We start from the raw sequence: 266,997 nt of genomic DNA, 5'->3' as shown, positions 1-266,997 counted from the left end.
ATATGGAAAGTCATCATGGAGCCTGGAATGGGGGTGAGGGAGGAGGTGTGGGGGCAAGTATAGCACTTCCTGCGGTCGCAGGGGAAGGTGCCGGGTGTGGTGGGGTTGGAGGGGAGTGTGGAGCGGACAAGGGAGTTGCGGAGAGAGTGGTCTCTGTGGAAGGCAGACAAGGGTGGGGATGGAAAAATGTCTTTCGTGGTGGGGTCAGATTGTAGATGGTGGAAGTGTCGGAGGATGATGCGTTGTATCTGGAGGTTGGGGTGGTATGTGAGGACAACGGGAATTCTCAATGGGTGGTTATTACGGGGGTGGGATGTGAGGGATGTGTTGCAGGAAATGCGGGAGACACGGTCAAAGGCATTCTCGACCACTGCCAGGAGGATGTTGCGGTCCTTGAAGAACGTGGACATCTGGGATGTGCGGGAGTGGAATGCCTCATCCCGGGAGCAGATGCGGTGGAGGCGAAGGAATTGGGAATGGGCAATCTCCACCTATCTTCTCTATCCATCTTCGGTCTGCCTCCCCCTCTCTCCCTATTAATTTCAGAACCCTCTCCCCATTCCCCTCTCTGATGAAGGGTCTAGGCCCGAAACATCAGCTTTTGTGCTCCTAAGATGCTGCTTGGCCTGCTGTGTTTATCCAGCTCTACTTTGTTGTCTCAGATTCTCCAGCATCTGCAGTTCCCATTATCTCTGATCAATATCCATCAACTTATTTTGTCTTGTCAAGAACCCAGATCAAATTTTGAGTTATTTAAACATTAAATTTCATCTTTTCCAACATTATTCCCACTAGATTAGTGACTGCTAACTTTTATCAATGGTTTTCTCATCCTCAGGTACTGCTGGCCTTCCCGTCAAAGGTGCTGTCATTACTCCATCTTCAAAGAACACATACTTTGACTCTTTTGTCCTTACAAACTGTTGGCACTTCTCCAATGCCTTCCTTCACCTTTCCTCTTCAAAACCTTGAGCATGATGTTGCCTCCAGCAGGTGCCCAAATTCCACCTTATGTTTGGACTTCTCCAACCACGGTTTTGAACCTGTCATAATATTTGCAACAGCTCAAAGGTGCAAGATTCATGACAGTGACTATGGTTCACTTTTCCTTCTCAGCCTATATGCAGCTATTGACATACTTACTACACAACTCCTCCTCCATTGTCCTGCTGAGGAGCGTTACTCTTGGCTAGCTTTATTTTTGGTTATAATGTCATAGGCAGATTCTTCTCTGGTTTTGTTTGTACTATTGTAATGTTACCTCAACTCTGAGAATGGTCAACCTTGGCACTCTCCTATTTCTTATTTCTGCACTGACCTTTGGCAAAATCATGCAAAAGTATCATGCCAAATGCCACATTCATGCTGATAATACTCAACTTTATTTCACCAGCTCTCTTGACACTTCCACCACATCTGTTTCATCAGTCTGCTTGCCTGACATCCAAACCTGAAGCAGTAATTTGCTCCAATTAAACTTTAGTAAGAAAAGCCCTTGGCTTTAACCTCTGTTTTTATATTAATTGGGCAGTCAACTTTGCTATCGGCTCAGTAATTTTAGTTCAGTAATGGGAAAAGATGCTTGGTAATCATTGTAGCTAAAGTAGATGACTATGTAAACAGAAAATGACAATTGGGTACCCAACAAGGGTAAAGGTTGGTCTCTGAAATGGCATGGAGCCATTTGAACAAATCACCAAGATAGTGAATGAGGCAAATTCAATAGACGTGGTTCACCTAGACTATGAAAAGCCTTTTGCCACATTACTGAGTAAGACTTCTCAAATAGTTAAAGCCTCAGTTATTGTCTCAATAAACTATGTCTACTTTTTGTTTCATACTTATTCATGGGATGTGGGTGTCACTGACAGGTCCACTATTTATTGTCCATCCTTAGTTGCCTTTGAGAAGGAGATAGTGAGCAGCTTTCCTGAACATAGCGTTCCAGGATTTTGACCCAGTGATACTGAAGGAATGGTGATATATTTCCAAGTTGGGTGTTAATTGACTGGGAGGGAAACTTGCAGGTTCCCCGCATATCTGTTTCTCTTGTCCTTCTCAATGGTAGTGGTCAATAGTTTCAAATTTGCTTTCTAAGGAGTGTTGCTGAATTTCTGAGGGTTAGTTGCGGAAGACGTGGTCATATGTGAAAGTGATGCTGATCAAGTGGGCCACTTTGCTCTGGACGATGTCAAACTTGGTGTTGATGGGAGTTGCACTCATCCAGGCAGGTGGGGAGTACTCCATTACACTCCTTACCAACATCTTGCAGATGGTGGACAGGCTTTGTGGAGTCAGGAGGTGATTTACTTGCTAGGGAATTCCTAGCTCTGACATGCTGTTTTATGTGTACCATGATCTGACTTGTCCGGCTCAGTTTCTGATTAATGGTAACACCTGGATATTAATAGTGGGGTATTCAGTAATGGCATTCAATGACTGCGCCGTGGCCATTACCAACTTCCACAATCCCCGGTCCTGTCACAAAATGGGCTGCTTTCAGCACAGCCAATTCTTTTTCAACTTCTCTGAGCCCCTATTATCACCTATCCGGTTTTTCTTCTTCCTAGCTGGCTTCATGTCAACAATCCCTTTATCTGGCTATATATTTTTTTTCTCTCTGAGCTCACTCTCCACTCCATTTCCTCCTCACACACTCTCATTAGCACAAATACCACCTTTTCCTAACGGCTAACTGTTCCTACGAAGTGCTGGACTGGAAACATTAACTCTGTTTCTATATATCTCTATCTGTCCCTGTGTAATTCTGTCTCTATCAGTGGAGGGGTATGTCCGTATATGTTTTTGTGCCGGTGTCTCTACGTATATCCGTGTTGGTCTCTGTGTCTCGCTGCGTATCTGACTTTGTGTCTGTGTGTATCGATTTCAATATATTGTCCAACAGCTGCGATTGACAGCATATCCAGCCAGTCAGCGACAAGAATATTATGACGCCATCCTGCGTGAAGAGCGAATGAGCAGAGGGCAGCGGCGGGACCTGCTGTCTCCCCTCTGGCAATGTTGGGGTTGTGGGGAGGGGCAGGAGTCCGGGGTTGGGGAAGGGTGTGTGACTTTATTGCAAGGGGAGGGGAGGAGCGTGACGAGGGAAGGGGTGGGGGGTGTGGGAGAGGGGAGTGAGGGCGGAAGGGGGTGAGGGGGGGGCGGGAAGGGGGTGAGGGGGGGGCGGGAAGGGGGTGAGGGGGGGGCGGGAAGGGGGTGAGGGGGGGGCGGGAAGGGGGTGAGGGGGGGGCGGGAAGGGGGTGAGGGGGGGCGGGAAGGGGGTGAGGGGGGGGCGGGAAGGGGTGAGGGCGGGGGGGGTAGAAGGGGTGAGGGCGGGGTGGGGAAGGGGTGAGGGCGGGGTGGGGAAGGGGTGAGGGCGGGGTGGGGAAGGGGTGAGGGCGGGGGGGGAAGGGGTGAGGGCGGGCGGGGGGGGGAAGGGGTGAGGGCGGGCGGGGGGGGGAAGGGGTGAGGGCGGGGGGGGAAGGGGTGAGGGCGGAGGGGGGGTGAGGGCGGAGGGGGGGTGAGGGCGAAGGGGGGGTGGGGGGGGAGGGGTGAGGGCGAAGGGGGGGTGGGGGGGGAGGGGTGAAGGCGAAGGGGGGGTGAGGGGTGAAGGCGAAGGGGGGGTGAGGGGTGAGGGCGAAGGGGGGGTGAGGGGTGAGGGCGAGTGAGGGGTGAGGGCGAAGGGGGGGTGAGGGCGAAGGGGGGGTGAGGGCGAAGGGGGGGTGAGGGGTGAGGGCGAAGGGGGGGTGAGGGGTGAGGGCGAGTGAGGGGTGAGGGCGAAGGGGGGGTGAGGGGTGAGGGCGAGTGAGGGGTGAGGGCGAGTGAGGGGTGAGGGCGAGTGAGGGGTGAGGGCGAAGGGGGGGTGAGGGCGAAGGGGGGGTGAGGGCGAAGGGGGGGTGAGGGCGAAGGGGGGGTGAGGGGTGGGGGGGGGTGAGGGCGAGGGGGGGGTGAGGGGTGAGGGCGAGTGAGGGGTGAGGGCGAAGGGGGGGTGAGGGGTGAGGGCGAGTGAGGGGTGAGGGCGAGTGAGGGGTGAGGGCGAGTGAGGGGTGAGGGCGAAGGGGGGGTGAGGGCGAAGGGGGGGTGAGGGCGAAGGGGGGGTGAGGGGTGGGGGGGGGTGAGGGCGAGGGGGGGGTGAGGGGTGGGGGGGGTGAGGGCGAGGGGGGGGTGAGGGGTGGGGGGGGTGAGGGGTGGGGGGGGTGAGGGGTGGTGAGGGGTGGGGAGGGGTGGGGAGGGTGGGGGGGGTGGGGAGGGGTGGGGGGGTGGGGGGGGTGGGGAGGGGTGAGGGGGGTGGGGAGGGGTGAGGGGGGTGGGGGGGGTGAGGGGGGTGGGGGGGGTGAGGGGGGTGGGGGGGTGAGGGGGGAGGGGGGGTGAGGGGGGGTGGGGGGGGAGGGGGGGAGGAAGGGTGAGGGGGGGAGGAGGGGGCGGAAGGGTGAGGGGGGGTGGAGGGGGGCTGAGGGGGGTGGAGGGGGGTGAGGAGGGGGGGTAAGGGGGGTGAGGAGGGGGGGTAAGGGGGGAGGGGTGAGGAGGGGGAGGAGGGTGGGGTGAGGGGGAGGAGGGGGGGTGAGGGGGGAGGAGGGGGGGTGAGGGGGAGGAGGGGGGGAGGGGGGGGTGAGGGGGGGGGAGGGGGGGGTGAGGGGGGAGGAGGGGGGGAGGGGGGAGGAGGGGGGGTGGGGGGGGAGGGGGCGGAGGGGGAGTGAGGGCCGAGGAGGCGTGGGGAGGGGGTGGGGATGGAGGGGGGGGTGAGGGCGGAGGGGGCGTGGGGAGGGGGTGGGGGCGTGGGGAGGGGGTGGGGGCGGAGGAGAGGGGGTGAGGAGGGCGGAGGGGAGCGGAGGGGAAGGGGTGAGGGGAGGGAAGGGGTGAGGGGAGGGAAGGGGTGAGGGGAGGGAAGGGGTGAGGGGAGGGGTTGAGGGGAAGGGGAGGTGTTGGGAGGGAGGTGAAGGGGAGGGGAGGAAAGGGGTTGAGGGGAGGGGTTGAGGGGAGATGGGTGGGGGTGAGGGGAGGGGAGGGGTTGAGGGGAGGGGGTGGGGGTGAGGGGAGGGGTTGAGGGGAGGGGGTGAGGGGAGGGGGAGGGGGTGTGGGGACGGGGAGGGGGGAGGAGGGGAGGGGATGAGGGCGGGGGGGGGAAGGGGTGAGGGTGGAGGGGGGGTGAGGGCGAAGGGGGGGTGAGGGAGGAGGGGTGGGGGGGGGAGGGAGGAGGGGTGGGGGGGGGAGGGAGGAGGGGTGGGGGGGGGAGGGAGGAGGGGTGGGGGGGGAGGGGTGGGGGGGGAGGGGGGAGGGGGGGAGGGGGGTGAGGGCGGAGGGGGCGTGGGGAGGGGGCGGAGGAGAGGGGTGAGGAGGGCAGAGGGGGTGAGGAGGGCGGAGGGGAGGGGGCGGGGGGTGGGGGCGGAGGGGAGCGGAGGGGAAGGGGTGAGGGGAGGGGTTGAGGGGAAGGGGAGGTGTTGGGGGGGAGGGGAAGGGGAGGGGGGGGAGGGGAAGGGGAGGGAGGGGAGGGGAGGAAAGGGGCTGAGGGGAGGGGGTGAGGGGAGGGGGAGGGGGTGAGGGGAGGGGGAGGGGGTGAGGGGAGGGGGTGAGGTGAGGGGTTGGGGGTGAGGGGAGGAGGGGGAGGGGGTGAGGGTGGGGGTGAGGGGAGGGTAGGGGGTGAGGGGAGGGGGTGAGGGGAGGGGGTGAGGGGAGGGAGGGGTTGAGGGGAGGGGGTGAGGGGGGGGTGAGGGGGGGAGGGGAGGAAAGGGGGTGAGGTGAGGGGGAGGGGGTGAGGACGGTAGGGGAGGTGGGAGGGGAGGAAAGGGGGTGAGGAGGGAGGAAAGGGGGTGAGGAGGGAGGAAAGGGGGTGAGGAGGGAGGAAAGGGGGTGAGGAGGGCGGAGGGGAGGGGGTGAGGAGGGCGGAGGGGAGGGGGTGAGGAGGGCGGAGGGGAGGGGGTGAGGAGGGCGGAGGGGAGGGGGTGAGGAGGGGGTAGGGGGTGAGGAGGGCGGAGGGGAGGGGGTGGGAGCGGAGGGGAGCGGAGGGGAAGGGGTGAGGGGAGGGAAGGGGTGAGGGGAGGGAAGGGGTGAGGGGAGGGGTTGAGGGGAAGGGGAGGTGTAGGGGGGGAGGGGAGGAAAGGGGTTGAGGGGAGGGGGTGAGGGGAGGGGGTGGGAGCAGAGGGGAAGGGGTGAGGGGAGGGAAGGGGTGAGGGGAGGGGTTGAGGGGAAGGGGAGGTGTTGGGGGGGAGGGGAAGGGGAGGGGAGGAAAGGGGTTGAGGGGAGGGGTTGAGGGGAGGGGAGGGGGTGAGGGGAGGGGAGGGGGTGAGGGGAGGGGGTGAGGGGAGGGGATGAGGGGAGGGGGTGAGGGGAGGGGAGGGGAGGAGGTGAGGGGAGGGAGGGGTGAGGGGAGGGGGTGGGGGGGTGAGGAGGGGAGGGGAGGAAAGGGGGTGAGGTGAGGGGGAGGGGTGAGGAGGGTAGGAGAGGTGGGAGGGGAGGAAAGGGGGGGAGGGGAGGAAAGGGGGTGAGGAGGGCGGAGGGGAGGGGGTGAGGAGGGCAGAGGGGAGGGGGTGAGGACGGGGGAGGGGGTGAGGAGGGCGGAGGGGAGGGGGCGGGGGGTGGGAGCGGAGGGGAAGGGGTGAGGGGAGGGAAGGGGTGAGGGGAGGGGTTGAGGGGAAGGGGAGGTGTTGGGGGGGAGGGGAGGGGGAGGGGTGGAAAGGGGTTGAGGGGAGGGGACGGGGGAGGGGGTGGGGGGACGGGGTAGGGGGTGAGGGGAGGGGGTGAGGAGGGGAGGGGGAGGAGGGGGGAGTGGAGGGGGAGAGGGTGAGGAGGGGAGGGGGAGGGGAGGAAAGGGGGTGAGGTGGGGGTGAGGAGGGCGGAGGGGTGGGGGAGGGGGCAGAGGGGAGGGGGTGGGAGGGGAAGGGGTGAGGGGAGGGAAGGTGTGAGGGGAGGGGTTGAGGGGAGGGGTTGAGGGGAAGGGGAGGTGTTGGGGGGGAGGGGAAGGGGAGGAAAGGGGTTGAGGGGAGGGGGTGAGGGGAGGGGGTGAGGGGTGGGGGTGAGGGGAGGGGGTGAGGGGAGGGGGTGAGGGTGTGGGGGGAGGGGGTGAGGAGGGGAGGGGGTGAGGGGAGGGGGTTGAGGGGAGGGGGTGAGGGGAGGGGGTTGAGGGGAGGGGGTGAGGGTGTGGGGGGAGGGGGTGAGGGGATGGGGTGAGGGGAGGGGGTGAGGGGAGGGGGAGGGGAGGAAAGGGGGTGAGGGGAGGAGAGGGGGTGAGGGGAGGGGAGGAAAGGGGGTGAGGGGAGGGGAGGAAAGGGTGAGGGGGTGGAGGGGAGGGAAGGAAGGGAGGGGGTGAGGGAAGGAAGGGAGGGGGTGAGGGAAGGAGGGGAGGGGGTGAGGGAAGGAGGGGAGGGGGTGAGGGAAGGAGGGGAGGGGGTGAGGGGAGGGGGAGGGGGTGAGGGGGAGGGGAGGAAAGGGGGTGAGGGGAGGGGAGGGGGTGAGGGGGAGGGGAGGGGAGGGGGTGAGGGGGAGGGGAGGAAAGGGGGTGAGGGGAGGGGAGGGGGTGAGGGGGAGGAAAGGGGGAGGGGGTGAGGGGAGGGGAGGAAAGGGTGAGGGGAGGGGTGGAAAGGGTGGGGGGGGTGGAGGGGAGGGAAGGGAGGGGGTGAGGGAAGGAAGGGAGGGGGTGAGGGAAGGAAGGGAGGGGGTGAGGGAAGGAAGGGAGGGGGTGAGGAAAGGAAGGGAGGGGGTGAGGAAAGGAGGGGAGGAGGTGAGGGGGGAGGGGAGGGGGTGAGGGAAGGAGGGGGAGGGGGTGAGGGAAGGAGGGGGAGGGGGTGAGGGAAGGAGGGGGAGGGGGTGAGGGGAGGAGAGGGAAGGGGGTGAGGGGAGGGGGTGAGGGGAGGAGAGGGAAGGGGGTGAGGGGAGAGGGGAGGGAAGGGGGTGAAGAGGGTGAGGGGAGGAGGAGTTGGGGGAAAGGGGAGAACGGGGGCAAGGGAAAAGGGCATGGTAGGAGGGTGGGGGAGGAGGAGATGTGTATGGGGGTGTGTAATGGGGAGGAGGGGAGTGATGGGGCAGGAGGGGAGTGAGGACGGAGGGAAGAAGGCAAAGGGAGAGGTGGGTTGGGGGGAAGGGGAGGAGAGAGGGGAAGAGGTGGGGAGGGGGAGGAAGAGGAGGTGGAAGATTGGGCGATGGTGACGTGGGGAAAGGGGGTGGTGAGGTTGGTAGTAGGGGTGGTGAGGAGGAGGAGGCGTGAGGGTGGGGGGAGGAGGAGGGATGAGAGGATGGGTAGGGGGTAGGAGGAGGGGGGAAGGAGGAGGGGAGGGGGAAGGAGGAGGGGAGGGGGAAGGAGGAGCGGAGGGTTGGAAGGAGGAGGGGAGGGGGGAAAGGAGAGGGGGAAGGGGGAAGGAGGAGGGGAGGGGGAAGGAGGAGGGGAGGGGGAAGGAGGAGCGGAGGGTTGGAAGGAGGAGGGGAGGGGGAAAGGAGAGGGGGAGGGGGGAAAGGAGAGGGGGAGGGGGTTAAGGAGGGGGGAGGTGAGGGGGAGGGGGAGGGGGTGTGGGGGGGCAAGGGAAGGGGGTAAGATGAGGGGGGAGGGTGGTAAGGGGGGGAGGGAAGGGGGAGGGGGTGTGGGGAGGGAAGGGGGAGGGGGTGTGGGGAGGGAAGGGGGAGGGGGTGTGGGGGGGCAAGGGAAGGGGGTAAGATGAGGGGGGAGGGTGGTAAGGGGGAGGGGGCGAGGAGGGGAGGGGAGTGAAGGGGGAGGGGAGGGAATGGGAGAGGAGGGGTGGGAATGGGAGAGGAGGGGGAAGGGGGGAGAGGAGGGGGAAGGGGGGAGAGGAGGGGGAGGGGGCGAGAGGAGGGGGAGGGGGGGAGAGGAGGGGGAGGGGGGGAGAGGAGGGGAGGGGGGAGTGGGTAGGAGAAAGGAGAGGGCAGGAGGGGAGGTGGGAGAAGGAGGGGAGGTGAGGGTAGGTGTGGAGAAGTGGGGAGGGGAGGAAGGACTGTATGGGGGGGAAGACTGGAAGTCCTTAATGGGGTGAGGGGAGAGCAAGTGCATGTGAGAGGGGAAGGGATGTGAATGGGGGATGGTATGAGGTCGTGCATGCGGCAGCAGGTGGGGAGTGGATGTTGGGAGTGCATAGGGAGGAAAGTGCATGAGGGAGAGAGTGGGGGGAAGAGGGAGAGTGGGGGGAGGAGGGAGAGTGGGAGGGTGTGGGTAGGTGGAGGAGTGGGTGGAGGGGTTGTGTGTGGGCAGTGGGGAGGGAGAATGCATGAGGTAGGAAGGAGGGGAAGTGCATGGGGGTTGGACGCAGAGAGTACATGTGGGAGAGGAGGTAGAGTCGATGGGGAGAGTGCATGAGGTTGAGAGTGAGAGTCCGTGCAGGGGAAGTGGGGGATGCGTGAGGGGGATTGTGAGTGTGTGGTTGGGAGGAGGAATGTGGAGGGAGCGGGAGTGTTTGGGGTGGAAAAGTGGAGTGTGTATGTGGTATATAGGAGAGGGGTGTGTGTGGGCAGGGAGGGGTAGTGCGGTGGGCAGGTGTAGGGGAAGTGCTGGCAGGGCAAGTGCAGGGGAGGGTGAGTGTGAAGGGGTGAAGAATGCATGTGTTTGTGTGTGTGGGTAGGGATATGAGGGGTTAAGCAGAGTGTGTGGAGGTGAAGGGAGGGTGTGTGAGGGTTGAGTTTGTGGGAGGATTGCTCTTGGGAAGGTATGTGCAGGGGGAGGGTGAGTGTATGAGGTGGCAGTTTATGGGGGAATGTGTGGGGGGGGGAGTGTATCAGGGAGGTGTGCGCAGCAGGGAAGGGGAGTGTATTTGTAATGTGTGTTGGGGGGAGGAGTGTATGGGGTTAGGGTGTGTGTATAGAGGAGGTGTGTGTAGGGGGAGGGGAGTGAAAGGGGAGGTGTATGTGCAGGAGGAGGAAGTGTGTGTGTGTGGGGGAGGGGAGGAGAGATTGAGGAACAGAAGCCCATTTTTCTGTGGTTTCTTTCTGCAATCGTTCTACGCACAGGAGAATGAGAGTGTGGAATTGTTTAAAATATGCATGGCGGGCTGTTGGGATAGAATCTTCTTGCTGGTATTTGGTAAGGGATCATGTCTAATCAATGATAGAGTTCTTGTTCTTGTATTTGGTTACTGTAATTTTATCTTTTTTCCATGTTATTTACTGTCTTTGCTGTGAGGCTCTTATGTGCTGTTTTGCAAGTTAACAGATTGAAAATCAGTTGACCCTAGTATAAATTCATAGTTTTACCCTGCTATATGCTGGTTATTTACCGTGAAGTCTGAAAGATCACTTTCTAGCTTTGATTCAGGTTTCTCTCCATGGAGCCATGTATTCTATGGCTGCAGTTGCCAGTTTGCGCTGGCGATTACAAAGGCAGTCACAATCCAGTGATTGTTTTGATACCACACCCAACGCTGCGATCGTTCTAAGTGGTATAATTAAAGCTAATTTGAAGTTATTTTCTATAACTGTGTTCTGCATAAAATGCTAGAAACAACTTATTCACAATCACATTGTTTTACATGTTGACGTTTTATTTACAGTCTGCACTTATTATTATTTGGAGTACATTTTCGAATGTGATGAAATTCTCAAGTGAGCAAGCAGATCAGTTAGCTACAGTGCTATAGCAATACCTGAATGCCTAGACCATCTTAAACGTAGATTTCTTTAAAGCTGTATGTCATTGTCGTAAAATTATGGTGCAGAAGTAAGCTATTTGACTGATTTGTGTCTGTGCTGGCAAGAAAGAACTATCCATCTTCTGGTTTCTAACTGTTGGTTGTGCTTGTTGCACTTTAAGACAATAAGATGTATGAGTAGAAGTAGGCCATTCAGCCCTTTGAGTCTGCTCTACCATTCAATGACATCATTTGTTAATCCTCAAGCCCATTTTCCCATCTTGTCCCTATAACCCTTGATTCCCTTACTGATTAAAAATCGTCCTAATTACACAACCTTGACAGGCCTGTGCAGTTTTCCATAGATTCACTACCCACAGAAGAAATTCTTCCTCATCACTGTCTTAAATGTGCAACTTTTACTCTGTGGTTATGCCCTCTGGTAACAGTCATTCCCAGAGGTGGAAGCAGCCTTTTCCACATCTACCCTACTATTTCCTTGCTACGTTTGCCATCCCAAATGCACTGTCTCATTGTTGTCAAGATATAAATCCATTTGACAATTTTATGTGAACACGACCAGTTCATTGCTTTCTTCCTGCAATTCACAGCTTGCTTTTGCACTATCAAAAACACAGCCAATTTTTCATATCTATTGCAAACATTTTAAAACGTGTGCTCAAAGTCTCAGTCAGAGAAAGAAAGCGACTATGTACTGAGACCTGCAGACCATCACTGGAAACAGCCTTCGAGGTGAAGATCTTGTCTACTCACTGGCCAATTCACTTGCTGTAATCTATTGCTCAGAGCCGCAGAGATATACAGCATGGAAACAGACCCTTCGGTCCAACATGTCTTTTAAATGTTGTAATCTTACCAGCCTCCCCCACTTCCTCTGGCTACTGAATAGCCCCAGTCTATTCAGTCTCCCTGTATTGTTCAAACCCTCCAATCCTGGCAACATACTCGGAAATCTTTTCTGAACCCTTTCCAGTTTCACTACATCCATTTGGGTGAACAGAATTGCAAGCAGTACTCCAAAAGTGGCTGAACCAATGTCCTGTACAGCCACAACATGACCTCACAACTCCTATACTTGGTGCACTGACCAATAAAGGCAAGCATACTAAATGCTTTCAATTACCATTATGTGTATAAGTCCTGCCCTGATTTGCCTTTCCTTGCAGCACTTCAAATTAATCTAAATTAAAGTCCATCTGCCACTCCTCAGCCCATTGGCCCATTTGATCATGATCCCTTTGAACTCTGAGGTAATCTTCTTCGTTGTCTACTACACCTCCAATTTTGGTGTCATCTGCAAACTTAATAACCATACCACCTATGTTCACATCAAATAATTTATGTAGTTGACAAATAGGAGAGGATCCAGCACTGATGCTTGTGGCACACTGCTGGTTACAGGCCTCCAGTCTGAAAAACAATCCTTCACCACCAAACTCTGTCTTCTACCTTTGTATCCAAATGGCTAGTTAGGTAGATAATTTAGAATCCCTACAGTGTGGAAACAGGCCCTTTGGCCCAACAAGTCCACGCCGAACCTCAGTGCATCCCACCCAGACCCATCCACCTATAATTCACCTCAGCTGCACATCCCTGAACACTATAGGCAATTTAGCATGGCCAGTCCACCTAACCTGCACACCTTCGGACTGTGGGAGGAAACCCACACAGACACGGGGAGAATGTGCAGACTCCACACAGACAGATACCCGAGGCTAGAATCAAACCTGCGTCCCTGGTGCTGTGAGGCAGCAGTGCTAACCACTGTGCTGCCCCTCTCCCTGTATTCCATGAGATCTAACCTTGCTAACCAGTCTGCTATGAGGAACTTGTTGAATGTCTTATCGAAGTCCATACAGATCACATCCACCGCTCTGTCCTCATCAGTCCTCTTCGTTACTTCAAAAAACAACCAAGTTAGTGAGACATGATTCCCCATGCACAAAACCATGATGACTACCCCAAATCAGTCCTTGCCTTTCCATATACATGTAAATCCTGTCCCTCAGGATTCCCTCCAACAACTTGCCCACCACCGATGTCAGGCTCACTGGTCTATAGTTCCCTAGCTTTTCCTTACCACCTTTCTTAAATAATGGCACCATGTTAGCCAACCTCCAGTCATCTGGCACCTTACCTGTGGCTTAGAGGAGAATGGAGATGGGCACTGAAGGTGATATGGAATCAACCATCAGTGAGTCAGTGGATTCACTAGAGTCCTTCCAAGTTATCACTCACCCCAAATAATGGAGCTCTGGGACTTGGTAGTAGGTCATTTGTATTGTTGCAGTAAGATCCAGTTGGTCCTTGACCATTGGAACTGCTCATCCTATCAGTCGTTGTGGATATTAGGACCTTATGCATGTGTGAGCATTTTGATCACCTTGGTCTGGGCTAAATACATTGAATCCTCAGAATGCTGAAATTAGCATAGCTAATGTCTTTCTCGTGATTAATTATAATAGTAGTTTTATTAAAGTCTTCCCATAAATATATCTGCAAAACATTATAGAAATGCTGGGTTAAACAGGCCGAATGAGGAGTTCAGGATATCCTGGCAAATGACTATGCAGAAAACTTGAGGAAAATCTAGCAACTACAGAGATGCTCTTTCCTTAGAGCAGGGCTACTGTTGTTCCTTTGCCAAAAAGAAGAATGTCTGCCCCCTCCTCCCCGAATAATTGGGATAACAAAGATTGCCTCTCAAATGTTATTGTAGGTTTGGTGGCCTGGATTTTTCTACCAGCAACAAGACAACTTCCCTCACTCTTGGACGCGAAGCAAGCTTCTCCAAACAGTCCCATAATCAGAATTCTGATTTCTGACCTTTCTAATAAAAGATCATCCTGACCTGAAATGGAAACTCTGTTTATCTCTACTGCTTCTGCCTGATGTGCTCAATATATCCAGCATGTTTTTTTTTTCTGTATTTTTTAGTTATTAATCCATTTGTACTTGGAGATCTCTACCACTTAGACTCTCACCTTCTAGGTTACAAGTAACCTGCTTATCATTCTTATGAAAACGCACTGTCTCGTATTTTTATGTTAAATTTCATTTGTTCATTCTACGTGTTTACTAATATGTCCTTCTTGTATTTCTCCTCTGTATTGACCATCAAACCATCTCCCAACCCACCACTCTATTTGTCATTTACAAATTTAGAAACTATCTTTTATTTTAGTGTCCAAGCCAATAATATACATTTGTGGAAAACACAGCACCACCACTGTGGAACTCCACTTGTATCTGCCACTCTGAATAACTGCCCGTTACTGCCACTGTGCACTTTCTGTATTGAAGCCAGTTAGCCACTTGTCTCCAACTCCATTTTCTATTACTTCTTAGTCTATAATGGCACCTTTAGAACATAGAACAGTACAGCACAGAACAGGCCCTTCAGCCCACGATGTTGTGCCGACCATTGATCCCCATGTATGCACCCTCAAATTTCTGTGACCATATGCATGTCCAGCAGTCGCTTAAATGACCCCAATGACCTTGCTTCCACAACTGCTGCTGGCAACGCATTCCATGCTCTCACAACTCTCTGTGTAAAGAACCCGCCTCTGACAACCCCTCTATACTTTCCTCCAACCAGCTTAAAACTATGACCCCTCGTGTTAGCCATTTCTGCCCTGGGAAATAGTCTCTGGCTATCAACTCTATCTATGCCTCTCATTATCTTGTATACCTCAATTAGGTCCCCTCTCCTCCTCCTTTTCTCCAATGAAGAAAGTCCGAGCTCAGTCAACCTCTCTTCATAAGATAAGCCCTCCAGTCCAGGCAGCATCCTGGTAAACCTCCTCTGAACCCTCTCCAAAGCATCCACATCTTTCCTATAATAGGGCGACCAGAACTGGATGCAGTATTCCAAGTGCAGTCTAACCAAAGTTTTATAGAGCTGCAACAAGATCTCACGACTCTTAAACTCAATTCCCTTGCTAATGAAAGCCAAAACACCATATGCTTTCTTAACAACCCTGTCCACTTGGGTGGCCATTTTAAGGGATCTATGTATCTGCACACCAAGATCCCTCTGTTCCTCCACACTGCCAAGAATCCTATCCTTAATCCTGTACTCAGCTTTCAAATTCGACCTTCCAAAATGCATCACCTCGCATTTATCCAGGTTGAACTCCATCTGCCACCTCTCAGCCCAGCTCTGCATCCTGTCAATGTCCCACTGCAGCCTGCAACAGCCCTCTATACTGTCAACAACACCTCCAACCTTTATTCAAGTTCTTTTGAAACTCCAGATAAATTACATCTACTGCCATTGCCTGCTTTGTTATCTTAAAAATATGAGTGAGATTGATCAAGTAAGATTTTACATTCAACAGTAACTATGAAGTTGGTACAATATTTTTAAAAAAAACCCAGATCATCAACAAGGTGTAACTTTTACTGCAAGACAGAGTATGAGTGGAAGCTCCCACCAAATCATGGTTGTAAGGACATTAGCACTTTGTGAGAAGTTCTACAACACTCTTGGGGAGAGCAGACTCACTATACTGGATTATTAGAACATAGAACATAGAACAGAACAGCACAGAACAGGCCCTTCAGCCCACAATGTTGTGCCGACCATTGATCCTCATGTATGCACCCTCAAATTTCTGTGACCATATACATGTCCAGCAGTCTCTTAAATGACCCCAATGACCTTGCTTCCACAACTGCTGCTGGCAACGCATTCCATGCTCTCACAACTCTCTGCGTAAAGAACCTGCCTCTGACATCCCCTTTATACTTTCCACCAACCAGCTTAAAACTATGACCCCTCGTGCTAGCCATTTCTGCCCTGGGAAATAGTCTCTGGCTATCAACTCTATCTATGCCTCTCATTATCTTGTATACCTCAATTAGGTCCCCTCTCCTCCTCCTTTTCTCCAATGAAAAGAGACCGAGCTCAGTCAACCTCTCTTCATAAGATAAGCCCTCCAGTCCAGGCAGCATCCTGGTAAACCTCCTCTGAACCCTCTCCAAAGCATCCACATCTTTCCTATAATAGGGCGCCCAGAACTGGACGCAGTATTCCAAGTGCGGTCTAACCAAAGTTTTATAGAGCTGCAACAAGATCTCACCACTCTTAAACTCAATCCCCCTGTTAATGAAAGCCAAAACGCCATATGCTTCCTTAACAACCCTGTCCACTTGGGTGGCCATTTTAAGGGATCTATGTATCTGCACACCAAGATCCCTCTGTTCCTCCACGCTGCCAAGTATCCTATCCTTAATCCTGTACTCAGCTTTCAAATTCGACCTTCCAAAATGCATCACCTCGCATTTATCCAGGTTATTAAGTTACGGTGTTGCCGCCTAACCTCCCAGTTGCTGTAAGTTTCAATATTACCACACCATTTGGATTATTGTGTGTAAAACTCCTGTTGTTACCTTTTCCAGCATTGTCTTTGCCTTACACAGAAGAAAGTAAGCAACAGTCTGTTGATGTGCATTAAACAATGTCAAAGAAAGATGGAGACCTCTAGTGCAATCATACAATTTTAGAAAGTTAAGATTGATTACAGTTACATCCGAAATATCTGAATAAGATTCCGTAACAAATGTAACAAGTAATTCAGATACATTCACCTTTGAATGAGCAATTGACCATTTTTCTTTCAGTAATCCACCCGTTGTCTGGCTTCGAAATTTATGCTAAATCAGAAATGATCGCGGAAAATGGGACAGATGTCAGACTGTCATGTACATTTAAATCAAATAAAGTTGACCAAAGGACTTTGTCGGTTTATTGGAGTTTCAAACCAGGAACTGGTGGGAAAGATCAGCTTGTGAGTATTAGAGCTGATATTTCAATGGCTTGGAAATGTATTGTAATGTCATCAGCTGCTTTAAACTTAGCAAATTCTTTAATGTGTGTGTTTTTTTAAAATCTCTATGGCAGTACCAGTATCCAGATACTTGAAAGGAACATGTAAGGGTTGGAGAGAAATCTTCTTAAGAGCATAAGTATGGACCATATAGTCCATTAAGCCTGATCTTCCATTTGATACAATCATGGCTGATCTTTACATTTTCTTCATGTTCTCATTTGCTGAAGAAACATTTGTCTGTCACAGCCTTAATTGGATTCAGTGATGGTGCAACTATAGACAACACCTGGAATGTTGTGCGTATTTTTGGTCCATATTTTGTAGAATTTAGTTTCAACGGAGGCAGTACAGTAAAGACTGGCTTGACTGGTATCTGGGATGAAAGGGATGTTCTAGGCTGAGTACATTAGGACTATACTCCCTGGAGTATAGAATTCTAAAGGTTGACAGCCTTTTGGATGGACAAATTTCTTAGCTCAGTCCTACATGATTGATCCCTTATCCTGAGACTGTGTTCTAGATTTCTTAGCAAGGGGAAACAACCTGTTTTTACCCAATCAAGTTCCTCTGTATTTTGTATGTTTCAATGAGACCTCCAGTCATTCTGCTAAACTCCAAGGAATATAGTCCCAATTTACTCAGTGCAGATCATCCTTTCATCCCAGATATCAATCAAGTGAGCCTTTACTGAATTACCTTGATGACACCAAATGTTACAGTTTGTAGACTAAAGTACACACAATATTCTAGGTGTTGTCTCAACAAAGCCCTGCATGACTACAGCAGGACTTCAAAATTGCTTGCTGTATCAATGTCCTAATTTTGTGTTCTTTTTTAAGATAGGGCGGCGCGGTGGCTCAGCGGTTAGCACTGCAGCCTCACAGCGCCAGGGACCCAGGTTTGATTTCACCCACAGGCGACTGTCTGTGTGGAGTTTGCACATTCTCCCCGTGTCTGCATGGGTTTCCTCCCACAGTCCAAAGAAGTGCAGGCTAGGTGGATTGGCCATGCTAAATTGCCCGTAATGTTCAGGAATTTGTAGATTAGCTGATTTAGAGGGGGATGGGTCTGGGTGGAATGCTCCAAGGGTCAGTGTGGTCTTATTGGGCCAAAGGGCCTGTTTCCATACTATAGGGATTCTATGATTTACAACAGAGCCTTGCTGAACACCATATTTAGTTTGTGTTCAGTTCAGAAGATTAAAGTTTTCCGTTTAGGAGAACAGTCATTCTAGCAGAAAGATTTAAGTTTGTGTGCCCCAAAGCTGAGAGGGTTTTGAAAGAGGTTTCAAAATCTTGGAACTGAAGAGAGTTTTTCAAACATTCCCTCCACCATAAGTCACTGTTTGTGACATCTCAGATGCTGAAGCTGTCCATGTCCAAAAGCAGCAAGACGTGGGCAATGCCCAGGTTTGGACTGGCAAACAGCAAATAACATTCAAGTCACACAAGTGCATAAGAACATAATAATTAGGAGAGGACTAAATTAATCAGCCCCCCCAAGCCTGTTCCGCCATGCAATATAGTCATGACTGATCTCATCTCAGCCTCAGCTCAACTTTACTGCCCACTTTCTGCAACCCTTCAAACTGTTACTAATTAAATATCTGTCCATCTCCTCAAATTTACACAATGTCCCAGCATCTAACACATTCTGGGAGAGTGAATTCCACAGATTTGCAACCCTCTGAGAGAGGTAATTTCTCTTTATGTCTGTTTTAAATCTGCTACCCCTTATCCTAAAATTATAACCTTTTGTTATAGATTGCCCCACAAGAGGAAACATCCCCTCTTTGTCCACTTTGCCAATCCACTTTAGCATTTTGTATGCCTACATTAGATTATCTCTCATTCTTCTAAACTCTTGAGAGCATAGGACTGAACTACTCAATCTCCCTTTCATAAGACTAACCCCTAGCTCAGGAATCAATGTTGTGAACCTCCTCTGAATTGCCTTTGATGCAACACCTCAAGCAAATAAGACTCTAACCGTCACCTCATGACATTCAGTGGCATTGCCATGAGTGACTTCCTCCACTGTTAACATCCTGGTGGTTACCATTCATCAAAAACTGATATGGACTAGCCATCTAAATATGGTGGCTACTAGAGATAGACCAGGAAATTACAGGCCAGCCAGTCTAAGCTCAGTGGTAAGGAAGCCATTGGAAAGAATTATAAGAAAGAGAGTATATCTGCACTTGAAGTGATGTGGAGTAATCAGGGATGGTAGCATGGGTTTGTTTAGGGACGGTCACGATTATTAAATTTGATTTATTCTTTTTCAGGAAATAATCAGGAGTGTTGATGAGGGTAATGCATTCAATGTAGTTTACGTGGACTAAGCAAGGCATTTGTTAAAATCCCTCATGACATACTGATCAGAGTCTATAAAATCCAGGAGAGAGTGGCACATTGGAGCCAAAATTAGCTGAGTAGCAGAAAACAAAAGATGATGGCGAAGGAGTGTTTTTGTGATTGAAAGTCTGTTTCCAGTGGCAATCTGGAGGCTCAGGTATGGGGCCTCTGCTGTTTGTGACTTAAATGTTGGGAGTATGATCAAGAAGTTAATGAATGATGCAAAACTTGGTATAGTGGTAAATAGTGAGGATGCTAACCATAAATTGCAGGAGGATATTGGTAGACAGGGAAGAGTAGTGGCAAAAGGAATTCAATCCATTAAATTCTGAAGTGATACACTTGGGAAAGGTGAACAAGGCATGGGATTACATGACAAATGGTAACACCTTGGAAAGTACTGTCAGTTAAAGGGATTTCGGTGTATGTATCCACAATTCCCTGAAGATAGCACGGCAGCTGGATGAGATAGTTAAGAAGGTATAAGGATAGCTGCCTTTATTAACTAAAGCGCAGAATACAAAATCAAAAAAGTTATACTGGAACTGTAGAAAACACTGATTAAGCCACAACTGGTGTAATGCATGCAGTTCTGGCCACCATATTATGGAAGGATGTAATTACACTAGAGCGGGTACAGAGATTGTTGTGTGCTGCCTGGGCTGGAGAGTCTCCACTTTGAGGAATGATTGAATAGGCTTGGATTGTTTTCCTCGGAACAGTGAAGGTCGAGATGGAATCTGACAGGGTATATATGATTGAGAGATATAGATATGATGGACAGGAAGGCATTTTTCATTGGTAGAGGGGTAAATAATCTGGGTGGATAGATTTAAGGTAACGGGCAGAAGGCTAAGAGCAGAATTTTTTTTTCTCTGAGGGTTCAGGGAATCTGAAATTCCCTGCCTACAAGGGTGGTTAAGTCAGAAACTCTTGTAATATTTAAGCAGTATTTAGATATTCACTTACATTACCATAAAGTCCATAAGTATGGTAATTAATAAGAAAATAGGATTAATGTAGTAAGATCTTTGTTGACCAGTGTGGATCAGTATCGTACATGAATCATGAGTGGCTTTAATTTTAATATAGGCTGTGAAAGTCAAATTGGCAAAGTTAGCCGCAAAGAAGAATTTACAGCGTGTATTCAGGACAATTTCCGTTATCTACATGCTGCAGATCAAACTGGGGTTCAGTTTTTTTTTGGATTTGGTAACGCGTAATGTGGAAGGTTTAATAAATGACCTCAATGTAAAAGGTCCCCTAGCGAACAGTGACCATATCCAAGTAGAACTTAGCATTCAGTGTGAGAGTAAAAAACTGGAGTCGAAAACAAGTATGCTAAACTTAAATAAAGATACTCGCAGAGGCATGAGGGCAGCGTTGACTGGAGTGGATGGGAAAGGAGTCAGAAAAGATGGATGAGGAATAATGACAAATGTTTAAGTAAATAGTCCATGATTCTCAGCAAAAATTCATCCCAGTAAAGTTGAAGGACATGAATGGAATGTATTATTGCCGTTGTCTCAGAGGGCCACAGAACTGCTCTCATTAGAGAGAGATGACTTCTGGTGATTTTAGCATGAGGGTCACCACACCTCAGGCAAGATACAAGGCTGAGAAGGTGGTAGTCACTCTGCATCACAAACCAGCTTCCAGCCAACTGAACTAAGCACCTGGATGGATAAACTGACCATTGTTAACTAAGAAGGCTAAAACCATTGGCTAACAAAATGATCCAAAAAACAGAGAAAATAAACTGAGAGAAAATTAGCAAGCAATATGTAAATGGACAGTCAGAGCTTCTTGAAACATAAAACTAAAGGGAAAGAGGCCAACGTGAATGTAGGCCTTTTAGACAATAAGGCTGGGTAAATAATAGGGAACCAAGAAATGGCAGAGGAGTCGAATAAATACTTTGCAGCATTGTTCACGGTAGAGCACATTAATAGCATTCCAAAAATACTTCCAAAAATAATCAAAAAGCAGAGCAAGGAGAGGAAACAAATGCAGTAACTATCACCAGAGAGAGGTGCTGGAGAAATTAATGGAGCTAAAGGTCAATATGTTACTTGGACCTGACAGGTTATTGGGATATTGAAGGAAGTAGCCACAGAGATAGTGGATGCACTTGGAATCTTCCAACATTCCTGAGATTCTGGAAAAGACCCCGAGGACTGAATAACTACCATTGTAACACTGACAGCTCAAAAAGGGAGGCAGTAGTATTCAGGACAAAGTCAAATGTAGTGATCAGTCATAAGCTACTTGAATGATGGAACATCCAAGAGGCTGAATGACTGATTTGTTCAACCAGACTCTTGCCTCCGTATTTGATGCTCCAATCCCAAGTAAAATCATTATTCGCTTTCACCCTGGCTGTTTTATGTCAGGTATTATTCTCATTCCTGGTCCTTTTTAACTGCAAGGGACAAAGATTTAAAAGGAAAGGATATGTCCAACAGCTGATTTTGCCATGCATCACCAGAAGTGCTTAGATCATAAAAAGCACTATCTGATCCTCCTCTTGTTTGCTAGTTGCTGTTACTATCATTAATACTATGTCACAGGGCTAAATTTCCTCTAAGGCGGCAGATTTCCTAACCCTGAATGCCCATATTGGTGTTGTTTTTCTCCTATCTTCCTTCAGCCCCTCTCCAAGTTCATTGTCTCCATAAAAGTCACCTCATACTCCCTCAATCAGATTAGCCTAAACCAATTATCACCCTGCCCTAGCCACACTGAAAAGCTAACATATGTTTCTCAGTCCTTATAAATTAATGCCCCATTTCCAACCACTTTTCTCTTCAAAGTATTTGATCATAAATCTGAGATATTTTTACCAGAATTCCATGTTTGAATCATTTTCAGTTAGATTTCTGAAATGGGCCTTGGCAAATTCGCGAACGATATATGCCACCTTTGATGTATTTGAACTCACTTGTCCTCCAGTGTGCTCCCATAGTTTTGATTTTTTGCGATCAGTGGAAACAACCTGTCAAACACATTCAAAATCTTGTACATTTGAATGAAATCATCCGTTATTCTTCTGAACTGCAGAGAATGTAGAACTAATTTACTCAGCCTCTCATCCTAGAACAGTCCTCCTATGCTGGGGATCTAGTGAATCTTTGGTGTAGCACCTCAAATGCAACTATAATCTATAATCCAAACAAGTTCCATTCACTGTAACTTTGTGGGTGCTGATCTAAACTGTCTTCTAGTCAAGCGGTTTCTAGATTTTAAAATTTTCTGCGTGGCTGTGTCTGTTCCTACCTCTGCAATTTTCACCAGCCCTACAACCCTCCAAAATATCTGTACGGATATCATTTTAGACTCTTCTGAATTCTCAATTTTAATCACTTCATTGTCGGTGGCAGTGCCTTGAATCACTTCAGCCCTGAACTCAGGAGTTCTCTCCTTACACCTCTCCATCTCACTTTTATTTTCAAGATGCTCTTAAACATGCACCCGATTTAACCAAACATTTAATCATTTGACCTAATATCTCATGATGTAGCTCTGTGGTATTCATTTTATAATGCCTGTGCGAATGCTTTGTGTTTTTATGATATTAGAAGCACTACAAAGTAGGTTATCATTTTATAGGTCACGTTATTCTGATTCTACTTGTAAATGCAGCTGCTTACATAATTATTAGTTGAATGTCACTTGATTTCTCATCACGTGATGAGAGTTATTGAGCCAAGGTCAGAGGCCACACCACCCAGCACACAGATCCTACACAAGTGCCTGTTGATATCCATGTGACTGGAACTCCAAGGAACAAGTTCTTAGATTTGTAAACAAGGGTAGAACTGCTGTTGCGTAAGTTCATGCAACCAAAGGGAATTTCTACCTCCTTGTAACGATTGCAGAATTATTTTTCTGTTGTCCTTGAAGAATACTAAACTGCTTGTTAAGTATGCTTTAGAAAGTTGGGACCCTTGTCATTTTATTGTACTTCAGGTCTATCCGATTACCTTCACTGTGTAACCTTCAAAAATTGAATATAAAAGTCAACAATTGCTTATTGAAGTTTTACACATAAGACAATTGATTAATGAATGATATTTTTGTAATGTGACTTCATTCATTGTTTATTTGGACAGATTTTATATTATTTAGCGGGACAATCTAAGTCTCAAGTTCCTGACCACATTGTTTGGGATGGTAATGTCAACAGGAGTGATGTTTCCATTATTATAAAGAATATCGATTTTAAAGATAATGGAACCTATACCTGTCAAGTGATCAATCCATCTGACTTCAGTAAGACTGCTGCAGAAATTCTCTTGAATGTTGTTGAACAAGGTGAGCAGAAAATATTGGTCATTTCGATATTTCCTTCCTGAATGTTAATGTTTATGTGAACTCATCACAAATTGTGACATGTTGGAGTGTTGAGTTGTTAAATCATTACCTGCCTGCTCAACTGAACATATTTAAGAAAAGAAGAGGAGCTATAAATTCCTCCAAGTAGGGTACTGCGGATATTGGAAAATTGAATTTAAAATGTAACCTCAGTCATTATTTGAGAGAACAAAAATGTTACTGTCTTGGGAATGGTCTGGATCTGAAATGTCACTGTCTATTTTCTTCACTGATGCTGATTTGGCTTGCTGTACAAATGTTGCATATAGGAACAAAAGAAGTATGACTGGGAGCAGTAGTTTATTCAGCTCCATACCCTATCCTGCCAACCGATAAGACATGGCTGATTTGCCCCAGGCCTCAACTCCTCTTTCATATCAGCTCCTCAGAGCCATTCTGTCCTTGATTTTTTTTTCATATATCTATATGCTTCCTCTTTAAATAATTTCAGTGATCTAGCTTCCACAACACTCTGGGATAGAGAATTCCAGACATTTAATATCCTTTAGGAGAATAATTTACTTTGCATCTCAGGTTTAATAAAGTGTCCCCTTATTTGTAGAACCCTTACAATGTGGAAGTAGGCCGTTCAGCCCATCAAGTCCACACTGACTTTCTGAAGAGCATTCCACCCAGACCAACCACCACCATCTCTGTAACCCTGTATTTCTCAGGTTAACCCACAGAGCCTGCATGTTCCTGGACACTGGGCAATTTAGCACTGCAAGTCCACTTAACCTACACGTCTTTGAACTGTGGGAGGAAACCAGAGCACCAGATAAAACCTGCATAGATACGGGGAAAATGTGCAAAATCCACACTGTCACCCAAACGTGGAATCAAACCCATGTTCGTGGCACTGTGAGGCAGCAGCACTAACCACTGTGCCACCCATGTACCCATATCCCCTAATTTGAGATTCCCCCACTATTTTTCGTGAAGCCATAGACATGTACAGTGTGGAAACTGACGCTTCAGTCCAAATCTTCCATGCCAACCAGATATTCCATTTTTTTCTACAAATCAAGCCTGTCAAGCCCCTCAGAATCATATATGTTTCAATAAGATCAATCCTCATTTTTCTAAACGCTAATGAATATAGGCTCAATCTATTTATCTGTCCTCAACAACTCAATCCCTTCATTGCAGAAATCAGCCCAAAGAATCTCTTTTGAACTCTATCCAATCCTTTATTAAATACTGTACACAATACTCCAGGTGCAACCTCACCAAAACCCTGCACAGTTGTAACAAGATTCCTCTATTTTTAAAATCTAAGACTCATTAATCCTGATTCTCTGTCTTCTGTGTGTTAATCAAACCTCAATCTATTCTAATGCATTACTCTCAATACCATGATTCCTATCTTATGACACCTTATCAAACATCTTCTGGAAATCCAAACACACTACTTCTTCCAGTTCCCCTAGATCAGCTCTGCTTGTTACATCCTCAAAGAGCTTGAAAAAATTTGTCAAACATGATTTTCCTTTCATGAAACCCCATCACATCTGCCTGATTTCATTAAGCTTTTCTAAGTATGCTGCTGTTTCTTCCTTAATAATGGACACTAGCATTTTCTCAACGACAGACATTCAGCTAATTGGCCTATAGTTACCTGCTTTCTATCAACCAATTGTCTTCTTGAACAAGGGCGTCACATTGGCAATTTTCGAATCCGCTGGAACCGTCCCAGAACTCAATGAGTTCTGGAATTTTTCAACAAATGTCATATTCTGTCTTTGTTGAAATTTGTGGTACTCTGTTTTGCTTTGTGAAAAATTGCGACGTTAAAATAGATGCTGTATTTGCTTGTGAGTGCACTTCAGCAGCAGTTCAGTTGTCGAAAACCCTAAGAGTGTGAAAAAGGAATAATTTTGTTTCTTTTTCCTTTTTCCAGGTTCTTTACCCAAACATCCCATCATTGCAGGTGCAGTCATTGGAGCAGTTGTAGGATTACTGCTAATTATTGGCATTGTGTACTTTATCAAGAAAAAGAAAGATGACCAACGGAATGCTTATATTAGGTAACCCTTTATAAGTAAACATGAATAACAGCAGATGATATTATGTGAGTTTAACGGTGCAATTTGTTTGTCTCTTTGATGAAATGTGGATGTTGCTTGCTAGGTCATTTTAGAAGGTAATTAAGAGTCAACCGTATTGGTGTGGGTGTGGAGTCACATATAGGCCAGGGCAGGCAAACAGTAGTTTCCTCCCTTAAAGGACAGTAATAAACAAGTTGGGGTTTTTATAATAAACAGTTTCTTGGACAGCATCACTAAGATCAACTTTCAATTCTAGGTTCTATTAATTGAATATAAATTCCACCAGCTGTGGCAATAGGATCTGAAATAAGTGGCACCGGACTATGAATCTGAGCTACTGGATCACTAGTGCAGGACATTTCCTTGTATGCTACCAGTTCCCCTTAAATAAGCGATTGAACTCCCATTTAAAACTGTGGATTAGTCCAATCAATTGTGCGCAAAGTCAAACTTATTTTCCCTTGAAGTTAGAATACATGTAACCAATGTTTACTTATCCGATTTCTCAGCATTAGTCAACTTTTATATTTTCATTTTTACTTTGCAAGCCATCTTCATTTTTTTTGGAATCTGTGGCATTGAGTGTATACATCTGCTCTATTTTAACCCCATTTTTGAGCAGTAGGCTAATGAAGAAATTACAACAGCACTCTGCAGCATCTGGCTTGGATCATGATTAGCAATGCAAAATGCAGTTGTTTCTCCTCCTTTTCATGGGTAAAGATGTTAAATTCTAATTCTAATAGTCCTCACTCATGTCTGAAATCTGTACAGAAAAAGAAATCAATCTGGAATTTCTATCTGTTTGGATCAGCATTTCCTGTATGTTTTTCATAATAAGGAAGCTTGTGCATAATACACGTTTATCATTCACTTAAAGTTATAAGTTTACTTTGGCTTTGATCTGTCAAGATTCTTTTAGGTTGTATTAAATGCACACACAATACTTATCGGGATACCTGTGGGGATTCTCCTGACCAACATTCTCGCTAAGTTGTTTGGCTATGCACACAAAGTCAGGCTGTCAACACCATTCGCACCATTGACTTTCGGTCTGGATGTCTTTGCAATGCACAGATCTCTGACAAGGTAGCAGGAATGCTTCCCCAGACCACTTGTTGAATTTAGCTAGTCAGGATCTGAGTCGTATCCTACAGCCACTTCCAGGAATTGGATTAAATGACCTCACCCAGGTTATGATAGAACCGACCACAGTTTGTTTGGAAGAGTTGTGGAGTAGGTGAATTGCTAGAGTTCCTGCATTGGGAATGTGAGTGTATATTCATTGCCTGCTCAGTCCTGAAACTCGCACATGAGCCAAGGCTAAATGATTCTCTAATGAATAAAGGACTAAATTTGCACTCCTTTTAATTGGATTATCTGTTATTCTCAATGAAAATTCACGTGACCACCGTGAATTTCACGGTAAGTGAAACATACGAAGGAGGCATCTGATGCCATACACTGCTCTCTAGTGAGTATATTTCAACTCCAACATGGAGGGTAACATTGCTTGACTCGGGTGTGGGACAACAGATAATGTGGAAATAGGAGAACAGTTGGATGATAATAACTAAAAGATAGTTCTAATCTAAGAATAGGACAGAACGATAGTTAATGATAGGGATTGTTACACCTGATTTCAGAGGGGTAACTAAGTCTGTTCTTGTGCTAGTCTTCAACAGTTTAAACTGTGCAACTGTATATATAGTCTATACTACTGGTCTATACTACTGATGCACTCCATGGAGTGTTACCTTAAAAGTACTTGGGCAAAGTAATAGGTAAGTTTCTAAAACAAATGTGATTTGCAGATTGTCCCAAACGCTTGATAGCCAAAGTTACTTTTCACACAGAGTGTTGACACCAATGTGTCTTCCTGGATCAGTTATAGCTAGCTGATTATTTTTACCTGGAGATAGTGGTAACTGATTTCAGATATTCCTTTAAGAATGCTTGGTTTGCAGTGATGGAAATTTCTAATCTTTAAGAACCCGCCACTTAGCGTGAAGCAGTCTTCCAGTAAGTTTTCAAGTCAAACTTTGAGTGTTTTTGGAGAAAGGAGGGCAGAGGTGTTACTCCACCAAGTTAACCTCTCTGACTCTACATTCAAATCCAGTTGCTTCATCACACCCACAGACAGGGTCATGGGGTCTCTCTCTCTCTCTCTCTCTGTGAAAGTGTTGTAGACTCATCTGACTCCAGTCAAACAGCTTGCATTAATTGCAAATGCAACATTTTCCCTACTTTAGCCAATCCCTTTCCTTTGCAAAATGTTCTTTGCAAAAAACACAAGATATAGGTACGTCCAATCAATGATATTCTAAATGAAATCCAGAACTGAATAACCTCTTTATAATTTAAACAATATGGACTTTAAGGTCTTGAGGCAAGATTGAAAATAATATTCAGTATACAAATTGAAAAAATATTGGATATCATGAGCAATACAGTATGATACCCTACTGCAACAGTGCGTCAGCTTAGAGGATTTATGGCTTTCCTCCTATAATTTTCTACCATGCAAACACCTCTTGATGTTCACCATTTCATCAGGTAATCACAAACAGAGCCCAGCTGTTTACATATTGAGAAGGAACAATATAGATATGAAACATTTTCAGACATTCCAGACAAATTTCATGTGTTGGTTTAAAGCTTGAGTTACCATGTATAAATTGGCCGCCATGTCACACCCAAATCTCCTACCCCCATTCCTGCTTTTCCGGACAATTTCTGATATAGCGGTATCCCATTTCTTCCTCACCTTGCTGTTAGAGTGAATAACTTGTATTACAAATTTTGAAGTCTGTAAATTGTCCAGGTAATCCAATATCAGACAGTCCTACAATTTGCTTTCTTAATTTTTGTTTACTCTTGTTGTTCTTAACTGCTGTGCGATGGCATGAATCAAGATTGTGATAGTGATACACCTCTTGTGCCCTGAACCAACTGTCCATGGCCTTTTAGATGTGTTTCCTTACAATCTCTCAAACACCCTTTCAAGCAGGATATTTGAGAGCAGACTTGATATGAATTAGTCAGTTTTAAATTCACCGTTAATTGAACACAGTGGCTATAGGACTCAGTAAATTTTAAATCATACAACATCTCTTTACAATGCAAAATAAGGAATTAAACTGGACTTGTATCAGCAGAAAAATATCATAGTTAAGCAAAATTAATTTTCTGCTGTACTGCAGCCTTCTTGCTGTTGAGCATTTCAGTTTAGCACTATCTAGTTCATATGTCAAAGTGGATGTTTTGCCTTTAGTCATACACATATATATGTATGTATTGGACAAAAGCCAATTTACACTTGAGGTACACAGACATCACCTTCAGAGAGCAAAGGCACCTCTGATTTCAAGAATCTGTAACAGAATTTAACCTGGTTGATTTAAAACTATTACTATTTTGCCAAACACCAAGCAATAACGGGCCTGCAATAGGTATAGATATAGTAATCCTTGTAGAATTACAAAATTGTTACACAATTTGAAGCATGTTACAAATGAAGGAAGTGTGCATTACTAATCATGGATGGCATCTAAAGTTACTATGTATGATACCAGTATGGTTCTACGAGATCGTAGCAAAATTTCGTATCTAAGCTGCAATAGTGATTAGCTTTCATTACTAGGTTTCTTTTTAGTAATGAGTTTAATTCAGAAAATAGATACTGCTGTTATAGCTGAATGCAGTAAAATAAATATTAGAATATCAAATAATAGAAAACTGTCAATAGTTAGAACCAACCCCAGTGAGGTCATATTTTCATTAGAAATTTCTATCGTATTCCTTAGCTAGCAATTAATAAATTAAACCCAAGTGTCACTTTGTTGCACTCCAGTGTTCCATCGAGGTAGCACTTCCTAATTTAGGCTTCAGGATCACAAGTTGAGTTACAAATTGGAATGTTTGGAGTTGCCACAGTGGCCACAGTAAAGCTTTGACCAAAGTATAGCACCCATAGCCCCTCTGCCACCTGCCATCAAAGGCCAACGACCCCCTCTTGTATTTCCGAACTCACCTCACTTCCACAGGTCTCATTGAAGGGTTGTGACAAATTTCAAGCCTCAACACTGGGTTGTTTGGTGTAAGCCATTCAATTGAAAAGCAAGTGGAATGTTCCTACAGTCCCTTTATCTACCTTACTGCACAGCAGTTTAAAACAAAAAGGGGCTGTGCATTTCCATACATCCAAAAAACATCAGGACACATTTCCCTATAATCCCAAATGTATTTTGTAATTCTTATTTATAGAGTCATGGTGGTCTACAACACAGAAAAAGGCCCATCCATGCATTCTGTTCAAATTATATCATCTAACTATTACAGTCCCTTTTTCCAGCACTTGTTGCCTTGCCTGTATGCTTTGGTTTTACAAGTGCATATCTAGATGCTGTTTAAATGTTATTAGATTTTCTGTCTCTTCCCACCCTTTCAGGCAGTGAGTTCCAGATTCCCACCACCCCCTGGGTGAACAATTTTTCCTCTCATCCCCTCTAAATCTCCTGATCCTTCCCTTAAATCTATGCATCCTGGTCATTGAATCCCTCTATCAAGAGGTGTAGTCTATTTCTGTCTACCTTGTCTATACCCCTATAACTTTTCACATCTCAATCATATCCCTCCTCAGTCTCCTCTAATAATGGTATAATTCAAATACTATATTAATACAGATGTTTAGCCTCTACAGGATGGTCATGTAGTTATTTAATTTGTTACTAGATTTTGAACAAGTTAACTTTCTCTTGCTGTTCCTCTGATTTCTCTCTCTCACTTCCTCTTTTTCTCTTGTTCATTTTCACTTTAAACCATTTTGATTATATGCCAGAGGTAGTTGGAACTGCAGATGCTGGAGAGTCTGAGATAACAAGGTGTAGAGCTGGATGAACACAGCAGGCCAAGCAGCATCAGAGGAACATGAAGAAGGGTCTAGGCCCGAAATGTCAGGTTTCCTGCTCCTCTGATGCTGCTTGGCCTGCTGTGTTCATCCAGCTTTACACCTTGTTATCCTAATTATATGCCATCCTGGTTATTAGATGAAGTGCTGTAGGAAAGTGAAGCCTTCTATCTATCAGAAAAGTGCAGTAATGATGGAAAAATAGTTTTGACTAAAGAAGTTTTAAAATTTTGATTATTAGGTCCAGAGTATTTTGGGAACATTTTAGCAGCATAGTCATTAATGGTCAGCTGTGCTGACGACTTAAAATCTAGTTTAAATTGTCTGTTGAGCTGTTATTTTTAGCAAATGGGTTTTTCATTTCCTAACTATGAACCTGTGACTTGCACAGTTTAGTGGGACCATGAGTAGTAATCTCTATGTTTCAAAAGAGATTTCATTCCAACGCTGTACTGAATAATAAAGATGCCACTCGAGTTATTGACCAATGTTCCTTTTATGTCTGACCAGGCACATTGCAACTCAAAAGTTAGCATACAAAAAGTAGGCCCCCTTCAGAGTAGCCATGAGTATCTGTGTGGTCAAGTAAAACATTGAAATGGTTGTGCCTCTATTCCCTAAAACTGCAGAAACTGATAATCAGAAACAAAAATAGAAATAGCTGGAAAAACTCGGTTGGATGGCAGCATCTATGGTGAGAAAGCAGAGTTAACGTGCAGGTTTAGTGACTCTTCTTCAGAACTGTTATGAAGAAAGGTCAGCGGACTTAAAATGTCAACTCTGCTCACTCTTCACAGATGCTGCTAGACCTGCTGAGTTTTTCCAGCAATTTCTGTTTCTGTGCGTCTAGTCCCACTTCTTCTTCTCTTCTCCCCATTCATTGTTTATTCCCACCAAACTGTACTATTGAGTTAATTAAATCTGATCTCACCATTACAAATCTATGTTGATTATCATAGTCAGTCCATGCCTTTCAATTTTTTTGTTGTTTAATTTGGTATTACTATCTCTAGTCCTTTTTCTATTATTGATATAAAGCTAACCATTCAATAGTTGTCTAGCTTGACCTTTCCCACTATTTAAGCAGAGCTGTAATTGTGGCGCCCGTCAGTACATTGGCACTCCTCCAGCCGTTATTAAATTGTGAAAAATCATTGTCTAACCATTTCTATTTTCTTATGAGCTTGAAGTCTGACACAATCTGTTTCCTGTTGATGTATAAATCTGTGATTTATACCCTTCTCACCTTATTGTCTGCAGGCTTTTGACTTTGTTTTCCTGTGTTGATTGAGGCAAGATATTGCATTAAAGCAATCCCTTTCTGTCCTTACTATCGCAATTCACTGCTTACCATCTTTTTGTCTATGGCTAATTATGTACTGACTCAAGAAATATTCAATACTTTCTGAAAAAATTGAAAATTTATAATTCTCTGCATTCACCCAATGTATTTTTAGTTTAGGTTCCCCATTACTATTTTCATACAACTTTGTCAATGGTAAGCAAGTTTTCTCTTCAGTTGGTAAAGTAATAGAATCTAAAATACGGACACTCTTGTAATGTGAGCATACTTTATTCCTTAATTCAACATAGATAAACTTTAAGTTCATCTACATATTATTAAAAATATTAATTTTAGTGCACAGTTCCTGACAGCCACTCTTTGTGTCATAATTTTTTTTTCATGCTATTATGAGGTGTTATATCTCTTCACCAAGCTATGTTTCCAAATCCATTACAGTCAGTGGCACATAGGTGATACATCTGAAAATTACAGCCAAGGGAAACTTTTCTTTATTTGGTTTTGAAAAGAACTAACTGCATTTAAATGTATGCACAGCATTAGTAAAATTTTGAAACGTAGTGTATTTAGATGAGAAAATGCCCTGTGTGCCCAATAGGTAGATTAGTGGCTTGCAATTTTGCTTTCAGCTAAATATTTAATATTGTAACATGATACAGGAAAATTAATGTATGTGTGACTAGAGAACTAATGCATGCAAAGTTCTAAACTTTGTTGTAACATCGAGGAGATTTGGGTATAAATTTGAAATGTGCTGTTAATTGTTACATAAGAATCATAATTCAGAATACTGTTGTGATTGATTTTTCCGTGAATTATTTCTATTCTCATGCAATTCAGTGGAACCGGAAAGAACTGATCCTGAATACGAGTAAGTTGTGGCTAAAATTCAGCCAAATTCAAAAGATCAATATTTAATACTGTCCAGACATAAACTGTGTGATTTTGCATGATTATAAATTATTTTCTGTGTTGAGGAATTAGCTATAAAATGAGATATTAGTATTGTGCAATGAGAAAACTTAATAATCTTGATCTAAAAAGCTTGTTAAGGAAGGTTTTCTCACTGCATTGTCTGCATTAGAACTAACATTGAAACATATGACAGTGGACAGGAAATGACCAACATTTGGATAGTTAAAACACAATAAATTTGCATTTTTTTTGAGGCACAAAAACCCAGCATGAAAGGTCAGCCAATCATGGCTAACAAAAGAAGTGAACATTGTATTAGATCCTGGGAAAATGCTTCTAAGTGGCTGAAGTAGAAACCTTGAAGATTGGGAGAAACTTCGAATTTGGCAAAGGAGGACCAAGACTCTGAAAAAGAGAAAATAATTTGTAAGTGAATCAGCAGAAACACAAATACTTACTGTAAAAACACCTATAGGTACGTTTCATAAAGAGGAAAAGATTAGGAAAGAAAAATATGGCACATTAAAGGCAGACAGAAAAAAATTATAATGGAGAATAAAGACTTGCTGCAAAGTAAATTATTCATGCAAGAAAGTGCAAAAATCCTCCCAGGAATAGTAAAAAATCGAAGAACCTATGATGATGAGGAGCAGGAGAAATTATTAGTAATTTTAAAAAGTAGTAATATTGGAGAAATTAATGGGACTGGAAGCAAATAAATCCACTGATCAACATGATCTATAGCCCATAATGTTGAAAGAGTGGTGACTGTAGAGATAGTAAATGCATTGGCGCCCATCTTCCAAAAACTCTAGGTTTTGGAATGGTTCCTGTAGATTAGAAGGTCCCCAGTGTAACCCTACAATTTACGAAAGGAGGGAGAGAGAAATCTGGGAACTTGGCACCAGTAATCAGGAAAATGTTAGAAAATATTATAAAGGATGTGTTAGATACTGCATGTTAGGACTGGGCAGAATCAACATGAATCTATGAAAGGAAATAATACTTGGAATACCTACTCAAGTATTTTTGAGGATTAGCAAATTAGATGAGGGGATGTAGTTTATTTGGATATGTTATAGCAATATTGGAGCACATGGGAGTAGCACACCGGTAAGGATTGCAAATTGATTAATATATAGAAAACAGCAGGAGTAAATAGATCATTTTGAGGTTAGCAGGCTGCAACTAGGAGGCTACTGCAAGGATCAGTGCCTGTAGCCCAGCAGGTTGCAATCTGTTTCAGTGATTTGCATGTGGGGATCCAATGTGATATTTCCAGAATTACTGATGATGCAAAGACTATGTGTAGATTATTAGGATGGTATAAAGAAGCTTCAAGGGCATTTGGACAAGGTGAGTGAGTAGATAAGATCATGGTGGATGGAATGTAGAGTTGGAAAAATATGAAGTTTAGTAGGAAAAAGACAAATAAGGACTTTGCTTAAATGATGAGAGACTGGAAAGTGTTGATGTGCAAAAGGAGCTGGGTGTCTTCGATCATATGTTGCTGAATGCTAACATGCATGTGCAGCAGGCAGTTAAAAAAGAATGGTATGTTGCCTTTTTGCCGTAGGATTGTTAACAGGAGTAAAGAAATCTTGCTGCAATTGGATAAACTCTACGTGAGATCATACCTGCAGCATTGTATATACTTCTGATCTCTTTACCTAAGGAAAAATATACTTGTCAGTGAAGGATTGCAACAAATGTTTACGAGACTGATCCCTGGGATGGCAGGACTGACCTATAATTAGAGATTGAGGAGATTGGCCTATACTCTCTCATGTTTAGAAAATGAAAGGGAATCTAATTCAAGCCCTACATAATTCTTACAGACTTTGATATCATAGATATAGGAAGTTGTTTCCCCTGCTGGGGTATTTAAAATCAGTATGTAGTCTCATTTGGCACTGAAGAAGAATTTTTTTATTCGGACAGTTAATTTTTGGAACACTGTACCCAAGGGAGCTGCGGAGGCTGAAAGCAAAGATCGATAGATGTCTAAATATTTGGATATCAAGTTGTATGGGAATAGTGGTGGAAGATGCAATGATCTTATTGAACAAAAGAGCAGGCTCAAGCTAAGTGACCTGTATCTGCTATATTTCCTCTGATTCTACACATTAACAATGTGTGGTTGGAAATGTGATGCTCGTACTAAAACTAGAGGCCTGTGTTTAGATTGCATTTTGTGTGAATTGCTCTTCAGTAAAAAAATTCAGATTTGAATGAAGAGAAGTTGCCAGATCTGAGTTCTGCTTGACTGACATCTGGTTAGCATTGAGTGCTTCTGTGGAAGTAACACCTGTATGGTGGCAACTTGGTTTGCAAAAGAAAATTGGCATCACAGTTATGATGCAGAAGACCATTTGGTCCATTGTGTCTGCACCGTCTCCCTGAACATTTTAACCTATTGCAAAAATCAGGCCTTTCTTCCATAATTCTGCATGTTGTTTCTAACTAAATAACCACGAAACTTGGACTATTCACTTCGTGGACAAGTTTTATCTCCCCTTATTTAGCTTCTTTTACAAAGCACCTTATAACCGTGCCCTCTGGTTCTCACTCCTTTTGTGAATGGGAACAGTTTCTCCTATTTACTTTGTGAAGACCCCTCATTATTTTGAAAACTTCTATCAGGTGTCCTCATAGTTTTCTCCTCTCCAAGGAACCCCAAGACAACACTCCCTATTTCTGTAATCTATCCTCATGAACTGAGATTTCTCATCCCTGGAACTATTCTTGCAAAACTCTTCCACACTTTCTCCGTTGCATTCACATCTATCTTAACGTATTATGACCAGAACTGCACTCAATACTGCAGCTGAGGCATGATCCTGACTTATATAGGTTGAGCTTACCTTCTCTGCTCTTGCATTCTATGTCCCTATTAACGAAACTTAGACTACTATGTACTTTATTAACTGTTCTCTCTATCCTGCCACCTTTAATGACTTATGCGCATATACATGCAAGTCTCTCTGCCTCTGCAATCCCTTTTGAATAGTAACCTTTGTTTTATACTGTCTCTAGTTGTTTTTTGTACCAAAGTATATAAATCATACCTCTGCATTGAACTTCATTGCCGCTTATTTGCTCAATCCACCAACTTGTCAGTGAGTATTGGAAGTTCCACACGCTCCTGTGGCACTTCAAAATTCTTATTGTCCACAAACTTTGAAATTGCTCCTGTACTCCAAGATCTAAATCTTTAATATAAATGGAGAAAAGCAAAGGCCCCAATACCAACCCCTGGGGAAATCCGCTACAAGCTTTCTTTCATCCTCTTTAACCAATATTCTCTATTTCCTCTCACTTGGACAAATTTATATCCATATTGTTACTGTTCCGTTCATCCCATGACCTATCACTTTCCTGACAGGTTTGATGTGTTGGTTTGAATTAAATGTCTTTTGGAAGTTCATGTACGTCACAGCAACAGCCTTGCCCTTATCAGCCCTCTCTGTTACCTCTTCAGAAAACTCCGGCAAGTTAGTTAGGCGAGACTTTCCCTTAACAATTCCACATTGACTCTTCCGAATTAACGCTCATTTTTCTATATAACTGCTAATTCTATTCTGAACGATTGATTGATTGCTTATAGAAGTTTCCCCACCACAAAGTCAGAGACCTATTTTTACAACCATTTTTTGAACAAGGGCTGAGTGTTTGCAATTCTCCATTCCTCTGGCACCACCCCTGAATTATTAATGTCACTAAAACAAAGTAAAATTGAACAGAACAGGATTTCAGCAGGAATTCCAGTTTGTAATTCATGTCAACTTAATTTAGTGAAACAGAATTTTGCATTGAAACAAATAATTTTGCAAGCAGAACATGTAGTTTCACAGTAGAAAATTGATGTTCAACATTCTTGGAATAGCATTTATTATTTTCTTGTCAATTGGTTAGAAATAAAAATTACAAATTAATTTGTTATATAGCTGGAGAAATCTTTACATGATGAAAAATATAATTAGAAAATCTGAAGACCTGAAAGAAGTGAGGAAATACTTTTGCATTTGATTTTGAAATACTGTTTTACAATTTTTTACCTTAATACTTTTGTTTTGTGCTCCTTCATTTTGATTTGAAGTGTAAGTTTTCCTTGAGGAAAAATGTAAGGAGAACTCTATTTTCCTAATGTGACATTTTATGAATGGTGTTCATCATCTGCTAACATGTCAAATTATTTTACAGTCCTGAAGGTCAGCATTTGTTGCCGAACTTTAATTGATCTTCAGAAGGTGGTGACAGTGAACTGCCTTCTGGAACTAGTGCAACTTATACAGCATTGGTACACCTGCAGTAATAGTTTGACAGAACTATGCAGTTTGTTAGGATATTTCAGGAAGCAGTGAAGACCAAACACATTGTTTTGGGTCTGGAGTCGAATAAAGACCAGTTCAAATAAGGATGGCTTATTTCTTTCCCTATAGTACATTCGTTGCACCAGATGGATATTTATAACAATCTGATAGTTTCGTAGCCATTAATGAGATGAGCTTTCTTTTATTCCAGATTTACTAGTCGATTGACTTTAAATTCCACAAGCTGCTATGGTGGGAATGGAACTCATGTATAGCGTATTATTCCAGATCTCTTGGATTATTAGTTGAGGAACATCTTTTCAAGGATGCTTCCTGTCATATCTCGGGCCAAAAGAACTCAGTTGAAGTCACAAACCTATTAAAAGCTTTAATGGAGATCACTCCTGATCGCTGTTGCATGTACTATCTGAGTGTCCCCAGTGTACTTTTTATTCTTGTTCCAGTATCATAATAACTAATACTTAACCCATCACCCTGACAATTCCAAACTCTGACTTCTAACGCCAAGAAGAACAAAGGCTGCGTGCACGTGGGAATATCACCTATAGGCACAAGTCCTGACATAGAAATATTTCACTGTTCATTCACCAATGCTGGTTCATAATCGTAGAACATCTTTCTGACAGCTCTGTAATGTGTAACTATGACTCAAGAAAGCAACACCAATTCCTTCACAAGGGCACTGGGGAATCTCATGACCAAATTTGATAAAATACTGGCTGGTATAAACTGAGAGACTGACAAATGCCAATTTTCTAACCTCAGACGTTTGACTGCCAGCTTCTGTCATTAGAAGTGTATGCCCTGTAATGAAAGTTTACTGGGTATTTTTAACAATTTGCACAGGGCATTCTTTTTTCTGACCACCTCTCCTGCTTTCCCAAGGCATTCTCAATCTTCAGCTGAAATGCTTTGGTTGATGTTAACTGCTGGCTTTTTGGTAGGTACCTTCTAATGCCACCTTTATTATCAGGCAGGAGATGTTTGCTCAGGTTTTTACTTTTTTTCACTCTGCCTTAAAATCATAACTTTTCCATAGCAAGCAACAACAGGACTGTCATGGAACATAGAATTTAAGAGTAGGCCATTCAGCCCCTCGAGCCTGCTGTGCTGTTGAATAAGATTGTGATCTTAGCTCCCTATCTGGTCCTACCCCTCTACCAAATATCTACTTAGCTCAACCTTGAGTAAATTCAATGACTCTACCTCCACTGCTGTCAGCAGAAGAGAATTGCACAGACCACAATCCAAGAAAAAAAACTCCTCATTTCGTTGTTAAATGGGCGACCATGTTTTTAAATTGTGGCCCCTATCTTCTTCTCTTTTTCATAAGGGCAAGCATGCTTTCATTCTGTGAAGTCTCCTCAGGATCTTGTGTGTTTCAATAAGATCAGCTGTCATTCTTCTAAATTCCAGTGGGTAGTAACTGACTTATTCAACCTTCTTTCATAAGTTGAGTCTTTCACCCCGGAATGAGTCAAGTGTACTTTCTCTGAACTACAATTGAAAACAATGCTGTATTTTTTTCATATTGAGCCAAAACTGTACATAGTACTCCAAGTCTGCAAACTAAGCCAGAAATCACATATTTCAAGTTAATTATTGACTTCCACTTGAGGCATGCATCACAAAACACCTGTCTGTACTTTTAATCATTTAATTTTTCAGAGCTACAGCTTAGCTCACAATTAACCTCCTTTATTCATTGGTTGTTACTCAGTGAGAAGAAGTTGTTGTATTGGCTGAGTGTTAGAATACTGAAATGACTTTGAACAATCTGGTCTGTAACAAAAAGAATGCAGGTAGCGTCTTACCTCATTCACAGTTTTGTTTTACCATTCTGCTCTTTCCCAGAACTAATACAGTTTGACATTGACAGTTTATAAAATGTGATCTTAAGCCATTACCAGCTTTGTTTTTATCTTGCGATTGACCCTGAAGTCAGATTCTATGTTTATTACCTGTTTTTTTTTGTTAAATCTGTGTTTTGGAAGTTGTTTCTCATCATTTAACCCGTTTGTGAAAGTTGGAAACCATGGATAATGGCCACCTAGTTAGAGTTGTACCTTTTATCTACTTCAGTTGATGTTTTCCCTTGATGGCTTGGTTCATATACAGAACTTTCTTTTTGCCTGACTTTGAAGTGTAAAGAATTTACTTTTGAACGTATGTTTATTTGCCAACTTGTCTGGTATGGAATTCTTGGTACCTTGATTTAATGTGTTATTTGTGGTTGTCTGTGCTGAGAAAGTGGTAATGTATTGAAACAAACCTTTTGCACCCTTGTGTTAATGTGTATTTATAAATCTGCTGCACACATGTTTGTTTTTAAGTTTTGTGCTCAAAGTATTGGAAACCCATTTCTGAATGAGAATTTAGACAATATACTCATCCAACTCTCAGTGTGCACTGCACATAAACAAAATCAGTCTATTTGACTTTTTAAAGCAGTGCTGCATCACATTAAGTGGCTGAGATGGGGTTTCAATGCTTAATTTTAAGTTTTGTATTTTGTGCATCTGTCAATGTATGTGCCATTTAGCTTGTACTTTATTAGCATTTGTAATTGCTTCCTCCCAAACCCCAACATGCATGTTGGTGCTTCCTTTATGCTTCAATGTGCATTGAAAAAAATGGCAGTTCTATAGAAAATGTCTTCCCAACTGAGCAACCTCTGAGAAGTTCAGCAGTATCAGGTGTAAAGGACTCAATGAATCATAGTTCTGTTGGCCCATTCCAGGTATGATTTGCTCTTCTTTTATTTTCTTTCTCAGGTAAAATTTTATACATTGTTCTGTTTATTGTCAAATCCTTCATTTCAGCCTCTTCATTAAATAGATTTTTTTTAAAAGGAAGCACTTAAATACCTAGTTTATTTACCTTTAAGTTTCCAATTGATACACTGTCCTTTATGTTTGGTACAAAATGTATTGAAAAGTATAAACCTTTTGTAGACTCTAAAAATGAAATGAAAATGTCTTGAGCTGATCTGACTTCATTTAGTGCTGTGTAATTTATTTTGTATTCTCCAGACTAGATAGATATTTTGTTTCCCATGTTGAGATATTTTGCTTAAGTCCTGTAAACACTGAGGAGGTCAGGCATGGGATACAATGCAGATTGGTGATTTTTGTCTAAGTGGTCCGTGGTTCTGGTGAAAGTTCATTCACGTGAAATTTTAATTTTTTCCACCGTTGCTGCCAGACCTACTGAAATGAGTACTTTTCATATTTTTGTTTCTTCAGTCATGTTTTGATTTTTCTTTTTGTAAGTGTACATTTCCATAACAAAATCAGATTGACAGGTTGTTAAACAGTCTTAATGAGAATATGTCAGTCTCAAATCTCAGAAAAATAGCAAATTTTAAAAAAAATGAGAAAAATAGATTTGGATTAAGAAGGAATAACAATGTTTTCAAAAAAAATGGAAGGAATGACACTTTACAAAATTGTAAAGGTTAATTTTCACTGCTAGAAGATGTTTGACAGTAGTTAAGTCTTATCAAATGGGAGTGATGTTTGAACTGAGATGGACAATACACAACAGTGGAAAATTTAGTCTACTTCTACAACAATAGGTATTGGAACTTTGTGCTTCAACATATTTGAATGGGGGAGCCAGACTGCAGATGTAGGCTTCATACAATGTAGGATAGTGTAGTACATCTTGGCCAGCAGATGCTGGATTTAAACATTTGTGCACACATATTGATCCACAAGAAGCTGGTGCGCAATTTGTACATAACCAACGTTGAATGTTATTACCTTCATTGTTAGTTGAGGCTAATAAACTCCTCTGCTCATGCATTTTTAGATACCCAGTAGAGGGCACTACAATGATTCCAACTCTCATTTGCAGCACCTTTGTGTAAAAGCTAATAGCAATTTAATAGGCAAGGGCAAGTCCGATCTTCATTTAATGGCTCTAGGAAGTTCTGGCTGACTTCTGTTTTTTTTTAATTTTATGTTATAAATTACACAGTAAAATTAATTGGACAAGAAACTAGGACTTTTACCCCCAATTTGTGCGTTACTGCATCTGTACCTCCATTGGTCACCCAAAAGGTGAGGCCGTTTAGCAAACTGGTTACTTGGGTATTGCCATTTGTCAGTTCCTGATCTGCACTTTAGCCATTCATCCACATCATTTAATTTTTTCTGTTCCTTTCCATGTGAATTTGACCACCATTTCTAAACACAAGCCCCAACCCCCATTCTTCCGTTCTTTCACGTGTACGCCAGCAGGATCCATGACTGTCCCCTTAAGACTCCCTTGTAACATGGATCGAATATCAGTACATTTGCACATTCAGTTCTTTGGGCTCGTTGAAGGTGGACTTGACTTGAGTGATTTAAGCAAGTTTATTCTACACTCAAATGTACAAATTTAATAGCCCAGTGAGATTTATTTCTTTCCATCAAAACAACTTATTGTAATAGGACTTCCCTTTCCTCCACTAAGTTCCCTATAGATTGATGCTTTACACTGTTGTAAGTTGTAGCAGCTCTGTTCAAACTAATATAGTCAAGGTGCAACAGATACCACTTTAGTCGTAATGATTTTGAAGACTGTGATGGTTTGAAATTGGGAGTGTGTATCAATATGAGGAATAATGCATTCAATGTTTTACTTTTGTTATTTAAATCTTCATGATGTGGGTATCAGAAGAACTAAAGAGAAAACGCGTTATTGTTTTACTGAAGTGCTCATATTATAAGGGCTCAGATTGATTGCACCATTACACTCTTCTTGTGCTACGGGGTAAGCCTATTTGAATCGGAAAAATAAATTGGTTAACTTGACTTTTATTTTGTAGTATTTCTGACAGGGGTCATAAGACAGCACATATGTAATTGTTCCTAGTCCTGATGTGCTTCCCCTTGATTCATAATTATCTTAATGTGGATCCATCATAAACACCTCATGATAGAAAACAACATTATTCTCATAGCAGTTTTCCTGAAGCGTACTGAACTTTCAGTTTGAGTTTTGACTTAGTTCGTTAAAATAACCATTACATTTTATTTGGTTAATTACAGTGTACTTGTAATTTTTAAAATCTGAATAATTTTTTTGTTGTTTTTCCACAGGGGCCAGTAATTTATGCTCAACTAGATCATTCCGGACAAAGACATTCCAACAAAATCTACAAGTCTGATTCAGTAGTTTATTCTGATATCCAGAGATCTTGATTTATAAAGTCACAGTGTATTTAACTAAATAATCTGAACAGAGGAACAGGTATGAGTAGCTGAAGTGCCAGCTACTGTTTGATTTGTTTTTTTTCCTGTAACATCTAGTAGTTGATTTTCTGCAGAGGGAAAAACTATTTTAAGTTTTAAAAATGTGATAATAAGGGACCATGGTTAGGATGGTAATCATCCATTTGTGAAAATATATCAGGCTTTATTTGGAAAGCTATAGTGAATTGGGAATGGATCTGCTTTTCTTAGTAGCTTAAATCTGGGGATTTGCCACATCCAAGTGACTTATTAACTGATGAATTATGTTATGAACCGAGAGGAAAAGTCACAGCTTTCCTCTTTTTAACCAACATTTTTAACAAGAAATTCTTCTTTATCATGTAACTATTGCACTTTAAACATAGTTAGCCAGTTCAAAAATGAAGGAGAGCAAGATCCAAAGTTTTCTCAGGCAAAAGAGGATGGAGTATTAATGTCTATTACCCCAAAACAAGTAATAATAAAATTCAACAACAACATAAATACCAATGCTGGAAATCAAAGAAAAGAAGGTGGGGGTGTGTACTAAAAGACAGAAAAGACAAGGTATGATCTTAAGAGTCCTTTGGTTTGAAAAAAATGAAAAGACCTGAGTCCAACTATTTGGCTACTTTTTGTTTTGTTTCCTTTACAGTGGTGAAGCTCAGATAATCTAGAGTTCTGAGGAAATCATTGTTGTTCCAAGTTGCTTTTCATCAGCTGGTTTCTCAGTTGGATAGAGATTATGAAAAGCAGGCAGTGGGAATAGTTCCCCGTATTCATGCTGTTAGAAGTCTATGTTGTTTTCTGCCTTTTGCTTTTTGCTCAAAAGCTTACTGTTAATGTGCTGTCCCTTTGCTTATTCTGGTGTCTGTGTAATTGTTTCCTTTCAAGCTTGATAGTTATAAGCAACTTTTAATGGAAGAAAAATATATGAAAATTTTGTCACGCCTCACTAAATTTCACAGCCTCTTGATTGGAATGGTAATTTCAAAGTAGCTAGTTTTATATATTTTGTGTGGGTTTCCTGTGCTTGGATGATGATCACAGCAGCTATTGTAGGTGAGCAGCATTCTTTTAGTCCGTAAATTAAAGTCAAGTGATGCAAGTTGAATATTGGGAGCCCATTTTCATTGCAATCGTAACAGTCATAAAACATTTCTAATATGTGGGCTTCAGCAAACTTGCGCTTCCCTTTAACTCATGTGACTGCAACCTTACTCATGTCATTTCTGGCTGTGATAACTGTTCCAGCAAAGATTTGAGAGGTTTACACGCTGAAAAACAGAAACAAATTGATAATGCAGCCTTGCTGTTCTACATAGAATATGTATTTTGAGGAGCAAAATATGCCTACTCCAGAAATTTTCAGTATCTTCCACTCCAGATCACTCATGCAATTATCTGGACTACCGACTATAATTGGAGAATGTGGAGAATAATAATGAGTCTGCATATTTGAGTTATAATTCAAAACATACACTACCACTGACATTTTGCAAAATATTGCCTGCTGCAAGATTGGTTAAATTAGTGTTTTTATTCACTTAGGTGTTATCGTTATGGATGATGATACAGTGAAGTACACTTTCTATAACAGCATAAAGCTGATTTCAGAAAGCTTTGGAGCTTCATGGTGACAATGAAGGCAAGGTCTTATATTGAGGCTGAGCTTTAATTTAAAACCATGCCATTTGATAAATAGAATTAATTCACTGGCTTTTACCATCACTTATTGACTTGGAAAACAAGAACACAGTGGAACATTCTTCACTATTCAGCATTTTGAAATGCATTTTAGTGAAATGAAATTTGAGTAGCAGAGATTTTGGATTTTTAGACTTGTCGTATTAATGGATCACTTTTTACATCAATAAAAGCTTGACAAATCATACATTTACACAGATTGCTTGTTGCATACCTGCTGAATAGTTTAGATAATCAACAGCTTTAGATTCTGTAAATTTTGGGTAATTAAAATTGACATTATTGTACAGTATTTAGGATTCAAAACTAAAATAGCAAAGCATTCTAATAAAAGCAAGACCTTTCAGGCATTTATTAGATGAGCAAGATAAAGTCTCAGGAGATGATGCTAAATTGATGCCTTGCTTCAGTCTTCACCAAAGAGGCTGAGAAGAGCTAAAATGGCCAATCTGGAGTGAGGTCCCAACTGTTAAGATAGAAAGAAGATGCTAAACAGTGATTTAACTGTAGTAGAACAGCTTGGGTAAGGGCCCAGTAATGTTTGGAGCACAGTCTTCAATACTATTGCTAATCTGAAGAGAGGTCGCAACTGTTAAAATAGAAAGAAGAGTCAAATAAATGTAGCCGCAACTTGAGAACAAGCTGCCGCTTGTATATTAGCACAGATTTTGTATTGTCTGTTCATAATAGATACATTGTTTTACGTATATAAAATTTCAAATTTTAAAATATGTCTTTGATTTGTACTTTTTAAAATTCTTGCTCTTTTTATGAGTTTAGGGCTGGGGGAAATTCAGCAGAGAGAGATAGAGGAGTTGGGGATGTAATGTTGGTAATGTGGGGGAAGAAGCAATGACAGCAAGTAGGTTTGACCTGGAATGACAATGCTCACACTGCATCACCAACACAGATGGCAATTTGATTGACTCCAATTGTTATCAAGTTGAAGGCACTGGATGCTGCAAAATATATGAGCCCATAATCGCCACATTCAGCAGTAGTATTGACGATTGTGCTCCAAAAATTATTAGACTGTTACACAAACTGTTCCAGTACAGTTAAACCTCTGGCATTTGTCCGCCAACATGGAAAGTTGCTCAGTCAGGCCAATTACCATCCCATAAGTCTACTCTTGATCATCAGCAAAGTGATCAAAAATAGTGCTGACAGTGGCATCAAGTGGCATTTAGTCAACCCTAATCTGATCCCAGTGCCTAGCTTGAGTTATGCTGGGGTCATTTGGCTCAAGATCTCTCTACAGCCTAAGTCCAAACATGGACAAAAGAGCTGAACTGAAAAGAACATAATTAGTCGCCCTTTACATGAAGACAGTATTTGACTCAGTGTTATATCAAGGAGACTTGGTAAAATCTAGGTCACTTTGAAATGGAAGGGTGGAGAAACTCCTCAATAGCTGGAGTCATACTAAGTATAAAAGAAGGTGATTGTGTTTGTTGGAAGCCAATTATCTGAGTCTCCTGATATTCTTAAGGAGATCTTTGGTTTATGTCCTATAACCCAACCACAGCTGCTTTATCAATGGAACCTTCTACCCATCACTAGGTAAGAAGGGCAGATGTTTGCAGTTAATTGCATTATCATTTGTAACGCCAAAGATACTGAAACTATCTGTGCCCATAACAGCAAGAGCTGAACAGTGTTCAGGCCTGGGCTGAAAAGTTCAAGTAACTTTTATCTCACACAGTAGCAATGATCATCCCCAACAAGAAAACCTAACCATCTCCCCATGATGTTTAAGGGCATTGGAGTGATTGTAACAAGGTCATCCAGGTGGATTTTGTGGAATATGAGTTCCCTGATTGGGGCTGTCATTCTAGTTAAATCAGGGAGCCCTGGCTGACAAATAAAAAGGGAAGAGGCAGCAATACTGACACTCTGATAGCTGACTCTGAAGAGGCAGTTCACAAATCAAGGACTGTTTGTGTGTAAATGAAGAGTGACATGGTGATGGGATACTGGCATCTGGTGTTATTTCACTGAATTCTCTACTGTCAACATTGTGGGGTTATGATTGACCAAAAACTGATTTAGACCAGAACATAAATACTATAGATACAAGAACAGGTCAGAAAGCAGGAATTCTGAGGCAAGTAATCTCTTGACTCAAAGCTACAAAGCCTCCCTTTCTTCAAGACACAAGTTAAGCATGATATTCACTTATTTGATGGCTGCAGCCCCAGCAACATCCATGACAATGCAGTCCACTTGATTGGGCCCCATCCATCAGTTTATACATTCACTGATAACTCAGTGTCAGGTCTGCACCATTTGCAAAATGCATGCAGCAACTCATTGATGCTCCTTCGCAGCACCTCCCACACCACGTCTACCAAGCTGAATGGACAAGGCCAGCAAACACGTGGGATTGCTGTCATTTCACATTTCCCTCCAAACCACAAGCTGTCCAATTTGGAACTAAATTGTTGTTCCTTCACTTGCTGGATAAAAGTCCTGCAAATCCCGTTCCCCCCATCACTGTGGGTATTTCTGCACCAATTCGACTGTCTTGGTTCTAAAAGGTAGCTCACTACGCATGACCTCAAGTGTGATTAGAGATGAACTGCACAGATTGGCCGTACCAGTAATACCCACATAATCTTAAAAATTATTTTACAAGTTTTGTATGTGAATTCTATTATAAAAGCAGATAGTTAACCCCTTGACGGCATATAAATGAAAAATTTGAAGAGACAGCCTTTGTATTTACGTACTGTGGTCACAGCCATTAACTAATGCATGGATGAAGGCCTCTGCAGTGAATGCCTGTGCCAAAATGATATATTTTGTGACTTTTTTTTTCTTTCTAGCTTTATGCTAAACTGATTTTTTTTAGTTGCTATTTTGTCCCTTACTGACTGAAGTAGAATGTTGCTTGTAATTTTTTTTTGCAAGACAACCAGTGCCAACTATTGTGTTGCTATTTGCAGTCTCATTTGAAGTTCAGCTCTAGTATCTCGTGTTTAATTACTAGCTAATTAATTCACTATGCCTTTTTCCCCCAAATTGCTTAAATTACACTTCTCTGGAAACTAGTCTGTAACTAGCTTGGAATTCCCGAATAGCATTGTGGGTCTACATACGGTGCACGGACCATAGTGTTTTAAGAAGGCAAATCACCACCTCCTCCTCCAGGGTAACTAGAGATGGGCATTAACTGCTGACTCAGCCAGTTACAGCCACATCTCATAAATGAACTAAAGAAAGCGTATTATTGGACACAACAGTTATACCAAGTCCAGAGGTCTTTGGTTAGTGTAGGGAAAAAGAATGTGACCACATGATATATCTGCAATGGTGGGTGAGCAGCTGACCAGATACTTAAAGAGCCATATTAATTGTGTTTCGCAAAACTTCTTGCTAAGAGGAGTAAACTAACTCATGTGAGAATATAATAGGAGGTACCTTGGTGAATGGTGAATCATTCTTTGGTTCAGTAGTCTGATAAGGAGTCAAAACATTTAGTCTGGTTAGATGGCCTTAAGAATGAATGTCTGATACCCGACAGACAAGGTTTCCGACTAAGTGAAATGTCTGAGTGTCTAACTCTTCATGGGGAGCTGGAGGATGCTTCCCGTGATGAAGTGCTTGGTGAAGGACAAAAATCACACATTAGGTTTGCAAGAACCCCAGAGTAATAGAAAGATAACTTGAGGTTGGGCTTCTCTCCATGTCTGAATAAAATAACTCTATGTTCAATAGGGCATTTTTTTATTTAAAGGATAAACTTTACCAGACTGTATTTTAATTGTGATGCAGAGGACTTCTATGAGTAGAGCCATGCAGACTTCAGTCAGACACCCTTAGTTCAAAGAATTAGAACATAGGTTTCACTCTATATATTTGAAATTCCCTCACTAGATGGCATTCCAAATAAAGCTGATAGAAATATACTGCAGTCAAAGCTTCATTGACTATTCTAACAATTACATTTTACTACCAAGTCTGAATTCTGCATTTGATGTTTTCACTTTATATATACATAATATAGACCAATGGAACCTGTTTTCAACTTTGCTAATTATTTTATTGTCGCTCATTTTATATTTAGGTCAAGATTATCGAACTATAGCTTCTGTTTACTTTATATGCAACCTTTGAAAATATCAAAATTATGTAATAACCTGTGTGTACTTCCAAGTATGTAAATATGCAAGCTCAATTATCTGCAATGCCTGTCATTTGCCTTAAATAAGGAAAAATGGATTGTAATTGCATATCGGTACAAATCAGAAAAATCATCGTATTTGAATATTTAATTTCACTTGATGTAATCCGAATTTTGAAGACAAACATTCCAGGTAGTCTATTTCTAAAATCCATTTGGTAGATGCCACTTAGGAATCTATGAAAAGATTAACAAATTCAAGCATGACTTCACCCAAGTCACATGCCTTACAACTACTGTAACAGTATTTAGTAAATAAGTAAGAAAAAGGTGACAATGATCATTTCTCAGGATAACAAAAGCAAATTTGTGCAGTGAAGTTAGTGCACATGGGAAATCCAAGAGGGAAATCTAAATGGATTCTACAGAAAAGTGATCAATTCACTGATGCAGTAGCTGTGATGGTTTGCTTCTACATTATTCTTGAGCAGCATGTACCTTAAATTGACATTCTTCTTTATGAAATGTCTAAAATTATGTAATGTCTAAAATTATATTCTACCAATCTTGTATTCAAAGTCTTGTTCAGGTATTCTAGAATTGCTGAAGTGCATATAATCAGTTTGTTTGCTAAATTGTTTTGTCTGTAAACTGTTCTCTACTTGTCTTAGCTGTGCAAGAATTTATTTCATTGTTAAATATGAAGGATATTTGAAATTTTAAATGTATAAAGAAAACGTTTTACCCCAAGGCTCATGACTGTTTGTTTGACAGAATTTCACAAAATTGAACAAAATAAATTACTTCAAAAACTGAAAGAACTGTGGATGCTGGAAATCAGAAATGAAACCAGAAATTTCTGGGAAAACTTAGCAGATCTGGCAGGATCTGTGGAGAGAAGTCAGATTTAACGTTTCAGGTCCAGTGACCCTTCTTCAGAACACAAATATTTATGAGGATTATCATGTAAATGCTTTCCATGCTTTTATTTTACAGGATGAGGCCTATTAATTTCCACTGGTGGCATATTTGCCACCACTAAAATTTGTAAGATTTGCTGCTGCTGCATGGATTATTTCAATAAAGGATTGTCCTAGGAATTTTATATGAAGATATAATAGCCTTCACCACTAAGAATGTTCTCGCTAACTTTCTGGATTACTTTTTGACATTAAAGCAAGTAGATTTATCATGAAGACATGGTGGAACAGTTTGGCTTGTTAATTGCATCTACGAAAAATTGTCACCGACATTGCCTGGAGGCAGGATCTTACTTACTCAGATTGTGTAAAGCTCGTCAACTTGGTATTTATAATTTATAACATATCTTATTTGTACATACTTTTAAAAAAATTCTTTTGCGGGATGTGAGCATCGCTATTTGGGCCAACATTTATTGGTCATACCTAATTGCTCACAGGATGGTTAAGAATCAACCATACTGCTGTGAATCAGACCAGATAAGCATAGAGGTGCAGAGAGTGACCTTCCACATCCCCCAGGACCAGAAGTGGAAGTTGGAACACTAGACCATGCCAGTCTGGCCAGAAGTTGCCGCCCAGCTGGTTGTGATTTCAGCTATCCAAAACAACATCCAGTAGTACCACAAGAAGGTCTGTTTTCCCTGCTTGACTAGAGAATGTGATACCATTTTCTCCCCATTACCTCTTACTATCTCTGCTACTGCACACACTTCCTAACAATGTTAATGTTGTGCCACTCAGTAACATGCAATATCTTCTCTCTCTCACTCCTACCCGCTCCAGTTCCTCATACCATTAACCCTGCATGACCTCAGTGCTGCACACATTTCCTTAGGAAATCACATTCCTTCTCCATTTGCACCAGCACTAACAGCTCTGTGATTCACTTTCCTGTCACTTAATCCCTCCTCTTCCCCTCACTCCAGGAAAAGATTATTCATAGAAGGGCAGAAAAAGCAAATACTGGTAGTGGGTGCCTGACAAGTAGCACCTCCCCTCCTAATAAGAGGGTCCTGACCCTGACCATCCTCAGTGGCTGACTGACTCTGCTCAAGTCCCTGGACTAATAGTGGAGTGTGCCTTTAACACCCTGTTTGAAGGGAATGTGCCTGAGCACTATTCCCTCTGACTTTGAGGCATGGTCATTTGGTTGAAGCACATGTGGGTTTGCTACTCCAGCTGCTGGCATATGTTGCACATGTGATACTTAGCATGGTGATGCAGCAAAATATCCACCCACTGACTGGTGACAGCTGACACTATGAGAAACTGCCTGGCTTTGTGTGTGTGCTAAAAGATCCTTGATGACATCTCAATTTCTTACAACATGATTGCTCCTATGTGGTCAAAACATCAGATTTAAATTTAATTGTTTTTTGGTCTCTAAGTGCCTGATTCAAATTGATTGTCTAAAATCAAAACCTGTTGTCTTGATAACAAAACAAAACTGCTGCTTAGCCTGCTACCTGTACAGCTTTTTGATATAAATGTTTCAATTTAGGTGCACAATGAACCTGCAAACCCACAAGCTGCTGCCCATTGACATATTTTCTGAATTTCCAAGCATAGAAAAAGCACATCATTTTGTAAAGGGACCACACACTGCTTTCCACCCTAGCATTTTACAAACACCAAATTCTAATTTTCTGCCTTCCAATCCATAAATACTTCAAATGAAGGATAAATCAATCACAAATCCAATGCAGGAGACAGTAAATTAAACCTTACCTGCCATAGGAGCAGAAAACAATTTACTATCCATCTGTTTTTCCAGTAAACAGTATGACATTACTGTTGCCAAACAGCCTGGTTGCACACACATCATAGAGCATTCTGAGGGATTATTTATCTGAAACGGAATCACATGCTGAAAATGTATGTGTGATCCCATTCAAATGGGAGTGTACTTTGTGCATTTAGTTAAGTCAACATAAAATGGGGCACCACCAACTGCAGGGCCATCTTATGGCTCTGTGTAAGATACTTGTCCACCTGTATTTAATGAAGCACTCACTGGGTCTTGACAGCCAGCTATATACTTACTGTATACACTGGAAGATCACTGAAACAGCATTAGGTAAGGTAGCGAATGATACTTTCATAACAGTGAACTGAAATAAAGCCCAATAAGCACACTTGATGTTGGGATTTTTAAATTTCACTTATGTAGCTGTGGGTTTTCTTGGAATTGGATTGACTAAGTTGCAGCAAAGGAATACGTTGGTATCAATAAAAATTGATAAGTGGAAGAGATGGGCCATGTTACAGGGACCGTATTGCCAAATCATAATTTATTTGGAACAGGCAATTAAGTGAAAGGCTCATCAGCTACAGCCTTAACAATCTTACTGTTAGGCAGTTTTGTTTTCAAACCGGCTGCCCTAAAGGTAGAGGCACTGTCACTGCACCAGTAATTTTTTTAAAAATTGCAACCTGTTTGAATTATTTAATGAACTAATAGATTTCATGAATGTTGTGTCCTTCATAAAATATCACAAACACATTTTAAAAAATGATGTACGCTGAATTAAAGAGGCAGTTGTAATACGGATACTGTATTGAATAGAGGACAGAAAGCAGTAAGTAATGGTGAAGAACCAAAAGAACTGCGGATGCTGTGAATCAGGAACAAAAACAAAGTTCCTGGAAAAGCTTAGCAGGTCTGGCAGCATCTGTGGAGGAGAAAAAAAAGAGTTAACGTTTCGGGTCCGGTGACCCTTCCTCAGAACGGGTAATTCTCAGTAATGGTGAAAAGCTATTTTTGAAGGCAAAGATAGCATTAGTGGTGTCAACTTTCCTGGCATCATATTAAAAATTATAAATGAAACAAAACTGGGAAATATAGAGAAAAAATGGGAGGTCAGTAACAGATGACAGGAGGCGGGCAGGCTAGTGAAATAGGCAAACCATCACTGGTGCTATTTAACAGAGAAATGTGAAGGCATCCATTTTAGTGGAAAGTTTATGTAATCAAACTAACATGATTTAAAGCTGGCACAAGAACAGAGAGATCTGAGAGTATATACACAAAGGTGACAGGATAACAGAAGGCTGTTGCAGAAGCTTATAGGGACCGCTGACTTTATTAATAGAGGCATGAGTGCAAAAATGATGGAGTTATAAAAATATTATAAGGGACTGGCGTGGAATTCTCACAGAATTTAGTAAGGATATCATTGTGTGAGAGATGGTGCAGAGGCGATGAGCTAAAATCGTAAACAGATGCAAGAGTTAAGCTGTATGTAGAGAATGGAGAAGGGAAACTTTTGCAATTTTTCTATTTTTTTTCATATGTAAGCATATCTGGCAAGTTGCCGTCTATCTCTAATTGTCCTTGAGAAAGTGATAATGAGCCACCTTCTTGAACTGTTGTATGTGGTTCCACGGTATAGCTCCACATTGCTGTTTGAGATGGAGTTTCAGGACTTTGACCACTGAAGATGAAGGAAACTGGGTTTGTACCTGCGGCCAAATGGTTAAGATAATGAATTTGAAATCCTTCAGGGTTTCTTGTTCTGTGTTTGAATCCTGCTGACTCAGTTTCTTATTATTTCTCGATATGAGCCAAGTGCCAACTACATTAATTAGTGATCAAGCAAAGTAAAGCGCAAATGGATTCCAAATCAAGATGGTGTGTAGTTCAGAGAGAAAATTGCAGATATTTGTATTGCTATGCATCTCCTGGTCTTGTGCTTCTGTGCTGTCAAAGAAATTTTGACAAGTAGCTACGGTGTTTTAGACTGTTCACACTGCTGTTACTGTAGCTGGTGGAAGAGGCAGTGATTGTTTGAGGTAGTACATCAGATGCAAGTCAAAGCGGAAGCTTTATTCTCATTGTTTTCAACTTGGGAGCAAACGTCATCACTCCAAGTGTGATCTGCCAATTAATTAGATCTGATCCTATTACGCCACATAATCTCCAATTACCTTCCCTGCCCCACACTTACCAAGAATCTACCTCTGCTTTAAAAATATTCAAAGACCCTGCTTCCACTACTTTTTGGAGAAAAAATGCAAAGACTCATGATCTTTTGTAAGAAGAGAATTCTCGTCATTTTTGCTTTAAATGGGTGACTTTTTTTTAAGCTAGTCGTTGGTCTCACATGCAAGGCAAGTAGAGAATATGCCATCTCTGTTTCACTAAAGATACTCAAAATTATGAAGGGCTTTTGATAAGAGTAAATAAATAGAAAATGCTTCTAGTGGCAGGAGGCTGAGTAATCAAAATAAAAGATTAAGGGTAATCAGAAAAAGAACCGGAGATGACATGAGAATTTTCTTTTACACAGGGATTCCTGGTGATTTGGAATGCATTGTTTGGAATGATAATGGACAAAATTGATAAAATTCTTGAATGAAAACATTTTTCAGAACTATGTAAAAAGAGTCAGGGGAGTGAAACTGGCTAATACTAATCTTGTCAAACAGCCAAAGTTAGGATGAATGGTCCTTTTCTCAGCTGCATCATCATATAATTTTAAGCAGGCACATCCTTGCATAGGTTCAGTATCTGCCTTGAATAGTAAAGTTACACAATAGTCAGATGGCAATAATTTTTGAGGCAACACTCTTTTCCCATCTGCTTGAGCATCAGACCCTTTCTTTGAAGTAGTGATTGGCCTGCTTGATGAGAATACTGCCAAAAACATGATTGATGCTCGATATTTCTTCGTAAGGTGGCCCCAAAGATTGTTGTTAAACAGGAAGTTGCGATGGCTCCCAGGTTAAAAGTAATTTACCGCGTTGCAATTTTGTATTCAAGACCGTGGATCAGATGCATATACATGAACACTAATTCTGTGGAATCGGGATTCGAAGCTTTCTTCTGTGCTTTGAGAAAACCCTTCAGATGGCAAAAAAAAAGTGCAGTCTGGTCAAACAGCTTTCCATGAGAATGTAGAATTATTAATTAATTAAATAATAATTGAAGACATCTTTTCTGGTAAAATAAACATGTATTTTCCTTTCTATATTGCTATTCTATTGTTGCTTGAAATGATGGTGTAATATAGAAGTAAAATGTATTGGTGGCCCCCAACAACTATTTGCAAAGTCACCCTCTAATGCACAAAATTTGAAGACCTAGACTGAGGGTTGGTATATTTCTGTGATTCCTTCCTTTATCGAGCCTAAGGAATAAGGACAAAGATCTTTAATTACATTTTAAATAATATGGGGGCTAAATTCAACAGCCCAAGAAAACAGGCACAGGGACTGCAATGAATAATTACTCATGTCTTTTTAACTGCAATGCAGGCGACATTACCAATTTCATTCTGCTTGCTGTTTTAAATCATTTCAGTGTCCAGTCAGCAATATTATTTAGCTGGATGTCTTCACTGGAAGTCAATATTGTAAGTAATCAGCATTAGTTAAAACCAGTTTGGATTGCCCAATGCGGAGGTGAATTTTGGCTGGAACAGGAGCTGGCAAACCATTGCAAAGGTTCAAGATGGTAAGTTCCAAGTTTTTTAGATGGTGCATTGGGAGTCTTGATGGAGGAAGTGGAATGAATGATATCCTAAAATATTCTCCTGCATTTGCTAGATCCTCTACATATGCATTACATGCAAATAGCTGCAATGATCAATGCTAGTGGTCTATACCTGAGGATCTCAGTGCAGCAAAAACATTAGTGCACTTACAGTAGTGATCTAGGTCAGTGACTGTATCTTTAATGCAATATCTTACCAGCTATGCCACCAACCAACAGCCTCCATCAAAAAGGTGCGATATATAATGTTCATAAAGCTTCTTCTTATGCTCATACAGAACTGCTTTAAGCTTCACACCCACAACTTTCAACTAGTCAGATAATCAACCATGACAGCCACATCACACAGATGACATAACACTTACGGACACAACCCTGTCTTGCTTATAGAACACAGAACAGTACAGTGGAGGAACAAGCCTTTGCCAAATTAAATTAATCTCTTCTGCCTGCCCTTGATCCATATTCCTCCATTCCTTGCATATTTATTTGCTTATCTAAAAGTCCCTTAAATACCCCTATCTGCCTCCACCACCATCCATGGCAGCACGTTCCAGACTCCTACCACCCTCTGTATAAAAAAACTTGCCCCTCACATTTCCTTTAAATATTTCTCCTACCATCTGAAATGCATGCCCCCTAGTATTAGACATTTTGACTCTGGGAAAAAGATTTTGACGGTCAACCATATCTATGCATCTCCTAATTTTTTAGACTTCTATCAATTCTTCCCTCAGCCTCCAATGATCCAGTGAAAATAACCCAAGTTATTCTAGCCTCCCCTTACAGCTCATACCCTCTAAGCCAGGCAGCATCCTATTAAACGCAGGAACAGAAACAAAGTTACTGGAAAAGCTCAGCAGATATGGCAGCATCTGTGAAGGGAAAAGCTCACTGATGAAGGGTCTAGGCCCGAAACGTCAGCTTTTGTCCTCCTGAGATGCTGCTTGGCCTGCTGTGTTCATCCAGCTTCACACTTTGTTATCTTGGATTCTCCAGCATCTGCAGTTCCCATTATCATTAATGTTTCAGCTCCGCAGAATGGAGGAAGGGTCACCGGGCCCGAAACGTTAACTCTGTTTTTCCCTTCACAGAAGCTGCTAGACCTGCTGAGCATTTCCAGCAACTTTGTTTCTGTTCATGATTTACAGCATCTGCAGTTCTGTCAGTTTTTATTTAGCATCCTGTTAAACCTCTTCTGCACCCTTCCAAAACTTCCACATCTTTCTAGTAATGAAGCGATCAGAACCGAATGCAATAGTCTAGGTATGGCCTAACTACATTAGACCATGTTGTCATAAAACTGGAGACAGAAGCTAATAGGCCTTTCTGTATGTTCCAACACCATGGTGATATTAACCGTTGATAAATGGCCATTGCAGAGGTTTGGGCCTGTAGAGGGGTTGATTGGAATGATGATGGTATCTTGACATAACATACATCTCATACCCAAAACTCACTTAGAATCATAACCGTACCTCTGTACCTTACCAGATGACCAGGATATATAGCTTGCCCAAACAGCATGACGGCAGGACTTATACACTTAATAGTGAGGTCCTGGGGAGTGTTGCTGAACAAAGAACCTTGGAGTGCAGGTTCATGGTTCCTTGAAAGTGGAGTGACAGATGGATAGCATAATAAAGAAGGCCTTTGGTATGCTTGCCTTCATTGGTCAGTGCATTCAGCATGTGAGTTGGGAGGTCATACTGTGGCTGTACTGAACATTGGTTCGGCCACTATTGGAATAATGTGTGGAATTCTGATCTTCCTGATAGGAAGGGTGTTGTGAAACTTGAAAGGGTTCAGAAATGATTTACAAGGATGTTGCCAGGTTTGGATGGTTTGAGGTATGGGGAGAGGCTGAATAGGCTGGGGCTATTTTCCCTGGAGCATCAGGGGCTGAAGGCTGATCATATTGAGGCTTGTAAAATCATCAGGGGCATGCATAGGGTAAATAGACAAGGTTTTTTTTTCCCCCAGGGGTAGCCGAGTCCAAAACTGGAAAGCATAGGTTTAAGGAGAGAGGGGAAAGATTTAAAAGGGATCTAAAGGGCAACTTTTTCCACACAGAGGGTGTGTATGGAATGAGCTGCCAGAGGAAGTGGTGGAGGCTGGTACAATTACAGCATTTCACAGATCATAGAATCCCCTCTGTGTGGAAATGGGTCCTTCTGCCCAACAAGTCCACACCGACCCTCAGAAAATCCCACCCAGATCCATCCTCCTATAACCCACCTAATCTACACTACAGGCAATTTAGCATGGCCAATCCACCCAGACCACACATTTTTGACTGTGGGAGGAAACTGGAGCACCCGAAAGAAACACACACAGACACGGGGAGAATGTGCAAACACCCAATGGTGGAATTGAACCTGGGTCCCTGGCACCATGAGGCAGTAGTGCTAACCACTGAGCCACCATGCGGCATCTGGATGTTTGTCTGAATAGGAAGGGTTTAGAGACATATGGGCCAAACGCTAGCAAATGGGACTACATTTATTTAGGATATCTAGTTGGCATGGGCAAGTTGGGCTGAAGGGTCTGCTTCTGTGCTGTACATCTCTGTGACTCTAAGGTAGTAGTCCTAGAGACACATAATCACTTAATTCACCCTTGGAGTGCTCAGCTAAGATACAGAAACGGTTTACTGCTTGGTGCATTGAATAGATCTGAATGTAATGAGATGCCTGGCATGAGTGACCTGTAGTAAGGGCAGACAGTAGTATTGCAAAATGCCAGTTAACTAAAGGGTGAGGTCTCATAAAGGTTCTGCCGCAGAAGAAACAGAACTTCTATTGGTGAGAACACAGCTAAAGATTATGTCATAACAAAATACTTGCTGCATCTGGAAATCTGCCAATGCAGCACAAACAATTTTCATCGGAAGTCCCAATATGCTGCATTGAAAACCAATACTGATATTACAAAAGCTCAGATTGCTGTTATAACAGTGTAAAAAGTGGCATGCAGAGCATCACAGCTATCTAGCAATCTGTCCTCAAATCTGTTACTAGGATTTCTGAACGGCCACAGCGAAGAAATAGCCCTGGCTCCATGGAACACAAACTTGCTGACCTCCCTCAGGATGCCAGGTTTCTTCCTCCCAACATTGTTCATTTTGCCAGTATACTTGTTGAGCCTGTTGGCCTGCCAAATCACATTGTCACTGTCTATGTGAAGGTGGCACAGTCTAAAACACAGGCATTCGAGTGCCAGTTCTGTTTGAGGTCATTCTCTAAAATTATCTCCAGTCTCTTCCTCTGAAATTTGGCAGCAGCCTTCCACCTGCTATGCTGCAACCATTGAGGCTGCACTGTGTAGATGCACAAGGACAGGGAAAAGCTCAAAAACAAATACACGCCTCCCCCTCTCTCCCTATTTATTCCAGAACCCTCTCCCCATCCCCCTCTCTGATGAAGGCTCTAGGCCCGAAATGTCAGTTTTTGTGCTCCTAAGATTCTGCTTGGCCTGCTGTGTTCATCCAGCTCCACATTTTGTTATCTTGGATTCTCCAGCATCTGCAGTTCCCATTATCTCTGAACACAGAATGGTTAATTGTGTTTTCTAAGACTTGGTTTGAAAAGTCAGGTTTGTGATGTCTTTTATTTTCCAATATGGCCAAGCAGACGTGGAAATAGTCTGTGAAACTTGAGAGGCAGCTGTGGAATTGGGTGTAGTGGTTATGTGTGTGTACTCACAGTCGGTACTGAATCAAGATTATTGCTTTGTTTGTCCACTGGAAGTGGACATTACAGGCTGGGACACCATATTATGCCTCTCCCAAATCACTCTTGAGAGGGTTAGTGGTGAGGCATCTTTGCGAACTACTACAGTATCATTAGGAAGGGATTTTTGGGACGTTGACACAGCAACAGCGAAAGAACAGCAATATAATTCCAAATAAGGATGGTGTTTGGCTTGGAAGGCAACTTGCAGGTTGTGTTCCCATGTATTTGCTGCCCTGTCCTTATTTTTTGGTTGTGGAAATCGAGGGTTTGGGCAATGCCAACTAAGCAGTCTCGGTGAGTCATTTGCAGGGTATCCTGTGGATAGTAAACAGTGTTGCCACTGTACGACAGTGGTGTAGGGAGGAAATGTTGAAATGTGATGGACCGGGTGCATCAATCAAGCAGGTTGCTTGGGCCTAAGTTATGTCTAGTTTCTTGATTGTTGTTGGAGCTGCACACATCCATGCAAATGGGGAGTAACTGATCACACTCCTGATTTGTGGCTTGTGCCACTTTTAGATGAGAGGCAGGTTTGAATCAGGAGTTGAGTTACTTGCTCCAATGAAACAATTTTCTCTTGTGGTCACAGTACTTTTATAGCCAGTGCAATTCAGTTTCGGGTTAATGATGACCCCAAAGATGTTGATAATACTGTGTTCAGTGATTGTAATGCCTTTGAAAGTCAAGGAGAGATGGTTAGATTCTCACACTGGAGATGGGCATTGCTTGGCTCTTGTATGAGGCAAATGGTGTTTTGATCCCAGATGATGCTCTTACAGGACAAGTAAGATCCCAGTCTGAAACCTGGCTTGGGCCATTCAGCAAATCAAGTCTGCACTGCTGTTTGATCAAGGCTGATAGATTTCTCAACCCATTGTCCTGCTTTATCCCTGTAACCTTTGAACCCCTAACAACCAAGAATCTAGATATCTTTGGCTTAAATACACTCAATTACTTGGTCTCCACAGCCCTCTGTGGTGATGAATTACACGGATTCATCCCCCTCTGGCTGAAAAAATTCCTCCTTATCTCAATTCTTAAGGGTCGTCACTTCACTCTGAGGCTGTGCCCTAGGGTCCCAGTCTCTCTTATGAGTGGAAAAAATCTTTTTCACTTTATTCAGGCCTTTCAATATTCTGCATATTTCGATGAGATCCCCCTTTATCCTTCTGAATTATATCAAACATAGCCACACAGCCCTCAACCACTGCTCATATAACAAGCCCTTCACCCCCAGGATCGTCCACTCCTGTGGACTCACTCCAATGTCATTGTGTCCTTCTGTAGATACAGGGCCTGAAACTGCTCACAATGTTCCAAATGTGGTCTGACTTGACACATACGGTCTCAGTAGTACATCTCTGCTCTCATATTCTAGCCATTTTGAAATGAATGCTAGCATTGCATTTGCCTTCCTAATTACCAAACGAACCTGCATGTTAACCTTAAGAGAATCCTGAACTTGAACATAAAGTCCATTTGTGCTTCAGATTTGCAAAACACTTAGAAAATAGTCTATGTCTCTCTTCTTCCTGCCAAAGTACATCACCTCACACTTGCCCACATTCAGCAGCTGATGCCAGATCAGTTGTTAAATTTAAAATCAGAAAAAGTTAAATTTATGTTAAGCAAAGGTATGAAGGATATGGGCCATAGGAATGTATATAGACTTAGGCCACAGATCATCCATGATCTCTTTGAGTAGCAGAACAGGCTTGAGGGGCTGAATGGCCTACTCCTGTTCGTATGTTTCTAAACTATACATATAATATTTTAGTTTATATCATACTTGCCACTTATCAGTCTAAGCTTGAATTTTGGCATGGTGTTATTACATAGGGACACAGATTGCTTTAGGATCTAAGGAGTCATGAATAGTGCTGAATATTGCGTAGCACCATAGAATCTGTACAGGAGGGAAACAGGCCATTCAGTCCATCAAGTCCATAATGACCCTCCAAATAGCATCCCACCCGGTAACCCCCATTTCCCATAGCTAATCCACCTAGCCTGCACATCTTTGGACTCTAGGAGGAAACCAGAACACCCTTAGGAAACCCAGGCAGACACTGTACACATTCTATGAACGTGAGCAGGTTATTGCTGAGTCAGTGCCATTACACAGCATCATGTTGTTAATGATTGAAAGTCGGCTGCTGGAGCTGGTCTTCAGCACTTTTATCAGAATTTCGTCAAAAGTTACAGCCTCTGTAGTATCTAGCGGCTTCAGAGGTTTCTTGATATCAGGGTGAGGTGGATCAGATTAATCAAAAGCTCGCGTGCTTCTATTTTATAATCTCAAGATTTTTCATGGAAGTGTTTTTCTTTAGAAAATGCATAAATTGAACTAATCAACTAAGGATCTCTGTATTGACATTTTGGATTAATAAATAATTGACATTTATGTCAAATTGAGAACAATTAATTATCTCAAGCGCAATATTTGAATTATTAATGGAGTTCACTGTTAATTTGCTGGATTATATTTTTAAAATGAAACCTTGAAAGCACAATACTCTGAACGAAACATCTATCTTAAACACCAAAGGTGGTGCTCCACGTTGCTTCCCAAACCCAATTCAGATTTGTTTATTCAGGTTACCTTGACTGATTGCTGGTGACGGGACAACGTGCAGGCTTGTGATGAAGGTCACGGCTTTAATTTTGTCCACTCGCCATCGGGCTGGGGCGGGGGAGAAACGCAACCGGAACAGGAGCCGCATTATCACAATCAGCTGCATCCCGCATCAGAACTGTGTGTGTCTGATCAATCAGTGAGCCCCTTGGGTGTGTCTATTCCACACCATAACTGGCTCTTCTGAGGTCTCCTAGGCTGAGCTCCTTTTAACAGCTCTCTTTCTGTCTCACGCAGCTGGTTCCTGAGGTCTGTGCCTCTCCCTAGTCTTCATATTTGTTAGTCCTGTGGATTTGTGCACGTCTCTGTTTCAGGTTAGTAGGAGCGGAGGAAAAATTAAAATTATCCTGGAAAGGGAAAATGAGATGGGGCGCAATGTTGCTTTTAAAATGCAGTTGTGTGAGAGAAGCCAGTCATTATGAAGATAGAGTAATACTCTGTAACTAATTCATGAACGTGTCTTGTAGCGATACTAGGACGTTTGCACTCCGCTGTTTTCAACGCAAATCGAATAATTGCACGAACTCTTGCAGAAGTCTTAAATACATGGAGATGGTCTCATTTGTCGATTAGCTATTTTTCGCTTTCTGGGATAATCCCGCGCTGGCTGATGTCCCGTTCGTCGGTGCTGACCATGCGCTCCCTTAACTTGCGTGTGTGTAAATATTTCAAATGGAAACTTTTTTTTTAAAAAAGCTTTAGTGTTGAAATGACGTCGTAGATGCTAGTCACTTTGATCGTGTATGTACACAGCTTTTTGAAGCCCCGGTGACAGTTAAGGGGGAAAATTATAGCACAACGTCTGATCTCTCCCTTTCCCCACAAACGTTGGCATTTCGATCAATGCGTGGAGGAAAAAAAAATCAGTATGTGGTCTGACAGAGTAATATCTGATTTTTGGGGGAGGGTGTAGTGGAATTTGGTGATCTCGAAATGAGGGGGTGGGGGGTAGTGAGGGCTAAAATGGCCTGTTATTGGTTAGTTATTTCAGTAATGTTACAGTATGATAGACCAAATATTGCTGATAATAGGCCTCTTATGCACTGAATATTGCCTAACGTCAGTGGCACTTACTGACTTGGTCTCTTAAATTTGTGTAAAATGTCTGTCCTGCACCAAAGCTGCATGACTTAATTGGCACTAATAGTGTACAGCTGGAGCTTACTTTCTCTCAAAGCTATACCTGCACGCGAATTAGAATTTCAGACTTTGATTCCCAATCCTCAACTCACTTGCTTGAGTTTGAATGACCACTTTTTTTGGATTAAATCAGATGACTGACAGTATTTGAAATTTTTAGCACTGGATTTTTAAGGTTACTTTTCAAACCTGTGCAAAGCCAGAAATGATATTTTGTATTAACAATTATAACTAATTTTTAGGGCACTGGTACTTTCACTTTAGAAAAGTCAACTGTTCCAATGCATGGGTTTCACTTGAACAGTCAGGATCAATGTCCTAGTGAATCTTTCACTTAAGAATGTGAACTGTTTTTGTTTTGGGGTTTGTAGAAGGGTTGAAAGTAGACTTAGAATGCAAAAGGATTTGGTAGTTTTACAGAGCAACTCATGGTATAATCCTCTGAGGGAGGAGGAAGGAATGGTGTGTACAAATATAGGAAACTAGCAGTAAATGGTGGGGCAAGGGGAAAAGTACAAAATAAAAATTGGTTATTTACTTGAATGCACAGTGTTTGGAAGAAAACAAATTATGGGCTTTCAGTCATGCCATTAATTCAGTTACTTTGTAATCTCGCAAGTACAGCTTTACAAAATCAAAGCTGGGAACTGAAATATTTGGCGTATGTATTTTCCCCTTTTTTCGAAAGGCCAAGTGGGAGGGAAATGGTAGAGTAACTTCACTGAGATGGAATGATCAGGATGGCAAGAGGTGACCTTGGATTGGAAGGTAGGTGAAATCGGTGGAGGTAAGGAAGAAGGCACTTTTAGGTGGTTTAGAGGGTCTCTAACAGTAGCTATATGGTAGAATAAAGAATAAATCAGGAGGTAGATGGCATGTAAATGGCAGTATGCTTATCATGCATGATTTAACCTTTTTCAATGTAGATTGGCAAAAGTAGCCATGAGAGAACTTGTATTGCTCTCTGGAAAGCTTTTTTTTATGGATCCGAATGGGGCTATTTTGGATCAGGGATGTGCAATGAAGTAGGTTTAACTAAACAATTTTAAGGGGGGGGAAAATTCTGTCTAGGAAAGTGATTGTAAAAATTTGGGGAAATGAGTGAGAAACAACTCTGCTAAACTTAAAAGGTGAATAATGTAAATGATGGTGGAGTTACTTGGAGTGGATTAGAAAGCAGTTTAGTGGTAAAGACAATTTGAGGGGAAAAATAATGCAGCCTGCAGTGCCAATCTCCTCACCATGTGAAAGGAGGATTCTGGGAGTGGGATAAGCCAACCATGGTTAGCCAGGAAAAGGAAGGATATTATCAAAAGTACAAAAAGGTAAAGATTAATGGCAGCCCAGAGGATTGGGAGTTTTTTAAAAAAACCAACAAGAGGCCTGTGGTGTGGAGGAAGTGAGAAACTAAATTACTATCAAAGTTGATAGTAAGAGCTTCAAGTGTATATAAAAAGGAGACCAGTGTGAATGTTCTCATTAGAGAATGAGGCTGGGGAAATAATGGGGATCCAGGAAATACAGAAGCTGAATAAATTGCTTTCTTTGTGGTAGAAGACACTAATAACACTTCAAAAATACCAAATCAAGTTTGGTTTTTATTTTTGGGTGGTGTGGGGAGAAGGCAGAAGAAATAAATATAATAGCTATCACTGGACCAAAAAGTACTAGGAATCCAATGGAACTCGAGGCTTCTTGGGCTTGATGGGGTGCATCTAAGGATATTAAAAGTAACTACAAAGATACTGGATATATAATAATTTTCCAAGAATCCTTAATTCTGGAGAAGTACCTGAGGATTGGAAAATTGCCCATATTGTACCTTCCTTAAAAGGAAGGAGGCAAAAAACACCAGCAAGCTTAACATCTGTTATTCGGTAAATGTAAGTCTATTATAAAAGGAAATAATAGCAAAGCACTGAGTCTGTTTTACTTTGTGTGGCTTTCTGAAGGGAAAATTGTGCCTGTCTAACACCACTTTTTTGAGGTAATAAGTTGCATAGATAAATAAGAAGCACTGTTTTAATATTTGGATTTCCAGAAGGCCTTTGATAAGGTGCTGTTATTACTGGTGGGGGATGCTAGCATATTAGTATTGATGGATGATTGGCTAACTAATAGGGTCAGGATAAAGGGCATTCTTGGGATAGTGACCTGTAAGTAGTGGTGTGCCCCAGGGATTGGTGCTGGGGCCACAACTGAGAAATTTGCATGAGGAGGGTGAATATGCTACAGCTAAGCTTATGGCTCACTAGAATAGGTGAGAAGGCAAGTGAAGGTGAGTCTGCAGTGGGATTATAGACAAGTTCAGCAAGTGAGCAAAACCTTAGAAGGTGCAACATTATCTGGGAAAAATCTGAGATAATGCACTCTGGTACAAAATATCACTTAAATGCAGATAACTACAATGCAAAACAATTTGGGAGTCCTTGTGCATAAATCATGTGAAAAGCTAGTATTTGGGTTTGGTTGATAGGCAAGGCAAACAGAATGTTGGCCACTTCATTCAAGGAAATGTAGTATTTAAACTGAAAGCTCTGCTAAAACTGTACAAGGCACCAGTCAGACCACAGATGGAATATTGTGAACAGTTTTGATCCCCTTGTCTAGGGAGGCAAAAGTACTCTCTCTGGAGGGAGTCCAAATAAGGGTTCACTAGTTGATCCTGGGTATTGGAGTTTAGGAAAATGAGGTAATCTTTACTGATTTAAGAGAATGGAGACAGGCTGCTGTCTTTCCCTTGTGATAGTCTAGCACAGGAGGGCATAACCCTGAGTGAGGGGTCCCACATCTAAGTTACAGATGAGGCATTTCTTGAGGGTAATCAATGGAATTCTTTAACAGTGAGGCTGGATCATATGTCAGCAAAACCTGAGAATAAAGGAATTAAGGGTTATAGTAAAAGGGTAGGAATGTGGTGTTATAGATTCTGATTAGCCATGATCACATTGAATGGCAGAGCAGACTTGCTGGGCTGAATGGCCTACCTCCACAAGCCATGGTTTTATACTGAATTTTACACTTATATTTCAAGATTTAATGGTTTCCTTGCTAGGGTAAGTGTTCATTTGGAGATTGTTTATTTGTTTGTTTTGTCTTTTTGCAATCGCCAAATCACATTAAATGCATTGAGTTCCCATTGCTGATCCAGAAATGAACAAATGCATGCTGTTATGTTTAGCAGCCTGTTCTGAATGTCCCATTCAGCCAACAAATATTGATCCAACCATTCAAATGCTTTGGGTTTTTTGGGTTTGGCTTTTGAATAATTTTGATAGTGTCAGGGTGCAGAACAGACCCTTCAGAATCTAGTATTACATGGGGGTGTGTTGGATTAAAATGCAGCAACTTAGCCCCAAGCTAAGTTTCTATTGTAGCTGCATATTGTTTCTGGAAAACCACTTGTGTTTAAGTTAAACTGGCTGTATTTTGAGAATTGCATTTGACAGTGACAGTTTTAAAGGTGATAACTTCACAAATTTAAAAACAGAAATAGCCCAGTGTTTCTGTTTCAGCCTTTGAACCTTTTTCTACTGTTCTGTTAATTCATGGCTGTTCCCTTCTGCAACTTTCATTTTACTTGGAATTCGGTCCAAACTCCTCTACCTACGTCTAATAAATCTATTGAGCTCAGCCTGAAACTTCAACTGACCCAGCATCCTTTTTTCAAAAGGAGATTGTTGCAAATTTTCAATATGGCTTCATGGGGGTGCCAAGGAAAGTGATTTGACTCTAAATAATTTAGCACCAATAGTAATATAGCCAAATGGGGCGATTGGAAGAAAATGCTTTAGTCTAATAACAGTAACAAGTGATTTTTGGGGTTGAGACTTTGGGTTGCCAATGTCAGGTTTTCTGTAACCTGCTTGCTAGTCTTCTTGCCTTCAGGCTGTGTTGAGATTTAACCTTTCTCCACTTAAACAGTTATAAAAGCAGCATAATTTCACAGCCCCTGCTGTTCACTTTTTTTCCTTTTTGAAGAGTTAATTAACCACTTGCCACAAGCTTTCTTTTGTGCCTCTGCACTTTCATGTGTCTATACCTAGTCCATTCTTTGCATTTTCAGCACTTTCTGCTTTTAAAATTTTCCAAAAAAGGTAAAATGCTGGAAAGACTCAGTAAGTCTGGTAGCATTTGTGGAGGAAGAGAGAGATAGTGTGGACCTGGATGAACACAGCAGGCCAAGCAGCATCTTAGCACAAAAGCTGATGTTTTGGGCCTAGGCCTTTCAGAACAGTTTATATTTTAGTATGTTTCAGTTGATATTTATCACAGTGCAGCTTTTTCACTGACTGCCAAGCAGTCCTGACTTGTTTCCTGCCTTATTTCAACCTTGTCCTCAGACTTGTTTCTCATTCTGTAAAAATTTTGCCAGTTCATTACTTGCAACTTATTGAAATGGCTTTTTGGTGAATCAGCTGAAAATTAAGGCTACAAACATTTTTCCTGTACCTATACTTGCTTTACTATTCAATTGGGAAGTATTATAAGTTATTTGTTATTCTCCTCTTAAACTGCAAAATCCAGACTAAATGCAATCATCTTTGGGGGCTGATACAAACTTTCTTGTATTCGCTATTCAATTCCGAAGCCAACACCTGAAATTATGCTGGCCTATAAAAATTCCCTACAGATGAAATTATTTTGTGGGGAAAATGAATGTTTTAAATTGGCTGTGCTTCTTTCAAAAATCCCTGTAAAGGGAATTGTAACATTTGTATAATTTTTGAGGATGACCTTGAAGGAAATTTATGGAAAATATTGCAGCCTTAGGTGCTTTGTCCATAATAGATTTGGCTGCAAGCATGACTATTAAATATAATTTAGCTTTAATGCTACTACCAAAAATTATCTAAATTGGATGCTGGTCTTTGGGGTTACTGCTTTTTTCTTATCCTAAAGCTTGGTGGCTTTTTTAAACCATGATCTGACTCCCTCAATGTGGGGAAGCCAACACTTTCATCATACCATGGCCCTGTATTTTGTGCTGTGCATGCATATGGTGTAAATATGTAATGTATTGGTGTGTTTGTGTACAGAGATGCTGTAAATATTAAATCACTTGTATTTCTAGACTTCAGAAATGGCCAATAGAGGACCAAGCTATGGCCTGAGCAGAGAAGTTGAGCAAAAGATTGAACAAAAATATGATTCTGAATTAGAAGAACGATTAGTAGCTTGGATCATTGCACAATGTGGTGGGAATGTAAATCGTCCAGATCCTGGAAAAGTACACTTTCAAAAGTGGCTGATGAATGGTGTTGTAAGTAATTTAACTCATCATTCTCAATGAACTATATTTTGTAAATGCTGTCAAGCACAATGCAAAGACAAGATGTAGTTTAGTTCAAATGAATAACTCCATTGTTACTATCACTTAATTGATATCGGGGCTTAAGTGTTTGCCACTTTGACTTAAGTAACAGTCTCTCCACATGGAGTGATCTTTGTAAAAACATCTCTGTAGATGAGAGGTTGGCAGATGCTGATGTGCTTTAACTGTTGTGGAATAAGCCTAGAGAGCTTATACAAACCTTTCTAATTACTTGGTTCGTGTAAGTAAATTGTGGAAGTTTTAAAGACATAAGTAAAACCTAATTGTAACTGATACAGGATTGCAGAGGCCACAAATCAATGATTTGTCTGACATTTGGCTTGTATTGGAAATGACAAATTCTGTAGTACCCATTGGAAGAAGCTTTTTGGGAGGTTGTCCAGGTAAGTACACCTAAAGGAAATGCTGGGGGGGAAAAAATGACTTCAAATAAAAGCATCTTTGTGGTAAGATTTCAGTTGTAACACTGACTTCTGAGTAGCTGGTCAAAGTCTAGACTGGCATTTCAAGTTTGGTGTTTTAAATTTGTAGGACTTGAACAAGTCCAGTTTATTCAGTGATAACACTTCATAAGTTAACTCCCTGACCTCATGATACACTAAACAGCATGCTTGACTTGAAACTTATGTAGATGCAAACTTAAGAACAGAAATGACCAATTCTAACCTGTACAAGAAATACAGAAGTAAATGCATTTTGTCCTCACTTACCTGGGTTAGGTAAGAGGAAAAACAATGTCTCCCTAGTCTGGATTGCTGATGCTGGAGAATCTGAAGTGTGAAGCTAGATGAACACAGCAGGACATCTTGACATTGCTCAACGTGAAACATCAAGCTTTCCTGCTCCTCTGCTTTCCCTGGGTCTGGATGCTAGTTGAGGAGTGAATTGGGCTTGGAGGTGATGCTGTTGTAACCCTTAGACTTATCAAGATACAAATGATTAGTCAAAATATTGCTATTCCCTATTTGTGCAATTTAGCTTGGACAAAAGTACTAAACGCTTCTGGGGTCAAACAGCACCTATAGAATAGTTTTAGATCCCTCTCTCTACTAGAGTAGGAAGGAATGCTACATCAAGATGGAGTTACTTCAAATTTCCTGACTAAAACAATACACTCTTTTGGGTGTGCAAATTGGTTGCAATGGCAAGGAGAATTTGTCCCTTTTTTAAGACACTTTAAAACAGTTTGAATTATATGAGTTGTCCTCAGATATTTGGCTCATCAGGTTGATGTGTAAAGAAAAGTATCTAATTATTGGTGTGAGTGAATGTTTAGGAGTAAAACATGCATTTTCGGGCTACCTCTTTCAGCATTGCTTCTGATGGCAGTAAAACACTGAGGCAATGTTATCTAGTCACTGGTGGGAGACTTCATATGCATACAACAAAACTGCAAAAATAGCACTAGGATGATCAAATTGATCTGAGGGATAAATATTGGTAGTGCAACAAACAAAACTTGTTCTGATCAGCCATGAGATGCCAGGGTTCAGTTTGAGGTTCCTGAGATCAGATGAGGACTCATGCTTAAGTTTCATCAGAACTTTGGCAAATCCAGCAGTGTGATCCACTCCCAATACAAACGCATTGGAGTTTTCTTATTCTTTCTTTCAACTGAGCATTGCTGATTAGGTCAGCATTTGTTGCCATCCCTAATTTCCCTTGGGCAGGTGGTGATAGTGGTGAGCTGCCTTCTTAAACCATCCATGCGTTTGCTGTATTTCTACCAACAAATCTGTTAGGGAGGGAATTCCTAGTACAGTGAAGCAATGATTATAGTTCCAAGTCAAGATGATGGCTAGCTTGGAGAATTTGGAGTTAATATTCCCATGTATTCATTGTCCGTTGCTTTTTAGTTTAGATGGCTAGGTTTCTACTGTGAATAAAGCCTACTACACTTAAAGCAGTATTAATTGACCAAAGGGGCAACATCACAGTAGTGCTTGTATGGAATGAGTTATCAGAGGAGGTGGTGGAGGCATCTGGATGGGTACAAATAAAGGTTTAGCAGGATATGGAACTAGATTAGCTCATCATATCTATCTAGTTAGCATGGACAAGCTGGACCAAAGGGTCTGTTTTTTGTTGTACAAATATGGCTGTAATATGCTCTTCATGGGAAATGTTTGTGGCCATGGATAGTGGAGTGAGGCAGTAAAAGAACAGGTGATGTATCTATTCTGCATGAAATAGTCAGATGGTGCTCAATTGAATAACAGTGGGATGAGGTGTTGCAGAGGGAATAGTCTCTGAATTGTGGGGGAGGGAGATGCTTGGCAAAAAATTGTGGTAATCTGCTAAACTGGTTGGAGAGTAGCTAGAAGTGGGGAAATCCTCTTGTTCTGAGATTAAGGTGTACATATAAGTGTAAGAACTAGAATGCCTGTCTGTTTTTAAAGGGTCATCAGCCACAGTGAAAGATCAGGATGTGATCTTCATTGTGGGAGAGAAACAAATCATCTTAAGACTAAGCATGAGTGCATGCAACAGAAACTGGCTTGAGATAAAAATCCACTCAACATGGTGTGAGGAATGGTAGCTGTAGAAAGCAGTAACCTTTGCAGTGAATATTTGTTAACAACATCTGCAGAAACAGAGCCTACAAAAAGAGTTGAGTGGAACATGTAAAGATGAGAGAAGGTTGACAATTGGAGGCAAAGTAAATGTGGATAAGTGCAGCAAATGGAAAATATTGCCACTTAATCTATTGAAAAAATGGAGTGGAGGACCTGAAAAGAACTGGAACAATCTGCTGGAGAAGGTGAGCAGAAAGGATCCATGTGGGCACCCATAACTTTTTTTTTAAAAAAGTTATTTGAAAGATGCAATTGTCACCAAATGTACTGCTCCTAACACCTTCCTTCTCTTCGCTTGCCCCCCCCCCCCCCCGCCATCCAAGGCCCCAAGAAGACCACCCTAGATCAGATGTCCACCTGCACACTGCTATTGTGGTATACTGTATCCACGTCCCAAAGTGGCCTCCTCTACATCAGGGAAACCAAGCGGAGGCTTGGAGACTGCTTTTGTGGAACACCTACATCCAGTTCTTGACCAACAAACACACCTCCAGTCTCAAACCACTTCAACTCCCCCTCCCACTCCTTGGACAACATGTCCATCCTGGGCTGCCTCCAATGCTGCAACAATGTCACCTGAAGGTTACAGGAGCAGCACCTCATGTTTAGCTTGGGAACCCTGCAGCCCCCTAGTCTCAACATGGATTTCACAAGCATCAAAATCTCCCTTTTTCCCCCTACTGCATCCCAAAACCAGCCCAGCTCATTCCTGCCTCCCTACCCTATCTGTCCTTCCTCTCTCTTCAACCCCCACTCCATCTCCTACCTATCAGCCTCCTTGATGTGTGTGTGTCCCCTCCACCTATCTGCTCCTTTTTTAATCCATCTTCCGTCTGCCTCCACACCCTTCACCCTCCCCCATCTCTGAAGAAGGGTCTAGGTCCGAAACAACATCAGCCTTCCTGCTGCTTGGCCTGCTGTGTTCATCCAGCTCTACACCTCGTTATCTCAGATTCTGCAGCATTGGCAATTCCTACTATCTCTATACCAAATGTACTTTGCCTGACTTTAAAATGAGCTTTCTAGCTGTAAGGAGATACTTCATTTGCCTTGTGAATTTGAAGAAAAGCATCAATTTTACATGTAGTTCACTGATATCTAATCTCCCTTTTGGGCAAGCTCATGTTGTAGATATGCATAAGTGACAAATGCTATTTTCCCTACCTTAAATTTCTATTTTATTCAGTTTGGGAGCAAAGCTTAGCTCCTCTTCGAGGCCTGTTTCCATCAATAACACTCAATTGCTGTTTTAATAACCAAATGAAAAGTTTAATATTCTTCTGAATTCAGATCATGTTTGATATGTTACTAATGTTTTCTCTCTTAGTTATTATGTAAAGTTATAAACAGCCTTTATCCAAAAGATGAAGAGCCAATTAAAAAAATCCAGGAATCTGAAATGGCGTTTAAACAGATGGAACAGATTTCTCAATTTCTGAAGGCTGCTGAAGTTTATGGTGTTGCAACAATGGATATCTTCCAGACTGTGGACTTGTGGGAAGGTAGTCAGTACAAATAATTCACTGACTTTTTAAAATTTGATTATAAAATGACTATGGACTTAGTGTCTTCTGGGGAGGAAACCAGAAATGACTTGGGTAGGTTCACTTGAATGTTCCTAGGGAAAGCCTAATTCAATGGGATGATTAGCTGTGTCTTTAATGGGTTTTAATAACTTGATCAAAATGGTCACTTTTTTAAACTAAATAACCAATGGATGATTGTCAAACTTAAATGCAAGTTCTTTGAATCAAACCAATGCTGCACAATCTGCCATTTTGTACAATGTGTATTGTGGCTTTCTTTTTGTTATCACATGGGGGGGAAACCCATCATGACAATTGACTTTTTGTATCTTAATTCCTAATGGTATTTGCTCTTAGCTGATTTGGTTGTGGTGGGGGAAGGGGAATTCAATTATTACTATTAATTGGGTCTAAATTATTTTACTCAATGACATGCAAACAACTATTTAACACTCCTCCACCCCCCCATTAGTGAATGCCTGAAGTTGCATGCTACAATGGCATCAGCAAGTTGCTGATACCAAGTTTTTCCAATGTTCCTAGTAATGTGATTGTGCATCCTAAAGAGGGGAACTTTGAGGAATAAGGTGACAATTGGAATGCTAAAGATCTTGATTGTTCCAGTCTCTCTGTGCAGCACTTTATAAATCGTAGTCTCACGTGTGCTGCATGATTCTTTCTTTTTTTGGCTCATCAAGTCTGTGCTGTCAAAATATATACAACAGTTCATAATAGTTCTGTAGTCATAAATGTTATGACACTTCAAATGCTTGCCCAAGTGCATTTGTGTGGCTTCTTGCCTCAAAATACTATTCCTTACTCCCACCATTCTCTGGGTGGAAAAGGGTTTTCCCTCTAATCCCTCCTAAACCTCTCATTCACCTTTTTTTAAAATTTGCTTCTCTGTTACATTCCCTTCACCTAATGTGGAAACACTGCTTTCTACTGCCCTAGAAGGTTTTTGCCAACCCCCTGACTATTTGGTCCAAACATTTGTGCCATATTTGTAAGCCTGTAAGTAATTGTAACTTGATTTCATCTATCACTTTTTTCAATCTAAACTGATAACCCACCATGGTTAATTATTTTCTTTGGGTAGACTGAACATAATGAACAAACTGCTTGCTTGAAAACATTTTGGAAGTGATTTTTAAACTTGAAATGGAAAGAATGCTTAGTGTAGCTTAAAAGAAATAATTTTTAAATTGGGCTTGTTAATTGCCTTTTCATTTTTAAATGCATTCTGACTTAACACTAACATTTTCCTCAAATACATACCCTAATGCCCTGGCATTTGTCTGGAATTTCAGTTCTTCAGTTAAGCTCATACCTTTTTAAAAAAAAATGACCTTCTTTCTTTCTTTAGGAAAAGATTTGGCTGCAGTTCAAAGAACTCTAATGGCTTTGGGTAGTGTAGCAGTTACTAAAGATGATGGGTATTATTGTGGTGATCCCAACTGGTTCCATAGGTAAGTGTTCTAAATTGGTTCAAATCCAAACCATTCTATTGACTCTAATGTAACGGACCCTGTGTAATGAGACAGGAATATTAATGATCTTGTGGTTAGGGGTCCTGCCAGAAAGGGCGATCAGTGTGATTGAATTTAAAATACAGATGATGCATGAAGGTTAAATCCAGTACCTGTCCTGTGCTTAAAGTAGACTATGAGGGAGTTAGCTAAAGTAGAATGGGGGCAAAAACTATGGTGGGTCAATTGAGGAACAGTGGGTTACTTTCAAAACTATTTTTCAGTGCTCAGAAGTATATTCGTGATAAGGAAGAACTGTAGGAAACAAACCAGCCATTGCCTACAGAAATAAAGGAAAGTATCAGATGGCCGGGTGGGGGGTGTGGTGATAAAGTAGTGGGGAAACTAGTAGACTGGGAAATCTTAAGGCCAACAGCCACAAAGTTACACAATCTTTTCTTTACAAAACAGCTCAGAATACACACACAACAAAAGTTTCTATAAATATGTAAATCATGAGTGGCAAAAGTAAACATTGGTCCTTTAGAGGATGAGAAGGCCAAGTTAACAACTGGGAATGAGGAAATAGCTGAGACATTAAACAGTTATTTTGTGTCTGTCTTCGCAGTGGAAGACACAAATAACATGCTGAAAACTAATGGCCAAGAGGCTTATAGCAGGTGAGGACCTAGAAACTATTATCACTAAGGAAGCAGTGCTGGGCAAGCTAATGGGGCTAAAGGCAGACAAGTCTCCCATCCCTAATGAAATGCATCCCAGGGCACCAAGTTTGGTTTTTGGTGAGGAGAATGGCAAATGCACTGGGAATTAGTTACCAAAATTCACTGGTTCCTGCTGATTAGAAAGTGGCCAATGTGATGCCACTCCTTTTTAAAAAAGGAAGCAAACAAAAAGCAGCTAACTTTTTTAGGCCAGTTAGCTTGGCTTTGGTAGTGGGGAAAATGCTTGAATCACTAAGGAAGCCACAGCAAGACATCAGGATATAAATTGTCCCATTGGGAATACCCAGCATGGGTTCATGAAGGGTAGATCATGTTTAACTAATTTTGAATTCTTTGTCCATCATGTAAGTAATGTCCTCAGTGGGGAGCCTGTGGATGTGGTGTATCTGGATTTCCAGAAGGCATTTTCCAAGGTGCCACACCAAAGGCTGCTACATAAGATAAAGTTGCATGGTATTACAGGTAATGTATTGGCGTTGACTAGTGGTAAATGGGTGTTTTTTCTAGTTGGCAGTCAGTGTGCCTCAGGGATCAGTGTTAGGACTTCAATTGTTTGCAATTTACATAGATGATTTGGAATTGGGGACTGTGTGGTGTGTCAAAATTTGCAGATGACACGAAGATGAGTGGAAGAGCAAAATGTGCAGAAGACAGTCTGCAAGGGATATATGTAGTGAGTGGGCAAAGGTCTGGCAGATGAGTACAATGTTAAGTGTGAGGTCATCCATTTTGGTAGAATAACAGCAAAATGGACTGTTTTAAATGGCTAAAAATTGCAGCATGCCGCTGTGTGTGGGGACGTGGGTGTCCTTGTGCATGAAATCACTAAAAGTAGGATTGCAGGTGCAGCAGGTAATTAAAAGGACAAATAGAACTTTGTCTGCCATTGCTCAAGGGATGGAGTTTTTAAAACTGGGACACTAAGCTGCAGCTGTATAGGGTCCTAGTGAGGCCACACCTTAGTACTAGGCAGTTTTGGTCTCCTTAACTGAGAAGTAATATACTGGCACTAGAGGTGATTCAGAGTTGAGGGTTGGATTGAGGAGACTGAGTAGGCTGGGATTATAGCCATTGGAATTTGGAAGAATGAAGGGAGATCTTACCTATTCCCTTCATAGTCTTATGTTTCTATAAAGTGGAGGCAGGAGATTGTTTCCACTAGCAGGTGAAACAAGGACCAGAGAAGCAGATGTAGGACTGAGGTCAGGAGGAACTTCTTCACACAAAGGGTTGTGAATCTGTGGAATTCCCTGCTCGGAAGCAGTTGAAGCTGCCTTGCCTTAAAAAATTCAGCAAGGTTAGATAAATTTTTGAACAGTGAAGGAATTAAGGGTTATGGTGAGTGGGTAGGTAAGTGGAGCGGAGTCTCAAAGATCAGCCATGACCTTATTAAATAGTAGGGCAGGCTCAAGGGGCCAGATGGCCTAATTCTAGTTCTTGTTAACTTGCTAACACGTTTTTTCTCCTTGCAATAAGAGGATCTTTCACACTGGCCTCTGTTTTAATAATTGATCTAGTGTTACCTTTGTTATGTCCTCCCTCACGATAGAATTCTGTTTCTAATCTGACACTAACCTATGCCCCCCTCAACTGCTTTTCTGTATCCCTCCTGGCTACTATATCATACTGCTGCTAATTTAGCTTGTTCCTTGAACTCTTTGTATAAAGAACTCTAACTTTTGCTGTATGCTCTATCTCGTTATTATTTCTCCTTGTCTTTTTAAGGTCTCATCTTGTTCATTCATTCAGCTAGCCCTGCTTGCTCAACCTATCAACCTCTACCTTCTGCTCAGGTTCCCACCCTTGCCATGCAAGAGTTTAAACATGCCTGAGTGGCAGAAACAAAAGCGCTCAGGTCATTTCCTTGCTCAGCAGTTTAGGTACAACCTTCCTTCTTTCACTCTCCTGATCCAGATATTTGAATCCCTCTTCTACACCAGCTCCTTTAGCCATGTATCCAGTTGTTCTGTCTTCATCTGGTCTCACTAGCATGTGGCAAGGGGAGTAATCCTGAGATTACAATCCTAGGGATCCTGCTTTCCAATTTTCAGCCTAACTGTTGGAATTTCATGTCAAGTCAACTGGTTAGAGCTTCAAGAGGGAACCGGGCAATGATTTTATATTTAGACTGTCAAAGCATTTGACAAAGTTCTGCATAAGAGGAGGTTGAAGTGCATAGGATTGGTTGGGGTGGGGAGAAGTGTGCTGAGATGGATGGCAAACTGACAGGAATCAGTAGGAATTAATTGGTCCTCTTCAAATTAGCAGGGATGTGTTGTTACCTAGAATCTTGCTGAACACTTGGTGTGACCACATTCCTGAACACCCATCCAAAAACACCTGTATGTTGCTGTATTCCAAGAGCAGCAACTAGAAGTGTCACCTGTAAATGTAGTTGTTGGGGAGGTTCAAACTTCCCTGATCTCCCACTTTCTTTTGGGAGAAACATGTCACCTGGCACTAAAGCCCCCTAGTGATTTAATGGATTTGAAGGAAAAACAAATGCTTGAACAGATCTTACCTCTAACTTAAAGAAAATAGTTATTACTGGCCCACAGAGGTTTCCTAATTACTGTTCTCCAGACCAAGTAATATTGTTGCACCACAATCAAATTCCCTCTATGCTTAAAAAAAATAAGGCTATGAAAGGATTGTTGTTAAAAAATCGAACAATGGTGGGAGAAGTCCCGTGAGCCCTCCTGTGAAGCACATCACTTTTGAATTCATGATGTCAATAGCACTCCTCCAAAGATACTTGCATGGTCTTCAGTCATACTTGTTGGTGCTGCCCCCCTCTGAATGCTTTTGGTTATATTCAAGATACATGTCAATTTCATTTAAATATGAAACAATGCCTTTTTTAACATTTTCTGTTACCTGGTATGTAGTAATTACTACTTGTTTCTAACAGGAAAGCTCAGGGTAACAAGCGAGCATTTTCAGATGAGCAGCTACGAAAGGGACAAAGTGTTATAGGTTTGCAGATGGGCAGTAACAAAGGAGCCTCCCAGTCTGGTATGACTGGTTATGGTATGCCTCGTCAGATCATGTGAAATACCATCCTGTGGTGGGAAGCATCAAAGCAAATGGACTGATACTTAAAGGAACTTTTTTAGCAGAACTTAACTACTGCCTTCTGAAGCATCACCAAGCAAGATGCTTGCTTCCGCCTCAATTTTTGTGGGCTTTTCTTTTTAAATGATTCTGGCTGTGTAAAAATCGTAATGATTGAAATTTGCAGTATTAATCAAGTTGTTTCCACCAGTCTAAGCTGACCATGACCTGTTCTACAATTTTACCTGTTGACTGACAACGGATGGTGGGGGAAATTTTTTTGGTGAAGACCAAAATTGAACTTAAACATCACTTGATCCACAATTGGTAGCTTAGAGGAGTTTATGATGCTACAATTTGATCAAGTGATATGCTACTTAATACCTAGTAAACTACCAAACTGGATATCCTATCACTCCGAGGACCTCATGTACCTGAATAAATGAGGACCAGTTATTGACTGACCTTGAGGATTCAGATCACAAGGAAACTGACTAGCCAGTCTCTAATGGTTGAGCAGTTAAATGCAAGAATAGTATTTTCTGGAGTAGTTCTGCTTTTGGGTTCATGAGGAAAATGGGAATAGGCACATTTTTTTGAAAAGTGATATCTGAAATGTAACTGAGTCACTATTTTGTCAGTGTAGGCTATGTAAAAGATCATCAAACATAATTTAGCCATTCTAATTATATAAATATTCCTCTGGCATTAACTCAGCTTTATCTCTTGTACACAAGGGTGCTAATGAATTGCTTCAGTTCATTTCTACACTTAACTGTGCACTAACCTGTAGGGTTACATTTTGTCTTTAGTTTGCATTTGTATACTTTATCATGTTAGATTTTCCCAAAAGTTGGAATCTGCTTTTTTAACATTTAGATAAGCATTGACTCAAGTTAAACAGCTGGTTTTAATGTCCCAATTCCAAGGTCTTATGGAAATCAAAGTTACAAACATTTATTCTCTTCAGAGCTAATTCACAACTTGTTCTAAACTTTTTTGCTTTGAAATTTACAAGTTAGCACCTTGATTGTATGTGACCAGTTAACCAACTGTTGAAAATTAATTGTTTGAACTTTCCAATGGAATACAGAGCATTTTTTGTATTAGTTCAAAAACTAATAAATTTGATGTCCAGTACACTTTGTTGCTTCAGTTAAGTCCAATGCTGGCCAACAAGATAGAACGTAATAAGCCAGCATTGTTGTCTATTAAACAGTGTTTCAACAACTTAAGATTCTAGTCTTCCTTGACCGCCAGCAGAATTGCCAATATCATTACTGTCTAATTAGAAAAATATCAACCTGTCTGCCTCCTTTGAATTTTCCCTAAGGTTAGATTTTTCCAAGAAGGGTTTTAAACATGTCAGTGTGACAAATTGTACATGTGACATGATATGCCTGGGGACTTTTTCCAAGTTTACTGTCACAACCAAAGTTGCTGTTGTCTTGTATTTCTTGCCAAGCACTCAACACTGCGCCTGCTTTATAAGTGAAATCTGTGTCTGTAGTTCTGTAAACTAGTGAATGTTCAACTTCTAATTTCCACAAATTAAGCCTTCCATGTCTAGAAAAAAATTATGGTAGTCAGCAAATGTGACACTAAGAATGCTAATGAAATAAAACCATTTTTATGTTACGTCTGTGGTGTTTGAACTTTGAAGGTGGGTTAGAATGATGTAACAGCAAGGATTAAGTGCCTTGATTTAATGAAGTAAAATTTCTGCATTGCTGACTGATTCTAACAGGCACAAATGTTTCTCCACAACTGGATATGTGATCGCACTGAAGATGACCAAAGGTGAAACCCCATCAAGCAGATAATTCTATTACTTGACTAATTTGCAGTCTATCTTTCTACCAGCCTAGAAAGCACTTAGCAGCCCACTTTAAGACCATTTTAAATGGGGTTAACTGGATTGAATGCACACCAGCTCTCTCTAGCACAATGAGCTTTCAGTCCATCCCTTTGCTGTGATGATTCTTTGATTCCATCTTTGTTTCCAAGCTTTGCTCAGTTTGAAGTGAAAACCAGGTCAAAATGGCCACATTAGCTTTTTTTTTTGGGGGGGGGGGAGAGGGGGTGGTGGTGGAGGAGAGATTGAGATGTGCCACCAATCTCTTTAGAATAAATGTAGAACAATATTGTATCTGGCTAACATCTATGTATTATCACAAACTTTTTTCTTCTGTCTGCTGAAAGCACCCAAGCCCTTTGCTTATAAGTGATTTTATAGATATTTCCTGTACAAATGTCTTTGTACAGTGGGTCCTAGAACCAATTGCATTACCCTCAAACTTTAAAACGTACCCAAGTTTGAAGATCCTGATCATTTAACATAAATTCAGGGAAAGGGTTGCAGTGCCAACTGTAGGGGACTCTAATTTGAACTTTCCTCCACCCTGGGGAAAATAAACTCTTCATAACCATTTACTGACTTTTTTGTTTTTTTAAATCTGATGCTGTTCCATTTATTCCACAGCCTGAACTTTATTCTAGTCTGTATTATTGCATTGTTTGCTCTTCAGAAGTGCATGTGCACAACAGCATTAACCCTTTTGTAACCAACTTGGAAGTCAAAGTGTTAAACATGAATTTTTCATGGGACCTGTGTTGGTTCTCCCTAGCTCCTAATTGTCCATGTGGTTGTTCATTCTATCCTAATTGGTTCCCCAATTAAGCTAAACTGTGGCCAAAAACCACTGGGCTTCTCCTTGCAACCTTTTTCTAAAGGGACAAACCCCAGTCCAATGGTATTGTCCTGATTGGTCATAATCTTGTCTTCCCAGCAATGTATCTGTGATTATCCATTCCCAGATCCTTTCTTTTTGGGATGTATTCTTTTTGTTTGGGTGCCCTTTCAACTGAAAATAGCAACATCTTATCTGATGCTTTGAATCTGGAACCCTTCTAGTGCCAGTTTCCTCCACTTGCCATGTCAAAAGTAACTTTTCCTCTTAGTAAGACTAGAGTAATTTTAATGCCTCCAGCCAAGTCCAGTACTTCCATCTGTATACTTGATTTTGGTTCCTTTTTTATTGCTTTGCTCTGACCTTTTTTAACCACTGTTTTTACTATTAATTTGCCATTAGACTTCAGCATTTACTTTTCTGGGGTCTCTTAAAACTGGGATACAAAGGAATTTCTCCTAAAAGGGTAGTAAATGGTTTTGAATTCTCTGCTAAATTTTATCTTGTCCTAAATCCAGGGAGCTCTAAGTTTGTTTGCCTTATCTTTGCTTTTGTGGTAATATTCATTCAAATCCTCTTGTGTAGCCTAAATGTTGAGCTTTGTATTGGTGCTATACAAAGCTGGAGGTGCTAAACCTCGTGCTGGGTTTGAGGCCTGATGTTTTGACCATGATTCCAACATGAAATATTGTTCAACTCCATTTCAGTTGATAGCCAAGCTTGTTGCAACCAAATCTGGAGTGACCAGTCAGAAGTTTGACTTTTCACAGGCATCCTTCTGTGTGTGGTTTTTTTGGTCTGCCACTGGGAATGGCTGACAACTTCACTCCTAGGGTTCTGGGTAATCCAATTTTGGCCTATTGCAGTTCTCCTGTACACTTTTATCCTTTGCTGTAACACCAGAAAAATTGGTTCTCTTGGATAATTTCCTCACCCTGTGAGAGGCTGAGAAAGTTGGGACTAAAATCTTCAGATTCAGAAGAATGAAAAGTAATCCAACAGAAACTTTCCAGATTCTTAAAGAGCTTGACCATGTTGGTACTTGATTTGAGGTTGTTCATACTGGCAACAGTGCAGAAGCTTCTGCACCCAGAATTATGAATCTCTGACACAAACAAAATTGCTGGAGAAACTCCAGTTGGGCAGCAGCTGAAGGAGAACTGTTAATGTTTCAGGTCTGGTGACCAGACGCCCAAATGCTAACTGTTTTCTCCTTCACAGCTGCTGCCAGACCTCCTGAGCTCTTCCAGCAATTTTGTTTTTGTTCCTGATATTTTTTTTTTAGCATCTGCAGTTCTTTTTGGTTTTTATCATGAATCTCTGAAATCCTTTTATCTGTGTTCTGCATGCTTCATTGGGTTTATCCAGGGCTGGAGGTTTGGATATTTTAATTGCAGCAATTGAGCAATTATACAGAGGTAGATGGTGGCAGTGGATTGAAACAATAAGTTATGAACCTACTCCACCATCCGAATAAGATTATGTTGAATGCTGTAATTTTAAAATATATTTTCTGCAGATTACACCCAGGTTGGAATAGTCTTGGAAAGAAGTTGTCTTTTGTTCTTTCCCAAAAGTTGCATTAAGGTCTCGCTGCTACTTGTACAAAATCAATTCCGGTTGTATAGCCGAAAGTCAGCTTGCTTGTACCTAGTGCTGCTTTCTGAAGTCCAGCAGCTCAATCTTTTGTCCAAATAAGTTAATTAAATATCAGTCAACAGAAAACAAAATTAAGTGCAATGACTGTTATCAGATGTTCTCACTATTCTGTCTAACTTCCAATAAGTGGCAACCTCTCTTTGTTCCTCTTTAGCATCTGCTAATCTGCCCTCCTTGCCACCATCCTCCATACTGTTACCCCTCACTTTCAAATTTGCATCAGGGCACCAAGCTAGGCTACCACCGCTGTCACGTCCACCTGAATCCCCAGGCATTGTCTGTCTGTCCTGTCCCTCAAGACTCTTGTGCCAAATGTGACATCAATGGATGTCTCAAAGTTAAACCACTGATACTTCTCAGCTGCTTGGTATAAGACCCAATGTAATGGGGCTATGGTTTGGGATGTTACAGCTCATTCTCTCACTTCCAGAACATCTGTGTAAGAATTCCTCAGCATCGTAACATAGATCTGAATATCATCGGTTTAAAAAAAACCAAAAGAACTGCAGATGCTGTAAATCGGGAACAAAAAAGCAAAACTGTATGGAAAAGCTCAGCAAGTCCAGCAGCACCTGTGAAGGAAAAAGCAGAGTCAATGTTTTTGGATCTGCTAACTCTTCCTCAGAGCTCCTGAGGAAGGGTTAACAGATCCAAAATGTTGACTGTGGTTTTCCTTTGCAGGTGCTGCTGGACTTTTCCATACAACTTTAAGCACAAAAACAAATATCATGGGCTGTTTCAATGACCTTCTAATATCATAAGCTCCATTCTCAGGATATTCACTGATGGTGGCACAATATTTTGCACCATTTATGTCTCCGTAGGTGTCTGCATTTACACTGCTGAGTGGCTACTAGCAGTTGTTAGACAGGTGCCACCTGACTCTTCATTAAGCAATAGTTAAACCACACACTGAATTCCCCTATACCAACGTCATTGGTGTTACTTTTGACCAGAAACTGAATTGAGCTAGCCATATAAACACTTAGCTTCTGACCTGCTCTTGTAGCTAGGAGTACTGCAATAAGTAACTCACTTTTTGACTACACAAAACCTGTCCATCATTAACAAGGCACATGTCAGCAGTGTGATGGAATACTCTCCTTTGCTTGGATGCATACAGCTCCACAACACTCAAGAAGCGTGATATAGTTCAGGACAAAGCAGCCTACCTGATTGGCCACATCTACAAATATTCATTACCTCCACCACTTCATCAAGGCAGCAGTCTGTGTCATAAACAAGATGCACTACAGAAATTCACCAGGGCTCTTTAAGTGGCACCTCCCAAGCTCATGGCCTTTCTAAAAGGCCAAGGTAACAGATGCATGAGAACACTATCACTTAAGTTCTCCATCAAGCCACTCACACTCTTAACTTAAGGATATATCACTGTTCCTTCAGTGTTTACTTAACAGCATTGTGGGTGGACCTACACCAAAAGGCTGCATTAATTGAAAAAGGCAGGTAACTTTTTTTAAAGGAACTATGGATAGACAATAAATGATGGCTCATTTAGTGATGTGAGCATGTGATTTACAAATAAACACTCAAACTCAAAGCTTGATTTTCTGCTGCACGTGAATGTCTGTTTTTAGTATCCTCAGGGTCCTTGATGTTCTTGATGTGCTGAAGAATTGCAGAATTTCCAGTATATTTGATTGTAAAGTTTAAGAAACATTTTGGACGATTTAGTAAATACTTTCCTTTCCATAAACACTATCTTGGAGATTCTACAGTTAAAAAAGGTTTGCCATCAATATGTTAAATATGGTGCAAGCAGTTATCTTTAGTACAGCATTATTGATTACTACTTTTTCCGCCGCTCCATTTCCCACACATGACTGAACTTAAATGTATGAGCATTGGTTTATACTAATTGTTCTTACTAAAACTATAATCAGAAGAGGTTGGTCATTGCTCTAGGGACCACATCTGTTCCTGGGAGAGAATCATTATGCTCTCAGCAAATATGTACTCCATTTCCAGTGTGTCAGATGGCCTTTTAATCTGTAAAAGGACTGATTTTTAAAAGGATCCAAACTGCAGGAAGAAATTTAATGGAATTAAATTTAAAACTGTTGGTTTGACAGCATATTTGAAAAGGAATTTATGTTTCTTCTGATTCCGTAAGGTTTTAGAAGGACTTTCAGTGTGCAAATCAATCTGTTCAATAGCTCTAATTAACTGATTTTTAACCCAGTCATTTGCTGTCTTGTACATTTCCCCTTAATCCCAAATATACATTGCTTGTTACTAGCATTCCACACAGCAAGCTTTCAGTTTTTTGAAAACTGTTGACTGAATTTTTAAAACAAAACTCGTTCTTTATGCTGCAAATGCATGAAACTGACTTTACATTTTAAGCTATTGAATTTGGAAAATTGTCAAAACGTATGCATTAATATACTTACTAACACATTTTATGGCTTTGCAATTCTCTTCTACAATGTGACTTTTCTATTGTTTCTGTTGTCCCTAATATACCATCATGAAAAATAACTTGAAAATGCTAAATAAGTTGTATTTGCTCTGACTCTTTCATAATGTGTTTACAATGCAGTATTTTTGCAGAATGCATGATTGGAAAATCTAGTGAATTCAAACAAAATCTTTAAAATACGCACCTCACTTTATTTACCCAGCATGCATTTTTATAGAACAGTGAAATCTGTTGTAAAATACACTATGCTGTGCAATCAATGTTTGCATGTGTTTGTACTTAGCCAAACCAGGCAACATGGAAGTGCCTTAATTTTAAATTGTAAATTGGGACATTTGCTGGGGAAAATGTACTTTATACCATCTCCATGTATTTTATCTTTGACTATGGACGGTTGAAATGGAAATTAAATGTCCGAAAGGAAGTAGTCTAATTGAGGTCTTGCTCTGAGCCGACTGCATAAAGCTGACTTTTAATTGAAGGCCAGATGCCAGTTAACCGAAACCCTATTCTGATGATTCATTAGCTTCCCTCGATCACCAACAGATGTGTTCCTACCCTTTTACCAGTCCACTAGAGACCAGCTTCATGGAACTTGATCCTCAAGCAGCAGCACACAAGTGTATTGCTGCAGTTGCATCATTCATCACTGAATAATGGATTTCACGCCCCAAAGCTACCCCTTCAAAAGGAAAATCTGTTGTCAGTTGAAGGTCCATTGACTAGGAATGATTGTCTCACCAAGGCCTCGTTTTGCAATCTCATCTGCAATTTGATTAAGGTACTGCGTAAATCATCGTGATTACAATCTTGGAACAATTTGGGTGCCTGTTCTTTGTGGATTTTATGCCACGATGGATGTTGGCATAATGCTCATTTGAAGATGTATTTAATACGTCAATGATGCTAACTATATCAATTTTATGATTCTCAGAAGGAGATCATTCAATCTATTTTGTCCGTGCCATGTTTCTACAAGAAAAATATCAATAATGCAAAATCCCACCATGCTGACTTTTCCTCAAACCTCTGCTCTCAGTCTTGAGAGTCAAATAAATAAAATCGATCTCAGATTTCCATATTTTAACCAGATCAATTTTGAATCCGATTTTTTTTCAGCTCACTTTCATTTCTAAAATAACTTTACTAGCTAATGCATAAGATGTCAGTCAATAATCAGTCATATTCCAGTAGGCTGCTGTGGGACTCTAGAATAGTCAAGTACTTCACAAAACACTCTACTTGAGTATAACTTGTTAGCATAATCAAGTGGATTCTTCTAGCTTGGTAGGTTTGGATGTTAGCGATAAATTAACTTTGATTTATTCAATACAAAAAATAAGAGCAGATGCCGAGTCTATGATCCCTTGAGTTTAGCGTAATGATGCTGTTTCTCAGCCTCACTCCACTTATGCATCTGCTCCCCATATCACTTGATTCATTGAGCGATCAAGCAAGTCTCTATTAGTGCTGTCATGAAAGTGGGTACTTCAGCACTGAACATCGAGTAACCACATAAACTAGTCCACAATGATATATGTATAGATGGGAAATGCCAGATGACTTACTCTGACTTTATCAATTCTGCTATTACCGTGCATCGTGTACGATATGCTACTCCACCAGTCGGTGGCAGTGTTTCACCACAACATCCTCATCTGTGGAAGATCGATACATTTGCACTATTATGAAATATTCACTTTTTCCAGGATTTTGGCAACTGGAACTTATTCACTGACTGAGTTTGCAGTGCTACCTATTGCAGATAGTTTTAAAGATTCACCTTCATCCGAATGAAGAAATTCCTCATTCCGAATTGGTTTGCCCCGCCCCCTCATTGTTTGCTGAGCTGCTAAAAATCCTTCCAGTCTAACCTAAATAATGTGAATCACATGAAATAAATTCATAAGTATTAACTTCAGTATTGAGCTGTTTCTCCTAATTTCTCACCCTTTGTCTAATCAGGCCCAAAATATATATGTGGTTTCTCTTGTTTAATGTAACGCTGTGTTAGCTGTCTCATTGTTCACCTAACAGTAATCCGAGTTTATGTAACCCTGGCACTATCCACACAGCAATCGTAGTCTACAACTGATTTTTCAGATGAGAGAGAATTGCACAGCTAACTACTAACAGTCGACTTTCAAGTTAATTTTATTATTTTTAATGGAGGAATATTTATAGCTATTTGTGTATTTTAAATGTCCTTACAGTAACTTCTGTACAGAGATAATGGGAACTGCAGATGCTGGAGAATTCCAAGATAATAAAATGTGAGGCTGGATGAACACAGCAGGCCAAGCAGCATCTCAGGAGCACAAAAGCTGACGTTTCGGGCCTAGACCCTTCATCAGAGAGCTGATGAAGGGTCTAGGCCCGAAACGTCAGCTTTTGTGCTCCTGAGATGCTGCTTGGCCTGCTGTGTTCATCGAGCCTCACATTTTAGTAACTTCTGTACAGACTGTTTTACATAATCCTAGCATGCTGTACTCTGGACATCCGGAAATAGGCAAAGAGGGAATGTAACGGACACAGAAAAGCTGGGAGAACAACAGCAGTCTACCAAATAGGGAGGGAGGGGGGACCATGAACCGGAAGAACATCACTTTGAGCGTGATAGAGTGCAGCAGTATTAAGTAAGACAAGTCAGACTAGACTGACTGACAACCAGTTCCACTAAATATGGGCTGGGTGCAGGGATCGTTAATTATAAATTTACTGGTGCTTGAAAGGCAAGCAGTCTGCTTCTATTCCAAGAGGCAAATGCAGCCTGTGTTTGTTTATTTGCTTCTGCTTTTGCTGAATAAAAGGGGACAGTTTGAAGCAACTGAAGGTTTTCTGGTGTGTGACGATTCTACATTGAACAATAATAAGATGCTAGGCTACACTAGGCATTGGCGAAAGAATGGCACTAACTTAAACAAGGTTGTGAGATGGGATGGAGCTAAAATAGGTAACTGTATGTTTTGGATTGTCAACAATGATAGCTATATGCAGTGATGTACCAACTGTGCCACTTTATCACCCCCGAGAAACACTGAATATCATAGTGTGGAAGCAGGCCATTTAGCCTACTGAGACCCAAACAATCCCCTAGAAAGCATTGCACCCAGAAACGCATCATCCCACTAACCCTGTATTTCCCATGGCCAATCCATCTAACTTACACGCCTTTGGACTGTGGGAGGATTCCCATGCAGACACTAGGAGAATGTCTGCGTGGTGTTTGCACAATCACCCAAGGACAGAATCAAAACCAGTTCCTTGGTGCTGTGAGGCAGCACTGCTAACCACTGTGCCACCCTTTGATATGGTTTTTTACTCTTCCATTACACACAGGATGAAGGGAGTGTCTGGACTGACAGTGTTTAACCAGGCGCATGGCTGGGCGTTAGATGCGGGGTTTGCATTAGCACCAGGAATCATGTGATACCCTGGCAATAGCAAGTACTTCTGCCTATGGAGAAAGTGACAATGCAGTGTGAGGAACAATAAGAGCATAATGCATGAAGGCAGTTTGGGAAGTTAACGTGAAAAACTCACTAAGCCTCATGGAGAGAAACCCTTTGTGAAATTCACTAAGAATGACACTTAGCCAATTTCTGGTAAGAATCAGCCCAAAGCCTAGATGCAGTTTTCTAATAGAACAGAAATGTCATTGATGCTTCCAGTACTAAGTACGTAAACTATTCCACAAAATATTTCAGTGATATGATAAATGCTTTCAAATGAATTAGTTGAGGTCCAGTTTAATAGATTGATCTGCCTTCACTAAGGGCCAGATTTAAGCCATTGTCAATCATTTAGGGAGAAAATTGCTTTAAGTTTGAGTGGTGTTTTTATCAGTTATGACCAACATCTCCTTCAAATTCAAACAGTAAAGTGAGATAGAATCGTTAAATGTAGCATACTTATGAGTTACTAGAAAACTTGAAAAAGATCTGTGTAGAACAAAGAAAACCTGCCCAATTGTAACTTGCAACATTGATATGTTCTTATTACTCTTTGCATCCAAGCTACAAGCAAAATCAGGAAATGCATCTTATTTCAGCCGTCAATGACAGTTATATTAGTTTGCACATTACCTGGGAGCTTGTCTTCTACACTCAAGTTAGCTCGTAAACTAGTCTGTGGTTTCTCAGACTGCTGCCTACAATGCAGCCAAATGCAACAGCTCAAAGACATGTGTACAGTCTGGTGACCACGTGACCACACGCCCACACTTGGAGAGAGGAATCCAGTAAAGTGTGCTTTTCTCAATTTCTCAATGATTCTTGTGAGCTTGTATTCCTAACTTCGACAGTGTGTGATAGTTGTGTGCACGTGGTTTAATACCTCACTCCATTGATTCCTTCCTTGTTATCTGATGCCTTACTAAGCCATTCGGATGGACCCAATCATTATGTCAAACTTTACAAGATATATGCTGCTGAAACCTGACCCTTCTCAGAATTGCTGCCATGATATATTTTGGACTGTGCTAAGTGAACTGCTTCCTTGGGCTAAGGGAATCAATCCCTAACCCAAGACATTGGAATGGTGGAAGGCGGCAAAGTCAGTAATAGAAATACAATGTGCTGCTGATGACAGGATCCTGCCAAAGTAGCTTTCAGGAAATGACTGATTTCTGTTTATGACATTTCCAGAAGTGGAATCAATAATAAAACATCTATTGAATTTGCAGTTGAAATAATTACTTCTGTCATTGCTCTAAAGAATCAGGAAAGAATATTACGCCTTTGACGGGCATGAGTGCAGAGGTATCTGACTGTGAAACTTTTATGCTGCCATCTGGTTTGCTGCTCCATTCTGCCCTGTGCCATTTTCCTTGCGATGGGATGACAGGTAGCAAAACTAAGTGACATGAAGCGAATTAACAGCCGCTGCCCAGTACCCCAACTCCAAAGGTACAGACTAGTCAGGATGCCTAGAAAGTTACAATGCAGTGTGAGAACGCTTCAAGAGCATAATGCATGAAGTGAGTTTGGGAAGTTAGCACGAAAAACTCACTAAGCCTCATGGAGAGAAACCCTTTGTGAAATTCACTAAGAATGACACTTAGCCAATTTCTGGTAAGAGTCAGCCCAAAGCCTAGAAACAGTTTTCTAATAAAACAGAAATGTCATTGATACTTCCAGTACTAACCTGGAGTTAGCCTCCTGGCAGGAGGGGGCAGTAGTGGGCTATGCTTTAGACAGGCTTCATGGTCCTCCTCACTTACCTGTGGCCTTGGTAATCCTGTGAAGATGCTCAGCCTCCATTGTGGTGACCCAGCTGCTGAAGATATTTTTAAATTTGAAAACTTAAGACTTGTAGACAGCTTCAAAGTACAGGTGTGCCCTCTCTCTTATGTGAGCTAGAAAGTGCTGCTCCTCGATTGCTTGGGAGGGAGGCAACGACAGATGGTTAGAGGACCATCCTATTGGATTGAGGCCAGGCCTATTGCTGCTTACCGTTTGGCCATTAATTGGCCAATTCAGGGAAAATCATAGCCGTGCGCTTGTTTGCAACATGCTACTGTATTGTGATCCATGTTTGATGATGAGCCAAGGGTAATATTATGGCAGCTTGATCCATTATTGTCCAATCACTCATATAAGTTGTACATATTGTGTTGGAAGTTGCACTCTTCAAGACATTCTCCTGTTGTTCTACAGTCCTGAACAACATGGAAATTTGCTACGTGGCACTTTATTAGAATCTTAAAAGCAACAGCGGTCATTTTCAGTTGCAAACCTACTCATTTTGCATACTGTTCTCAAGTGTCTGGAATGGGATTCACCAAAATAAGAATGAACCATGAACGACAGCTAACACCTACACTGCCACCTGGTGGATCCATGCACATGCTGAGACAGGCAGTTGTGCAGTGATTCATCTGGTGAGGAGCTGTGATTGTTCCATGGAATTTTCGACGTTGAGATCTGAAGCTCAGTACTTGCTGGGGCAAGAGGGTGTTCAGAGGCAATTGAAAGAATGCTGTGCTTAAGATTCAGGTTATTCAGAGACTCGCCCGAGTTTGTTGTAGAGAATGAAATGAAAACAGAAATTGCTGGCAAAACTCAACTGGTCTGGCAGCATTTGTGGGCTGAAAGCAGAGTTAATGTCTGAATCTGGTGACTCTTTGAATTTCTGTTTCGGTTTTAGATCTCCAGCATCCACGGTGCTTTACTTTATTATATTATTGTAGAAAATTGCTGGAGCCAATTTTACAAGTTTCTGATCTTTACTTATATGCTTATTGTCTACTGCTGTAATTTATTACGGGGTTTGTGGTAAGGTAGAACCAAGAACAATAACAACAGTTGTGTCATAGAATTTTATTTGCTGACTGAGGAGAAATTGAATTTGAATATTTTTAGGTGTTAAAAAATGGGAAATAGCCAATTCAGAACATTCAAGGCTTTTAGTAATAATTCTTAACTTTATTGTTACTTTACAGTCATGATGTAGGTAATGGCCATGGGAGAAGTGGATTTTGAAGTTGAACTTTTATTGTAAAACTGTTTAAAATGTTGCCAGCTTCCTAACAGGAAGCCCCTCCTTGGTAAGTAAAGTGATCTCTTTAATCTAGTCATTATAACAGAAGAAGCATGAGTAACAAAACATTGACTCTGAAAATGTTCCTTTGAAATTAATACCTGTATTACAAGTGTTGTTTATGCTTGATCTGTTGGTTTCAGAGTAAGATGGCCTGGATGCCTGAAGATATCATCTTCTTTTTAAATGTGAAACTCTTTGCTAGGTCACTTTATGTAGGCCATAAGGATCTAAGTGCATGTTAAATGTTAGCAATTGATACCATGATTTGGTAATATATCAAAGAGGTCATTAAAATGCCAGTTTCTGAATGATAATAAATCCTTGCAATGACAAGCAATTTGCTCTGAATTAGTCACTTAGTGAAAAAAACACCTGAGAAATTTGCTTTGCATACCCTGCAATATGAATTTAATTTCTCCATTAGCTCATAGCCCAGTCTGTGTCTAATCAAACCTTTGACCTTTAGTTTTTTTTATTATTAGACTGCTATTAAGAATGTCCCCTGTCCCATTTACTTGATGATTTCACTGTTGTACCAAATTCCAATTTGGTTAAGAACAATTTCATGTGATCCGCAGTCATGCATGCATGAGATTTCATATTAAGTGAACCTTGAAATTAGTCTCTTATTGGATAAAGGTGTCTCCATACATCAGGAATATAACATTCATGTCCTTGACAACAATGCAAGCTGAAGTTTTGTTGTTCATTTTAAGCCATAGAATATGTGATAATTCACAAATAAAAAGCCACAATTATTGAAGATGAGACACTTAGACTGACATTGTTTTTCTTTGTACATCTGTTCTCCTCCCACAGCTGCTGTCACATTATCAGATTCTCCACAATTCCTTCAGTTTCCATTATCATCCATGGCCGGGTGTCCTTTTCACTGATAAGTGGCTTAGAGCCTATTACTCTATCATTATCATGCAAGCACCAACTACTCTCCTGTCATTAATCATTAAAAGCACAACTGAAAGAACTTTAACCATTTTCTGCACATTCCACTGTTCGTGAAAAATGTAATCAATATAGTTCCATTCTTCTGCAATTTTATTTCAGTAAATTACTTTGTTAACTACCTTTTGCTGTTTTAGTTTTGCAAGAAAATATTCATGAGTTAAGGGAAAATTTTTTTGTATCAGCCCATTTCTTTACCTCCGGCTGTCTTATCATGTTCCCCTCTGCCAGCTCCTTTTACGATTTCAGATCGAACATCTGCCATTGCCTTAGTTTTTTTTGTCTCTAATGCCTTTAAATCTTCCAATGCATCTTCCAAAGACATTATGTCAATATTATTTTAGACATTTAGTCATTTTGAATTTCCTTTTAAACACTTTATAGACCATCTTTCATGTTTCTTTTAATATCAATCATTCCTTCTTTCTCTTTCTAAAATTTTAATCCTTGCCAATTTTGATGACTTAACCATGGTGGAAAGTTGATTTACATGGTATGTTTCATCTGAGTGTTTCCAGATTTTTTTGTTTTTATTTCAGATTTCCTACATTTGTGGGTTAATGGTTTTTTGTCTATTTTTGAAAGAAATGGAATGGTGATAGAAAACAGAAGCCCATGATCATCTGCCCGAGTTTATTGTTCAACTTGGTTAATCTTGAAAAAAGTGAAGGGAAAAGTATTTGTGTCGATTCAGGCTCTTTTTGGGTTTCTAATGAAGAGCTCAAATCATGTGGAATTCAATCAATTTGTAAAGTGAATATCATCCTTTTAAGCCACGTCCACTATTGGTGGACTAAACAAATACAAAATACAATTCTTCAGCCATAATCTCCCTGCAACGTAATTCCTGCACTTCCAAAGGGATAACAGCCCCACTCCCATTGTGATGCTCTGGGTGAGAGGTAGCTTCAGTTTGCAGGAATATGACATCACCCTTCAGCCAGCTTTATATTCAGGTCACAATGTCAAGGCATTCATCCATTTTAAAAATTAATTAATAGAATGTGAGCTGGGCAAGCATTTATTGCCCGTCCTAGATGCCCTCGAGGAGGTGATGGGAGCTGTTTTCTTGAACCACTGCAGTCCATTTAGTTTAGGTTTCAAGTTTGTGAGCTAGTGACACCGAAGGGATGGTGAATATACTTCCATGTCAGGATAATAGGTGACTTCAAGAATAGCCTGAAGCTGGTGGTGTTCCCAAGTGTCTGTTGAACTAGGATTCTATTCTGAGGAACTCTTGCAGAATTTTCCTGGAGCTGAAATGTCTGATGTCAACAACCAGAACCATCTTCCTTTGTGCCAGGTATGACTCTAGCCAATAGAGCGTTTTCCCACTGATTGCCCTTGCTTGCCTGTAGTTTTGCTAGGACTCCTTGATTCCACATTGCATGAAAGATGGGCTTGAATTCAAGGGCAGTTGGTCTTGCCTTCCCTCTGGAGTTGCCCTCTTTTATCTATGTTTGAACCAAAGCTGTAATGAGGTCAGGAACTGAGTCGCCCTGGCGGAACCCAAACTGGGTGTCACTGAGCAGGTTGTTTCTGAGCAGTTGCCGCTCAATAGCGCTGTTAATGACACCTTCCATCACTTTACTGATGATTGAGAGGAAACAGATGGGCTTATTTTCCTGCCTTCTGTGCACCACCATCTCCTTTAATCCAACTCTTTGCCCATACTTTTTGTCATCCTTCTCATTATCCCCTTATGCATTCTTGATGCCCAAATAAATTTCTCTTCTATAGAGTTTTGGGACAAGTTCCTAGATTAAAGACAATATACAAATGCATGTCCAAGTTTACTTAGGTAGTATTGTATTTTGTTATTCTAATTATGGTGGAATCTGTCCCAACATACAGTATAAATATTTGCAGAATGGATCCTAAGTACAATTATAAAAATACATAGTGAAGCAAATTCTAAATGTAAAAGCATCATCCATTATATCTGGGATAATTACAAATCAGCCTACCTCTTTCTGCAACTCTCACTTATACCCCCGACCTGCACATAGTTTCATAAATGCTTAATTTAGCAATTTTACTTTTGTGGTGATGAATGAATGCAGTATATTAAAAAGTATTAGCATACAGTTATACAAAAGTAGAAGAAAGGAAAATGTGCAAAAGAAATAAATTAAAGCTTGAGCACAGGCTATTTAAACATTATTCATTTGTAAAATAGGAATCATTGGACTTAAATTTATATGTAAATGAAATTCAAATGGGACACAAATTTGTGTTATTATATTTATCTTCTATTTAATTACTAGTGCACCCAGACTCTGGACAAGCCTCCAAAATGTTTTGTAGTTTTGGATGATATATCCTTGACTGTTAAGCTCCCAGGTGAGTAGCAATGAACCGGCTTCCCTTCTTAATTACTCACCTCCTCAGTTGGTTGCAACAAGGTTAATTTAGAAATGAATTTCTTCACTGTGGATGCCTTTCTCCCAGACATTATGAGGTAATGTTTTAAAAGGAGCCAATTTATCCGGGTTTCTGAATTAGTAAAAAGAGTCAGTTTATTTATTCCTACCCGAGAGATTAAATATAAATGCAACACACATGCATGCAGATTAAAAATAAAAGATGAGCTCTAAAGATAAAAGCTAAAAAACAACTATATGGATCAGTCTCTGAATTGTTCATGAAGAGTAGATAGCTTAATGTTTTAGCTGTTGCAGTGGACATTCCTGGTGACATTGGCATTGCCAGCTGAATAACTTTAGTTTTGCAAATGGCTTGAGGTTCTGTTGAAGAATGGTAGTTGGGTACAAAGTTGGAGTAATATAGCATGTAGAATGTTTTGGGGCATGGTGGACAGGAGACAGCAAGCAGTTTGCTGTTAACAGTTAGCTGAGATGTATCCATGTAAGGAATTAGTTAGTGTAGATCCAGCGGTTTAACTGCATCTATGAGGAAATAGTCAACAGTTGCATAAGTTTCAGAGGCCATAGGAATCAATCGGGATAGTCACACAAGAATTGGTAATAAGGAAAGGCTTGGGTGCTAGGAGCAGATGGTAGGAACAGATAAGCCCTGAAGATAACACAGAAGTGGAAGTCCTGTTGAAATTAGAGGACACAGCACCTTACAAGAAAATGAACTGCATTCTGTTTTCACAGAAATTGTTTTCACAGAATAGAATATTTTGTACTAATGTAACTACTGTGACACAAACATATATAAATATGTTGTTTTGAGCTGTAAATGGCATACTCTGTGGTCCCTCCCACACTGCATTGGTATAATCTTGAATAAAGACCATTTTGTTGTGACCCATTCAACTGAAGATTAATTCTCTCCAACATTTCAACCAGTTTTGAATTCCAACATTCAAGATGAGAGAAGATCATTTTGTTTTCTGTTCCTCTTTTGCCTGACTGCTAGCTACCTGACTTCTAGCACTCAGAGTGAGAGAATCTTTACCTGCAACTAAAGAGTGACTAGGGAATAATTCTTCAGTTGTGATCATCATGCCATGCTAATGCTTGAATGCAGGATGATGCACACAGAGTGTTCAGTCCCACTAACACATGCCAGCAGAATTGAAGAGATAGCAAGAAATGCAGACGCTGGAGTCAGAGACAACATTGACTAAGGGGGTGGCCATGGACACCCATATGGGTCCAAGCTATGCCTGCCTCTTCGTAGGATACGTGGAAAAGTACCTCTTCTGCTGTTACACTGGCACTATCCCTTTACTAACACTTTTCACCCCAAACTCAAGTTCACCTGGACCATCTCCAATACCTCTCTCTCCTTCCTGGACCTCTCCATCTCCATCTCTGGTGACCACATTGAAACTGACATCTATTTCAAGCCCACTGACTCTCACAGCTACCTAGACTATACCTCCTCTCACCCACCTTCCTGCAAGAATGCAATCCCATATTCCCAATTCCTCAGCTTCTGCTCCCAAGATGGGGTGTTTCACTGTGGCACATCCCAGATGCCCTTCTATTTCAAGGACCATAACATTCCCACTCTGGTAATTGAAAATGCCCTCAACTGCACCTCTTGCATTTCCGGCACTTCTGCCCTCACACCCTTTCCCCCAACAAAACCAAAGACAGAATCTCCCTTGTAGTCACCTATCACCCCACCAACCTCCATATCAAACGTATCATTCTCCACCACTTCCACCACCTACAATCTGACCTCACGGCCAAAGAGATATTTCCCTCCTCACACCCATCTGCCTTTCATAGAAACTGCACTCTCCGTGACTCTCTCATCTGCTTCACACTTCCCAGTAGCCCCACCGTACCAGCACCTTTCCCTGCAACCACAGGAAGTGCTCCACCTGCCCCTGCACCTCACCCCACACCTCCATTCAAGGCCTAAAACAAACCTCTCACCAGACAGGGGTTCACCTGTACATCCGTCAACTTGGTCTACTGTATCTGCTACTCCCGATGTGTCCTTCTCTATATCAGTGAGACCAAATTTGAACTTGGAGACCATTTTGTAGAGCTCCGTACACAACAAACAACAATATCTTCCGGTTGCAAGCCATTTAACCTCCTCCCACTCCCTGGGTGACATGTCCATCCTGGGCGTCCTCCAGTGTCACAATGACACTACTCACAAACTGGAGGAACAGCAACTCATATTCCACCTCAGGAGCCTATAGTTCAATGGCCTAAACATGGAATTCACCAGTTTTAAAATCTACCCAGTCCCAGACTCATCCCATATCCAACCCTCCCTCTCATCCCTGCCTCCTTGACTTGACACAACCTGTCCATCTTCTCTTCCACCTATCCACGCCTCCCACCTCACTGACTAATCCCTATCACTCTCTATCTGCACTCACTTATCACCTTCTCCAGCCCCACTCCTCCTCTCGCTATTTATTTCCCAGCTCCCTTCCCCGCCCCCCCCATTTCTGAAGAAAGGTCCCGACCTGAAACATCAACTTTCCTGCTCCTCTGATGCTGCCTGGCCTGCCGTGTTCCTCCAGCTCCAACCAGTGTTATACCAGTAGAATTAAAACTGGCTTTTAACTCCTATCCTTGTATATTCTTCAAAAGGGAAAATCCAAAATGTGCCCTCAGTTTGGGACATAACTGACAGGGGATTGCTTGATGTTGAGCAATAGGTTGTCGGCCCTTTTTTACCTTCTTAATCACCAGAGATAACAGTCCAGTCTATTTGAAATTTCTTTGCATATTCTATTCAGTTGGAATATTTGCCAGTTACTAATTTACATCTGCAGTTATCTTGTCTCTGTAGTAGCCCTCTTTTGAAAAAACACATTTTGGAATTAAGGGCTAAAAACAGCCATAGTATTTTAAGGCTCAACCCATTGTCGTAACATTATGAACAATTTCAGAACCTGCATTATTTTGAAAGGATAATTGTATGATTTTGGTAAAGTTAAAACTCAGACATTTTCAGAGTATGAACATTTCATAGCATTTTTTATATTACATTTGTAGCCATTTAGAAATAAACTTCCACACGTTTATTATACTGTGAGTCTCGTTACGATCACAATTTAATATAGATAAAGGGCCATTCAACCTTCTTCTTCCAACTACACTCTGTTAATGCAACATCCTATAAACAGTTTAAACTTTAGCTGCTAGTATTGTGTTTAGAATGGCATTTCAGATATTGATCTTTCTGACATCAGTCTTGAAGATTTAACACTTTGTACCCATCGCCTCCTTTACATAAGTGTGAAGTTTCCATTCTAGTTTGTAACTTGTGTACATATGTTTGCCTCTCATTTTTAACATTTTCTTATAATCTTGCAGCCTTCCTCTGCACTGTAGAGAATTAAATGCTGCTTTTGTGCTTCAGTGAGAAAACATTCGCAAAATGTGTAAGAATTACCATGACTGGAGCAGAATACAATTTTAGCTTGACTTTTACATGCCACTATTTGTTACAGAGTGCTGCTATTTTGTAGGCCCCTTTCCTGGCCTTCATGGCTTCCTGCTGGGAGCAAGGGATTGACGTATTTATTCCAGATCTCTTTCAACCCCATCTACTCCAAACTCATTTATTAAGTAAGTATGCCGGTATCTCATTTTTCTTTCACTGTATAATACCTTGCATTTACCTCTATTGGATGCCATCTGCCATAATTCTGTCCACTTGCAATTCCTAAATAGATCTTCCTTTGTTCCTTGGCTGTTCACAAAATTTATTTGGATTACATTCCTGGTATATTACAGTGTCTGTTGGCCATCAACCAACAGATACCACAGACTGCATCTACAGAGATGAAATACCGTCCATACAACAGATTCTGTCGACTAGAACAGCTAATAGCTGGATTAAAATCCAATAACTGGGTCATTGTGGTTGTTGTTAAACACCCTACACACCACAGTCTGGCTGCACTGTAAATTCTCTGACATATCACGTGGCCTATCTTATAAGTGCATTATAAATGGAAAAAAGGGAGTTAATTATGGAGAACAGGAAAATGATGGAAAAACTAAACAGTTGCTTTTTGTCTGTCTTCACAGAAAAAAGTCTCAGAAATACTAGACAATGAGGTAACTTGAGTAACTGAAGACCTAAATTATATTAGCGTGAGTAAAGAGGTGCAGCTTGAAAAATTAGCTGGATTGAGTGTTCATAGATCTCCTGAATGTGATGAGCTTCATCCCAGAGCATTGAAGTTGGTAGCAACAGAGATGGTAGATCCATTGGTGACTTTCATTGGTGACAGTTCTATAGATTCTGGACTCTTGCTGACTTGAAAGTGACAAATATAACTCCACTATTTAAGGAGGGATGAAGTGGGAGAATGGAGAGCTATAGACCTGTTAGTTTGATATCAGTAGGAGGGAAAATGTTAGCGTCTACTATAAAGGATATGGTAACTGAACATTTAGAAAAGAATGAAAGAAAATGGAGTGGGCAGAGTTGACGTGAATTTATGAAAATAAACTTATGTTTGGCAAACTTTTTTATATAGAATCCCCACAGTGTGCAAATAGGCCATTTGGTCCAACAAATCCACACCAACCCCCTGAAAAGCATCCCACCCAGACCAATTCCCCCTACCCTATCTCTGTAATCTCACATTTCCCATGCTTATCCAACTAGCTTGCACATCCCTGAATGCTGTGGGTGATTTAGTATGGACAATCCACCTAAGTTACACACCTTTGGACTGAGGGAGGAAATTGGAGCACCTGCCAGAAACCCATGCAGACACAGGGAGAATGAACAAACTCTACTCAGACAGTTGCCTGAGGCTACAATCGATCCTGGGTCCCTAGCGCTCGAAGGTAGCAGTGCTACCCACTGAGCCACTTTGCTGCTCCAAATTCTATATAAAAAAACTTGTTGACTATTTTTGAGTAGTTACTTTTAGCACAGGCATAAGACAATCAATGGATATGGTGTATTTTGATTTCCAGAAGGTATTCAATAAGGTCCCACACAAGAAGTTAGTCAATAAAATTAAAGTCTGTGTGAATGGGAGAATGCACTAATAAGGGTTGAATAGATAGGAAGCAGCAACTCAGAACAAATGGACAATTCTCCAGAAGGCAGATTGTTGTAATGGTTTACTGCAAGGGTCAGTGCAAGGTGCACAATTATTCATAATTCATGTAAATGATTTGTAAATGTTGGAAGCAATTTGAATACAGTAATTTTTTTTTATTAACTGGCACCTATGTGACCAGGAGTGTGCTGGTTGATCAAATGTGCCAGATAATCAAGAGGCATACATAACCGCGATCAACCCAGACATCAACATTCCTGAAAAAAATCCTAAAATCAATGTAAAAATACAGAGTAACTAATCAAAACAGAATGCAGGGGTCTACACATCATGTTAAACTTTATTTACAGCATAAATACCCAGATATTGCAGCATATCACAGTATTTGAGGTATACTATTTTTGCTGGTTTATCAAAAGTTGTTAAGATGCCAGTTAAAACAAAGTTTGCTGTATTTCCAAAACTGATGAAAGACCAAACTGGATGCAAACAAGAGTTCTGGGAGAATTTGGACAGGACAGCTGAGTGGGCTCGGACCTGATAGTGTTAATACAATGTCAATAAATGCAATGTTATTCACTTCAGTAGAAAAAAAAATGGAAAGGCAGAATATTTCTTAAATGATGAGACATAGGGATGTATTGGTGTCTAAAGAGAGTTGTGTGTTTTTGCCCATGCTTTGATTTGATTTATTATTATTGACTCACGTCCCAAGATACTGTGTAAAGTATTGTATTGTGTGCTATCCAGATGCCTCGTATGTTTCATAAGCACAGGGTAATAGACAAGAATGCAGAATATGCTGTTACAGCAACAGAGAAGCTGCAGAGAAATATCAACTCTAATAAAGAAGTCCATTCATATGTCTGATAACAACAGGGAAGAAACTGTTCTTAAATCTGTTGGTATGTGTTTTCAATCTTTTGTATCTTCTACCCAACACAAGAGAGTGGAAGAAAGTATTGCCAAGGTGACATGGGCCTTTGATTATGTTGGTTGCTTTCCTAAAACAGCATAAACAGAGTCAATGGAAGAAAGTCTGGTTTTCCTGATGGTCTGGGCTGCATTCACAACTGGATCAACTGGATTCACAACTATGATCTGGTTGAAGGGATTGGGGGCATTCTGGTGAAGTTCGCCGATGATACGAAGTTAGGTGGACAGGCAGGTAGTACTGAGGAGGTGGGGAGGCTGCAGAAAGATTTAGGCAGTTCAGGAGAGTGGTCCAGGAAATGGCTGATGAAATTCAACGTGAGCAAATTCGAGGTCTTGCACTTTGGAAAAAAGAATACAGGCATGGACTATTTTCTAAACGGTGAGAAAATTCATAAAGCAGAAGTACAAAGGGATCTGGGAGTACTAGTCCAGGATTCTGTAAAAGTTAACTTGCAGGTTGAGTCCGTGATTAAGAAAGCGAATGTAATGTTGTCATTTCTGTCAAGAGGGTTGGAGTATAAAAGCAGCGATGTGCTTCTGAGACTTTATAGAGCTCTAGTTAGGCCCCATTTAGAATACTGTGTCCAGTTTTGGGCCCTACACCTCAGGAAGGACATACTGGCGCTGGAGCGTGTTCAGCGGAAATTCACACGGATGATTCCTGGAATGGTAGGCCTAACATACGATGAATGGCTGAGGATCCTGGGATTGTATTCATTAGAGTTTAGAAGGTTGAGGGGAGATCTAATAGAAACTGACAAGATAATGCATGGCTTAGAAAGGGTGGATGCTGGGAAGTTGTTTCCGTTAGGCTGGCAGATTAGGACCTGTGGACACAGCTTTAGGATTAGAGGGGGTCAATTTAGAAAGGAAATGAGGAGACATTTCTTCAGTCAGAGAGTGGTGGCCCTGTGGAATTCATTGCCACGGAGCGCAGTGGAGGCTGGGACATTAAATGTCTTCAAGGCAGAGATTGATAAATTCTTGATCTCGCAAGGAATTATGGGCTACGGGGAGAGTGCGGGTAAGTGGAGTTTAAATGCTCATCGGCCATGATCAAATGGCGGAGTGGACTTGATGGGCTGAATGGCCTTACTTCCACTCCTATGTCTTATGGTCCTACTGTCTGTAATTTCTTGTGGTTTTGGACAGAGCAGTTGCAATACTAAGATATGAAGCATCCATTTGACATCTTTCATCAATTTTGAATTTAAGCAAACTGTTTTTTTAACCAGCACCTTATCACCAGCACGCTTGATAAACTGTAAAAACTTATATACTGCAAATATCATGATCCACCACGATGTTTGAGTATTTATGGTGTAAATAAAACATAACAGAGATGAATCACTAAATTTATAGATGCAGCTCGCAGTTAGGAAGGAAAGCATTGTGTTGACATTTATTCTAAGGTGATTTGATTATAGAAGTAAAGATGTCTTGCTCCAGTTGGATAGAGCTTTGTGAGGCCTCACCTAGAATTTGTGTATGATTTTGGTCTCTTTATCTAAGGAAATCCAGACTTGCCATAGTGGGTGTTCAATTGAGGTTCACCACATCGACATCTGGGATGGTGGGATTGTTTTATCAGGAGAGCTTGAGGAAACTGGCTGATAGCGCTTAAAGTTTTAAAAGATGAGGGATGATCTAATTGAATCCTATAACATTCTAACAGGATATGACACTTGGAAATAGGTAGGATGTCATCTCTTGGCTGATGGTTCTAGAACTAGGGGTCCATAATCACAGGATAAGTGACAGGCTGTTTAAGACTGAGGTGAAGAGGAACTTCTTCATTCTGAGAGCATTAATCTTTAGGATCCTCTATCCCAGAAGGCTGTGGAAGCTCAATCATTGAGTAGGTTCAATACATAAATCAGTTAAGTGTCTGCAAATAAAGACATTAAAAAGTATGGTGATAATGCGGGAATGTGGCACTGAGGAGATGATTTGCTATCATGTTGAATGGCAGGGCAGGCTCAGTGGGCTAAACGGCCTGTTCCTGTTTTTAAAAGAGACCACTATATGGTGATGTCAACAGTTTCACTAAGGCATTCAACCATGTGAGCAGATGTGGTCTATTTACACAGCTGGAAAAGATTGGCTGCCTGCCAAAGCTGTCCAATGTGATCTACTCTTTCCATGACAATGTGATCGGTAAAGTCAGATATAACAGTATAACCTCAAATGTTTTTGTGATCCGCAGTGGGGTCAGACATGGACGTGTTCTGGCACTGACACTCTTTGGCATGTACTTCTCTATGCTGCTGACATATGCCTTCACATCTTCGACAAACGCTGTTGACTTACTTTCTAGAACTGATAGAAGACAAGGTTTTGCTAAATCCCCATCAGAGAGTAACTGTACAACAATGGTGCTGCATTAGCATGTCATCCCGGGGAATACCTTCAGTGGCAAATGGACAGACTGTTTCACGGCTGCATAGAGTTTGGTTTGATCAACATCAGGAAGATGCAATGTCACCGTCTGCCTGTTTGACAATTTGATGTTGGAGGTTGTTGATAGCTTAACATTTCCAAGCTATGCAAGCAGCAGCAATTCGTTGCTTGAAGTTGAAATCAGCACATGCATCACAAATCCTGTAGCTGAGCACTTTTCTCCCCGGACTAGAGGAGGTTAATGAGTGTCCTTATAGAGGTTTATTAAATCATGAGGAGCATGATAAGGTAGATAGCAAAGATCTTTTCCTTCAGTAGGAGAGTTCAAAACTAGAGAGCATAGATGAGAGAGGAAAGGTTAACAGTGACCTGATGGGCAGATTTTTCACACGGAGGATGGTACGTATGTGGAATTAACTGCCAGAGGAAGCGGTAGATGCAGATACAGTTACAACATTCAAAAGACATTTGGATAAGTACATGAATAGGAAAGGTTTAGAGGAACATTGGCCAAATGCAGGCAAATGGGACTAGTTTAATTTGGGAGATCTGGTTGGTATTGAAGAATTGGACCGAAGGGTCTGTTTCCATGCAATGTGACAATATCAGCTGAGGAAAAGCATATTAAACAACTTGACTGAGAACACCAGTAGGTGGGGATAAGTAGGTTTGCAGGTGACAGAAAGATTGGCCGTGTGGTTGACAATGAGAAAGACGATCTTAGGTACAAGAAGAGGTAGAAGTTTTGGTTAAACGGGCACATCGGTTGCAGATGGAATTTAACCCTGAAAAGAGTAAGATGATGCGCTTTGGAAGAAGTAACAAGACAAGGGAGTACTCAATAACAGGGAAAACACTAGGAAGTTCAGAGGAACTGAGGGATCTTTGGCTGCTTGTCTACTCATCCTGGAAAGCAGGAGGATAGCTTAATAGAGTAGTTAAGAAGGTTTATAGGACACTTAGCTTTATCATTTGTGGCATAAATTGGTTGAGCAGGATGCTATTTTGGAGCTGTAAAAATTTTGGTTAGGCCACAGCTTGCAGTACTGTGTGCAGTTCTGGTCACATATTGTAAGAAGGATGTGATTGCACTGGAGTGGGTGCAGAGGACGTTCACCAAGATGTTGCCTGGGTTGGAGCATTTTAGCTATGAAGAGAGACTGTTAGGTTCAGATTATTATCTTTAGAGCAGAGAAGACTGAGGGGATAACTGACTGATGTATATCAGATTATGAGAGACATGGAAGGATTGATAGGCACCAGCTGTTCCCCTTAGTTAAAGGGTCAACACAAGGAACCATAATTTTAAAGTGAAGGATAGGAGGTTTAGAGGAGATTTGAGGAAAGAAAATTCATCCAGCAGATGATGGGAATCTGGAATACACTGCGTGGGAGGGTAGTAGAAGCAGAAAGCCACATATCCTTTAAAACATACATACACGAGCACTTGAAATGCCATAACAGTCAAGACTATGGACTAAATGCTGGAATGTGGGATAGGTCAACACAGAATCAATGGGCCAAAGGGCCTCTTCTATGCTGCATGACTCCATCACCAAGCTGGGAATATATCTATCCTGCATCATCTAGAGTGGTGAGACCTGGGCAACAATGCTAGGCAGGAGAAAAGGCTGAACATTTCTACTGTTGCTTTAGCAGGACAAGGTCAACAACACAGAAGCCTTGGAGCATATTGAAGCCATTTTTGTTTATTCACACATGCGATGTGGTTGTCACAGGTTTTCTCACAGCACAGCACAGTACAGGCCCTGGTCCGGCCACATCTGGAGTATTGTGTCCAGTTCTGGTCACCTCATTACAGGAAAAGTGTGGAAGCATTGGAAAAGGTGCAGAGGAGATTTACCAGGATGTTGCCTGGAATGGAGGGAAGGCCTTACGAGGAAAGGTTGAGTGAGCTGGGCTTTTCTCTTTAGAAAGATAAAGGTGGCTTGATAGAGGTGTACAAAATGATCAGAGGTATGGGTAGAGTCGACAGCCAAAAACTTTTTCTTAGGGTGGAGGTAGCTATTACAAGGGGGCACAGTTTTAAAGTGAGTGGAGGTAGATTTAGGGGAGACGTCAGAGGTAGCTTCTTTACACAGAGAGTGGTCGGGGAGTGGAACGTATTGCCGGAGAGGATGGTGGAGTTGGTTTCACTAGGGGCATTTAAGCAGCTATTGGGTAGGCATATGGATGATAGTATATGTAGGGGTGGAGGTTAGATAGACCTTAGGATTAGGATAACAGTTCAGCACAACATCATGGGATGAAGGGCCTGTACTGTGCTGCACTGTTCTATGTTCTCTATGCTCTTTGTTGGGTCAGCATTTAATGCCCTTGAGAAGGTGGTGGTGAGCTGCCTTCTTGGACCACTATAGCCCATGTGCTGTAGGCAGACCCAAAATACCATTCGGGAAGGAATTCCAGGATTTTGACTTATTAATGGAACTAGAGTGATATAACTGCACCCAACAATTTAACTTTTCAATTAAAACTTTCTAGTTGATTAAAGATTTAAGTTTAGTATACCCTTATCAGTGGTGTGACCCTTCAATCTTTTATTTATGATTTGGATGAAGGAGTGGAAGGTGGATTAGCAAGCTTGCGGACAATACAAAGGTGGGTCACATTGTGGGCAGTGCGGAGGGCTGTTCTAGGTTACAAAAGGACATCGATAGGATGCAGAGCTGGGCTGAGAAGTGGCAGATGGAGTTTAACCCTGAAAAGTGTGAGGTGATTCATTTTGGAAGGACAAACTTGAAAGCAGAATACAGGGTTAACAGAAAGATTCTTGGCATTGTGGAGGAGCAGTGGGATCTTGGGGTTCATGTTCACAGTTCTCTGAAAGTAGCCACCCAGGTGGACAGAGTTGTTAAGCAGGCCTATGGTGTGTTAGCTTTCATTAATAGAGGGATTGAGCTCAAGAGCCATGAAGTTATGCTCCAGCTATACAAAAGCCTGGTTCAGCCACATCTGGAATATTGCGACCAGTTCTGGTCACCTCATTACAGGAAAGATGTGGAAGTGTTGGAAAAGGTGCAGAGGAGATTTGCCAGGATGTTGCCTGGGATGGAGGGAAGGTCTTATGAGGAAAGGTTGAGTGAGCTGGGCTTTTCTCTTTAGAAAGATGAAGGTGGCTTGATAGAGTGGTACAAAATGATCAGAGGTATAGGTAAAGTCGACAGCCAGAGACTTTTTCTTAGGGTGGAGGTAGCTATTGCGCAGGGGAATAGATTTAAAGTGAGTGGAGGTAGATATGGGGAGACGTCAGAGGTAGGCTCTTTACGCAGACAGTGGTCGGGGCATGGAATGCATTGCTGGAGAGGGTAGTGGAGTCGCCCTCATTAGGGACATTTAAGCGGCTATTCGATAGGCATATGAATGATTGTATAAGATAGGGGTGGAGGTTAGATAGACTTTAGGATTAGGGTAAAAGTTCGGCACAACATTGTGGCCTCTACTGCGCTGTACTTGTTCTATGTTCTGTGAGGCTGGTTCCCATCACCAAGTCACCCTTTACTTACTAGAGCACAGTACACTGGCTGTGGCCAGCCAGATCGGAGGCAGTCCTGAATTGAGGATATTCCAATCTCCTGGTTATATTAGTTGGCTAAGGCTTTCCCAATTGGCTCAGATTAACAGCTCCAATCAAGAACCACGAGGTCCCTAAGTCGAGGGACGTAGGCCTTGTCTTTCGCTTATAGCTTGTCTTGCGACATTTCCACCCTAGGTCTGGACCTCAGACTCAGACATGGGGTGGCACATATGACACCGTGGCCCGTCTCAAGGAGAATTTCCTCCTCTCCTTCCGGTGCTAACTATATCAGGGGTGCATCCATTTTAGACTTTGACGTTCTCTCGACACTAGATGGAGGGGGAGCACCTGTGGTTTTGGAGAGGCCTTCTGACTGTTCTGATGGGTCAAATATGTTCTGCTCTTGCCCTGTTTGTAAAGTTACAGCTTTCAGGTGATCCACGTGTTTGTTCAGTACTGTATCACCTATCCAGCCTTTGTAAGTTATGGGACCTAACCTCTCATAGATCTCGCCTTGTATCTTAAAAGGGCTGCTTCCCCCGAATTAAACAACAGGATAGAATATGACCAATTGTGGCATCAAACAAGAACCCTCAGCAAAATTGAGATCAGTGGAACCAAAACAAAAAGCTTCCTGTGATAACAATATGAAAAATTTTCTGAAGAAAGGTCTAGGCCCAAAACGTCAGCTTTCCTCACTCCCTCACTTAGCGGAGGCACGTGGCTGACATTGGCATTCCTGCTGCCGTTTCACCCTACCCCAGTGTCTGGAAACATCGGGTTTAGCCTGGCATGGAGTCTTCACTCAATCAGCAACCATGCTAGAGTTATCGCTGACGTTGCACACAGGATAGTCCTATAATCTAACAGGAATTGGAGCAGTTTGGTAGCCATTGTCACTGTAAGCTGCTTCTTAAAGTCTGCCTTCAACCTTTGGACTGCTCTTTCCACTAGACAATTGGAGGAGGGATGGTATGGAACTGTTCTATGTGCTGAATGCCATTGGACTTTAGGAAATATTCAAATTCCCTGCTGGTAAATGATATTCCATTGTCAGTGAACAATACTTCCAGGAGTCCGTGTATCATGAACAATACTCACAGCTTCTCAATGGTCATCCCTGAGTTGGTTGAATGAACTTTATTCATGTCTAACCACGTTGAATGGGCAGCCACAATGATTAGGAACACTGAGCCCATGAAAGGACCAGCATAGCCGACACACAACTGTGACCAGGGTTTGAGAGATAATGGGAACTGCAGATGCTGGAGATTCCAAGATAATAAAATGTGAGGCTGGATGAACACAGCAGGCCAAGCAGCATCTCAGGAGCACAAAAGCTGATGTTTCGGGCCTAGACCCTTCATCAGACCCTCTGATGAAGGGTCTAGGCCCGAAACGTCAGCTTTTGTGCTCCTGAGATGCTGCTTGGCCTGCTGTGTTCATCCAGCCTCACATTTTATTATCCTGTGACCAGGGTTTACCAGGATGTCACTAGTGGCAATTTTTGTTCTTGTTGGCACTCTGGGCACTGTCCCACCAATGCAGCTATGTCAACATCCTACCCTGGCCAGCAGACATAGCTTCTTGTGAGCATCCCACCCTCGTCATCGCGAGAGGCTGGTATCCAGTCACCAAGTCACGGAACAGTATACTGGCTGTGGTCAGCCAGCTCAGAGTCAGTCCTCAACTGCGAAGCATCTCATCTCCTGGTAATATTTGTCAGTTAAGACTTACCTGATTGGCCTGGGTTGACAGATCCCAAAAGAGAACCTCATAGTCCACAAGATCCACCTGGTTCCAATCACTACACAAAGTCTGTATTGAAGAGCTGGAGAAAGTTGGATTTAGAACAGATGCTGTAAGTCCTGAGTCTCTGATTATTGACTTCTAACTACCAGAACCATTTTGCTTTGTATAAGATATAACTTCAGTCGCAGGAAGCTTTTTGAGATGATAGGAACTGCAGACCCTGGAGAACCTGAGATAACAAGATGTAGAGCTGGACGTACACAGCAGGCCAAGCAGCGTCAGAGGAGCAGGAAAGCTGATGTTTTGGGCCTAGACCCTTCTTCAGAAACGTTTTCATCTTGTTATCACAGGAAGATTTTTGTTTTGATTCCATTGATCTCAATTTTGCTGAGGGTTCTTGCATGATGCCACAATTGGTCATATTCTATCCTGTTGTTTAATAAGTTACTTCAATCTTTTCACTGGAACAGCCTCTGTCTAACAGAGGAAAACAGGCATAAAACAATGAAAAAGATCACATTACTAAGATAAAATTATAGATAAAACAGAAGTATTTGATCTATTAGGAAATTAAAGCCAAACATTCATAATTTGAGATTTCAAAATGTCTAACCTATTTCTCACTTATAAAAATGTGGTTCTCTTTTGTATTTTTTGTCTGAAGTAGAAATGCTAAAATTGATGTGCATTTGATAATGATCAGTGTCACTCTAACATTGGTTTCCACGCTACTGTTGTCATGTGTTGTATGGTTAGTAACACAGAAATACAATACCTCTTATAACAGAGAGTCGAGCATTATTCATAGACCTCCATTCAGAAACTGTTCAACAAAAGATTGAGCAGAAATTAATTATGTGTTGTAGAATCACTTAGACTCAGCGAACTGTCAGGTGCCTCGAAAAAGCTGTAGCTCCATTGTCATACATCTCTGTTTGTACAAGAAAGGAAGACAAGTTTGAAATTCTTGTGATGGCAGAAAATACAAGCTGTGAGCAATCTACCAAACCAGAGGATGATCTAGATGCAAGTGTAAGTACACCAAATTCCTATTAAATAAATACCTTAATATAACAATTACCCAATCTATTTTCTACTTTCAACCGTGACACGCTAATATATTGGATAAGTGTTTAATAGTAGTTCGAAAGAATTTTACCTGTTTAAGAGTGGGGATTGAAGAACTGATATTACTATTTGATATATAATTTGGTGCATGATATTTATGACAAGGCATGATATTTATTTAAATGAGCTGTTTCATAACAAAGATTATAATAGACATATAATTACTGTAGATTACAGCCTATAAATTGATCAGATGTATAAGATGATCCCATTTTCCTGGTCCCAAAAATCATGTTTTTCAGTATAACTGAAACATAACTGAAGACTCCCCCATCTCATAAATGTTTTCAATCACAAAATGTACTTAAATTAAGGCTGACTACTAATTTTTGGCTCCTCGCATGCATGTTTTACTTGCTTTATAACCAGGTGCAAGGAATTGTGCTGATGATACATATAGTGTTATGAAGAAGGAGTTTCAGAGCACACAAACAGAGCAGACACTGTGTGGCAAATGAGAAAGAAAAACAAGTCTGTCAACAAAACATATGAAGTATGAAGCTGGTTCAAACAAAAAGTTATAAAACTTGCCGACCAAACAAAGAACTCTTCTTTGGTGAGGGAATTCAGTGTTAGAAAAAACTGGCTTGAGAGTGGAAAAAGAAGGAATTCAATGTGGAGAAGATGCACACAGCCAATCTACCACGAAAACAGGCAGAGATGATCTTGAGAAGCACATATCAGAATGGGTCCTTGAAAATCATTAGAATGGTTTCATTGTCACTGAAAATGCAGTGTGTATAAATACACACAAGTGAGTCAAATCAAATTCTGAGTCCAACATAGATATCAGAGCATCAGCTATTTGTATAGCTGCTTTAGGGGACGAAGATGTTGGTGTTGTTGCAGAAGACCAAAATCACTCTGAGATAGCCAAAAGACCTTGATGTCTAAATGACCAGTTTCCACAATTTATCATCAAACAGGCACAAATACAAGGAAGGGTTCTGAGGAAGGGTTACTGGACCCGAAACATTGACTCAGTTCTTTCCTTCACAGATGCTGCCAGACCTGCTGAGCTTTTCCAGCAACTTTGTTTATGTTCCTGATTTACAGCACCCGCAGTTCTTTCAGTTTTTAATCATTGTATCACTTCGGCAACACAGATTAAGTGCTCATAATTTTCAAAACTGAACTGTGGAGAAGAAAAATTGAAAAACAGTTCTTGTAAAAACTACAACATGTAAGAAGACAAGATTTAAGGTGAAATGAGCTTGCATGATTAAAGAAATGTAATGAACGGTTATTTTAATTTTCAAGTGCAAAACCTTGCCAACAATCAAGTTCCTTGGGGAGGTTTTGGTGGATGTCCATGATAATTGTTGGCTGGATGAAAATAATATGAGATTATGTATTCATAATCTGTGGACTGGGGCATCTCAGTGATATACTCAAAGAACATAACCTATTGTTGTTCATATCCCATACAAGGATTGGCTGGATAGGCTGGGACTTTCTTCCCTGGAGCGCGAGTGTTAGATTGAGCAGTAACCTTACAATGTCCTATCAAGTCATGAGAGCCATATTTTAAGTAGATGGGAAGCAGCTTTTCCCCATGGTAGGGAATTCTAAAACCAAAGGCACAGGTTTAAGGTGAGAGGGGATAAATACAAAAGGGTGCAGAGAGGCAATTTTTTCACACAGATGGTGGTAAATGTCAGTAGTGGGCTGCCAGATGTGGTGGTGGAGGCGAGTACAATTTTCTCATTTAAGAAACATTTAGTCTAGTATGTGGAAGGAACAGGGGTGGGAGGATATGGACCAAACATCTGCAAATGAGGCTAAATTAATTGTGAAAACTGGGCAGCATGGACAAATTGGGCCAAAGGGCCTGTTTCCCTGCTGTAAACCTCTATGACTCTATGACTAAGCAGTAAGACCAAGAAATTGCATCAACATTGTTGTTATACTGGGATGGTGTCATATATCCATAGGTCAACATTTAGGCATGTGCCTCAATAAGCAATGTAGAATGGTATAGATGGATAGTTGTTGGAGAATGAAACCTCCACAAAGACTAAAACTATGTTTGTTGTCCCTTTGCTGTTTTATGTGGTTGCTGACAAATTATAGGACGTTATTTGTATGCAAGCTTCTATCAGATATTTCAGAAAATGTGGAATACCAAATTCAGTGGAATGAAAATAAAGTGATTTGTTGTGGAATGATGATTCTGATGACCAATTTAAAAAAAAATCTTGTTTTTCATTAACATCTATCTCCTGGACAGAGATAAGTTGTTGTGATTTATTTTTGTTATTTTGTCCTATTGTAGGGATTGTCTTGCTGTTCTGAAACAAAACTTTCTGTTGCAGACCAAGTCTCCTCAGAGAAGAGACTTGCTGTTTGAGGATTTCACTTTGCTAAGGTAATTGAACAGCCTTGGACAAGGTGAGGCTTTCTCTGGAGTATAAAAATTCAAATAGAGCCTCTTCCAGGACACAATAATAACATGAGTAACTCATCTCATAGGAGCCAAGAGGCCTCTAAACAATAAAGGTCATTTATGAAAGAATCCATTCTCTCTCCTGGTTCCAGACTGCAATTATAACAGAGTTCCTTCTTAGAATGAAGTGGGTATTGAATGTCTTAATTAAATCTTAATATTTTGCTGTTTTTTTCTCTATCCCAAATCAGGTAAGAATTGTATCAACTGTTTTACCAATGACATATAAAAAAACCCCACAGCCACAGGTACTGCATCTGCCACGTGTTTGCTCATGATCCTGCCCGGTTTTATGTCATCAACAAACTTGGAAATGTTGTATTTGGTTCTCCAATCCAGATTGTATATTTACATTGTGAATATCAATATCCAAGCTGTGATCCTTGCATCATCGCACTAGTCACTGTCTGCCACCCAGAGATAAACACATTTATTCCCATTTTCTATTTCTGTCTGTGAGCCAATCATCATTCCATGCCAATGTATTATCCCCCATCTCATGTGTTTTGTGTTAATTTTGCCCACTAGTTTCCTATGTCAGACCTTATCAAAACCTTCTGAAAATTGAAATGCACTGCATCCACTGCTTCTCCCTTGTCAAATCTACTAATGATATCTTCAGCTCCAGTTGATTTGTCAAACATGACTTGCCTTTCATAAACCCATGCTGGCTTTGTGCAATCCTGTTAACTCTTCATAGTGTTCTGTTATCAAAGCTTTTACTGTAACCTCTAATCCTTTTCCCACTACCGATGTTAAATCAACTGATCTATAAATTTCTGTTTTTTTTTCTCAGACTCATGAACAGGAATCTTTTATTAACTGTATAAACTATGCATACAGCTACATAGGAGAGTGCATTCCTATAACATTGCTGGCTTGATCCTAGTTCCAAGTTTTGGAGAAGCCAGCAGGCATCAGTGATGACTTATCCAATTCTTAGAATAGTAGGACTTAGCCTTTACCGAGACTTCTAAGCTTGACTTATATGCTAACATCCATTGTAGTGCATATTGACTGTTTAAAACCTTCTATTTCTCACTGTATTTTTATCCTTCATTGCTTATTTAGATGTTCTGATTTCAAGGAAAATGGACAACTCTGGTAGAACCTGTGTTTATTGCCTCTCCCTATTTGCCCGATGAGCTATCTTTTCAAATCATTGTAGTTGATGGGATATAGGGGCACTCATTGTGCTGTTACAGAGAGAGTTCCCAGATGTTGACTTGATGATATTGAAGGAATGGTGATAAATTATGAAATCAAGAATGTGTTGGATTTGGAGAAGAAATTATAGGTTTCCATTGCTCCTTATGCTATTGGTGGCAGTGGTCATGGGTTTCGAAGGTGCTGTTGAAGGACTTTTGATGAGTTGCTACAGTTCATCATGTGAATCCTGCCTGTGTGAACTGCTGGTAAGGGGGAGTGAATGTTGCAGATAGTGTATGAGTTTCCATCACATGGGCTGTTTTGCTCTGAGTGGTGTCAAGCTCCTTGAGTGTTTTTGGTGTTGCACTCATCTAAGGATTGCAGAGAATTTCATCACATTCCTGGCTTGTGCCTCACAGATGCTTTGTGGAGCCAAGATGTGAGTTATTTACTTCAGAACTCCTATCTCTTGCCTGCTCTTGTAGGCACAGTATATATATGGTTGGACAGTTTGGTTTCTGATCTATTGTGACACGCAGGATATCAATGGTATAGTGATAAATGTCATTTAATATTGGGGGAAACCAGTTAGATCCTCTCTTCTCAAAGATAGTCATTGTCTGAGACTTGTATGTCACAAATATTAATTGCCATCTACTGGCCCAACTCCTGAATATTGTTATTGATGGGACAGCTGAAGATATTTGAAATAAAAATAGAAAATGTTTGAAGTATTAGCAGTGTCTGGGGAAAGATAAATAATTTGATGGATGTAGGTTTCAGACTTAGTCTCCGCTGTAATGGCAGGTCCATTTATTGGTTCTGAACCCCAGTAGAAAGGAAACACATTTTGCTAAGGCTCTTTCACTGACCTGCAGCATGAGTCTCCTTTCTCCAGGATTTCAAGCCAATTGGGTAGAGTGGGCAATATGATGCATCCGTTCTGTGAAATGAAGGATGTTTAATGAAAGGGACTATGATGTGTATTACAATGGCTCATCAGTACATAGATATCTGAATCTGCTTAAAGTGTGGCAATAGTGGGGAGATCTGGGAAGGTTGCTCCCTGGGTCTCTCAATCTTATCTAGTTGCAGTGAAGTAAATTCCCTCAAGTATGGGAGGAACAGAAGAACATTTCAAACTGAGCAGGCATTGATGGATGTGGGAGGAATTCAGCAGAACTGTGGCCTTTCCAACTTGGAGCTAATGGGCTAAGAAGATCCAGGACCCCAGGAGGGCATAAGAGGTGAGTGGCCTAACACTTCTAGGTGTCAGGCCAGCCTCTGACTTTCACTGCATTCACCTGCACTGCACCCCTGGGATAGCTCACCCTACAGCTCCACTTATTCCTTTCTCTATTTCTATCTGAGCACCCAATACTCATTGTCAATCTCCTTTCTATTATCTCTGTCACCCAGATATTTCACAGTCGCCCACTACAAACGCTGGCCTACCATTCACTCCGCACAAACCGTTTCTGAAACTCAGACCTTTCTCCTTTCCCTCATAGAGTCTCACTGCAGGTGAGAAGATCAAATAAACTGAGGGAGAAGTGGAGACCACAGAAGGTGCCCCTCCTTTGACAGCACCTCATCAGCCACCTGAAATGTGTGTGCAGCTGCTCCCCAGGAAGGAGATTTTGTCCGTGGGTGGCTACAGATGCCTGAACTAATCTAGCGTAAGAGCCTGAGTCTCTGAAGCACTGCTGCTCCAATATGGAAAGAGAACACTCACTACTGTGAAGGGGAGTAGTAAAGGAAATGGGGAGCACACTGTGAAGAGCAGAGTGCAAAAGAGATAGAGAGCAGAAGATGTGTTGAACAGGATGGAATGTGTTAGAGTAGGGGCAAGTAGAGCACAGTATGACATTTATAAAATTAATTCTGGGTTTCAAGAAACTTGACTTCTGTGTTACTAGTACCAAGGCCAAGAAAAATTATGAGTGATAACATTGTACCCCGGATCTGAATTTCAATCAGAATGGACATTTAAGCTGAAATTCTATAAAGCCACAGCCACAGTAACAGAATTATATTGTGGAAACTATAGTTTACCCTAGTAGACTGTGCAAAACAACATTTTTCACTATATTTCGTACATGACAACAATAAATCAAATCAAATCAAATCACTAGGATAACACCATTCACGACCTCATCACCTCAGGGGACCTCCCACCCACAGCCTCCAACCTCATTGTTCCCCAACCCCGCACAGCCTGTTTCTATCCCCTTATCAAAGTCCACAAACCTGTCTGCCCTGGTCGACCCATTGTCTCAGCCTGTTCCTGCCCCACCGAACTCATCTCCACCTATCTGGACTCCATTTTCTCCCCTTTGGTCCAGGAACTCCCTACCTACATCGGTGACACCACCCATGCCCTGCACCTCCTCCAGGACTTCCAATTCCCTGGCCCCCAACACCTCATTTTCACCATAGACATCCAGTCCCTATACACCTGTATTCTGCATGCAGATGGCCTCAAGGCCCTCCGCTTCTTCCTGTCCCGCAGGCCCGACCAGTCCCCCTCCACCGACACCCTCATCCGCCTAGCCGAACTCGTCCTCACCCTCAACAACTTCTCTTTCGATTCCGCCCATTTCCTACAGACAAAAGGGGTGGCCATGGGCACCCGCATGGGCCCCAGCTATGCCTGCCTCTTTGTAGGTTACGTGGAACAGTCCCTCTTCCGCACCTACACAGGCCCCAAACCCCACCTCTTCCTCCGTTACATTGATGACTGTGTCGGTGCCACCTCTTGCTCCTCAGACGAGCTCGAACAGTTCATCCACTTCACCAACATTGTCCACCCCAACCTTCAGTTCGCCTGGGCCATCTCCAGCACATCCCTCACCTTCCTGGACCTCTCAGTCTCCATCTCAGGCAACCAGCTTGTAACTGATGTCCATTTCAAGCCCACTGACTCCCACAGCTACCTAGAATACACCTCCTCCCACCCACCCTCCTGCAAAAATTCCATCCCCTATTCCCAATTCTTCCGCCTCCGCATCATCTGCTCCTAGGATGAGGCATTCCACTCCCGCACATCCCAGATGTCCAAGTTCTTCAAGGACTGCAACTTTGCCTCCACAGTGGTCGAGAACGCCCTTGACCGCGTCTCCCGCAATTCCGGCAAAACATCCCTCACACCCCGCCCCCGCCACAATCGCCCAAAGAGGATTCCCCTCGTTCTCACACACCACCCCACCAACCTCCGGATACAACGCATCTTCCTCCGACACTTCCGCCATCTACAATCCGACCCCACCACCCAAGACCTTTTTCCATCCCCACCCTTGTCTGCTTTCCAGAGAGACCACTCTCTCCGTGACTGCTTTGTTCGCTCCACACTCCCCTCCAACCCCACCACACCGGCACCTTTCCCTGCAACCGCAGGAAATGCTACACTTGCCTCCACACCTCCTCCCTCACCCCTATCCCAGGCCCCAAGATGACTTTCCATATTAAGCAGAGGTTCACCTGCACATCTGCCAATGTGGTATACTGTATCCATTGTACCTGGTGTGACTTCCTCTACACTGGGGAAACCAAGCAGAGGCTTGGGGAATTTTAAATTTCCGGGACAGGTATACCAAAGATATCTTAAAAAGTGTTTGAAGTCAACCTGATGTTGGAAATAATTTGTTCGCAATAGGTAGCCATTTAAACAAATAGGGCGCTCCTTCCCAATGCTGATATCTTAGAATCCTGCTTAGAATCCTTCCCACTTCACTGGGACTCACTTTAGGCCATTATTGGTGAGCCAAGCAGGCCAGAATTCAATGCATAGAAAGTGTGAGTTGCATGTGGAGGTAAACAGGTGTCAGCCACTTATGGGAAACAGCACACTTGGTATCCTGACAGTAATATCTCAAAGTGCTGAGAAAGGTATTTGGACATAATTTGTCCAGGCATTTCACCTCAGAGATTTCTTTCAGGGCAGCAGCTCTAATTTGTTTTTGTTACCATTATGCCTTTAATGTCCACTTAGGGTGAAACATTTTCATGGCTTTGAGATGTATAATAAAGTCACTTTCTGGAACAAGCTCAACAAATTCACAAATGATCTGAAATTTTCCTCCGTGACGATTAAATGTTGATTTAAATAACATAATAATTTTGGGAAATCTGATATGAATGTTCATTAATTGCCTAATGAAGGGACTGATGTGTGGCCTCGAAAGTACACCTACCAACATGAATTAATTTTAGTACACTGTTTTCTTTGATACCTTTTAAAAACAATGTTAATGACATTAAACACACTTTGGATGAATGGAAATTGCAGCTTTACTGCTTAGCTCAGTGAGGCTTCCAGGGATGTGATGAGCTGTAATCCTGATTCCACTGTCCATTACTCGGTGTGTGGTGTTGTATTTCCTCATAAATAATAGCATCTGGACGGAAGGACATACTATACCATACAGTCACCTGGGTAATGTAACTATGTTTATCTTAGATGCTGTATAATTCCATTATTTATTATTTAAGCCATGGTGCTAAGTGTTTGAAAATAAGATCTTTTCATGCTTGTATTCTCCTAGGCTTTTTGTTGGTTATTGTTCCAATTGTAATATGAAGTATAAATGTAAAATGTATAACATTATGACAAAGGAATATTGAATCTATTTAGCCTGAACAGTCAGATTTAAACTTCCAAATATTTACATTAAAACAACTACTATGAAGTTTCAAATGCAATTGTATTCCAAGAACATATTAAACATATTCTACATTTGCTAATACCAAAGTCCATCTATTTACAACTGACATTAAATGATCATATTGACTAAGGCCACTCATGCTTCTACCAAAAATAGAAAATGTTGTTATTAATTTAATAATGTGCAGGAGTGTGAAGATTCCTTGTCAATATGATAATTAAATTCATTTTACTTTCTTTTATAGATTGTAATGCATTTTGCACACAAACTCAGATGTGCAAAATTCATTTTATGCTATGTATGATTAGCACTCCCAACTCCAAAATGACTTTAATTTTGTTACAGATTGCAGTTTGAAGGCAAGTAGATGAAAGGTAATCGCGGGATCTATACCTGCATCCCGCCTTTTAGATAGAGGCGCATCCCTGATGAATTTGTTTCCCTTCCATAATGGCTCTCCTTAACTGTCTGGCTCTGTTCCTCATAGATCCTCAAAACCCACCATTTAGACCAAGACAGTGGTTACCCCTCCTAATAAATCCTCCTTTCACTTGGCTTCCATTCCTGTTTAAAAACTTTCTGTGAAGCTTTTAAACTATTTTCAATGTTAAAATGTTAAAAATGCAGGTTGTTGCTGACTTTCTTTTCTCTAACATTTAGGTTTCCAAAATCTCACTCGACATGAGCAACCTGGATGGAATTTTGCCTGTGAAAAGAAAACATCCACGAAAAGGAAAGAGAAAACCCAAGTTACCATTTAAATGTCAATTTAAGGAGACAGCTGAATGTTTCTATATCCACAAAAAAATTATCTTCTTTACTCTGGTGATTTTTGTTATTATGTTAATAACATGGACCTTACTATGGGTCTTTGTACGTAAGTATTTTCCTTAGCTATTCTCATAGAGCAAAATAACTGAATTCTTTGAATTTTTGATAGACAAGCAATCTATTCAAATACCAGTTCTGATATTTTAAAAAATCCTATCAAACATGGATGAACATTTTGACCCTGGTACAGTTTAATACAAATTAGCACCAGATTATAATATCAAATTGAAAGGCTCAAAATTGTTCAGGAACATTTCAGTACTGTTGAAAACTTGACACTGTCTCAAATAATTGCACATTTGTGTTATAAGTTTAGGATTTGCTTAAACACATGTTGGAGTTCAATGATAATGGGAACTGCAGATGCTGGAGAATCCAAGATAATAAAATGTGAGGCTGGATGAACACAGCAGGCCCAGCAGCATCTCAGCAGCATCTCTGATGAAGGGTCTAGGCCCGAAACGTCAGCTTTTGGGCTCCTGAGATGCTGCTGGGCCTGCTGTGTTCGTCCAGCCTCACATTTTATTATCTTGAAGTTCAATGATATTGGTTGCTCCAGTATAAGTGATTTTTCTGTCTCACTGTTACTAGAATTGACTCATATTGTTTCATTGCTAATTATACAGTAGTATTCAGTGGGGAGTCTAACTCTGGTACCTTCCTGAGAATCAAACTGACAATTGATGCCTTCACATAGTAACTTATGTATCTCCCATTCTTTCTGAAAGCAGGCCCTGAAAATATTGGTCAAGAAAAGCCTGATGTCGATCTGAGCTTGTTTATTCCACCATATAGTAAAGATACAGAACAGCAATTAACAAGGCTGTCAGCTCAATCAATATAACATGGCTTCACGTAATTCAAAACTTAAAAAAAGAGAGTTATCTCACAGTGGATTTCCTATCTCAAGTGCTGCAATACGACTTTTAACTGTCTTCCATATTTCTTAACATCTCTGCAAAGATGTTCAGATTTCGCTTTTAAAACTTGATTGAAGATGCATAGATCCTTATTCCTCAATTTCCTGTCTTCATAGGAATTTGAGGCTTCACTTCTAACCACTGCCTCCTGTAGATTAGATGCAAGCAGAGTCTGGTATTTAATGTTTAGCATCCCCCTTCCCTTTAAAAAAAACTTCACATATTTAAAACAACGTAATCCTCGATGATTCCAGTATATGTTGAGAGACTCTGATTTAGGGTATGATTCTTTATGCTTTCTGATACCATGAGCAACATCATGTCACTCCAGGCATTAATTAAAATAGTGTGACTTTAACTTTAATACACAATTCCCAAATGCTTTCAGCTCTTCTCTTCAATCCTATGTGTAAAGTAAAATTACTTTGTTTTAAGACAAACTGCTTAAATGTAAACTAAAAGAACTGCAGATGGTGTAAATCAGAAACCAAAACAGAAGTTGCTGGGAGAGGTCAGAAATCAGAATTAATGATTTGGGACCAGTGACCCTGAGGAAGGTTCACCAGACCTAAAATGTTAACTCTGATTTCTCTTCATAAATGCTGACAGACCTGATGAGCTCTTCCAGCAACTTCTGTCTTTTGTTTCTACTTAAATGTAATTCTTTCTTAATTGCATTCTGTGGAAAAATGTTAAAATGGCACATACTGTGATGATTTATTTTTCACTTTTTTTGCAGGAAAGGTGTTTTTTGTTTCAGAAATCTAATCCTGTTGCACGTATTTGCATTCTCATCCATTCAAACTAATCAAGTGTGTATTGGCCTGATCCTGGCAGAATTAGCAACAATTGCATGAGAAATGAAGTAAATCGTCCCTATGTTTAAGATTTTGGAGGATTCTGGAATAGCACCAGAGGGATAGATACTTTAGTGTAGGACCTATGGGTCTCAGACAGGATAGTGAGTTCTTGGAAGCAGGATAGAGTTGGTTTGGGACCCTGTAATATTGGGGAATTTGGCAGATTTCTAACCCTATTGAAGTATGCTGCAATTATATAAAACTCTAGTTAAACTGGAATATTGTATTCAGTTCTTGTTTCACAAGAATAATACCCAGCCTAAATTGAGAGGATGATTAAGTTTGTATTCCCTGAGTATATCAGGTAGTGATCCAGTTGAGGCATTTATGTGATCAAATATGTCATTAGGGTAAACAGTGAAACACAAATTCTGCAGGTAGTGGTGACCAAAACAAGAAGATATGGTAGATAATTTAGAGCCTGGCAATTCAAGGTACACTAGTAGGAGAAATTTGAGAGGATTTTGCTTAAAATACTGTTGACTTTAGAGGAATTGAAGGGTTTAAAACTGACATATATCATTTTTGTTAGTTTGTGGTCTGGAACTGAAGTTGAGTTTTAGATTGGCTGTAATCTAGCTGAATGACCAACCTGTTTGGCTGAATGGTCTGTTTGTATGATCACATGCCTTAAGGAGCCTGACCTTAAAGAGATCCCGCTGTGTCAGAAGCTAAGGATATCTTTTAGAACCCCGAGGAGCTCCTCTACTCCTCCTGCTCCCATAAAAATAAATGAATATACATCTTTGGGCTTCTCTTTGTCCAGACTGCCAGAGGATAAAGAGTAGATGCACATCCTGAACTGTTGAAAGTTAAAATAGTATTGGCATTTTAAAGTTTTGGCAAAGATCTGTAGCTCGGGTTGTGGATGAGGTTGTTGACTTGCTTGCCGAGCTGGCTTGTTTTTGTTCAGACGTTTTGTCACCATGCTAGGTGGCATCATCAGTGAAGCGCTGAAGTGATGTTATTCTACTCTACTTGGAATTTATACTGCCCAGTCTGTCATGGTGACTGTCATTTTGGTTTTTGGTCTGTGTGGGTTTGTATATGGGGTCCAATTCTAAAGGTTTGTTGATTGAAATATGGGTGAAGAACCATGCCTCTGGGAATTCCCACGAATGTCATTGTTTGGCTTGGGCTACTATGTCCTTGTCCCAGTTAAATGGTCTTCATTGCCTGAATGTACAGATATTAAGGAAAGTTCATCATGCCGTTTTGCTGCTAGCAGATATTCATGTGTTCTGATGGCTAGTTTCCTTCCTGTCTGACTGATGTAATGTTTGTGGCAGTTATTACATGGTATTTTGTAAATCACATTCATTCTGCACATTGTGGGAGTGGGGTCTTTAATCCTTATAAATGTTTGTCGTGGAGTGACTGTGGGCTTGTGGGCCACCATGATTCCTAGTGGTCTTAAGAGTCCTGTTGTCAGTTCCAATATGCTCCTAATGTAGGGCAGTGTGGTCAGTGTGTTAGGGCGTACTGTGTCCTCCTGTTATGTAAGCATCTGTGGATGAAGTTGTGGGAATATCTGTTTAAAGTGAGCATCTTGTATAAGTGTTCTTCCTCTTTCCTGCGTAGTTCTGGAGTGTTGCAGTGTGTCCTGGCCCTCCTGAGTAATGTCCTCATGCAGTTTTGTTTATGGATATTGGGATGGTTGCTGTGGAAGTTGAGGGTTTGAACTGTATGGGTTGCTTTTCCATATACTGAGGTTTGGAACTCCCCATTTGTCAATTGCTCTACCTTAACATCCAGAAACAGACATTGATTGTTGTTTTCTTCTTCCCTTGTGAATTTAATCCCTATGGCACGGTGGCTCAGTGGTTAGTACTGCAGCCTCACAGCACCAGGGACCCCGGTTCGATTCCGGCCTCGGGTAACCATCTGTGCGGAGTTTGCACGTTCTCCCCATGTCTGTGTGGGTTTCCTCCGGGTGCTCCAGTTTCCTCCCACAGCCCAAAGATGTGCAGGCTAGGTGGATTGGCCATGCTAAATTGCCTCTAATGCTCAGGGGTGTGTGGGTTATAGGGGGATGGGATGGGTGGGATGCTCCAAGGGGCAGTGTGGACTCGTTGGGCTGAAAGGCCTGTTTCCACACTGTAGGGAATCTAATCTAATACGCTGTTGATGAGGTGTTGGGTCACTTCTAATTTGCTGCGTTTAATAATGACAAATGTGTAGTCTACATACTGGATCCACAGTTTAGGTTGAATGGGGGGAGGGTGGTGTGTTCTAGTCTTTGCATGACTTCTTCTGCAATGAGTCCTGAGATGGGTGACCCCATTGGTGTACAGTTGATCTGATGTATATCTAACCATTAAAGGCAAAGTGTGTGGTGAGGCAGAGATCTATCAACTTAAGTAGTTGTCCTTGCTGTTTCCTCTCGTCATGTGGCTACTGTTTCTTTGGCTAGTAGGATGTTGTTTGATGTGAATAAAGCTGTGATGTCAAAGGATACCATAATCTCGTTGTCGCTGATTTTTATGTTCTTGAGGGTATCAAGGAAATCTTGGGTTGAGTGGATAGAATGGGGTGATCCATCTGTTAGGTGTTTCAATCTCTGTTGTGTGATGTAGGGAAACAATGGGTCTGAGAGGAATGTCTGGTTTATGTACTTCAGGCAGTCCATAGAAGCAGAGGGCGTTTGTGCCTTCTGGTTTCATTCTCACAAAGTCTGTCGTGGTTATCTGCCCTGCATTCATTAGTCGCTTCAGTGTCTGGGTGATCCTATTACCTCGGTGTGGTGTTAGGTCTATCGCCACCTGTTGGTAAGTGGTTACATCTGCAAGCAATGTCTATGCTTTCTTAATGTAGGATAATAAAGTGTGAAGCTGGATGAACACAGCAGGCCAAGCAGCATCTCAGGACCACAAAAGCAGACGTTTCGGGCCTAGACCCTTCATCAGAGAGGGGGATGGGGTGAGGGTTCTGGAATAAATAGGGAGAGGCAAACCAAAGATGGAGAGAAAAGAAGATAGGTGGAGAGGAGAGTATAGGTGGGGAGGTAGGGAGGGGATAGGTCAGTCCAGGGAAGACAGACAGGTCAAGGAGGTGGGATGAGGTTAGTAGGTAGGAAATGGAGGTGCGGCTTGGGGTGGGAGGAACGGAGGGGTGAGAGGAAGAACAGGTTAGGGAGGCAGAGACAGGTTGGGCTGGTTTTGGGATGCAGTGGGGGGAGGGGAAGAGCTGGGCTGGTTTTGGGATGCGGTGGGGGAAGGGGAGATAATGTAGTCTGGTTTGTTCAAAATGACGGTCATCGCCCTTTGTCTGCTGGTAGAGTTATGATGTTCTTGTCTTTCTTGAGTTTATCTACTGCTTTTCTCTCTGTTGTATTCAGGTTGTCCCCTTTGTTCCTTCTGTGCAGTGTGAGGATTAGAGTTTATTGGATGGCTTGTTGTGTTTCGTCCATCAGTTTGTTGTCTTTTAATGTATTCTCCAGCACAGCCACGAAGTCTGTTCTGCTCACATGCAAAACGAACGTGGTTTACAAAATACCGTGCAACGACTGCCACAAACATTATATTGGACACACAGGAAGGAAACTAGCCATCAGAGTACAGGAACATCAGCTAGCAGCAAGGCAACACAACAAACTCTCCATAATATCGGTACATTCGGACAATGAAGACCATCAGTTTAACTGGGACAGGGTAGCCATAATAGCCCAAGCCAAACTTAGACACGCATGGGAATTCCTAGAGGCATGGTTCTCCACCCATAGTTCAATCAACAAATATATAGAATTGGACCCCATATACAAACCCATACAGACCTAAAACCAGAAATGACAGTACTGACCACAACAGACCGAACAGTATAAATTCCAAGCAGAGTAGAATTATCGGAGGCTCCACTGATAATGTCACCTTTCATAGTGACAAAACTGCAGGGTGGTTTGATCTGAGAGTAAGATAATAGGTCAACACAACATCATAGGCTGAAGGGCCTGTGCTGTGCTGAACTGTTCCATGTTCTATGTTTAAAAACAAGCCAGCTCAGCAAGCAAGTTAACAACCTTAGTATTGGGGTTTATTGATTCAAAATATCTAACTCAGCTCTGAGCTGTTTCAGGCATTTTCCAGGTCTGGTTATTTTGAAGACCTTGACGAAATTGCACAACTACCATAGTGATAACATCTGATCAGTAAATTCCATCCGATTTCATGTTCGGCAGGAGGCCACAAAATCTTGCTCGTTTCTGTACCTTCAGATTTTTGTTAGTTCATTCAGAAAGGCACAATTAAATTTTAGCTTGTATGTCTTGCATCTGCTGAAGTAGCACATGCTTTTCTCTTTAACATTTAGCATTATGCTTATTAAAAATCTCAACAAAAATAGTATTTCCTTTCTATTATACAGTGAGAACACAAAATGTTACTGCTTTGTATTTTGCTGGATTATTCCGTATAGCAAATGTTGAATTTATTCCTGAATATCGAAGGAAGGACTCCCCTGAATTTCTCTCCATGGCAGCTAAAGTTCAGCAAGTGGTAAGAAACCTCTCACACACCATATGGTATATGATATAGGATTAAATATGGGGTAGTATATTCTGAATTCCGAATAATGTTAACAAGGAGTTGCAGGTGGGATATGGCTCAGTTGGATTAACTTGGGAACATTTCCACATATCACATCACGTAAGTAGTGTGAAATTGTAGCACAGTTTTTTTGCCAATAGCTCCTTTATAGTTACTTGTGAAATATTTGCTTCTCCAAAGCTTTATTCAATATGACAAACATTGGGTCAAATTTCCACTGATTAGTCGTAACTTTTGAGGTAGAGGATTCGATGAGATTCGTTCAGTGGTTCACTAGACTATTCAATGGTATGTGCCATTTTCCAAACTAATTGTGGAGAGACCTCAGTGTGATTTCTGACCTTGTCCATCCCAGTCCAACACTGGCATCTCCACATCATGAACAATAGAAATTAGAATTGATGCTGTGCATACTTTAGAGAAAGTTATGGACTTGTATTTTAAAAACTGTTGCATATTTTTCTTTTTCATTAAATTTAAAAGTTCATTATGAGTCATTGAGTGAAGAAAGATAGTAAAATATAGTCTAATTAGATCCTGAGAAAAAAGCCCTGGAAGATTAACTTGATCAGGCTTTGGCAAGAAAGCTGGCTTTACCTGAGCTCTACAGTGTGGTAGACTGTTCACATACCGCATTCAAAGCACCATATCATAGGTAGTAGACTTCATCAATAGAAAAAGACTCTATTCCATCAATGATAATGGGAAATGCAGATGCTGGAGATTCCGAGATAACAAAGTGTGGAGCTGGATAACGCAGCAGGCCAAGCAGCATCTTAGGGCACAAAAGCTGACGTTTTGGGCCTAGACCCTTCATCAGAAAAGGGGGAGGGGGAGAGGGTTCTGAAATAAATAGGGAGAGAGGGGAGACGGATCAAAGATGGATAGAGGAGAAGATAGGTGGAGAGGAGACAGACAAGTTGAAGGGGCGGGGATGAAGCCAGTAGAGGTGAGTGTAGGTGGAGAGGTAGGGAGGGGATAGATCAGTCCGGGGAGGACAGACAGGTCAAGGGGGTGGAATGAGGTAAGTACATAGGAAATGGAGGTGTGGCTTGAGGTGGGAAGAGGGGATAGGAGAGAGGAAGAACTGATTAGGGAGGTGGGGACAAGCTGGGCTGGTTTTGGGATACAGTGGGGGAGGGGAGATTTTGAACCCTGCAGCCCAATGGTATCAATGTGGATTTCACAAGCTTCAAAATCTTCCCTCTCCCCACTGCACCTATAAGGCATCTTAAATGAGTCAAAAATCCTGATACGATTTCCTTGCATTCTCAAATTGCCAAGTAAAACTGTTAGCATTTCAGAATTAGAGGAGGCTCAGGGCCATAATATTCATTAGCTAAATCCATCAACTCTTAAAAGGTTTTAGTATCTAGACCTCAGGGAAAGTCGACTCCTAATTAGTGAAAAAGCCGTGGGTTCGCAAGCTGCCAGGAGTTTTACTCATTTCTTTTCATTTGCCTCCATGCTATTTGCCATTAAAAAAAGTGCATTAATTCCATGTGCTGAGCCCCGGCTTCAATGGCAGGTTCGAATGTGTGAAGTTTTCCAAATAACAATATAATGCCAGAAATGCTCACTCCAACTCAAAGATAACTGCTGTGAGTGAGTTTTTTCAGGAAAGCGCTTTACTCACACTGCCATTGAAATAACTCCGCAAAGATCAGTGTCCGGCCACCCTTTAATTATACGCGGAAAATCCTTGACCCTGGCCTGGCTCCCTCACAGCCAAATGTCGGAGTGTCAGAATCTCTGACATTCATCTTTCTACCTAGAGCCAGGGATCCCTGATTGGACCAGATCAAGGGCTCCAATCAGGGAGCTCGTATTCTATGAGATCCACTTGGCTGACCCCATTATAATCATTGCACTGTTAGTCAGTAAAACACAGTGTCATAGATATGCTCTTTATTGATAGGTTTGCAGTGAAAAATGCAGGAAATTGATTCTATAATCTGCAGGAAAGGCCCTGCCAAGATCAAAGAGTTTAACAGGCCTGAAAAATGCTTATGCTCAAAATTTAGTAATGCTTGGAGTTATTTTCATGCAATGTTAGAAAATCACATTTATATGGATAGAGCTTTAATGTTTACAGATATTGTTTCTCTCATAGATATGTCACTTAATCAGTGTGAGTGATCTCAGTGCTGTTATAATAATTGATTAATTTTATTTCATCTGTCACATGTTGAATTTTGTTCTTTTCTCTTTCTTCAGATGAACAATGTTTATAAGAAGTCACTGTTCTCAAAGTTGTACAAACAATCAACTATTTCTGACTTAAGGTACTTTGACTCACAAATTCATTAATTATGAAGATTTGAAAACTGTTAAATTTGTGCAGAGGTGCCTAAACAATGTCTTCCGAAAAGAAGTGAAATATGCCTCAGAAAAGACAGGGATTTGCTGGAAATTGAGCGGATAATGGCTTAAAAAGTGAAACCAATGTATTACAAAAGAACTTTAATTTTTAAAAAAATGCATTTTTGTTCAGTTTGAGCCTGCCTTAATCTTAGCATTGAAGGAGAATTTCTGTCAATAGTGTAATATGATAAAAGCCTCCTGGTATTGAGAAGATCAAAGACAGTTTGCAATTACCTTTTGGAGAACAGCAAAAGCATCTTTTGGATCTTGGGAATGCTGCAGGCTTGCTACTTGCTAAATTAGAAGATGTTCTTCAAATGCTGGATTGTGACATAGCTAGAGTTGAAATTTGCTAAGTAAAAACTTGATAATTTCTCGATAAAATAATTACACAAAAAGTAGATCTTGATAAAAGGGATTTATAAAAATAAAAGTAAGATTTGTCTATTAATATTGAATTTACTTGTTTGAGGATTCTCCTTAATAGTAAAACCTTATAAACATTAGGCCAGAATTCCATAGCTGCAATGGCTTTTGTGGTTGAGTAGTTGGCAATTTTTCCTACAGAAGGACTAAGCATAAGTGTCCCTGAAAGGTCATGCTGGCTCCTTTGGTTCTCTCTGCCAGCTTGTGCCCCAGGGTAGCCTGGCTCAGCACAGCAGTCCTTTTCTTCTCTCTTTGATGTTACCTGATCAGACGTTCTTCTTGGCATTATGATTTAAAATGGTGTTTAACAGTGTCTTGTACAGAACTAACTTAAGATGGCTGCCATGTAACTTTGGCTGAATACAATGATGACAAAGCAAAGCTAATTATGCTGGAACAAACATAGAAATTGCTGAAAAATTTCAGCAGGTCTGGCAACATCTCTGAATCTGCCAGGTCTGGTGAGCTTTTCAGCAATTTTTGCTTTTGCTTTTAATTTACAACATGCAAAGTCCTTTGGTTTTTATTCAACTATGGTGGAATTCCCTGTGACAGTCTTTCCAGACTGCTGTTTGTCTTAGAAAGTTTGAATTCTCGTAGCTTTAAGGACCCAGTGTTGTCAAAAGATGAATCAACTTCTAAATTTCTCCCTTCGTGATTGATGATGAGATAACATACCAGTCTTTCTACTTTTTGGCTGACAGTGATTTAACAAGGACATCATATGAGTTTTGAGACGCATGTCTGCGTTACTGGGTCCAGTTTAACATGTAAAACTAGTCTTTTTTATTAAATATATATTTTAAATAGATGACAGTAACACTACGCAATAACAGGGATGATATTTTCTGTTGAATCCACAGTCAAGAAGAAGATACAAATTTTTAAACATAACCCAAATGAGAACAGGTCAAATATCATGTTGTAAGCCACAACATAATTGTGAAATGTCTGAAGTTCGGAACTATAGGAATAGCTTGAGTAAATATCAATTTTAATTAATTCAAATCAAACTAAAATATAAACACGACGGAATTTTTTATGACTGTGTTTGAGAATGTTCCTTTTTGTGTTTCTTACATAGTAACAACAACAACGGTGGTGTTCTCGTTCACTTCTGGATTATTTTCATTGTTCCAAATGTGAAGACTCTATTTGTGTGCGAAGACTGTGTCAGTGCAGTCTTAAAGGACTCTATTCAGACAAGCCTGGTAAACCGCACATCGATTGGGTACCTTCTTGGACTTCCTGTGGACATGGACTCAATTGTTGTTAATGGTTATTTGTTTTGGCATTTTGCCTCTTTCTGTTTTTGAAAATTGAACCTAGTGCAACGTGTTATTTTATTGCTAATGGTAAACTGATTCTGCATGAGATTAACTGTGAAGCTCAGAAGCTGATGAAATTAGCTCAGGCATGTACAAAGCAATGCATTTTAATACTCGAAAGAATGAAGAGACAGCATAAACTAAAGTGTGCAAATCTAACTTGGTTGCAGGAACAGAGAAAACTGCATAAATGTTGAAGATGGTGAAACAGGTTGAGAAAGTGGTTAAAAAAGCATTTTGTGATTTATAAGTAGAGGTGGAGTGCATCGAAACGAGAATGTTATGAGGGACATTTAAGAAGAAAATGGTTTGACCTCACCCAGAGTATTATGTCCAGACTGAGCACTGCACATTGTGAAGGCTTCGGGAAGGTGCAGAGAAGATTTACAAGATTAGGGCTGGAAGTGAGTTACCATTATTATGTGTCTTGGAGGAGGTGTCCTGAGAAAAGAGAAGATTGAAAGGGGATTTCGTCAAGATGGTCAAAGTCATCAGATGTCTCAGTAGAGTAGATGGAGAGAAACGGTCCCTGTTGGTAAGATGGTTGAGCATCACAGGACTTAGATATAAATGATTGGTGAAAGAATCAAAGATGACATGAAGAAAATCTGTTGGTGATAATGGGAACTGCAGATGCTGGAGAATCCAAGATAACAAAGTGTGGAGCTGGATGAACACAGCAGGCCAAGCAGCATCTCAGGAGCACAAAAGCTGATGTTTCGAAGGTTCTTGGCCCGAAATGTCAGCTTTTGTGCTCCTGAGATGCTGCTTGGACTGCTGTGTTCATCCAGCTTCATACTTTGTTATCTTGAAGAAAATCTATTGTTGTGCAGTGAGTAGCTAGGATCTAGAATACACCAATAGAGAAAATGATGGAAGTAGACTCAGTTGTGGCTTTCAAATCAGATTGGGTAAATAACTGAAGAGGAAAAATACAGAATTACAGAGAAAAGACCACAGAGTCAAACCACCTAAGTTGCTTTTATAAAGAGACAGCATGGACTGAAGGGTTGATTTGATTTGATTTGCTTTTTTATTGTCATATAGACCGACGTACAGTGACAAGTTTTGTTTTTCATGCTGTACGGGTAGATCATAGCATAAAAAGTGTGTTCGGGTCAAGAATGGCCTCCATCTGTACTGTAGCCATTTTCTGGAATTGATTCTATTTCAAGTCCAACAAGTCACATTATTTGCATTGAAAGCATGGAAACAGTCATCTAGGACTGCGCACAGAAACAGGAGATTCAATCAACCAGTTTCTGTTGGTGTTTAATCCTTCAAAAAACCAATAGCCACTCCAATTCCATATCCCTTTATTCATTCATGTTTTAAGTAACTGATCCATGCTTCAATCACTAACTCTGACAGGGCATTTTAGAGCACAAAGCTCTTGTGTGAAAAGTTTTCTCCTGATTTCTGTTCTCAGCCTCTTGCATCTACTCTTATTTCTAAGTTTCGTTGTTGTTGTAAACCCCCCAACCACTAGAAACTGTCTTTCATCTGCTCTACAGTTTCCCTTTATAATCATAAACATGTCTACCAAGCTAAATCAGTCAATTCTGATGAAAGCAACCATAACTTTTCAAATTGATTTGTTTTTGAATTTCATCTTAACATGCAGCACTTATTATCTGAATTGAACCGTTTCTATTTCTCAACATCCTTCCTTTGGGTGAATCGTCACGAATTGTATAAACTTACATATAATTACTTCTTGACCTTTACATTGAATTCCTTGTCATAAACCCGTAAATCTGTCAGCTTTTTATAGCTTTATCCGCTTGATATGCTACTTTCAATGTCCAGTGAATCACCAATTACCTCTGCTCTTTTCAAAGTAAATTGCAGTAATGACTTTTTTTTAAAAGAAATATATCCCGTCTGATTTACTGGCATTGAATTACGTTTGCTACACTTTTGGTTATTCCTAGATCTTATCAAAGTCACCTTCAGCTATGTTTGGTCATCAGAAATATTTACTTTACCTCATATTTTAGTATCATCTGCAAATTTGATCACTTCCTAAGGATACGTGGAGAGCTAAACTGGTCATAGAGTAGAACTGTGTAGAACACGATTGTCCATTTCCAACCACCCTGAGAAATTGCCTTTTAATCGTCCTTTTACTTTTTGCCTTCCAACCAGTTTTCAACCAATTTGCAATTCCTACTTCTATGTTTCCCCCACCCCATTTTTCCCAATTGCCTCATGTATTAAATGCATAATGAAAGTCCATTTCAAAACTATCTGCGGTAATTCCCACAGTACCTGTCACCTCTTCAAGTAACTCATCAGGTAGAAGTAATTACATGCGAAGATTTATCAGTTAATGTTTGCAACTGACTTAATTCCTAAAAGTAATGAACAACATCATTTAACGATATCCTCTTTGTACGTGCTTGAGTGTACATGAAGAATGCTAAAAAGAAAAATCTTGTATTGACGCATTAGGTAACTGGTGTTATCCTTTTATAAGTTATTCTGTTATAACATTGAAACTGTTAAGCACTCTAAACTAAACATGACTATTTAAAATGAGCTTAACATCTAACCTCACAACAGAATAATTATTTATAATACTCGAGCTTTGTGGTTTCAGGGCCATTATTGTTTTAGACAGTCCATTAAAAACAAACACAAAGATGCTGGAGAAATTCAGTAGATTTGGCAGCTTCTGTGGAGAGAGAAATAGAATTAATGTTTTAAGTTTGGTGTGAATCTTCTTCAGAATCCATTGGTATTTTTCCAGCATTCTGTGTTTGTTTCAGATTTCTAACATCTTCAGTATTTTGCATTTCCTCTAGAAAAACAGTTTGCTAATTGCTTACCAATGACAGCTTGTATAAGTTATTTGTGTGCACCTGCATATGTGTGTGTTGTATGTGTCTTTGGATGAAATATTTAAACTCTTAATTGCACACAACTGTCTGCTTTCTTAATGCATTAGAATAAACTGCATATTCTGAGTATACAATAATTCTTATATCTTTACTTTTGCTATTGATAGCTGGCCTCCGTTCTGATTACATTGCTACAGCTGTGACAGGTGAGAGTTTTAATTTAGTCTGGTCTTATGTTTCTAAAGTAAACGTATAAGGAATAATTTTTAAAAAGGAAGAAAAACGTTATTGAGCACTCTTCATATCCTCAAGGTCTTGAGGGGTGGATATTGGTCAGGCCACCGGGAAAAGTCTTCTTTTAACATTGTATTGGGCCCATATGTGATTACCTGAGACAGCAGACGGAGATGTTGGTGTTTAGAGCTGATAAGCAGAAATAGGATAGATGTTTTGCTGACAGATGTAATTGTCACCTCTCTGAAGATCTGCCTCAGTTCAGATACAGGAATTCAATTGGAAGACATGGGGGAAATACGATTGGTAAAGATGGCTGGGCAACTGATTATAGTAACTCGAGCAAAAGCTCCTGTGAACTCAAATTCAAACATAGGAACAGTCCAGATAAAGCAAATAAAAACTTAACCAAAATATTACAGATTTCTTTAGCAGAATGTTTCCCTTCTTGCAGTGATGTCAGCAGTGAAGGAACATGAGGGGAAAATAGAGGGGGAATGAAAAACCCATCATCTTGACATCGGAAAAAGTTTCCCCAATTTCCCCTTAAGCTTTAATGCAAACTTTAGAATCTCACTATTCAGCAGCAACTACCCTGTTTAGATGGATTTGCCTTTCGTTGTTAGCCCATTCACCACATTCATACACCATTTCTAATTCTCCTCTCCTTCCCCAAGAAAGGAGAAGGCACAAATTCCCAATGTAAGTCAGAACTTGTGGCTGGAGGCTGCAGCTTGCTGACTGCTTGTTATGGCCATTAGCCAAGTCTATCTTCGCCACATTATTCCTACATGCTCCATGGCTACCATTCTCCTCCATCCTCCACACAAGTTGGCAGAGGCAAACCACCAACCTCATCACATCATCTTGCTGTTCTCGGTCCAATTCGCACAACGTTTCAACCCTTTGTACTTGACTTGCAACAGTCATACCACACAAGCGCCAGGTAATGACCATCTCCAAGAAGAGAGTTCCTTGACATTCAGTTCACCATCTATAAGGTACAAGTCAGGAGTGTGATGGAATGCTGTACACTTGCCTGGATGGGTGTGGCTCCACCAATACTGAAGATGCTTGGCACGATCAAGCTTCACGAACACCACGTCCACAAACATCCACTCCTAAGTCAACATAGTGTGGAGCTGGAGAAGTACACCAGGCCAGGCAGCATCAAAGAAGTAGTTCTGAAGAAGGATCCTAACCATTGACTTTCTGACTCCTCTGGTGCTGTCTGACCTGCTGTGTCCCTCCAGCTCCAGATTGTGTTGACTCTGACTCCAGCATCTGCAGTTCTTGGTATCTCCCACTGTCTCTAATATTGGGGCAATAAGTGCTAGTCCAGCCAGCGATATTCACATCTTGTGAATGAGCTAAAAATACACTTTGTAGTCCAGCGACATCTACAACTTGCGTGTTTCTGCCAGGTCACTTTGCATGCAGGGACACAAGTGCATCTCATGCATCTAAAGAGGCTGCATTTTATTGCCTTGGCTTCATTTCTTGGCACTCATTCACTTAGTGGTAGCTCGGACGCTGCTAGTATTGAGAGTGAGGCAGACAGGCAGCTTGTCACGGTAGGGAGCACTGAACGCTCAAGAGGGTAGTCGTGTCACTATACATCACTGTACTATATCAATGTCGCACCTACAGCAGTTGCCTCTGGCTCTGTGGCAAACACACTACCTGTACTTCAACCAAATGATCATGTCTGAAAGGTAGAGGGCATAAGTCTATAGTGGGGACAAGGGATTCTACAGTCCATCAAGGGCCTCATCTGATTCCAGTTCCATGGGGAGTTAGTTGGGAAATAGGCCTAACCAGAGTCCAGGCATCTGTATCGTTGCAGATTGAGTTTTAGGCCATGCACAGTACTTGGGGGTTTGCTCAGTAATAGTCTGGAGGCTTATCAGGGGAAAGTGGACAACTCCAGTCTGGAGATAGGGTTCATTACAGTGGGTCACTGAGGGAATTATTTCAGTGAAAAGGAGTAATTTGACATAGAAGCATGGGATCTCATTGACTATAAGAAAGGATGAGAAACATTGAAAGTGGGAGTAGATTTCAAGGATCAACATCTCTATGGCCTCTATGTGGAGACCGTGAATGATCATTAAGAATATGGCAATTTGCAAAGCAATGGCGCTGAGGGTAATCTGGGGACATATACAATAATGTATACATATTTAGACTGTAAAAGTATCAAATGGAAACTGGGAGGCTGAAAGATCATTGGGGACAGGGCCAGTAACACAGGAGGGAATATAAAAGATATGGGTTATCATGCTGTTTCTTAGGCAAAGCCTGCAAGTCACTTACAAGGACATGAAGTTGAAACTTTACCATTCTTCGAAGTCACCGTGTGATAATAATACAAAATAGCTGCCATCATATGCAAAATATGCAAAGTAAAATGCTGTTTCTTTCTTATGGGGCAGGGTCAAATTGTTTGAATTTGAGACCTTGTTAGGGGAAAGTGTGATCGTTATTGTCTCCATCAGTTCAGTAATACCTCCAATTGACATCAAGCTGCACTTGGCAGATCATTCATCATCCAAGAATGAGCATTACAAACTGTGGCCTCAAGCATTTAGAATTAGGTCAATTAGAATCCTTATAGTTTGGAAACAGGCCATTCAGCCCAACACATCCATACCAACTCTCCATAGAGCATCCCACCCATACTCACATCCCTACTCTATCCCTGTTACCCAGCATTTCCCATGGCTAATCCACTTAACCTATACATCTCTAGACACTATGCAATTTCGCATGGCCAATCCACCTAACCTGCACATCCTTGGACTGTCAGAGGAAACCAGAGCACACAGAGGGAGCCCACGCAGGCACAGGGAGAATGTGCAAACTCCACTCAGACATCCAACCTGAGGCTGGAATTGAATCTGCTGACCCGTTGTTCACATTAATTTGTTTACTGTCATGTCAGCTAAGCAAATGGAGCCAGACAAACTAACTTAAAAGTGTCACTTTGCCATCTACAAGGCACAGATCTGGCGTGTGATAGAATACTCCATTTGTCTGGTTGAATACAGCCCTGACAATACTCAAAAAGCTTAAAGTTATTCAGGACATTTGGTTGGCACCACACCCACAAACACCCATTCCCTCCGCCACCAATGCTCAGTGGCAGCAGTGTGCACTACCTTCAAAGAATCACTACAGAAATTAATTAAGGATCCTGACACAACACCTTCTAAAACCACGAGCACTTCCATGTAGAAAGACAAGGGCAGCGGATACATGGAGCACCGCAACCTACAAGTTCCCTTCCAAGTCACTCACCGTTCTGACTTGTAAATATATTCCTATTCCTTCATTGTGACTGGGTCAAAATGCTGGAACTCCCTCTCTGATGACATTGTGGATCCACCTACAGCAAATGGACTGCAACGGCTCTCAACAGTTCACCAACATCTTCTCAAGGGATCTGTGGATGGGCAATAAATGCGAGACCAACCAACAGTACCCACACCCTATAAACTGATCTTCAAAAAAATTCTATAGCTGTCACTGGAAGATGATGCTTTACTGCTGCCACGATCACACACTGAACTGTAAATATACAAGGACATGGTCTGTGATGTGCAAAGGTATTTTGTCTGCAGGAGGAAGCTATCAGAGTGATTTACTGCCAGAATTCTATTCCATAATGTAGCATGAACACATTGGTTGTGCAATGTACATCTGAATAAAGTTAGACAACTGAGAGCTTCTTATTTAGACTGACATTAACCTCCTTGGGAAGCATCAATGCCCACACTGTGTCAAGATATAATACAAGATTCCATTTTGATTGATGTCAGGTCTCAGGAGTACAATTAATGAAATCGTCTCTACTTTCTGACATTCTCCACACATTATCTGCTTGTGGATTGGACATAGGCATGGACTTGGCTGGAGTCCTTGTGACTTTGCTTCAGATGTGAAGAAAGAAGGAAATTGCAATGCTAACATTGTCAGCAAGAACGGCAATCTCCATTGCCTACTGCACAGCCTCCCGACAGAGCAGCAGCAGGTGAAGATCCACAAAGGAGGTGGGGGACAACGAGCAGAGCCTATACCCACAGGCTGCACTGTCATTTTCTCCGGTTCTGAGAAAGACAGCACAGGCACTAATTCATAATATCTCAGGCCTTCATCAGCAAACAAAGAGACCTGCTGGAGCAGGACCTGTACTTCAAGGGACTGGGTGAGAACGTCATCCCAGCAGTTCATTTCAGGGAGGAACTGGGGAACTTGCATCCAGGATGTCACCAATGGAATTTTCTTCAGATCAAAGCTAATTTCTGATGACAAGGAGAATTGAACAGCCTGGGCAATTCCTGGCTTCTCCAGGAGAAGAGCATTGTAGACTGTACTTATATTGTTTTATCTCACACTGCAGAGATTATCAACAGAAAAGATTTACCCTTCATCAGTGTTTTAATTATATGTGACATCGATACCGAATTCTAGAGGTCTTTACCAAATATCTTGGGGGCTGCCTTGACTTTACATACCAGAAAACTGACAGGCTCCTGCCTCCTTTCAAGGTCCTCAGGCCACATGGGAAAGGTTGCTGGGAGACAAGGACTACTCCCTTCAAATATGACTCATGAAATCTTCAGTCTGATGCAGAATAAAGATACAATGCTGCTCAAACTTCCATTAGGGCCAATTTAGAACAGACATAGGCCTCATTAGAATGTGGTCTCAATGCCTGAGCACTCCAGCAGACCTTACAAGATAGCCCAGACAGCAAAAGCATGTCATTATTACATGATATGCTCTTCACAACTGGAACTGATGTAAAGGGTAGGTCCTGGATGATATGGGATCAATCTTCAAAAGATGAAGATGAAAATGAACATCAGTATACTGGCCAGGAGGGACATCCAGAACAGAACGATACAGCAGTGCAACATCGAGGAGCCAGAACACCTAATTGGAACTTGCTTCCAGGATGAACAGTCTGAATTTGAATTTTCTTCAATTGTTTAATGTTCTGTTGGTTATATGACAAGCAGTTGCTGTTTAGTGCCAAGGGCAGGTGTACCTTAATATTGTTGTAGTCCTTTACCATTTTTAGTTACTGAATGAATATTTTGTTATCCCTCTGATTATACACTTCATATCTATGTGACCCCACTTTCAAGTATACACACATTACATGTTATGCCTTACTGTGTGGTTTACACATACTTTCATATCATTTATTCTCAGTTTGGACTTTTGAATCTTGAAATAGCAATATGTTTTTTGTGCATCTGTAAAACTGAATGATTAATTTGTAAAACAGTGAGATGAAATAGCTTTCAGAACTAATCAGTATTTTTTACCCCTGGAAGAGTTTTTAACCGAACATTTTTGCGTCAAGGTTTCTGTTAAAAAAAAATCAAAAAACATTCTTAAGCTTAAGGAAATAGTCATAGCTTGGGGAAGATATCATTTATGATTTCAGTTTTGGCAGTTATGCAGAATTCCTTGGATGAAGACAATTGTATAAAGCAGTTTTCCTGAGAAGGAAGAAATTAGTAAAACTCAATTACTTTAGAGTCAAGTATTTACTGATAGTCCTAGGTCAGAGGTGTTTGCATAAAACCCTGAAGAGGCTATTTGAAGCCAAAAACATTTAAACTCTGGTGAATAACAGCTCCAATTTGAAACTGCGATGAGGAGGGATTTCTTCTCTCACAGAGTTGTGAGTCTTTAGAGCAACTTGCCACTGAGAACTGGGAGCTGAGGGAGCAGCATGCTTGTTTTTGTATTTAAATCTGAGATAGACAGATTCTGGATCAGGAGAGGAATCAAAGGTAATAGGGAAAGGGCAAAAAAGTGGACATGAGGAATGTCAGATCAGCCATGATCCTTTTGAATAACGGAGCAGGCTTGAGGGGCCAAATGGCCAACTCCTGTTCCTATTTCGTATGGTATTAGATTAAACGTATCAAGGTGTTTGAAAAAGAGTGTGAATACGGTACATGGGATGCTGGTGGGTACTGTGCAAAGGTATTTTTGAGAATGGTAAAGGATTTTTTCTGGGTTTATGAAAATATGTGTTTCAAAAAAATTAAGTTTGTTTTATGAGTAAGTTGTCTGGTTTGTATTATTTTATCTTTATTTATTTTTCTTAACACGTTGTTAAAACCAAATCTACAACATTACATGCTTATGCTCAGTGAGAGACCGCTTCGCTGAGAAATCAAAAGAAAACAAATTAAGATCTATTAAACCAGATTCCGATGTGGGATCTGATTTGTCAAGTAACAATATGCTTCAATGGTATAGGAATGTGGTTAGACTGCATTTGGAGTACTGTGTGCAGTTTTGGTCTAGTTATTTCAGGAAATATATTATTACCATAGAGGGAATGTAATGTTCACTGAATTTGTTCCCAGGATGGCAGGACTGTCCAATAAAGAGAGAATGGGCAAATTGGGCCTATATTCTCCAGAGTTTTGAAAAATAAGAAGTGGTCTCATTGAAACTTACAAAATACTTAAAGGGATAGACAGGTGAGATGTTTTCTTGGTTGCAGAGTCGACAACAAGTGGGCACAATTTTAAAAAAAGGGGAATACCCTGTTCTGAGACAAAGAGAACTTTTGTTACTCAGAGGGCTGAAGAAACTTTGTGTATGTTTAAGCTAGAGATTGATTGATAGATTTCTGATTACCAGAAGCATACAGGTTTACATGTTTTATGGCTGAATGGCCTACTCTTGCCCCTATGATCCTAACATTGGCTGGGATCATAACAATGTCCCATTGATTATTAGGGAAAATACAGCAGCCAGTGAGAATGCAATAGCATCACATGTCACAAAGGTTCGGGAGCACTTAAGGCTTTGTAAGTTTCGTACAATGAAGTCTCTCATGGTAGGCAGCAGATTTGGAAGAATTCTGAAGCACCTCCTTTTGATTTTTCCATCATCAGTTAGCCTTCTACTTTTCAGTATGTAAATTGCTAAGTTGCCCTCAAATGCTTGCGTGACCTATGGGACCTACAAGTGTACAAATTAAGATCAGTAGGTTACTTATCCCTTTGAGTCTGCTTTACCCTTCAATAAGATCATGGCTGATCTGATGGTAACCTCAAATTTACATTTACATCTGCCCCTGTTAATTTTTCAAGCCCTTGGTTAAGAAGATCTAATTACTTCTGAACACTCCGAGACATTCTGTCTTCTTCCAGTGCTTGCTGTGCCTTGCCCTTCTCAGGACCCAACACCTCAACTTCTCCCAACACCAAACCCGATCCCCCTTTAGCCGTTCCAGACCTGACCACCCTTTACCTGGTTCAGATCCATTTCCCCTTCTGTGAGAGAGAGTCACTCATCAGAAGTTCTGGCCCATTATTTATTGTTTTTCATTTCGTTTACATGAGAAAAGAAACATGCGTAGTTATTCTTAACTCATCGCATGGCTTGCACATTGTACCTATGCTTCAGTACAGTGAGGTACTTGACAAATTGTGTATTTATTGGGAATAAAGTGCAATTTGGATTCAAGATGACTGTCATTGCTGCGGTTCAGCTGGGACAGGGATGAACAAGGTTTGACAGAAATAGCAACAGGCTTTGAAATATTGGGGCATTTTTTTTGTGGAACAATCATAAGGGGTTGTTACCTTGGAGAGTCACTCTGATATTGTGACAAGAGGTTTGGGTTGGAGCGATGAGAATGGGGTGGTGGGTATGGGAAATGGCAATCTGAACTTTAGTGACAGATATTTGGCAATGTAGCGACTGAGAATTGAGTAACAGATTGCCTGTCAATTTTCAAGTTCCAGATGGTTAATGCCTGCATACATATCACTGAAATATTTGCTGTGATTTGCACTCTTAAAGCGAGTGACATACCATTTTGTAGTTACTAGTGACAGTTGAGCAAGTCTGCAAGTTTCAAGGGTTTAGGTTGGTTTTTTCATCAATGTTTGAGCCCAACAGACACAAACTTGGACATAAATAACAAAATGTGAAGCTGGATGAACACAACAGGCCAAGCAGCATCTCAGGAGCACAAAAGCTGATGTTTCGGGCCTAGACCCTTCATTAGAGAGGGGGATGGGGAGAGGGTTCTGGAATAAATAGGGAGAGAGGGGGAGGTGGACCAAAGATGGAGAGAAAAGAAGATAGGTAGAGAGGAGAGTATAGGTGGGGAGGTAGGGAGGGGATAGGTCAGTCCAGGGAAGGCGGACAGGTCAAGGAGGCGGGATGAGGTTAGTAGGTAGGAAATGCAGGTGCGGCTTGAGGTGGGAGGAAGGGATAGGTGAGAGGAAGAACAGGTTAGGGAGGTGGGGACAGGCTAGGATGATTTTGGAATGCAGTGGGGGGAGGGGACAAGCTGGGCTGGTTTTGGGATGCAGTGGGGGGAGGGGAGATTTTGAAGCTGGTGAAGTCCACATTGATACCATTGGGCTGCAGGGCTCCCAAGCGGAATATGAGTTGCTGTTCCTGCAACCTTCGGGTGGCATCATTTGTGGCACTGCAGGAGGCCCATAATGGACATGTCGTCTGAGGAATGGGAGGGGTAGTTAAAATGGTTCGCGACTGGGAGGTGCAGTTGTTTATTGCAAACCGAGCGGAGGTGTTCTGCAAAGCGGTCCCCAAGCCTCCGCTTGGTTTCCCCAATGTAGGGGAAGCCACACTGGGTACAGTGGATACAGTATACCACATTGGCAGATGTGCAGGTGAACATCTGCTTAATGTGGAAAGTCATCTTGGGGCCTGGGATGGGGGTGAGGGAGGAGGTGTGGGGGCAAGTGTAGCACTTCCTGCGGTTGCAGGGGAAGGTGCTGGATGTGGTGGGGTTGGAGGGGAGTGTGGAGCGGACAAGGGAGTCATGGAGAGAGTGGTCTCTCCGGAAGGCAGACAAGGGTGGGAATGGAAAAATGTCTTGGGTGGTGGGGTCGGATTGTAGATGGCAGAAATGTCGGAGGATGATGCATTGTATCCAGAGGTTGGTGGGGTGGTATGTGAGAACGAGGGGGATCCTCTTTGGGCGGTTGTGGCGGGGGCGGGGTGTGACGGATGTGTTGCGGGAAATGCGGGAGACACGGTCAAGGGCGTTCTCGACCACTGTGGGGGCAAAGTTCCGGTCTTTGACGAACGTGGACATCTGGGATGTGCAGGAGTGGAATGCCTCATCCTGGGAGCAGATGCAGCAGAGGCAGAGTAATTGGGAATAGGGGATGGAATTTTTGCAGGAGGGTGGGTGGGAGGAGGTGTATTCTAGGTAGCTGTGGGAGTCAGTGGGCTTGAAGTGGACATCAGTTTCTAGCTGGTTACCTGAGATGGAGACTGAGAGGTCCAGGAAGGTGAGGGATGTGTTGGAGATGGCCCAGGTGAATTTGTGGTCGGGGGGGGGGAAGATGTTGGTGAAGTGGATGAACTGTTTGAGCTCCTCTGGGGAGCAAGCGGTGGCGCCAATACAGTCATCAATGTAACGGAGGAAGAGGTGGGGTTTGGGGCCTGTGTAGGTGCGGAAGACGGACTGTTCCACGCAACCTACAAAGAGGCAGGCATAGCTGGGGCCCATGCGGGTACCCATGGCCACCTCCTTTGTCTGCAGGAAATGGGAGAAATTGAAAGAGAAGTAGTTGAGGGTGAGGACGAGGTCGGCTGGGCGGATGAAGGTGTCGGTGGAGGGGGACTGGTTGGGCCTGCGGGACAGGAAGAAGCGGAGGGCCTTGAGGCCATCAGCATGAGGAATACAGGTGGACATGAAGGCTTGTGAGTTCTGCTATACTCTGCAGCTTTGGAGATTGCTAACCTCAGCACATTAGTAAGGGTAAAGATTAGAATGTATGAACCTGGTATAGCCCTTTAACTGTAGCTTCTCCAGGATTCAGCCTGCCAGGAAAAACGGCATCTAATATGTTCATTCATTCCTCAGATTTGGGATCAACATACAGTAATTGCACTTGGAAACTCTCAATTATGTTCAATTGAAGGACAATTGATGGACCATGAAGGGTGTTAAGGAAATATAGATTTACCACTTAATAATCCTGTTCTGTAGTTTTCATTTATACAAATTGTAATTGTGTAATTATAGAACGCATTTATGGAAGTACTTCACTGGCAGAATCTTAATGTGGATCCACATGAATATTAAAAGACTAGTCACCACTGATGATGGCTGGAGCAGCTTTTGGGGGCTGGGAAATCAGGCAGAGATCTATATTGCAGTGTCTTCTTTGCGTGAGATATTCTAATATATTCAAATCAAGTTAAGAGTGGTTTTCCCTCTGTTGACAATGGGATTGCATTCTGCATTCTATTCACACATTTGCAGACACCCAAGGGAAGTTCTGATTATAATTGCATGGATAAACGGGTCAAGGCTTTTTAAGCTCTACTTGTTTCCTTTGTGACTTTTTTTTTATAAAATGGAACGTATGTGATTTTGCAAGGATTTTTTTTCAGGAAGTAACATTGTAATGGAAATAGAAAAACCGATGAGTCTCTGAATTATGCTGAAAAGCTAATTGTACTTGAAGGATTTTCAACAGTGCAGCAGAATAGATAGAATTTGATGAAATAGAGATTTTCAGAAAATAAATTTTCACGCTGTTTACAGAGTGACACAGCATCCAAAGTGCCAGCTATAGAAACAAAGTTGGCAGCTCAGGTTAAGTCAGGATGGGTGTGACATTGAAATGCCTCAATATCATTTTTCAATTTGGGGAAAGGATATGTCATAGAAAAAGTGTATGCGGGGGAAAATTTGGGAAGTGAACATACAATGTCAAATCGCCTATAACAAGATTTTGCATTTTCCAGGTTCTAAATATGTTATTGATAAATTTGCTGAGCAGGCTGGTATTCCCGTTCCTTTAAACTTCTTTGCTGCCTCTGGACGAGTACACTGCTACTTCAAGCTCAATTCGCCACCAGGACATGTCATTCGCCTCTCGCTCACCTCCTTACAGATCGAACCTGACAGCTGTGTCACAGATTCACTCAGCATTTTTGACTCACTTATGCCAATAAGGAGTAAGAATTTGTATCGGTAAGTTTTATAGTGCTTCCGGTATTTTTGGTCTCCTAATTGACACAAAAGATATTGTGAAAATGAGGAACTTAAACAAATTAGCAGCCATAAAGAGGTGATACTCAAAAAATTAACTCAGTCGAAGGTTGACAAATCCAAACAGTCATTTGTTTAAAGAACTTGAGTGTTGCTGAAAAAGACGCAATAAAGATTTTTGTCTTGCAATTATTAGGGTAATTCCCAATATAAAGGGTAAGTGACCTTTTTATCCTGAATAAGAAACAAGTACTGATTAGTAGGCAACTAGATTAGAAGAATTGTCATGGAAAATGCACCAGTTAGATATGACTGACAGTTAACAGCCAAGATTGCACATACTGGAAGATGCATTTATTAATATATGGAGCCTTGTTCTTAGCAGAAAAGAACATATACACACACTGCACTTGCTTTAACTGAGCAAAACAGTTGTCAGCCATTTTTCAGGGAAATTCCTTGACCGATGAGAGTAAAATAAAAGTCAGAACCGCATCAGCATGTTTGCTGATGCTTGCACAATGTTCAGAACCACTCACAGCTACTCAAATACAGGACTTGTCCATATGCAGCAAAATTGAGAATCTTTCTGGCTTGTGCTGATAAAGCTTAAGTAATATTCTTGGCACATAACTGCAAGGCAAAGATCTTTTCCAACAACAGAGAACGCAATCATTTCTCCTTGACATTTGCTGGTATTACCACTGCTCACTGTCAACATTCTGGGGATTACAATTAACCAAAAACTCAATGAATGGCAGAACATTAGGAAGCTCACAAGAACAGAGGGATTTTGGCATGCTTGTTCACAGATCCCTAGAGGCAACTGGACAGTTTTAGTGGGTAGTAGAGAAGACAGATGGCACACCTGCCTTTGTCTGTTATGGCATAGATTATAAGAGTAGGGAGGTTATTTTGGAGCTGTACATGACTATGGTGAGGCCACAGCTGCAGTGCCTATGTGCTTGTTCTGGTCTCTACACTATAGGGAGGATATGAATACATTGGAGAGGGTGCAGAGGCGATTCGCTTTTGTGGGTTAGTGTGCTTTAGCTGTGAAGTAAGACTGGATAAGTTCGAGTTGTTTTCTTTAAAATGGAAAAGGTTGGGAGGGGACTTGATTGTGAGCACAGTGGCTAGGAAGTAACTTATTCCCTTGGATGAAGGGCTGATAATAATTATTTTTCAAGTGAATGACTATCCTGATCACCTCCACTTCCATGAACAAAAACAAAGTTGCTGGAAAAGCTCAGCAGGTCTAGCAGCATCCATGGAGGAGAAAACAGAGTTAATGTTTTGGATCCGGTGACCCTTCCTCAGAACTGATGTGGCTGGGAAAACGTCAGTTTATGTGCAAAAAATAGGGAGGTAGGTGGGGCAGGGAGTAAAAGATGGGATATAGCCCAAAGAGAGAAAACGATAGTTGGACAGACAAAAGAGCTGCTAATGATCAGGCTGGGAGGGGGAATAGTTGTTAATGGGGGCTGTTGTGACTAAAAACAGAGATGTGTAGTGGCAGGCTATGTGGTAACAAGGCCTGGTGTGTGGAGTGGGGGGCTGGGACATGGGAGAGTTTAGGCCCTAAAATTCTTGAACTCAATATTGAGTCCAGAGGGCTGTAGGGTCCCCAAGTGGAAATTGAGGTGCTGTTCCTCCAGCTTGCGCTGGGCTTTACTGGAACATTGTAGCAAACCAGAGACAGAGATGTTGGCCAGAGAGCAAGGTGGTTCATTAAAGTGGCAGGCAACAGGTAGTTCAGGGTCTTTTCTGTGAGCAGAATGTAGATGTTCTGCAAAGCGGTTGCCACGTCTATGCTTCATTTCCCCAATGTAGAGGAGACCACATCGTGAGCAGCGAATGCAGTAGACTAGATTCTTGGGAGTGCAGGTCAAGTGTTGCTTCACCTGGAAGGTATGTTTGGGCCCTTGGATACTGGGGAGGGAGGAGGTAAATGGGCAGGTGTTGCTCTTTCGCCGGTTACAGGGGAAGGTGCCGTGGGGCTATGGGGAGGTGTTGGGGGTGAAGGAAGTGCCACTTCCATAATTGCCAGGATACTGAGTGCTTCCCACTTCACTCTTTAATGTCCCTGATGCACCTGTCTTTATTTAGATCCTGCTTCCAACCCTCCATGTTCCAGGTACTGCTCCACAAACCCATCCGCACTGATTCAGCCTTGCTGATCCCAAAAATCCATGAAGACCAATCCCCTGCTTCCCAGCCTCATCCATCTCTCCCCGCCACCACTAAACATTTGTGTGGTTTTAGAGCTGAACAAAGAACACTGCTGACCTTATAACAACTGCACAGAAATGACAGGTGCATGTAACCTTTAAACAATTGAGAACCAGGTCTATCCTTGTACACTTCTGACTTTATCCTGAAGGTAGTATTTTATTGAACTACTTTCATGTTAATGAATGATCATGCCATGCAAACATATCTTAAATATGTACCCACTGCATTTCTGTGAAATTTTCAACACATTTATTACTGCACAATTACTAAACTATTAATCAAATTTTGCACCCCACTTAAATAAGTCACTCCAGTACAACATTTCCTCCTCCTCCCATCCGTGTACCTATCCAAATATTTTTAAAATGTTGCCATTGTACCTGCCTCAACCACTATCTCCGACAGCCCATTCCATATACTCACAGCTCTCTGCATGAAGAAATTGCCCTTTAGGTCCTTTTTAAATCTATTACCTCCCACCTTAAATTTTTGCCCCCTAATTTTCAATTCCCCATCCGAACGCAAAAGACGATATGCAGTCATCCTGTCTATACCCATCATGCTTGTATGCACCTCATTAAGGTCACTTCTCAATCTCTTATGTTCCAAGGAATAAAGTCGTGTCCTGACCAACCTTTCCCTGTATCTCAGGCTGAATAGACCTGGCAACATCCTCATAAATCTTCTTTGCACACTTTCCAGTTTAAGTATCGAACATAGAAAAGTACAGCGCAGTACAGGCCCTTCAGCCCGTGATGTTGTGCCGTGTAATAATCCTAATCCAAAAATAAAATAACCTAACCTACATTCCCCTCAATTCACTGCTGTCCATGTGCATGTCCAGCAGTCGCTTAAATATCACTAATGACTCCGCTTCCACAACTACCACTGGTAAACTATTCCATGTGCTCACACCTCTCTGGATGAAGAACCTCCTTCTGGCGTCTTCTCTATACCTTCCTCCTAACACCTTAAAGCTGTGACCCCTCGTGGCAGTCAATCCTGTCCTGGGGAAAAGTCTCTGGCTATCGACTCTATCAATACCTCTCATTAACTTGTACACCTCAGTCAGGTCACCTCTCTTCCTCCTTCTCTCCAGAGAGAAAAGTCCGAGCTCAGTCAACCTCTCCTCGTAAGACAAGTCCTCCAGTCCAGGCAGCATCCTGGTAAACCTCCTTTGTACCCTCTCCAAAGCCTCCACATCTTTCCTATAATAGGGCGACCAGAACTGGACACAATATTCCAAGTGTGGTCTCACCAGGGTTTTGTAGAGCTGCAGCATAACCTCGTGGCTCTTAAACTCGATCCCCTGTTAATGAAAGCCAAAACACCATATGCTTTCTTAACAACTTTATCCACTTGGGTGGCAACTTTGAGGGAGCTATGCACTTGAACACCAAGATCCCGCTGTTCCTCCAAAGTATGTCTTTCCTCTGACAGGGTGACCAAAACTGTACACAGTATTCCAAGTGTGGCCTTATACAACTGTAACTTAACGTCCCAATTCCTATATTCAATGTCTCGACTGATGAAGGCCAGCTTGGTAAATGCCTTCTTCATCACCCTGCCGACTTGTGACACCACCTTCAATGATCTCTCGTCAGTAAAATGTAAACACCAAAGTTCCATTTCTGTTGTGTAGTCTTGAGAATGCTGTCCAATGTATTTCTGCAGAATATACATTTTGCACATTTGATTTTAGTTTCCAATTGAAGTACGAAAGAAACAAAGTCAATATATATCTTGAATATTGTTTTACGTTATAATCATAGATAATAGAATTCCTCCAAAAAATAGCGATTTCTAAATGAGGAAACGTGACCAATGCATTGTTATTGTTATTCAAGTGATTATAAATATAAATTTGTTCTATCATTTATGTCTGTCAATTTCAGAGTCTGCGAACCCTTTGCTTCTTTCCCAGTTTCCTTTGTATCTACTGGCAATGGCATGTTTCTCTCATTCAAATCACTCAGAGTGGATGGAATAAGAGAAATAAATGGATATTTTGAGGCAATTCCCAACAAAGGTAAGTTGGAAAACAAATTGTCCATAATTACGTTGTAGCTTTGATAAATTTTACTGAGCGCTTAGAGCTAATAATTGGTGCCCTCTTTGCCTACTTCACAATGAAATGAATCACCATAAAATTACCCATAATTTATCGCAAGTGCTATGAAACAGCTGGCCATCTTGTTGCAGCCAGGTTGTAACAATTCTATGAAGAAACTGAGAAATAAAGCACTAATCCTGTTTAATTACCCATTTGACCTGATCAGCCCATTATAGCCACAAATAAAAAGAGAAAATGACAAAACAAAATCTCAGCGGGCTGGGGAGCACCCACCTGGAGAGAAAAATCAGATTTCAGGTCTGTGATGTCTCATCAGTACTGGAAAATGTTAGACAGGGAATGGGTTTCAATCAAGGGGTAAAAACTGAAAGAACTGCTGATGCTGTAAATCAGGAACAAAAACAAAGTTGCTGGAAAAGTTCAGCAGGTCTGGCAGCATCTGTGAAGGAAAGGTCGGAGTGAACGTTTCGGGTTCGGTGACCCTTCCTCAGAACTGATGGCGGCTGGGAAAATGTCAGTTTATATGCAGAAAATAGGGAGGTACATGGGGTAGGGAGGATAGAGCCCAAAGACAGAGAAAGACAGTTGGACAGACAAAGGAGTTGCTAATGATCTGGCTGGGAGGGGGAATAATTGTTAATGGGGACTGTCAGTGATTAACAACAGGGGTGATAATGGCAGACTATATGGTAACAAGGCCTGGTGTGTGAGGTAGGGAGCTGGGACATAGGAGAGTTCAGGCCCTAAAATTACTGAACTCAGTATTGAGTCTGGCATCTTGTAGGGCCTTCAAACATAAAATGAGGTGTCATTTCTCCAGCCTGTGTTGGGCTTCACTGGAACACTGCAGCAAGCCAGAGATAGAGATATTGGCCAGAGAGCAAGGTGGTGCACTGATGTGGCAGGCAACAGGAAGTTCAGGTCTTTTTTGCAATGTAGATGTTCTGCGAAGCGGTTGCCAAGTCTACGCTTCGCGACAACCGTCCCCCACCAATGCCCCTGAGCAGCTGGTCTACCCTTGGCTGCAGCTGGTTTCCACAGAAGAGCCACCACGCTCACCACTTTCTAAGGCCATTACAACTCAAAATGAATGTAGGAAGCAGGTAAAGTTTAAAAATAATTTGAACAAAACAATTGATTGTTCTATTTACATTTTGTTTAGAATTCGAAAGCACAATAATTTCAACAGATGGAATAAGATTGGAAGGAAATATCACCAGTCCATATTATCCCAGCTATTATCCTCTGAAATGTAGCTGTACCTGGACATTTAAGGTAATGCCTAGTTGATTCTGTCATTAGACAATTTGCAGTGTTTGACTTGTTGGAATGTCTATTATGGAAACATTCTGCTTAATTTCCTTCAAAGTGCCATTATTGGTAACATAATTGATAAACACTCTCTTCAAACTTCGCTTAAAGTAGGTAGTCAACCTGTAGAAGTGCAGTGCTATGTCAAAATAATTGCATTTTACATTGTTGTTCATCCTTTAACTGTAACAACAATTTTAAACTTGTCTTGTCAAGCCAAGTATGGCATTTCACATTAGAACTCATATAAATAGAAATCATATCAGACTATTAATGGTGGTCATAATTTGCTGTAATGTACCATAAGGAGAAGGTTATATACGTGCAAAATGTTTTCTAAAATAGCTTCCTACGTTACTGTGGGATTTAAATGGGCCCTAACCTAGGCATTAGGAGTTATTGTACACAACTGAATAGTTAACAAAATAACTGTTTTTGATATTCATTCGATATTGTATTTTAACCAAGCTACTCATTCTTTCAATTTTTCATTCAACATCCTCATTTTTGTAAGTTTAAGGTGATTTTTGAGTTTTATTAATGCAAGGTTAGAAACATCAGGGAGTGGGGAGGCAGATTTCAGCAATCACCCCCTGACCACACACATGCTCCCACTTGTACTCAGATGGGGGCAGATCAAGACCCCTCACTCATCCCAACAGGCACACCCTTCCTTTTTACCCTCAGGAGGGCAGCCAATGTTCTTGTCTATTGGGGACAGAGTTAGCTGTGGCAGGGATGTAAAGAGGGCCATCAGCAATCACTACATGACTGGGAAAGTAACAGGAATTTCCCCATTTTAGTTTGCCCCTACCATTAAGTCCATTGCCTCTGGGATAGGAAGGTTCCACCCATAGGGTACTTCCAGATCTCAGCGCATCCCAAAGGGTTTGTTTGCCAGTGAACTGTGGTTGCTTTTAAAGTTAAATATGGAAAAGTCATTTCCATGGTCATTCAGTTGGCAATTAGATGACATGAAGTAAAGATGGACATCAAAAGGATGACAGGAGATACTAGAAGGTTATTTTTACCCACAATGTTCTTAAGACATGTATAGGTCAATGGCTGTAGAGTGAAATACAGTCCATACTTAGCTGCAATTCTGATTGTGATGACCGGAAAATTGTTAGTACTCAGTACATTCCAGGCACATGGACCGCTAAATGTGGAAATCTTGCTGTTTCTAATGAACTATTAATCCATATTTAATGCAGAACAACTTCTTTGGCTCTAAATTTGAAAAGTTTATGAATGCAGCATGCCGCTCCCTTAGAATCAAATCTAAAAGTCCATGAAATTTTTGAAATAAAGGTAATTCTAATTTAATTTTTCAACATTCATTTATGATAGGTGAGATTTCATCTTAATCCCATTTAGCCCTTTCAGACAACTGACACTGGCATGAATAGGCAAATGTGCTCTCTGATGGAGGGTCTAGGCCTGAAACATCAGCTTTTGTGCTCTTGAGATTCTGCTGGGCCTGCTGTGTTCATCCAGCTCCACACTTTGTTATCTTGTCCTCCTTCTCTGCTGAGGGAGTTTATGATGCTGCTTGACACTGAAATCTAGATGATAAGCCTGGATGCTGATTAACTAGAACCCAACTCCATAGAAAATACTGTGTGGAAGTCTGAAAATTGTCCATGTTGTTTGTTAATGTTTCCATGTTGCAATTCATTTGATGAACAAGGCTATTGGAAAGGTGAAGGGAAGTTCCTCCACTGTTTGAAATTGTGTATTTTTTTCACACATTTGTTTTTGTGATTCATGCTTTAGTTTACCTGACAGTTGATGTGAAGAGTAAACAGGAAATTGAAATTTTTGCAAGCATGTGAAGGCAAGAAACACAGTAATAGTGAATTTCCTCACCACATTTAAGAAATAACATGGGAATTTTTTTCAGTGACGAGCTTAATGAAACTTTTTTCTGCTTCATTTTTGCTTTCATGCCAGTTTGTGCCATTTCTTTGGGTTTCTGGAGTTCTCTCATATTATGCCATTGGTTTAAGGTGCAGGTCCAGTTTGCCTTGGTTTGGAATGCTGCTGCACTAAAGGCAAGTTACATTTGAGTTCTGTGAGTGCAATGGGGTATCTGGACAGACCTGCTTACCACTGCAGCTAGAAAAATAATTCTAGATGAATATTCACTGCACTGAGATAGGATTCTTCACAGGTGGGAGTGCTGGGATTGGCAGCGAAGGGTTGGTGGAGGGGAAATATTCCAGAATAAGCTAGAAAACACACAATGATTATATGTTTGAGTAATCTGTGACCCATCATGGGCTTCGCTTTAGGTTAGAGGTTGAAAATGAATAGAAAGGATAAGGCAAATCTTAATCACAAACATTCCTTTGATAAATGTTGTGTGGTATTGTGTGTTTATCAGATATCTACACCTTCTCTTGGACTAGCACTGAAATTTCATAACTACACTGTGAAGGAAAAGGGGCTTGAACGGTGTGATCATGGCTGGTGGAAAATAAATGAAAAAATGTAAGGATTGGATTTTGTTTTATTATTACCTGTGTTGCATCTATATAAAAGTTCTCACTTAATATGGCATTTTCATTGCCACTTATCTAGTGAAAACCCATTTGCATCAAGCATAAGTTGTTGTGAGATATACCTTATTAAGCCCCTCGAAGTAAGGATACTTATAGACCTGTTGATGGCGATATCAATGTCCTGAGTTTGGACAAAGAGATTGGAGGGGAGTTGCAATCGTTGGTGACTGGAGAATTTAATATAGTCAGAATCACAGTGCAACAAAATTGGGCTGTTGTGATGCAGTGGTAGTGTCCCCACCTCTGAGTTAGGAAGCCTAGGTTTAAGTCCCACCTGATCCAGAGGTGTGTAATACCATCTCTGAACAAATTGGTTAGAAAATGCCAATGAGACAAAATTATCCCAGATGCATTCGCACAATGAAGGTAGAAAAAATGAGAGCATATACAGGGCATATGTTTGTGTACCTGTTGAATTTTTTTTTCCTCTGTTTCACAGTGCAAATGCAATATAACTGAAGCCAGTTCCCTGAGGTTGTCTAAATTAGCTCTAATTATTTAGGCTCCCTCCATTAAAATCACCATACCCTGAGGGGTTGCTCTCTCGCATATGTGAGAGAGAGAGAGGGAATTAATGGTGAGTTTAACCTGAGGGTCACCATGTCTCTGGGCAAGGGGTGATGTTGAGAAGGCAAACATTCATGTTGACCTCACCCGATCCAGGAATTGAAACCACACTGTTGGAGTCACTCTGTATGATAAGGCAACTGAGCTAGCCGATTCCCAGAGCCCCTAAACAAAGTGCTGAATGAAATATTTACTAATTTGGAGAAAAGATTAACACTCTACTGATCAAAACTTCTTTATTCTCAGTCTGAAATAGAGCTCCAAATAACCAGAATGTTGAAAAATATTGGTCTGTTCACCATTGTAATTGTAGAATATTCTTTTCATTCAGGTACTGTGGTTATCAAATAGATCACCAGACAGTGTTCCACATAGCAAATTTCCTGGTTAATATCATGTTCCAGTGCAGTGGAAAACAATCAGACAAGGCATTTCTAGCAGAGTACAACAGTTATAACATCAGCCAGCGTAAGGATCTTTTTATTGATGAACTCTTAAATAAATTTTATGCACAGCTTGCAATTGTAGCATCATTAAATGGTTACTTACTGTATCCACCTAAGCAAAGCTAAGTATGTCATGAACTGCAAACATGGTAGCAGGCTGTAACAAAAAATTAGACTCCTGCTTTAACCTGATAGACACATGTTTAATTGAGGATGGGTTTGTCATCAGTTTTCAGTGTGATCTGATAATATTTTGCAACTATTTAGATTTATCAGACAAAAGTGACTTCTGTTCCTACATTCTAATTCTACTTCAGTACGATACCCCAGACTTCTAAATTAGCACTACAATCTGGATTTTCATTCTCCGTGACTTTCCAAAGAAATGTGAATTCTTGCATAGGACTTTCTTTAAAAACACAATTGTTTTGTCCTTTATAATTGCAGGTTTTATTTAAAGCAATCTGCTGTTTTTAAAACAACTATTGTGATTACAGCCAATGCTTACTGTTAGATACAGGAGCAGAATTAGGCCATTCAGCCTACTCCATTATTCGATCATGGCTGATATGTTTCTCAATCCTATTCTCCCCATAGCCCTTGATCCCCTTACTAATCAAGAACCTATCTATCTCTGCGTTAAATACACTCAATGACATGCCCTCCACAGGCCTCTATGGCAATGATTTCCACACTCTCTGGCCGATGAAATTCCTCCTCATCTCAGTTCTGAAAGTTGTCCCTTCAATCTGAGGCTGTTCCTTTGGATCCTAGGCTCTCCTACTAGTGGAAACATCTTCTCCACGTCCACTCTATCACGGCCTCTCGGTTCTCTGTAAGCTTAAATGAGATCCCTCCCTCAACCATCTAAACTCCATCGAGTAAGATCCAGAATCCTCAACAACTCCTCAAATGACAAGCCCTTCATCCTCAGGATCATTTTTATAAACAGCCTCTGGACCCTTTCAAGGCCAACACATTCTTCCTTAGACATGGGATCCAAAATTTCCTACAATATTTCAAATGCAGTCTACCCAGTGTCAATACATTTCAGCAGTACATCTATGCTCTTTTATTCTAGTCCTCTCAAAATGAATGCTAGCATTGCATTTGCCTTTCTAAGAGCCAAATGAATTAGCATGTTAACCTTTAGAGAATCCTAAAATAGAACCTCAAAGTTCCTTTGCGCTTTAGATTTCTGAAGCCTTTCCCTGTTTCGAAAATCATCTATGCTTCTATTCTTCTTACCAAAGTGCAACACCTCACATTTTCCCACCTGACGCTTTTCCGGGCCTGTCCAAGTCCTTCCACAGCCTCCCTGCCTGCTCAACAATACTGTCCCTCCACCTACTTTTGTGTCATTTGCGAACTTACCAACAAAATCTTCAGTTCCTTTGTCCATATTGTTAATGTACAATATGATAGTTGTGGTCCCAACACTGACCCCTGTGCCATTGGCTGCCACCCTGAAAAAGATCCCTTTATCCTCACCCTCTGCTTTCTGCCAGACAGCCAATCCTCTATCCATGTCAGCACCTTGTCCCTAACACCATGGGCCCTTAAGTTGCCAGATTGGGTGGGGCCTTCTTCCCACCCATGGACCTGCTTTGTGGCATCACAGGGATCTTCACCCCCCCCCCCCCACCCCCGCCACCCCTCATTGCTGCCATGACACATTTTTAGTTCTACCCCTTCTGAGGTGAATCCCTGCTTGGCCTTTCTATTGCCCGGCCTTGGATTTTATTTTGGGATGGATAGGGCAGAATTCATTGCTCACCTTCGTTAAAATCAGTGCCTGCCACTGTTCTATCTGTGCTGTTACTGCACTGTCCTAGCAGTTTTCCTCTTTGTGCTTTGTTTGCTGGCTTTGTCTTCACCCACTGCTTTCTGGTGCTGTGACATATCCTGGCCAGCTTTTTCTGCTGCCTACTGCTGTTTTTCTGGGTATGGCCACCACTTGCCACCATACAGGAATGTCATTAGGAGCTTGAGACATATGGGGCTAAACTCAAGGCTCCTGCAAATAGCAAACATTTTAAAAGGAGTAGCAAGCAGTTAAGAAGCAAGTGGTATATTGGCTTTCATTGCAAGGGGATCCGCATTCAGAAGAAGGCATTTCTTACTGCAGTTATACAGGGTCTTGTCGAAAGCACCCCCAGAGTATTTGTGTGCAATTTTTGTCTCCCTACCTAGGAAAGAATATACTTTCCGTAAAGGGAGTGCAGTGGAGGTTCACTAGGCTGATACTGGGGATGGCGTGACTGACCTATGAGCAGAGCTTTGTTCAACTGGGCCTGTAGTCTCCCTAGTTTAGAAGGATTAGAGGGGGCCTGGTTGATATGTTTGAAATTCTAACAGGGCTGACCAGATTATATGTAGGAAGATATTGCCCCTGGTTGGGGAGTCAGTTTAGAGCAAGGGGATACAATCTCTGGATCTCGGGTGGGCCATTTAGGATTGAGATGAGGTAAGATTTCTTCACTCAAAAGTTGATGAACATATTGAATTCTCTGCAACAGAGGCTGTGTAAGCCAACTCACTAATGTATTCAATAAAGAGACAGATAAATCTTTAGACTTAAAGGCATCAAGGGATATAGCGAGGAAAAGCAAGAATACAGAATTGAGATAGAGGAGCAGCCGTGATCATATTGAATGGCAGAGCAGGCTCAAAGGCTCTCTGTCTGCTCCTAGTTTCTATGTTTCTATATTAACATTTACTGCTTATAAACTATATACTGAAGGATGGTAGAGCAAAGCTTTGCTGGAGCATTTCTCCATTAGGCCTCAGTCCTTTGTGATGTAACATCATCATCACATTATTATTAGCTATTGTTAGAATACTGATACAGTTAACCCTTTACTCCACATCTTTCAATCCCTTTGCTGGCGAGCTTGTTAAGTGACATGTGATGAAATACTTTTTGGAAATTCATGGATGCAAGCCCTTATCAACCTGATTCTTGCCTTATCAAAAAATGGAATCAAGCTATGTTCTGAAGAAGTGTCCCTGAACCTGAAATGATGACCCTGTTTTCTCTCCACAGATGCAACCAGACCGGCAGTGTTTCTCCACGCTATTTGTGTTTTGCTTTTAGTTCATCATGAGCTATTTAGTTAATTATTAACAAATCCTCCTGTCTTTCATGAATTAATCCACATTTATCCAAGTGCCTGTTAAATTTAAAAAACTCTGACAATAGTACTGAAGGCTTGTGCCCTAGAACCTGCCATAGCCCTAGCCAAGCTCTTCAAGATCCACTACAGCACTGGCATCTACCCAACCATGTGGAAAACAGCCCGGGTTTGGCCTGTGCATAAAAGTCATGGCAAACCCAATTTGGCTAATTATTGTCCCATCAGTCTCCTCTTGATCATCAGTAATACATTTGATAGTGTCATCCACAGTACTATCAAGCGGCACTTGCTCAGCAGTAACCCGCTCATAAATGCTGATAGGGTTCTGCTAGGGCTACTTAGTTCCCGAATTCTTTATAGCCTCGGTTCAAACATGGACAAAAAAGCTGAATTTCAAAGTGTGGTGAGATTGACAGCCCTTGACATCAAGACAACATTTGACCAAGAGTTACATCAAGGAGCACGAGCAAAACTGTTGACAGTACAAATCAGGAAGATCTGTCCACTGGTTGGAGTCATAGCTGACACATAGGAAGATGGTCATAGTTGTTGGAGGTCAGTCACCTCAGCTTCAGGACATGTCTACAGGAGTTCCCCAGAGTAGTATCTGAGGCCCAACCATCTTCAGCTGCTTCATCAATGACCTTCTCTCCGTCATAATGTTACAAGTGGGGATGTTCGCTGATGATTTATAATGTTGAGCATAATTCTTGACTCCCCAAATACTGAAGCAGTCCATGTTCAAATGCAGCAAGACTTAGACAATATCGAGGCTTGGGCTCAAAGGTAGCAAGTAATATTCGTACCGAACACATACCAGGTTATGGCCATTTCCAATAACTGACAATCTAACCACCACTGCTTGATATTTGATGGTTTTACCATCACTGAATTCCCTACTATCCTGGGGGTTACCATTGACTGAAAACTGGACTGGACTCACCACATAAACACAGTGGCTCCAAGAGCTGGCCAGAGGCTAGGAATCCTGCAATGAGTAGCTCGTCTCCTGATCCCCAAAGCTTGTCCATCATCTCCAAGACACCAGTCAGGAGTGGGATAGAATACTCCCTACCTGCCTTGATGGATGCAATTCCAATAACACTCAACAAGCTTGACACCATCAGAGAAAAGCAGCCTTACTTGATTGGCATGGATTCCACTCCCTCCACCAACAATACTCGGTAGCAACAATGTGAACTGTCTACAAGATTTGACACAGAAAGTTGTGAGGGCTTTTTCGAGAGCTCAGTCCAAACCATGAACACTGCCATCAAGAAGGATAAGGGAAGCAGATACATGGGAATACAACTCCTTGCAAGTTCCCCTTCAAGTCATATACGTCAAAAGATGTATGGAAGCATCACCACACACAAGTTCTCTTCCAAATGACTCAGCATCCTTACTTGGAACTTCAATGTAGCAGGATCGAAAACTCCCTTCAAGCAGCATCATAGTGTACCTGCACCACTTCAACATCAATGAATCAAAAAGGCCTCATCACCACCTTCTTGGGGGCAGTTAGGGATGTCCAGGTTTTGCATTACTCCCATAGTATACTTACCTCTTGTTTACTGTCCTCACACCAACTACCATCATCATCCTGTTCTTACATGGCAGCAATTTCAGAATCTGGAACTGAACTTGAGACAGCTTCATCATGTTGCCCCTTCTAATCTGTTGAATACCTCCCGATCCTGTCTATCTTTATTTATACTTTCCTCTTTCCCAGCACACTTCCTGCAGATGCTCTGGACAGATGTGTATTTTCCCATTCGATATCTAATCACATTTACCCTCCATTTGAAAGAGAAAACAGCACTGAATATAGGGATCCAAAGTAATGGCAGAAATTGATCACCCATTACCAGATTAACAATCAAGGTGAAACACAGGAAAATATTGCTTTTGAGAGCAACAAACAATCACAATAACAGGGCAAGTAGTTTTTTGAGTGTCACATCTGCCTGTTATTTCAACCTCTTCATGTACTTCATAAAGCACATTCAATCACCTTGCTGGTCACAAACTGCATGTTGAATCATATCATCTGCCTGATAGAGCTTGTCCTCTTTCTCTTTCCTCTAGATTTTACACACCAGCAATTATTTGAAGATACAACAGAATAACATAATCCTCTTGCAGGTGCAGTCACAGATGGTATTTCTGATTCACCAGCATTTGAGGGAGCAGCATTTGGCCAGGCAGCCAGAAGAAGCAGCTTGTGGTGGCATTGACAGTTGAAGGAATGGCCCAATGGATGGCAGTGCCATTCCCAGCTGTGATGAGGAGGAAAGAAATGCAACCTGCAAAAATGAAAGCTTGAAAAGCAAAAACCTTACAACACATGCGGAGTTCTCACATTTTGTGGGATTGCAAACCATTCAAGGAATTATCAAATTTATGAAGGAACCTGCTCCTAATCTGTGTGGTGTCCCATCACATGGTATCAATGTTCTGCAGTCATCCTTGAAGTATGTAACTACTTTTCGGGAGGCTGCAACTCGGACCTCATACCGAGAATCTCAGTCACCAGTCTTTTCAACTTCACTGAAAGCTCAAGTGGCTGTCACTCAGATTATGGTTTCCTCCTAGAAAGTCTGGCAGCCAAATGGGCAAGTACATTCAAGATATTTCCGATGACCTTATTTTACATGACTGTGGATCAGTGGGATTGTTGGACAACTGGGTAATGGAGTCAGCAGTGGCACAGTGGGAATGACACATATAGGATGTGAGGCACATCTGTTTCCTTTTCACCTTCTGAATGAATACCCACTAGGGAGCTGAGATTGACTGTCCTTGTAGACATTGGAGATCTATAGTGCGTAGCTAGCCCTTCACAGATCAATGGCCACAAACATTTGAAGGACCCTAACATCAACAACAGCCACCCTCCACTGATTAGTTTGAAGCCATTAAACAACTGCTACAGGAGTAACCAAGGGCTAGTAAGCCATTTTTTCGGGAGTGTTCTACAAGTTGGCGCACGGCTGAGAAATGTAGTCAAGATAATTACTGTGCTTGGTATGAGGCAGATTACCTTTTCACATTTGGCATTCTGGTCTACAGCATCTTTTCATAGCTTCTAAGTCTGTCTGGCATTCATATGAAAGATAGCTGAAAGATTTTGATGTTCCTTAATGAAGAATTAATGGAGTGGTGAAGGATATAAGAAGAACTGTTAAGTAAGAGTCAGATTATGTAATTTTTCAAGGCAGTGTGGAAATGAGTTGGTCACCTGCAATGATTAGTTCATGAACTCATTTTTGACATTTCTGTGAGGTGGTGCGGTGACCTTTCTTCCCTGCTTCCTTTCCCACCTTCATCAAATGGTGACTGTGGTGCTCTGCATTCTTCAAATGCCATCTCTGAAATTGAAAAGATGCAACACTATAAAATAATGCAGCCCTCCCCGCCGGCATAAAGAACCCATATAAAGGCACTTCAAAGCAAATTCCCTATAACCTAAAGTTTTAAGTGGGCCAGTTTTCAAGGCCACTAGGGAATGACTGCAGGGCCTAAATACAGAGGAGAAAAGATTGTGAGAAGTTTATCTTCAGGCTTGATGCAAGCTGCTGGTAATGGCCATCATTGACAGTTTGCTGGGCTGAAGTGCATCTTGAGTAAATTGTAGGTGAGTCAACGACAGCAGAAGGGTGGCCAAATTTTGGTGCCAGCAGTTTCCTCAATTTGATAATTCCACCCCAAAGAGTAATGAAAACTGGTATTAAGACCCATTGGAGAAATTGAACTTCCCCAAGCGGAACATGCCCCGCCTTCTACACTGCTTTTCTGGTTGGAAAGTTTAGTAAATATTTATTTTAAATTGAGTGGAGCCTGCTTGCACACTGTAGGGATTCAATGACTCTGTAAGTTGGATCAATGACATAGAAAGAGACAGAACTAAGCCTGGAAGGAGACTTTTGAGTGTTAGGGAGAAAATTTAACTGAGTTGATCTCCAGTTTACCCCCAGTACCATGCAGTAGTGAGTATATTAATAGAAGGCTAGAAAAAATGAATTGTGGCTGGAGAGATGTGCAGGAGGGAGGGCTTTAGGTTGCTGAGACAGTGGGAAGCAGAGACTACAAGTTAGAGGTGTTACACTTGAACATTGACAGGACCAACATCCTCACAAGGTGGCTTGTTAATGCTGTTGGGGCATATTTAAAGTAGATTGGCAGATGGATATGATCCTGAAAAGGAGTACAGAGTAGAGAGAAACTGAAATGGAATTATATGTTAAAACACAAAAATGTGAGTTTTGAAGGCAAAGGGAACATTAGCTAGGTCAGAAAGAGTTAGGTTTAGCAAGACTAAATAGAATTTTTAATGCATGGGGCTGAAGGAATAAGACAAATGAAGTTGGGACATGGATAGGTATATGGGAGTACAGTATCATTCCCATGGCAGAAACTTGGTTGAAAAATGAGCAGGATTATCAGGTCACCATTCCAGGTTAAAGGATACCCAAGCAACATAGTGAGGGGGATTGAAGAATCATAGAATCATGGAATCCCTACAGTGTGGAAGTAGGCCATTCAGCCCATCGAGTCCCACACTGGCCCTCCAGACCTACCCCTGCTAACCTTATCCCTGTAACCCTGGACTCCCCAGAGCTAATGTGCCCAGCCTGCACATCCCTGAACACTATGGGCAATTTAGCATGGCCAATCCACCTAGCCCACACATCTTTGGACTGTGGGAGGAAATCAGAGTACCCGGAAGAAACCCGCACAGACTCGGGGAGACTGTGCAAATTCCACACAGACAATTGCCTGAGGAGGATCAATTGGAGAAGTTGAGACTGTTCTTGGAGACAAGAAGGCTAAGGGGAGATTTGATGGAGACAAGATCATGAACATACTGGATAGTGTAGATGGGGAGAAGTTGTTCTTGCTTGTAAAACAGTAAAGAAAGAGTGGTCATTGATTTAAAGCAATGCATAAATAAAGCAAAGGTGAAGTGAGGAAAAACTTTTTTAACATTATGGGTATTTAGCATATAGAATGCACTGCCTGGAAATGTGGTGGAGGCAAGTTCAATGAGGCATTCAGGAGGGCAATGGATGATTTTGTGGATAGACATGTTGGGCAAGGATATGGGAAAAGGCACTAAGAAGAGGATAGGTGCAGGAATGATGGGCTGAATGGCATCCTTCTATGCCATAACAATTCTGTGATTTGGTGATGTTAGAGAATGGGGAGGTACTAATAGGTTTTACAGTCTTAAAATGGATTAAATTGCAGATGATTGTTGAGGGAAATAAGGGAAGAGATATCACTTGTCCTGGCAGTAATTTCACATCCTTTCTGGCCACAAAGAGGCGCCAGAGGACTGGAAAACTACTAACATTGTCCCATTATTAGAAAGGGGAAAAAGGAACAAGCCAGGAAATTATAGATCAGTTAGTCTAACCTCGGTGGTGGGAAAGTTACGAGAAAGAATTCTGAGGGATAACATAAATCTGCATTTCGAGAGATATGGATTAATTTTTGGGAGCCCAAGTGTCACGTTGGATCCAAAATTAGCTGAGAAGCAGAAAGTGATGATAGAAAGATGTTTCTGTGAACGGAAATCTGTTACTAGTGAGAATCCATAGGCTTGAGCTGGGTCCCTGCTGTTTGTGGTGTAAATTACTTATTTGGATTTAAATGCAGAGGGTAAGACCAAGATTATAGCAGATGACTTGGGTATTGGTAGGATGGTAAATAGTGAGAAGAATAGCCATAAACTGCAGGAGGATATTAACAGACCACTCAGGTGGGTGCAGCAGCAAATGGAATTTGTGCCACCAAAGTGTGGGATAATGAATCTGGTGAGGATTAACAAATTAAGGAATTACACTGTAATGGTTAGAATACTGGAAAGTACTGAAGATCAGAGGGACCTTGGTTTGCATTTTCTCATTTCCTCGTAGTAACAGGGCAAGTCAGTAAAGTGGTTAAAAAGGCATGTGGAATACCTACCTTTATTAGCCAAGGCACTGAATACAAGAGCAAGGTGATTACACTGGAGCTGTGTGGCCAACTACTAGCATATTGCAGGTAGTTCTGGTTACCACACTACAGGAAGAATGTGACTGCACTAAACAAGTTGCAAAGGAGATTTACCAGGGTGCTGCCTGAGCTGGAAGATCTGAGCTTTGATGAAAAATTGGATAGGCTGGAATTGTTTTCTCTTGGTGCAATGAAGGTTGAGAGGAGACTGGAGAGGTGTGTCTGACATTATGAGAGTTTAGATATGGTGGATAGGAAGGCATTTTTTATTCCTTAAAAGACGGGTCAATAACCAGAGGTCATAGATTTAAGGTAGGTTATGGAAAATTAAGAGGAATTAAAATTGGCTTATAGTAATCAAATTGTTGTTGATAAGTATGGCCATGACAGGTTGAACGGCCTTCTGTGTTTTAACTGTCCCTGAGCCTGAGATTGAGGTATCATGAGATATCAGAAGTATACCGAGTTAAGTGTATATGCTGCCCTCAGAAACCTGCATGGCCCAAAAGGCCTGTGGGGCTGGGAGAGGTCTTCTACAAGCAGCCACCCTCCTAGGCTCAGTTACTGCTCCTTCTTGGTGTTCCGCTTGCTGCTTTTGCTGCTGGACTTCATTCTCCATTTTGTTCACAGCAACAAGAATGACACCCATCCTAAACCCTATGCTTACATAAGATAAAATAAGCAAATCCAAGCCAGAAATAAACAACCTCTAAGCTCAAATATTCTTAGAAATCCAAAACAAACAGAGTACATGCATCTCTATGATCTGAATGCTACTTTAATTGCTCCTTCCTGTGGCACTCTGAAACCAATCCCGCCAGCTTTTACACAGTGGATTCAGTGCTAAGTGAAACTTAGCTATTCCATGAAAATATTTCTTTGGGATCCTAGGTGCATCAAATATTCCTGCCTTTTATATGCTCCCTTGTTACAGGCAAAAACCTGGATCACATACATAAAACATATGGCTATTATTGTGGTGATCGGGAATTGAGTGGAAATGTAGTAGTAAAGATCCCAAGGATATTCTAATTATACACCCATTCCATTCCTGTAGGGGAAGTTGGGGATAGAAGATTGGTTAAAATCCGCCCCTTAAAAACTCTGTTTTGAAAGCAATAGGCTGATGTGTTTGTAATTGATAGCCTATTTGTGATTTGGCAACAGAATGGCACAATTATACGTTTCTCCTCCAGAGAAATGCTCAACAATAGCCTTTGCATCACTGTCAAAGGAAAATATGTGTTTTTACCACATTGTACATTTTTGGTCTATAAACAAATACAAAACGAATGAAATAATAAACTGAAAGAAATAAGTGGAACAGAGCTTTCTGTTTACCGCTGCAAAAGATATCTGGGAAATGCTTTGGGCACGGTTCATAAGATGAAAGGTATGATCCTTGCTCTTGGTTCAAGTACCACAAAGAACTACATGCAGTTTCTGACATGAACAGGTTTGCTCAGTTCAGCACATACAAAATCTGACTTCAATGTTAAGTTACTTTAGATGTATAGTGGAGTTGTTCTTTAATCACTTTGTTTTTTTTCATTTACTTCCTCCAGGACAATGTTAACATTGTGCAGATTAAATGAGCTCAATTCTCATTTTTTTTTCTAAAGCTTGTCCTAATGGATATTATGTTTGCTCTACTGGTCTGTGCATCCGACAGTCTCAACGTTGTGATGGATCAGATGACTGCTTTGATGAAAGTGATGAAGTTTTTTGTTGTAGGTACCTCCAAAGAATATTTGCTTTAAAGCTACATTTACTTCACAAAGTAAAAGCTAGAAAGCTTTATGGGAAGAAAACCTAATTGATAGAAAATTATGCAGGCTGCAAATTACACATGTAGATTTTTGTAGACAAATCTCTGTCATATGCTGTTGTCATGCATAGCTGTCCACAGCAAGCCGTAAATTGAAAATTTTATTCCAGCCTGCATTTTCACATGTGCTCAAAGAAATATATGTGCTGGGACTGATATTGTTATCCAAATAACAGTGAGACCCCAATACTTGCTTGCTGGTATTTGCTGAAATGTTACAGCTCCAGAAAGCAAGGTATGGATGCGGATTTAAATGGCATTAATCAAAGCTTGCTTGTGATTGTGTATTTTACCATAAGCTTTATAAAAACATTTTACTTCCTGCCTCACTGAAAGTCATCAAGTGCTGTAATTGCATGGTACATGCAAACTGAATTCCCCGCAAAAAAAGAAGTTCTTGTCATTTCAATAGTGTGAGTACACTGCTGACAATAATACCTGTTAATTACCACCAATTAACCACTCTGGCATTGAAATGTAATTACAAGTGTGGACCTCCATTTCCTCAGATTTTAGTATTTATAGGAGATTATAAAAATGCACTTCAGTAAATTACTTTTTCGTTATATCACCTTTCTCACTCTCATTCAACTTGCCCTTTATTTCACATCCCTGTATGACTCGAGGTTGAAGTCACCTACTCTAATTTACATTTCTTTCTCTGTCCTGGTGTTGTAAATTTCACAAGCCCTCAATGAGCTTGCTTAAAGGTGGGACAGTTTCTTGCTTTGTTCAAACAGACCCTAGACGCTGCATTTCCCTCACATTTCACAATTTCTAAAACTTTGCATGCAGCGTAATTTAAAACCAGAATTTATGGGGCCAAGACTACCAGATGCTACCAGATGTCTTTCTAAATCACAATCTGGCCATAGCTTGGCTATTGGAATGCAGTAAATGGATGCAGTTCATTAGAGGAAATGTCATCTGAATCTGTGCCATTGAAAATTGTCCCTTTTTTTCAGTCTCTGTACTAAAACAACTTTTAATGCAGATTAGGAAGACTGTAAATCAGAAGATTACCAATAATTAAAAAGTAAAATTTATGAGGTAGAAACTCAGCTGGTTTATTGTTGTAATGCCATAGGGCATCACCATTGACAATGCCCTGAACCACTGTTTAATCTGGCATTGCTACTGATGTTCTCCATCTCTGGCCTCACGCTGTTTTCTACTTGAAGGCCCAGAGTGGGACCCAATTAAACAGCAGGATTATAGCCTGTCCAGGCATAAGGGAAAATTAGCCACTATGAGTAAAAGACATGCAATATTAATGAAAGGGAATATTCAGTCATGGCAGCAATAGTAGCATTGTCTCAAGAGCAAACACTTCCCCCTTTGTTCTGTAAAAACCTGTCTTCAATAGATGATGTTCTTAAATGTCAAGCTTCAGAAGTGATCTCTGAAAACATAATTCCCCCATCTGTGCTGGAAATATAGTGAAAAATTTGAAGGTAATGAGACCAATAAGAGAAGACATTTCTTCCAGGGTATGGGCAGTTTTCTTTAGTTTGTTTTTTCTTCATGTGAATGTCCTTTTCAAATAGCCCGATGAGTTTTGACAAGTGGGCTCATGACAACTTTCCTTTGTCTAAATCTAATATTAGACAATAATATAGAAATAAACATACATTGTGAAATTGCAAAGACATTTTTTTTGATTGTTGACCTAGAAACCCCTGCTCCAACAAATGTTGAGAATAAAGCGGTGAAAAGTTTTGAAGGTATTATTTATTGTATTAATTTCCCCTAATACAAGAGATGAAGAGCATAATACCACAGATTTTAACTTTTTAGCATGTGTGAAATAAATGTAAGGGATCCAGCTCCACATTTTCACTTTACAATTTGTGATTCTATGACCAAGGTGCAAAGCCTAGTGAGAGTGTGGGGTGGAGGGGATGTTGGATGGAGGGGGAGTTAAGAGTGCTGAGTTGCACCAATATTTTCTGGGACTTTGTTGAAATGGTTTTTGAGGGATTAACCAGTGATCGTAGAGTAGTTCTCATGCATCAATGGCTGCATGCAGGTTGCCACTTTGTGTAATATGTAATACAGGTCGAAGTCTGAATGTCAGACTTTGCACGCCTGAAATTTGCTAAGGGTTGCAGAAATTATACACGGGTTGTTTACTAGTATTGCCTTATATGACAGTCTCTGAACAGAAACTGAACTTCAGTCAGTACATTTGTTGTAGGCTGTATGAGTTATTGGTGAGGTGATTGTATAACGGTAACAAAACCATAAGCATCACACATTATATGTTATATTATCTGGTTACAGGAAGGATATAATTTAGCTGGAGAGGGTTCAGAAGACCTTTACCAGGATGTTGCCGTGAATGGAGGTTCTAAGTTATAATGGAGAGGCTGAATAGGCTGGGACTTTTTTCACTGGAGTGCAGGAATTTCTGGTGATGACTGCATGCGGATTTATAAAATCATGAGCAGTATAGATAAATATAGATAATAGTAGGTTGCTTTTTCCTAGGGTGGGGGATTTCAAGATGAGGGGGCATATTTTTGAGTAAAGAGGAGAAAGATTTAGAAATGACTTGAGGGGCATTTTTTTTTACAAGGAGAGTGGTTCACGTGTGGAATGAACTTCCAGAGGAAGTGATGGATGTAGGTACAGTTATAATGTTTAAAAGGCATTAATATGAAAGGTTTGGAGGGATATAGGACGGGACAGGCAGGTGGGACGAATTTAGTTTGGGATTATGGTCAGCATGAACGAGTTGAACAGAACAGTCTATTTCCATGCTGTATGATGTTTTAATGCCATAAGAAATAGAAAGAGGAATAGGCCATTTTGGTTCCTCAAGATCACCCATCTGCCTGTAAGATCACCGCTCATCTGCCTCAGGATTCAACTCCTCTTCTGTGCCAGCTCCATAAAGCTCTCAACTCCTTCCCCAGTATTTCAAACTCTATCTTCTCGTTCATATTTTCAGTATCCAACCTTCACAAATCTCTGTGGCAGAGAGTTCTGGACATTCACCACTCTCTGAGAGAAGAAACACTTTCACATCTCAGTTTTAAGCAAGTGCCCCCCATTCTGTAGCTAATATTGAGATTCCCACACTAGTGGAAACATCTACTCTCTCAAGCCCTGTCAGAATCTCGAATGTTTCGATAAAATCCCCCTCATTCTTCCAAATGCTAATGAATAAAAATCTAACTTGTTGAGGTGTTTTTAGTAAGTCAACCACTTCACCCCAGGCATTAGGGTAGTGAATCTTTTTTGGGTTGCCTCCAATGCCAATAGACACTTTCTTAAATGTGGGGCTCAAGCAATATACAGAACTGCAGGTACAGACTCACCAAGATCTGCACAGTTCATGGAATCATAAAACTGTTACAGTGCAGAAGGAAACCCGTTGTGTCTGCATCGGCTCATCAAATGAGCATCATTATTTATTCCCTGCCTTTTCCCCACACTCTTGCACATTGTTCTTACCCTAATAATCATCCAATGCCCTCTTGAATGCCTCAATTGTATCTGCCTCCACCATACATCCAAGCAGCGCATTCCATATCCTAACCATGTGTTGAGTGAAAAGATTTTCTTCATTTCACCCTTGTTTCTTTTGCATATCACTTTAAATCTATACCACTTTGTTCTTGTTCCTTTTACAGGTGGGAACAATTTCTCCTGATCTACACTATCCAGCCACTCACGATTTTGAAAAATATTATTAGAGCCCCTTTTAGTCTTCTTTCCCCCCAGGAGAACAGTCCCAACTTCTTCAATCTATCTTCATGACCAAAGTTTCTCATCCTTGGAATCATTCTTGCAATTGGTTCTGCACTTTCTCTAATATGTTCAAATTCTCCCTCTAACATAATGCCCAGAATTTTTTACAATACTCTCACCGAGGTCAAAAAAGTGTCTTATACAAGTTCAACAACATTTCCTTGCTCTTGAACTTGGTTCTAGTAAAAATTCCTTACTTTTAAACTACAACCCCTGAAAAATAAAGGAAGGGGTTCTGAGGAAGGGTCACTTGACCCAAAATTAAAACTTTGATTCCTCTCCACATATTCTGCCAGACTTATTGAGCTTTTCCAGAAGTTTCTATTTTTTTCCATGAATAATAAAGTCCAGAACTCCATTATCCTTTTAAATGTATGCTTACTTTTTGTGCTGCATGTTCAAGAACATCCTGATTCCTCTGTAGCATATTGCTAGTTACATACTTGCAACCTGAAAATGATCTATTTATCTCCACTCTCTGTCTTCTGTGTGTTAGCCAACTCTCATCCATGCTAATATTATCCCCCATTACCGTGAGGTCTGAACTTGGGGCACTTTATTAAACATCTTCTAGAAATCCAATACATTACATCTACCAGTTCCCTTTTATCGATTCTGCTTGTTATGTCCTCAAAGAATACCAACAAATCCGTCAATTATGATTTCCCTTTCAAGAAGACCATGTTGACTCTGTTTGACTGCATTGAACTTTTCTAAATGTCCTGTTATTTCTTCCTGAATAATCAACTTTAGCATTTCCCAATGACAGATGCTTGACTCTTTGGCCTATAGCTTCCTACTTTCTGCTTCACTCCTTACTTGAACAGAGGAGTCACACTTTCAGCTTTCCACTCCACTGGAACTCTCCTGGAATACTGTGAGTTCTGGAAAATTTCAGACAATGCCTGTACTCTCTGTGCAGCCCCTTTCTTTAAAGCCTTTGGATGCAAGCCACTAGGGCCTGGTGACTTGTCTACCTTTAGTCCTATCAGTTTGTCAAATACTTCATCCCATGTGATAGAGACTGTTATAAGACCTTTTCTCCCATTCGTACTTTGTTTATTTGTTATATTTGAGATCTTTACAGTGTTCCTTGCCTTGAAGACTGATGCAAAATATTGGTTTAAATTATCTGCCATTTCTTTGTTCTCCATTATTTTATCCCCTGTTACATCCTCCAAGCATCCCAAACTGACTGTATCTACACTCTTTTATATAACTGTAGAACTTCTTTCTGTTTTCATATTTCTAGCCAATTTGACCACAAGACTATAATGCTTTCATAAACAATTTTCTGCCTCTTTATGAGATTTTTAGACGTTGTTGTAGCTTTGCAAAAATAAAAAAATCCCAATCCTCAGGCCTACATCTCATTTTTGCCACTTTCTGTAGTTTAGTTTTTGATTTATAAGTATGTGATATGTACCTGAAGAGCAGAATTTCTCCTCTAAGGTCCAGTAAATGCATACCTCTTCAGTGACTTAGTTTCATCATAACCAAGCAGCAGTTACTTCACAGAATTGCTTGTATTGTAAGAGGTGAAGCCTGACTGGGTCAACAAACCTGCCCAAGTGAAACAGCAACATTGGCTGGCAGACACCAACAAACCTAAGCTGAACAGGCAAGCAAGGTTTAATTCAAAAGGAGTCTCAACTCAAAAGGTTCGGGTAAAGTTAGGCTACATTGAAAGCAATCTTAGGGACCTGAACTTAAAGGGCCTGGTTATCAGGGGCACTGGAAGGATCCTGGAAACGGATGGAGGAAACTGAAGCAAAGGTGACGATCACAGTTTTAGAGGCAAGAGGGCAAAGGAAGGGTGGGAGCTGCATATTTCAGGTAGGGAGGTCTGCTGGTGAGCAGAGAAGGTGAATTGAATGCGCAATGGTGTAAGGATAAGGTGGGCATGGCTTCTGGATAGTTGCGGGATTGAAGGACGAGTAAGAATATTGGTGAAGTTAGTGACAGGGCTGAAAGAGATGGGGAGAAATTGAAAACAGGCAGATTGGGTGGCAGAGGAAGGGAGAAGGTCATCACCAATAATAGGGGCACAGCATGCTGTAGATGGGGAGCGTACATTGATCAAATCAAACGAAAAAACTTACAATCAGCATCTCTCTCCTAAATTGACTGATAAAAAGTAAGCCTTAAAATACAAATGGGAATGGCCCGAAATATGTCTGCATGTATTCCTGCACAGCATATGAACACAACCGAGGGAATGGAAATAGAAACTGGGAAATAATATTTTATCAAAACTCAGGTGAGGCCTGAGCAATGACAGGAAGCACCCACAATAGATAAAAGGTGAATAAGCCCTTGCAGTTCCAAACACAAACATCCCAACCATGTATCATGATTCATTTAACTCGGAGAAGAAGAGTACCTGAGAGCCATCACCAGAGGTGATAGTCTGGATATTGTTATTTCACATGCAACTGTACAGGAGCATTCACAGGCAGTTCCTCTCAGCTTGCACACACACAGGCCAACTGACTTCCAATTTTGGAAATCGTGGCAGTGCATGGACCCTGTGTATCTGCAGGTTAATGTCATGAGGATAAAACTGTTACGCAGATTGTAGATTCCAAGGTTTGAGAGTTGGTATCACAGGAGCTAATTAAGACCACCAAAAGTCAGATTGAGTGAATTGATGCACGCATAGAGGGCAGTGTAGAGACCAAGGCTGCAATGACCTTGCACATGACAGAATGAGGAAATGGAATCGGTCCTTGAGGATGTGCCTCACAATGTTGAGCTGGTTGCTGGGGTGACTTTCATTCAACACATTGGCAGTCTGATAAGGGACCAAAGGATTACTTGATTATGTCAGATCTCAGATAGAAAGCAAACATTTCATTTCTGATACTTCTTCACCGATCCAAATGTTTCACTAATTATCAAGGGGTGAAAGATTATCAGGAATATGAAAGAAAATAGAGTTGAGGTTAAAATCAGATCAGTCATGAGCTAATTGAATGGTGGAGCAGGCTCAAGGGCCAAGGGGTCTACTCTTGTTTCTTGTTCATGTTTAACCATGTATTAACTTTATTAAGGCTCAGAAGAGGAAGATGGAAGAGAAGAAGAAATGCCAGTCCCAATAGAACCAGAGACACAAGGCTCAGGAGGCTGGAGCTGTGGGTGAATAAGCAGTGCCTGAAGAGGGGACCTGGACTTTCGGAGCTGTTGTGCAGTGTGCCAAGACAGGGTGCAGTGAAGGTGTTACAGCTCCCTGCAGGCGAATGAAGGAAGTATCAGGGATGTCTTTGCTTAACCTGGCAGATTGTCATCTACATGTGCCACTTCCTGCAGCCAGGTCGGCTTGAAAGGAAATGCTACACTGGTGGAACTGAAGCTCACAGCAATATTTAACTTCCTCACCACTGGCTCCTTTCAAATGGGGACATGTGAGCAATTTCCTACCTGGCAACACACAAGTGTATTTTGGTTTATTAATGCCTTTTACGAGAAAACAATACAGTTTGTCCAGTTTGCCCAGACCAGAAGAGTCGAGGTAGACATCACCGAGTTCCCTCAGGCACAGTGGGCCAACAGCTACACATGTGTAGTGCTCAGAGCTCCCTGGCATCATCTAGCCAGATTTATAACCAGGAATGGATTTCACTCACTCGATATACATCTCATTTGTGACCACAAACAGCAATTCTTCCAGATCTGTGCCTGCTGTCCAGGGAGATGTCACTTGCCTATATTCTGCACAACTCCCAAATTCCTTAAATGTTTGCTTTCCCCTTTCATCATCTGCAGGGTGGTTCATGGGTGACAAAATGTATTGCTGTAAGGCAAGACAAATGACTCCAGTATGAAAGCCTCAGGTGGATGCCAAAGAAGCCCGTGCATCTTCTAGGGCTGTCATTAAAAAGACAATTAGTATCTGAAGGTGCACTTACATTGTCTGAACTGCTCAGGAGGAAAAGAAATATAGACTATTCCAGTACACTTCAGACAGGGTCTCCACAATAGAGACTATTTGCTGCACAGTACACAACCTTACTCAGTGACGGGATGTACACTTAAAACAGGAGGAGATGAAAAACATCTCCTCCTCATGAGAAGAAGGAGACTCTGATGGAGACACTGAGGAATACCAAGCTGATGGTAAAGATACTAAGCAAGAGAGGGCAGAGCTGAGATGAGGCAGAAAGGCCCAGGAGAACCAGATGGTAGTTCTGGTTGACAGCAAATGACATATGTCATCAATTAGAACTAGAAGCCAATTGTAGGGCAGAGACTGTTCTGCCCTCAAGGAAATTCCTGCTTCTAACTTTAAAACTTGGGATACTTTGTGTACTATTAATTAGAAATTAAAGTGTTCCCTTGGCACCAATAAGCTCCTGTCAGTTTACTAGCCAGAGCATCAATATTGAGTTGTACTGGATTATGTGGGGGATGCACATGGACTTAAACCTCAGCTTTTAAGAAGCATTTATCTGTTACAGAATGTAGAGAGGCTAAATTATATTGGTTGATTTCTGAAACACTACTGTTCACTTTCCAGAGTTATGTTCCTCCTAAATGTCAGCTGTTAATGACAGCCTTAGCACTCTTTGCATTGCTCCGTATGATGTGCGGTGGGAGCCTGCTGTCCTGCAGTCTTCCGAATGTCAGAAACTTTTGTCGTCCTGTTTCTTACTGTGCTAACTGCAGGTCCCTGCTGGTGCTGTCTTCACCAGATTTAACACTGAGCTTCCTCTTTTTTAAAATTTTCAAGAACTGGGGAATCTATTTGCTTTCATTTGCCTGATGTCTCCATTAAACGAGTACACAAAGCAAACTCACACAAATAAGCATAAAAGTCACACTGTGTAATTTCAAGGCTTATACATATATTTGTGTGGACATTGTCATATTACCTAGAGTATTTATTTCAACTGGCATTTTTATTATTTCTAATTTAAAAATGGTGCTGATTAAAAATTTCAAAAGAATTGAAATACCACATTCATTCCTACCAAAGTCTCCAAGTAAAGAAAATGTATCTAAATTACAGAGATAGTAAGAACTGTCAATGCTGGAGTCAGAGATAATACAGAGTGGAGCTGGAGGAACACAGCAGGTCAGGCAGTGTCAGAGGAGCGGGAAAGTTGATGTTCCTGGCAGAAACCTTCTTCAGAAATGGCTTTTCTGACCCATGACCCATTTCTGAAGAAGGATCCTGACCTGAAACGTCAACTTTCCTGCTCCTCTGATGTTGCCTGGTCTGCTGTGTTGTTCCAGCTCCATACTAAATTACAGACTAGTTAACTCAACATCTGTCACAGGGAAACTGTTAGAAGCTCTTATTAAAGAAGTTATAGCAAGGCACTTGAATAACTGCACAATAATCAGGCAGAGTCAACATGGTTTGTGAGAGAGTATCATGTTTGACCAGTCTGTTGAAGACCTTTGAGGAGGTAACATGTGTTGTCGTTGAAGGGAAACAGATGGATGTGCTAAGATTTCCAGAAGACATTTGATAAGATGCCCCATCAAAGATTATTGTGGCAAATGAAAGTTTATGGTGTCAGGTTTATCATTTTGGCATAGGTAGAAGATTAGCTGGCTAGCAAGCTGCAGAGAGTAGCCATAAATTAGTCTTTTTTCATGTTGGCAGGAGGTAATAAGTGGTATACCACAGGCATCAGCACAGAATCTCAACTGTTTACAGTTTGAATAAAACACTTGAATAAAGGGACAGAAGGCATGTTTGTCAAATTTTCTGATGACACAATAACAAGTAGGAAAGGAAGCTATGAAGAGGACACAATGTGTTTATGAAAGTGTACAGATCGGTAAGCGAGTGGGCAAAGATCTGGAGAAAAGAGAATATTGTGTGAAAATGTGAAATTGTCCATCTTGTTAGGAAGAATAAAAAAGAAGCATGTTATCTAAATGGTAGGAGGTTGTAGAGCTCTGAGATGCAGAGATCTAGGTCTCCTCATGCATGAATCACAAAAGGTTAGTATTCAGGTACAATAAGTAATTAGGAGGTTAATAGAACATTATGCATGATTACAAGGGAAATTGAAGAGAAAGGAGGGAAGAAAACAAATAACTGCAGGTGTTGAAGATCTAAAACAGAAATAGAATTTGATGAAAAAACTCAGTAGGTCTGGTAGCATATGTGAACAGGAAAAGAAGTCAACATTTCAAATCCATCTCTTCATCTCACTCCTTTCCATCCTCACAATCCAAACCCCGTCAATTTCTCAGCTGCTTTCACTTCTGAAGTAGGGTCACGGGACTCGAAACATCAACTCTGTTTTACTCTCTACAGATGCTGCCAAACCTGCTGAATTCCTCCAGCACTTTCTATTTTGTTATAGAAATAGGGAAGTGATGCTTCTGTTAAACAGGATACTGGTGAGACCACACCTGGGGTACCATGCACAGTATTGATCACTTTCTTTCCTTGATCACCTTAGAATCTTGTTAAGTAAGGGGCTGAACATTTATCAGGGATAGTTGGGAATGCAGACTGAAGGTCACAACCCATGATCACAATAAGATCAGCTCTTATCTTATTGAATAGCAGAGAGGGCTTTGGGGCTGAATGGCCAACTCCTGATTCTAATTTGTGTGTTTGTACATGATGTGCTGTTAACTTTGTTTATGGTTGGATTTAAAATAGCTCCACCGCCAAAAGAGTGCAACACAAATTCTCCTCAACACTATTTTATTTGTAATGGAGTCAATGATTGTGAGAATGGCACCGATGAACTCAATTGCACAGACTGTGAGTATGTAAACAATACGAGTGAAATATACAGATCGATTTATATTTTGAAAATTCTAAAATGTTAGTTTTCATTTTCAGCTGTACCCTGCACAAATGTCACCTATAAATGTCAGAATAACCTATGTATTAGGAAGAGGAATGCTAAATGTGATACAAGTGTAGACTGCTTAGATGGAAGCGATGAAGTGAATTGTGGTGAGTACCATATCTGTTATATCGGGAACACACTATTGAGGAATAATTTATCTCATATGACATCTTTTAACTGCAGAGAAAGTATAAGGTAGCTTATCGGTGGAGTTTACTTAAAATTTATTTTCATTTTGAGGAACTATTTTCTGAAATCAAAGTCAATCTTAAGCAATTCAGGATTATTGAGACAATTCAATTGTCTTTAAGTTAGAAGTTCTGTCTATTCTGATGTAAAATATCAACTTGTCTCCAGTGGTCAGTAATGTACCTGGATAAGTATTATTTTATGCATGCAATTTGATTGCCTGAGTGATCTGAAGGAAGATGCTTGACCAATGATATTATAGTGATTGTTTGTGAATCAAAGCACTGGTGGTTTCCAGTTTTACTAGAATTGTTTGTTTTTATTTCTATCGTGCAGATTGTGGTATTTTGAGGCAGCAGCACAGTCGAATAGTAGGAGGATCTAATGCTCATGAAGGACAGTGGCCTTGGCAAGTTAGCCTGCACTTTTCTGGATCACCATATTGTGGAGCTTCAGTAATAACAAAGAAGTGGCTCTTATCTGCAGCTCATTGCTTTCAAGGGGAAAAGTAAGCAAATAAATCATGATTACTTGAAACACTGTTTTTGGCACAAAAGTAGAGCAGTTCTTTTGCCGAGGCTTTGACTTTAGGATGCAACTCAGATACATCTAAATTTTATCCATTTTGTGATATAATAGAAGCAGTGTATTGTAGAAACCTGCAGTACTGGAGGTTTTACGTCCACTGTGTCGGTACTGGCCTTTTAGAAAGCTCATGTGATCCCCAAACCGCATTACTCCCCAGGTTTGCTCTTAACCCTGTACGTGCTTCATCCTGTTCAATCCTTTTTGATTTATGGCAACAGTTTCCACCACTTCCTTTGTTTCCAGATTCCAACAGTTAATTGAAAGAAGTTCTCTTCATCTTCCCTCTCAGATTCTTTATCTGGAATAGATGCCATTTAGTCTTGTATTCAATACTCAATTAATTCCTTGACAACATTGTTACTTAGCTAGGGAGAATAATATTTTTCTGTCAAATCTTCTCATCATCTTAAAGACATTTACTAGGTCACGTCAACCCATTTATGTTCCAAAGAGAACTGTTCTAATCTCTCCAGCTAGACTCTCGCCCCCAATTACATCCAAGTATACGTCCCTTTACCTTTACTGCAGCTATTACTTCTTTCCTGAAGTGTTGTACTCAGGTAGTGCACAATATTTGTGCTGAAGCCTAATGTGTGATCAAAAAGTTCTGGTATCATTATTTTTTTGCTTTTACCCCTCTATAACACAAACTTACTCATTTTTAAAATCCATATGCCTATAAGTATTTGCATTTATAGGCATTACGGTCTCGTTGCTTAATCTATACTTATCAAGTCTGTGCCATTCATAGTGTATTATTTTTATCTATCAATCCTTCCAAAGTGTCTTCCTTCACAATTTTCTCAATCGAATTCTATCTTTGACACTTTTTCCACATTCTGTAGCATACAAACTCTAAATGCTCTTGTTAATATCCATATTTACATTATTTATAAAAACTCAAAAGAGTAATGGACCCAACACTATCTTTTGGGGAACACGACTACAAAAAGCCTCTTAGAGTGATAATCATTCAACAGCCTCCGCCATCCTTGACTTACTGGAGTTGAATAAATTCCATATCGATATCATCCACTTTCCCCAGAAGTTTTACAAGTTTATTAATTTTTACATTCTTATAACTCTTCCTGGCAAGCTTTAAAAAGAGTTACCAGAGAAAGTTAAACCTGTAAAGATAGAATTAGTGTTAAAGTTAAGCTAAAATTGCTTATGTAATAAACTAAAATATTGATAAAGAAGCAACATGCCACTCTTTACGTGATGGTAATAACAACAATGTCTACACTTCAAAAGTGCTTTATTGACTGAGAAATGCTTTGAACATCTTGAGGATGAGAAAGCTACTATACAAATTCATTTCTTATTTTAGTCTTGTATTCAATGGTCAATTAATTAATTAACAACACTACCATTTACCATCTCCATTAAAATAATAAATAATGAAATGATAATTGTTGGTTGGGGCGCTCTTGTGGCACAGTGGTAGTTTCTCAATCTCATGTCTAGGAGACCTAGGTTCAAGTTCCACCTGCACCAGAGGTGTGCAATGATGTTTTTCTGAACAAGTTGATAAAAAAAGTTAATAGAAAGAAAGATTTTAACCTATTGTGTCAATAAGAATTAAGTTCCTGTTGAATATTAAGAATATTGTTTTAATTCATTATATTGTGTGGTAGAATGAACTTTGTATTCCAGATACAAGAGCTTTTTTCTCTTTTTAAAAGAATGTCTGATCCCAGGTCATGGGTAGCTCATTTAGGAATGCGTTCTCAAGGAAATGCAAAATTTGTAACTGAGCTCAAAAGGATCCTTGTTCATGAATACTATAATAGTCGAAACTTTGACTATGATATTTCACTGCTACAACTGAAGGCAGCGTGGCCAGATACACTTGCATCAGTAATCCAACCAATTTGCGTCCCCTCACTTACTCAAGTGATATCCAATGGTGAGAAATGCTGGGTGACTGGCTGGGGGCAGAAACAGGAAGCAGGTAAGAATATCATGAAGTTCCAAAATATTTTATTAAATTTAAGGTCTTCGCTGTATTGATATAAGCACATTTTATCGATTTTTTTCAAACTTCCGATATAATTTTAAACCGAGGAAAAGTTTGACTGGAATTACAATGAGGCTCACTTACAGTTCTACACTTGAACATGCCCACTGTTTCCATTTCTTGTAACTGTTTTAAATTGTGTCCAATCAGTTGCAGCTTTGATGTCGTGCTTAATCCTGAGGTGATTTTTTTTGATCATGTAACCATACCATCACGTTGTTGTTACAAATACAAGTTTATATGTTAGTTACCCATTTATAATTTGAAGTAAAATGGAGTGATGAAGAGGTTTGTGTGATCTGCTTTGAATCAGGTCTAACAGCAGGCCTGGATGGCTCAATTTCCATGTTGGCAGGGATTTTTTGAGATGTATGGGGAGCAAATTGTAAATATTCACAACTGAAAGCAAAGGCAAAGCAGTTGTGCTAACTGTGGATGGACTCTCAGTCTCTGAGATTTTCAACAGATGGAAACATAGAATCCCTACAATGTGGAAAGGCGCCATTTGGCCCATCCAGTCTGCATCAACCTTCTGAGGAGCATCCCACCCAGACCCCAACTTTGTCTCCATAATGCTGCATTTCCCATGGCTAACCTTGCTAGCCTGCACATCTCTGGACACCAGAGGGCAATTTAGCATGGCCGATCCACAAAGCATGTGCATCTTTGTGACCGTGGGAGGAAGCTGGTGCGCATGGCAGAAACCCCTGCAGACACAGAAAGAACATGCAAACTCCACATAGACAGTCACCCAAGGCTGAAATCAAACCCAGCTCCCTGGTGCTCTGAGGCAGCAAAGCTATCCACCATATCCCATACAGAGTGCAAAGGAGGTTTCACAGAGGAAGAAAGGACAGCAGTTAATGTGGTCAGCAGGGAGGACAGTGCTTCCTTTCTGTGAATTACCAAACAGAAAAGCAGGAGAAAAGTCAGTCTCATGTCAAGGAGACACAAGCTGCAACAATATAGGAATTTGGAAGAGTCATCATGACATCGTCAGTGAGTGGAATAAATTATCATAGAAGCTCTCACCTCTAACATTCAGATCAGGACTTCTTCAGAAACTGAGAGAAGTGTCTTTGATAGTCACTCAACATTCCGATTTGGTGAAATGGGGAGAATTGAGAAGTTGAGAGTGACAATGGATTGGTTCCTGTAAAAACCTCAGTTCTGTGGAGAGTGAACAGTGAGGTACAACTTGTGGCATGGGATTTTGCTTATGTTAACATGCTAAAGGTGGATCTTTTTTGTAGGTTAGAATATTAGCTCCTGACTAAGTGTTTAATCATTTTTAAAATTCATTTATCAGATATGGGTGTGGCTGCCTGGCCAACATTCATTTCTCATTTCTAGTTGCCCTTGAAATGGTGGTGGTGAGCTGCTTTCTGAACTGCTGCAATCCATGTGCTGTTGGTAGAGTTAAAATGGTGTTAGGGAGAGAATTCAGGATTTTACTTAGCAATTCCGAAGGAATGGAGATATATTTCCAAGTCAGGATGGTTAGTGGCTTAGAGGGAACTTGCTGGTGGCAGTGTTCCCATGTATCTGCTGCCCTTGTCCTTCTAGATGGAAGTAGTCAAGTATTATCTAAGGATCTTTGGCAAATTGCTGCAGTGCACCTTGTAGCTAGTACACACTGCTGCTACTGAATGTTGATGGTGGAGGGAGTGGATGCTTGTGGAAATGGTGCCAATTAATTGGGTTGCTTTTTCCCGGGTAGTCAAGCTTCTTAAGTGCTGTTGGAGCTACAGTCGACCAGGCAACTGGGGAATATTCCATCACACTTGTAACTTGTGCCTTGTAAGTGATGGACAGGCTTTAGGGAGTCAGGAGGTGAGTCACTTGGCACAGTATTTCTAGTCTCTGACCTTTCTCGTAGCCACGGTATTTATATAGCAGGTCTGGTTGTGTTTCTGGTCAATGGAAACCTCTATGATGTTGATAATAGAGGCTTCAATTTTATTTAATTTGTTGCAAAAAAGATATCAAACTTCAAATCTTTTGTGATCTTTCAGCTGGCCATTGAGCATTTCAATAATGTTTTAAAAGTTATTGGTTTGTATAGGGATCTTATTCCTGTTTAAATCCACCTCTGTAACATGGTTTCACTTCAACTCTACCTCAGCACATTTGCCTTTATGACTGCAGATCCAATTCTGTTCTTGTCAGCCACATGTCTTTCACCTACATGAACATGCTGATCCCGAAACTCTGATATCTATGTATAGCTCATCGAAATCTAATTCACATCTCTCCTGGGCTTGCCAACTTTCATTGACTATCCATCCCAGAATGCATCAGTTATGAAATCCTTATCCTAGTTGACAAGCCTCTCCATGACCTCATGCCTTCCTGTCTCGTCCACTTCCACAAGCCTTCCAGGTTGGTCGTTTTTGGCCATGTCTTCAGCCGCTTTGGCCCTAAACTCTGCAATTTCCCCCCACCCCCTTTAATGTCTTTCTTGTTTATTTGTTGTTGAAAACAATCTCTTTGACCAAGCTACACAGGACAAAGTGTAAAAGTTAAAGAAATTGACTCACTGACACCTTTTCAATTAGGGATAGGCAAAACATGCTTTCTCCTTCTATTACCTAGTATCAAAAATGTCAAGTTTGGAAAAAGAGAAGTATATTGGACTTTGTTTTTCTCTCCACATCTTTATTGTCTAAAGTGTCATAGGATGTTTTTACTGTCTTAAATTTTGTAAATGATTGTATGCTATTAAACAATTAATGATCGTACACCCGAAATTTTAGCTGTACATATTTCCAAATAAAATTGTATAAACTGGAAAATAGATGCTTGCGCTGTTGTGTTACAGAAAATGAATTCGTTATCTTTATAGCTCAAGGCAAAAGTTGAACTGGGTTGTTCATTACTTTAGATTCATTTGGAGACTAGCTGGCACCAAGATGCCTTTGTGCAAGCACAAAACTGCCCAGCAATCACTATTGAGTTGGTTTTAAGTAGCAGAATTGAAAGGAGCAGTGGTGCTCAGACCTCCAACAGTTGGCAAACAAGAGAGATCTCTCTCTCTCTCCCTCTATCGCTCTCCTCCTCCTTCTTCTTCCCTGTGAGTGAAAGAAAATCAGTACTAAACAACTCCAAAAGGAACAACTTCAAAATAAAAAATCTAGGTTCAAATGAATGGCTACTGATTTGTGAATCATTGCAGTTGAGAAAACCAGATATTGTCACCACAAACCGAAAAAAAAGTATGAGAAAATCAATTTATTTCCACTCTTGTGATGTGGACTTTTCATCTACGGATTTTGTTCCTTTTTGCCTATTATTTCCACTCATAATGTTCCTGCACAACAGTTTACCTTGTGTGTACTGCTTATACTATTTGTAAATGAATGTGTGCATATTCGAAGCTAAAGAAGGTATAGTTTAAGTTGCATATTTATAACTAACAATCTATTTTGCAATTTATGAAAGGATAAGTTTTTTTATAATAAATAAGTTTTTATATTCTTTATCAGTGGTAGAACCTGGTGTGATAGTCTTTCAATTTAGATGGTGGTTAATGTCAGGCAAAGTAACCATCCTAGTGATTAAAAAGAACTGAAGATGCTGCAAATCAGGAACAAAAGCAGAATTTGCTGGAAAAACTCAGCAGGTCTGGCAGCATCTGTAAAGAAAAAAATTAGAGTTAATGTGGCCCTTCCTCAGAACTGTTCTTTATTGCCAATCCCTAGTTGCCCTTTGTGACAATTGAATGGTTTGCCAGGCCTCTTCAGATGCTGGTAAATGCCTAACCACATTTATGTGGAGTACAGTCACATTTAGGCCGGATCAGGTAAGATAGTTTCCTTCTTCAAATTGGTTTTTGTTACAATCAATGATAGTTTCATGATCATAGAGATGTACAGTACAGAAACAGACACTTTGATCTGATTTGTCCATGCCAACCAGATATACAAAATTAATTAGCCCCAATTGCCAGCATTTGGCCCAATCCCCCTCAACCTATCCTATTCCTATACCCATCCAGATGCCTTTTAAATACTGTAATTGTACCAGCCTCCACCACTCCTTTGACAGATCATTCCATTAACGCACCACCCACTGTGTGAAAAAATTGCCCCTTAGTTCCCTTTTAAGTCTTTCCCCCTCTCCTTAAATATATACCCTCTAGGTTTGGACTCCCCTACCCAGGGGAAACGGTCTCATCTCTACCCTATCTGTGCCCCTCATGATTTTATAAACCTCTATAACATCACCCCTCAGCCTCCGATGCTTCAGGGAAAATAGCCCCAGTCTATTCAACCTCTCCCTATAGGTCAAACACTCCAACCCTGGCAAATTCCTCGTGAATCTTTTATGAACCCTTTCAAGTTTAGCAACATTCTTCCTATAGCAGGAAGAGCAGAGGGCACACAGAATTCCAATAGTGGCCGAGCCAATATCCTGCACAGTCGCAATATGACCTCCCAACCCCTATGCTCAATGCATTGACTAATAAAGTCAAGCATACCAATCACCTTCATTATCCTGTCTACCTGGGACTCCACTTTCAATGAACTATGAACCTGCACTTCAAGGTCTCTTTGTTCAGCAACACTCCCCAGGGCCTTACCATTAAGAGTATAAGTCCTTCCTGGATTTTTGGTTGCTGCTTAAGTGACATAATCATGAAATTATTGTCTTTCCCCAAATACTGAATTAAGTGTTAAAAATTCTACTGAGCATAATAAGACAAAGTTAAGTAATGCTTTTGTAATTTTTTTGCCTGCCTGAAGATAGCAGTGATTCTACAGTTCTTCAACAAGCAGAGGTTGAAATCATGAATCAGTCACTCTGCCGTTCCACCTATGGACTTGTCACTCCACGCATGCTCTGTGCAGGATTACTTTCAGGAAAAAGAGATGCTTGCCGTGTAAGTAGAAAGGCAAATTCCCTTATCAGAGATAAAATTGAACTTAACTGTTAATGTTTTTACTAACAATTGACGAGTATTCAGATTTTCTATTTCCAGCATTATAGATATTTTCTAACCAACATGTTTAGAGCTCTGGAGAAGGCGGGATTTGAATCCAGATGGCTCAGAGCATTGACACTAATTCCAGTATTGCACAGTCTCCTCTCAATGGATGAAAGTACCGAGTCACCAAGAAAAGCAGAAATAGTGAGCAATGCTGTATTTTACAAAATTATTGGTGGAAAAACATTGCCCTTTTCAGAACGACTACATATGCAATTGTTTAGTGTATATCAGCCTAAGGGGAGGCAGAGGTGCCGTGATAATGCCTCTGGAATAATAATCCAGAACCCCGGGTTAATTTTCTGGTGGCACCGGTTTGAATCATACCATGGCAAATGGCACAACTTAAATTCAGTAAATCTCTGGAATAAGAAAGAAGTGATGACCATGTAACCTAAGTTGTAAAAACCTATCTGATTTACTAATGTCCTGAAAGGTTTGAGCAATAGGGTGAGGCTGAATAGGCTAGGGCTATTTTCCCTGAAGCATAGGAGACTGAGGGGTGACCTTATAAATGTTTATAAAATCATGAGGGATGTGGATAGGGTAAATAGCCAAAATATTTTTCCCACGGTAGAGAAGTCCAAAACTAGAGAGCAAAGTTTAATGTAAGAGTGGAATGAATATAATTGGAATGTAAGGGGAAACTTGCATTCATAAGATAGTGCATGCATGGAATGAGCTGCCAGAGGAAATCATGGAGGCAGTTACAATTGGAACATTTAAAAGACTTCTGGATGGACACATGCATATGAAGTATTTAGAGAGATAGGGGCCAAAATTAATTTAAGATATTTGGTTGGCATGGACACTTTGGACTAAAGGGTTTATTTCCATGCTGTACGTCTCTGACTACGATGATAACTATATCTGCTGGCCTTAAGTAGTCTGGTTTACATGTGCCTCCAGGCCCACTGCAATATGATTGACACTGAATTGCCCTCCAGGCAGTTAGGGATGGGCAATAAATGCCAAACAAAGCAATGATGTCTACGTGCCATGTATGAATGAAGAAAAGCTGTTCTTTGTAACTAACATTTCAACAGTTTTTGAAAAATACCACATCATTCACACCATGCAGCTTGTTTTCATCTGCATTGCCATCACAAAATTTTCAAAATTAGGTGGCAAGAAAAGCCATCCAGAAGTACCTTCTCCCAAAACAACATGCTTAGCATTGAGGCCTCAATCATGCGTAACTACCTCTAAATTCATTCACAGCTAAAGACTCCCAGGAGAAGAATGGAAACACTTTAGGGATATCTCGAAGCACCCCGAAGAAATCAAACAAATCTGTCAGCACCTGGGAGTCACTACCTTCTGACTGACCAAAATGGAAATTTATTTGGGAAGGCACAAAACACATCAAAAAACTTTGTTGGGACCAAATACAGGCAAAGCCAAGACACCGGGATAGTGCACAAACCTGTAAACCCCAACTCACCTTCCTGTCCCAAAAAGCACCAAGTACCCTCCCTGTGACAGTGTTTGCAGGTTACGCATAGGATATATCAGCTATCTCAGAACCCATTGATCTAGAATAGATGCAATTTATCTGATATCTCGAGAGACTTGCTAGGGGAAGATCAGTCACACAAAGTAGGCTTTCCTGTGTGGTTGAAAAATTAATGCAGCCATGTACGTATTTGCAGAGAGATCGATTTAACTTGCTATGTATGCAAATTTTAAACAGTTGTAATGCTTTGCATTTGTGGCCAATATAGCTGCATGGACATACACGTCCATTTACTGATGTAAAGTGTGCAAATCTGACATCAGACTTGTGGCAATTGAAATAATGAATTATCAACTCCATTGCATATCTTTGTGCACATTGAATTTATTAGTACTGATCTAGATCAATAGTAGATTCAGCTACCATAATGTAGCATCATTGCAGAATCGTCATTACATCATGGTGGGCAAATTATTGGATAAGGCTCTGAGAGACAGGATTAATGATCACTTCAAAAGGCACAGTTTGATTAGTAATAGTCAGCATGGGTTTGTGAGGGGTAGATCATGCTTCACAAACATTATTGAATTCTTTGAAGAGGTGACCAAATACTTGGATGAAGGTAGAGCAGTGGATGTGGTATACATGGATTTAAGTAAGGCGTTTGATAAGGTTCCCCACGGTAGGCTCATGCAGAAGGTAAGGAGGCATGGAATAGGGGGAAATGTGGCAGATTGGATTCAGAATTGGCTGACCCTTAGAAGACAAAGGGTGTTAGTGGACAGAAAATATTCAACATGGTTGCGAGTTATGAGTGGTGTACCACAAGGATCTGTTCCGGGTCCTCTTCTATTTGTGATTTTTGTAAACGATTTGGATGAAGGAGTGGAAGAGTGGATTAGTAACTGTGCGGATGATATGAAAGTGGGTCGAGTTGTAGATAGTGCGGAAGGCTGTTCTAGGTTACAAAGGGACATTGATAGGATGCAGAGCTGGGCTGAGAAGTGGCAAATGGAGTTTAACCCTGAAAAGTGTGAGGTGATTCATTTTGGAAGGACAAACTTGAAAGCAGAATACAGGGTTAATGGAAAGATTCTTGGCAGTGTGGAGGAGCAGAGGGATCATGGGGTTCATGTCCACAGTCCCCTGAAAGCTGCCACCCAGGCGGATAGAGTTGTTAAGAAGGTTAGCAAAATGCAGGGGATGGGGACAATTGAAATGTGGAGCGGGATTAAGGAACAGATTTTGCGTGTCCTTGATACATATGTCCCTGTCAGGCAGGGAGGAAGCGATAAGGTAAGGGAACCATGGTTTAGTAAAGGAATTGTATCTCCCGTTAAGCAGAAGAGGGAGGCTTATGTGACCATGAAATGAGATGGTTCAGATGAGGCGATGGAGACTTATAGATTAGCTAGGAAGGATTTAAAGAGAGAATTAAGAAGACCAAGGAGGGGACATGAGCAGACATTAGCAGGTAGAATAAAGGAGAACCCGAAAGCTTTCTATAGGTATGTGAGGAATAAGAGGATGACTAGGGTAGGAATAGGGCCAGTCAAAGACAGAGGTGGGAAGTTGTGTGTGGACCCTGTAGAGATCGGAGAGGTGCTAAATGATTATTTCTCATCTGTCTTCAATCAGGAAAAGGAGAATATTGTAGAGGAGATGACTGAATTACGGGCTACTAGAATTGAAAGGATTAAGGTTAGTAAGGAGGAGGTGTTATCAATTCTAGAAGGTGTGAAGGTAGATAAATTCCCTGGGCCAGATGGGATTTTTCCAAGGATTCTCTGGGAAGCTAGCGAGGTGGTGGTGGAGCCTTTGGCCTTGATCTTTGAGTCCTCATTGTCTACAGGTTTCGTACCAGAGAACTGGAAGATTGCAAATGTTGTGCCCTTGTTCAAGAAGGGCAGTAGGGATGACCCAGGTAATTATAGACCTGTGAGCCTTATGTCTGTTGTAGGGAAAGTTTTGGGAAGGATTATAAGAGATAGGATTTATAATCATCTAGCAAGCAACAATTTGATTGGAGATAGCATGGATTCGTCAAGGGCAGGTCGTGTCTCACAAACCTCATTGAGTTTTTTGAGAAGGTGACCAAGCATGTGGATGAGGGTAGGGCAGTTGACGTGGTGTACATGGACTTCAGTAGACCCTTTGATAAGGTTCCACATGGCAGGCCATTGGAGAAAATAGAGGCACAGGATTGAGGGAGATTTAGCAGTTTGGATTAGAAACTGGCTTTCTGTAGAAAGGCAACGAGTGATGGTTGATGGAAAATATTCAGCCTGGAGTCAGGTCACTAGTGGTGTACTACAAGGATCTGTTTTGGGACCACTGCTGTTTGTCATTTTTATAAATGACTTGGATGCAGGCATAGATGGATGCGTTAGTAAGTTTGCAGATGACACTAAAGTTGGTGGAATGGTGGACAGTGTGGAAGAAAGTTGCAGATTGCAGGGAGACTTGGATAAACTGCAGAATTGGGCTGAAAGGTGGCAAATGGAGTTCAATGCGGATAAATGTGAAGTAATTAACTTTGGGAAGAATAATAGGAAGGCAGAATACTGGGTCAATGGAAAGATTCTTGGTAGTGTGGATATGCAGAGGGATCATGGTGTCCATGTACATAGATCCCTGAAAGTTGCCACCCAGGTTGATAGTGCTGTTAAGAAGGCTTACGGTGAGTTAGGTTTTATTGGTAGAGGGATTGAGTTCTGGAGCCATGATGTTATGCTGCAACTGTACAAAACGCTAGTGTGGCCTCATTTGGAATATTGCGTGCAGTCCTGGTCACCCCATTTCAGGAAGGATGTGGAAGCATTGGAAAAGGTGCAGAGGAGATTTACCAGGATGTTGCCTGGTCTGGAGCGCAGGTCTTATGAAGAAAGGCTGAGGGACTTGGGTCTGTTCTCATTGGAGAGAAGGAGGCTAAGAGGGGATTTAATAGAGATATACAAGATGATCAGAGGATTAGATAGGGTAGACAGTGAGGGTCTTTTTCCAAGGATGATGATGTCAGCTTGTACAAGGGGGCATGAGAGGCATGGATAGAGTCGATAGCCAAAGACTTTTCCCCAGGGCAGGATTGACTGCCACAAGGGGTCATAGTTATAAGGTGTTAGGAGGAAGGTATAGAGGAGACGTCAGAGGGAGGTTCTTCACGCAGAGAGTTGTGAGCGCACTGAATAGTTTACCAGTGGTAGTCGTGGAAGCGGAGTCATTAGTGACATTTAAGCGACTGCTGGACATGCACATGGACAGCAGTGAATTGATGGGAATGTAGGTTAGGTTATTTTGTTTTTGGATTAGGATTATTCCACGCCACAACATCGTGGGCCGAAGGGTCTGTACTGTGCTGTACTTTTCTATGTTCTATGTTCTATGTTCTATAGCTACCAACTGAGGGGTGAGAGATTTAAGACAGATGTCAGAGGCAAGTTCTTTACTCAGAAAGTGGTAGGAGTGTGGAATGCCCTGCCTGCCAATGTAGTTAACTCAGCCACATTAGGGGCATTTAAACAGTCCTTGGATAAGCATATGGATGAAGATGGGATTGTGTAGGGGGAGGGGCTTAGATTAGTTCATAGGTCGGCGCAACATCGAGGGCCAAAGGGCCTGTTCTGCGCTGAATTGTTCTATGTTCTATGTATAGTGTGTAGGCTTTCATTAATAGAGGGGTCGTATTCAAGGGCCATGAAGTTATGCTCCAGCTATACAAAAGCCTGGTTCGGCCACATCTAAAGTATTGCGACCAGTTCTGGTCGCCTCATTACAGGAAAGATGTGGAAGTGTTGGAAAAGGTGCAAAAGAGATTTACCAGGATGTTGCCTGGATTGGAGAGTAGGTTTTACGAGGAAAGGTTGACAGAGCTAGGCCTTTTCTCTTTAGAATGACAAAGGATGAGAGGTGACTTGATAGAGGTGTACAAAATGACCAGAGGTGTAGATAGAGTAGACAGCCAGAGACTTTTTCCGAGAGTGGAGGTAGCTATTACAAAGGATCATAGTTTTAAAGTGAGTGGAGGTAGATATAGGAGAGATGTCAGAGGTAGGTTCTTTACTCAGAGAGTGGTCAGGCCATGGAATGCATTGCTGGAGAGGGTAGTGGAGTCGGCTTCATTAGGGGCATTTAAGCGGCTATTAGATAGGCATATGGATGAGAGTATAAGATAGGGGTGGAGGTTAGATAGACCTTAGGATTAGGGTAAAAGTTCGACACAACATCTTGGGCCAAAGGACCTGTACTGTACTGTTCTATGTTCTTTGCTCCATGTTTTGCTAACAGTCAAAATAATTGAAACATATTTCATGATTAAATTATACTGGAGTTTTTGCATTGTATTGATACCACAGTAAGTACAAAAGTAGATCCTAATGCAGAAAGTAACTGTTGCTTTCCATAACTCAGAAACAATAAAAGATGACATGATAAAGGTGGTAAAACAGGATTTTCCACTTCTATAAACTCTCAGAAATCTGTTCCCACCATGACACTTTCCTGATTTGATTGCTTGTCTACGATCACGCTCATTTTCATATTTGGATTAGTTCCCTTCTCTATTCATATCACTGTAGCAGTTCAAAACCATTATACCCTGTGCAACGAATTGGCCTATCTTCAATGAAATAAGCTGTTTGCAATTGTAAACTCAGTATTCCCATAATGCAAATTATAGCAAACATATCATATCATTTCTGCACACACCCCATATCTGCATATATATAGTGCATTTTTTGCTGCCATTTTCAATAGAAACCCCAGAGGTGGAGGGGTCCAGTGGGGAACTGGAAGAGCAGCACTTGAAGAATTTACAGCTAAATTTGCTCAAGGCTAGTCTCAAACCCTGCATAACTGAAATAACCCAGTGCTTTATTAACAATTGATTATTACTTTTGTATCGAATCATTATACAGACAGGGATCTCATCTATTCCTCTCCTCAGCGTATGCAGTAACAACATCACATTTGTGCCAGCAAGTGTTGTACATCAGAGTTTTAGCACCAATTACATCATGGGGTAGACTGAAGTTCTTACTGAGGCCTTGAAAATTTGCCCCCATAATCCGTGCTACAGGTAGGAGATGAGACTGATGTTCCCTGAAGACAGACTGAGAGTAGTCAGTGACAAAGCAATCGAAGGCTATGGTGATCTCATGGCCCTGGCCATCCTGCCTACAACCCTAGCCCAAAAAGCTTTAGGACCTGATCGAGGAGGTTACCCCACATCTCACAGTCAGAGAGTCATAAGAAAGAGATGCTTCAGCCCAGTGTTAGGCACAGCTCCCAGGTCCAGATATTTTTAACAACAAATGCAAACAAAACAGAAATTGCTGGAAAAGCCCAGCAGGTCTGGCAGCATCTGTGAAGACAAATCAGTTAATGTTTTGGGTCGAGTGACCCTTCCTCAAAACTCAATGAATGTTAACGCATGTTTGAGGAAGCTACAAAGATCTTGCAAGGTATCATTAATGTTGAGAACTTGATGGGGCTTCTAGTGTTTTAACTGACATTGGAGTTTGAATTTTGTCCATGGATATCTGGGATCTTGGTGGATAGTGGGACAAACAGTATATTTCATTAATCACTGAAATTCTATAATTGAGAACTAAGCAGTGGAATGACCAATGAGTGGGATAAAACAAAGTTGGGGAATTCCTTTTGAAATCATACTGAAAGAGAAATAAAAAGGACAGGAAAGGTTGGATGCAAAAGAAGGCAAAATAAGAAACAAGTATATTAAAATTTTACAGGTTTATTATCTCTGAGAACAAGTCACACCCAAACAGAATGAAACTCAGCCCTTCACACAAATACTTCATGGCACAGAAAGAAGCCATTTACTCATCATGCCCATACCGGCTCTGTGAATGAACAACTTACATTGTGCCATTCTCCTATCTTCTCTCTATAACTGGGCATGTTGTTTCTTTGCAAAGAACAGCCTTATTCCTCTTTTGACAACATCTTCTTTACTTTCTGACCAGCAAGGCACATTTGGAAGTCACTGATAATGACATGTTCTTAAAAAGGTACTAATGCTGATAATTATTGGAATTATCCTCCAGTAACAAATACAACAGGCTTATGAAAATTATGGTTTTTAACTTGTAAGATGCTGATTTCACACTGCTCAGAGTGAAACAGAACAAACCAGCCAACACTATGTGGCGATTTGTAATTCATTGACTTTTGTATGAAATAATGGCTCTGAAAGGGTTCATGTTGAAGACTGCATTAAGCTCCATGCAATCTGAAATATTTCACAGCTTAGCCCTGGGGAATACTGTTAATCAAATAAGCCCTTAGACATAGTATAGAAAAAAAAGAGTTTGTACTGTTGGTTAGCTCAGTTAGCTGCAGAACTGGTTGTAGTGCAGTGATGCCCAATAGCATGAATTCAATTCCCACAACAGCTGAGGTTATCTAAATTAATGCACAATGCTTGGAAGGCAATAGCCTAGTGACATAGCTGCTGGACTATTAATCCAGAGACCCAGGTAATATTCTAGGAGCCGAGGTTTGAAGACTGCCAATAAGTAAGATTGATGAGTTGATAGGTTTATGATTATGGGCTTTAGTGACCCCCTCTCTGAACCAGGAGACCTGACTGCTCTATGGATGTGTAGTAACATCTCTGAACATGTTGAGTAGAAACGAGGATTGGTGCCAGCACTTTATCAAAACAATTATTCAGTGGTGGTTAGTTCTACAGCACACACAATACTGACCAACTTCCGTGTGATTGATGTGCCTTTCAGACACAGATCGATAATGTTTTAAATTTGTAATATTTATTTTCATTGTCAGTCTTTTCAGGACTTTGATTAATATTGCAGGGTGACTCTGGAGGACCGTTATCTTGTCAGGAAAGAATTGGTGGAAGATGGTTTCTGACTGGCATTGTTAGTTGGGGCCATGGATGTGGAAGAGAAAATTATCCTGGGGTCTACACAAGAGTGTCAAAGTTTGCCACCTGGATCCAGCAGCATGTCACTACTTTACCAATTATTGATGATTTTACATAGTTACACATTTGGATTATATAATGAAACTTAATGTGACTTTTCAATGTGTTTACATTAAGAAGGATTACATATTTATCAAAATGATAATAAGGTAAATATAACTCTTCAATTATGCTATTTAAATGAAAAAATAATTTCCAAAATCATAAGACAGTGGAAATTATTCATATGAACACTTATGTTACAGATATAACATGCAAAAGCAGTTGAAAATTTAAATTCAGCTTCCCAACCTTAACATAGTGGTTTAAAACACAGCTCTGCACTCCATAAGGAGTTGTTATTTTTAAAATGACACAATCGTAGAATGAATACCTTGTTTTCTGGGAATGTAGAAATAATAATACATTAGCACAAGATCTAGAAACTGAGTGATTCACCTCTATTTTTATGTTTATCATGATAAACACCATAGCTGAGGAAAAACTCTAGATATACCAAGTTTATTTAATTTTTTGGAGCCAATTTCAAGCTATGGATATTTACTGCTTGACAGAAAGGATAAATATTGTACAGTTCATTCCATTTACTTTAGCTTAAGAAAATCTCTTGAAGTGCAGTTTGGAGACTGAGTTATCGTTTACTGTATTTGGAGAAATCTCACTTTGATTAAGCAACAGAAAGTAGAGGGGTGACAGGAAATATCCATTCTTGGTCAGTAATTGGTAAAGTTTTCAAAGATCAGGCATTAGCCATATTTCCTGTCAAAAGTGAATGGACCACAATCAGATTACACTTCGTATTGTTTTGCAGAAAACAAACAAGAACAAAGTCGAAAATAGCCACATTTTTTTTCACTTTCGGGTACTTGTAGTTGTATGTCAATTCATTTCGCAATGACTCTCTCAGTGAGAGGAATGTTGATTGAAGGATCCAAAGCATTGTGGATCTGCCTACAGCACATTGACTGCAACGGTTCAAGAAAGTAGCTCACCATCACCACAATAAATGCTGGCCCTGCCAGCTTTGTCCACATCCCATGAATGAATATAAATAAAAATCACAGGAACTCATGGTATGCCTTATTTGTGCTCCTTAAAGTGTTGTTACCTTCTAAATTGTGAAACCTTCTACCTTGGTTTAATTCAAAAGATTTTGATTTTGATATACCTTTTCTTTTGATTTGACGAGGTTACAGTAGTGATCTGATAAGCTGTACTTGCATTGGAAATTACTTTTATTCCGATTACTTGTGTGTGAGGATTTATGTGATGCAAGGATTAAGTATAATTGCTCTGTACTACAAAGAGGTCTAAGTTAGTGCAGTTCTGGGAAAGGAAAGTGCTATTCTCAAGTAAAACTCGAAATATTCTCCGTCCTATCAAAAATAGGAGGAGGTTAGAGTAATTAATACAAAAACAAAAAAATTCTGTCAATATCCACAATTTATTTCCTTACATATTTGAATGGAATTCAAATGTGGTATCCAAGTGTTACTTTACTGTTCTTTTTATACAAATACAAAAGCAAGGAAAAATGTACCTCAATTTGTTTCTGAATTACTCTGTCAGTGGTAGGAACATTGATTGAAGGATCCAAAATATTGCTTTTTCACTGATGATACTATATTTTTCATGTTGATCCAAACCAATGTATGGCAGTATCCATGAGGTCTGTATTTGACTGTGAGGGATGCTCACCCAGAGGAAGAAAGCAATACTCCAGTGGTGTATAGTACGTGCTTAAACTTCAACAAGTTATACCCTGCTCCCCTTTCTTTGCTTTTTCCTTAAGAAAGTTATTTTAACCCATAAAAGTTTGCTACCGTTCTTTCAGTTCATTATTTCATTGGAATCACTTTCTGCAATTGTTTCACACTCTGATTCATAGATGTCAACTAGTTGTTTTTTGAACAAGGATGCAGCATTTGCTTTTTCATTTGAAGTACTCACAGCGAGCTTCATGGGACAGGTCAAGCTGTCATGGTATAATGTGGAAAATACAACTGGAAAGAACTTCCTACCAGACACACAGTTTTGTTGTCTGCTTACATGTACACGTATTGCAATGTCATTAAAATATGTAGGAATATTAACATAAGCACAAGCGAAAATCAATGTAAGCAATTGGGAACCACCAAATTCACGTATATTCCTCTTCAAAGTGTGAAAATGTAAGTTTGAAACCATTATTCATGCACATTAGCATGGCACGTTTAAGAACAGACAATCATGTTAACAATGTAATTTTTGTACAAAATAAAAGCAAATTATCATTAGTTTTTTTGTCTTGCATTCAACGGGACAATTTAAAAGAACACCAATTTTAGGGTAAAAACAATATTTATAATGCATCAGAGTTCTGATTGGTAGAAGTGATGCCCTAGAAAATGCACTAATTAATGATAATTGACAATTAACTGCCAGGCTTTATTTAAGTTTTAAATCAGGCATGTTGAGTGATTGTCCGTGTTAGGGCTGTTTGGGGCAGTTGTGTCCCTACCTCGTGATCAGAAGGTCCTGGTTCAGGTCCCACTTACCACAGAGGTGTATCATAACCTGTCTGAACAGTTTGATTAAAAATGTTTTTCTGGCTGTTTGTTCAGGATATTGCTCTGAGAAATGAACCAGTGAATGATGACTGAGTTAAAACAAATCCAGTGAGTGTAAATGTTCTTTCTGACTGCAAAGAGCAGAGTCCTGTGTATTGACCCAAAAAGAAAAGAAAGTGCTGGAGAAACTCAGCTGGTCTGGCAGCATCTGTACAGAGATAAACAGCTAGTGGCTCGAGTCCAGTAGATAGGTTCTTGATCAGTAAGGGTATCAAAGATTATAGGGAAAGATAAGTAAATTGGGTTGAAAAACATATCATCCGTGATTGAAAAGTGCAGCAGACTGGCCTCATTATGTTCCTATATCTTATGATCTTATGGGTTCCTCATCAGACTCTTCTTCATTGAAGATGCAAAACTGGTTAATAGACTTAGTTTGAAAAATGAAAATATAAATAGTTGCCCCTTGAAAAACCCAAAGTGCACACACGTACTCATGAACACACACATATATACATCAGGTAAAGGGGGAAAAGAAAACTAATTTCTGTTTTTCACTTTGGGAATCTTTGGCCAATTAATCTTAGTTCTTGAAGGCAAAAAGGATAAGATTTGAGATATTTAGATAGCTGCCAGTCTGACTTTCTGGTTAGACAGATGTTACCAAAGAGGCACTGTTGACTGTGAGATCTTGGCAGACACATCTTTCTCAGAAGCAGAGTATCAAGAAATTTTCCAGTTGCTCTTAAAGAGGACAATTAGATTTCACATTGAATTCACCTCAAAAGTGCAGCAGAAATAGGAGATATAATCTGAGCAGCTTGTTCTTTAGGAGGATTCTCCCTGTTGAAAATTTAAGTCTATGAAACATTGTTCAAACAAAACAGGCTGAGCTCCACCAGAGCCATTGCTGCCTCAAAGTCCGTGACCATAAAATTTCATCTTGTTACCGCACTAAGGCTCCTGAGCCCTGCTTTGAGATGCCCTGATCAATGTGCTATTGACAGTCATTTAAGTCCAAAGTCACTAACAACTTCATCACTGCCTCACAGCACCAGGGACCTAGGTTCAATTCCACCCTCAGGTGACTGTGTGTGTGGAGTTTGCACATTCTCTTTGTGTCTGTGTGGGTTTCCTCAGGGTTCTCCAGTTTCCTCCCCACAGTGCAAAAGATGTGCAAGTTAGGTGGATTGGCCGTGCTAAATTGCCCATAGCGTTCAGGAATGTGCAGGCTAGGTGTGTTAGCCATGGGAAATGCAGGGTTATAGGGATAGGGTAGGGGGATGAGTCTGGGTGGGATGCTGTTCAGAGGGTCATTGTTGACCCACTGGACTGAATGGCCTGTTTCCACTCTGTAGGGATTCTATGAAATTCTGTGAAATTCTACATTGTTAATGACAGGGACAAAGTGCAATTCGAGTAAGTAGCTTTTTAAAATGTTTCTCATAAACATAAATGTCGCTGAAGCAATTTTTAATGCAATAGTTCATCTGACCCACTCTGACTTCTGAGAAGTTTCTGTTCCTGCTAAGTGCGGTTACATGATTATAGCAGCTGTACCAAATACATACAGATAGGCACTGAAGTTATCTTGCAAACATTTCTTTCAATCTGAAAATGGCAGATGCCCCTCAAATGCAACCACAGACACAACAAAAAAACATTAGTGAGGGTCAACTAAAATTCAACACAAAAACAACTGCAAAACTCTAGAGACAAAAATAGAAATTGTTGGAAAAGCTCAGATGGCCTGGCAAAACTTTCTGAGAAAGGGTCACTTGACCCAAAAAGTTAACTCTGATTTCTCTCCACAGATGCTGCCAGATCGGCTCAGCTTTTCCAACAGTTTCTAATTTTGTCTCTGATTTACAGCATCCGCAGTTCTTTCGGCTTCTTTCCAAAATTCTAGGACCGCCAGATTTTGTTTCTGCCTGGCACATATTATAACTCAGAACTGCTTACACTTCTTTTGAACTAACTGCAGGAAAATCATTTATCCAGATCTTTAGCAAGGGGGCAACACACTTCTACCAGCCCAGAGCAAAACAGAGCATAAAAATATAATCACATGCAAAATAAATGAGCTTCTGAATTTCCTCGATGTCTCTGTTTTATACCTGCCTGGTTGCAGATAGACAGGAAGTTCTGCTTCCAACTGCAGGTTTGTGAAACTAGTAACTCTGACACAACAACACAATCTACATGTGGCATCTTTCCACCTTTGCAGATACCATCAGTGATCTGATCATACAAGACAGGAAACACTCAACAGGTTCCTTTTCCAACCCGTAGAGTCTACCCCATAGAGTCATAGAATCATACAGCAGACAAGCAGACTCTTGAGTCCAACTTATCCATGCTAAGTTTCCCGAACTAAACTAGTTCCATTTGCCTGCATTTGGCCCATATCCCCCTAAACCTTTCCTATTCATGTACCTGCCCATGCTGTGTAATGAGACAGCAGCCCTATGGTCTGGTTGGACTGTCATGACTTTCCCTTCCAGCCCTTGTGGTGCAGTGCTCCATCCTTTGTCCTACGAGACCCGGGTTCAAATCCTACCTGTTGCACAAGTGTATAAAAGAAACCATTGAGCAGATTGATTAGGAAATAACAAATCCAGCTTGTGTCTCGTGACAAAAAATAATCGAACTGCGGATGCTGGAAATCAGAAATTGCTAGAAGAACTCAGCAGGATCCGTGGGGAAAAAGCAGAGTTAAAATTTCGGGTCCAGTGACCCATTTTAAAGAAGGAGCCTGAAGCTCATAACCTGCTGAGTTTTTCCAACACCTGGCAGATTAGACACTATATATATCCGTGCGCAGAAAAACAGGTCACATTTGAAGTCACACGTCCGTTCAGCAGAATTGGACGCGATGTTTGAGCTCTAGTCGAATGAGATAGTTTCATGTCCGAAATTTCTTTTTGAAGACTCTCAGCCCAGCTCAGGGCGGCGCAGTTTCCGACAGGACACGTGCCCTGGATCGACTTTTGGTTAGGGTTCCTGTGCAGTTTCTGTGCCTGTAAGTTGCTGCTCCCTTTCTGCTGGGCTCGCTGGCCGGTGGCGATTCGCCCGCTCACCAGGAGGCCAGAGTGGGGCAAAAACTCTTCTGGGACCGTGGGCTCTCAGAGGCTGGTGTAAAACGGCGCTTATAGAGTCATTGCAGACACAGAAGGATCGGAGTGGCTCTGGACGGTTGTGGAAGTGGGGTGATCCTGAGCAGCTTCTGCCTTTAACGAAGTAAGGCAATGTTAACTTTTTCAAAACGGAGGGTCTGTGAGGTCTTCAGTATTTCAGACGCTGTCGCTCATCCACACAAACAGGTAACACTCACCAGTGGGCAACAGGTAAGGTGTCATCGCCTGGATTTTAACAATCACACTGGAAAAAATAAAATTGAAGTATTTTAAAATCAAGTTTTTATCTTTAAAACAAAAAAACAGCTTGTAAATTATCGATGAAAATTTCTTGGTAACACTCAAAACCTTGTAGGCAACTTTTCATTGAACTTCATGATTTCGTAAAATTACAATGAAAGTAGCAATTTTCTCATCAGGTAAAATTTATTTCCAATGTATGATATCTGAAATACAGACTCGGGTAAAAAGAGAGTGTATATTTCCGTTGATCAGTTGTTCGTTATTAATCGTTAATTGCAAAGCTTAAACTGACGTTACAATACCAAGATTCAGAATCAATAGATCGTTTTGTAACAAACGTCAGTAATAACAAAATAATTGCCCTAATCACAAAACATATTTTCTGATATACTCGTTACTTGATGCAATGTAAGTTTTAGTCTAAATTTTTTTACTATTAAAAATAGAAACTACACTTAGATGGACAATTTAAACCAAAACAGCAAGCTGTAAAAGTTACATTTGATTTAAATATTTTTCAGTATCCATAGACACAAATGAAAATATGTTTCTTTAACAGGTTTGCCTTTCAAATATGCTGTACTAGGATCAAAACTTCTTGATGGATGGAGTTTAAAAAAAGCTGAAATAACAATGAAAGTGTTTGAATCACCATCTGCACTGTAAGCGTAACAGTTATCATAGAAATTCCAGTATACTTTAGGTGATCAGATTCTGTTTCTACTTTTTTTTCCTTCAGAAATATCCTATTGCAGATTGTAACAAAGAAAGCTTGCCCACTGATCAGTGTCTCAATCTCTCATCGGCCCATTCTGTTGGTCCATTAGCACTCAAAACCTACCTCTGCCCTCTGGAGTTCTCATCCTACAGGTTGGCAAGAAGTGAACCCTGCAGAAGATGGATCCTTGGCTCATTGCCCATAATCCCTGTAACAGCAGCAATAATTGTTGTTGTTCTTTGTTACTGTTTGTGTAAGTTTAAATCCTGCATTTTGATTACATAAATTAGAAGTCAAGCAACTACTGTCTAGGTGTTTGACAGTGCCGTATAAGTTTAGCTTGAGTGTCTATAACAACTTAGCAGAAGTTCCATGTAGATACAATCTACAGAATGTGGATGTAAGGTGTGATTGTTCTCCTTTTCAGCGCCTGCCATCTCCATTTTCTACCTGAGTGGAAGTCTAGAAATCTCTAACCTCACCTATACCAATGAGTTAGGAGACCCACACTCACAGCAATTTATTTCACAAGCACAGGCAGTTCAAAATTATGTGAGTTTCAAGTTTTTTTTAACAGTACCATTTTGATCAGTAGCAAATGTAAGTAATATGTGTGGTTATGTCATGATAATGCTATTTATCTATGACCCATTTTATTGACTGCTTTCACTTTGAGCAAGAAAATGATTTTGAACCTGATAATATAATTCAAACTAACACGGTTACTGTTTTATTGCCTTGGAGGACAATATATCATTATGTTTTTCTCAAATATGATTTGAGTAGAGAGTAACAAATGCTAGTTTTGCACATAAATTTTATGAGTAAGTAGTCATCACAGCCAGGTTGTCATATTAGAAAGGCTATTCTATCTGTTCTAAGAAGGAAAAACAAGGAAACGTGGGCCAGTTTTTAAATAGTCCAATTGGAGGAACAACAGCAGCTACTTCAGATTTTGTTAGATTTTTGTGTAAAGGTACTATTTAACAACAATAAATATCAAATTACACATTACACTGCATTAGCAATTCAGCAACTTTCAGATTTTATCTTGGTCGAATAGGTCTTTTGCATCATAAGTACAAGGTGCCATGTAAACATTACGGAATAGTCAATCCCAGATACAGCAATTGTGCAGACTAGCATGTTATTTTATACAGATCAACCACTATAGAGATTTGAATATAGTTGGCATTGCTTTAAGGTTAACCTGATTTTTGCATTTCGTCACTATGTTTGTTGATGGGCAGTATCATAGCAAATCCTGAGCAATACTCTGCTCAAACATATGCAAATAGGGAAGATGTGTGGTGATATTTGGAGACACAGTTACCAAAGTACTTTCACAATGTACTTGCATATTCATTTCTGTGTTGAATTTCTTTATTTTGCTGCTCTGTGATATTATTTGTGCTTTGAAAGATTTGGACTTTACAAAAAAGTTGGTTTGGGAACCACCCTCACCTTGGTTAAAGCCATGGTATCTTTAGCCTATGGCTGTTACAATAGCGAAGTTATAACAGAGAACAACCTGCATGCCAAACTGCAGAAGCAACATATGATCAATGGACTGAAGCAAATCTGGAATATATGGATCATTGCAAAACTCTACAGCCCTGCCATACTCAATCATGAATAAAGGTGGACAATTAACCAAATAGCTAGAGGAGCAGATGCCAAAAATATCCCCATCTTCATTAAAGGAGGAGCCCAGCTCATCGACATCACCATTCCTTCACTGCTGCTATGTCCGTTGTGTACCTATGCCACAAGAACTGCAGTGGTTCAAGACCAGTCAGGGATGAGCAGCAAATGCTGGCTTTATCAGTGACACTAATGTCTCTTGATAGAATTCACAAAAGTATGCTTTTGAAACCCAGTCTTCATATCACTTAATTTCTGCTTTTCAGTTTACCTTGTCTTTTATTTTATTGTTTTCTACTTTGATGGAATCCAGTTCCATTGAACTTCACCTTGGTTTTTGAAATTGAAAATTCAGTACTGTATTTGTAATTCAGTATAGATGCAGTACTCCACTTGAGGTCAAACTAGTGTTTTCAATAGATTGAACATAACTTTCTTGCTACCGTAATCTATGTTCCCTTGATAAAGCCCAGAATACTGTCTACTTTATTAACCACTCTCTCTACCTGCCCTGCCACCTTCACTGATATATGCACATTTACACCAATTACCTCTGCTCCTGCACCCCTTTAAAATTGTACCCTTTATGTTAACTCTGCCCATTCTTCCCAGCAAAATGAATCACTGCAGACTTCCTTGAATTAAATTTCAGCTGCCACTTATTTGCTCAGGTCCACCAACCTGTCTATGACCTTTTGAAATTCTATACTATCCTGATTTTGATTCATTACATTTTCAAGGTTTGTATGATCTGCATATTTTGCCATTGTACCCTGAACATTAAACTTAAGATCTTTGGTTGGGCTTGCAGTCTGATGCATTTGTGCGTGCAGGCAATTAATATGAAAGTACTAGGATCCTGTTTTAAGTAGGCAATAAGAATTTGCGGATGCATTGTACCTTTGTCAACAAAGCAGTTACAAAGACAGGCAGTGTCTGCTACATCCCCATGGCAATGACCCGACCAATCGGAAACTTCCTCCCTGGTCCTGGAATTAAGATTGCCAGTTAACTGTTCTTGCTGCATCTCTATGCCAATGATGGCCTAACCAATAGTACTCTCTTGTTCTGGGAAATTGTCTTTTTAATTTCACATCTGTTTCTTGCATCCTAGCTTTGATGAGTGCAAAATGAAAAGCTACAACTCCAGTCTCTGTTTAGCAGTTTTTAAGTTCTAATTTTTTTTCACAACTCTGTTGTGCAGAGTTCTATCAAATGCCTTTAGAAAATCCATATGCCTCACATGAATAGCATTGTTTTAATTTATTTGTTTCTGGGTGCAAGTTGCATTGGTTAGGATAGCATTTATTGCCCATTTCTAATTTCCCTGGAGACGTTGGTGGTGAGCAGCTTTCTTGAATCACGACAGTCCTTGATTAATAGGAATACTCACAAGGCTATTAGGAAGGGAGTCTCAGAATTCTTGACCCAGTGACAGTGAAGGAAAGGTGATGCAGTTCCATTCCTGATGGTGTGTGGCTGAGAGGGGATCTTACAGTTGATTGTGTTCCCATGGATATGCTGACCTTGTCCTTTGAGGTGATAGAGGTCATGGGTTTAGAAGATGGTGTTGAAAGAGCAATAGGGGTTAATGTCATGCATCAGGTAAATAGCAGACACTGCTGCCACTGTGCATTGGTGGTAGGAAGATTGATTGTTGATGGTATTGGATAGGTTGCCAATCAAGTGAACTGCTTTGTTCTGGATAGAGTCATGCTTCTTGCATATTGGTTGGAGCTGCACCATCCGAGTGATTTGAAATCATGCTGTCGATATGTGCGTTGCAAGTGTTAGCCAAGGGGAAACAGGGGTGAGTTACTTGCTACAAAGTTCCTAGCTTCTGACCAGCCACACTATTTATATGGCTGGTATGTTTAGGTTTGGTCAATGTGACACCAGATGTTGATAGTAGGCATTGAGTGATAGTTATGGCATTGAGCTACAAGGGATATTGATTAAATTCTTTCTTGTTTTGTGATGGTGTTCACTAGGATACTCACAGGTATGGGTCCCTGGAAAACAAGCCCCATTTCTGTAGTCGTTACAAAATATAAAGGTTTTATGAGTGCACAAAATTTCCCAATTCATTTGTCTTTTAAATTTAGTTGACAGAAAGCACAGACCAGGTTTCTGTACTTAATAAGAATGACTATTTATTATAAATAAATAGCCTCTAGCTGATGGTAAACAGTTATGAACTGTCAATATATCGTTCTCTAATCCATTCAAAAATACTCCACCTACTCACACATAGACAGCAAAAAAAATTGGTGTCATGGGTATACGGAAAGACTGGGAAGGCAGTTCAATGATTTCTGCCTATAGGGTACTCTGAAAAGATCCCTTTGGCTTGTCAGGACTTGCTGCTCATTGTCCTCCTCTGAACAACTTCACTTGCTTGCAGGAGGCACAGAGTGACTGGTTGACTTTAACTTACAAAGTCTCTGATTTATTGGATAAAAGCCACAGCCTACAGCACCTGATATGGGAATAAAAAACTGGATTTGTTCATGCTTGAGGAACATGTTTCAAGTCAGTAAAGGGTGGTTCCTTCCTTTTCAGAGGTAAGGCAGTTTCTAACCAGACATTCACACCCATAGCTAGCCAGGAGCTAATCACATAGTTGTTGGCAGGCAGAAGATCTTTGTCATTGCTTTGTGGAATAGTGACCTGCCATCAATCAGGTGCTTCCAGCTGAATCTCCCGTCCTGCAGCCCAGCCCAAGTGTAGTACCCTCTCCCATCGTTTGGACGTGCAGCAGTGCAAACAGCATCCTCAATGAGCGTCAGGTAAACTGCTTCCACAAAGCGCTTCCATAACCCTTGCCCTCCAAAACAGGCCCCTTCCCCCCTCAGTCCATGATCAAAGGCACAAAAGAAAATATGGTTTGCTGATGAAAGAACTGCTGATGCCGTAAATCAGAAACAAGACAGAGATTGCTGGAAAAGCTCAGCAGGTCTGGCAGCTTTTCTGTGAAGAAAAAATGGAGTTAACATTTCGGGTCCAGTGAGAAGTTCTGAGGAAGTGTCACTGGACCCGAAACGTTAACTCTGATTTCTCTTTACAGATGCTGCCAGTCCTGCTGAGCTTTTCCAGCAACTTCTGTTTTTGTTTAATAGTCGGTACAATTGCCATTGCCTCGCACTTGTGTGGCATGAATATTACTAGCACTCAACGGTCAACAGTCCAAGCCTGGATATTGTCAATATCTTTCTGCTTATGGATATGGACTAATTCAGCATCTGAGGAGTCATGAGTGGTGATGTTGTGTCATCAGCAAAGAACATCCCGACTTGACCTTCTGATGAAGCAATTAAAACGGTTGGGCCTAGGAAATTACCCTATGGAACTCTGGCACTGATGTCCTATGTGCCAGGAATGACTCCACTATTTGAGAGCTTTCTCAGATTCACATTCACTCAAGTTTTACTAGGACTTCCTGATGTCACATCCAGTCAAATTCTGCTTTGATGTCAAGGGCTGTCATTCTCACCTCACCTCTGAAATTCAGCTCTTTAGTCCATGTTTGAACTAAGGCTGTAAGCTGAGTGGCCCTGGTGGAACCCAAACTGGGGATCACTGAGCAGGTTATAGCTGAGCAGGTACTGCTTGATAACACTGTTAATGACACCTTCCATTCTGGTGATTGATAGCAGACTGATGGGGCAGTAATTAGCTGGGTTAGATTTGCCCTGCTTTTGAGTACAGGACATACCTGGGCAATTTTCCACATCCATCCGCTCCCCCAACCCCACCTCCTGTTGGATATTCACCATCCCTCCTAACCTTCCACTCTATGATGCTGAACATTCTGTACTCAGCAAAGGTCTCAGCTTTATTCCGCTGCATCCCCACCTTAACGGATTTTGGGCATGACATGATATCAAACTCTTCCTCTGTTGTCTTCGCCTCCATGCCCATTTGTCTGGACAAGAGCCCTCTCCCCATCCCACAGACCCCTTAGCCCAGTTCGAACACTCTCCTTCCACCTGGACCCCTTCCTCTGGTCTTTTACTTGCACCTGGCCTGTTTATTGTCAACTGTCGACATGATATTGGTCGCCTCAATTTCTCTGCACCCCCCCTCATCAAATCTGACCTATCTCCCTCTGAGCTGACTGCACTCCATGCGTAGTAATAAGTTCTGAGGAAGGGTCACTAGACCCAAAATATTAACTCTGTTTTTTTCTTCACAGATGCTGCCAGACCTGCTGAGCCTTTCCAGCAACTTCTGTTTAAGTCCTGCCCTGGTTTGCCTTACCAAAATGCAACATCTCACATTTATCTAAATTTAACTCTATCTGCCACTCGATGGCTCACTGGCCCATCTGAACAAAGATCCATTGTGCATTGAGGTAACCTTCTCCACTGCCCACTACACCAATTTTGCTGTCATCTGCCAACTTACTAACCATGTCTCCTATATTCACATCTAAATCATTTTTATAAACGACAAAAAGCAGTGGACCCAACACTGATCTTTGCATGTCCTCAGTACTATTGCTGGAATACTGTCAGGGCCCATAGCCTTTACATAAAGTGCCTCCAGCCATTCCTTAATATCATGTGGAGTGAATTGAATTGGTTAAAGACTGTTGTTTGTCATGCTGGAGACCTCAGGAGATGGATCACCTACTTGGCATTTCTGGCTAAAGATGGCTGCAAATATTCCAACCTTGTCTTTTGTACTGACATGCTGAGCTCTTCTATCACTGAGGAGGGTAATGTCTGTGGAGCCTTCAGCTCCAGTTAGTTGTCCATCAACATTCTGATCTGGATGTGATAGGACTGCAGAGCTTAGATCTGATCCATGAGTCATGAGATTGTTCGATCTTGTCTATTGCATGCTGTTTCCTCTGCTTGACACATAAGTTGTTCTGTTTTGCATCTTCACTCGATTGACAATTCATTTTTTATGACTGCCTGGTGCTGCGAGCTTGCTGTCCTGTGCATTTCATTGAAACTGTTGATCTCTTGGCTTGAAGGTAATGATAGAATGGAATTTACGCTAGGCCATGAAGTGCAATATTATTGATTATAATTCTGCTGCTATTGATGGCTCACAGCACCTCATCAGTGTCTTGTTATAAGTTGCTAGATCTGTTTAAAATCTGTCTTGCACAATGCAAGATATTCTCCACGTAAAGACTGGACCTAGTCTCTATGTAGACTGCGTGGTAGTCACTCCTACTGATACTGTCATGGACAAAAACATATGCAAGAGGTAAATCATTGAAGTAAAATTTAATTTGATGTTTTTCCTCTTTTTGATTTCTTCAAAACTACAGCAGACCCAGTCTAATACATATGACCTTTAGGACTCTGCCAGTTCAGCCAGTAGTAGTGCTATTGAGCTCTTCTTAGTGATGGATATTGAGGCCCCTCACCCAGTCTGTTCTGTGACCTTGCCCTGCTTGATGCTCCTCTATTGGGGTCCATCTTGGAAGACTATGAACTAATCGGGGTTAGTTAGGAGTAGCTGGTAATCAGTAGGGAGTTTCGCTGTCCATGTTTGACCTGATGCTGTGAGACTTCATAGGGTCTGGATTTTGTGTTGAAGACTCCAAGGACAACTTCCTCCCAACTGTATATCACTTTATCACCATCTCTGGTGATTCGGTCCTGCTGTTACTTTTAGTCAGGTGGGGAAGCACCCTGAACGGGTGAAAAGGCAGTACAGAGGGGCAGCACGGTGGCTCAGTGGTTAGCACTGCTGCTTCACATTGCCAGGAACCCGAGTTCAATTCCAGCCTCAGACGACTGTCTGTGTGGAGTTTGCACGCTCTCCCTGTGTCTGCGTGGGTTTCCTCTAAGTGTTTCAGTTTTCTCCCACAGTCCAGAAATGTGCAAGTTAGGTGGATTGGCCATGCTAAATTGCCCATAATGTCTAGGGATGCATAGGTCAGGTGGATTAGCCATGGAAAATTCAGGGATGTGGTAGGTGGGTGAATCGAGGTGGGATGTACTTTGGAGAGTCTGTGTGGACTTGTTGGGCTGAATGGCCTGTTTCCAGCTGTAGGGATTCTATCATTTTATGATAGGGGGCATACAGGATTAGTGGTGAATGGGGGTTGGGCAGGGTGACACTGAGTGAGAAGAGATGTTGAAAGCATTAGTGACAGTGGTAGAGGAAGTGGTTTCAGTAGCAGAGATATACTGAGTGTGAGGTAGGTGTGTGAATAGAGAGACTTGAAGGGATATCTGACAAATTAGGTAGCAGGGCTAATTAAAAATATGGTTAGCAAGGCATATGGGACCCTGGTCTTTATAAAGAATAGAATAGTGTACAAAAACAAAGAAGCTATGAACTTTTTTATAAAACACGAGTTTGACCACAGCAGGAGTAGTGTCCAATTCTGAACATTTAAGAAGGACGTGGAGGCTTTTGTAGAGGCTACAGAAAAGATTTATGAGAGTGATTCCAAGAATGAGGGGTTTGATTTAAGCAGACAGATCAGAGATGATGAGAGAATAGAAAGTTTAGAGGAGTTTTGATCTGGATTAGTTGGTGTTGGTAGAGAGAAATTGTTCCCTGTGGAGTAAGGATCAAGAACCAGCGAACATAAATGTAGGGTGATTGGCAAAAGAGTGAGCAGCAATATGAAAGAAGTTTATTTCCCAGCAAGTGGTCAGGATCGGGAATGTGCAGCCTGACGGATGAGCGGAAGCACATTTGGTTAAATACCTGGAAGTACCAAAGAGGAAGTTTGTGGAGGGTTGCAGGGGAAAGGTGGAGGTATGGGACTGGCTGAACTGGTGTTGCAGAGAGACAGTAAATACTCTGCAGGTCAAATGTGCTGTTTTATTGTTTGGCTTTGATGTTGATGTAGATCGAGGAACCTCTGTACAAAAGGTGGAACATGCAACCTGGTGATAAAATGATGCTGATCATGACGGAAGCAAAAGGAATGTTTGCCTGGTTCCTTAGTGCTTGGTGCAGGATAATTTGACGTATGCTACCCTTCCAGGAGATGAGAATTGTGACCTGCTTGAAGGACAGAAGTTTCTTCACATATGAAAACAAAATCTGAAGTTGTGCAGAGTTTATACAATCAGGAACAAACCATTGCCAATGATATTTGTATAGTTTGGAGTTGCCATTTTGGTTCACTTTACAGGAAACACCTGAAACACCAGCAGTAGATGCTTTGAACTCCCACAAAATTAATTTTGTCTCCTGCTGTTTGGAGATTCAGTTCTTACTGCTGACTTGGGCATTAAGGTGAGCCCCACTTTGTTAAAATTGAACAGATGATTGATAAGTATCAAGGATTTGTGAAAACACCAAGGTTTGTTTTCAATATTGTCGTGACTGCCTTAAAAGATATTGAAATCAACTGTAAAGTGCAGAGATTAAACACGCAGATTGTGGAATCAATGATCAGTATTAAGTTGGATAAACATAAGGTTATTCATAAATAAGAAGCAAGTGCATCATGTACAGTACATTAGTAAAGGTGTGAGTGAACATTACAGAATGGAAACATGTTTGTACCATTTTTACAAGGTTGCTGTAACTTGTCCCCTGAAGTCTCAGCAGACATTCACTTCAGTGTTTTGTGTGCCATCCCTGGGTCTGGACATGAGTAGAGTGTGAATTCACAAAAGTTTTTTAATGCTCATCCACTGACATCAAGAAGGAGTGTGAGAATCGCAATGAAAAGGCAGCATGGTGGCTCAGTGGTTAGCACTGCTGCCTCACAACACCAGGGACACCGGTTTGATTCCAGCCTCAGGTGACTGTCTGCGTGGAGCTTGCATGTTCTCTCTGTGACTGTGCGGATTTCCTCCTGATGCTCTGTTTTCCTCTCACAGTCCAAAGATGTGCAAATTAGGTGGATTGGCTATCCTAAATTGCCCAGGGATATTTAGATTAGGGGTTAGACAATGGGAAGTGGGGGAGTGGATCTGGGTAGGATGCTCTTCAGCGGGGCTGTGCGGACTTGTTGGGCAAAATGGCCTGTTTTCACACTGTAAGGATTCTATGCAAAGTCACCCGATTTTCTGGAATGACAGAACTGTAGTGGACCAATAGTGATAAAGTTGAGTACCATTCGATGTATCATTCTTTGGTTGTGCAGTTACCTATAATATCTGCACGTTCAGGTGGAGTGTAAGGGTAAGATTGGATGAGGTAGAACTAGTTATTTTTTATTGAACAGAATCGGCCTATGTTCTCCGGAGTTTAGAATAAGTAGAGGTGACCTGATTGATTCTTGAAGGTCTTGTCAGGGTGAATTCTGATCACCCCTCTCCAGGAGTTGCGAAGTCTGGAGCTGGGTGCTTTTGTCGCTGGATAATTAATTGACTGCTTAAGAATGAGATAAGAAGAAATTTCTTCACTTAGACAGTTAAGAATCTTTGCCATTTTTTTTATTCCAGAGTGTTGTGGATGCTCAAGTTGTTGAAGTAAGCAATATGGGGTTAGGGCAGGAAAAGTAGAAGGATCAGGTGTTTTCATACTAAATGATAGAGCAGGCTTGAGAAGCAGTACTAATGCTGTTATTTCTTATGGTTGTTCTTATATGTATCTGAACTAGGTCGGAATTTAGAAAAAGAAACCAAAAGTTATATGAATTAGAGAAGCGATTAGAACTGAACGTGATTCAGTACTTAATTAAAATGATACCAATTTTGGATATTTAGTTGTCTCTAACAGAGATTCAATGGGTTGCTTTGAATCTATGATATGGCAAACTGATCAAGACTAAGCAGAACAAATAGCCATTATTCATGCCACACTTACTTACACTCTCATTAACTGTCAGTTTTCAGAACTGTACGAGCCATCTATATTGGGAAAATATTACCTAAAATCTGTCATCACTGCATTTAGGTGAGTACAAGAATGTTCTTAAAATTCTTTCGTATAATTCTGAGTCAGTTTAGTTCTGTTTGCTAATTTTCAGATTTATTAACAAAGTATAATCCAGAGGTGATTGGTAAGTCGATATATTTGTGTTAAAATCACCGGTTTATGTACAGGTAAATATTTCTTGACACACATATTCATGGCTCTGTAAAGGAAATGGTTATTTCTATTCTGGTAGACTTCTTTTAAATGTGTTCCTTCCACTGTTTTACAAATCTTACCCTTGTATTAGCTGTGTTCCCTGTGAAAAATGTATCCATATAGGGAGTACTTGATATGTATATGTATGAGCGGACTCTTTAGGCATCATGGGGCTCCTCCTATGTAGTTTTTCCAGCACCAGTTTATGATTCCCTTTGTGACTAGATCAGGAAATTCGGCCGTCTCAATTTTGAGAACTAGAATTTAAGGCATTTGTCTGGAAATTGTGCAAAGTATCATATCACAGCATGGGCTTCTACCCTGTGACCGATGATTGCCTCATTGAAAGCCAGTGTTTTATCTAATGACATTAACATGGCAGTTTTTTGTTGTCGGTGGTTTATCATTGCCTCCCACTTTCAGGGATAAGACAAAAAAACAGACCTCAAGTCTACCTCAGCTGGAATGGAAATCAATCTCTCACAATTCTGAATTACATGCCATTCAACTGACTGAACTGGGACCTTGTCCATAAAGTGTAATGCTTAAAACATTGTGCTTTTTCCTTGAAGTACTTAACAGGCAAAATAATATATTACTTAAATGTTTTTCTTAAAGCAAAATTATGGTTACCATAGCAAAGTGATAGAATTGGCATGTTTCAATTCAAGCTGTCTAATTAGAAAGCTTGACAAGCCCTCTTGTGGTGCAGTGGCAGTGTCCCTTCCCCTGGACTGGCTCTCCCCCTAACTCTACCTCCGGTTCCAGTCCCACCTGCTCCAGAGGTATGTAATAATGTCTCTGAACAGGCTGATTGGAAAAAGAAGGGCAAATCAAAGGAAATCAGAAGGCTTAACACACCCTTCTGTGGCACAGTGGTACTACCCCTGCCAATGGAGTGGGAGACCTGGGTTCAAGTTCCACCTTCTCGAGATGTGTTTAACAACATCTTTGAGCAGGTTGAATAGAAAAATACGTTAAATAAAAAAAATTAGAGAGGTTAACTCATTAGGGCATCACTTGAACCAATAGCATCAGTTGGCAATTGATCCATTATGGCTATATCCAAACATTTTGTTCATTTTGGACCAGGAGAGACAAAGAAAAGCAGGTTGTATTTTAAGCCTAAGATAATAAAATGTGAGGCTGGATGAACACAGCAGGCCAAGCAGCATCTCAGGAGCACAAAAGCTGACGTTTCGGGCCTAGACCCTTCATCAGAGAGGGGGATGGGGTGAGGGTTCTGGAATAAATAGGGACAGAGGGGGAGGCGGACCGAAGATGGAGAGTAAAGAAGATAAGTGGAGAGAGTATAGGTGGGGAGGTAGGGAGGGGATAGGTCAGTCCAGGGAAGACGGACAGGTCAAGGAGGTGGGATGAGGTTAGTAGGTAGCTGGGGGTGTGGCTTGGGGTGGGAGGAAGGGATGGGTGAGAGGAAGAACCGGTTCGGGAGACAGAGACAGGTTGGACTGGTTTTGGGATGCAGTGGGTGGGGGGGAAGAGCTGGGCTGGTTGTGTGGTGCAGTGGGGGGAGGGGATGAACTGGGCTGGTTTAGGGATGCAGGTGGGGAAGGGGAGATTTTGAAACTGGTGAAGTCCACATTGATACCATTAGGCTGCAGGGTTCCCAGGCGGAATATGAGTTGCTGTTCCTGCACCCTTCGGGTAGCATCATTGTGGCACTGCAGGAGGCCCATGATGGAGATGTCATCTAAAGAATGGGAGGGGGAGTGGAAATGGTTTGCGACTGGGAGGTGCAGTTGTTTGTTGCGAACTGAGCGGAGGTGTTCTGCAAAGCGGTCCCCAAGCCTCCGCTTGGTTTCCCCAATGTAGAGGAAGCCACACTGGGTACAGTGGATGCAGTATACCACATTGGCAGATGTGCAGGTGAACCTCTGCTTAATGTGGAATGTCATCTTGGGGCCTGGGATAGGGGTGAGGGAGGAGGTGTGGGGGCAAGTGTAGCATTTCCTGCGGCTGCAGAGGAAGGTGCCGGGTGTGGTGGGGTTGGAGGGCAGTGTGGAGCGAACAAGGGAGTCACGGAGAGAGTGGTCTCTCCGGAAAGCAGACAGGGGTGGGGATGGAAAAATGTCTTGGGTGGTGGGGTCGGATTGTAAATGGCGGAAGTGTCGGAGGATGATGCGTTGTATCTGGAGGTTGGTAGGGTGGTGTGTGAGAACGAGGGGGATCCTCTTTGGGAGGTTGTGGCGGGGGCGGGGTGTGAGGGATGTGTTGCGGGAAATACGGGAGACGCGGTCAAGGGCGTTCTCGATCACTGTGGGGGGAAAGTTGCGGTCCTTGAAGAACTTGGACATCTGGGATGTGCGGGAGTGGAATGTCTTATCGTGGGAGCAGATGCGGTGGAGGCGGAGGAATTGGGAATAGGGGATGGAATTTTTGCAGGAGGGTGGGTGGTAGGTGGTGCATTCTGGGTAGCTGTGGGAGTTGGTGGGCTTGAAATGGACATCAGTTACAAGCTGGTTGCCTGAGATGGAGACTGAGAGGTCCAGGAAGGTGAGGGATGTGCTGGAGATGGCCCAGGTGAACTGAAGGTTGGGGTGGAAGGTGTTGGTGAAGTGGATGAACTGTTCGAGCTCCTCTGGGGAGCAAGAGGCGGCGCCGATACAGTCATCAATGTACCGGAGGAAGAGGTGGGGTTTGGGGCCTGTGTAGGTGCGGAAGAGGGACTGTTCCACGTAACCTACAAAGAGGCAGGCATAGCTGGGGCCCATGCGGGTGCCCATGGCCACCCCCTTAGTCTGTAGGAAGTGGGAGGAGTCAAAAGAGAAGTTGTTGAGGGTGAGGACGAGTTCAGCTAGGCGGGTGAGGGTGTCGGTGGAGGGGGACTGGTCGGGCCGGCGGGACAGGAAGAAGCGGAGGGCCTTGAGGCCATCTGCATGCGGAATGCAGGTGTGTAGGGACTGGACGTCCATGGTGAAGATGAGGTGTTGGGGGCCAGGGAATTGGAAGCCCTGGAGGAGGTGGAGGGCGTGGGTGGCCTCATTGCCTCATTGGCAATGCTGTACTGATGTTTTAGCTCCAAGTTTCATCCTTCTCTGTTCATATTTGTAATTTTCTTCTGGCTCTAGATTTTCCACCCATCTTGCATTGGTTTTTCAAAAAAAAACTAAGGTAGTGAGGAAGAGAGGCTGGAGGTAGTACTGCAAAATGGATGTGAATGTCCTTCTCTAGATCCCCATCTATTCCTAATGTCCTCCAAGTTCCAGTTAGAAGTGGCTGGTGATGTACAACACATCTCTACATTGGTGGGTGTACGGTAGTGATACTGCAATGATGAAAATACATTGTGGTGCCCAGATTCAATTCTAAAAATAGCAAAATTATATCTAGTTGACAACAGCTGTGATGCCAATTTCAAAAATGTTAATCTGTTTAACTGGCACTTCAGTGGCTGGGAACAATGAGATAATGAAGCAGGCTTCTGAATTCTGTTGAACAAAATCTGTGTCCATCCTGCAGGTGGATTAACTGAAAAAAGCAAGCATTATGCAAATAATGCCAGAACAGAAAATTGGCAAACACCAGAGGACAACTTTGTGGTCCACTGAAGACCTGGCATGCTAAAGAGTCTCTCTGATGAAGGGTCTAGGCCCGAAGCATCAGCTTTTGTGCTCCTGAGATGCTGCTTGGCCTGCTGTGTTCATCTAGCCTCACATTTTATTATCTCGGATTCTCCAGCATCTGCAGTTCCCATTATCTCTGATGCTAAAGAGTCAGCCTATTTTTGCAAAAGCAGACGTCCCATGCTCTAGAATCAAACCAAAACATTTAATTGCAATTGAAATATTCCAAATGTACAATCATTACATTTAATAGAGTAAGTTACCTGTGCCTATAACACAATGCAATGACTATAAAACATTATAGAAATTTTTTACCTGGTTTTATTAATATAAGAAAATAAGTACATTTTCCAAATTGAAAAGCGATGGTATGACATTAAATTGTTAATTTATTCATCTTATATCACAAGCCACTGATTTCACAGGGCAGTACTTACTCTCTGTGTTAATCTTATTTCTTTGTGAGTGCATTTTCTTCTGCATCAGCAGCTCTGTATTTCCAGACTCTGGTGTTTACTGTTTTGTACCTCAGAAACCAACTGTAGCCATTTCACTCCATCCCAAGTCTAGACCCTTGCCTTGCAACCTAGGGCCTTATTTCTGAACTAGTTTGAAGCTGTACTGTGCTCCAGCCCTGGCCTTATTTATTGCTTCACGGATATTGAGCTCAATCTTGAATACAGCTATTTACTGCTGCATCAATGGTCATACATCCAACTAACACACACAGACACACACACGGACACACACACACAGACACACACACGGACACAGACACACACACACAGACACACGCACACACACACAGACACACACACACAGACACACACACATACGAAGGGAGGGAGTGCATGAGATACATTGATTCAGGTTAAGAAAAATAAAGACTTTGAGGGAAACTCCGAAAGAGCGAGGAAAGAATGGCAACGTGGGCATTAAAGGTGAAACTGAAAGGAGCACCTGTAGGGAGATTGAATAAATGCTCAGTTTTTGATGTGTGCTATGGCAATTCAAAGCTTAGTATCAGGGATAAAATATGTAGTCAGCTTTTGATTGCCAGTTTCCATGTCAGTTTTTTTTTCAGTTGCATATATGTGAAAGTTCTGAGATATTTTCACTTCTCTTACTGTTGCAGTGAAGGAGAAGAAGGGCTTCGGGCATATTATTGGAGTAAGTTCTCAGCTCCAGAGAATGTAGCACACTACATCAAAAATGCAACCACATCTAACTTGCAACAAGTTAATGGCAAAAAGCTGAAAGTGGCCATGCTGAACTCTTCTGAAGAGATATCCTCCACCGAAGAAGATTTCGATGTTTACGCAGTTGAGCTGTTTGGTAGTGTTTTTACATCCATAAATTGAAGATTTGTGCAGTTGAGTCTATTGGTTTTCTATTATTCATATTCTTTTGAGTAATCACTGTCTTTTCTACTTTTTGCAGCTTCAGGATCTGAAGAGTATGACTTGACAGTAAAGTCAGGTAAACGTGTTTTAAATCCAGCTCTTATTATGTGTATATATCCCACTGATAGACATGAATATTAGTTCACATGACTGGGTGCTCCTATTGTTATTACATGGAGGCTGATTTGGATTTTGAGACGGTTGAAGGTGATGGCCAGGGATCATTGGTGGGCCACTCACATATTTGCAGTGGCCACAAGCAGCTGGTCAGTGTTGAGCAGGGGCAGAGAACAATACAATTTTGAATGGCTGTTGCACAACCTTAGAACATAAATGAATACATCTCTTAAAAAGAGACATCATTTCACTTGGAGCACTTAGTAGTTGCTGTAAGCATTTATTCACAGCAGCATAAGATGCCAAAAACAAGAGCTTTAAGGTTCAGTGACAATGGTGGAAATCCCAGTAGAGAAAGTGAAGCCCCCTTATGCTCATATCATTCTGGAATCCCTGCACAGCCTTGAAAACAAACCTTGGTGAAAAAAAGCTTAAGTGTTAAATGCTGGACCCATCATCCGAAGGACAAGGATTCGGTGCTGCAGGAACTTAACAACATTTCAAGGTGAAGAATGAGAACAATATCTCGCTAGCTCAGTCTCTCTGCATTAGTCCTTACCTCACTTTTCTTACCCACTGCTGCACTCCAAACCTTTCTTTCTTCCATTTTAATCTTCTTCAACCACAGCAAATTTCTGCGCTATTTTAAACCGTTGCAACCTTCATACACTCACCTGCAGCTGATGCTCCTAAACCACATGCACACAGTAACTGTGTTCAGCTGGTCACATCTGCCAGCCCTTTTATTCTTCTGCTGCTTTCCTTAGTGGTGGGTTTTGTTGCACATGAAAAGCTCCCTAGCCTTTTCCAAACTTGTTGCTTTGCCCTCTCAACATGCAACTGAGCTGAACATGTCGAGCAACACATGAATCATATTCTAACTCTCGCACATTTTCTTTGCAGGACAAATGGGCTACAATGAAAGTAGAGATGCCGAGACTACTTTGCATAGATAGAGCAGGAATCCACAATTTTTATTAAGTGAGGACAGCTCAGGAGTTATGGCAATGGCAAAGCTAGAAGAATTTTCATCAAGGTTGCCCATTTTTTATTTTACTATTTCTGTTTCCTTTGGAAACATACATATAAGCACAGAGAGAAGGCTGGAGGGAGAATAGCCTGCCAGAAGAAGTACCATTACTTGCTCCCTTCTTCACAATCAACAGTGTTATTGAGTTAGATAGTGAGCTAGTGGGGAGATGCAAGGTGTTTCATAAAGCCAAGTGACTGCAATGCAGTGACCAGAGGAAGGGAGATTCTGCTGAAGACTAGAGTACAGAGATGGCAATTTCAGAAGCCCGTCCTACAAAAAGGAATGTTTTCATATCAGTGACAATTTTTGGAGGTATTTGACAGCGTGCCTGGGTGCTGCTGCAGCAATGTGCTTGAGAGGATGGACGTGTACAGTTTCAACTTGTGCATCATGCTGGCCAGTAACATTAGTACTCTGCAGCTTACCATGGGGCACTATCACCAGCACCTTGTACTGTGTTTGGAGTCTAACTCTGTTAACTCTCTCAAGGTAATAATGATGGAATCTGTTGAACCTTTTGAAAACACTTTTATTTTGTACATTTTGCTCAATACCTGCATTCTTTTCACATGGTTAGAACCTCTGCTCACTTCCAGCTCTTGATTCTTAATCATATCACTCTTCCATCACCATCATCATCATTATCATTATGGATGCTTTTGATGTTAATCCCATTACATTCTCTTCAGTTTTTTACAGCTCATCATCGAAGTGTCAGGATATGGAAGTTTTAACAAATAAAGCAACAAAATTCCCGTTTTAAGCTATTTTCCTCCTTTCTTTATTTTAGCTCTGTTTCCGGCTTGTGAGTAAGCTTTTCCCTAAATTTACCTGTGCCACTCTTTAGTCAGTCACTGGGAGGTTCTCCAAATTGATCCAGGAGCTATGCCCATTGATTTGTTAGTCTCTCAATGGGCATATGTCTGGTCTCTCCTTGGTATCTCACTGTTAAGGTGCAGGCAAACATCAACATTTTTTGGATGTGGAATTGTAGCTGTCAGCTCTTACAGTTATATTGCAAACTACAGCACAGTGGAGCACCACCACATTGTGTCACTGGAATGTTCTTTATCACAGCTGTAGAGGAGCATTATACTTCCCACAATATAGCTGACAAACATTAGCTGTGACATTCTCCTATTTGAAATATTCTATCCATTGGTCTTGTTTTTCTCCCATTACTTTGCACATTTTCATCTTTAATATTTCTGTCTTACCAGAGAAATTTGAAGTGCTTTGTAGATTTTGTCTTGGTCTATTTAATAACCTTGAATTGTCAACTTTAGCAATGTAATATGTTTCAACTGATGTAACTTAATCCTTCATTAGCTCTGACATCGACAAAATTATAACATGGCCAGTGCAATTTTTATTGAACATATATATCTCCCACCTGCCTAATGACAATGAATAATATTGCAGAATATCAAGCCACAATGGAACCAATGAAAACTCCAGTTCTTTGGTGTGCTACATTAATTAGTTAATGCCTGTGGTAGGGTCTGACTGTTCACAAACTGGTCACCACATTAACGTACTGAACAGAGGCTGTGCTTCACAAAGTAAACATTATGTGACAGTTCCAAGATAAATAAATGGCAGTCTTTTTCTTTGAAGTAGTAGGTCAGCGAGATCCTGCCGTGAATTAGAGTGCACAAAATGGGAAACTTCAACCATAACTGTAACATGAAAACTGAAAGGAAATGTATTTGTTTCCTGTTGTGAACAATTATTAATGTTGTATCTTATTCAAAAGTGCAGTTTTAGAGATGGTTAGATAATTACATGAATAGGTTTGCTGGATACCACATTGCTTTTATCAGTAGCTTAAACCCACTGCACAATCCATAGTTCGTTACGCAATTAGTTCACTAATACACTTTATCAGTTGTTAAAAATTAGTTGTTATTGAATAAAGTCTATTATCAGTGAGACTAAATCTGTTGTATTGATACCAAAATAGTCGCACTTCTGTGTTGTTTTACAAATAAGCAGGCTTCAGTACAATTCATTTGCTGATGAGACTGAGTATTGGCCCTTTATAAAAGGCTGTGTATAGACAATTCTATATTACAGCTGAGTTGTTTATTTATCCACTATATTTTACACCGAGGACAACAAGCGAATTGTGTAATTAAAATGAACTACTATGGATTCTGCTAAGGACTGATAACAAATGTTTACAATATGAAGTGTTGTCTGCTCAATTTTGATAGTCAAAGTTTTCTACCTTTTGAATCATTGGAGACCATTTCTTCAATGTACAATTAAAGATACATGCCAAAACACTGTGCAAGTCCTGAAGTGCGGGCCTAAGTGGGAACTGCCCAAGAAGTTTATATTTCTGAAGGGAAATGGCTCTGCTGCCCACGAACAAATGTCTTCAGCTATATTTGAGTTGGACACTTTGGTGCAGATCCAGGAAGCGTACATGGGCAGTTTCCCAGGAAATTGATGGATTAAAATCTTATCCAACACCTGGAGTAACCCCATATTCTCTCCTGAATGACCATTCCTCCTCCAACCCAAATTGAATTGACTATAACCCATCCTGGCTACACCTAACTGACCATCCGACTACCCACCAACTTGATGTGACTGACTCATTGACCTGACTAAAACACTGTCCCCACCTGAGCACTCCTGCCCTGACTACCCACTAACCTATCACAACCATGAAAGACCTCACAACTTAGTAATTTTTAGAACATTCTTCCAAAGCTTTCTCCCATGGTGATGCCATTTAGTGGCTTCAACATTGTTGTGACCCCACTGTGAGAACTTAACCCGGGGTGGAAGGAAGGATCAGTGAGAGCAGAGAGTGCAGAAGAGTGAACATGTGAGAACTGGACTGGGCTGTGCTGTGCTGGGGAAAGAGCTACACAATAGTCGTTGCTGTCTCTGAGCTCACATCCTCAACACTTGGGGCCCCAAGCCCCTGAACCCAACCCCACTCTTTGAGAAGCCCTCTTGTAGGAAATTAGTCAGCCTTTATTCACTACTATTTCCATGATTATAGTATGAATCTCATGTGTTATATTACCATAACAACAGTGAGAGACTGGCAGATCCCTTTTAGAATTTAAACTATACTTCCTCTGCTTGTTGGGGTAGGTCTGTAGGTTGTTTTCAAGCCAGTGGAAATAATTTATTCTCTAGCAATATGCTTCATGTAGAGCCAGTACAATACAGAGCAAAACATTCAAGCCTCAAACAGGGTTAGAGATTTTTTTCAAAATTCTGAAATTACTTTAGGACATCTTCGCATAGACCGACATTACCTTGGCAGATTTTTGGCAGTAAGTTCATTTGCCAGTGGTTGCCAAGAAAGTTCTGCTGGAATTCAGTGGCCAGTGGAGAGGATCGTTGAGGAATCCAGTTATCATTCCCTGCAAGAATTGGTAATTTGGATCATCCTTGCTTTTAAAAGGGTCTGGTTCAATATTTGTTAAGAACTAGAATTACAGCTAAAAACATTGCTTAATAGAAGAACTGAACATTTCATTTCAAAATGGAATAAAGTATTTTTCTGTGAAGGAGATTGCTGGGTTTATGGGAGAAAAATCATAGCCTTGTATGCTCTGGCATCTGGATTTCCACTGGTTCATATGTTTCTTTTTGAATTAACAAATTTTTATTACCTTAAGTATTGTATAATTTCTCAAAGCCTTAATTGATATTATGGGCTGTAAGAGTTTTTATTTAGATTGTCTTTCAGTTCGTTGATTTCAGCATGAAAATCGTAACCTTCAGAAAGCCAGAATTTACAGTCTACAAGTGAGATGGGGGGTTGGGTTTGGTTGATCTGTGCTGAGAAGATTGAAATAAATCCAGGAAAAACTTAAACCTGATAGTAGGCAGGAGTGCATGGTTGACCAGCTTCTCAGGGTAATGCACCTCTGAAGGGTTCATGCATGTGAACAAACCAGCATTTGTAAATTGCCAAATGCAAAAGTCCCTGATAAAGAAGTTAGTGATTTCATGCAGGGTTTAAAAGGAAACATAAAGCATTACTAATGTGAAAAATGTAGAAATCTATTAACAGGATAGGAATTTATTTGTGAATTACAATACTTAGCCATTTTTATTTATAACTACAAGGCAGTATGGCATTATAAATGTTTAACAGTTGTTAAATAATAAGGGAATTCAAAGTTGTTGGCTAAAATTCTGGTTTTACTTGGACCTTTGCTTGTAGTATGTGTTTCCTTCAATCTCTTTGTTTTGAATACTGTATTGCACCTATTGCCATTTTAAATTATCTTTGCAATTTGAACACATTACAAAATATGGTGGTTATGTTTTGTGTTGTTAACTTTGATTCATTCTCTCATTTTGCAGCGATTTCTTTTGATCTATATGCAAAACCAGGCAACAATCGGACGCTGACATTAACACTCCCAAAGAGATCCTATTACCAGTGGCGACTCCGAGTTCCAGCAGGCCATATTGTACACTTAGTGATCTTGACCCTTCATGGAGCAATTCCAGGAAACTGTGCAATCCATAAACTATCAGCCTATGATTTCCTACTTCCTGTACAGAACAAAATAATAACACGGTAAGACAATAGGCATTTGGCGTGATTTAATTCAATATAGTGAAACCGTATATTCATGCCACAGTGGTGATGTTACCTCCTAGCTGAAACATTTGGTTCCTTAAAGGAATAAATGTGAAATTTTACCTTTGTTTTACTGACTTCTGGTGTTTCATCAAAAATAAGTATAGTGGTACTACAAAGAGTTAGGGCTAACCTGGAATCTAACCTGAGACCACCACCTCTGCAAAGTTTTCTGTTGGCTTTTCATGCAGTAGTCCCAGCTCGAAGTGTATCAATCGTGGTTATAGTTTTTGAATCATGTTTCTGTATTTGCATCAGGTATTCCATGCAAAGCACCAAAACAAATGCTGATAACTGCGTCCAGTTTTGGGCGCCCTATTATAGGAAAGATGTGGATGCTTTGGAGAGGGTTCAGAGGAGGTTTACCAGGATGCTGCCTGGACTGGAGGGCTTATCTTATGAAGAGAGGTTGACTGAGCTCGGTCTCTTTTCATTGGAGAAAAGGAGGAGGAGAGGGGACCTAATTGAGGTATACAAGATAATGAGAGGCATAGATAGAGTTGATAGCCAGAGACTATTTCCCAGGGCAGAAATGGCTAGCACGAGGGGTCATAGTTTTAAGCTGGTTGGTGGAAAGTATCGAGGGGATGTCAGAGGCAGGTTCTTTACGCAGAGAGTTGTGAGAGCATGGAATGCGTTGCCAGCAGCAGTTGTGGAAGCAAGGTCATTGGGGTCATTTAAGAGACTGCTGGACATGTATATGGTCACAGAAATTTGAGGGTGCATACATGAGGATCAATGGTCGGCACAACATTGTGGGCTGAAGGGCCTGTTCTGTGCTGTACTGTTCTATGTTCTATGTTCTATGTTCTATCTAACTTCATGGATTCTTGTGACTAAGGAGTCACCATTAGTGATGATCAACAGAAATATAAATAAATAGAATATAAAAGCAGTGAAGTGCTGCTGAGCCTTTATAAGGCTCTAGTTAGGCCCCAGTTAGAATACTGTGTCCAATTTTGGGCCCCACACCTCAGGAAGGACATACTAGCCCTGGAGCATGTCCAGCGGAGATTCACATGGATGATCCCTGGAATGGTAGGTTTAACGTATGATGAACGGTTAAGGATCCTGGGATTGTACTCATTAGAGTTTAGAAGGTTGAGGGGAGATCTAATAGAAACTTACAAGATAATGTATGGTTTAGAAGGGGTGGATGCTAGGAAGTTGTTTCCGTTAGGCGGGGAGACTAGGACCCGTGGGCACAGCCTTAAAATTAGAGGGAGTAAATTTAAAATAGAAATGAGACAACATTTCTTCAGCCAGAGAGTGGTGGGCTTGTGGAATTTATTGCCGTAGAGTGCAGTGGAGGCTGGGATGTTGGATGCCTTCAAGGCAGAGATCGACAAATTCTTGATCTCAAAAGGAATCAAGGGCTATGGGGAGAGTGCAGGGGAGTGGGGTTGAAATGCCCATCAGCCATGATTTAAATGGTGGAGTGGACTTGATGGGCCGAATGGCCTTACTTCCACTCCTATGTCTTATGGTCTTATGGTCTTATATCTATTATAGAAGTCTTAAATTGACACAAGCCAATTTGGAGAACCACCCAGAAAGTTCCTGAGCAAAATTGCTTTCATTGTCCATGTTTAGATCTGTGGGGTTTTTATATGAAGTGAACTGTTTTTGGAAACTCATGTGTAAATGTACTGAAATTTAAATACTTTCAGTTTATTACAAGTAACCCCAGTGGTCATAAATACAAAGAACTATTATGAAAACATGAACATTTAAAATTCTTCACCAACTTCAGGTATCAGTGACAAAGACCTAAAACATTCAATTACAAATACCTATTTCTAGCCCAGATCAAACAAAAATGTTACCCACTCACACATTTCCAGGAGTATTGTGGCTGGACTTCTAAGGCAGGAGAAGTCCAACAAACCACACAGGAGGTGGTGGAATGGATTGGTACAAAAACCATGTTCATTTCTTATGGTAATAGCTGTTGTATTTCATGTTTAAAGGCTCCAGAAGCCAATATGATAGCAACTGAGAGAAGGTAAGTATCCAAGATAAGTGAAGAAGTAGGACTGAAGATGGTGTGAAGGAGAGGAAGGTAGGTATGTGAGGGTACGGTGTACCAGGTGGATTTGAGTGTACAAGACACTGGGCTAGTAATCTAGAAACCCTAGGCTAATGTCAAACGACATGGGTTTAAATCCCATCAGAGCTGAAATTCAATTTCAGCATAAATCTGGAATAAATACCAACCCTTTTGCTGACACTAGAGTCACCATTGACTGTTGTTCAAACGCAATTGGTTATTAATGTATTTTCAAGAACAAAGTCTGCCATCATTAGCTTATATTTCTGAGTAGTTAGGGATAGGTAGTAATTGTCGGCCTAGCCAGCATTGTCATCTTGCCATCAACAAATTTTTTGAGAAGGTGGGATGGGTTAGATGTCAGAGACAGTAGTCATGTATTTGGGGATGAAGGAAAGTCGATGGATGTTTGATAATGGGGCTCAGTCAAGTCATTGTGTTGGGTGAGTGTAACATCAGTCAGATGGCTGTGGGAGAGGGGTTAGATGCTCGGGATGGGACCTGTGTGAGTAACTGAGCTTCCAGTGGTGAGTCGGAGAGGCGGAGGCCAATTTCATGTTTAACCAGGATTTAGAACAAGACATAATCCCTCTAATTAAGGGAAGTAAATCAGAAGCTGCTGAAGTGTCTGATTCTAACTCAGATTTGAGGATGTTTTCAGAGGGTTCCAGATGTCAGGCAATTGTCTATTGGAAGTTTAAACTTCCCAAGCAATTGCAATGTAGTCAGTGCATACCCCTGAGAGGTCTCAACATGCACCTTTCAGTATATACCTGGTCCAAGACAATCCAGACACTGGAAGATGTGGGCCTGTATTTAACACAGTATGAACTGGTATATAATTTTTTGTAAAATAACTGTGCTGCAAGCAGAGTTCTCCAGGCAGTGTTATTGTTAAATGCTTATGGAAAATATAGTTCAGGTTCAATTTTCTGTTCTTCATGTTTAAGATTTTTGAAAGTGAAGGAATTCTTCAATGCAATTTTTCTAATGAAGGTGCATAAGTAAGAGAAACTTCTCCCATACCGCCAATCAAATAAGTCTAAATTCAGCAAGTTCTTCAAGTTGATTAAAAAAACTCAATTACTTCTTTTTCAGTTGGTGTGGCTCACCTGTAACTTGGAATCCTCCGGTTATCAGATTGACTTCATCAGGCAATGTAATGTTGGTGACATTTTCATCAAATGTACCAAGAGTTGGTTCTGTATTTAAAGCATATTTTGAGGCTGTTCGAAAAAGAGGTAGTTTTCAGTTTTTTGTGTTAATATTCACATGACAGATCAGAACTTGATTATTGCTGAAAAAAAATTGTTCAAACATTTTGTTTGCGAATCATCAGAATGGATGCAAAAATATCAAATTTCAAAAGGAACAACAATTTATACGGCATGAGGGTAAAGTTTCAAAACTCCTTTTCTCATAGAGTATAAATTGTTACCCCCTTTGAGATCTGGTAATTGTGCATCTGTCTGATAAATGCAAGACAAAAACCTCCATAACAATACTAAATTATTATTCAGAAAGTATTTTGAGTGATATAATTAACATTAGGCCTTCTGTTTTTTTTATTCAAATTTAAACCATAACTTGGATGGGTAGGTGGACAAAATAACCTTCTTTGTGCAGATGCAACTAAACCTCGTTGATAATAGTGGGAGTTACAAAGTCATAGAGTCATACAGCATGGAAACAGACCCTTTGCTCCAACTCATTCGCACTGACCAGGCATCCCAATCTGACCTAGTCCCATTTAACAGCATTTGGCACAAATCCCTCTAAACCCTTCCTATTCATATACTCATCCAGATGCCTTTTAAGTGTTGCAATCATACCTATCTTTTTTTTAATAGAACCCCTACAAGTGTGGAAACAGGCCCTTCGGCCCAACACGTCCGCACCAACCCACAGAGCATCCCACCCAGACCCAATCAACTTAACCTATACATCCCTGAGCACTACAGGCAATTTAGCATGGCCAATCCACTTAGCCTGCACATCTTTGGACTGTGGGAGGAAACCAGAGCACCCGGAGGAAACCTGTGCAGACACAGAAAGAATGTGCAAACTCCACACAGACAGTTACTTGAGGGTGAAATCGAACCTGGGTCCAGCAGTGCTAATCACTGAGCCACTGTGCCACCCCTTCTCTCCACTGCTTCCTCCGACAGCTTGTTCCATACACGCACCACTCGGTGCTTGAAAGAATTACCCCTCAGGTCCCTTTTAAATCTTTCACTACTCACCTTAAACCAATGTCCTCTAATTTTGGACACCCCCACCCTTGGAAAAAAGACCTTGGCTATTTATCCTATCCAAGCCCCTCATCATTTTACAAATCCTGTAAGGTTTATATAAGGTCACCCCTCAGTCTCCAACACTCCAGCGAATAAAACCAGGCTGTTCAGCCTCTGCCTATAGCTCAAACCTTCCAGTCCCAGTCTAAGTGATTTAGCCTAATATTCATTTGCTTTCAAAATTCAACACAAGGAAAAAAATCTAATTAGATTGAGAGGAGACACTGGAGTGAGTTTTCTCAGCTCTTCGTGCTCCGTTATTTTGTTTGGAGAGCTGGCTTGTGATATAGACTGATGCTGACAGTGTGGTTCAATTCCTGCACTGGCTGAGGTTACCATGAGAGGAGTCTTCTTCTCAACATCTCTTGCTACCTGAGGCATGGTGACCCTCAGGCTAAACCACCACCAGCTGTCTCTCTGTAATGAAATAGCAACCCCATGGTCTGGTAAGACTAGAGTTAATTTATATAATGTTGTTTAGCACCATTATTTAGCCCCTGTCCGTCTTCTAGTTGTTAGCATTTAGGATTTCTCTCTCTTGGATGGAAGGAATTAGTAATTATCTTTGTGAGCTACCAGCTAGCAAACATCGTTGATTAATTAATTGACTTAAAATGCATTTATTTTTTACTGAAAATCAAAATAACATTAATATATATTTTTTTCTTTATCTCTTTGTCTCTCAATCTTTTTCCCTCGTACTACACCTCTGGCTGTTATCTCCATTTATATTTATTCTTTTCCTGATGTTTATTTACTTTTTGCATTTTAGGAAATACAGAGCAAAATCTACATATTTTTTATATAGCAAAAAATTAATGTTTACTCCAGTGCTTTCTCACATAAATGCTCTGAACCCATTATTGTCATTTTATATGAATTAAAAATTTGGTGACTTCTTCAAAACATCTGAATAAAGTACTACTGAAAAGGAAGTTAACAAAAATTACTCCATTGATTGATTGTAGGAAATTAGATACAATGCACACTCAGAAACCAAATTCCAGCTTGTAAAATCATAGTCATGGACAAAAATATCAAGGATCAGGTTTTAGGAGCAGGAGAAACCTTTTAAAACCTTCAAAATGATATTATTCAGTTGATCAATGCAGTCATATTCTTGTTAACGTATAAATTTGGGCTTTAAATTTGCATCAGCACATGTATTACAAGTTAGAAATTGCAATTACTGGGGGGAAATGGCTGAAAAAAAGGATAAAAACTGCATTTTAAGCAGCCTGTGAGAGTCCAGAGGAGGGATTAAAATCACAAAGTGATCTATTCTCACTGTGTAAAGCAGAGAGGTCTGTTGTGGAGCAGTGGTAGCATCCCTATCTTTCAGCAAGGGGGCATGGGAATAAGTTCCGCTGCACCAAAGGAATGTAGGGCAATGTTTGAAAGGTTGATTTAAAGCTAGCTACATTGGAGGAGATGGTGGTATCGTGGTAACAGTGTAAGACTAGTAATTCAATACCCCAGCTAAATGATCGAGTGAATTTGTTCAAATCCTAATGTGGTAGTTGATAAAATTTGAATTAGGCACTCTTGTGGTGCAATGGTAATGTCCCTACCTCTGGGCCAGGAGGCCAGGGGGTTCATGTATCACCTCCTTCAGTGGTGTGTAATATCATCTCTGAGCCAGTTGATTATAAAGTAATTGGAATGCATCGTATTAATACCTTTTATTTGTATTAATACCTTTTATTTCGACAAGCCTGCAGTGGTGACATACTTAGGAGGTCCTCATTATGAGTTTTTAATAGAACTCACAATTCAGAAACTGCCTTCAACTTAGCATAGCTATCAGTTGTGAACAGTGATTATAAGCAATCTTTTCTGCATGCTAGGGGACCTTTTTGGAACAGAAAATGCCTATGCTCAGCCACAGCAGACACCAGATAGAATATGTATGATTTAGCAATATTAAGGTTGAAAATGGTTTTTTATTTGTAGCAATACTGTGTTTTTATAAAATTAAATATTGTTTCTGATCACATATGCATATGATTTGATTGTCTTGAGTTCAGGTGTGGAAAATCTGAAAATTAAATGTACCTTCCACATCCTCAGAATCTCAGTGAACAAGAATGAAACGGACAAAGCAGAATTATGGATGATTTGATTTTTCCCTTCATTGTTCCAATAACAGTTCCCATTCTCAACTTCAGAAGAACTATAATTAAAACATACTTACCGTGGGGACATATCATGATTTTTGACATCTTCATTTTGAGATGCTTGTATGCGAGATTGATGAGTATAATACAGTTGAGAAAGTTTGTGATAAGCAGCTGTGAGCTCTGTGATTTCAGTCTGCTGTATTATTAAGCTGTGATATTTCTAAATAATTTGAGATATAAAGAAACAATTGATTCCTTCTCTCACAAGGTTGTGGTGGTAACTTAATATCCTGGAATGGCTCCTTGAGCTCACCCTACTACCCTCGTTATTATCCTCCCAAAATTGACTGCACTTGGACCATCACTGTAAGTAGCAATAAGATTATATTAATTTAAATCTGTCCCCATCCCTGAAATTTAGTCTTTCAGTGGAGAAGAAATAGCAAAACTAACCCATTGTTTATCTGGGGAAACAGATCTGATCAATAATGCCTTCAAAATATGGGTGCACAGAACTGAAGTTGCTTTGTTGATAACTTCTCTATATTTCTGTGTAAAATTTGTACTTTTGAAACATAAATTTTAGTGTAGCACTGACAAAGCAATACGTCCTTACTTCTGCTACACTTAATCTAAGAAAATTATTTACACTTATATTGCATATTTCATGATTTCCGGATGCCCCAAGGTACTTTTGAGCCAATGAAATAGCTTTGAAATTTAGTAGCTATTGTGATTTCAATTATCCTGGAACTTAGAAACTTCAAAAACTGGTTGAAAAATTGTTAGTACGCTACTTAAAATAGTGACTGCAATGGTTGGATCTTTGAATTTATTTTCCGAATCATAATTTAACACATCGTTGGCAATTATATAAAATCAAACATATGAATGATACATTGACTATAATAGTTGTCATCTCCTTCGTTAACAGACACCTGCAGTAGGATATAGTATAGCCCTTTCTATTATTGTTTTGGAAGTCCAAGCAGGATCCCAAAGTTCAAGCAATTGTGATAAGGACTGGTTGGAGATCGAGGGAATCAGGTAAGATGAGCAGATTGTAGAGTTGCCTGCTGCACTGCAGCCAATATGAAGAAAGGTGGTGTGATCAAATTTGGGGTGCCTAACAATATTGAGGGTTTCAAGCAGATAAAAACAGAGAAACAATTTCCTCCATTAGGGGAAATCTAACATTAGCAGACACAGTCTTAAAATATGAGACAGATCAGTCAGCAGTAAAATTAGAAGGACTTGTCCAAAAGGCTTTGGTGCTATGATAATTTACAAAAGGAGAAAGGCAGAACAAATTGGACTTTTGGAGATGTAAGGAATGATAGGTTACTAATGAGGGCCTTGTTGGTGAAAGTAAGATCAGGATTTTTGAAGGGCACTGACATTTTTGACTTGGCATGACAGACGGAACTGACCCTGTAGTGGAGCTGGGAGTTGTTTTCGACTTTTTGTTTGTTACAGTAGAACTTTTAAAGCATGAAATACTGTTGTACATTATGTTGCTCCCTGGGAATTTTATCTTTTTATTACTGATAATTCTAGGAAGAGAAATTGAATAGGAAAGGGGTGCAAGGAGGACAAACAGTTGGCCGGATGCCTTAGTCTAGGAGAGATCCATGAGGTCCTTGTTAGAGATAAAAGTGTAAGAGATGGGAGAAAAATCTTTAAGAAAGCACTTGGTGGAACCCTGGGGTTCAACCTGCCATCTAAGCTCATCCTAGAGTAGTGGATAGCTTCGACACTGGAGAATGAGGTTCAGTGAGGCTTGAGCCAGTTCTGATAATGAATGATAAAGCCAACATTGTGCCAAACATGTTTACTTTTATGCTCCTTGGATTTGAATTAATGAGGATGAAGGCTATAGCAATGATAAGAGCAAGAATGGAAATAAGGTTGCCTAGGGTGAAGCCATTTAACATAATAGTGAAAGACCAACTTAGCAAGTTAACAAGTTCTAGTGTAATGTGGCTCAGTGTTAACATTTGTATCTCGGAGTCAAAAGTTTGAGGTTCAAGTCTCACTCCAGAGATAAGCATATAATTTAAGATGACAGTCTGTGCAATACTCAGGGATAGATACACTTTTGGAGGACTATTTACAAGGGGTGATATTAAAGCAAGCCCTCATCTACTCTCAGGTGGACATAAAAGATCCCAAGGTACCATTTAAAGGCAAGCAGGGAACTTCTCCCTGGTGTGTGGCCAACATTTTTGGCTTAACAAAGTTAACAAAAAAGGTTTATTTGGTCATTATTATTATATGTTTTGTGTAAATTAGCCGCTGCATTTCTTGCGTTGCAATAGTAACAACAATGACAATGATTCAAATATACTTATTTGGTGGAAAAAGATGTTGGGCTGTTCTGAAGTCATGAAAGATGCTGTAAAAATGCAAGTACCTCCTGATTGTAGGGCATGTGAGAGGAGAATTCTTTTGTTTATTTTCACAAAAGTGAAATGAACAGACAGCAGTGCCATCTCCTGGAGGCTGTAGTAGTGAGCACTGGTAACCCATGTAAGGAATGTTCATTGAAGTGAGGACTTTCAACCTTTTGTCTCAACAGCAGCTCAAACAACAGGCTGAAGACTTATCATAATACTTAAAAATTATTCAATGTATAACATCTCAATTGCTTCCAAATGTTACCGTATGATCTTATCAAGAGTTCTTCCCCAACACACAAACTAAATTAAACAGGATGATTGTCATTATTGTAACATTTAGATAAGCTGGAACATTTGGATAAGATTTGTACAACCTCACTCCTTCACACCATCTGTGACAGAGTTTTGTCATTATCTGAGACACTTGTACTTATGGCTGACAACATCCACAAGATTGTGGCATTTACCTTCACTAAGATTACCCTGTTCTCGTTACACAAGATAGACACAACATTCTATGTTGGCAAAAATATTGACTGTTTCAGATATAACAATTTTTGGAGCTCACTCATTATCCATTTAAATAGTTGTTAGTCTTGAGAATGGTTCTTGCTTTATTGAAGTGCATGGACGTTTTATAATCAAATTCAGCTTTAAGAAGTAGTGTTTATCGATGAGGATAGAAACAGGGGTTGTTAGAAACATAGCCAGACATGCAGGGCAAATATCAGGAAAAATGGACAAAGATTTTTTTTTATTCCTCAATTATCAACAATATCACTGGGTTACAACAGGTGGAAACGAGTCTGCAGTGTATGTCAAAGCCATTGTTGAAAGCAAGCCGTAAGAATTTTACTTACTGGATCTAAAACGTCAGCCATGCCAGTGGTCGCATATGTTCAGATGAGGCCAACTTCGACACAGGAGCCTCTGAAATGCCCCCTTCTTCCTCAGCTGAGGATTCCCCAGCACCTTTGTCAACAGGGCCCTCAACTAGGTTCATCCCATCTCCCGCACTTCCGCCCTCACCCGTTCCCTCCCAAAGAGCGATAGGGTTCCCCTTGTCCTTACCTACCATCCCACCAGCATCCACATCCAGAAGATCATCAGACACCATTTCTGCCATCTCCAGTGAGATGCTACCACCAAGACACATATTCCCCTCCCCTCCCTTTTCTGCAGGGACTGTTCCTTCCGAGACACCCTGATCCAATCTTCCTTCACGCTCAACATCCCCCAACAGATGCATGGCACCTTCCCCTGTCACTGGAGAAGGTACAGCTCCTGCCCATTTACCTCCTTCCCTCCCCAGTATCCAAGGGCCCAACCATACCTTCCAGGTGAAACAACACTTCCCAGAATCTAGTCCACTGCATTCACTGCTCACAATGTAGACTCCTCTACATTGGGGAAATGAAGCATAGACTGGTTGACCACTTCGCAGAACATCTACATGCTCCCTGAGCTACCTGTTGCCTGCCCCTTTAACACACCACCCTAGCCAACATCTCTGTGAATGGCATGCTGCAGTGTTCCAGCGAAGCTCAATGCAAGCTGGAATCACAACACCTCATTTTCCACTTGGGGACCCTGCAGCCCTCCAGACTCAATATCGAGTTCAATAATTTTAGGGCCTAAACTGTCCCATGTCTGAGCCCCTACCCCACACATCAGGACTTGTTATCATGTAGCCTGCCATTACACAGTACCTATTGTTAGTCACTAACAATTCCCATTAAGAACTATTCACCCTCCTAGCCAGGTTATTAATTTCTTTGTCAGTCCAACTGCTCTTCGCTCTATCATTTACTCCCTACCCCAATCCCCTCCCCATTTTCCGCTTATAAACTGATGTTTTCCCAGCCATCATCAGTACTGAGAAAGGGTCACCAGACCGGAAGTGTAAACTCTGATTTTTTTCTTCACAGATGCTGCCAGACCTGCTGAGCTTTTCCAGCAACTTCTGTTTTTGCACCAAATAGTGTGTTTATAACTCGATTTAAACTAAAGACAGCTAGATAAATGGAGCACAATAGTAGTAGGCAGACCTAAAATATTTTCTTGAATTACTGCATTTATAAAATTGTAATTTAATAAATTACATTTAATCACAACTTTTGCTTTTGTAGGTACTGTAATCGAGTAACTGAGGGTGGCTTCAGCAAGATTTATGGGAGATCTGTTAAAATTATGTTTAATTCTGATCAATCAATCACCTATAAAGGATTTTACTTGGAGTACAAAGCCTTCAGCTATGAGGACCGTAAGGAAAATTATTATTTTGGAGTTTTGATTTGCAGGAATGATTCTCCAACTTGAACAAGAACAATATTTAGGATATTTTTGTGCTGATTTTTACCTTAGTTTCAGCATATAATTGTTTCTTGGTTGCAAAACAGAGGTGAAAGTTGGCTATGCTAGTTTCTGCTCCAAAGCATACGTTCACCTCCATTCCCCAAAAGTTCCTTATGTACTTGACCCTTCCTGCAATCTACATTTTGAGCTATTTTAATTACATAATAATATGGGCCATTTGCAATGAATATCCTGCTTTTACATTTGCAAAGTTCTGTTTCTGAGCCTGTAGAAATACAATAGTGTGTTTTTTCAATGTAGCATTAAAACAATGAATTAATAAGCAAAGGTTTGCAGTAAAAGTAAATGGAGCTAAGATTTCACATCTCACTTCAACAGCTGAGAATTTAAATTAAGCTCATGAAATAAATTTGGAATCAAAAGCAAGGATGAATTTTAAAAAAGCATCCGTTAAGATAACTATGAAATTACATGATTGTTGCAAACACCATGGTTTACTGAGGTCATTTACAGAAGTGAAGCTGCCACCCTTACCTGGTTTTGTCAGTTGTGACTCCAGACCTCAGTAATGTGGGTAGCATTCAGTTAACTTCAGAAATTATCTTGCAAGCAAACCAGCTATTCCCAGACTACTATGAGAAACTATAAAAGTAGCAAAACTAGATGGACCACTTCATGGCAATTTAGGCACCTATGTCAAAGGTGAAGAAGAATAGAATCATAGAGTCCCTGTAGTGCAGATGGAGACCATTTGGCCCATTGAGTCTGCATCAACCATCCAAAGAGCAACCCACCCCCATATCCTATCCCCATAATCCTGCATTAACCTTGGCTAACCTGCACATCCATGGACACCATGGACAATTTGGCATGGGCAATCCAGCTCACCTGCACATCTTTGGTTTGTGGCAGGAAACTGGAGCACCTAGAAGAAACCCACGTAGACATGGAGAGAACATGCAAAAACCACAAAGACAGTTGCCTGAGGCTGGATTCACACCTAAGCCCCTGGTACTCTGAGGAAGCAGAGCTAACCACTGTGCCACCCTGAAGGCCATACCATGACCATTAATTTTGCAAAGTCCTCCTCATCTACACCTGGAGGTCCATCAGTGTTGAGAGAGCTGTTGCACAATTCAGTCCAGCAACTCACAAGCTGCAGTGGCTCAGGGTTAATGTAGTAGTTCAATTCGCTGTCATGAAAGCTCTGACACTTGCTATATTGACCATGGAAGCCACTGAAAGAGGCTTCTAGCACATAACACTGTGCATCATTGCAAGAAGCATACACGTAGCAAAGTGCAGAATATTCTGAAGGTGGGAGATCTCAACGTCTGCCACTACTGGTAGCGCCACTGCTGACTGAGCTGGTCTAGTCCTGGAGGACATTGCTGCCAGACTGGGTCTGTGACAGACAATGAAATAGTCAGTACAAAAGAAATTGCTACTTATTGGTGGAAGTGACAACAGCATAGTGCCTGTGGAGAGAGCATCCTATCTTTACACTATGAAAAATGTTTTATGTAACTGTCAGTTATCTCAAGCTGTTAATCAAACATAATTCATGTCAATGTGACATTGCCCCTTGTGATTAATAAAGCCAACTTTTACTGTAAAGATATGTTTTCTATGTGAATGAAGCTATATTTTAAACTCTCATACAGCATGTCACAAATTTAAGGAAGCATATATAATGCTAGATCTTTAAACTGTGTTTAAATTTATATAACACTATCTTCTGCAAATTTTATTGCACAGCACGTCAATACATCTTTAACCAGAATTCCTAAATTTATTATTTAACTAGCTTGCCCGAACCAATTTAAGTGCAAGGATGGATCATGTATTTCTTTAAAGAACCATTGTGATGGATGGAGGGATTGTCTGGATGGCAGTGATGAAACTAAGTGCAGTAAGTTATCATGTTTGTTTATCATGTGAACGGTCCTTTATTTTCTCCAACCAAATTGTAAAGTTCACATTATATATGTGCATAATTGCAAACATAATTCAAAAATAATGTGAGGTGTAAACATTATACAAAACTGAAGAATGTCGTGAACTAGATGTGTCTGCAGAATGATCAATAACTGTGAGTTTGTATAACTAACTGAGCATTCTTTTTAAACATTCTGGAGCGTTCCAAGTTAAAAATAACCAGCAGCAAAGCTTCAAGCTTAAACAAAACTGTGGTGTTAAGTACTAATTTAAAAAGTGACACAGTTATAGCTAAAAATACAGATACAACAATTAAAAGTAGGTACAGATGAATGATACTTATAAAGATCAGTCTGTTACTGTTGGAAGTCTGTTACATGCTTGACGGTTTCCTTCCCAAAGTGAAGTGGATGAAAAATTGAGGTCAGAAATTCTGCATTTGTTATGGCCACTATTGTCAAATAGTTGTAGATTCCTTCCACAGCTGGACTGAACTGAAAATAAAGGAAATGAGGCCTACTTTGTGTTGCTTTTATAATGTGCATGTTGTTGACCTTGGGAATCTCATGAAATACTGTAGTCCTTTAGCTGAGTTCCTTACCTCTTGTTGAAACCCTCCTCTCTTTATTGGTGTCTCTGAATTATTCTTGGAGTTCAGACAAAATTGTGTCTCATGAGTTATCCTGTGCAGATCAAAACTTAAAATGCCTGCGGCATTAACTTTTATGAATCATTGGTCCACAGAACAATGCTGAAATTTACAGCTTCCCGTAATTTCCCGTAGTAATAGTTTCCTATTTTCTCGGAAACTTTGATTCTCACATCTTTATATTTTCTTTCCTTCCCCATTCCTGTTTAGTAATTGGAAAGTTTTTAACATGTTTGCTATCCTACGCAAAATGTTTCAGGTTTTAGAATTCTCAGACATGCATGTTGCCGTTTATCTGGCTCCTGCTTTTGTAATATATTCATGCAGAGTGGTTTGAATTTTTCCATTTGCAAAAGGTCGTCTCAATCCCAAAGTGTCATACTCACAAATTAAGCTTGAATTCATTTTACACATTTTAGATTTACTAGGGCTGGAGAACATTATCAGTATTTAATAAATTATGTGCACTGTTTGTATTTGACGTTCTGTCTAATGCTGCAACACCAACCTGAAATGTTTTAAGTTCTTTGGTTGCAGATGCTGCCAGATATGCTGTGTTTCTAGTATTTCCAGTTTAATTTACAGTCATGCTGGTTTTATATTGCTGCTGTTCAAATAAAAGTAAATATGTTGAAATAAAGTAAGCATGTGGTGCAAGTTAGCACTACATTATACTGTGTGTAATTTCCAGAAGAATCTTCAGCTAATTGGCTCTATCTCCAGATGGAAAAAGATATAGATCTTTTGTATCAGTGATAATGGGAACTGCAGATGCTAGAGAATCCAAGATAATAAAATGTGAGGCTGGATGAACACAGCAGGCCAAGCAGCATCTCAGGAGCACAAAAGCTGACGTTTTGGGCCTAGACCCCTCATCAGATTAAGGGTCTAAGGCCCGAAACGTCAGCTTTTGTGCTCCTGAGATGCTGCTGGGCCTGCTGTGTTCATCCAGCCTCACATTTTATTATCATAGATCTTTTGTGTTGTCCAATCAAATTCAGCATTTGTTTCCTGTTGTAATTGATGCCGAGAAAACACTTCAATTTGTCTGCTTTTTGGCTGACAGTTAATCAACTTACAGGAGCCATCATGTAAGATGTTGCGTTCATTAAAGATCGGACTGGTAATCATAAAATATATAATGGTATACTAACATGAACGTGGGAGATGAAGTATGAAATTTGTGAGATGTTATCAGTCATGAGGGCATTCATAAGATTGTGAGATTGTACTTTTTTCCCTAAGTATCAAAACTGTCCGAGGGAACTGTAAATTTGAACATAACAGCCCGTTGGTGTCATGACATAACGTTTCCATGACAGGCCCATTATCACAAAATCGATAAATGTATAGCAAAATGACCAATTTGATTAACCGTTGGACAACAAAAAAATCCATATCTTTTGTCATCTGGATATAGAGCCAATTAGCTCAGAGCTAACAATTTTTGTTTCATTCATGGGATGTGGGCATTACTGGCTAGACTAGTATTTATTGGCCATCCTTAAATGCCCAGAGGACAGTTAAGAGTCAACAACATTGCTGTGGGTCTGGAGTCACATATAGGCCAGACCAGGTAAAGACAGCAGTTTTCATCTCTAAAGGACATTGGTGAATCTGTTGTACTTTTCCCCAACAATTGACAGCCATTCATTCCAGATTTTTATTAAATTCAAATTCTAACTTCTGCCATTGGTGGAATTTGTACCCAGTTCTCTAGAAAATTGCCTTGATCTCTGGATTAATAGTCGAGTCATAAATACTAGGCCATTGCCTCCCACATGAGGTTTCATCTGTAATAGAAAAATAACTTTATTATAATACACTTTAACATAAGGCAAATAAATGAAAGGATATTCTAACCAATCTCTATGCCACTTAATCTATACTCTTTCAGAAACCTCAATTACACACACACTCAATCATGATTAAGACAGACCTAAAGTAAACAATTCGAGATGTTTACTGTGGGTGAAAAATATAGACTTGGCAAAGAAAATTCTGAGAATCTAAAGTGCAGACCACAAAGTGGAAAGTTCTGTTCTTACAGTCCTTTCAGTTTTAGCAATGATGATGTGCTGTTGTCCACAGTGTGACGGTCATTCTTTGATTCAGTGGATGATATGGTGGACTTGGGTCTTTTCTCGTTTAGGGCCTGTTTCTTTCGAGCTTACTTGCTTTTTCTGTCCTTTTCCCCCAGAGAGCAGGAGAGGTGGATGTTCTTTGTTTGCAAGGTCTGTTTCTCCTGCGCCAATGGCACTGCAGCTCAACCAATCAGGGGTTGTTGTCAGACAGAATGCCCTTAACTCGAAAGATTCTGGATTCTCCCACTCACTGTTTCAAAAAGCAACATCATATTGCACAGTTCAATAACATATAGCAATTGAGAGCAATTGTTATTTTTAAATGGCAAAACTTGTGACTTCAAGTCAACATTTCCCCATGCCACCACTGACCTTTGACTCATGTTTTTTCAAGAACCTTGAAAAATATTTAATGAACCTACAACCACCATACTCCAGGGAACAGAGTTCAAAAGGTTAACTGTTCTCTGAGGAAAAAAATCCTAATTTTTATCATAATTGGGAGACCCATCTTATTGTTAAATTGTATTTCCCCATTTGTAGGCCTCTCCATAAAATGAAACATCGTTTCAGCATTTACACAGTCAAGTCCCCTCAGGATCTTATATATTTCAATAAGATCACCTTTCATTCATCTAAACTCCATTGGAATCATCCCAGTCTGTAACCTTACCACATAAGATAATTCCTCCATCTCAAATGTTAGTCAAGTGAACCTTTTCTGGTCTGCTTCTAATACATTTATATCATTTACCCATCATTTGACTGTCATTGTTTAGAGAAGTGATGTTGTCAGTTATCTGCAGTAAACATGAAAACTTACAGCAATATGATATTTTAAAAGGTACCAAAAGTGCATTCAAAAGTGACTAAGAGTAACTTTTCTAATGGAGACGTTTTCTAAACCATAGTGACTGTACAACATACATTCACTATGATGATGCTAAACTTTGGTTACTGAAGTTACAAGGAAAATTTGAGATATCACGTAGATAACTTTCAATTTCAGCTTTACGAAGTCAGCCGTGTCTAATTTTTCTTTGTGTTTGTTCTGGATAGATTGCTACTTCACATGTCCAAGTGGAATCTGCATTCTACACGGATCCATTTGTGATGGAATCAATGACTGTGGAGATGAAAGTGATGAACTAAATTGTACAAGAGCAAGCAAGTGTCTTTAAATTCATTCTTCACTTTCCATTTTTGTTCTAGCAAATCATAGAAGTATTTTTTTAATGCATGCATAAATGAACCAAGATACATGTATAAATTAACCCTTGAGCTATGCAAATTTTCAACATAATAAACAGTTTTTGTGAAACTTCTTACTGGTTAGACCTTAAGGATTAGATTTCATGAGTAACTATTTCTTAGCGTCAGTCATTAAAGCAATAGTTCCATGGAAACCACAGAGCGTATGGAGCCAGAGCACTGTTGTTTATAAATGATGTAATGTTTATATATGAAGGTAATAAATCTTATGATATAAATATCACAAGATGTAAATTCTAGTCCACGGTGTTATGGGGACTGTTGCATTGTCATCCATAATAATTGGCACAGGATTTAGCTTGTGCGTAAAATTTAATATAAAGCAATAACGTAGAATGAATACGATGAGCTATTTGGGATATTAGTGCAGCAACAAGAATTTTACAGGGAGGTGATGACTTTATCGTATTGTCATCGGCCTAATAATTCAGAGATGCAGATAAGGTCTGGGGGCCTGGGTCTAAATGGTGGATGGGGAATTTTGAATTCAATAAAAATCTGGAATGACCATGAAACTGTTCATAGTTGTAACAACACATCTGGTTCACTAACGCCCCCTAGGAAGGGGAACCTGCATTCTTAGCTGGTCTCCAGACCCATAATAATGTGGTAACAAAGTGTGGAGTTGGATGAACACGCTAGGCCAAGCAGCATCTTAGGAGCACAAAAGCTGACATTTCGGGCCTAGACCTTTCAGCTCCTAAGATGCTGCTTGGCCTGCTGTGTTCATCCAGCTCCACACTGTGTTATCTTGGATTCTCCAGCATCTCCAGTTCCCGTTATCTCTGACCATAACAATGTGGTAATCTTTTAACTTCCTTCTGAAATGGCCCAGCAAGCCATTCATTTTTATCAACTGCTAAAAGTCTAAAGAAAGGAATGAAACTTAGCAGACAATCTGACATCAACTAAAGCACCAACAATGGCAAACTCAGCCCTATTGACCCTGCAAAGTCCTCCTTCCTAACATCTGATGCTAGTATCTGTCTTGCAGACAGGTCTAGCACAAGCCTGACATAGTCGTGCTCACAGAATCATATCTTACAGACTGTCTCTTTATCCATCTTCTATCCGCCTCCCCCCTTTTTAGTTTAGAACCCCCTTCCTTTCCACCATTTCTGAAGAAGGGTCTAGACCCGAAGCGCCAGCTTTCCTGCTCCTTTGATGCTGCTTGGCCTGCTGTGTTCATCCAGCTCTATTGTCCCTGGGTATGTTCTGTCCCACCAGCAGGACAGACCCAGCAGATGTAGCTGAGCAGTGGCATCCAGCTGGGTGGGTGTTGCCCCAGAAATATTCAACATTGATTCCAGACCCTATGAAGCCTCATCCTGTAAACATGGTCATGAAAACCTCCCACCAGTACGCCATCATGTTAGATACCAGTCAGAGGAAGCACTGAGGTGGCAAGAGCACAGAATATACTCTGGATAGAAAACTTCAGTGTCCATCACCAGGAGCAGCTCACCAGCACCACTACTGACTAGGTTGTTGAGCTTTGAAGGACCTAGCTGCTAGACTGGGTCTGCAGGAGCTGACGAGGGAACCAACAAGAGGGAGGTACATACTTGAACTCCTCAAAAGTAAGCCTGCCACAGATGTATCTGTCCATGACAGTATTGCAAAGAGTGACAACCAACACTCCTTGTTGAAAAGATGTCATGTTTAAACATTGAGAATACCCTTCACCATGTTGCCTGGACCTATCACCTCATTCTAAATGGGATGGACTTCGAGCAGATCGAGCAGCTCAAGACAAACCATCCATGAGGCACCATAGGACGTCCGCAGTAGCAGCAGAAACATAGTTCAAAACAACCTGTAACTGGGTGGCCTGGCAAATCCCCAACTTGTCATTTCTCTTAAGCCAGTGGCTCAATCCTGGTTAAGTGGAGGCTGCAAGGGGGCACACATAAGGATGAAGTGTCACCCCGGTGAAAGTAAACATGTCTACTTGCATGCTAAACAGCAAGTGATAGACAGAGCTAAGCAATTCCACAACAAACAGATCGGATCTAAACTGAACAGTTCTGCACATCCAGTCATCATTGATGGTGAACAATTAAACAACTCACTATCCTTACTAATGGATGAGTCTAACACCTCAGTGCATAAGATGAGCCTGAAACATTTGCAGCAATCTTCAGCCCGAAGTGCCTGGTGGATGATCTATCTTGGCTTCTCCAGAGGTCCCCAACACCACACATGCCAGCCTTCAGCCAAATCAATTCACTCCACTTCACTAATCAATTCATTATCAAGAAACTCCTGGAGGCACTGAATACTGCAAAGGCAATGGACCCCAACAACATTCTAGTAATAGTACTGAAGAGTTGCACTCCAAATCTTGCTGCTCCCCTAGCTGGGTTCTTCTAGTCTAGCTACAACACTGGCAACTACCCAATAATGTGGAAAATTTTGTCTTGTACACAAAAAAAGCAGGACAAGTTAGACTGCCCTGGTCTAATCTCGGTCACCAGTAAAAAGATTGAAGGTGTTGTCAATTGTGCTATCGAGTTTCACTTACTCAGCAATAACCTACTCGGTGATTTTCAGTTTGAGTTCCAGCAGGGCCACTCAACTAATAACCTCATTACAGCCTCAGTACAAAGATGGACAAAAGAACTGTGACAAACACTACATTGGACAAACTGGCAGAAAGCTAGCCACCAGAATACATGAACATCAACTAGCCACAAAACGACATGACCCCCTGTCACTCATATCCTTACACACAGATGAGGAAGGACACCATTTTGATTGGGACAACACATCGATCCTAGGACAAGCCAAACAGAGACATGCACAAGAATTCCTAGAAGCTTGGCATTCCAACTGGAACTCCATCAACAAACACATTGATTTGGAGCCAATCTACCATCGCCTGAGAAAAAGAACAGGAAATGACATCACCAACCCAAGGAAACCTAACCAGATAAATAGAAAGCGGGACATAACACCAGTGCTTCGTCGGAGGCTCACTGATGATGTTACCTAGAATGGTGACAAAACATCTGGGGACAAACCAGCAAGCTCAGTGAGCTAGCTTACATCTGGAACACAATAAAGACCCACTCTCTTGTGGACCGAGAGGAGGAGAGTGCTGTCTTGGAGGTGAAAGGAGGACGTCGGGTTGGCTGTGCACCCTTGCGACCAGTGGATCTTAATGCTGGCTTCGGCCTAACACTGGTTCAGGGGAGCAGCCAACCTGCAACGATGGCTGCGGCAAGTGCTCGTGCCCCAGGTCAGGGGGTCCGGAACACCATCCGTGTTTCTGTAAAGAAGGTGGATGAAGGTGCACCTGTGGACCGCACCTTCTTCGTGAAGAGGGTCCTGTTGGAGTGTTGCGGGTTCGCTGCTGCGGACATTTACTGCCTGCAGGATTTCCCCGGAGGAGGTTTTTACGACGTGACCTTCCGGAGTGCCAAGCTTTACGAGCGCTTCCTGGAGGTTTTCAAGGAGAAAGGAGGTGAGGGCCCCCTCTCTGTATTGACTGCTATCCCACTGTTTGTGATGCCAGCGCAGAGGAGCCGTATGGTGACTGTACACATGTACAACCCGCATGTGCCAGCAGTTGATGTCCTGACCTTCCTCGGAAGGCATGTGAAGGTGGAAGGGGACCTAACTGACATCGTGGACCCCTTTGGCATCTGGACGAGTAAGAGGCAGGTGAAGGTGACGCTGAGGATGGGCGCAGATGGGAATGTCGCACACCCACCGTCCAGCTTCGCGATCGGCGGGAGCAGGGGCTACCTGACCTATGCAGGGCAACCTAAAGTCTGCCATGCCTGTGGTAGGTCAGGTCACATGGCGGCCGACTGCAAAGTCACCATCTGCAGGAACTGCAGGGAGGAGGGACACCTTGCAAAGGATTGCCCACGAGAGAGAAGCTGCAACCTTTGCGGGGAAGCGGGCCACTTCTATAGGGCATGCCCGCGGCGGGGTACCACCTACGCCCAGGTCGCCGGCAGGGGAAATGCGGGGCCAGCGCCCCCGGAGGAGAGGAAGGCACCAGGGCCCAGCAAGGACCCCACTAATGTGCAGGAGGGCCAGGCCGTGCAGGAGGGCCCAGCCCTGCAGGATGGGCCCGAGGCCAGCAAAGCACCCCTGCAGGCTCCGATCCCCCCCGACAACCCAGAGCCAATGGAGGCGGCGACAGGCGACCCAGGGGAGTGGACTACAGTCCGGAAAGCGAGGAGGAAGGTGCGTCGACGGGCCCAGGAACCGCAACAATCAGGCGGGAAGAGGCAACTACGGGGGGGCTATAAGAGCTCCTCTGACGAGGAGGATTCGGAGAGGGCCCACCCGAAGCAGAAGTTAAAGGTCTCGAGGGGGAAGGAAAGCAGCACCCCGCTTCCAGGCGATGGGAGGCGTCCTGAGGCTCACTCCGACACCCAGTCAAGTGCCGCTGGAGCACTGGAGGGCCCCCCGGAACTTCCAGGCGGGAAGGAGGAAACAGCGCGTCCCCAGCCTGACCCGGAGCCGGACCCTCCTGCCTCCGCACCCCTGACGGGGGGATGCCACCCGGAAGGCAGCACGGACGGTTTCCTGAGCCCGGAGAGCATCCAGCAGTTAGCCCGGGCAATGGGCATGCAGGGACAGATGGAGGGGCTGGACCTTGGACTTGGGGAGGGTACTGCGGTCACTGCCCACAATGGGGGTACGAATTGCGAGCATTAATGTGCGCAGCGTCAAGTCAACCGCGAGATGTGTGTCCACGTTGGCCTACCTGACCACCATCAAGGCGGACCTCCTGTTTCTGCAGGAGTGCGGGATACCGACCTCGGCAGGTACGGGAAATGGTCTGGCGCCTGGACCTGTGGGCCTTCGATCTGGTCGGGGGGTAACGACTGTCGCTCCTCGGGCCTGGCTATTCTGCTGTGGGGGCGCAACTTCACCATCTCTCAAGTTCAGGAGGTGGTGGGGGGGGCGCCTCCTAGTGGCTGACATCACCTACAGGAATGCTCCCCTTAGGCTGATCAACGTGTACGCCCCAGTAGTACGGAGTGAGCGGTTGGCTGTCCTGCAGCGGCTTCCACCCCTGCTGGCTATGTCCAGGCCGGTCATCCTAGGCGGAGACTTCAACTGCATCATTGATGCAGATGGAAGATCCGGCGTGGGGACAGCGGGTGGGGGGATTCAACTGGACGTCACGTCCAGATTCCTGATGGGCACGGTGAAGGACGCCAAGCTGCTCGACGTCTTCAGCACCCCTGCAGACGGAGCGCAGCAGAGGTACACCTGGTCGCGGCCAGACGGGTCTATCCGCTCAAGGATAGACTTCCTGTTTGTGTCACGGACGTTCTCGGTCAGATCCACCGGTGTTGAGCCGGTGTTCTTCTCTGACCACTGCCTCCTGTTGGCCGACTGTCACTTACAGGACGACCAGCCGGCCGGCAAGGGGACGTGGAAGCTCAACACGACTCTGTTGACCCCAGAGAACGTCGAGGAGCTTAAGAGGGAGTACGCCGGTTGGAGAACCGTGAAACCCCTCTTTGAGTCTCTAGGCGACTGGTGGGAGTCGGTGAAGGAGAACATCAAGAGGTTCTTTGTCCTCAAGGGTGTTCAGAAGGCAAGAGAGAGGCGGGGAAAGCTGTCGCGACTCCAGAAAAGGGTGCAGAACCTGCTCCTTCTGCAGTTGATGGGGGTCGATGTCACGGAGGACCTCCGCGAGGTGAGGGGCCAGCAAGCCTCGCTCTTCGCCGCGGAGGCTTCCAGGATAATCTTCCGGTCCAGGGTCCGCTCCGTGGAGCAGGACGAGACGTGCTCGCGTTTCTTCTTTCAGAAGGTGCACAAAGAGAGCTCTGTGCTTAGCCGGCTGAAGGAGGACGACGGCTCGGTGACGTCGTCTCGGCCCGACGTTTTGAGGATCAGCAGATCCTTCTATGCCGGACTGTACGACACGAAGCCCACGGACAGCACGGCCTCCGAGTCGTTCCTGTCGTCTATCACGGAGGTCTTAGACGACGGCACGAGGGAGTGGCTGGACCGGCCGATATCCCTGGACGAGCTGGCCAGAGCCCTCAAGTCCTTGCAGAGGAATAGGACTCCCGGAAGCGACGGCTTACCGGTCGAGCTGTATTCCGCTCTGTGGGGCCTGGTCGGCTAGGACCTGCTGGAGGTGTACGATAGTGCGCTTCGGGCAGGGGAAATGTGCAAGTCCATGAGGAAGGGCATCATCACCCTCATTTACAAGAGGAAGGGGGAGAGGGAAGAAATTAAGAATTGGCGTCCCATTTCACTTTTGAACGTGGACTACAAAATCCTGGCCAAGGTCATTGCCAACCGGGTCAGGTCTGTCCTGGAGTCAGTGATTCACACTGACCAAACCTGTGCTGTGCCGGGCAGGAAGATCGCTGAAAGCCTCGCGCTCATCAGGGATACGATCGCCTACGTACAGGACAGGCGGGTGGACACCTGCCTCGTCAGCCTGAACCAGGAGAAGGCCTTTGACAGGGTCTCTCATGCTTACATGAGGGACGTCCTCTCCAAATTGGGGTTCGGGGAGGGCATCCGCAATTGGATCCGGCTGCTCTACGCTAACATCGTTAGTGCAGTCTCGATCAACGGGTGGGAATCAGACAGTTTTCCTGTTAGATCTGGAGTCAGGCAGGGCTGCCCGCTCTCTCCTGCCTTGTTCGTGTGCTGTGTGGAGCCCTTCGCCGCCTCCATCAGGAAGGATGTGAGCCTGAAGGGCGTGACCATCCCAGGCAGCGGAGGCCTTCAGGTCAAGACCTCCCTGTACATGGACGATGTCGCCGTCTTCTGCACCGATCGTCGGTCGGTGAGTAGGCTGTTGGACATCTGCGGCCAGTTTGAACTGGCCTCGGGTGCCAAAGTCAATAGGGGTATGAGCGAGGTCATGTTCTTCGGGAACTGGGACGACCGCTCCTTCATCCCCTTCACTGTCAGGACAGACTACCTGAAGGTGCTGGGTGTTTGGTTTGGTGGAGCTGGGGCATGCACTAAGACTTGGGAGGAGCGTATCGCCAAATTTAAGCAGAAGCTGGGCAGGTGGACGCTCCGGTCCCTCTCCATCGCGGGTTAGAACCTGGTTGTCAGGTGCGAGGGGCTTTCGGTACTATTGTATGTGGCGCAGGCCTGGCCTATTACCTGGACCTGCGCCGCTGCGGTCACCCGGGCCATCTTCCACTTCATTTGGGGGTTGAGGATGGACCGGGTCCGCAGAGACACCATGTACAAAGACCTGGGAAATGGGGGAAAGGGCGTACCAAACACCACCCTCGCCCTGACGGCTACCTTTGTGTGCGGCTGCATCAAGCTGTGCGTAGATCCTCAGTATGCAAACACCAAGTGCCACTACTTACTGAGGTTCTACCTGTCCCCGGTGTTGCGAAGGATGGGCCTGGCCTCGTTGCCGCGGAACGCTCTGAGTAGTTGGACCGTTCTGTACCACCTGTCCTTCGTGGAGAAATTTTTGAAAGGAAACACCTTTGACCACAAGGCCGTCAGGCAGTGGTCAGCACGTAGTATCCTCAGGACCCTTCGGGAAAAGGAGAGGGTGGATCCCGTCGTGTGGTTCCCCACGCAGACTGCCAAAGTCGTTTGGCAGAATGCCTCATCGCCAGAACTTTCAAACAAGCACAAGGATATTGCTTGGCTGGCGGTGAGAGGGGCTCTGCCAGTGAGATCCTTTATGCATGCCCGGAATCTCTGCACCACTGCACGCTGCCCTCGAGGTGGCTGCGGGGGGGAACGAGACTGTTGACCACCTCCTTCTGGAGTGTGCCTATGTGCAGGAGGTCTGGAGGGGGATGCAGTGGTATTTGTCGAGGTTCGTCCTGAGCAGCTCCGTGACGCGGGACTCCGTGCTCTACGGGCTGTTTCTGGGGACGCACACCGAGACCAACATCAACTGCGCCTGGAGGACCATCAATGCGGTGAAAGACGCTCTTTGGTCTGCCCGCAACTTGCTGGTCTGCCAGCTGAAAGAACTGACCCCGACCGAGTGTTGCAGACTGGCGCACTCCAAGGTCCAGGGCTACGTGCTGAGGGACGCGCTAAAGCTTGGGGCAGCCGCCGCCAAGGCGCGGTGGGGAAAGACCACCGTATGAGCCCCATCGTCCAGAAAAGGGAAAAGAATCCTATCTGGTACCTGGGCCCAGCTGGCGCCTTCCCCAACTGGTCAGGGGGCCAACTGGGACTGTGCGGGGTGACAACTGCCGGGGTGTTTTCTTTGCTTTGTCTTTTTTTTCTCTGTTTTGTTTTTTTCCTTTAGTTGGTGTACGTACCCCCGGGTAACCCGGAGTGGCTTGCATGACTGGGTAGGTGTATAAATGTTTTTTTTTGTACATTCTATGAATAAAGTATATTTTTTCAAATAAAAAAAAGGTGATGAAATGTCTGAAAACTAACCTTCCAGCTCAGCGAGCAAACTCACATCCAGAACCTCAACCTGAGCTACAAATCTTCTCAAAACTCGATGGACAAAAGAGCTGAACTACAGAGGTGAGGTGAGATCAATTATCTTTGACATCAAGGCCACATTTGACTGAATGTGGCATCAAGGAGCCCCAGTGAAGCTGGAACTGGGAGTCAAGGAAAGGACATTGCTCATTGGAGTCATACCTGGCACAAAAAAAAGGTGTTTGTGGCCAGTCATCTCAGCTCCAGGGCACCTTTGCAGGAGATCTTCAGAGTAGTGTCTGAGGCCTACCCATCTTCAGCTGCATCATCAAAGACCTTCCCACCACATACAGGTCAGATATAGTGGTGCAAAGTGGTGATTGCACAATGTTCAGCAAAATTTATGACTCATTAGATGCAGAAATGGCCCAAGACCAAATGCAACAAGAGGACTAATATTCAGGCTTGGGCTGATGACCTTGTAGAGGTTAATAAAATCATGAAGGGCAGGGATAAGGTGATCAGCCAAGATCTTTCTACTGTCCAGAACTAAAGGGCAAAGGTTTAATGTGAGAGGGGAAAGATTTAAAAAGGACCTGAAGGGTAACTTGTTCATATAGAGGGCAGTGCATATATGGAATGAGCTGCCAGAGGAAGTGGGAGGAGGCTGGGTCAATTACAACATTTACAAAGGCATCTGGATGCTTGTGTAAATATGAAGGGGTTAGCGAGATAAAGCCAAAGGCTGGTAAATGGATGTCTGGTTGGCACAGATGAGTTGGACCCAAGGGCCTGTTTCCATGCTGTATGACTCTATGACTTTAATTGCCAGACAATGGTCACTTGTCGCCATCATTTCTTGACATTTAATGACCTTACCATCACTAAATCCCTCACCATTAACAACCGGGGTTATCAATGTCAGAAACTCAACTGGACTAGCCATATAAGAACTTTGGCTACAAGAGCTCATCAGAGGCTAGGAATAACTGTAGTGAGTAACTCACCTCTCGATTCCCCAAAGCCTGACTGTTATCTGCAAGACACAAGTTAGAAGTGTGTTGGAATACTAGATAACAAAGTGTGGGGCTGGATGAACACAGCAGGCCAAGCAGCATCTTAGGAGCACTAAAGCTGACGTTTCGGGCCTAGACCCTTCATCAGAAGAGCTTCTGACGAAGGGTCAGAATGTTTTCTGATGAATGGTCTAGGCCCAAAACGCCAGCTTTAGTTCTCCTAAGATACTGCTTGGCCTGCTGTGTTTATCCAGCCCCACACTTCGTTATCTCAGATTCTCCAGCGTCTGCAGTTCCCGTTATCTCATGTGATTGAATACTCCCTGCTTTCCTGGATGGGTGCAGCTCTAACAAGTGTCAGGAAACTTGACGCTATTCAGGATAAAACAGCCATTTGATTGACACCCATAAACATTCACACCCTCCACTACTGACACTCAATACCAACAATGTGAAGGACCTACAAGATACACTGCAGAAATTCACAAAGGTTCCTTACACAGCCCCTTCCATCCCAAGGCCACTACCATCTTGAAGGACAAGAAGGAAATGCATGGAAATACCATGACTTGTAAATTCCACCCACCACCCCCCCCAAACCACTCACTATCCTGATGTGGAAGTATTCCAAGCCATTCCTTCAGTGTCGCTTGATCAAAGTTCTTGAACTCCTTTCCTAACAACTATGTAGGCCTAACTATGCCAAATAAATTGCAGTGATTCAAGAAGGTAGCTCACCACCACCTTCTCAAGGACAACTAGAGATGGGGAATAAATTTTGGCCTGTCCAGCCATTCCCACACTCCATCTTTGAGTCAACCAAAATATTTAAAGTCTAGAGCCTAATCTAATTATATCAAACATCCAGATATTAATCATTATATTTGTATTGAATTTGTATTTAAGGCATCAAAGCATTTTATGACAAAACAAATTAAGAAAGTGATTTAAACCGGAAAGTACAAAATCAATGTAGCAACATTATAAAGTAACTGATCATTTTAACATATTGTTGATTGGTATACCACATATGCTTTGCTTCTTGCCACAAAGGGTCATATTATGAACCTGAGCTATATAAAATTTTAGTGTGTTATTTATTCAGATTTTAATCAGAGGTCTGAGATAGTCTGATAGTCTCCTTGGTGCGGCATGAAGTTCCAACAGGGTGATTGTTTGTGCATAAAAAAGCCTTTGGATCCTGTTTTGGACATTTAGATAAAATCTGCTTCAAAGTAAACTGGGTTGACCTAAAACTGACCCTTATAGTGAATAAAGTTAACCACTGTTTAGGGTGCCCATTCAGTACAGGACTGAAGAAGTGTTGCATTTTTGGAGCCAATGGCTTTCAAATGAGATGTTGGACTGAAGCCTTGTCAGTAGTGTCAGGTGGATGTAAGAGGTTTGAAGAGGAACAAGGGAGTTCTTACATATCCTGCCCAATATTTATCTCACAACCAACACCTAAACCAGATTTTCTGGTTATTTATCCCATTATTGTTTGTGGAACAGTACACAATTAACTTCTGTATTTTCTACATTGAAACTGTGACTATGTTTCCAAAATACCTCATTGACTATTAAGTACCTTGGAACATTCTTAGGTAATTAAAAAAAAACTATGTAAATGCAAATCCTTTTTTGTTCTATTTTTCACTGAAGCCAAATTCCGTTCCACAGTATAGGTTCAACTTGCTTTGTACAAAGAACATATTCCAAGTATTATCCTGGATGTTGATGGAACATTATATAGGGTGTCTGAAAAAGGAAAAAAAAAATCCAGGAATGGGCTCACAACATTTTTAAGTCATACGAATAATTATTTTAATAATGTTCTAGTTTCTGAATACAAGAGTAGGTCATTGTGTGATCCTAATAATTGCTGAGACTGTGTATAGTTGAATTGCTGGTACGAAATAGGGCCTTGTAAAAGAACGTTATTGGCTGACTGCATCCAGAGTCTCCATTTATTTACTTTAGCAAGTAGCGTGGAGAGCTGTAGCACAGTTATGACTGCTTGATTCACAATGAATTAGTTTACAAATGACAGGAAAAATACTTTTCTTGAATTAAAGAAGTATTCATTAAATGTTGGCAAACAATGTTGAAAAGACTCCCATTTACTTGCTGGTAAATTTAAAGCTTTTCCTTCAGTCTGATGTTTGGGTTTCCTGTAGATGTAGCTTTTGTTTTTGCATTTATTCCATCCAACAATTTATAAGTGACTAATACTTTGCATGGAATTAAAGAACTTAGGTGTTGCTGGTATTTCCCTGTAAAGGTTTTGCACAAAAGCTTTTTATTTTGTGAGGGAAAGACACATTCGTTAGTAAGTCTTTGTGAACCATGTGATCTCTCACCAGTGATCTTTCCTTCGGCCCATAAAGGCTGCTCCTTTACATCATATAAGTGCCATAATGGTAAATGTGTGAACAAGATTAATCCAGAGTGTGATGGGAAAAGAGACTGCATGGATGGATCAGATGAATCAGGCTGTGGTATGTTGAGGTAAACTGTGGATGTGATACACTGCAAAACGTGGCACACATCAAGCCACATTTTTGTTGGGCACTATTGTGTTAGTCTCCAAAGTGAATAATATCTGTGGAGAATGTTACACTATCCAAATGTTATACTACACTAGTTTGTTTTATATTGTTGTAGGTTTTCTCATGATGTCACTTACACCATGAAATTATATCTATGTACTCCTGGCAGCATTTTATCAAAGGCATTAACTTGTACATCCCTAATGTCAAAAGTAATATATAGGAGAATTTTACAGAAATGTTTCAATATATCCAAATTTCACCAGAGATTACAGGGAAGAATATTACAAACCAATTACAAGGTAAAATGCATTAAATAAATAGACGTAGCCTCAGATAGTCAGAATTATTTCTCTAGTACCTGATTACTGGATGGTTAGCAAGTTTTGAGAAGATTTGTAGCTCAGGTTGAGGTTCTGGATGTGATTCTGGATTCCAGCTCAGCGAGCAAACTCACAACCATTACTGGATGGTTCCTTGAAACAGTGAGACATGTGAAATGAGGTAAATCTGTAATAAGATGTACATAGATCAATGCTTGAAGAGTTAGAAATTAAATGCAGGAAGTGAAGATTATTGGGGCAATAGAGAACTACATAGTGGTTACTATGCTAGAAACAATACTTAGTTCAGCAGATGCAAGTGAATGTAACATTCAAGTTTGCAGAAAATTTGGAAAAGAGAAACTGGATAGAAAAGAAAGTTGTGTAGCTCTATATATTGGAAAGCCACAGAGTTAGATATCAAACCTTAGAAGGGAACTCTGAATAAGCCATCATTGATTTTAAAAAAAAATCCATACTAATAAGACAGGCAGAATTTCCCCTCCTTAGGAGGTGGAAAAAATCATCAAATATTTGGACCAATATGCCCTGCAGTGATGTGATACTTTTTACTTTACTTTACCCCACCAACTGCCTCTGCCTAACACAACAGCAATTAAAGACTTGGAGATAGTCCACTGGGGACTTCCGTGACTCATCAGCAATTAATGTTATTAAATGGTCAATTAATTGACACTTAAGGAACTCAATTCACCCCCAACTCAATTACCTGCCTTCAGTGTTGGTGAGGAGCCGGACTGGAATATCAGGGCCCTCGTTGATGCATTGTAGAGTAATTGCCCAGAGCATGGCACTACAGTTTGTCATTCAAGAACTCTAATGATGTGCGATTGACATCGCTGCTGTAAGTGAGAGCTGGAAGCTGGACAGGGGCAAGTTGAGGAATACTGATGCAAGGGGAAAGCAGAAGGAGAGCACAGAGTTCATGAACAGAAATAGAAATTGCTGGAAAAGCTCAGCAAGCCTGGCATCATCTGTGGAGAGAAATCAGAGTTAATGTTTCGGGTCAAGTGACCCTTCATCAGAGGGTCATGGAGTTGGATTTGACACAAAGAATAAACTTGTCAACCAGCTTCATCACTGAACTTAGCAGAAGGAGGCAGAGTCTGTGGGAAGGATGTTAGCATTTAGAGATGTAATGATGAAAAAATAAAGAGGAAAAATGAGAGTGGTGAAAACAAATAGCTGAGGCTCAAACTAATTATATACAACCAGACATTCCACAAATGCTCTGTGTCATGACGCCTGCAGATCCTAAATTGACCTTGTCTTTGGACATATTATCCTTGCATGCAAGTGATAGCCAATAATCTAATTAGAATAACTCAGTAAGCCCAGCTGGTAAGTAACTCACTTATTGTTGAACACTAAGATGGGGTCACTAATCATCACACACATGAAGTAGTTCCAGTCTTGGACAGATAGTTCTGCTGACCCATCCCTGGGTCCACTTTATGGATATTTTTAATCCACTTGTTCAAACATGCTGTTATACACCTTTGGAGTAGGTGAGACTCAAACCCAGGCCTTCTGGTTCAGAGGTAGGAACATTCCTGTGCCACAAGGCCCATTCTGGGTCCATTCAGAAATGGTATCATACCCCTATGAAACAATTGAGTCTTGAATCTAGGCCTCCTGGTCGAGAGGTAGGGACACTGCCATTATGCCACAAGAGCACTGTGGGTAGGTCTGCTTTATAAGTATTCAGAAATATTAACACACAACCAAATGACTTTCCTACCACCAAATCACTGTGACTTTTATTTTTTGTGTTTCACTATTAACCATTTGGGTCTGCTTTTTTTTTGTCTTGTATCTGGAAGTGTTATCATACACAACCAAATGACGTTCCCACCACCAAATTTCCATGATTTTTTTTTAAGCTATTAACCACCACCAGTAATCACCCATTCAGCTAATGGATTTGATTTATAAAGAGCTCATGTGATGAGTTACCAAAGGAACTCTCACTTAACAAACTCCACAGGGAGATTAATTAGTGATTCTCCATGGCACTTAAATGGGTTATCACATATGCAATTAAAAATACACATTGTAAAGATGTTCAGAAAGCTAGGAAATCTTGGGCGAAAAATATAGCATCTGAAATTAACTTAAAAAATTCTATCAGTTCTTCCAGAACAAAAAAATTTAAAGAACGGGTAAAATCTATAAGTAGTATATATAAGACTGAAACTGATGATGTCCACAAAGTTCTATTTTTTCTTCATGTTTTGCATAAAGATGTGATTGAATATTAGAGGGGAAAGAGTGAATTTTGATAAAGGTTCTCATATTTATTCACTATCACCTCTGTGGAGGAGTTGTGGATATTCTGGAAAACAGCTAATTTTTTCCCAGGGTTTCTGCTTTTCATCCAGTAAAGTTACAGAAGATAAGTGTGACAACCCTCATCGAAACTTATCCCTGCAATCCATTGCAACTGTTGTTAACATGGATATTAATTCGGCCATCCCACCAGCTAGACACAAGTGTAGGTCCGTTAATAATCCCACCAATGTTCGAGTAGGGAGTGACAGTTTTGCGCTGCTTTTTGCTGTATCATTAGTTGAATCATAAGTTAGAACTAGTGTGTGCTAACTACATATCAGGATAGTTAATTTTGATACACATAAAATCCTTCGTTACTATTCACCATTTCTTCAGTTATTAACTGCAATGAAAAAAAGGAATCCTGTAATACGCTTTTTCTTTCGATTTATGTGCAGAAATTGAATCAGACAGTATTGCACCAGATATGAAATGAGTTATTTTTATTGTGTTTTAATTCAGATAAATTGTTGGAATGTAATGCAAATAGAAATATAAGTCTCCAAATCTGTTTCAGGATGTGGAACAAGCCCAGCCAAGAAAACAAAAATTGTCGGGGGTGAAAATGCCAAGAGAGGGAAATGGCCTTGGCAAGTTAGTCTGCAAATGGGGATGTATGGACATATATGTGGAGCATCCATTGTTTCAAATCGTTGGCTGGTGTCGGCTGGCCATTGCTTCCAAGACTCTGACGCTATCCAGTAGGTCGAAATATGATCATTATCATCCTGAAATTGAGAGAGATGAAATGTTCCTTAAAAAGTAATCATTAGTTTAATAAATAATTTATTTTCTAATTGAATATTTGAAGTCAACTAACCAGCAGCCTTGTGACCTAATGGTATTTCAGGTGGTCAGTTAACAAATCATTAACATTGGATTCTCCTTAGTTTGGCAAAACTTGTGGTGAAAGCTCACTTTTTTCTAATTCAGAGGTGAAGGTTTTTCTCTACTTCCCAGTGGTTCACACTAGAAGTGCATTATTGAGAAACTGTACATTCCCAGCTCACAGCCTTCTACCCATTAACTATATTAATGGAAGGTAATAAAGTCTGAAGGCCACATTACCTGATGTACTGGAAGTGGGAGCTACCAAATTTTTACTCCTTTTATCCCTCTTTTAAAAAAATCTTTTATAACACTTAAATCTGCCATTTAGATATAACAAAAGAGGCTTAAGTGTAATATTAAATTATCTTCATTCCCAAAGACTTAAATTCTACAAATGAGAAATGTCAATTGTTCCTGCAGGATTCTAACAAACCTCTCACTTGTCTCAAGAGCAATTACCAATGGGCTGTATATGTTGACCACATCAGCAATTACCACATCCTATGAATGAAAAACAAATGCCCTGGAATGTCTGTTGTGCATATGGCTTCTATTTTGAGATCAAGCAAACTCTGTGATGGTCAATAACAGAGTTAAGGGAATGTTGAAGAACAAGAAGGGTGACAGTGCAATTATGATTGTTGGCCCATGCCTTCAACTGCCTAGCCTGCAGCTCTAGGATTCCCTCTCTACATCTCTTATCCTATCAATCTCACTTTCCTCCATTAAGATGCTTTGACCAAGCATTTGGTCATATCCCTATGAGGCTTGCTGTCGTACACTCTTTTTTGCCCTCCTGTAAAATGCCCAGAGGTGTTTCATTTTGTTAAAGGCACTGTATAAATATGCATTGGGTATTAAAAATAATGGGTGAGTTGTTTGCGAGCAAGAAAGGTTCTGCCGAGCTTGTCTCTTCCTATCTGTTCCTGCATTGCCTTCTCCTATTCTCGGTTGCTTGCCGTTGAGTCAGTTGTCTAGCGTACCGCTGACCACCAAAGGTCTCTCCATCCACCCTGCCTGATAGTGCAAGGCCTTTTCAAAGTTGTCCAGGCAGCAGAAGCAATATTTAACTATCAGATAAACCTGATGCATTTTTGTGTTAACAAATTTCTATTATGTCACAGAATTTCCTTATTCTTACAGATATTCCACCTCGTCAGCTTGGACGGCATATTTAGGCTTGAGGTTAATGAATAGAATGAGCTCTTGGATAGTGACCAGATCAATTAATAGAATTGTTACTCATCCCAAGTATGATGAATATACATCGGATTATGACATTGCTCTATTAGAATTGAAGACACCAGTCTTTTTCAGTGATTCCATCCAACCTGTCTGCTTACCTGCCATCACTCATGTATTCAGTACCACATCAAACTGCTATGTCACTGGTTGGGGAGTCCTAGGAGAAGATGGTATGTTGCTTTTGTAAATGCTGTTGACAGACAAACAATGAGAATGTGTTTTTTCTTTGCATAATGAAGAAAACACTGCATTCCTAACAAATATGCAGGTAGGTAAAATGACCAATCCTGTGCTGCCCAATTTGAAGCTCTATGTGAATGTGCATGGATAATTAATGCTACAATGTTGTACACTAGTCACTAATCCACACATGCGGGAGTGAGCATGTGATCATTGAATTTATTTTTAATCTTCATTCAAGTTAGCTGACAGGGTAAAATGTTCATTTATGTGTTTTGGTGATTAGTGGAAATATGCTTTGTTTTATTATACTATCCTAATATATACTGCACATGTTTATACTCAGGTAAAATAGCTTTGTTACTGTATTTTACAGTATTTGACACTGTAAGTTAGTTAACAATAGAAAAATTTGCCTGGGAAAGGTATGTAATTTAGGATAAGGATTTACCTTTATTTTGCCATATTTATCTGAGGCAGTGTTTTTACATTACTGCAAGTTTATTGGAAAATGGCAACCTTTATTGATCAAGTCCTGCTCCCTGATTGAATATTAGGGAAGTGCTAATTATGCCGGGTTGATAATTTTGATGATTCTGAATTCCAATGAGTCAAAGTCCACCACAACAGCCTGAGAGTTTGATATCAGTTTAAAAATCTGGAAGTAAAAGATGGCATCAGTAAACAGTAATAATCAGGCTGTCAGATTATTGTAGATACCCAAATACTTCATTCACATCCTGTAGTGAATAAAACCTGTTATATTGTCAGATCTGTATGACTCCAGTTCCACTCCAGTCACTTAATTACTGCCTGAAGTAGCCCAGCAAGTCACTTTGTTACATCAAATTGCTTCAGACATTCATGACAAAGCTGCACAACCACCTTCTCAACCAATAAATTGCAGACTTGCCACCAACACTTGCATCCCAGGAATGAATAAAAAAACATGTTCCACCACTGTCAGATGATTTCACTATTTTATTCATACATTATTTCAAATTAGCGATTTCAAATCTGAGCCACAAGTGTATTTGTGAGTTTACTAATGTCCTTAATATACACTTTCTCCAGTTCATCAAGAACCCGAAAGAGAAAGGTGCCCAACTGTTGGATTTGTAGACATGTTCCCTTAAGTACAAGGGATCATCAACATACACATGTGTGGTCCTCAGAGCTTCATGATATCATCGAACCAGATTCCTGAATGGAAAGAGGTTTCACTTGGATGTTTCACCTCCCTCACCCGAACATCCCATCATCTCCAGGGCTGCCTTGTTGAATAGTCCCCAGAACAGGAATGGTTGTTGGCCCAGTGAAAAACTCTCCAATTGATGTCAAACCAATATAATGCTGTGCCTGTATCCACTCTGTTTATCATTTGGACAGTCTGAGGGCGCAGTTCCATTGTCTGCACTGCTCAGGTACACGCCAGATAGGATCTCTGGAAAAGTCACTGTTATCTGCATCCTGCACCACCTAGCTCAGTGATAGGGTGAGAACCTAGCAGAAAGGAAGGTGGACCAGCCACTCATCTTCTCAGAGAAGGGATCAGGGGAATATGGTTGGAGATGTTGAGGAAGCCAACACTGATAAAGCAAAAGTGAACAAGCCATGGCAATACTGAGATGTGGCAGCCAAACTAGAGAGAACCTGATAGGAGCTATATCTGAAGGCAAATTAATTTGCATGAACGTTTGTAGATAATCAGAACTATTAGCCAATTTGTGTGCAGAGCTGCTCCTGCTTTCAAGTGGACGTTTGCTTTATCAATTTATAACATAAAAATACTTTGGCATAGACTGGATTTTGTTCCCTTGGCATCATTAATCTCCTGTTTTGTTCACTGTCCAAAGCATCAGGATAAAGTTATATAGGATTACATGAGGGCTGCACTTACATGACTCAAACCTTCACCTGCAAGGGGCATTCATCTAACTCAGAGATACATAAGCGTTGCAGTATGCTTTTGATTCACAAAACCCAATTCAGTTCCCACTTGCCGCAGGTGATGTTCTTGCAAGGGAGCAGCTATGAATAAGAGCCTAAGTGCTTTTTGCACTGCTCCATTTGACTCGCATGTGTCTAGGATGACCATTGCCTCACAAGGAAACCATTAATAGTCATAAACCTTGACAAATTGAAGGAGACCATAGTTGCATTTATGTCAAATAATATCTTATCCAGAAAGTTGATACCTGAGCACCCAAAGCAATGTTAGTATTGTTTAACCTTTCTTATCCTACCATTATGTTTCAGTGCCACATTGGCAGCTGCAACTGAGCTTGAGGAAGATTGCTAAATGTTTGCTACTTTGCTTTGAATTACTTTGGTCAGTGTGTTCTGTTGGGTCTGGACCACCAAACATGCTGGAGCAATTTCCCCAGCCTGAACAGGTGGAGTCAGTTGGGTGCCTGGCAGAGGAGAGGTGGTGTTTCTGGAGTTTCCTGAGATGATGATCCCTGGATGCCTGGCTGTTGTTCCTCCTCCCTATTGGTGTGGAATGGCACCTCCCTCAACCTTTGAGAGATGGGGCATGTGGAGGACGGAATCACTAGATACTAATTGCTCTGTTGCACGTGGTTGTCAGTAGTGACTGCTGTCCATTCCACAGAGGCAGACATGTGCTAACATGCTGGAAACACAGCAGCAGATAGACATTAGGCAGAATCCTCTGTCTTTGCTCCAGTTTGTACAGGATCTTTGGAACCTTAGGCAGATTTGCCCCTACTTGCCTCTGCATCTTTATCAGCTCTTTAGTTGCTGATTCAGAGATTTGTCATCTGTATTGGTTTCAGGGACCTGTTCTCCAGATGTTCACTGAGTACCTGAGCTTGGCCATTTCTTCTGCTTCTAGCTGCAGGTCTGTGATCACCAGAATGTGGGACCAAACCTACTCTAGACACATTGCATGCTGAGATGAATGTCTCTGCACTGGTGGAAAGTTGGGAAGGAGATCCTGACAATGCATCTTCTAAGACCAGTGACTGTTCCTCCCCAAAGGTGTGCTGCAAGATTCTGGTAGAGATGGACATGCAGGCTGGGAGTCTTCTTCTTTTGGTTCTGTCTTGGAAGAGGAATCCAGAGCTGCACAGAAAACATAAAGAACTGTTAGTGCCATAGGTTGCCACCTTTACCCACTATTTTATTAAAATGCTACTGACATAGCATCATAGAGTTGTGCAGCACAGAAACAGACCCTTCAGTCCAACCTGCCCATTCCCGCCAGACATCCTAAATTAATCTAGTCCCGTTTGCCAGCATTTGGCCCATATCACTCTAACCTCTTCTTATTCATATATCTTATTCATATACCTTTAAAATGTTGTAATTGTACCTACCTCCATCACTTTTTCTGGCAGCTAATTCTATACATGCACCACCCTCTGTATGGAAGAATTGCCCTTAAATCCCTTTTAAATCTTTCCCCTCTAACCTTACACCTAGGCCCTCTTGTTTTGGACTCTCCTATCCTGGGGAAAAGACCTTGGCTATTCACTCGATCCATGCTCCTCATGCTTTTATAAACCTCTATAAGATCACCCTCAGTGTTCAGCACTACAGGGAAAATAGCCCAAACTATTCAGCCTCTCCCTATAGCAGAAACCCTCCAACCCTGTCACATCATTGGAAATCTTTTGTGAACTGTCACATTTCAGAGCAACTGCTTGATGTCTTTGGAACTCTCTTCCACAAAAGATGGTGAAAGAGGAGTCACTGAAGATTTTTATGGCAGAAATGATAAATTCTTAATGAGCAAAGAGTAAAGGTTATTAGAAGTAGTTGGGAATGTGGAATAATCAGATCAGCCATGATGTTATGGAATGAGGGGCTGAGTGGCCTGCTGTGCTTCCACTTCATATGATTGTATGTGTAGCTGGGTACAGCAGATGATAGTCTTTTCTTCACTAGATGGTTGTAGATAATCAATCCTTCAGCACACTGTCTGTGCTGTTCTGCCAACTCTTCAAAAGTGTCTTCAATCGTCATTCCCCCCCATTTATGCACATTTTTTTTTCTTGTAGAAGAAGAGAAGCATTAAAAGATATTAGCATGGGCACATGACCACTATGGCTGCATTGATAGAGATGTGAATCACCCAGAGCAGTGGCTGGGTGGGTTATTAATAAGGAGAATATATGGGGAGAGTTGTGAGCTAATTGGTACTGATTGAAAGTTGGTTCAGTGTTGTCAAAAAGCTAGAGTTGATGCAAAGCGGCAAAATATTGTGTGCACCATCTATGAGATGTTCACCTCAAATTTATTCTTAAAGGTTTTGACATTAATCCATTCAAGCATTTGGTGAAAAGCTATCAGACATTTCCATTCTCCTAATTATGAACCGTCAGTAACCTGGTAACATTTGAGCTGCTGAGTATTGCAGCTTCTTTTATATTTTAATTGTGAACCATTGCAGATTTGCATGAGCCAGTCACACTGTGGTTAGGTAATACTACATTGGTAGCTGCAATAAAGCGTTAAACATTGGATGTACATGGGGTATCTAATAGAGATAGCGTGCACCCAGTCTTGCACGTTACAGTCCTAGTCCTGTGCAGTAACAAAACAATATTCTCCCACCACTAAATTTAAATATCTTTCGTTGCTGTAAAAATACTGTTAAACACATAATGTTATTTGATGCTAAAGACAGATTGTCCGTCGTCTTGCAGTGTTTTTGTAAATCATGCTGTTACTTAAGTTGAGTTGTGTCTCTCCATTACCAAGGTTACTGCCCTGGTCTTGGCCCTTTTTTTTTGCATCTTCATGTGATTTTTGACTCCAAAGCTGAATGTTTTACATGACTATTAACCTACTGGAAACTGAAATAAACTAAATGTAAGATATTGGTCAGAAAAGTATATTTTTTCGGTGTGGATGTGTTTAAACAAAGGAAGCACAGACTTATTTAAGTATCTTCTGCAGTATCTACAGAGTGCAAGGAGATAATTTTGCCAAATGTGAATCGTAGATCCAAAAGATGTTCAGTTCTATGGATAGCATTCAACTAAACAAAACCTTTTCCGTTTGTTAGGTGAATTAGCTACTGTTCTTCAGGAGGCCAGTGTGAAAATAATTCCTCTCAATATTTGTAACAAGCTATACAAGAACTCAGTGACAACTAGAATGCTGTGTGCAGGCTACCTTCATGGTGGAGTTGATGCATGCCAGGTAAGTAGCTACGCATTTCAGTATGGATAGTTAACAGAACAATTAAAATACAGAATTAGAGATAATGGGAACTGCAGATGCTGGAGATTCCAAGATAATAAAATGTGAGGCTGGATGAACACAGCAGGCCAAGCAGCATCTCAGGAGCACAAAAGCTGACGTTTCGGGCCTAGACCCTTCATCAGAGAGCCTCTCTGATGAAGGGTCTAGGCCCGAAACGTCAGCTTTTGTGCTCCTGAGATGCTGCTTGGCCTGCTGTGTTCATCCAGCCTCACATTTTATTATCTTAAAATACAGAATTAGTTGGTTTAACTTTCACTAAATTATACTGTAATGCCACTTAAGATTGATCTTTATTGTATAAATGAATGTTGATTTTAAGGAGGATTGTCTAGTATAAAATAGCTTTTTCATTAAACTTTCATTTTAATCAATTTTTATATATAATTTTACATCACCCACTTGCAGGAAAATAATTTCCACACCATTGTAATTTACTGGGCTATTTTCCGCAATCATAGCTGCAAAATAAAACTATATATAGTTACACGGAAACATAGAAACATGGAAGATAGGAGGAGGAGGAGGCCATTTGGCCCTTCGAGCCCGTTCCACCTTTCTTCACGACGATGACTGATCATCCAACTCAATAGCGTAATGCTGCTTTCTCCCTAGAAACTTTTGATCCCATTTGTCCCAAGTGCTATGTCTAGTCGCCTCTTGAATACATTCAATGTTTTGGCACCAACTGCTTCCTGTGGTATTGAATTCCACAGGATCACCACTCTTTGGGTGAAGAAATGTCTCCCTTTTCTCCATCATAAATTGTCCGCCCCGAATCCTCACACTGTGACCTCTGGTTTGGACACACCCACCAGCGGGAACATCCTCCCTGCATCTACACTGTCCAGCCCTGTTAGAATTTTAAAAGTCTCTTTGAGATCACCCCTTCATTCATCTGAACTCACAAGAACACAAGAACCAGGAGCAGGAGTGGGCCATCTGGCCCGTTGAGTTTGCTCCACCATTCAATAAGATCATGGCTGATCTTTTTGAGACTCAACTTCACTTACCTGCCTGCTCACCATAACCTTTAATTCATTTGCTGTTCCAAAATCTATCTTTGCTTTAAAAACATTCAATGAGGAAGCCTCAACTGCTTCACTGGGCAGGGAATTCCATAGATTCACAATCCTTTGGGTGAAGAAGTTCTCTTCAACTTAGTCTCAAATCTGCTCCCCCTTATTTTGGGGCTGTGCCCCCTAGTTCTAGTTTCATCCGCCAGTGGAAACAACCTCCCTGCTCCTATTTTGTCTATTCTCTCGGTAATTCTGTATGTCTTCATTTCATTCTTCTAAATTACAATGAGTGTAGTCCCAGCCTTATGCTGTCCTCATAAACCAACCCTCTCAACTCCAGAATCAAATTAGTGAACCTCCTCTGCACCCCCTCCAGTGCCAGTACATCCTTTCTCAGTAAAGAGACCAAAATTGTACTCAGTATTCCAGTTGTGGCCTCACCAGCACTCTACACAGCTGCAGCAATAACCACCTTGTTTTTAAACTCCAGTGAAAGACAATTTTCCATTAGTCTTCTTAATTACCTGCTGCACCTGAAAACCAACTTCTTTGTGATTCATACACAAGGACACCTAGGTCCCTCTGCACAGCAGTTTGTAGTATTGAGAAAAAAAACTCATAAAATACTTCTGATGAGAACGTACTTGTTGATTGGGAATATTTATAGTTGGCAGCTGTCTAATATCTGGTTCACAGTAACTGGAGAAATAGAATGACACAAAAGCGATATTACAGTAATCATATTAGTTATTTCTGACACAAAGTAAAATTCTGTTATGTTGTTGCCCTAATAAATGATGCCACCGGCTAGGGTTAATCTGTTACCATTCATTTCATACACTTCAATGTTTGGAACATTAATATACAATACTGTCACTTAAATCATACAGGAATATCATAAATCTAATGATTAATGTGCGTACTTGGTCTGATATCTTTTGTATCTCAAATATAATATAAAAATAGTCCATCTAATATGCATTTCCAGTCCATCGTGTTTGTTCTGCATCAAGTTATTGTTTCACTCTTTAAAAAAGTATACAAAAGAAACAAGAAACATTTCAGTGGATATCTGATACTGAAGATCTGTAACAGTTCAATGAATTTACTTGCTCACGTAAAAACATAAAAGTTCTTTGATGCTGGAGACAGACTGTCTGTGATCTCAGAGCAATTTTACAAATCACATTGTTAATTAAAGAAAAAGTTTAGAGCTGTAACTCTGTCACCAAGGTTGCTGCCCTGTTACGACCTTTGTCCTATCATCAACACATTCAAGTGAGGTGAAGTTCATGAATGTTCATACCAGTCGACTGTTCTAGTCTCCATATTTGTCTGGGCTATGTCATATATTATGGTGCTGTCCTCTTCTTTATGAAAACTGTTCATTGTTTCTGCATAATTCTAGACTAGGTAACCCCCAGTTTCCTCTTCCAATTCCTGCTGTCCCATTGTCCAGCTGCATGAAGATACCCTCACGAGGTTAAATTCCTACTTGTCCAATCATAACCAATCCTATCTAATCAGATGATCGTCTGCAATCATCTTTTCCAGCTCCCACACAGCTACCTCTGAAGTCACTGAAAGATCCAACATTGCCCTCTTATTTTCATGCTGACCCACCCATTTGTAACATCATCCAACAACAACTCATTGTCACCTTCTCAGGAACAATTAGGAATGAACATCAAATGTTAAGTTTGCAATTGATGCTCATATCCCACAAAATAAAGAAAGAACTGCACAAAACATTGAATTTACGTAGTGCCTTTGATGCAATGAAATATTCTCGATGCCTTATAGAAGTTTTGTAAAGCAAAATCTGGCATTAAGCATCTAAGATATTATTAGGGAAGATCACAGTAAACTTGGTTATAAGGTGTGCATTAAAAAAGGAAACAGAAATAGAAATGTGAAGGAGCTTTGGAAGACAACTCTTAGTGAGCTGAAGGTACAGCTGCCAATGTTTCAGCAATAAAATCGTGGACGCTCAACAAGCTAGAATTAGGGGCTGCAGGACGCCTTCAGCTAGATCCCACATAAGAGATAGAATGTAAAATTAAAACATGTGAGATTATGATAGTGTAGTAACATAGATTGAGAACTGGTTGTCATACAGGAAACAAATAAAATAAATGGGTATTTTTCCAAATGGCAACCCATGAGTAGTTGGATACTGCAGAGGTCAGTGCTTGGATCCTGACTATTAGCTATATCTATTAATGATTTAGATGAGAGAACTAAATAATACCTCCACGTTTGCAGATGACACAAAGCTGGGCAGGAGGGTGAACTGTGAGGAGGAGCCTGTATAATTTGGAAAGGTTGAGTGAGTGGCCAACTGCATAGTAGGTGAATTATAATCTAGATAAATGTGATGTTATACAGTTTGGTGGCAAAAACAGAAAGGTAGGTTGATATCAGAATGATGGTATACTTTGTGTATACTGGGAAAGGGGGATGTGTAAGGAACTTGGGTGTCCTTGTACACCAGTTACTGAAAGTAAGCATGCAGGTACAGCAGGTGGTGAAGGAGGCAAGTTGGTCTTCATAGCAAGAAGATTTGAGTACAGGAGCAGGAATGTCTTCCTGCAATTATACAGAGCCTTGATGGCATCACACCTGCAATATTACATGCAACTTTGGTTTCTTTGTCTGAGGAAAGATGTTTTGGAGGTGGTTGCAGTACAACAAAGACTGATTTCTGGAATGACAAGGGTGATCTATGAAGAGAGGCTTGATTGTTTAGGACTCTGTTTACTGGTGTCGGCCATTTAGGACTCTGATCAGGAAAAACTTCTTCTCCTCATAGAGTGGTGAGTCCATGGAATACTCTGCCAAGGAAAACACTTGAAGCCAAAACATTGAATGTTTCAAGAAGGAGTTAGATATAATTCTTAGGCCTGGGCAGATTAAAGGGTATGAAGAGATAGGGGGAAGAGGCGACTGAGTTAGATAATCAGCAATGATTGTTTTAAATATGGAGTAGGTTTGCAGCAAGGATGAAATGGCATTCTCCAGCTCCCATTTTCTCTGCACATATTTCGTAAGCTTTTGGTTAGAAGGAAATACAGAGATAATAATGGTCAAGGCCAACATGAAATTTGGAAGCAAGAAAAATAATTTTATAATTGAGGCTTCCTTATTGCAGCCCAATGTAGTTCGTTTGGATGATGTAGAAATGGGATTTGGCACAAGTAAGGAAACAGACAGAATGCAAAATATTCAAAATGTTGATTGTCAGCAAATAGAGAGAAGCATACAGTAAGCAGTTCTTTATCAGATTGGAAGGGAGTATGCAAAGATGGTGATGACAAGTGTTTGTATTAGGGCCAAATCTCCCTTTGGTGTTGAAAGCAACATTTCTCATCTTTGTAGATAAAACAAACTTAGAAATGTAGTTAAACTGAGGAGGGTTGTAACAAATCTCAGAGGGCAGAGACAGATTGGGCAGGCATATTGCAGATACATTTTAATGTAATGATTAAGTGTATTTTGGAAGAAAAGTAAGAAAAGGTAATACAAATTAAACGATACAGTTGTAAAATGGCTGCAGCAATGGGGAGTTGGGGGTTCACATACATAAGTAATTGAAATGACCTAAATAGGTGTCAGGTTATTTTTGTTAGTCAAAAAAAACACAGACAATCCTAGGCTTTCTAATGAGGAATATCGGGTTGAATCTTGCCAGCAATCAGCTAAGTGTCATGAAAGGTATGAGTTTTCTTGTGTGATAGTCCCAAATTCACTCTATTACCGAGGCATCATGGTGTCCTGCTCGTCCAATTCTCTGACTCACCACAAATGGAGGCGCTAGCCACTGCCCCACACCTCTCAGTATTCCTGGTGCAGTGCCATCTTTAAAGCCCAGCTGTGTATCCAGTCAAATGCAAGAAGTATGTGGCTGCCCTCATGGTCAATTTTATTTGCCCCCACATCAGACAGAGGGTATTTGGAACCCTGATTTGCTGACAGGCACCTGGAGATCCTACTGGATGGCAAGTGCAGGGGGTCACTGGCCTGCAGAGGTACAGAGGAACAAGCAGCAAGCTGGAGTCACCAGGTTACTGCTGTGACTTTCAAGTTGGGAATTTACACTGTCGAATTGAATAGATGGGAGAACGGGAAACTGCATATCAACAGGTGAGATGATACACTGACGAAGAAGGTAATATTTGCAAATAGGCTTCACATTGCTCACCAGCAAGAATCTTGTTTTCCCATTCAACACTTGGCTGAAAAATGGGACTGATGGCAGGACACATTCACCAATGTCCATGTACTTCAGGGTTGGGAAGATTCTGCTCATTGATTATAAAGGCAGAGACGTTGTTCCAAGTTTTTAGAAAATCTATAGGTTGGTTTCAGCTGGATTCCTGTGTCAATTTTAGGAATCACACATTTGGAAAGTTGTGAAAGCTCATTAGAGGAAATTTATGGACACCTAGATTGAAAGTCTAAGCACATTTTTTTAGTAGGCAACATCAAAAATTTGAAACAAAACTATACATGAATTTTTAAAAGATAAAGGAGTAATTCTGCAATGTGTCTGGCAGTGAGGATTACCTGCCTGTTAAAAATACTTAGAGATAGTAAGAACTGCCCGTGCTGGAGTCAGAGATAACACAGTGTGGAGCTGGAGGAACACAGCAGGCCAGGCAGCAACAGAGGAGCAGGAAAGCTGACATTTTGGGTCAGGGCCCTTCCATGCTCCTCTGATGCTGCCTGGCCTGCTGCATTTCTCCAGCTCCACGCTGTGTTAAAATACTGCCTGGTTTCATTACAATGATGTACAATTCTCCCATTATTATGACCTGGCATATCATTTGACATACTGTGAGAAATTCCTATTCTTCTAAAGTGGTTTTGTGTACCTTCTATTGAAGGGAGACTCTGGAGGTCCGCTGGTTTGTCTGGGGAGAAGAAGAAAGTGGTTTCTCGCAGGAATAGTCAGCTGGGGAGAAGGATGTGCACGACGCAATCGCCCTGGCGTTTATACTCGAGTTTCAAAATTTTCTGACTGGATCAAGCAACAAATCAGTTAACTCAGTGGTTCTTTCTGTGAAGATGCTTACCATGTTTCTTAATTGGAGTTTTTAAAAATATTTCAGTACTTTTACTTATAGCTTACAGGGGAGCCTGTATGATGGAAAGTAATTGAGCCATTCATTCTATATGCTACCATTTTGGAGATTCAGTGGCCTGTAAAAGACAATGGAAGAACAAATACCAGCCTTTGTTTGAAAAAAACACATGGTACATTGGTTAATAGCACACAACTGATCCGTGTCAAGAAGCTATATGTACATGGACATGAGTATTGCTAATAATTGGCATTCTTACAAGAATGGTACCTTTGTTATTAGTTTACTTAAGAGAAAATATTACTACATAATAATTATGTATATTTTATAAAGGTTTTCAAATCCAATATTTCAGAAGTATCTAAAAAAAAGATAAATTCTTTGAAAACGGACAATGTGTAGAACTATCTACACTAGGTAAATGCATAAACTTTACTGTTTAATAATTAGTTACCACAATGTCTTTATTCTGAACATAGTAATCATTGTTAGAAGTATCACATTTATGATTGTGAACTGATATGTCATTGATATTGGGTAAAACGTTTCAGCCAAATCTCAAGTTAAAAGTACTTTCAGACTAAACAGCTGTTTTGTCAAATTTAACTTAAAAATTAACACAATTTTAAACAAACTCCATTTTCCATTTCTTCCAATATCACAGGGCCTATAACCCATTCAGTAGTTGGACAAAATTATGTTATAATGTTGAGGTGTGGAAAAGAAAACATGAAGGCAACAATATCTCTCTCCTGCTTCAAAATATTCATCTTTTTGCCTCAATTCACTAACTTCCTTCCTTATTTTTGGTGCCTCCTCAATTCTCCCATAAAATGTTTCGCCTTGTAAATGGCTATGTGTAGATACAAGTGGTGCCTTTGGCAAGACAATTTATTGGTATTAAAGCCTCTTTAGATTGTCATACGAAGAGTTACAGATTATAGCAATTACTCCAATGCTGAGTCAGTCGACATTTTAATATAGATATGCAATCTGTTATCATTTCAAGTTACGCTCCACGAAATGGTACCAAATAAAACTATAGGTCTAAGGAAACAGGAGTAGACATGCTTGTTCCATTCTGAGTTTATTTTATAAACATACATTGTCACTAATATTCTTATTTTTAGAGTAATTCTGGTGGTATTTACACTTGAAAAGAGATCACACATTTTGATAATTGTAATCAAAAAATCTAATACAGTTTATAAGGTTCAATAAATAGGTAAGAGGACTATGGGATTCCTTCCTCTTTAGAGAGAGACAACTGTAGAGTTTAACCTGAGGGTCACCATAGCTCTGGCGATGGGCAAGGTTGAGAAGGTAGGACCTTCATGGTGACTCTGCATTGCAAACTGTACATGCAGCCAACTGAGCTGACTGATGCATTCAGTAATTCCCATACAATTGTCAAAACAAATTAATTGATCTTAAATTAGTAGCTGCAGCAAGTATCTGAATTTCATTGACAACACAGATAACAAGATCCAAATTATACCTAAAAGCAAAGAATTACTCCACAGTTCTCAATGTTGTTGATTAAATGTTTCTCCTTCAAGGTTATTTCGTGAGAAAATAGTTGCAAAAGTCTGCATGTAAATATACCAAATGCCACATGATAGTTGCAATCTTTAAAAGGCCAGAGTTTCTTGAACGGTATTCATTTTGAAATTTATACCCATTTCTATGCTGGCCTTGCTTAAAGGAACTTAGGTAAGGAATACCAAAGGAAATTTGGGCTGTGTGAAACTCAAGAACTGGTATGTTATTGGCACAAATGAAGTGTGACCAAGGGGGTAATAGTTCTAGAAAACTGTCTTTTGCAATGTTGTATCCTTTGATTTTCTTGTATCTGCTGCTCTCTCTCTTCCATTATTTTGCAGAGTGCACCTACAAGGAAAGCTATTCCATATTATGTAGCCCTGCATGTACAGACACAGTGGGACTTGACGCAAGCCAAGAGAGCACTTTGGCAAACTATGGTGCAAAGCGCAGTGAGACTTTTTAAATAAATGTTGAAGAAATTGCAGACAAATTCCAAACATCCCAGCTGGGCTGATATCAGTGGCTTCAGGCCTGTTAAAGTCTAAGCCAATTGAGATGAATCTATGCAAATACGTTAGTTGCTCTAATCCAGTAAATGTGCAAGTTATCCTTTTGCATGGGAGAGTAGCAATGTAAATAAACAGTAGAAGGTTTCAGTAGACATGTCTTAGTTGTCCAAAAGATTGAGGGAACATGCACATAGCAACATTTAAGCATAAAAAGGTTTTAAGTTGATTGTGCAAATTTCGCAGAGGAAATCATGCACACTACTTTCACATCTTAGTTACATCAAAACATTTCAGTAATTCCTGGCTGAAGGTTTGCAGCATATTCAGTTTCATTGCCCATTAGATACAAGTGATAATTTATTCATACTTCTTGTGAGCTTTCTGTAATTTCCATGTCATCCATAGACAAGGAGTGGCTCAGTGGTTAGCACTGCTGCCTCATAGTACCAGGGACCTAGGTCCAATTCCAGCATCAGATGACTGTGTGGAGTTTGCACGTTCTCCCCTTGTCTGTGTAGGTTCCTTCCCATAATCCAAAGATGAGCAGGTTAGTTGGATTGGCCATGCTAAATTGCCCATAGTGTGTGGAGATGTGTAGGTTAGGTGGATTAGCCATGGGAAACACAGGGATAGGGTGGGGTTGGGGGTAAGTCTGGGCGGGATGCTGTTCATGGGCTGAATGGCCTGTCCCCACACTGTAGGGATTCTGTGTTATCAAGGATATTAGACTGATTCCTCTAATCAATTTGATCCAACAGATGTACATAAAGCCAGCAAGCCTGAGCCTCAGAGTTCTGGGACAATGCCATTTAGAGTTAACTTATGTGACTCATATTTATTTTGGAATATTAACTTATCTTTCAGCCATCTTTTCATTGATGGTTCCTCTCAAAGACGGTCTGCTATATCTATTTCAAAGATATATACCCCAACAAGGAACAGGAGTTTTCAGAGAAAATGTGAAATGGATTTGCTGTGATATATTAAAGTGTTGTATGCATATTCTACTCAGTTGAAAAGGCACATTGGATTTATGAGAATATCTATATGTATTTTTCAAATGGAATGATACTTTATTTATTCATAATATCTTTGCAGTTTTGCAATACATTTCCAGTGTTATCTTTTTCTCCTCCAATTTTTGAAACACAGTTTGTGATAAGTAGACCCATGAGGATGCTGCTTAACTTTGAGTGCATTTGTCCTTCATGTAAATGTGACATGTTTCCACTCTGTAAGTATGTATTTTAAATAAATGTAAATTCTGTGATTTCAATGTGGTTCAAAGTGAGTTCATAACACATGATGCAATATGCTGACAATTCCTTCTTTGTGTGCTACCTACAGCAGAGCTGCATTTTTGCAAAACTTTATTGCGCACTGTAATAAAAATTGGCTTTATAACTAATGTTACATTTTAACAATGGATAAATATAAAATGTGTTATTACTATTTAACTTTCAAGTTCTTTTGATTCAGGATCCATTCCTTTAGCTTAGAAAATCTATCTTACTACATAAGAAGGGTGAGAAAGGGAAACCAGGAATTTACTGACCAGTTAACCCAACATGTTGGAAATTTGAAATGTCTATATTTGTGGATACAATGATTGAATATTTTCTAAATATTAAGCTGATCAGAAAGAACAGACATAAATTTTTAAACTCTAGGCATGCCTCATAAATTTGTTTGAAATTCTTGAATTGATGACTAAAGTAGTAGACAGGGAAATGTCTATAGATGTTTCTAGTATTGACTTTCCAAATACATGTGATAAAATGCCTCGTAAGAGATTTTTAAAATTGAAATTCAAGCTTTAAAGATTGATAGAAAATTATTGAAATTGGGAGTAAGTGTAGAGATAATGGGCCCCCCTGCTGTGGGCTCCTCATTGCTTTCCTTCTGCTCCTTTGCTGTCGATCATGAGTTGGCTGGTGAGTAGGAGAAAAGAGCGAGTGAAAGGGAGCAGGTTAGCCATTCAGATACAGGGAAGGGCAGACACTGGTTGGTACCAGGGTGCTGAACAAAGCAGAGAATGAAGCAGCAAATAAAGGTGAAGGTGTGAATGGGGGCAGTGAACAGGGCAACAAAGAGTAAGTAAGCTGTAGTAAGCATTCATGACATTGTGTGTACACACCAATGGACAGAATGGGATGCTGATTTCCTGATGCATAATGGCAGGAGGCAGTGTTAAAATTACAATTCACCACCAAATTATTTTCTTCACCAGGAAGAAATGAACAATGAGTTTATTATGTTATGACTAGTTTGTTTTCCTTTCATAATTTCCAATCTAGTTCTCTTATAACCTGGGACTTTGAGATTTTTTTACTGATTTAAGATTGTATTGGTATTCCATGTTTCAAAGAGGTGGGAACTTTGGTGAAAACAATCTCATTAAAATGGCACTGATCACTTTATTGAACTTTGTTGAACCATGAAAAGCTACATCCTAGGGAAGATGTAATCAATTTAATTTGGCAAGTTTATTTTCTAAAATATCCACTCCCCATTGCACCTTCAATTAATAAGACATACAGGAGTTGAGTTATGAAGAACTGCTGATGCTGGAGTCAGAGATAACGCAGTGTGGAGCTGGAGGATCACAGTAGGCCAGGCAGCATCAAAGGACCAGGGGTCGATATTGGTTTAGTAGGAATCCAGCTGGATCTGTGTGAGGATTGAATATCTAATTCCTCAAAAGCACGTGCTCACACACCATCAATGAGGCGTTCAACATAATTTGGCTGAAGTTCTAACTGAAGCTTAGCTAAGGTTGGAAAGTTAGAAATAGGAAGGTAATATAATTGCTTTTAGGCACATATACTAGAGTTGCATGTCCTTTCAGCTCAGGCTATGGGGAAGTCGGGCTGGCTTCGCAGTTGTGTTTGATTAGTTTGGGAAAGCTAGAATTGGTACAGTCCATTAAGGCTGTGGTGCAGAATGGAAAATGGCACGTCTGAAAACCAGGACATTTTGTCATCTCGAATTCTCCAGCATCTGCAGTTCCCATTATCTCCAGACCAGGTCTAATGTGGGTTGAAAAGAAAGCCT

The 266,997-nt window shown here is 41.3% G+C and overlaps 4 protein-coding genes and 1 long non-coding RNA gene across 7 annotated transcripts; 4 read left to right on the top strand and 1 right to left on the bottom strand.

Annotated features, from left to right (window-relative positions):
• The first annotated feature begins 9,854 nt into the window (after positions 1-9,854).
• Positions 9,855-48,908, top strand: mpzl1l (myelin protein zero-like 1 like). The gene is made up of 6 exons (XM_048541042.2): positions 9,855-10,015; positions 16,209-16,375; positions 22,887-23,088; positions 25,049-25,175; positions 39,298-39,397; positions 41,748-48,908. The coding sequence occupies exons 1-6, from the start codon at positions 9,976-9,978 to the stop codon at positions 41,847-41,849; spliced, it is 738 nt and encodes a 245-aa protein (XP_048396999.1). The 5' UTR covers positions 9,855-9,975; the 3' UTR covers positions 41,850-48,908.
• LOC125457179 (uncharacterized) lies at positions 31,660-50,522 on the bottom strand. Its single transcript, XR_007248576.2, has 2 exons — positions 50,424-50,522; positions 31,660-32,728 (listed from the first exon to the last, which is right to left on the bottom strand). It is a non-coding gene; the product is annotated as an uncharacterized LOC125457179 (long non-coding RNA).
• Positions 50,523-60,583: 10,061 nt separating this feature from the next.
• On the top strand, positions 60,584-77,541 carry tagln3b (transgelin 3b). 3 transcript variants are annotated; one of them, XM_048541048.2, is made up of 6 exons: positions 60,584-60,872; positions 62,387-62,466; positions 66,773-66,961; positions 70,937-71,111; positions 72,502-72,604; positions 76,259-77,541. In XM_048541048.2, exons 3-6 carry the CDS (start codon positions 66,782-66,784, stop codon positions 76,398-76,400), a joined length of 600 nt encoding a protein of 199 aa, XP_048397005.1. In that variant the 5' UTR covers positions 60,584-60,872; positions 62,387-62,466; positions 66,773-66,781; the 3' UTR covers positions 76,401-77,541. The 3 variants fall into 3 exon arrangements, with proteins under 3 accessions (XP_048397005.1, XP_048397006.1, XP_048397004.1); XM_048541049.2 differs by lacking the exon at positions 62,387-62,466 and having other exon boundaries at positions 60,584-60,807; XM_048541047.2 differs by lacking the exon at positions 62,387-62,466 and having other exon boundaries at positions 60,587-60,872.
• Positions 77,542-91,913: 14,372 nt separating this feature from the next.
• Positions 91,914-190,720, top strand: tmprss7 (transmembrane serine protease 7). The gene is made up of 21 exons (XM_059650272.1): positions 91,914-92,002; positions 92,967-93,042; positions 96,599-96,716; positions 107,663-107,828; positions 116,844-117,060; positions 123,154-123,284; positions 125,553-125,620; positions 127,210-127,403; positions 130,464-130,502; positions 141,313-141,541; positions 145,690-145,823; positions 147,031-147,143; positions 149,566-149,672; positions 150,642-150,778; positions 161,516-161,623; positions 172,106-172,210; positions 172,292-172,408; positions 172,827-172,998; positions 174,764-175,032; positions 179,844-179,980; positions 188,378-190,720. Exons 4-21 carry the CDS (start codon positions 107,769-107,771, stop codon positions 188,564-188,566), a joined length of 2,526 nt encoding a protein of 841 aa, XP_059506255.1. The 5' UTR covers positions 91,914-92,002; positions 92,967-93,042; positions 96,599-96,716; positions 107,663-107,768; the 3' UTR covers positions 188,567-190,720.
• A 4,858-nt stretch (positions 190,721-195,578) lies between these two features.
• On the top strand, positions 195,579-262,217 carry LOC125457042 (suppressor of tumorigenicity 14 protein homolog; the record flags this gene model as incomplete). The annotated part of the gene is made up of 16 exons (XM_048540735.2): positions 195,579-195,707; positions 205,567-205,634; positions 210,531-210,730; positions 210,836-210,874; positions 216,290-216,509; positions 219,721-219,863; positions 223,305-223,402; positions 223,971-224,083; positions 227,565-227,698; positions 229,559-229,663; positions 233,482-233,595; positions 245,462-245,572; positions 248,816-248,999; positions 250,273-250,544; positions 255,590-255,726; positions 261,692-262,217. Coding segments are annotated over 16 exons (2,226 nt in total), but the record flags the coding sequence as incomplete, so codon positions are not given.
• Positions 262,218-266,997: the final 4,780 nt, after the last annotated feature.

Source organism: Stegostoma tigrinum, chromosome 12, assembly GCF_030684315.1.
Source record: "Stegostoma tigrinum isolate sSteTig4 chromosome 12, sSteTig4.hap1, whole genome shotgun sequence".
Taxonomy (NCBI): domain Eukaryota; kingdom Metazoa; phylum Chordata; class Chondrichthyes; order Orectolobiformes; family Stegostomatidae; genus Stegostoma; species Stegostoma tigrinum.
The sequence above is the reverse complement of the archived record's forward strand: the minus strand, read 5'-3'. Positions and strand labels throughout refer to the sequence as shown.

Excerpts from the sequence above, each read along its gene's own strand:
- tagln3b (XM_048541049.2), top strand. The coding sequence starts at position 66,782 with ATGGCCAATAGAGGACCAAGCTATGGCCTGAGCAGAGAAGTTGAGCAA. Across the intron at positions 66,962-70,936 it reads AGTGGCTGATGAATGGTGTT|TTATTATGTAAAGTTATAAA; the intron begins GTAAGTAATTTA and ends TTTCTCTCTTAG. Across the intron at positions 71,112-72,501 it reads GACTGTGGACTTGTGGGAAG|GAAAAGATTTGGCTGCAGTT; the intron begins GTAGTCAGTACA and ends TTCTTTCTTTAG.
- mpzl1l (XM_048541042.2), top strand. The coding sequence starts at position 9,976 with ATGGCGGGCTGTTGGGATAGAATCTTCTTGCTGGTATTTG. Across the intron at positions 10,016-16,208 it reads AATCTTCTTGCTGGTATTTG|TAATCCACCCGTTGTCTGGC; the intron begins GTAAGGGATCAT and ends TTTTTCTTTCAG. Across the intron at positions 16,376-22,886 it reads CTGGTGGGAAAGATCAGCTT|ATTTTATATTATTTAGCGGG; the intron begins GTGAGTATTAGA and ends TTATTTGGACAG.
- tmprss7 (XM_059650272.1), top strand. The coding sequence starts at position 107,769 with ATGGCAGAAAATACAAGCTGTGAGCAATCTACCAAACCAGAGGATGAT. Across the intron at positions 125,621-127,209 it reads TCAACTATTTCTGACTTAAG|TAACAACAACAACGGTGGTG; the intron begins GTACTTTGACTC and ends TTTCTTACATAG. Across the intron at positions 127,404-130,463 it reads GGACTCAATTGTTGTTAATG|CTGGCCTCCGTTCTGATTAC; the intron begins GTTATTTGTTTT and ends TGCTATTGATAG.